The sequence below is a fragment of the Melospiza melodia genome, chromosome 4, assembly GCF_035770615.1.
Source record: "Melospiza melodia melodia isolate bMelMel2 chromosome 4, bMelMel2.pri, whole genome shotgun sequence".
In the NCBI taxonomy this organism is placed as follows: Eukaryota; Metazoa; Chordata; class Aves; order Passeriformes; family Passerellidae; genus Melospiza; species Melospiza melodia.
Genome location: NC_086197.1, coordinates 16,365,849 through 16,600,765, shown reverse-complemented (window position 1 = coordinate 16,600,765; position 234,917 = coordinate 16,365,849). Strand labels below are relative to the sequence as shown.

Genomic DNA, 234,917 nt, shown 5'->3' with positions numbered 1-234,917 from the left:
GGAAAGAAAACCTCATATTTTAGCTCAGTTCAGAAAACATCAGTCAATCCTTGCAAAAATAATAGTTCCCCTGAACTAGCAGAGCTGTAAATTGCAGTATTTTGTCAGGCTGCTGCTGCTGATGACTGACTTGTCGTGTTCTAACCAACTTTCAAAAACTGCTCTGCCATCATCACAACAAATGTTGTTGGGGTTTTGGCTTAAAGATGTGATTTCCTCAATGTGTCTTCAGCTGTGCAAATAGAGCAGCTCAGTGTTTGCAATTTAGTGCTGTATCACAGAGCAGGGAGGCTTCCTGTTGTGAAAATGTGTGTGGCATTAGGGGAATGACATCCTGACTGAAACCTTCCAGGCAGTGGGGGCAGGATGGGCTGCCATGCCTGCTCCTGTGGCAGGGAGCTGGGCAGAAGGAAGGCTGTTCTCAGGGCTCCTGATGTGCCAGCCACCCCTTCTCACACCTGCAAAGAGGATGTGAGTCGGGGTCTCTAGCTGGTCACTGTGACCCTGAGATGTGTTAGAAAGTCTCTTTTCCCAGGCCCACGCTTGAAGAAGGAGTCAGAGCACTTCATTTCTCTTTTTCAAGGTTGTTTATTGTATCTTATCTATAAAATTCTTTCTCCTGTCCTGCCAAGGTCCGTCCAGCAGGACAGTTCCAGGCACTCTGCCTGCCCCTGGGGAGTTATGTCTTTATACTAAAAACTACGTATATAATGTTTACAATTACTTTCCAATACCTATCACCTATGTTAGACAGGGACCTTCTACTCTAAACCAATCTAAAAGTGCCAACATCACAGCAGAAGATGGAGGCCAAGAAGAAGGAGGAGAAAGGCTGGACATGCCCAGATCCCTCCATCTTGCCTCCTGAACCCCCATACCAAAACCCCAAAATCTACTTTTCCACTGTGTGATAACTTTACTATCATTCTACTTAAACTGTCATGGCTTGCTGATCTTCATATAAAGTTGGTAATTTGCTCCACGGGTCATAATCAAACCCACAGGCATCTTGGGCTCTGTGCCAGGGTCTCTGAGCTCCCTGGCAGGGATATTGGCCATCCTGGACAGCCAGGGGAATGTTCTGGGTTCACACAGATGTGCTGCCCAGTGAGGTGACAGCCCCATCCTAGCCATGGTGCTGCCCGTGCCTTGGGAGATGGACAGAGCTGCAGGGTGAAACCAGGCTCTCAGTTTGTGGTGGTGACAGAACCCCCTGGCCTTCCAGAGGGGACTTTATGCCTTAAATTTCACTGGAGGAAGAGGGTTAGGAAAGCTTCTGGCAAAGCTGAAGGACAGCAATTAATACTCCTCTGAACATTTCTTATTTTCTGACCTAGAAATGGGCAGCTGGGTGCCAGGGATGGAACTACTGGCCTGCTAAGGAAAATGTAATCAGGTAAAATAATTTGGACTTCCAGTGCAGAGCTAGAATTGAAATGCACGTGGGGTATTTTGGATGATCTCCTTTTGGACCATCTGTTTGATGCAGAGGCATTTGGTAAGAGAAGAATCACACACAATTCAGGTTGAGGTGCAGCACTTTGTGCAGAGGAGTTTTCCCTCCCCACCTTTTTACAAGTGAGTCTGGCTCTTATATTCTAAATATACCCCTGAGGGAAAGGGAGCAGCAGAACCAAGAATTATTTACATCTTTTGAAGGAAGAGGCACTGCAGTACTGGGGAAGGAGGCATAGATGCTGGGGGAAAGGAGAGTTGCATAATTTAAGTGTGACAAGTAATTCCCATTAGTGTGGACTCTAATGAGCTCTTTTCTCCAGTCCCAGACTTGTTTGAAGCAAGGGTAATCATAAATTAATCTACACAGCATTGCTACTTGCCTTTTTTTTTCTAGAGTAGCTCTTCACTGCAGGAGAGCAGCTTTACCACACTGCAAATGTTGCTCCTGATTCCTCCCTTCAGAAATAACTTGTGCACTGATGGTTTTTGGCTTAAAGAGGGCACAGTAAGTGTTTATTGTACCAGCTGCAACTCTTGCATGCCGTGTGACTGTAGGGTCAACACAGAAATTCAAAATCAGGAGAAGGTTCTCCTGGCCACCAAATCCTGCACCAGCCCAAGCTGTAGCTCAAGCTTTCCTGGTTTTCTGGGTCCCTGGCTCTGGAGGTTGTATGTTAAGGTCATGGGAGAAGAAAGGTTTCTGCCTGGCAATAGTTACATTTGTTTGAATTCTGCACTTGGCTTTTTATGGCACAAGAAATGGCACTGTGAAATCCCAAACAGATTTCTCATCACAATTTATCAAGTAGCCATCCTGATGCTGCCAGAAATGTCCTTCTCTTTGCACTCACTGCACCAAGCTGGTTGTCCTATCAGAGAGGAAAGTTCTGCCTCACTGCAATGGAGATGTTCTCCTGATTAGTTTTTCTCTTTGTGGATTTTTTTTTCTCTTAAAAGTAAAAAAATCTTAAAAGTAGCTAAGCAAGAAACTACAAGCTATTGCTTTTATAAGCAGGGGTTTTTAAAATTTTAGCTAGGGCTGGGTTAAGATGAGTGGTGTGAAATTTTGATTACGTTTTTCCTCAGCCTATCTTGTGATTAATGTTGGGGCTCAGATTTCTTCCTTTTTACACTCCAAGTAGCCTGTCATGTTTGTATGTGAGAGGCCTCCAAGAAGAATCTGTAACATTGCCATAACTTAAAACCTTACAAAATCGAAAGCAGAGCAGAATATCCTTGAAGTAAGATTGCCTGTGCTGGCTGGAAGCTGTGTTTTAGCATCTACATTTCCTTGCAAGAGTCAGCTCTTTGCGTGTATGTTTTTTTTGGGGCGCAGAATGAATGCTCTCACACACCAACAAGGATCAGTTGCTATTTATTTCCTTCTCAAGACCCGTTCAAGGTTTGATCTATGCTGGCTGCACTCTCTGCTCTCCCTTAATTTAGTGGCACTGTTTATGTAATTGCTGCTTTTCTGATTAAAGTGCATGAGTACAAGCTGAAGGCTTGACACAGGCAGCCAAACTTTTTAATTGCCTTTAGCTCATTTCTAGCTGTGGCACATCTCTTTGAATGCAGCTGACTCACAGGAAAGTCTGGGAGAGAAACTATACCCTTTTTATTTATGCTTTTTCTCTTGCAAAATTGCTCTGTGAATTTTTATCACCTAATGGTTTCTCTGACACATTTTAAAGCTGTTCAGCTTCTCACCAAGAGACTATTTTATATGAGACTTGGGCCAGTAAACCATTTCTGTGATCTGGGAAGTGCTGTGCTTCCTTCACAGAGCAATCCATTTTGAAATTAGCTGGGCCTGCCTGCTCAAGAGGAACTCACAGTTGCTTGGCTGCTAGTCCTGAATGGACCTATTAAATGCCATATTTCTGTAAAAAAACCCAGCAAAAATCCATTGCTGACTAGCAGGTCCTGAAATTCATGCATGTCAAGGGTAGCATAAATAATTTCAGCTTGCAGTTTTGGAGACAATAGTGGTTTCTGGCTTAGTAAATGCTAACTTACATCCAGTCTATTGAAAAGGTGATTATATAAGGTAGAAATCAGCTGGGGCTTCGGCAGAGTTGGAGGAACAGGCTCCTCTTCCATTCAAAATGCCTTTTAAAATTCAAAGCACTTAGTGATGTGGATGTTATTTGTTAATTGACTTATCCTGTCCTAATTAACTTATCCTGTCCTAAGCTATGTCCAGCCATGTTTTGCCTCTCTCAGGTGGTTCCAAGGCACAGATAGATTGAAGCTCCAGCTCTTTTCACTTCCTTGTCCTAAGGCATCTTACAGAAATGCTCTCAGCCTGTATTACCCCCTTTGTGTTCAAGGGTGATGGGTCATTGGTCCTCTGACCAGCCAGGTGGAATTGTGCCAGATTTAAGGACTTTGAGTCTGGAAATCAGTGTGTTATACATAGGTGTCTGCTCACTACAGCAAAATATAATTGCATGCTCCTGGCCTGAATTCCTTTGTAAATGCCCCTCTCTTCTCCCAGCAGTTCCTCTCAGGAAATACAGCTCCTGTGAAAAGCCTGAGGAGCTCCTTAGTCCATCACTCCCTTCTCTAGCTCAGGTGGAATTCAATACAGTCTTTTCCTCCAAGGTAAAATCATGAGAGTTAGCAAAATATATGCTATGTCCTGCTCCTCCCTTGTAATCCCTGGGAGATCTGCTGGAAATATCATCGCACAGGTGGCCTGACTGGGAATGTCCACCTGGCCCACCAGCACTTAGAAACCTGGGGACTGGTTTGTCTATGGGAGCCGTTCTAGATGGTGAGGCAGAAGGAAGAATGCACTCATCCAGCTTGCAAGAGGGAAAGCAGAGATGATACTTCTAAAAAGATACAACAGTCTCAGTTATACCACATGTTTCTAGACTAGAAAACCATGATTTACTTGCTTGTGGGTTTTTCTTGTCCACCTTTGTTTTTATTAAGCTCCTCTTTCTTTGTTCCTGACCTGTGACAGCTGAAAGAGTTTTCCTGGGAGAGAGAAGATGAGTGTGGGCATGCATGTGGTGAGGAGCTGGGGAACAGCTGTTGTACAGCTTGTTGTGTGGAGGATGCTGGACAGTTCAGTTTCAATCTAGACCATCCTTGTCTTGTGGTCTTCACATGAAGCTGTGAGGCCAAGCAGGTCCTGGCACTTTTTTTTCCCCCATCAGCTCTTCCATCCCACTTGACCAAAGGCAAGTGAGAGCTGCAGGTTTCCCTAAAGCTGAGATTTGAAGTTGAATTTTTTATTTCCCAGAGTTACAAGCAATAGCAGAGACTCCTTAGGGGCCAAGGGCACGTTGTTGATATGTGTGGCAGGCTGCAGACCTCACTGTGTTTGTACCTCTGGGTACAGAGGGAAACCTTGGCAGATCTTGCTGCCCTTTGCCTGCTCTTGCTGCTCAGTTTCCAGCTGAAATCTGTGCCTGGCTTCCAGGTGCTGCTGGGTGTTGGGAGAATCTGTGAGGTGCAGGAAGGAAAATCAGTCATTGAATGGTTTGGAAACATTAAAACTCCACCTTATTCCACCCCTCTGCCATGGGCAGGGACTCATTTCATTAGACCAGGTTACTCAAAGCCCCATCCAGCCTGGCCTTGGACACTTCCAGGGATGGGGCATCCACAGCTTCCCTGGGCAGCCTGTGCCAGGGCCTCACCACCCTCTTGTAGCCACATTCACAGAGAAAAGCAAGGCACAATTCTTCCCAAGAATATTTCTGGGTTTTGCATTCTCTGAACATCAGAGAATGAAAACACAATTCTTATCATTTGCTGTGCCTGTGTTTGTGCAAAAGTAGAGTGCAGTATGGAGATTGTTTACCCAAAATGATGGTGTTTTGTTTCCTTGGCCTATCAGGGCCTAGCGTGTGTGTGTGTCGGAAGTGCCGCTGACAGTCACGAGATTCTGGGCTGTGGGGTGCAGTTGAGTGCTTGGCAGATTGAGTTTTAGATGTATAGCATAATGTAGTATAAAAAAGTAATTAATTGGCCTTCTGATAGCAATGGAGTCAGATGCATCATCCCATCACAGCATTGCTATACCCTCTCAATAAAGGTGCCCCCATGGCTGGTGGTGTGGTGTTCTGCATTCTGCAAACTCAGGCATCTGCTGTCCCTCCTTAGGGCAGCTTTGCCCTAAGCAGTGCCAGGTGAGGACGTGCTCGTTCATCTCAGTGCTGTTTAGACCTCAGACTGGGTTTGGGCAGTCACGGATGCTCGGCACATTGGATCACCCTAATGTTGAAGGTATGTGCTGTTAGGTGTGCCCTTCCCTAAGAAATGCTTCAGTTCAGGTCACCGATGCTGCTCTTGGGGCTTCCCGTGGCTGTTTGCTCGCTTTCCTCTGCTGCCACCGCGTGGGCACGTCTCGCTGTTCATTTAAGGCTTGGATTAATCCCAGAAAATCCCCTCCATCCTTGGTTGTGCTGCAGTTTTCAGCTGTGCACACCACGCTTCTTCATTTGCCATGGAATTCAGCAGGGTATGGAGTCTGACACGTTAAAAGGACAAAATAAGGAGAGGGAATCTCTATCATGTTTTTCTTTCCCATTTTTCTCCTGAATGACTTGCTGAAGGCGTACATTTTTCACCTCTAGAAAAGGTTATGTAGGAGTAACTACAGTTGCTTCTACATAACCTTACTTAAGTGTGCATGGCAAGTTACAGACCTCAGACAGAAGTTTCACAGGCATCTCAATCAAAAACCAGGCTCAAGGCTTAGCAAAACTTTTCCAAAGGGCTGTTCCTGAGGCTGTTATACATAGAGAGCTCTGTGTCACTGCGGGCTCATTGAGTGGCTTTTATGTGCCCTACATTCAGCTCTGGAAATTGCACTTGGGACTCAACACAATTTATGCTCTTCTGGAAATATTGTTTTGAGAGCAGAACTCGATTGAAACTACCAAAATGGAGTTCTGGAGTGGAAGAGGGGCTGCTGGAGATGTCTGGTGCAGCTTGTGCAGTTTCATTTCAGAGCAGCTTTGGAGCAGCAGTGTGACCTGGATCCTGCTCACCCTGGGGCTCCATCAGGCCAGAGCCAAGTGGATAACTGTGTTTGAAACTGGACACAGACAAGAATGATCTAATTTTAGATTGAACTATAACTTATTCTCCTGTATTTGTCCATCAATTACTTTCAATTTTTGTTTCATCAATAAATGAAACATTTATAAGCTGCTGCTATATAAAAAAGCAGCGTAGAGATGCAACTCTGTTAGAAGTGATGCAAATTTAGCTTTTGTGAGGTGAATTTGTATCAGTATTGCACATGAACAAACCCCTCATGAGGTCCTCACTTTGCCAATTGGTTGGGCTTCAGGACAGTACTCTTTCCCTCTGCCATCAAATATTGCAAGCAATGAAAATTTGGGGTGAGGGCTGATCTTCTCACCTGCCCCCTTTCAGTCCAGGGATAGCTGCTGGAAGTAAACACCAAAAAATTCTTTCTTTCCCTTTATATCAGAGAAAAACCTTGTGAATGGCTGGGGCACATTTGATCATTTTACAGTCTTGTTAGGGGGAAAAAGGTTTAAATGAAACACAGACTTTAATGCAACAGATGCAGCTCTAGGTGTGTGGAAAACTGTGCTGAGTGTGGTTTTCCAGAGCCATGGGTCAGCTGCCAGGGCAGATTACAGATAGATTCAGTCTGTGACCTTAGCTATGTAGCAGAATGTTCAGTGTGGTTACAATATCTAAACCAATAACTAAATATCATGTGGCTTTATCTGTTACATTGGCTCTGACAGAAGAAGTTTGGCCCCGGGGCAGTGAAGTCCTGGTGCCTGTATGACAGAGAATTGCTGTTCATCCACAGAGAATCAAGAATGATTTTCCATTTCCTCTCTCTTTTCTCCCTCTACTGGCCGACAGAATAAGAACATAAAGCATTCAGAGCTTTCTTTCGGTTTTCAGAGGCATCCTAATCTAAAATTCATCCAAACTTCCAGCTTTGACTCATCTTGAAGGTAGAATTAAATGAGCCAACATAGCTGCATTACCACTACTGTGGTAAAAACTGCTTTTTCTTGTGCTTCATTGGAATTTCCTATGTTTATGTTTCTCATCCTTTCAGCTGAGCATGACAAAGGGAAACCTCACAAATATTGGTGTTCAATGCTTTTGCACCCTGGAGTTTCAGCCTTTTGCTTCTAGATTGCCTACTACTTTATATTTTCTGAGAAGCAATCTCTGATTATAAAATGAAATGATATAGCAGCGAACACTTTTTCAAGTCTGCTTCTGCTGAAAGAAAGCCTGTCCAGCTGCATTAAGAGAAATATGAGCCTCTTAAAGCTGCTCACCCCTCAGACAGAAGGAAGCTATATTCTGTTCTGTCTTAGACAATTTAGAGCAGCCATTCAAAAACAGCCTGTAGCATCTTGAAAGAAAACATGCTCTCAACAAGGCTTCTTGAGAAAAAAAAGGACCCCCATAAAAAGCATGAGTAATAAAAGATATTCTCTTAAAACAGCTGGTGAAATAATGGGAGGTGTCCTGGAGTAGAGTTAAATTTTGCTATCTTTTTGACTACCTAAACCTCAATGCAACTTCAGCGGGGTTTGTCTCTCTCCTGGGCTGTGGGGGAATAATTTGGAACAGTCCTGCTTTACATTTAGTACACTGACACTGAGGAAAGCAGTCTTTAACCATCTCTTTCACCCTTGGGAGGGCATTTTGTCTTTTTTCCCAGCTTCTGGGAAGTTTTTTGTCTCTGGCAGACGAAAAGTTTCACAGCATTTCTTCTGAGAGGCTCAAAAGTATCCCATGTGTTGTGCTAAGATGGAATCCTCTGTCTTGCAGGTTCACTCCACTACTGAAAGCAGTTTTGGGGTTGTAACCTATAACACCTTTGGTAATGTTTTATATGGTGATTCTAATGTAGCACCTAGCAGTCTCTACCTGTCCTCCTCACCCAACTGCAGTTTTTCACAGGCCAATACCCCTGCCTCCATAGATCACAGGAAATCCTGTGTATGGAGTAGGAATATCCCATCCAGGCTACACAACTGTTTGGGACTGGCATAATTTTCACCATTGCAATACCTGTTGTTCTGAGGTACTTTTTAAATTTCTGCAGAGTGTGGAGGGATAGAGTGTAAGGGAATAGTGCAGAAGGCAATCTCATACCTGAGGAGTTGCAGCTGTGCTAATCACCAAAGATTAGGAACAGGCCTGCCCTTCACAGGCCACAGCTGTGTTCAGTAAGGATGAGGGCTATAAAAGAGTGGGATAGCTGGGTGAGGAGAGAGATGGACTTTGTTGGCTGTGCTGTGGGCTGAAGTTTGTTGTCAGTACTGAGAAGAAGGAGTCAGTGCTGTGAGGAGATGACCATGAGAAATCACTGAGAAGGTTTGGGAGCCTTTGAAATAGGATAACAACAGCAGAGGTTTGTGGGGGGGGGCAGTTCAACCATTCCTTTGCCAAGAGAAAAATTTAGATCTCTTGGTTATGATCTGAAATGTTTGCAGGGAAGTGCTGCCAGTAGATAGATAATTAATCATAAGACTGTAATGTGGATATTCATAATCAGTGATGAATATGTTTGTTGGCCTTTTTTCCTGGTCACGTATGAAATGTAACTGCAATGCAACAGCAAGGCAGAGGGCCCCCGAAACACTGGTTATTCTGCAGTGCCTGTTATGGCTTCAGAAAGTTGAATCCTTTGGAAACTTTTGTAGAAAAATGAATACAAAGGATTTTAAGACGCAGCAGTGCCTGTGAGATGACATGAGATGAAAAATGCCAAAGTTCTATACAAAGCTTTCAGGTTCATTTCTCTCCAAGCACATCATCCAGCAGATGATGAGCTCAGAAGTTATGGACTGCCACGTTTAACACTGGAGAAGGAATCCCTGGAGAGCTAAACAAAATCCATGACTGTTTCTTACCTATACAAGAGAATATGAAATACTGTGTTTTCCATTCATAGGGCTGCTGTGTTTTGCTTGTGCTGGCTTCCCAAGAGATCCAAGGGTATAATGAATAGTACTGGAAAAGCAGATTTGTCATTTTGTTGGAATACCCAGGTTTAAAGTCTGGAATACCAGATTTTTTTGGGAAGAGTGATGAAAACCTCACTGTTTCTGGAAAGCATTGCACCAGGGTGTGGCAGCCATGGGAAATACTCACTGTCACACGTGTGGGACTCAGGAAGTCATTCCAATCAGCTCAGCAATAACCTCTGCCTTCTTTTCTTTCTGTTTCTAGAGGTATGGCTCTCTGAGTCAAGCAAACCTGATCTGTGCTTCTTCAGGGTAAAAACTCTTTGCTTTCCCAGTCCCCATCCTGCTGTCCATCTGCTTGAGAAATGTGGGAAGAGAGGCTGTCATTGAAGACAGGTAAGAAAGCTGCTCAGGACCTCAGCCTTCTCCTGATCTATTGTTGCCAGTTTTCCAGCATTGTTTGTTTGGGGGACAGAGCTTGAGATCAGTGAACAATTGGCCATAGCCTTACTCAATGCATTGTTCCTTTGAAGTTAGAGGGCTTCATTTGTTTTCAGATGGTCCCTTTTCCTAAAAAGGCAGAATATATATTTTTCTCAAAAAAACCCCAAACCACCCAACTTCCCATGAGCAGTTTCCCAACTGCTGACACATCCATGGAGCAAGAAATACCATGTGTGGTAAGATAGCTCTGCATACTAGATTTTCTAGTGCTGTTAAATTGCTTTAGAGCATCCGCTTTGACTTTGTTATTAGTAGAAAAGGAGTGAATGAGGAGTTTGAGCACTTTTCTTAAAGACTTGTTTACAGTTCTTTTAATCCTAACTGCACCATAACTTGTGCAAAGAGGGGCCTGCCTAAGTGGTGGCAGCACAATCTTCCATCTCTGCATTTATCTGAAGAGTTTGGCTTGGGGATAGTGAGACAGAGTTGCTGCCACTGCCGTGATGTTCTGAGAACCCACCAAGCCAGCCCACTAAAACCCACAATTTCTCCCAGACCAAAGCTGCCAGCAGCTTAGACTCTGGCTGCCCTTGGAACCTGAAACTGGGTTAAGGGAAGATTCCTCCACACAGACACATTTTTGATGCACTTTATTAGGAATCCTGGTGGGCCATAGGATTTGAGCTGCCTTAGACCTGGAAATGAGTCCATGTTTAAGAAGCTTCAGTAATTACTGAAGTTCTGCTGAGATTCAGCTTATCAGGGGCAGCCTCCCATCCATCCTGGGAAACTGGGCACAGTTTTTTTCCCTGGAGAGATGCTCCAGCAGCACTTGGAAGTTAATGTTGGGGATTAATCCGTAGGAAATGTTAAATCCGTGATCACTGCCAGGCTCTTGGCAGCAGTGAATTCCTAGCTAAGGGGAGAGGAGCCACTAAAATTGTCCCTTCCAGTGCAGCAGCTGCTTTGTGCCAGTGCCTATAACCTGGGATTTATCCTGATTGTCTGACTCTGGAGGCATTGAAGTGCTGTAGTATGGAAAACAGAGCAGACAGTGGCTTGATCACTTGTGTTGTCTGGTGGTTTTGGGAAGGGCACAGCAACTGGCTGTGCAGGGAGAGGAGCCACTGCTCCCCAGTGAGGTGTGGGAAAGGCAGCCCAGAGGGCATGGCTTGGGAACTGCAAGCTGAGAATTGGCTAAAATCCTCCTTAAACTCCTGAAGTAATCCTGTTCCACCCCCATTCCGTGGTCAGGGACACCCTCCTGGGATGTCCATGGAACATGCTCTGTGCCAGGCTGCTGAAACAGGTGGGGATTTCTCCCTGAGCTCAGTGCCAGGCAAGAATGGGGTTTGCATGGGAAGAAGCCTGGGAGCTGCATTTCCAGAGCTGGAGGCTCCATGCCTGGAAATGTTTCCAGTGCTGCTCTTTGGTACTTTCCAGAACTGGGCATGATGATGTTTCTCCCCAGAGTGAGGTGGTTTTCCCTGCATTGTTGGGATTATATGCTGGGTGTTTAAGGGCTCTGTTGTCTCTTTCTCCTGAATGGAGGAGTGAGGAAATGGAGATACTTCTGGCTGTCACAGAAATGTGTCAATACCTCAGTTTCAGTGAGGAATGTGATACTCAGCTCATGGTGTGTGCCTTGAGATGGTCTTGCCTGTTGTTTATTCTTTAGAACCCACTGGAGTGCTGGCCTGGATTTGGGATGAGCCAATTAGCCTGGAGCTGTGAGATTTTTCCTGTCAGAAATCCATGATGGAGATGTTCTTCCTGGTTGTCCCAAAGGGAAGGTGGGACCAGGTAAGAATAGAAATGGAATTGTTTTGGCTGCTGTTGGATGTTGTTTTCTCTTTTCAAGATGTTCCTCTGATTGATGTTTTCACAGTAGACTTCTAGGCCTCATTTGAGGGTGATTCCAAGAATTTGGAAGTAGTTGGAAAAGAGTGAGGAAAAAAGGTGACCCTGATTCTTTTCTAGTAATTCCAAACTTCTCCCACAGCACCATTTTGGGGGAAAGCTGGTTAAATGATAAAGATACAGAAGAACAGGTGTTGTAAACCCTCCTGTCTCTCTGACAGGAGAAGCAGAGCTTCCAGTAATCTCAGTAGATCTCTCAGAGAAACTGTGGGATCATCAGGTTTTTCAGGAAAGGAAGACAAGGACTGAAATGAGGGAGTAGGTTTCCAAATAATAATGATTGGATGGGTGTAGGAATGATTCCTATATGTTTGATGCCCCCCTTAATATTGCTGGAATAATTTTAAAGTACTCCTTTAAAAAAATCATTTGAATTTGGGAATTCATATTTGAAAGGAAATGATGCAAAATAAATATGGGATCATCCTGGAATTGAGGAATGGTTTGGGTGGGAAGGGACCTTTAAGGATCACTTCATTTCGTTCCCTGCCATTCCATCCACTAGCCCAGGGTGCTCCAAGCCCCATCTGGCCTGGCCTTGGACATTTCCAGGGATAGAGCAGCCATGATTTCTCTGGGTTTATGGGCACAAGGGGAAAATTTTTAGTAGGAACTTAGATGTTTTCGTTGCTCTGTCCAGCCCCAGCAGGCCTTTGGGGGGCAGAGGGTGTGGGAATAGGAGCTTTGTTCACTGCTTCAGGGTAGTCTCTGATGGTCACAAACACCTTGAGTCTCCTTTGTTCTCTCTGCAGGCCTTTTCGTGAGCACACAAGTTAACAGACCAAACAAGCAGACCCTGGGTAAATCCAAAATTGGTTTCTGCCCAGAGTTAAATTTCCAACCCCCTGTTTCAGTGCCCAGCATAGGGGCAGCCAGAGGGTCCCACCAGTCTCTGTGCTGCCCAGGTTTGGGATGAGCAGGTTGGTGAGTGTCCCTGTGTTTGCTCCACAGGATGAAGAAGCCCACCCTGCTGAGGAGGAAGATGAGCATGTGTGGGAGGATGGAGACAGTGGTCACCAAAAGCTGGGGAAGGCAGAGGTTGCCTTCCAAGGGGAGGGACATGTCTATCCTGTTGGAATTTGGGCTGTGAGACCAAAGGGAAAAAAAAGGTTAGATCTGAATTTCTACTTGGGTTCTAATGTGCCATTGAAGAGATTTCTAAAAAGCTCATTATCTGTGATGGGACCTTGGAAAAACAGGAATTGAAGCTTTCTAAAGTGGCCTAAACCTGCCTGCAAGTATCCACATGCAGCTGCCAATTTGTGGTTTTGAGTAGACCTGCAGTAAGGCCACATGGAACTGGACCGGAACAGTGGCCTCTTTTCATGGGAAAGAAACACTTATACCCCCAGTGTCTTGGGGTCAGGTGAGAGGTGTCTTTGACGCTCCAAGGGCAGTGAGAGTCCTAGTTGCTGGCAGCTTTGGCTTCAGAGAAATCCTGCAAAATAGGCAAATTTAGGAGGTGGCAGCTCACTGTCAGCCAAAGTGACTGGATGTGAATGGTGGATATTTTCCATGGGAAAAAAAACTTCATTCCTTCAGTGTGTCAGGGTCAGCTCAGAGTTAGCATTTGGGGCTCCAAAGGCAGTTGGATTCCTAGTTGCTAGCAGCTTTTGTCTTGGAGAAATCCTGCAATGTTAGCGATTTTGGGAGGTGGCACCCTTCTGTTCCAAGATGCGACTGGACATGGAGAGTTGCCATTTTCCATAGGGGAAAAAACCTTCTTCCCCCAGTGACCTGGGGTCAAGTAGGAGGTGGCATTTCGGGTTCCAAGAGTAGTCAGACTGCCAGTTGGAGGCAGCTTTTGTCTTGGAGAACTTGTGCGATGCTGGCAATTTTAGGGAGCTGAACCCCACAACCAGCCAGCTGTGGCAGGAGACAAAAAATGGTCATTTTCCATAGGGAAAAAAATCTTGTTCCCCCAGTGGCCTGGGGTGAAGCCACAGGTGGTGTTTGGGTCTCCAAGGGCAGCCAGAGTCCTAGTTGCAGGCAATATTAGTTGGGGAGAAATCCCGAGATGTTTGCAAATTTTATGTCGGCACCCCTCTATCATCCAGGATGAGCGGCTGGAAATGAAGGCCATTTTCCATGGGAAAAAGAAGTCATTTCCCCAGGGTCTCTGTATCAGCTCAGAGGTGAAATTTAGGGCTGTAAGGGAATCCTTGGTCCTAGTTTCTGTCAGCTTTAGTTCTGAAGAAATCCAGTGAAGTTTGCAAATTTGTAGGTTGGCACCCCACTGTCATCCAGCGCAAGTGGCCACAAATGGAGCTAATTTTCCTTGGGAAAAAGAAGTTATTTCTCCAAAGTCTGGGTATCAGCTCAGAGGTGGCATTTGGGGCTGTAAGGGTGTGCAGGGTGCTGGTTGCTGGCAGCTTTGTTTTTGGAGAAACCAGGCATGGTTTCTGCCTCCTGCTGTTGGTTGGTGCAACAGCATGCGAATAATGGTCAGTTTCCACAGGAAATAGATCTCATTCCCACAGTGTCCTGTGGTCAGGTCACGGGTGGCATTTGGGGCTTCAAAGTCAGTCAGAGTTGTGGGAAATAGTAAAGGAAAAAAGGTTTTTAGAAACTTGGGAAATGTAGGTTTTAGAAACAGAAAGAGTAGAGAAACTTATAGATAGTTTTAGTTGTTTAATTTGAAGGTAGAAAAAGTTATAATAGTATAGTAAGAAAAGATATGAAACAATAGTTTGAGCTTTAGGCTTGGTCAAGATAGATTTTAAGATCGTAGAAAAATGTATTTAGCAAGATAGTAGAAGGTTTTAAGTTTAATAATGGTGTATTGTTAATAGAAAGATTAGTAAATATTGTGTGATGTAAGTCCATGTGTATTTTTAGTAATTGCTTAAAACAACTGTCCGTAAGCTTTAGTAAAATGTTATTGCTTAAAAAGTTTTAAAGATGCTCTGTAAATAAGTAATCTTTGGCTGTTGTTTGGCGTATGTGAGCTTTGTTATTTTTTTATTGTCTCAACTGTAAAATGAGGTTGATGTTGCAAATAAAGCTTAAGGAATGTACACTAGCAGTCTTATTTGGTTTGTGAGGGGAAAAACTATGTCAACACAAATGGTGCCCCTTCATAATTCTCAGTATCAAACCCTGTCACATCATGATACCAAAAAAAGTCAAACAAACAATAAAAGATAGCAAGATTTTCCAGGTGAGTTGTGAGTCCATCTATTCCTGTCTTCCACTCACAGACCTTTCAGTCATGGTCAGGAGCTGCTGTGAATGGAACGACCCCTCTTTTTTAAGGGATAAACAGATAATGAAGACCACTCCATGATTTTGAAAGATTTTTAGATATGAAAGACTTTGATTTAAAAAAAAAAATTACCAAATACTAATTCCAAGAGTTGATTTTGCAGATTTTTTTTTGTTGTATCAAGCAGAGCCTTCAGGAAGTGGTTTATTAAAATTTAGAGCAATCTTCAGCAAGACAAAGTTGACAGCCAGAACAACAGAATCAGGCCCTGGTATAGTTCTGTGCATTGAGGATGCTCTGTGCCTCTTTGCTGTGTACATGTGCAATGAGAAAAAGGCCTGGTTTTGCCTCTCACCTGCTGAGATCCTGCCTACCTGTCTTTGTCATAGGGTGGCACTGCACACTAAAAGATAGAGGACACTCCCAAAAAATACTCAGTTGTGTTTGCAGCAGGCCTTTGACATAACTTCCGATCATGTGGTGGATTTTCAGGCTGCCCAGAGTCTTTTGTTTGTTTTCTTTTTTTTTTAAATATTGCTGTTGTTGCTGTCTGGTTTGATTTTTTTTACAGAAAGCTTTAACTACCTGCAGAGAGTCGCTATACCATCCCAGAGTACCAGGAAATAGAAAAGAAAAAAAAAAAGCAGAACAAAATTGTGATGGAGACCAATCTAGCAACAGAAGTGTGATCAGTGCACACTACTGTAGAATCAGTGATTATACAGTAGCAGAGAATTAAAAATAATAAAGAGGTGCTGTCACCACAACCTGAAGTCCTAAAGATCCAATTTCACACTCAAGCTGTTCGCCCAGTGGAAAATGCTGAGGAGAGAAGAGTGAAATACTCTGCATCCGGTTACTTACCTGTCTGCTGTAAACTGCTTGAGAATCTCTCTCTTCAAATAACCCACTAGAAAAAATCTGACTCACCTTTCATTTTGTGGTCTTAAATATCACCCTAACAATGATCAGAAATCATCACTGCAGTGCGGTCTGAGATCCAAACTTTACTGCTTCCACACAGATGGTATTTGCACAAAAAGTTGAGGAAAGTACTACATCCTTTCAAGCTGCTATGGCAGAGACTGCATCTGCTTTGTGTATTTTTCCCCCTTTACCTCAATTCACTCAATGATTTTCCTCTTTTTTTTTTTTATTATGTATGTAGTGTCACTATTGCTAGAACTAGAAATAAAGAATCTTCATCTTACTTCCCAGGAAGGGTAGAAAACATCTGTTTATTGAAAAATAAGAAAAAAAAAGTCCTTGGGAACTTTATCATTTGTTTACACAAATAATAGCTCTTACACTGTTCAGTTGCATTTTTTATAATGGAAACGCTATGGAGAAGCAATGAACAACAAATGCAGCTCACATGAAGTGACAGATTCCAGGGGTGTTTTTTCTTTCCTATCCAATCCAACATCAAACATTCGCTCTCATTTTACTTGCTAAAAAGAGGGAAAGAAAAAATAATACATTAAATTAATAAAATGCCCATAAAACCCCAACAGGAATGGATATGGAAAATAACGTGTTTGGATATGTCCAAAAGGTCTCACTTCTGACAGGTGACCCCTGTGTCTGAAGGGATGGGTTTTGAATTCTGAGTTGGAAGCCCTCCTAAACTAGTTTGATCAAACACCTGCCATGTTCTAAAGAATATGGATTATTCTTAGCCTATTGTCACCATCATATTTTCTGAAAAAGCCGAGATTTCTTCCCCTGGGAAGCTGAGAAGCCTCAGAGCAAAAGGAAAACAATTATATCTGATTGCTTCTCCTGTGTTTTGCGGCTTTGGAATGTGGTTTGGAGATTGTTTGTCCAACAGGTGATTGTTTGATTGGTTTCATGTGAATTGATTTGACTTAAGGACCATTCAAGGTCCAGCTGAGTAAGGACCCTGGCGAGAGAGTCACGAGGTTCATTATTATCTTTCAGGATTTTTATCTTCATCCTTTCTCTATTCTTTAGAAGGAGAACAGAATAGAATAGAATAGAATAGAATAGAATAGAATAGAATAGAATAGAATAGAATAGAATAGAATAGAATAGAATAGAATAGAATAGAATAGAATAGAATAGAATAGAATAGAATAGAATGTTGAAATTGAGATGAAATCTATTGGAATAGAATAGAATAGAATAGAATAGAATAGAATAGAATAGAATAGAATAGAATAGAATAGAATAGAATAGAATAGAATAGAATAGAATGTTGAAATTGAGATGAAACCTATTGGAATAGAATAGAATAGAATAGAATAGAATAGAATAGAATAGAATAGAATAGAATAGAATAGAATAGAATAGAATAGAATAGAATAGAATAGAATAGAATAGAATAGAATAGAATAGAATAGAATAGAATGTTGAAATTGAGACGAAATCTATTGGAATAGAATAGAATAGAATAGAATAGAATAGAATAGAATAGAATAGAATAGAATAGAATAGAATAGAATAGAATAGAATAGAATAGAATAGAATAGGACTGTTGAAATTGAAACAAAATCTATTGGAATAGAATAGAATAGAATAGAATAGAATAGAATAGAATAGAATAGAATAGAATAGAATAGAATAGAATAGAATAGGACTGTTGAAATTGAAACAAAATCTATTGGAATAGAATAGAATAGAATAGAATAGAATAGAATAGAATAGAATAGAATAGAATAGAATAGAATAGAATAGAATAGAATAGAATAGAATAGAATAGAATAGAATAGAATAGAATAGAATGTTGAAATTGAATAGACACAGAGTGGTGTGGCCATGCTGCTGCATGCCGTGAAAATCTCCATGTTGGTGTAGATGAATTTATTGGAATCACAGGACTGCTCACCACCTCCTCTGATTAAACTGGTGTGCCTTACACATTTAAACTTTCCCCCTTAATCTTTGGGCTTAGTGTTTTGGCTATTTGCTTTATTGAGAACACTGACTACATGTGTTTAGCTGATGGATTGATGAAGGGGCCTTGAATTTGATTAAGAAATTACTTTGGTACTTTAGGTGCTCTGTGCATCTGTTGTCCTCTCTCCTTTCAGCACAGGCAGAGCAGAGCATGTGCCTGAGAAGCTGCACCTTCAAGTCTTGATTGGAGAGAGATGTAAAGAGGGGCTTGCACCAGCTAAAGCTCACATACTGACATGAGGTGGCTGGGGCAGGCATCCTGGCTTGTTCTTTCACAAGAAGCAAGCTTTGGGCAAATGGGATAGCAGTGGTTGAAGCTGCTTTTCCTTCAGCACATTCCTGTGAGTGGCTGTCAGGCTTGAGAAAACTCAGGAGAGCTGGGCTTGGATTCTGGCTGCATCATCACAAGGCCCTAACAGCTTTTGGAGCCACAGGAGCTCCTGGAGGGGTGGTACCCACCTGCAGGGCCCTGCCCTTGGTCTCGATGGGCAGTGTCACTGCAGAGATGGCACAGATGATGCACACAGAGGAGAAGAGACACAGGGCTCCCAAGAAAGAGGCACTCATGAGAACCTGCAGGTCAAAGACCATCAAACAGCTGCTCGTTGGTGTGTGGGATTGGCAGTAAATAGCAATTAAGAGTGGACAAAGGGTCACAAGTGCCTGAGAGACTCCACAATAGAAGAAACAGTATCTTGTGAACCTTAAGAGCTTTCAGAAAGTATCAAATACTAGTAAGCTGAACTCTGTGATCAGAGTTTCTCAAAGCTGCATCTGGCATGGACCACCCAAGCACTCTGTATATGGGGTTGGGAGGGAATTGATTACATCCTCCCTTTTTGTTTGGATGAATTTCAGGGACATCTCTGTATTTGATGGTAGTGTTCAGCACAATGTTTACAAACACTATCAAGCATGCTCTTACCTGTGATATAAAAGGAGCCACCATTGCTCCCACACGGCACAATGCCCCACTTGTCCCCATCCCCAGCGCTCGCATTGTGGTGGGATAAACCTAAAACAGGCCAGAAATAACTTGGATTAGTGCAACAGCAATCTGCAATATCTGTACTTTCCTTTAGCTTTTTAAACTTTTTATCAGAGAGACCCATTGTGTTATCAAGGGCAGCTAATGGGATAAGATATGAAAAGAAATAGAAGCTCCCTTGGGCCTCATTTGAGTCATTACAAATATCTCATTTTTTTGCCCCAAGTAAAGTTTTAGGTCAAGTCAAACCTGGCTGTGATTCCCCTTTGTTTAGCACCACTACCACTACTTAATTTCCTCGCCCTGTGATCAAAATCTCAGAGGTTAGATTGGATGGTAAAGGAAAAATTTTGTTTATACTGCTGGGCTCCCCTGCAACTTAAAAGCAGGAAGAAAAGATATTGTCTGCAGAGTTCAAGTCTGCCTATTCATTTTTATCAACAGCACCTTTGTTTAGAAGAAAGAAAAAGAACAGATCCCAGTAAGAAATAGGCTTAGAAAAATATGCCTTGTGTTGTTTATCTTTCACACTTCCCCAACACCTGTGCCAATGAAACACTTAAATGTGAATTTTACTGAACTTCTAGTCCTCTTAATATCCACAGATTTTAGCAAGTATACTCATATAAGCCTTTTTTAATACTTTACTGGGCCAAGCAAATTGAGTAAGTTATTAAAGAATAGCCCAGGCGCTTGGCTCAAAAGATTTTGATCATTGATTAAATTGTGAGTAGAACTGATTTATGCTTTGGCTGGTACAGCAATGGTCTTTACATCAACAGCAACTTATTCAAAACTGCTAAAATTGTGGTATTAAGGCCAGGTGCAAGTTTAAATATTACAGTGCACTATGAAAAGTGCAAGGGAGCTACTTCTGTTTGCTTTGGATCACTTTAATCAATTAACAAGGAAATCCATTTAACACCATACAATTTTTTTTAAAAAAAGAAAAAACCAAACCCAACAATTTGAACTTAACTCACAGAACTCATGGCTCCAAAGTTGTGTGAAGAAAAGATCTTTAAAGGATTAAAACCTTTTGCAGACAGCAATTTCCATTAAGTGAAAAGAATCATAGATATAACCCCATATACTACCTCATACAGCCCCTTAAGTGCTGGAAAATGTTCCTTTTAGTGGTAGTCTGTTTTCTCACTGTGGGGGTAAATAGGGGAAAGATTGTGGATTTTAGAAGACAGTGGTACCCAACATCCTCAAAAATAATGTTTTATAGGAGCTGGTCAACAGCTGGCTTAGTAGGGCACTCCTCTTCCCTCACTCACATCTACTCCTGTCATCTCCAAGCTGGTTTTCTGACTCCTTCTTTCATCTTGCATATGAAAACACTGCAGCCAAGATGCCAGAGATACACAGTTCTAGGAAGGTGACTCCTAACTAGTCCACAAGCTAGCAGGCAGCATTCCTGGGTATACACAAAGGGTATTTGAAACCTCCAAGCAGCTCAACATACCTCGAGGAGAACCCACCTCTGCTGTGTAAATGTAGATGGTGTTGAAGTTGGCTGAAACCAAGGCACGCAGCATGAAGAGAAAGCCAACCATGCCTGCCCTGGAGAGAAAGCCATGTGGAGCAGAGTTAATGTCACCAAGCAGCATCAGCAGAGATGCCAGAAAGAAAAAGTAGAAAAAATGGAATGAAAAATATAACTTATTTCCAGTGCATATTGTCCACACGTTTTTTTAATTTTCTGGACTGTGCCAGAAAGCAGCTTGTTGGATGCTTAGGGGAAGCCACGTGGGCTCAGTAGTACAAGTGAGCCCCTCTGCACACCACTGCACCACAGAATCTGCTGCCACAGCTTTCCCAGGAAAAGAAGAGCCTGTCAGAGGCTTTTCTTAGACCTACAAGAATTACTGGCCTGACAGGCTGGTGACCTGAGAATACCAGAGCTCCTGCCCTCAGCATTGCATACCCTCAAACAACATACATAGAGTACCTTGAGGTGCAGATATTAAGGAGAAGAAAGAACAGAGCTGTACATCCCATGGTGATACACAGGCTTAGACGTCTTCCAAGGAGATTGATGCTGAGAATGTTCACAGGATTCACTGGAAATAAAAAGGAAAACCATTAAACATTTGATGATCTAACTGCAATGATTGTCTGCCTTGACAGACACACCACAGTGTGACTCAAAGATACCTGGTGCCTACCAAACATCCTGTAAAATGCACAAACACTATAATTCTCCTCCTGCACCCAAAGTTTGTGATTTGCCCCCATGTCCCTTATGTTTCACCCTTCCCCTCAGATGGTGAAGCCTGTGCTTCTCTGAAATTGGCTGTGCTGAGCCAGGACACCAATGTCTGTCCTGAGCCATGCAAGGAAGGCATGGCTGGGTGGGCAGCACAGGCCTGGGTGGTTTTGCTCCCTCTGCTGTTCCAGATTGCAAGGAAAGATGTATTCTATTACCATCTGTATGGCAGCTGTCTTTTGTCAAGTGGGCAGTTTGCCTTATCTCTCTCTCTCTGAGTGATCACAATCACACCTCCCTCTGGGAGGGTACATCTGCTGATAACAGACTATTGAATGTCACTGCATGGCTGATAAGAACTATAACACCCCATTGGGAGATGCTCCACCCAGAGGGAGGAGCCAAGCATTGCTACCCAGATATAATCCAGAGGTTCTGAAACACCAGCATGGCTTCTCCACTGGATTTCCCAGAGGAACAGCTGCCTCTCCTTCCACTGGATCTTCAGAGGAAGACTACATCCTTTTCTACAGGATCCCTGCTCCAACAGAACAACACCTGACACTCCAGGAGGACTGCAGCCACAATTCCAATTGGACTGCTACCAACACCCTGACCCACAGCGTGTCAGGTTGCGTTCTGACTGTCAGTGTTGTTCTAGTGTACTGCATTGTTTATTTTATCCTTTTTATTTTCCCCCCTTCTCTATTAAAGAACTGTTATTTCCTGCTCCCATATATTTGCCTGAGAGCCCCTTAATTTGAAATTTATAGCAATTCAGAGGGGTGGGGAGGGTTTATACTTTCCATTTCAGGGGGAGGCTCCTGCCTTCCTAAGGAGACTCCTGTCTTTCCAAACCAAGACACTCTGCCCACAGCCCAGCCTGAGGTGTGCCCCACTGAGTGCCCTGCTGAGCCAGGAGCCACAGGCTCGTGGTCTGTATATCCCAGAAGCTGCCAGCAGTGCCCAGCTTATGTCAGCCCCTGTCACCAAGTGCAGGCACAGCTCAAACCTTTGCAGTGAGCGCTGTTAGAGGGGAATGGCAGTGGGAATGGGGGAAGCAGTTACGTGCGATCTCTCCGGCTGTGCTGATGATCATGCTCTGGTAGGCAGCAGGCCCAAAGAAGTGGCAGTGGCAGGGGCTGTGGCTCTCCTCAGAGCCATCACTGGAGTCCTGCAGGGCTAGGGCTGCAGAGCCACACACGGGGTCCCGCTCCAGCAACTCAGCACTGGCCAAGATAACACCGTAATAAGCGAAAGCTATGCCAAGCCTGTGGGGAGAAATGCTGCAGTGAGGTGCAGCCGTGATGGGGAAGGTGAGGATACTCAAATGCAAGGTTTGGGGTACCCTGGAATCTCTGCTGTCACTGTCATATTTTGTGAAAAAATCCCTTTGCCACGATTTTTCTCCTGAGAAGCTGAGAAGCCTCAGAAAAGAAATGTAAACAGTAATTATCTGATTGCTGGGAATGTGGTTTAGGAGGTTGCTTACCAACAGGTGCATTTTGGATTGGTTCTGTGTGAATTGTTTTAACTTAATGACCAATCACAGCCAATTGTGTCAGACTCTGAGTCTCACAAGTTTTCATTATTCATTCTTGTCTAGCCATCTGATGTCTCCTTTCTCTTTCTTTAGTATAATTTTAGTATATAATTTTCATATACTATACTATAATATACTGTACTATAATATCATATACTACAATATAATGTAATGTAATATGCTATGCTATAATATAATATAATATAATGTAATGTAATATGCTATGCTATAATATAATATAATATAATGTAATGTAATATGCTATGCTATAATATAATATAATGTAATGTAATATGCTATGCTATAATATAATATAATATAATGTAATGTAATATGCTATGCTATAATATAATATAATATAATGTAATGTAATATGCTATGCTATAATATAATATAATATAATGTAATGTAATATGCTATGCTATAATATAATATAATATAATGTAATGTAATATGCTATGCTATAATATAATATAATATAATGTAATGTAATATGCTATGCTATAATATAATATAATATAATGTAATGTAATATGCTATGCTATAATATAATATAATATAATGTAATGTAATATGCTATGCTATAATATAATATAATATAATGTAATGTAATATGCTATGCTATAATATAATATAATATAATGTAATGTAATATGCTATGCTATAATATAATATAATATAATGTAATGTAATATGCTATGCTATAATATAATATAATATAATGTAATGTAATATGCTATGCTATAATATAATATAATATAATGTAATGTAATATGCTATGCTATAATATAATATAATATAATGTAATGTAATATGCTATGCTATAATATAATATAATATAATGTAATGTAATATGCTATGCTATAATATAATATAATATAATGTAATGTAATATGCTATGCTATAATATAATATAATATAATGTAATGTAATATGCTATGCTATAATATAATATAATATAATGTAATGTAATATGCTATGCTATAATATAATATAATATAATGTAATGTAATATGCTATGCTATAATATAATATAATATAATGTAATGTAATATGCTATGCTATAATATAATATAATATAATGTAATGTAATATGCTATGCTATAATATAATATAATATAATGTAATGTAATATGCTATGCTATAATATAATATAATATAATGTAATGTAATATGCTATGCTATAATATAATATAATATAATGTAATGTAATATGCTATGCTATAATATAATATAATATAATGTAATGTAATATGCTATGCTATAATATAATATAATGTAATGTAATATGCTATGCTATAATATAATATAATGTAATGTAATATGCTATGCTATAATATAATATAATATAATATGCTATGCTATAATATAATATAATATAATATGCTATGCTATAATATAATATAATATAATATGCTATGCTATAATATGCTATAATATGCTATAATATGCTATAATATGCTATAATATGCTATAATATGCTATAATATGCTATAATATGCTATAATATGCTATAATATGCTATAATATGCTATAATATGCTATAATATAATATGCTATAATATAATATGCTATAATATAATATGCTATAATATAATATGCTATAATATAATATGCTATAATATAATATGCTATAATATAATATGCTATAATATAATATGCTATAATATAATATGCTATAATATAATATGCTATAATATAATATGCTATAATATAATATAATATAATATAATATAATATAATATAATATAATATAATATAATATAATATGCTATAATATAATATGCTATAATATAATATGCTATAATATAATATGCTATAATATAATATGCTATAATATAATATGCTATAATATAATATGCTATAATATAATATAATATAATATAATATAATATAATATAATATAATATAATATGCTATAATATAATATAATATAATATAATATAATATAATATAATATAATATAATATAATATAATATAATATAATATAATATAATATAATATAATATAATATAATATAATATAATATAATATAATATAATATAATAATCAGCCTTCTGAGAACTTGGAGTCAATTCTCATCTCTCACCTCGTCCTGGGGACCCTCACAACAACACTGCCGCAATTGGTGACCACCCTCTGCTGCTGCATGATGGAGCCCCTTACCTGAGCAGAGAGGTGGCTCTGGCATCCAGCAGGCCACTGGTCACCTGTGCCATGGCACTGCCCTCCTTCCTACATCCAGGCACTGCTCTTTCTCAGTAAACCTCACCCCAGCTCATAGCCCAGCTTTGTATTGGGTTTGCATGGCCAAGTTTTGGGAGTGGGTTGGGACTACAGGAGTGGCTTCTATGGGAAGCTTCTGGAAGCTTCCTCCATGCCCAACAGAGCTGATGCCAGCCAACTCCAGCTGCTGACCAAGGCTGAGCCCATCAGCAATACCAGTAGTGCCTCGGGGATAACATTTGTTAGAACTGGAAAAGAGCAACAGCAGCCAGAGAAAGAAGTGAGAACATGTCTGAGAAACATCTCTGGTGTGAGAAACACCCAAGTCAGTAAAGAATGAAAGGCAGGAGGTGCTCCAGGTGCCAGAACAGAGATTCCCATGCTTCCCATGGTGAGGCAGCTGTGCCCTGCAGCCCATGGAAGTCCACAGTGGAGCAGAGATCCACCTGCAGCCTTTGGAGGTTCTCATGCCAAAACAGGTGGATGCCTGAAGGAGGCTGTGACCCCATGGGAAGCCCATACTGGAGCAGGCTCCTGACAGGACCTGTGGGTCTGTGGAGAGAGCAGCCCATGCTGGAGCAGGTTTGCTGACAGGACTTGTGACCCCCTGGGGGACCCAGGTGAGGGCAGCCTTGCTTTGTCATTATCAAGTAATTCAGAATACACCTGATCATAAGCAGTCTGAAAAGTAATTTTCACTTTTTTATCCCCCCTGGCAGTTTCAGAAATGAGCAGCAGAATTTGGGCCACCTGGGAAGGCAGGAAATGCTGAGGGGGATGGAAATGCAGACCTGAGAATGAACCAGGAGCTCCTGGGACAACCAGGAGACAAAGAAAGATAAAAAAACCAAAAAGATATTTCATAACATTCATAGAAGTCAAGGGGAAAAGAAACATAAAAAATTTCAAGGCCTGACTTCACAACATTTTGGGTTGATGGGTTCTCAATTATTATTTATACATTTCCATTCCAGAGAGCAAAGCCAATGAAACATGTATTACCCTTGCATACAGCTCCTAGGAACACTGCATATGAAACCTGTCTCCTCAGCCTTAATTTCCCCCAGGGAGCAGCACTGGTAATGGTGGATGTGTTTCTGTCAGAGCCCTGTCTCAGCAGTCCTTTGGCCATCCCTGGGGAGAATAAGTTTTCCCCAAGCAGGGAAGGAGAGCTGCAGGCACACAGCTGGTCCCACTGCAGTCAGGTGTGGGCTCTGCCCCATGGCTCTCAGGAGCTGCTCTGTCCTGAGGAAGGACTCAGCACCATCCTGGAAGTCCAGCCCTTTTCTGCCTAAGTTAACAGCAACCAGTCAGGGTGTCTGAGGTGTGCTCTGAAACAGGACAAACCTATGGTGATCCATGTCCCTTCACCCTGCCACCATCAGAGGCAGAGTGGTGTCCTGTTAAAGCCAGAGTCAATGGGAGAATCCTGCTCCCTGCACACTGTCAACCAAGAGAATGAGCTGATAAGCAAGAGACAAAAAATGTTTACCATATGATCCATATCTGCAAAGTGGTTCTGATGTATTTGGGGTGGATGAGGTCCTTGAATCTTCCCCTTCTTTCCTGAAAATCACACAATAGAAATAGAAGTTTCTATAAAGGCATTTGTGAGAGCAGATGTCACTCCAGGCCCTCCTGTGCCCCTCCTGGCCCCAGGCTGCTTGTGGCACAGAGTCACAGATGGTGCAACACAGCACCCAGCAAACCTCCAGAGAGCAAAGCCCTGCTTCCCAAAACAAACCCACAGGAAGCTGCACTGCAAAGGATGGAGGAGGGGAGAAGAGAACATCCTGAGCTCTCCTGGCCCCCAGGGACCCCCAGATCTGAGCAGTCTGGTCCCATTGTGACCGTGATGGTGCCAGAGGGGCCCTGGTTTCTGTTGGGGGGCCAGCATTGCTGGGGCTTCTGTCAGCTCTCTCTGCTCTGCCTGTGAAGCAAGCTTTTGGACACACACATCTTTCTGGAGAGCCTGGAGTGCCAGTGAGCAGAGACTGGCAGGCACTGGGGGCCCTGCCTGACCTGCTGCCCTCCAGAGTCCCACCACCGAGGGGAGACAAGTTCACAGGGATGGTGTGGGTTGACCTTATTTTTATTTTCCTCATTATTGGTTAAGCCTGAGAGAGGGCAAAACTAACAACAGCCCTTCCCACATCCAATGTGGGTCCATTACATAAATTCAATTAAATTACAGGCAAGCTTTAATCCTAACTAATTCCAATACAATAGCAGCATCCTGCATGAATTGCTAAGGACAATACTCGGTGCCTGTGGGATTGAATATGCAGGAAAAAGATCCAAGAAAGGGATTTAAAAGAGCTGAATAATTTTGGGGGCCTGAACAATGGATTTGTCTTGTCTTCCTGTCTTGGGGGTCAAAGGACACCCACACATGTTTTTGGGCACTTCAGTCCAGCAGCAATCCACTCCTGAGCTGCTCAGCTGCTTACAGGTACAGGTAATGCTATCAGTGAAAAGGTCTCTCCTCCTTTGACCCTCTCCTGCTGGTCTGTGGTTCCACACTCAGGATCTGTGGTCCTGGGACACAGTGGACAAGCCAGGCCAGGGGCTTGGAGAAGCCTCTGGGAGCGCTGGGTTGAGCTCATGGCAGGGATCTGTGCAGCCTGCCCAGTCACAACACTGAGAGATACCCCAAGGGACAGTTCCCAGATCCCATGGCAGAGGGAACATCCCTGCAGGATGGGTGGGCAATAAGGAACAGCATGCTTTGCCAGTAGGAAAAGGAAGCAAATATTTTCTTAGCCCAAAATTTTTCACAGCAAAGAAAAAAAGAGCAAAAAATTCCATTCAGTTTTGAAGGCCAAGGTTACTGTTTCTCTGTCGCAGACATCTTTTCATGAAAAATCCTTTCCTTAGGATTTTTCCTCCTAAGAAGCTGAGAGGCCTCAGGAAGAAAATGTAGACAATGATTATCTGCTGCTGTGGAATGCAACAGGTGGATCTGTGATTGGTCTCATAGAGTTGTTTCTAATTAATGGCCAATCACAGTCAGTTAGCTTAGACTCTGTCTGAGACAGAAGCTTTTGTTATCATTCTTTGCTATTCTATTCTTAGCTTAGCTAGCCTTCTGATGAAACCTTTTCTTCTATTCTTTTAGTATAGTTTTAATGCAATATATATTATAAAATAATAAATCAAGCCCTCTGAAACATAGAGACAGATCCTAGTCTCTTCCCTCAACCTGAGACCCCTGTGAACACTGCCACATTTCTCCAAAAGAAAACTGACATCTTCATCATTACTTTCAGCAGTTGTTCGGAAAAGAATCAGGCAAGGAGGACGCAAGATCAGAGCAAGATGTGGTTGGCAGTCCCGCTCCCTCCCTGAAGCCCAGATGCTGGCAGCCCTCCTGGGATGGATGGGCTGGATCCCTGGACTCACCTGGGCAGGCTCCCTCAGGTGTCCCTCTGGCACGGCTGCCCCGTTGATCCTGGCTATCCTCTGCAGCGTGGCCAGCGCAGCCCCCGCGTTCCCCGTGGACACGTTGTACCGAGCCGACTCCGGGATGAACTGCAAGCAGAGCAGGGAGCCTTTCTGCACCTCTCCTGTCCTACTCACAGCTTCACAGCGTGCCCAGGAGCCTGCTCAGGTTGGCACAGGGCACCTCATGAGCTGGAGCAGTCTCCTGTCTGTCCTTCCCCATCGGTTTTGGGGTTGGGATTTTGGGTTTGGGATTTGAGGTTTTTTTGGGGGTTTGGGGATTTTGGGGTTTTTGGGTTTGGGGATTTTGAGGTTTGGTGGTTTGGGATTTGGGGGACTCTGGTTTTGGTATTTTGGGTTTGGGGTTTTTGGGGTCATGGTCAAGGTGGTCACAAGGTCCAGGTGGTCACTCTCAGGGTGGTCAGAGGGTCCAGGTGGCCATAGGGTCAAGGTCGTCACCCTCAAAGTGGACAAGGTGGTCACAAGGTTCAGGTGGTCACTCTCAAGGTGGTCAAGGTGGCCCCAAGGTCAGGTTGACACTCTCAGGGGGGTCAGAGGGTCCTGGTGGTCGCAGGGTTCAGGTGGTCACTCTCAAGGTGGACAAGGTGATCATGAAGAACAGGTGGTTACTCTCTAAGTAGTCACAGGTCAAGGTGGTCACTCTGGTCATGGTTAAGGTGGTCACTGGGGTACTCTGTGTGCCCCAGACCCCATTCCCCATGCTGGGGGACTCACCCTGCCCAACAATCCCATTTGGTGGTCTAGCTCCCAGGGGTCTGCCACCTGATCTGGGTCAAGTGCTTGTGAAAGGTGAAAGCCAAAGACACAGGTTTAACAAAAACAATCCTGAATTAATTGGTGTTCTAAAATGACATGAGGCACATATTAGTGCTGAAGCAAAAGTCTTGGAAGGCACAACAAGGCCATTTTAATAAAAAGGAAGAAGTGGCTGAAATGTAACTAGTCACTAGCATTTGGTGCTCTTTCCAAAATAAAATGCTTTTTAAATTAAATTGCTCTATTAAATTATGAACAATTACACCTATTTCACTCAAATGTAAATTAAAGGCCCCTTTCTTAAAGGTATGTATACTAACTCTGTCTTTTCTTTTCCCCTGGATTAAAAACTTCAGGTATCCAAATTTTCTGGCAAAAATAATCAGGGAAACTAAACATCCAGGTTATACATCTGTACACTCACTGCAACCTTACATTTGCCTGCCCAGGTAGCACCCCAGATGGAAATGTGCATTCACCCAGCTGCAGGAAGAGCTTTTACATCTCTATAGCCCCCAGCAGCTACAGCTCAGCACTGCAGTGCCCATGAGCACTGCAAGCAGGGATTTTCCACACCACCCTGCACAAACCAGATGGTTTTCAGGTCCAAGGCTGGTTTTCCTGGAGCAGAAGGAAACCTGGGGAAACTGTGAACACTTCACTGAGGCTACTTTCCTCAGCCCTAGAAAATGTTAAGACTGAAGAGAGTGTGCTGTGCCCAGCATTAGACTGAAGGTATTATTTGTTATTTTTTTCATACACTATCCAGCCTGTCTTCCTCTTGGTGCCTGGCCTGTCACTACAATCCCTGCTGGCAGCCTGGATACTGGAACCTGGGCTGCTGGAGGGCTACAGCAGACCAGTAAGGCCAGGCCATCACCAGCAAGGTGGCATCTCCCAGAAGCTGGTCTGCAGCCCCGCCAGGACTTCAGGACCTTACCAAGCTGCTGAGTGAGAGGACTGAAGAGGAGAAAGAGGACGCAAGAAGAACCCCAGGATAAAGGCAGTGGAGGGCAATGGTGCCTGGGCAGACATCAGAGCAGTGGCAGTACAGCAGGGAGTGGAGAGTGGAGATCTTCCTACCTTGAACACCAGGATGAGAAGGATGCCAGGGATGGAGGCAATTCTGATCAACCACCGCCAGCCGATGGTTGGGTTCACCACTGATGCCAGGCCAATGATCAACAAGGATCCTGCCAACCAAAACACCTTTCCAAGGGAAAGCAAGGCGTTAGAACATGAACACAGGGCAATGATTCGTTTATTTTCTTCCCTTCCGATCCAGTTCTGTGGGCAGATGGGGAAATGTGCTAGGGAATGCTGAGGTTCAACTGAGCCATCCTGTGGCTGTCTGAGAAGCTGGGCTTGGGTGGGAGGAAAAAGGGAAAGACAAACATTTGGGGAAGGACAGTGAAGGGAGTCTTAATCAGCTCCAGGTAAAAAACAATAATTTGCTGTGGATACAACTGTACTTAAAGCCACTGCTGGGTGGCTTTAAGTAATCTCCTGGGACTTGGAGACAGAAAAAACAGTGATGTGCTCACTTTTACCTGAGATAAGGGCAACATGTATCCCCGATATTTGGTGGGCAAAAATTCCGTTTTTATGATAAGTCTAGCAAAAGAGGGGGAAAAAAAGCAGAAATACAGTTGCAATGAGAATTTCCATACAAATCAAGTAACATTTCAGCTCAACTCATAGAAGGAATATCATCCCTTTTACCATCCCTCTTCCACCTTGAGCACCCAGACACAAGGAACCCCTGTCCAATATTCCTCCCACTCCAGCACCAAATTACATGCAAGGCATGAATGCTTTCCAGCCCATGGCTGTGGGATACAAGCAGGTAAACACTGCAGTCCATACATCAGGAAACCTATGGGAAGGTCCTGTGGGGTGACTGAGGTGTCAGCACAGGCATAGATATGTTCATTTTAGTAAAGGGTTTTTTTCCATGAAATATTCTGCTTTTTAAATGGTTGGCATGCCCTTGGGGCAGGGGGCTCGTGGCACAGTCATCTCTCAAGGTCCCCAGTGGAATTGTTTTTCCTTAGCTGGACAGGGAAAGAGGGGTGGGAAGAGGCCCTCAGTAGCTCCTTCTGTCTCAGCCAGTGAAGTGTTTTATAAAATGTTTCATTTCCTTCCATCCTCATGAGGCTCATGAGCAGCCTCCATGGCCAGGGAAGAGAGGCCCTCTTGTGAGGGAGGCTGTGTCAGCAGCTCAGCAGATGCATGACTCTGGTGCCTTCTCCCAACAGTACCTCTTTCCTCTATATCCTTTCCTTCAGCAAAGGGCTTTTGGGTCAATGTGACCAGTTTAGGGCTTTCCTTTGTGGGCAGCAACCAGGAACCATGGATGGTGCTGAAATGTTTCATTTGTTTCCATAAGAGAGTCAACAAAAAAATCCCAATTTTTCCTGGCCCCTAGAGAAGTGGTTGTTAATATTGTGAATTTTTCTTCCTCACATCCTCCTTCCTGCCCCAACAAGACAAAAACTTAATTTCAGTGGGAACGTTTCACATAATTCAAAAACAATTTTCTGCTTTAGCAGAATTGTTGTGACTTTTTTTAAGGAGGAAGCAGACGTTACTCATTTTACTCATAAAAATAATTAGACAGGTAACTCATCTGTTACCCGTCTAATTGTTTTTATATGTGCTTAATAACCCCTCTGTCACCAGTTTAATGTAAACCAGTTGCCCCCTCTACTCCCGGCCTCAGGAGTCCTTGGGAACTGCAAATTAGGCCAGTTGACCAGGATTTAGGGAAATTACAGAATGACTTTTTGTTTGAAGGTGATGTGGGAATTTGGTCCCTTTCCCCTTGCAGCCCCTCAGTTACCTGCTCTGGAAGGTGACTGGCACAGCCTTACCCTTGTGCGTGGCCCGACACGCCGCCTCCCACCATGGCCCGCAGGAACACAAACCAGGCGTAGGACGGGGCAAACGAGGTCAGCAGGGAGAAATAGGCTGCCCAGAGGAAGGAGAGCAGCAGGATCTGCAAAAGAGCAGGAATTAGGGTCATTAAGGCACAGGCTCAGCCAGGTGCATGGCTCCTGTAGAGCGCAGGAAAAGGATGCGCGGCCCCCAGCAGTCACTCACCTTCCAGCGGCCGTAGCGGTCAGCCAGGAGCCCGAGCACTATGCTGAACACCATGTAGCCAAAAAACACCATCTGAGGGGGATTGGAACACAGCTGTGGAGGGCACATTCCCAGCTACACGGGGCAGCTCTGCTCTTTGAGCTGTGGGTGAGCTGTGCTTTCTCAGGGCAGCAGGATGAACTGTGGCGCCCAGAACACAGAGGCTTTCAGGGGGTGGCTTCCTTTGTGTAGGCACTCACTGCTGCAACCCTCAAAGCTGGGGGTGGGTGGCAGGGTTTTCAAAATAAGAATGTGGAAGTGGAGATTTGCTTTGGCATTACTTGCTCTGAGCATGGACATCTGCTCTCATCAGCTTCATTTCTGATGTCTGCAGTTGTGGCGCTGTTCTTGTCCCTGCCAAAACCTAGGAATTTGGTTTGCTGGGAAATGCGCTTTCCAAAACCCATGGTGGTACCCAAGATTATGGCCACATGGTGGAAGACCAGTTTATGGGAACATGAGTCACTCACTGTTGTCACTAAAGCCACCTGCCAGTCTTGGAGCTGCCACTCGCATCGGATGAGAGGGGACACAACAGCTATCAGCATGATCTCCATGGCTTCAACCACCTTTGGGAACAAGTGTGTGTGTCAGCAAGAAGGGAAACCACAATAAACCCACAGGGAAAAGTCTTTCAGTCCTACAAGGCCTGCAGCCATGGCAGTTCCACCATGTCAGAACAGTCCTGTGAAGCCAAGGTTCCTCCACAGTGGTCTGAGCAGTGTTCCTGACCTGGGAGATCTGGGTGACAGGGAGGAGAGAAAGGAACACTGTGTATCTGGGAAGTTTGGAAAGAGTCATCTTTGGCAGAGAAGACTCTTATCCTGCTGGGTTGTTAGAAGATCTTCAACCATCTCTGGAAACCAAGCTGCTTGCTTGGATACCTTGCTGTGGATTCAGGCATCTATCATGAACTCTTGAAACTGTTTTTGGTTAAAAACATCATTGCTCCATTGGCTGTGTGCCCCAGTGCTGGCTTCAGTTAGGAATGAGCTGAATATTTACACACAGCTTCAGACTTTTTAACCTCAGCTGCAGCAATCTTCATGGATAGACCCTCATTACATCTTTAGCCCAGCCTGGCCTTCAGCTTTTGCCCAAGTTCCCAAAACAGATACACAATTAACCCAAGACCATGAAAGTTATGAAATTTTTCAGGTAGCCAGGGGTGAGAAGATGCCTGGCATTCTGAGCCAGATTGCACAGGATTTGGGTGCCATGGGGATGACATGAAAAATACAACTGCGAAGCTGAACCTAACCTTCAGGCCCTAACTGAAGATGTGTACTGACAGTGCTCCACAACAGGGACCAAACCATGATGCTCTGGGCCAACCCACTCAGCTTTGCCCTGAAATGGGTCTGATATCAATGGGACCAAAATCTACTTTCACTAAGGATGAAAATTGCAGAAATCCTGCTTGAGAAGGTATGTATGGGGAAAATGGGCTGGCAGCAGTATGTGCCTATGGTTGTTGTTGCACAGCAATGAGAAAAAAATGAGAAGAAAGCTTTTTTCAGGCCAGCACAGATGGCTGCAGATACCTACCCCAGTGCTGCCCATGATGAGGAAAAGCATGATATGGAACCTCCCAAACCCAATGGTTTCCACAGCTTCTTCCACTGTAAATGTCTTTTGTCCTAAACATGAAAAGATTATTAAGACACAAAACCTATCAGCAGTCAAATTGTACCTCCTCTTCATAAAAAATGTCTCATACTCCTGTGGGACTGCACCAGAAAAAGCCTGGAAACATCTACCAGCTTTATGTCCACTGACCAGCCCCTGGATGTCCTGGTGGCAGGGGTGAAACAGCAGCCAGTGAAAACGGAGGAAGGACAGCCTTGTACTATTTAAAATGCTTTTGAAACAGATTAACATTTCAAAAATTATTCCAAGTAAATGAATCCTCAAATTACCAATATAATAAAATGTTTACACAAAGCAGAGGCCTGAGAAAAGCCAAGCCATCCAGCTCTTCCCACTGCCATAGGCAGCAGCTACCAGCCTGGTAGGTGTGGTGGGAGGGGAATGTAAGGTGATGATGTTGGGGCTCCATGTACAGAGGTTTTAAGTGCCTGGAGTGGCACAACTGAGGACCCTCCCTCTACCCCAGCTAAACAAGGACCCAAATTTCCAGTCCTGTCAATAGAAACCCACCTTTTGGTGGCTCTTTTCTCTCTGTGTGGATTTCCTCCAAGCCAATAGCATTTTCTGCCTCTTTTGGTGCAGTAGCCATCTCAGCTCCTGCTGTCACTGCAGGCAGGACTAGGATTTACCTGTGAGATCTCACAACAGTCACCTGAGCAAGAAAACAGCAAGGCAGTTTCTCACAGTGGAGTGGAAACTTTCACATACAGTCAAATATGAGTTTCATGCAGCTACTGGAAGATGTCCTTCCCATTAGGGTTTTGGTGAAAAACACATAGAAACATCACAGGGTAAGTTAATTGAATGGAGAGACATCAGTCATCACATCATACTGGCTGCTTTTATGGAAAGTCTAGGGATTGCCTTAGGGAAGACTGGAGACCTGCTAAGACAAGAGAGCATGTGACAGCTTCTCCAGCCCAGAGGGCAGTGAAATGCAGTGCCATTCTAAAAGATGCTGCATCTCCAGGAGCCAAGACCTGATACTAGCAGTAGTGGTTGCCCCTGTTGGAGGCTCCCCAGTGGAGCTGGGTTTGAGTAGAGGTGCTGCACTCTGCAAGTGCTCAGTGTGGTGGGAGCCCCCACTGAGGCAGAGCCAGGGGACCCAGCCAGCTCCCTAACCCCAGGACCCTGAGGGTGGCAGGGGTAGCACTTAGCTCCTCACCCAAACAGCACATTGCCACAGACATGTTTTATGAAAAATCCTTTCCTTAGGATTTTTTGTCCTGAGAAGCTGAGAGGCCTCAAGAACAAAATGTAAACAATGATTATCTGCTGCTGTGGAATGCAACAGGTGCATCTGTGATTGGCCTCATGTGGTTGTTTCTAATTAATGGCCAATCACAGTCCAGCTGTCTGGACTGTTGGTCAGTCACAGGATTTTGTTATCATTCCTTTTCTATTCTTAGCTAGCCTTGTGATGAAATCCTTTCTTCTATTCTTTGAGTATAGTTTTAATATAATATATATCATAAAATAATAAATCAAGCCTTCTAAACATGGAGTCAACATTCTCATCTCTTCCCTCATCCTGGGACCCCTGCAAACACCATCACAGCACACAGCTTCCTGCTGCAAACCAACCCTCTGCTTCATCCCTTGGCACACTAATCCCCATCCTCTCGGGGCACCCATAAACACAGCCAAGTGTTCTGGATTGCAACTGGAAGCTGGATTCCCCTGCCAGTGTTTCTGGCTTTCAGCACTAGATCTTTTGGCCTCTTTTGGCCACTGTTGCTTTTCCTCATCAGAAAAACTCATGTTAATCCTAAGCACACATATTGGTAAAACCCACAACATTTCCTGCTGAGTGCGTGCTCAGGCACTGCATCTGCACTTTGCTGACCCCCTTTCCTTTGATGATCTCCCTTCAAGAGTGCTGGGCTTGGCCCAGGCTGTGCTCACAACCAACCAGCAGAGATCAGGGAGGCTGCAGAAGGGTGAGAGCTGGAGGGAATTAATGACTGAGAGCATTCAATGAGAGATACAAAATTCCCTTTGAGATAGAGGGCAGCAGGAACACACAAAGCATGGAATTACAGTACTCCAGCATGGAAACCCAGATCCTATACTGAGGTGCAGCTAGAAGGAGGTCATTAAGGACTAATGGCAGATTAGTCAGCTGGGTCACATGTACTGACCTTGCTGTCACAGGTCATTACAGCCCAGCACCAAAGAATATGCAAAGGATATTGGTTACATCTGTCTCTCAGCAGTGCCCCACAGTCACCAGCTGATTATGATGGCCAACAGCTAGGGACTACTTCCAAGTGGAACCAGCTCAACAAAAACCAAACAAGGTGCCTAGAAGAGCCCATGGGAAGAGGTAAAGATTTACTGTGTGTCTGAATTGCCAAAGGCTCTGCAATAACAAAATCTGGGCACCTGTTCTTCTCCTTTCCTGTGCCTTTGTGACTAGGGACCTGCAAACACATTCTGCCCCAAGCTGCCACATCACACTCTGTCAGGTTCAACAGACACTCTCCCCCAAAATGTCTGTGGCAGGCACAGCCCACAGTGGTGGAAGGACAAGCATCAAGGCCTGGGCCTTTGCCCACCCACCCTGATGCTGGCATGCCCTGCTACTGTTTACTGAGGGGTCTTGGAGCATTTCACTGGTGCCTGCTCTGGGCATTCCTTCTGGGAAGTGCCACAACTCCTCCACAAAAGGGGAGGGAACCCCAGTCCCTGGTGCTGCTGTGCAGAACTCACAGTGATGGTCATGTGCTCAAGCAGAAGGCTGCAGGACCTCCTCCAGCATCCCACAGCACCCAGACACCTCAGAGGCAGCAGGTATCACCTAACGTGAGAACCACACTAGTCTCTGCCACAAATAAAACCACAAAGAGCAGCTGGTAAGCAGGTGGGACACACTCTCCAGCATCTCAAATAAAACCAGAAATCCATGCAGGCACAGTAAACCTCCTAACATTCCCTACCAACCTGAGTTTTGCTCATCCAAACCTTCACAGCCCTGTTTGCCTTGATGGAGCAGCTAGTGTCTATCTTCAGGGAGTCACACATTTCCCTCTATTTGTAAATCCAACTAAACACCAATTACAAGAGCCAAAAGAACAGCAGTAACAAAGCTGTTGCTGGCAGGGAAAATAAAAATCCTCCAGCTGAAAGGAACAACAAAGAGTACAGTGAAACTGCTGCTGGGACCCATCAGAATGATGCTGTGACCCCTCTCACAAAAGGCCATACAACATGCAGTGCTGCCGGTGACACCACCTGGGAACTCTGTCAGTAAGGTCAGTAAGCCTTCTCTGCCTGAGAACTTTCCCTGCAGGTGACAGTGGGGCTATCTGATCACACAAATGACCAGATGCCCCCAATATTAAGCAAGATTTTACTAAATATTTTGTATTTAGCAAAGCTTTCTTACCTCTGTGGTGTCTCAGGCTCGGAGGAGAAGACCTTTTCTACTTTCTGGCTGTATCTCCTCTGCTATTTACTTTTTACAGTGCTGGCAGTGCTGTTTGTTTGGGATCCAGCTCCCAGGAGTCAGGTTTCCTCCTTGCTGGGCACAGGCAGGTCCCTCTCCACCCACCTCCAGCACCCAGGGGTAGGTGCTGCAGGCAGGGTGCTGACCTGTGCTTGTCTCACTGCATCTGCAGGTCCTTCACAGGCACTGCCTGCCACAGCTGTTGGCGCTTACTCATCCCTTCTTATGAGGATGACTCCAAGCAGGTGGAAAGAGAGTGCTGGGACACATCATTATTGAAACACCAGCAAGATCTTAGCTCATAGGTTTCAGAGGTTGGTCATGCAGCAGTCAGTGCCCAGGCATCTTTGCCATCCCCTGCCTGGGCACTGCAGCCACCAGCTCTTCTTAGGCCAGATAAAGCCAACCCAGGCACCAGCACCATGAGAAAAATTAGGTCTGCTTCATCCTTCTGAATTTCTTGATGGGGTGGCAAAATGCAGGGAGCATTCATGGCTTTAAATTGCCACAGGGATCCCAGCCTTGTTGTGCAGCAAATCTCAGTGCCATGATAGCTTGACTAGGAATGTATGTGCTGACCTTTACTACTCAGTGTTTCCAAAATCCTTCTGTTTCGAATACATACACTGAGCTGGCAGCAATGGTGCAATAGTTTTATCAAAGTAACTCCCAAGCTGAATCTCATCCTTCCAAACATCTAGAAGATATTTGGTACCAGCCAACATATGCTATCTCACAGTTTTATTTTATATCTTCTTCTTAATAATATTTAATATTCAGCTGTTATTGGCATCTGCTCAATGAGCTGCACCATCCAAGCTGCCAGATCCATACCATTATGTTTTCATTGCAAAATCTCCAACAGTGTGTGTGCAATGACAGGAGGGTGCAGATGCTTCAGCATTCCAGCTCCCCAGCAAAGAAGGGAAAAAAATGACCAAAATTCCAGTGAAGTTCAAAGCCACAAAGATGGGCTTTCAGGCCCAGGTGTTTGGGATTGCACAAAGGGAAACTATGTCTATTACATTTTTCCAACCACCTCATGGTATTCTACTTATTTGCCATGGAAAACCAAAGGCTGATCAGAGTGAAGAACAAATGGAAAGGCATGAAAGGTCCAGGAGAAATGAAAGAGTGGGACAGAGAAAAGAAAGGTCTCCATGCTGGTCAAGGACATGATGAAGAGCCATTGTATAGGTAAAGACTGAGGAAAGTGCTGTTTTCTGGAGAAGCCAGAGGCTGAATCCCAAGAAACTGTTGACTCCTGGAGTTTCTGCAACCTCAGTCCAAAAGCTAGTTCATTATCACCAGTCCAGAGGACCTAAGAGACTGGACAAGAACTTGAGACCCAGCTTTTTCCATCTTCCACATCACAAAGTTGTCCTGGTGGGAAGGCACACAGAGGCGAGAAGGCTCTCACAAGAAGGAATAAAAGACTCAGGAAAGAATGGCTGTGAGTGACTAAAAACAGTTTGCTTGACTTCCTTTCTTTGCCTTTTCTTTCTACATGGTCATTCACTGAGCTTTGTTTGATGTTTGTTCCTTACAAAATGACTAAACTCATGCCACCAGTTCTCAGAAACAAACTGCTCCCTAGCAATGGGATGAGCTTTGGGTTCAGAAGCATTCCCCACCATTCCCCACAGGCACAGATCCTCAGAGGGGAATGCTGAGGTCATGGCTTGGGTCAAGTAATCACAAGCCACAGCTCTTCCAGCACTGGGTACAGTCCAGTTAAAGACACTGGGCTGTTGTACCAAGAGGGTCTATTAGTCTACAACAATGGTTTCTGCTGGACCTGACCACACCTGATGGCCACATCCACAGAACCAGCTGAACAATGTGTTCCACTCAGCAGCTGTGCAGGCAACAGGCAGGCACTACTCCACTCCAACGTCCTCCTCATCTTCTGCAGGAAAACCTTTTAAAAGCAAAGCACTCTCTGGACCATTTCTAGGTTTTTAAAGAATTCTTAAGAAGAACCCACGTGAAACCCAGGGCTCTCTTCAAAGTGCATCAGTGCAACCCTGCCTCTCAGCAATCTGAATGCTTCTAGAATATTAGTGGGCTTGGTCCTCTTGTGGAGTGGGGAAGCATCATTCCCATATCACAAATGCTGTGCTGTGTTATTTGGTTGCACAGAGAGAGAGAGAGAACTGAATTAAGCCCAATGTTTGAGTTACTGTTCAGTACAGTAAACAACAGACCACCTTCTCACCTGAGGTATTCACAGGATAACTTGTTTTTCTTGCTTAAAATGTAAGCCTTAGACAAAGAGCAAAACACCAAGAAGCTCTGAAAGGAACGGATAATCTGTTGCTGGTAATCATCTTCTCAGTTACATTGCAATCACATGGAAGGCTGCAATTAAGATAAAATGTGTTTGCGTAGAAAATTCACCCACTCTTTCATAAAGCAAATTCTTTTCTCTGTGTTTGATAATGCATCAAACTACTTTGGCCATTCTTTCTGCAAGACAGCTTTTCTCCTTAGTAGGAATAGACAAAACAGGCTGGAAGGAAGAAACAAAGGTGATGTGCATATGCTGAGCACCTGTGACACCATATGCAGTCATGCCTGCGTAGGTTTTCCCTGGGCCATAGGTTACTTATGCCCAAAGAACTGGTGACCTGGGACCATGCATGGGTCATGGACACACTCCTGTGCCCACCTCTTCTCAGCTCCAGCTGCTGCTCCGAGCCCAAGCTGTTGAAAAGTTTGGTATGGCTTCTTGAGGCCCCAAGGGAAAAACTAGGACTACTGCTTGGCTTGAGGCTGTATTTTCTCTCCTGTCACTGTAGCTGGAGGTGATTCTCAAGCCTGACTACTGCAGAAACATAACCTGTGATGAGTATAACACTGTGTGTCCTGCTAGGAACACTCCCATGTGGGTTTTTTGGTGGAGCTGGACATCAAGGCAGTGAGTTTTGAAAATAAGGGCTTGTTCGGTCACAGACCTTAGAAGGGAGCACTGTCCACTTCAAATCCTTTGGTGTACTCTGTTTTCTTTACATATTTCAGGGTTAAAAAATCATAGCCTGTTATGATTAACATTATTCAGTTTGAAGGATTAGTAATTCATGAATATTTCAGAAGATCACAGCACATCAGTACTTCAAATTCACACCAACTGTTTTGATTCCACTTTTCTTTCTGTTCATTAGATATTAGCATTTCTGCACAATCTGCTTTAACAACCCATCTTGAAAAATACAGCACATCTTGCATCTTCAGTGACAAACAAGTCAATCGAGATAAATAAAATGGCTGCCAATGTGGAAACTTTTGTTTACACAGCTCAAAACTAACACTTTTGTTAAGTGATGATGTGTGTACATTTCTATAATCCAATGCTGTCAAGCCCTGGAGCAAATCAGATAAAAAGGGGGTTGTTCTAGTAAAGCATGTAGAAAATTGCAAGTCTGCAATACGATCTGTCTTTGAGATGGTTTGCATTGTGTGCTAAATGAAGGGCTGTAATCTTATAAGGGACTTAATTACATCATACGATCAACCACACACAAAACATATTTTCCTTGGAAAGAAATATACCACAACGACAGGGCAGCAAATGGAGCAGAACGCATGTGAGTCAATTGTTAATAACCAATTTAATACCAAAGCTGCATCTCCTTTTTTCAACCAAGCAGTAGGCAGCTGACCCCATCAAATGCTGAGGACCAGGAACTTGCAGACATCAATGGAGTCTTAGCCAAGGCTCCAGCCAGACCAGCTGATACAGGTTATCTCTTAGCTGATAAAGTAGTATATTGGAATGGAGCTAGGACATATTCATCTGCAGCTCTTCTTTCAAGGGCCATGCCCCATTCTCTTTCATCCCATCTATCCTACTCTGTGGGTAAGCCACCATAAGGAAACAGAGGCAGGTCTGAGGAGGGAAACAGTGATGCACTGGTTTTACTCTTCTGCAGTGCCATTGATGATGTGATTGAAGGAGAATGGAGAAAATTTGTACCCAGCTCCCACGTAGAACTTGTTCTGAAATTCCACCCTAGGGAGGAGCAGAGAGAGGCATCAGTATTGCCTGTAGGCAGGACCAAGAGGCTGAAATACTGCAACCATGGGAAAAGTGAGGACACAAGAAAATTGCTGACTCTAAGCTGCGAATGTAGGCCTTTATGGGAGCAGCAGTGAGACACAGGCAGCCCAGGGAGCAACATGGCACACATCAGCTCTGACTTTCTGTGGAGCCAGACTGGAAATGTCATCATGAGGCCAATGAGCAGAACCTTGCCTGGTAAACCTGCTTCTAGAAGCTCTGAGAGCTGGGATAACCACCTGCTAATTATACTGGAGGGAGACAGACACTTCCTCTTCCCTGCACAATGACAAGCACCTGCACCATGGTTTGTCAGTGTTTAAGATTTGTGCTAGGACATGGTGAAAAAGGCCACAGCTTGGGGCTCAGGTAGAACACTGAGTTACGGTGGTGGTGAAGGGTGTTTGGTCACCTTGGTCTTGCTCACGTCTGATGGTGGGTCCCCATCACTTTCCTTGCCTGCCCTGATGATCAGTTAAGGCCGACAGGGGCTAACTTGGAGCTGGTTTGCCACAAAGCTTAAGCAGCCTGAAGCTCAGCTTGGGCTGATGACACAAGCACAGACCCAGGTTTTCATCAGGTTTTGCACTCCCAGCTGAACTCTTGCCAGCTATCTTGTTAGATCCTTGGGTGGGATACACAGCCAGTGGTGTGGCTGTGCTGCCTTCGGGCCCTGTTGTGCAGGTCAAAGAGGCCTCAGTGGCTCTGCATGGTTACCAGGAAAGAACTGCAGGTTGCCATTTGCCTCACATGCTGACAACCACCACGGGTGCAGGAGGACAAGCAGGTTGCTCCAGGGAGCAGGTCAAAGCAGGGATCTCTGAGCTCCCTTTGGAAGAGTCTCCCTCACTTCACTTGCCAAAGAGAACCAACGGTCTAAAGCACGGGCACGGCATGTCTGACACTGTGCCCAGCTATTCCCACAGCCTTGTTCCCTCCCACAGCCTGATCTGGAAAAGCTCCAGAGGAGCCCTGCCCGTACCAGTGCAGACGCAGGGCGTGCAGGAAGGCCGAGAGCCCCTCCATGACCAGCAGGATGGCCACCGTCAGCACCGCGAATGCCGCGAAGATGATGAAGATGGCGATGAGGCCTGCCCAGCCGCTGCTGCTGAGCCCATTGTGCATCACCATGGTCCAAAGGACCTCTGACAGCTCTGCAGAAGGAGATAAAAGGAAAAGAGTGCTGAGCAGCAGCTACAGACAGACATAGCATGCAGTCTGCCAGCTCACCCCCTTTTCCCAGGTTGTAGAATATGTATGCCCTTAGCTAAGCTTTTAGTTGCTTTATTTTATTTGGGTATCTGTTCTACTTGTAAAGCTAATATGTATCAACTTCCACTCCACTCTTACTAAGTTCACTTCTGTGCCAAGAAGTACAGCTCAGCCCTGTCAATCCATGGCATGCCACATCATAGCCCCCCACCCCCTTTGTGTTTTCCTTTTTTTGTGTGCACAATTCTTTAGGGCAGGTGCAACCCCTAGCCAGAGGCATTACAGCAATATTAATAAAAAGCATTTTAGAAAAATTAGAAACATTGAAAAATCTAAGTTCCAGCCTGAGGCAATTTCTAGTATTTGAGCATCTGTTTTTATCACAAACCAAGACAAAAGACATTGAAATGCTGTACATTTCTCATGGAATGTGATGTTCCACTGAATGTTTCTGGGAAAAATCGCAGTGAAAATAACAAATTCCAGAAGCTCTTGAGCCAGACCTCTTCTTTCTTGTTTGCTGAACAGAATCAAAATTACCGTTTCAAGTAATTTTGGCATTCATCTGCATACCCTAAGGCTACAGCAAGTGCTTCTTGGGAAAAGCAGCTATGGCTCCCATACTGCCTTCACCTCCATGGACTGGACTAGACAAGTGGGCTGCACCTCCCACCATGCACACACCATGAGGAGTATTTCAGAAAGGTGACTAAAAGAGCAGTGCAGGAAGAGCAGTGCAGGAAACTGCCCCAGCCAGTGAATGCAGAGTCAGAGTTGTCAGGGATCACCTCTGAAAACTGAGATGCCCACCATGAAACACTTGGAGTGATCTAACCAGAAGCAAAACATCCTCACACATAAATGTCCACAAGGAGAAGCTTGGATTTCATGAAGAAATTTGCAGGAATAGTCAAACACCAGCAGAAGCCATGACCAGCATGGTGAGGACACTAAAGGAGGACAATCACTCACGTGCATGGGCCAAGCTCAGCGCCCAGAGTCGCAGGTAGGAGGCTGTGTTGGAGATGCAGCCAAGGCAGTATTCAATGGTGTGGATAGCCTGGTGGACAAATATGTCTCCAAAATTGAACTGAAACAACATATAAAACCAAAGAAGTTTTATTAGTTCTCATTTCAGGGCTTTCTGGTTAGCAGAGCAACACTCCACCAAAGGCTCTTCTTACTGCTTTCCTTGCTATGTCCTGAGCAACACAAAGGTATTTCCCAGGAAAAGAAACTGCTCTGAAAAGTGTCACTTCTGTATGATCTCCCCATACATTCTCACTGGGGAAATACAATTCCAGTGAAAACTAGATGTTTGGGGAACAGCTCACATGCCACTCTTACAATTTCAAATCCTTAAGTGTCAATCCAGTTGCTGCCAATCTCTGCAATTTCTTATAGAGACAGAAATTCTTATGTAAAATAGGGGCTTTCAGACTATCTGCCTTTGGGCATGCACATTTTGGGAGATATCACTGAATAACTGTATCACATAATAATGAATAAGCAAATCTGTGAAGATTCCCTGTGACTGGGAACAGCCAGTCCTATCCACACTCAATATTGTTGATACTCCCATCTGCTACAAATATTTTTGTCACTTTTTCCTGTGTTGCTTCCTACTGTAGAAGCTCTTGACAATATCTGCCAAAGGAAGGATTCTCTCCCTAGTCAACAATTCTGGCTGCCAACTTTAAATGCTTCTTTGCAATTTAGAGGAAGGAAAGTTCACTGACTCTTGGGAAAGAGTTGACCTTCTCTGGGTGCAATGTGGAAGTGAACAACCACCCCTGAGGAAGCAAAACCCAGAGGTTTGTAATAGCTTGAGTCTTGCAAGAATGTGTGCCACCACCAGCAAAACCAAAGGAAAAGTTTAGAGGAATTAATTCAAAGTTCAAATCCTATTCTGTTTGAAAATACAAACTGTTACACCAGTATGTGTTGATATCTTGTTAGAAAGAAGGCCTGGCAACTCTGCAAAAGTCTTCTGCTTGACTTTTGTCTTCTACTATTATGTTTGTCTGAATAATTTTCTGTCCAAAGTTTCTTACCTCTTCATCCTCACCCTCATGTCCTCCATGGCCACCACTGTGGTCTCCCTGGGAAGCTTTCTTGGAGTGATTGGTCTCTGGGACATCTACCTCATTTTCACCTCCTGAGTTTCCTGAGATGGCTTGAGAATGGAGCTTTCAGAAACAAAATGCAGTATGCTTGGTTGATACCAAAATGAAGAAGTCCATGGCACAGAACTCCCTCAATAACCTCATGATGGGTAACGAGTGAAGGATTGTATCATGAACATGAAGACAGTTTCAACAGCAGTCATCAAAGACAACAGAAATTGAACATTCCCACCAAATGGCTAATAATACCTAAATGTTTTCCATCCTAGAACATTTTCCAGTGATTCCAGCAAGCTATATTGTAGCTAGTTTCTAGTGTCACAATGCATTCTTTGATTCCACCATGAGAAGACTCATCACTTTTAGCAAATGAGAAAACTGAGGTACTTTTAAGGCTGATGATCCCAATTAGATGGGCGCAAATCAAAGGAATTAGTGTCAAGCAAAAGAGCAACAAAGCCTGAGAGGATCATGTGACTTGATGAAGGTCACACAGTTCTTGGATACAGGCAGAAATAAAATTCAAAGCTCTTGATTCGCTTTAAATTGGCAAAAACCTTGTGTCAAATTCTCTACAATTATTATTTACAGGACTTTTCTAGAGGCCTGAACAGCCTGATTTAATAGTCCTATTATACAGCATAACTAAATAGAGACCTCATGGCTTCTGTCAGATTCTGCCTTGTCACCCTTTATAGCCTCCAGCAGGTTTCATGGGAAAGGTCTCCTGACAACATATTGTTTCCTAGTGCAGCAGCAATGATTGTCACACCAGCTTTATCTTTGCTTTACCTGAATGTCAGCACAGAAAACAGACTCTGCTGCAAACATATAAATCTAGGGGAATGGAGGATGTGATCAGACAGCTAACATACGAAAATTAGGAATAGAAATATGGGGGCACAATAGGAGGTGGGGAAAACCTGTCAGATGTTTCTGGCATAAAAGCAGGAGATGGAGTCAGCCATGGCAAGCCTTCATCCAAATCCCAGAAGAATGACAAAATAAGAAATTACAGTGCAGAGGCAGGGCTGAAAAGGTCTCCCAGGGACCTGGCTTTCAATTATAGGTCAGAAGTGACTGGGTTGGAAAAGGTCAAGCAGCAAAACCAGCATCTCTTTCTTCAAATGGAAACATCTGTGCCCTATAAATGGTACTCCAGCCACTAATTCTAACTATAAAGAGAAGTAAATCTTGACTGACAAGTAAAGTCCTGTTAGTGCAGTAATGGAGAGAATTAATGATCAGCTGGGAAGCTGCAGCTGCCACAGCTGTGTGTAGGGAAGCTGTGGGCAAACCACAGAGCCCATGGGAAGGAGGGCTCTGTTAATGTGAAGGCAATCACTTAAGGAAGAAAGAACTACCAGAAAGCAGGCAACAGCTTTTAAATCAAACCTCTCATTCAAACACTGTTGCTCTCTCTGTGGCCAGGACTTTCACAGGTGCCCCATTTCTACAGAGAGCAAACTAATGGTTAGTGGAGATTGTGGACTGACAACTGAGGTATTTTCCCTGTCTTTCCTTTATGAGCACTTCAATCTTCTGAATCTTCTCTGGTTTTGGATAGAGCAGGTGAAAGACCTTGGTGTCAGCTTAACAAATAGGGTATGTCCTTGCCAGCAAAGCTCCTGCTTCCTCGGAAATGTTTCCTTCACTGGAGATATTCAAAAACTGTCTGGACACAAACCTGAGTAATGAGCCCTAGGTAATGCTGTTTCAGCGGGGAGTTTGGACCAGATGACCTCCAGTGATCCCTTCCAAATTTAGCCGTTCTCTGATTCTAGTTTAGATGGTTTAGACATGTCCATACACATGTCGTGGGCATATGTGGCAAAAAGCACAGTTGGAAATTCTCAGAGAAAACCTGAGCTCAGAGAAATGTAGAATTACATCATTGCAAAGAGTTTTTGGGGTCTGTCTCCCCAGCTTTGTCTTTGCAGTACTGAATCCCCCCAAGCTGACCCACATCCCTTACCATGCGCTGTGCTTTCTGGTGGTTGGCTCGGAGGATGAAAGGTTTAATGAGGAGCATCCAGGGAACAGCAATCAGAGCAAATATGACCAAGAAACTCTGCACTTCTTTCTAAAAGACAAAACAAGAGCAAAAACTTGCTTTACTTCATTTAGCCAACTAAGTTTATGGTTAGAAAGCTGCATCTATATAATGGTAATATTTTAAATACAACAAATACAACTCAACTCCCTGTTGTATTTGTTGTATGTGGCTGTGTATCCTCTGCTTGTGAGAATAAGAATAAATGTATAGTGCTTAAGGCTCCAGAAAGCACATTCATCTAGAGATGGTTGGAGACCTGGAGATAAAAGGTTTTCATGTTGAAAAGGGTTAATTTACCAAAATCTCATGCTACTGACTTGAACCTGGTTACTCAGTGTCCCAAGTGAATGTTCTAACTCTGAGTGAGTCAGTCAGGCTGCCTGGCTTTGATCAGTGTAGAAAGGCTGCAGTAAGAGCCAAGTCATTCAAGTCTTGCCCTGGATTTACTCCACATCTGCAATTCCACAAGGAATTTAATCCCCATAGCTTGGGTTTGGTAACAGATTGTCCCCACAATATGAGGTGTTCTTACACTGCAGTATGGCACCCCTGTTGCTGTCCTGACAAAACTGTTGGTACATTCAGAAAACAGCAACATCAAAACAAACAAAGAAAACCTTAAATGACACCTTCTGCATTTTTTTAAAGCTGGCTCAGATGTCTGATCACCTCATGATTGGGCTCATGCAATATTTTCATTCAGACTACCCCGGCAGATGGCACATTCTGTTCCTGGTGGGGCAGGGGGACAGGAATATAAGAAAAAAATTGACACCTTGGGAGAGCTTTGGGTTGTTACAAAAAACAGTCTTATCTAAAGGATGGGAAGACTGTGTTTTTCCAAACTCTCCTGAATCCTCAACATGGTTTCTTGGAGCTGATCAGGGCTCTCTATTAGTTCTGACTCACCAGCTGTCCCTAAAATTGAGCTCATGTTGGGGTGCCCAGTGTGCAACTGTATAGATGTGGCTGTACACATGTAGCTGGATGCAGCACTTGTTTGCAGATTATTCATTGATGCTGCTGATGTAAAATCAATCAAAGAAAAAAATTCCATGTCCTGAGAATATAAATAGAGATGACTTTAAAGCAAGTTTCCTCTTGAGGGATATTTTTTTGCTTGCCTTTTTTGTTTTAAGTGAACTCCCAAGAAGAGTTATTTCTGACAAAAAGCTGCCAGAAAATCCTCTAGCTACTTCTACTTTTCTAGGTGAAAATGTCAAGTATTAAAGCTTTCCAAAGATGAAACAGGAACTTATCTTATAGGAAGAAAGGAAGATGTCTCTAGCATTGTGACCAGACTGCAGGACAGCATGCCTGCAATGCACAGCTTTGTATCTCTAGTCACACTTTCATTTTTTCCCCCCAATAGTATCTCCCACTGCATCATTATTCTTGTCAGAATGACACTAGGAAAGAGATTTCCTCTGCATCACTGATTGATAGCTGCTTTCCTCTCCCTGTTGACAAGACCAACACAAATACCAGAAGAATAAACTTTACTTTTGTGACTGGCACTTGTGATTGAGCTTCTGAGCCTGTATCTTTGTGCCCACTCTCCACAACACCCACTGCAAATACAAAACTACAGTGGATTCAGGCTGCTTGATCCATACCTGATGCACATACAATGGAGCATTTGAAGTGTCACCATAGTTGAACAGAAACATGTTGATAAAGTGGATGAGGATGCTTGGTGCACTCTGGGATGAATAGACATCAAAATGACACCATTTGAAAATAATCATGAAGACCAGGTAGCCAAAAAGAGAGATAATAAAAATCATCTCTGGAATGAACTGAAGGACAATATTTATGTATTTCCTGAAGTAGCTGGAAAGAATCAGGAAAGAAAACTAGAGTTAATACACTAGATATTAATACAAGTTTGCACCCAAGTATGGAAGTACTTAATTTTTGGAAAATAACCTAACAAATTTACAACTATCACTAGCCAATAAAGAAGTCCATAATTACAAGCTTTATCAGTGAAAGCCATTGTTTAAATACAGAAGCTCTGTTATACTGATTATCTTCAGGTTTTTATACTTGACCCACCAGTATCTCAGCAACTCAAAAGATTATTACACCGAAGTAAAAGACAATTTTCAAAAAATGTCTTATTCACAAAGTTGAACGTTATATGCCAAGAAAGGTATATAATTATGTATAATAAATAATATATATATAGATAACATAATATATATACTATAAATATATACATTTATATATAATATAAAGATACACAATTATATATATTTATTATACGCTAAGAAAGGTATAGAACACTTTCTACCCTTGAAGGTCACTATATACACTGCAGCTTTGGAGAGTCTCTCAACACAATAGTATCAGCCCCTGCAGTCTAACACCATTTTTTATTTGCTGTTGCAAAATGTAGATGAGTACACCCACAAATCCTGACCAAGAGCTGCTAAGCTAGGCAAAGTGCACATGCTCTGCAAGATTTCAGTGTGTTTAGGTTTAGGCCAAAAGAGCTTGTCATTCAAGAGAAGAGTTGTCAATAGTGGGAGGTGCTACATCTTTTTAATTTAGTGTGTTTCAATATTTCTGCAGAATATTAGAAAGTAAGTTAAAAAGAGAGTTTATTGAAGAAAATACCTGCAATGTTATGGCTTTGGATTTAGCATGTTATGTCCTTTGGACTTAGCACTATATATCAAACATTGTGTGAGTCAGCCAGTGTATGGGACATTACTACCCACACCAGGGAGAGGTCAAAGTTCTTATCATCACTCCAAAATATGACTTTCTCTCAATAAAGGACACCAGTTTAGTGATGAGGACTTGTGTGCTGCTGCAGGAACAGGGTTGCTGAAATGAACTTACATGTGGTTGAAGAGACTGAGTACCACCCCAAAAACCATGTGCACAATCCCTATGACAACCGACATCTTCATTTTGTAGGAGTTCAGGAAAGTCAGCTTGTTTGTTGCAACATTCCAGATCTTTGGGTAAAGGGACAAGGAGAGAGAGAGAACAAGATTTTCAGGTGTTTGTTCAATAAAAGGTTTGTGGAAGTTGTTGCTTTGGCATCATCAATTTACTCCTACCAGTTCTAGTAAGAGAGTAGCAATGCACAGAAATCTAGATGTTTCTTTTATTAATTTTCACTCTGCCAAGGTATTAATCTAAAATGTATAAAGTATTAAACTTTTAACAAAGGAAATAACAAGGATTTAAAATTATCCTGTAACTTTGCTTCAGTCCTCCAGAAACCCCCCTGCAGAGGCTGGTAGCAGAACCTAAATATTTTCTGTGTCATTTCCTGTCCTTAGGCTGAGTCATCATCTTTAGCAAAAGTGGAAAGGCATGAGAAAATCCCTCCTGCAACCAAAATTAGTTCCAGCCTCACCAGAGAAGCACTGAGGACAGAGCATTTTCAAACTTTTTGTTTGTACAGAAAAAACTCTTTTCAACTCTTTGGCCATGGAGATCTGCTTATTGCCTGCCTCTCTGCACTGACTTTTTTGTTATGTTAGGACATACATCCCCTCTCAGTCCTGCCTTTTGTATGCTACAGAGCTTCAGGGTTGCTTCTCCTTTCTTCTCAAACTTTCTAGACCCCAAAGTCTTCTGTCCTCAGAGACAGTAAGTAGACAGCAGTTTTCAGACACTAAGTATAGTACCTGAAGAGAAAGGAGGGTTATTTGGAGGGTAAAACCTTAGCTTTTGCATGTTTGTTTGACACGCTTTGCCTTTTCTCTGGACACCAAAGAGACTGTCTAGCTTCTCCATATCAGGGTGAGTTTTTTTCCAAGATACACCTCAGTCATGCCATCAAGATTTGCAAAATGCAAAGAGCCATTCATCCTTCAGGGCAGATGACAGAGAGAATCTCAGAGATTATCTGGAAGCTGGTGCTTCCCATCCACCCCTTTCCTTCCAGCACTTGTTCAGCCATTCTTCCCTCCCAGCCAGGACTTTTACACTCTTGAACAGGGAGAAGCCAGGCTGGAAGAGGTCTAGGTCAACCTAAATTAGGGCAACATGCAGAAAACTCAGCTGCTTCTGGCATGATTTTCTGAACCAGACTGCCCACATCCCAGGCAGAGCTTTAGAGCTGAGTTTATAAAAAACTGACTACAAGGTCAATGTCTCTGAGAACCAGGGGAGGACAGAGTTCCTTTGGGTGACCAATTGAAAGGAGAGTGTAACCAGCAGGGATGGGGGTTATTTGACTAATATGAAGATTGAAACAGGAAAGCTTGATGTGAAAAAGTACATTTCAATACATGATAAAGACAGAACAACAAAAAAAGGGAAATAGGACACAGAGAAGAAAATGTGGCTAAGTTAAATAATACTGCCATTTATTTCACATTCCATGCAACAAATAGACTGCATGCAATTTGGAAGTTTGCCTTCAAACTGATGAGCAATCTCTGGAATGGCTTAAGTACTCAAGTAAGGAAACAGAGCTCAGGAGATCTGTAGTAGAAAAGAAACTGTAGCACAAGACCACTCTCCAGAAAAATCAAACTTCCTTCCTGTTTACTATTTTGCTGCTGCCTGTGCAGAGCTGTTAGCAATATATCAATTGCTAATTGCTAAAGGAAAGCATCAGAAGGATTGATGACTGGGGGGGTGAGTGGTGGTTAATGAAGTTGTATTGAATAGCGTGGTACCTGAGCATGATGTAAATAGTGTGGAATAAGGGGTGGAATGGGCTGATTTTGCCTGGGTTAGAGACATTTTTCTTCATGGTGGCTGATTTGGGGGTGTATTTTGGATTTGTAAACACAGGTTAGATAGTATGGAGATGTTTTTGTTATTGCTGAGCAGGGCTTACACAGAGCCAAGGCCTTTGCTGCTTTTCATGAGGCTGGTGAGGAACTGGGGGGAGCACAGGAGGGTGGGAGGAGACAGAGACAGCACAGGTGACCCAAAATGACCAAAGGAATATCCCAGACCATATGGCATCATGCTCAGTGGATAAACTGGAGGGAAGAGGGAGGAAGGAGGGATGTTTGGAGCGATGGTGTTTGTCCTCCCAAGTCACCCTCACATGTGATGGGGTCCTGCTCTCCTGGAGATGGCTCAGCTCCTGCCTGCCCATGGAGTAGATGATTTCATTCTTTACTTGTGTGCACAGCTTTTGCTTTCCCTGTCAAACTGTCTGTATCTCCACCCATGAGTTTTCCAGCTTTCACCCTTCCATTTCTCCCCCTGGTCCGACTGGTGGGGGAGTGAGTAAGGGACTGTGTGGGGCTTGGCTGCTGGCTGGGGTGAAACCACAACTATGCAAGGAACAAAGAGCAAGAAGTGAAAAGCACAGCTTCAGGAGAGAGTGCAGGGAGCTACTGATGTACCTGATATGCAGAAACAGGATTGAAATACAAATTATCTTAGAGCAATTTAATTTAATTACCGGATCTATTCCAAATGGATATGGATTTCCAGAGTAGACTCCTGGGGTTGCTGGATTCAACTGCAGCACTGTATTTTCTAGAAGCACATCCTTACTACAAGAAAAAAGGGAAATGACCCTTGCAGCTTACTCTCTCCATTAAAGCCCACAGTATATTTATGTGAGGTGTGCTGAGGACTACCACAGGATATCTGTAGCTGACTTCAGCCTTTCTGTGACCTGTTATCCTGCACTTGTGTGCATGCAAATGGGCCCCACACAATGGCAGCCTCCCTCACACTGATAATTCTCTATGCATCAGTCCTGGACACCTGCAGATTTTTATGCACATCAGTGCCTGAACAAACAGGCGTGTTCCCAGGGACTCTACATTTCCATTTCAATAGTGAGTTCATCTGTGTGTGTCAGACAAAACCTCTGATTCATTCATGGCTGCATCCACACAGGCAGTCTCTCTTTCCCTTCCCCACATAGGCAGTCTCTCTTTCCAAGCCTACATGCTCCATTTGGTGTGTTTTTACTTCCTTCCTACATTTAGCACTTACTTCCAAGTGTTATTTTTAAACATGGGGATGATGTGCCAGGAAGAACCAAAGAAGTTGAATGATTTGGAGAAGCAGTCATTGTAGATGAAGCCAGTGTACATGGAGAATATGCCCATGAGCAGGATCAGGTAGCGCCCGCTGAAAAAGGTGTTCCAGATCTGCAGGGGGAGAAGGCAGTGCCAGTGACCAAAGTACCTGCAGGCCCATCATTCTGTGGGCCTCAACCAACAGCAGACATGATTTTACTAGTCTGTGTATATACAATTATGCATAGGAAATTTTGGGTCCCTTGGGTGTATGAGTAGGTAGAATTGCCAAACCTCTGCCTCACAGGTATCTTTGAACCATCTCCACAGCCCTTGGGAGGCTGGATGCCCCCTTTATCCAGGGGGGCTGATGAGCCTACCCCTGGTACTCACCTCATTAGTGCTTTTCTGGGCCAAAAGGCTCTTCTCATTAATGACCATCCAGAGTGCAAAGCCCAGCATGACAGCGCCGTGGCCACAGTCCCCAAACATCACCGCAAACAAGAAGGGGAAGGTAATGATGGTGTAGGGAGCTGCAGGAGAGAAAGGCCAAGAAGCTCAGCTCTCTCTAAACAAAAAGGCCTCATCAAAGAAACAGTCTACCCCAGCAGGCCATTCCTTACAGGTGCTGCCCTAAAAGGTCTCCTCAGTTCCTTCCCTACACACCAGGCAGTCAGATCTAGTGCAGAACTGGCTTTAGCATCACAGAGAATGTTCAGTTGTATGACCTGTACCTTCCTTGCAGTTTTATCCTTTGCTTCTTACCTCACCATAATAAACACCATGAGTAGACAACTGAATTCTGTTTTGCAGCACAAAAATGTATTTGAAGGTTACTATCATGTTTCTCAACCTGCTCTGCCTCAACAATCTGAGTTAATCTCACCCTTTCACATAGGCCCCCATTTCTAGGTTTCCATTAATTCTCAGTGGTCTGAAATTCTCTACTATTGTTTCAAACTTTTTTCAGGTCCTTTTGGCCTTCTTTGCCTCAACACAGTGAGCTCAACTTACATTTTTCCTGAGAAGCTTAGTTCTTTTCCTCAGACCAGCTACCTCACCATTTGTTCTCCATCCTATATTTGTATAGTTCCTTATTTCCATCACAATCATTCATTGAAGACCAACAGCCAAATTCTTTGCCTGAGAAAATCCATGCCTAAACACCAAACAGTTCCAATATGGCACAGATTTCTCAATCAGCAGTGAGTACATTTTTTAGGATAGTGAGAAAGCTCAAAGGCTTTACTTTGGCTCATGCAAACCAGATGTATGTAGCTGAGTGTTTCTCACCTGGGTTCATCTCCCTGTAGTTGCCCACACCATATGCATCCACGATGTTCTGAAACCCAGCTGTGAACTTGTTGGTCCTGTTGAAGGTGGGTGGTGCCATCTTGGTGTGTATGGCAGTAAGGATGGGGGCAATCGTGGAGCCACTGCGTTCCTACAAACACAGTGACAAGGACAGACACAGAGTGGATAGTAGAATTGGCCCCACAACACCACTTCTGGCTCAAGGGCCTGTCACAAACCTGCTAACATTTAATGCTGACCTTAAGCTCTATCAAAAGATGAAAGGTCAAATGACAATGGGACAACCTCGACTCAGAAAAGGGACACATTACAGTACCAGACCTGTCTGAACATATGTTCAACATATAAACAATTCAGTGTGGGTGAGAGCTTCAAGCACCCAAACTGTTCCTCTCTTACCATTCCTTGATGGAGAGCTCTTTTTATCCGGTCAGCATCAGCCACTGGGAACCAGATCTCTGCAATGACACACTGCTGGGTGACATCAATGTTGCAGCAGTTCAGGATGTGGTAGATGGCCTTGATTTTCTTCACCTTGATCCCCCAGGCCCACAGGTTGGCTGCTGCCTCATGCAGCAGTCGTTGGCGGTGGGACTCGGTTTGTGTTATCACCTGCAAGCACAACACAGGGCAACACTCAAGACAGGGAAGCACAGGGGGCAGGAGCTACTCAGTTAATTGGAGAGGGTTGATGGAAAGGAACTATTTGCATGAATGTGTGGGGTATCCTGGAGAGCAGCATCTGCAGGTGTGGACACAGGATCACTCAACACTAGCTGCACAGTGCTGCTCACCAAGAACTCTCCCTGCATGGTCCTGAGTCACTGTAAGTGTAGAGGAGACCACTGGGGGTTACTTTGCAGTGGGATTGGCTCCTCTCCCTTACAGACTGGCCACATCTCACCACATGCTCTCGAGCTGGTATCTCCTGCAGGCAGCTCTGTGCCACAAACCTGGGGAATATCACACCCATGAGTAGAACTACAGTTCATGGTCTTGGGACCTGCGTGCATCATGTGGCCACTGCAGTGCTGCTGCATAAGTGAACGATGGAGATAATGATATATGGCATTGGGAGGACAACCTGTGTAATCTGCAACATGATTTCAGACAGGACAAATATCTGGGCAGGTCCCACTGGTAGGATTCAGTCCTCAGTGAAGCCACTGCCACTCACTGTGTTTAAATCCTCGATTCTTGTGTTGACTCCATCAAGCATTTCTCGGCGCTCAGTGGCAGACTCCGGACAAGGGTAGACTGTGGCACGAAATCTAGCCTCGGTAAGAGAGAATTGAAAAATACCTGTTATTTAATGTAAATTTTATATAAAACCTGACTGAGTTTTTTTTTCCTCTGTACTCTCAGCTCAAAGGCAGGGACACTGGACTTCTTCCGGACCCAGCAGTATATTCACATAGCACAAAGTTGCACCTGGTCTCGCAGAAAGGTGCAAATAGGTACCTTTATCCCTTGAAGAGAATAAGGATCCCCTTACCTGCTCTAGCTGAAAAACTACTCTCCTTGTCTGAGGTGATACAAGGACCTGATGTCATACAGAGGTCATGTAGACGCCTCCCTTCTGTCCACAAGCTGCCTGAATTGAGACTCAAGGAAAACCCACCCTGGCAAAGGCAGCCTCGCTAACACAGTAGCCAACAGATGTCCCTGTTGCACCAAGGTTGGAAAAGTACCATGCGCCTGTCTGCAGTACCCTCCTGCAGGCACTGGGAGAAGGCAGCTGAGCTACTGCTGCACTGCAAGCAGACGCCCTTTGTGCGGGCAGGCTGCATATAGTAAATAACCCTGCAAAAACAAACAAGCAAGCAAGCAAGCAAACAAAAGGACGGTATTTTCAGGATAAAATAGGAGAATGGCTGTATGCTTCTGGTCCACCTGTTTGCCTAGACACCTTGGGAACAATGGAATGGTTTTAAACACCTGAGAGCGTGTCTGTTACATCAGCTTAGATAACCAGTATGAAAGCTTTTATAAGCTTACCCCCAAGATTCTGTTTGGAAGACTCAGTGGTTTGGTTTAGTGTGGTATAAGAAGGACTAAAGTGGGATTCTAACATGAGTGAAAGTCTTAGCTCCACACAGGTACTGCTTCAGCTATAGCACAGAACTCGACCTTCTCTAGCACAGCTGCAGGTCACTCTGGTGCAAAGGTGCTTCCACCAGCACAGCACACTGCACACTGCAGTGCTGGACACCACATGATCCCAGCACAGACAATTAGAAATGAGTTGCATGTCTCTCTGAGAAGCATGCAGCTACCTGTCCTGCCTGCAAAGCAAGTCCCAGAGTACTCTTCATGCACAACAGTGGGCACAAGGAGCTCCCCCCAGGACCTTAGAGGCCACAGGGTGCACTGCTGCTGCTCTCTGCCTGTAAGCCTGGGCTGAGCTAAGGTGCTGCAGTAACTACAATAGCAGACATCCCTCCTTTTTGTTACTTCTTGGCTTGTTCAGTGATAACTAGTGCATGTGCCACCCCTGCCACTTTGATACTGCCCATCAGATCTGCAGGAAGAGATCCTTCCTCTTTGCAGAGCAGAGATCTCCTGCCCCTGACCTAAGGCAACACACTTCCACCATCCTGCCATGGATATGCTGAGTAAGGGTTGCTGAAGGGCTGGCTTTCTGCACATGAGATGAATTAAAAGATGTAACAGGGTCATAGGGTTCTATCCCTGTTAAAGAGACAAAAATGTACAGGCTCTGTGTACAGATAAGCATCATTCCCCAGCCTCTGTTTGAGCACAGGATATTTTACCACCTGCTCTACAAAATCAGTTCCAGCACACATACAAGTGAGTACAGTTGCAAATTGAACAGAACATGCTGCACTTTCCTAGAGATCAGCCCAGAGCTGTGTGTAATGACAGCACGTGCTCTTCAGCTAAACTTTCCTTTCCAGAATTGAATTTCTCCTCACTCAACACCTGGTATTCATTTCCAAAGGTTATTCACCCTACCTAATTATTTCCATCTTCTTATTCTTCACAGCTCTTAGTTCATCTTTAATAAGGATTTTTAATCAAACTTGAAAGCCTATTCCTCCATGCTGTACAGTTCCCCCATTCCCAATAACGTTATTGCAGCAGTGCTGCTTTGATCTTTTAACAGCCATTTTGCATACTGAGTATCAGCTTTGCCCTAATGGCACAGACATCTCTGAAAGCTCCAGGAGAATTCAGCAGGGAATCCTTACATTGATAAACTCAGCTTAGTATTCACATTAGTACTGAGGCAGCCGCAAGAAAAGGAGGAAAAGAAAAATTCTTACGTTTTCCTCCTTCCTGCTCCCTCTACACCTTTCACTAATAAATTTGTGCATGGACTTAATGCTCATGAAATTGGCAGACTAATGTTAGCAATTAGAATCAAGCAGGGACTACAAGCGTAACCTGAGGCACACAGCTCTGCAAACAAATCTTAGCCTGCCTTGCAGGAGGCTGGCTCAGACCAGTCCCATGATTTTTGCAGGATATTTACTTGTCATGAATGATGACTTAGAGCTAAGCAGAAATATCCTGCTGGGGCTGGAACAACACTGCCATGTGCTTTAGGTGTAGTCATGCCTGCATTAAAGGTGGACCAGACTAAGGTGTCTTGGCCTGGGTACCAGTGATGGCTGATGGACCACAGAGCACAAAAGGAGGGCCAGAGGATTAATACATTTAGAAATCTGCCACACAGGAAAACATCCGAATAGTTGGGTATATTAACAACCAAAAAATTTGAAATTAAGAAGGAACATAAAATATGACTTCATCAGCACTGCAAAGAGTGTTCTGTGGATTTGTCTTTGGTAGGTGTAGTTTCCTTCGGTTAGAAGGGCCTGAGAGAAATTAGTCTAAGTTCCTTCCTACAAACCTACCACCATACACATCTGCAACACTAGCTCCTAGAATCTTTGCATACACAACCTCCCTGTTGGATCCTGAGGTTGATCCCCTGAGGGATCTGCTCACATTTCCAGCACTGCCTGACCCTTAGCTGCAGAAGGCTGTGCCTATGGTTTGGGAGATTTTGGTGTCCATCAACAATGAATATGTTGACAGGCATTGTGTTGCTTGCTCTTTTACTCACATCCCAGGAAAAAAGTCTTTGGCTTTTGACTGCAGGGAATTTTAAATGCTGCAGGGGGAAAAAAATGACATCCAAAATGGAGAACTTGCAGCACTCTATGGGCAACCCCAGCCAGTTCTAAATGTATAACATGGTGGCTTGCAAGGCACAGGGGAAAATCCAATGGGAAGCATTCCCCACCAACAACTGCCCATGCAGAAGGGGAGAAGGGGTCTAAACAGCATTTAAAAAGCAGGCAAAGAAATGAGACATAAAAGGCACGTGGGCCTGATGAAGCAAGTCCAAAGAAGGGCCAGGAAGATGCTCAGAGGGATGAAGCACCTCTGCTATGTGGAAAGGCTGAGAAAATTGGGGTTGTTCAGCCTGGAGAAGGAAAGGCTCCAGGGAGACATTACCACACCTTCCAGTACCTAAAGAGGCTTACAAGAAAGCTGGAGAGGGACCTTTTACAAGGGCAGGTAGTGACAGGACATAAGGGGAATGGCTTTAAACTGAGAGTAGGCTGAGGCTGAATATTAGAAGAAGCTCTTTACTGTGAGGGTGGTGAGGCACTGGCACAGGGTGCCACAGAGAAGTTGGGGATGCCCCATCCTTGGCAGTGTTCAAGGCCAGGCTGGATGGGGCTTTGAGCAACCTGGGATAGTGGAAGGTGTCCCTGCCTATGGCAGGGCCATTGAAATGATCTTTAAAATTCATTCCAACTCAAATTGTTCTATGATTCTATTATAGGCAGGAAATTTTAATCCAGAAAGAGAATGAGGCTTGCTGAAAACTCAAAGGTCACCGGCAGCAGCAGTCTGATCCTGCACAATGGCTATGGTACAACTCCCTATATGTCTGAGCTACTGGATCAGAAATCAGTGATGAGAGCTGGGAGTCTTCCCTCATGTCCATGACTGCTTCACAGAGAGATGCCACCTCAGGAGGGCTGAATTTCCCTCTGGATGGTCCTTGCCCTGCACTGCTCATAGAAGGTACCTTGGAGGGCCCCATTTGCAATGCAGGAATTGCTAACAGACCCCAGGGTTCTGTCACTTCTTGGGACTGAAGTCAGTCATGCCAGCTGGATGAAAGATCTACCTACTTTTATTCTGATGAAAGGCAGGATGTAAGGAAAGGCCTGCCCTGAGTGCAGATGTCAGGGAAGAGGAATTGCTCAGCCTCTCCCTGCAGGCTCTTGGCTGGCCTTGCCTGGCTGAGGAGCTGTACCTGAAATGGGCTTGGTGACAGCAGACAGATCCTCTCATCAAATCTGATTTACACTGCAACAAAGCTCATTGGTCATCAGTGTTATGAAAGAGTAACAAAATATTCAACCTGAATTATCTTTTCAAGATGCTTAACAGGGTGGAAACAAGTCAGGTTGTATGAAGCTTTCATTTCTCTCCTGGGCTCTGTCTCTGATTACACAGATATTGCTCAAAGGCTTTGGGAAAGAGTTGAATAAACTACAGCATCATCTTTCTATGAAGAAATGCAGGAAGGCTTGAGAGGAAATTGAGGATTACCATGTTTCCAGTCCTCAAGTTAGGGACCCTGATTTTCAGGGGAAGAGTGCTGGGTATTTTTTAAAGAATCCCTTTTTAGATGCTCCAAGTAAAAAACCTAGCAGCTGAAGCTCCCAAGAGCTGAATGCCACCTTAGAAAATGTAGGATCTCTAGTTCCAAGTGCCAAGGTGATGGATGTCTTTCATGATTAAGAGCAGCAGAGCTGAGGAGGGGAAGGGAGGCTGGTTGCAGAGCTGACAGCTGGAGATCTGAAATCTAGCTCCAAATTCAGCCAGACCAGACTGCCAGTAACCACCTCTAGGGGAGACATTGTGGCTTGCCCACAGGCCTGCCTTACCCATCACAAATCTTCTTGATTTTTTGTTTAAGCTGTTCTCCTTGATAGAAGATAATGAACACATTCTTCTTCATCTCTTCTCTCTGCAACACACAATTCAAGCAGAATTTAACACACCCAAAGTCCAGTGCAGAAAAGTTGCCATCTTTTTTGTTGGCATCCTCTCCACTGGTTGCTTTTATCCCCTATCCCCAGTTTCCCATCAGCAGTGTTTTCCCCAGATGCTCTTTCAGGAAACAGGCCTGGGCAGCAGCTCTGGGATATGGGGGAAGGAGCAAAGGGGACAGAGTTCCACTGAGGAATGGGGTTCACCCCAAAGACACCAAGGGGAACTGACCCTCCATGGCTAATTCCAGGTGGGGACAGCCACAGTCCACCTCCATGGTGGTCCCTGTAATACAGCTGCCCTGTGAGGCCTCGTGCGCATCAGGAAAAGGAAACCACCTCAACAGTAGCAAAAGGGGAAAGCAATGTCAGAGAAACTTGTCCCATCCTCAAACTGTCCCACACTTGCCCTACGGGCTGCCCTCAGACACAGGGCAAAGGAAAGCACAACCAGGTTGGTACCTACTGTCACAGGGTCCTCCATGGGGGTGTCCATTTCTGTGTACCTCAGGTAAATGTTTCCCCTGCAGGCTCGCCACAGTAAACGCTCAAAAGGGATCATCCTTTCCCTCTTTATTACCCCTGCTGTGAATCTGAGCAGAGTTACAAGATAAATTAATTACAAACCCATTACAATGCCTTTTAGAACCTGCAGCACACGTGATTTCACAAGCCCTTGTTTTCTAGTCTATGCTAGCCAGGGCTCGGCTGCAGGCACTTCTAGGAAAACCTTCCCTGCTCAAGCCTGGCTTTTATCTCAAGCTACTGACTTTATTCTATGGTTCTTTCTTTAAAAAAAAAAAACGAAACAACTTTCCTAGATCAACAGGTGAAGGTGAAGAGAAAATTCTGGCTAGAAATGGAAGAATGGAGAGATGCCTCAAGTCACAAAAATGAGTGTGTCTGAATGGCAGAGGCAGGAGGTAGAAATTTTGAAGTGTTGGTTTATCTTTACTCCCCTGTTTTCCTTTTCTGAGAAAGCATCAGACTGCAGCCCAGTGCAATAGCATGGCTTTTTCTGTGGTTAGACATCCATCCATGAGGACCAGATGCCTGACTCCAGAAGCCATGGGTGAGGTACCTTAAGATAGCAATTTTCAGTCAATACTGACTAAGAGATCACTGGGAATTGGTGGCCTGGAAACAGAAGTCCATTTGTCCCACTGACCCATAACCTGACCATAGTTTTGATGACAGTTTCTGAGGACAGTCACTCTCTTATCTTCATGAAACAGGTGTGCAGAGGAGGCTGGTGGGCACCCTCTGCTAAGAGGCTGAAGGAAGCTGTGCCAGTGTCACAGCAATGCAGCACAGGTGGGAAGTCTGGCCAGGCTGGAGACCATCACCAATACCCACCCCAGCTTGGCAGCTGCAGCAGCAGGAGTGCTTCTCAGCTCCAGCAGTCCAGATGTGTCTTCACTAAAGAAATCATCAGGCAGATTGGTTTCCGCCTGGAAAACATCAGTTTTACAAAACACTCTTCAGCATTGCCAGTTTGAAAACTATTTTCACATTTTTCTCTTAAAAACTTTTCCCCAAAGGTAGCTTTCCATGGAGATTTCCATGGAGATAAGACCAAAGGAAAACTAATAAAAGTAAGCTATATCTTAGCAATGGAAAAGCATTAATGCTATTTTCAAAGAGATCTGTGAGCTAAGTTTTTGAGCCCCACTGACTCACAAAGCAATGCAGGCCCCAAAGTGACTGAGGTGTTTTTGCAAACCTCATCATGGCTTGTGGTAAAGACCTCTAAAAGCAACAAACACCAAATCAAAGTGCAAGTACTTTAAAGAACTTTCCACATCTCTGTTGGAAGAGCAAAGAGGCCTCTCACCTCGAAGAAATCCTGGGTTTTCTTCAGCAGATGTTTGAGCTCTGTCAGCTCAAGGAAGTTCTGCTTCAATGTTTGCTGGTTCTGGTTGGCTTCCAGCAGCTCAGCTTCAAGTTTCTCCAGCACTGTCTGTTTAGGGTCCGAGCACATCCAGAAAAACTCTGAAGCAGATCAGTGGCTCTTTCCCAAGCTGATACCAAATCTCAAACAACAGTTTTGGTTTGGTTTTTTTTTTTTTTTTTTTTTTTCAAGGAAGAATACAGAAATATTCAACAAATAGTTTGATAAAAACACTTTTTGTAGGAAGACATTCATCAATGCCAGTGCATCACTTTTCCATTGCAAACATTCCCTGATGGATGTATTGTCCTCTTCTGGCATTGGAGTTCTGATGCCCCTGACCCAAGCAGAGGTGTGTGTGTGGTGTAGGTGTCTCAGCCTGGCTGGGTATCCCTGTGGTTCCTCACAGACATCTCACACCCCAGACTGACTGGCTGTCATTGTACTGACTACAAAAGCAACCTACATTGGTTTAGGTTCATTATCATAGGTCAAAAATTAGGTGATTATATGGGGCTAGGAATACACCAGGAAACCAAATTGCTTGTGAAGCTGAAGCCCTTGAAAAGCTTGATTTTCCTATCTAGTTCACCTTCATATGCAGCATTTTAAAATTACCCTGTCAGTAATGACAAGCTTTATTCTAGCCCTGCTACCAGCTGGGCTGGAATAAACCATCCCTTGCACATCCAAAAGCTAGGCCCAAGTGTTTGTGTCAGGCCCCAGCATCACAACCACACTCCCAGCAGGACAGGCAGTCCTGGGATTCTTATGCAGTGAAGTGGGTTCCAACATCAGGTCTCTTGGTAAAACACCAAATGCTTCCTATTCTCTCACACCAAACCCTTTTTATTCTCTCCTATTGATGAAGAGGCATTCTGTGAAAGCAATACTTTTTCATTAATATGGGGAACCAGAGGGATGTTTCACAGGGCATGGTAAAAAGACTGGGCTCCTTTAGGAACAGGCAGCAGGACCAGCCTCAGCCTAAGTGCTGAGGCAGCAACATGGGGAGCCTCTCCTGGGTCAGGGAGAGTTGTGGCAGCCTCACTCTTCCTCACAGGGAGGGTTCTACTGAGCACATCACACTGACAACCCTTGCTGTGCACTACCCTTCCCTCTCCTGGCTCCACCCCAAATTCTGTACCTCCATATCAATCATCTCCCGAGGCAGGGGTGTCTCTGGGTACTTTTCTCCTTTGACTATCTCAACATTATCTTCCATCTCATTTTCCAGAAAACCTGCAAGGAAAGGGCATAGAACTCTCAACACAGAATCATCCCTAGTGCATCATCCTGGTCACCAGCTTGTTGCTCAGCCAGGACCAAGGCATCCTGTGGAGCTGTGACAAGATTAACTGATACATGAGTGTCATCATCCCAGTGCATATACACAGCCACCAAGGAATTAACACCCTCAGCCTCCTTTCTCAGCGGAGGTGCTGATTCCTCTGAAGTCACAGTGCCCATTCCCACATGGACAGCCCTCAGCCCTGGCACAAGAGGCCACCATGGCCCCCTTTATTTGGGGCAGTGAGTAAGGCACACAGAAAGCTCCGCTGCTAGGCCAACAATGCCAGGTGCTGCCACCATGGGTACAGTGGGCACTCATGGGGAGAGTGCAAATCTCCCAGGACACACATCCACAAGACAGTGGGAATCACAAGCTCTGCTGCTTGCTTTTTAAGGACTTATCCCAAGGCTGAAGCCCTTGGCCAGAAGAAGTGTGTGCCAACACCTGGTGCACTGGTGTAGGAGGTTATCTGGACCAGCCCCAGATTTATCTTGTGATTTTATAAAAGCTAATTAACAGGTTTAAGTTCAGTTAACCATTTTCAAAACAAGGGCAAAAATTTATTGCCCATATGGGGTGAAGTGGTAATTAGCTGATGCATGGAAAACATTTCCAGGGGCTCAGATGAAAACATCACCATTTTGCCACTAATTCTGCTCCCCAGTGTGAGAGCACTTAAAGAAACAAATCCCACACCACCAGTTGGCAGGAAGCCGATTGCATCTGACAAGCGTTTACTCACGCAGGATTCTCTCCAAGGATTCGCACCTTCTCACTTCATTCACAAACTTTCTCTGGAAGCTGTTGACATTCACATTCAGCTAAAAACAGGAGGGAAAACAAGCCTGGGGCTGAAGGCTGCACAGTGGTGTGCTCATTTTTGAACATTAGCAGAGAACAAGTGCCTTTGGTGCAGATGGCAAGCACCACTGGGTGTGAGAGGGTCCTGCTGGCAGGGAAATCCTGTTGGGTTACGTATGGACCTGGTGGCCTTGCCCACAACAAGAGTCACAGAGGGGCCTTCATGGAGACACTTCTGGGTCCTGATGATGCAAAGGGTGGCTCTAAGGTTGTGCAGAAGGCACAAGGGTGGGGACTCAGGGACGGGTGGGTCTTGGTATGATGTTTGGGTTTCAGATCAGCCTTGGGAAATCCCGCTCTCACCGTGGACTTTTTGGCCTCCCTACAGGTGCATCTTTCCCAAGTGCTTTGAGGGAGGGACAAGCACACCCTGGGGCACCTCTCCAACAGCTCAGCATGCTAGCCAGGCACTACTCACATCTCTGAACTGGACCAGCCCCAGCTCCCCCAGCTCAGCCACGCAGCAGTAGGCAGCCTCCACCTGCAGGAAGAGCTGCCTCAGGCTCATCTCCTCACTCCGGAAGATGGAGGCCATCCCGCCCGCTCTCCTCTGGCCTGGGAGGCCCTGGGACTCCTCGTGGCAGCAGCACTCTCTTCTTTGCCCAGGCAGGTGCAAGTAGGTGCCAAGCTCTGCAGGAACATCAGGGTCACTGAGTCAAAGTGCTGGCAGATAACCCAGTGCTGCCCATCACATCCCCCAAAAGGGTTTCTTCCCCTCCTAAGAGCCTCCCTGAACCCACCCGAGGCTTCATCCCACCAGAGCAGTGAGAGATGCCAAGGAATGTGTGTGCCACAGGGAAAGGGGACAGTCACCAGTCTCCTGTGACAAATAATGAGCAAATTCCCTACCCTGTCCCCTCCTGGACCTGAGCACTCCAGACCACTGTGCTCAGGCGCTGTAATTTGGTGTCGGATGCTGTGATTGGAAATAACCCAATTTCTCTTTGCTTTAAACACACAGACAAAAAAACCCCAAAGCAACAAACCCCAATGATTTCACCTTGCAATTAGACAAGTGAAAGAGGCCTGACTGGTTTTCTTTCACTATCATTGATAGTGTGAACATTGCAAACCCATCTGGAGCATGTCATATGGATGTGGGGAGAAGAGCAGACTATTTTCTTTAAATTACAACAACCATTAGGATTTCAGAAGAACTTTTTCCCCATAAAGGATTGTTTTCGAAATGAGATACATGAAATAGCATGCATTGCATAAAATTTCCCATCACCTCTATGCTTATTATTAGTTACTTTGAATAACCTCAACATAGAAATTGTCTTTAGTTGTTCTCACACAAAATTAACTGATCAGCATGCACAAACACAGTAATTATCTTTTTCCAGAGAAAAACATGCAAGTAGATACACTTCTTGCATGCATTTAATTTTGGAGCAAGTGTATGTTTTATAAATAGCAAAACAAAATCCCTTCATAACCTCACTTCTACTTGTTGACAAGGGCAGCAAGTCAATTGTCTTTAACCCCTTCTTTCTCTATGAACCTTATATTTCAGCATTTTTAAAAATAAATTGTGGATTCTATGAATTCTCTTTATAATATACAAAAAGATTAATCTTATATTTAAGAGAAGCATTTCAAGGTCTTAAAGACTTATTTAACAGGAGCATGATAGTCACAGGTCTGTATTTGCTCAAATGTTCTAGGAATTCTCCTACTCTCTGTACCCGTTCACTTGAAAATTTAGGATGCTGAAAATACAATAGATGATAACTAATGGCTTGTTAAAAGAAAACATCCTGTGCCAACTTGAGTATATACATTTTAAATTTGGTTGGACATTTTCCAGCAAACTGTATCTTTCACAGGAGAAAAGACAAAAGCTACAAGAGACTCGCTACTCACGCAAAGTAAATCTGTGGTAAGTAAATAAAAAAGTTTAAGAGACCATCAAAGTGTCCAACCCTAATTTCTTTAGACTGAAAAGTGTGAAGAAACTATGATCTAAAGCAGTTTGTATTTCTAAACATGCAGATAGCTTCCCTTTAAAAAAAAGTGCTAAATCCTTAGAAATAATAGAACAAAACTCAAATGAAACATTTAGAAATATCTTAAGCTGCTTCAAACCATCCAAAGCCAGGGTTCTACTCTTCCTTGGTAATCTGTCAGGGAAATCTCCAAAAGCTCACTTTCATGAATGAAAGAAACACCTACTCTGAGGAAGGCAGAGCTCTCAGCCTTTCAATTATTCCTACATATGCAGGAGGCTTGCCTGAAAGCACCTGCTGGCCAGCAATACTTCTGTCTAAATCACCTTCCTCCTTCCCTACTCTCACTTTTTGCTCGGGCAGAAGAACAGTTAAATGAGAAAACCTTCACATTTCCCCCCCTGCTGCTTTTTCCATTGAAATGCATGAAAGCGCTCCGGGTCTGGGCAGGGCAGAGGGTGCAGAAGGTGTCACCGGGGTTTAACTGTGAGCCACCATGGGTGTACCTATCTGCCAGCCACCACAGGTTTACCTGTCATCCATCACAGGTTTACCTGTGAGCCACCACAGGTTTACCTATCAGCTACCACAGGTTTACCTGTGAGCCACCACGGGTGTACCTGTGAGCCACCACGGGTGTACCTGTGAGCCACCACAGGTTTACCTGTGAGCCACTACAGGTTTACCTATCAGCTACCACAGGTTTACCTGTGAGCCACCACGGGTGTACCTGTCTGCCAGCCACCACAGGTTTACCTATCCGTCACCCATCACAGGTTTACCTATCAGCCACCACGAGTTTACCTGTGAGCCCCCACGCTCCTTTCCGTCCGCCCTCTCTGTCCCCGGGTCAGCTCCGAGCTGTCCCCGTCTCTCCCGGTGTCCGTGCGCAGGTGACAGTGACAGCAGGGCTCTGCAGTGACAGTGACAGCAGGGCTCTGCAGCGGCTCTGCCGGGAGGGGACGGCAACCCTGGCCAATGTCCCGTCCCACCCAGGGCACGGCAAACCTTTGCTTTTAAGGTCAGAACCGGTCTGGACCAGAGAAGGGAAACCCTTTGTGTCCCAGACAGCTCCCAGGGGGACGGGACCGAACGCTGTCGGCCTCGGTCACCACCTCCGTGCCAGGGCTGTGTCAGGCGTGTTGGGACTGACCACAGACGGGACAACCTGGCTGTCACCGCCCCGGGACTGACCACAGACGGGACAACCTGGCTGTCGCCGCCCCGGCACCGGGAGGGAGCCGCCGTGTGCGGAGCGCTGGCCCCGCATTTGCGAGCTCCGGTGGAGGCTCAGCGGGCAGGGAGGTGGGAAATGCTTGAGCGCTGTTTCTCGCTGGTTTTTCCTCGCTGAAGGCAGTCCGGGAAAGGCCAGGGGAACAACGGGAGATTAATGATTTTCCTGGCGCTGGGGGACGGGCAGAGCGATGGAGCAGGGAGAGGGCTGGGAGGGCAGGGGCTCTGTTAACCCTTGGAAATTGATTCCCAGCCCTTGGCATAACCAATGCTGGGGGGCAAAAGGGGCTTTATAGACTCTCTGCCACTTCAGCCACTAAAGCAAGGGCTCCAGAGAGAAATCTGGCCCCTCCTAAGACCAGGGACTTATCTCCCACTGATGGGGCAGGGTTTCACCCCGATGAAAAAAAGACAAGCTGGGAAAGTACTAAATCTAGCGCCCAGAAAAAAAAATTCCCTCCCAAAATAAGAACTAATAAAAAAAACCTCCCTCCCATGTCATAGACATCTTTTATGAAAAATCCTTTCCTTAGAATTTTTCCTCCTAAGAAGCTCAGAGAGGCCTCAGAAATAAAATGTAAACATTGATTATCTGCTGCTGTGGAATGCAACAGGTGGATCTGTGATTGGCTCATGTTGGTTGTTTCTAATTAATGGCCAATCACAGTCAGCTGGCTCAGAGAGTCCAAGCCAGAAGCTTTTGTTATTATTCTTTCTTTTTCTATTCTTAGCTAGCCTTCTGATGAAATACTTTCTTCTATTCTCTTAGTATCTCTTAGTATCTCTTTTATATCATAAAATAATAAATCAAGCCTTCTGAAACATAGAGACAGATCCTAGTCTCTTCCCTCATCCTGAGACCCCTGTGAACACAGTCACACTCCCAAAATAAGAACTAATCAAAATGCATTGCTATATAAAATAGTAAGGCACCCTTAAAGAAATGCTTTCTCAGACCTGTTCCTTTGGAGGCACCCAGTAACCCTGGCCCAACAAGCCAAAGTTAGCCTATAGGAACACTGCCAGAAACAAGTAACAGCAGAGGGTTTCCCAGTGCAGGGGCTTTCTACTCAAAAGCAACAAAGAGTTGTCCCACTTCACAAGGTCAGCTTGGTGAGAAGGGTTCTGCCACTTGCCCAAGTCCAAGCTTGCTGTGTATCAAGCTATGTGACCCAAAAAGGAGATATTAAAAATTACAAGGTACTTTTGACAGTGGGCCTAGAATGTTCATTTTGCTCAGCAAACCCCCCAGATGAACTGGCTGGGGGGCTCCCTGGGCTCCCACCCCCTTTGGCTGCTCTGTGCTTCTCCTGGACCAGCCACGGCCCATGGTGAGCTCTGCTTTCTCTATCAGTGCTACCAAAGCAGGGGACTAAAGACTGATGAAGGTCAGCACCTTCTGCTGGGAAATTGGAAATTTCCTTGATCAGGCAGATATGAAGTCACTGCCATTGACTGTGTGGATGCCCCACAGGGCTGTGGAGAAGCTGATGTGGCAAAGGGAGGACTTTGCCTTCCAGCCCATGGAGCAATACCAAACAACACGAGTCATCATTCAGCTCCAAACTGGTTCATATTGACACAACAAAACAAAACAGCTCTTCAGGCTGCTCCCCTCACCTCTGACCACAGCACATTCTTCCCCCTTTGCTCATCTGATGATTCCTGGCTTTGCTTCCTCTTTGCTCCTTTGCTCCTCTTCCCCAGCCCCCCAAAGCACACTCCATCCCCAAAGCAAGCTGCACCAAGCTGGCTGCCCCATCCTGCTGGCCAAGGAGTGAGCAGGGATAAAGCCTCTCCCCCACCCTCCCCGGGTGAGAAGCAGAGAGGAGAGAGAAGAAAGCATATCCTGTTTCATGCCTCTGGCATGTGGAAGGAAGAACATTATTTTATAATAATCCTATTAATGCAGATGAGATGATGATGGCTGGCCATGAGAAGCCCCATCAGTGGGCTCTTTGTTGGTGCAGGCAGCTCTGCCTGGCCAAGCTGAAGGCAGCCTTTCTCTGAGCCCTTCACTGCCTGGCTGCTCTGGAGCCCTCTCCCTGGGGTCCCCAGATGGACAGCATGAGGTCACAGCAGGGCCACAGGCTCAACATTTGTCTAATATCAACCCCAGCCTGGACTGGAGAACACAAAGGGCAGGGTTGTGCTGTTTTCCAAAATGCTAGGCTTGCTTTCCTCTGTGTGACAGCACATCCCCTCTCCCCTTCTTTAATTTTTAAAGAGTAAAAACTTTGTGAGTTTAAGCATTAGAGTAAAACCTTTGTGGTTTTGACATTTTTTTGTCTGAATTTAAAAACCGAACCCCCTGTTCACAGGTAGATGGCTTTTTTTTCACATCAATGAAAAGAGCAAACAAACTGGCACCCTCCCTGATGGACACATTATTGGCAGCAGGTTTAAAATTTTAAGCTTTTTTTTTTTTGCAGCAGCAGCAATCAGATTTAATTTGGAATGAAAAACATAAACCAGTTGCCTATGTAAACAGGATATGTATACACACACACAGAGTGAGTGTGTATATGTGTGATAAAGGTTATAACTTTCTGAGAGCCACACCTGGTGATGTGTCAAGGGCAATGCTTTGGTCACCAGAGAAGTTCTCTGTGGCACAAAATCTACCCAACAGCAGCTATTGCCTCCTCCATGACCATCAGGGAAAGCTACCCAGCCCTACACACTGTGGAAGAATCTCCAAAAGGAGAGCTGGAAAAGGACCTAATTTTAGAGTAAAGAGTCTTGTATTGAGAACTGCATGAAAATGGGAGCCCAAGGAAAGGAAGCAGCATCTCTGCAGGGCCTGCAGCTGTGCTTCATAAGCCAGGGCATCCTTGTGGAGGGAGACAGGAGTAGAAATCAGGGGAAGGCTCTGGAGTGTCTTATCGCTCTTCAGGCAGTCACAGCCTTGAAATATAAACCTGTTACAAAGAAGAATGAAACAAATCCAAATCTGTGTCAGGAAATGATTTTGCAGAGCTCCCATTGTGTCTGAACTTATCAAGCAAAGCCTTCATTTCCAGCCTGATCCAAAAATCACTGAAGCCAAGCGCAGCCTGTTCTCTGCTTCAGGAGACTTTGGAGCAGCCCTTTCTGAGCCACAAAGGGAACATATTTTGGAAAAGAAAAGAAACACATTATGTTAATTGTGCAAAAGCATTTTCAGCATCCTTTAGAAATGGGGACATTTCCCTACAAGCTGACAAAGAGTATTTAGTTAATAGTTAAGATTCAAAAGAGATTTCATTAAAAATTGAACCATTCATGCAATAGCAGATCAGTTTTGTCTTTTTGTTTCTCCTCAAGCATTTTGTGCTGCATGGAATACTTCTGAATTAATTTACTTTTGCAAAATTAATTGCCAGGTCAATTTTCAGTGGGAACAGAAGGTGAGAAATTCAAAAGGGAAAGGCAAATCAGGCAGACAGCACAGAACCTTTCCCACTTAAACAGTTAAAGTTTAGCTTTGATGCAACAGGTAGCTCAGAAAAATACACAAATTAAAGGCAACCTCCACAGAAGGACTGAGACACTGAAACAAGCCAGAGATGAAAATTATCCCAGGGGTGAATTTCAAGCAGCTCTGACCATTTTACAGCACCTTTCCTGCTGTGACTCCTGTCTGCTGAGGGTGGTGGCTGCTGGGTCACAGCCCCAGGACTCACCTTGTGCCACACAACAGGTATATGAAGGACAGGGGGACAGGCCTGGGGTGTCGGCTGGAGGACAGGGGGACAGGGCCTGGGGTGTCAGCTGAAGGACAGGGGGACAGGCCTTGGGTGTCAGCTGGAGGACAGGGGGACAGGCCTTGGGTGTCAGCTGGAGGACAGGAGGACAGGGGGACAGGCCTGGGGTGTCAGCTGAAGGACAGGAGGACAGGGCCTGGGGTGTCAGCTGAAGGACAGGAGGACAGGGCCTGGGGTGTCAGCTGAAGGACAGGAGGACAGGGTCTGTGGTGTCAGCTGAAGGACAGGGGGACAGGGCCTGGGGTGTCAGCTGAAGGACAGGGGGACAGGGGGACAGGGCCTGTGGTGTCAGCTGAAGGACAGGGGGACAGGGCGTTGGGTGTCAGCTGAAGGACAGGGGGACAGGGCCGTGCGTCCCAGCAGCAGCAGGAGGAGGCTGTCACAGACCAGCCAGCACAGCTCCAGCTCTGCCAGCACTGCTGGAGTGTTGACATGAAAACAGGCTGGGCACACACGCCCGTCCCAGCTGACCTGCCTTCCCCTGCAGCTCCCTGTGCCCTCTGCCTGGGGAACATCTGCCTGCCTTGTCCTGATGCATCCTGGAAATATTCACAGCCAAATGGGAGCAGAGCATTTTTGGTGGTGAGGACAAGCGGGTTCACGCCACAGAAACACTGGGCAGGGTTTTCCTTAAATGAAGGGAGACCAGATCAACCTCACAGCTTTGCACACCTGGTGTGTGCCATTAATGTGGGAAGCCTGTTATGTCCTTTCCTGTGGGTTTCAGCCATATGGAAAAGAGAGAAAGTTGTTAAATGCTCTCCATCCTACAAGGACTGCTGACCCATGTGCCTTGCCCTAAAATATCTGCAGACCCACAGCAGGCCCCAGACAGGTCCCTTCCAACAGGAGCACCCAAAGCCATGAGTGAGCACTGCAGAAGAGCACCAGCAGCCTGCTCCCTGCAGAGCTCACCTCTCCCAGTGCCTTCCTGCCTGATTGCATGCCTGGTGTTTCCTCTAACAAGGATATCATCATGTCAAAGATAGGAGCAAGCACAGCCAACAGCCTGGGGAAGAACAGCAAAGTGTGCTGCTCATCAGAGCAGGACAACAGCACATGCACTTTTCAGTGTGGCTTTTCCAGCCAGGATTGCAGAAAAATTCCTGCTCTCCAGCCTCATTTTTCTGTCATCCCTCCTGGTGTGCAGACAGAGCTGTGCTTGCAGGAAGGCTCAGCTCCTTCTTGGCACATCCCAAGGAGAAGGTGCAATAGCCACCGGAGAAGAAAGAACAGCTTTTCCAAAATCACTTTACAGAGGGCGGTGGATAAAAGGAAAGAACAAAAGCAGACCTAATGCTGCTGGTTTTTGGGATTCCACACAGCTATTCCAAAAAAGCATCACTGTGGAAGTCAAGCCAGTGAACATGCAAAAAAAAAAAAAAAAAAAAAAAAAGCCAAACGGGAAGACAAAGCCTCTGCTCCAGCCCTCCTCCTTTCTGGCTCTATTAAACCATCTTCACAGGACCAAAAAGAGACTCAAAAGACAGAAGCTGCCTGGGACCCTGTTGGGAAGGGCTGGCTCTGGAGGCCTCTCCTCCTTCCAGCTGCATCATATGCATCATATCCTGGGGAGAAACCTTCAGGCTTAACCTCCAGAGGCCACCTCCTGGTGTCCACCTCCCTCTGAAGCTGTTTTGGTCAGAGCCCTTCTGTTTGCTCACCTGGCTGTGGCAGGAAAGTTCAAGGTGTCCTGGCAGCAGGAAGCTCCCTTGCTCCACCCTCTGCCCAGCTCAGCGGCTCCCGGAGCTCACCGAGGGATTGCTGCAGCAGATCTGACAGTGACAGCAACAGCCACCTGCTCTGTGGGGACACTGGAGTGGCACCCTCAGCATGAAGCACTTGTCCTGTGAGCCCCGGGCAGCCCTCGCTGTGCTCTGCCTCACCGCTGCCCTCTGGGATTCCTGCTCTGCAGGTATTGTCCCTTCCCTTCCCTTCCCTTCCCTTCCCTTCCCTTCCCTTCCCTTCCCTTCCCTTCCCTTCCCACCGTGCCCTTTTCCCCTGCTCCTCTCAATGCTTTCATGTACTGGCAGTAATTTGTTCTTTAAAAATAAGGGGGCATTCCCTCCCTTCACCTAAAAAGTAGAAAGAGCTGGAATTAATTAATGCTGATGAGAATGACTGATCACACTGTAAAGGGATGTTATTTTGCCAGTTATTTACAGAGCCACTGTAAATGTGACTGAGTTGCAGGTGCCTCCTCTGAATGGCAAGGAGACAGAGGCCACAGTTACTTGGCCCTCTCCTGCTTGCTGAGGCAAAGGACCACCTGCAATACCACCCATTAGGATCACTGCAGTCTGATTTAACTTTCAATGCAAGCTTTTTGCAGAAAATGTGGCTTTGGTGCCACCTTAATTGTAGGAGTTGCCTAAAACCAAAATGTGAGACCTGCGAGCTGCTCCTTTCTCACCTGCTACTGCCTGCATTTGTATATCAGCATTTGTATACCAGATGAGAGCTGCCAGCTGTTTAAAGGTGGGCTGGTTTTGCCAGCCCGTTCTTTGGGCTGCAAGATCTAAAAACACAAACCACCACTCAGCATTCTGCAGTACTTCCTTCCACAGGTCATACGCAGGTTTTAATGATTCTTCTGTGAGGTACTTATTAACTGAGAAAACAAACCATGGGCTTGGCCAAGGTCATTCTGCAAATCCTACAGGGTCAGACAGAAGAATGGGGAATACTCAGACCCTTCCCTGAAGCAGGTTGCCCAGGGGCTCCCTCTGAGCACGGCAGAGGCCACAGGGAAAGCTCTGTTAATTGCTGATGATGGGTCAAGTCAAATCACAGAGCTAGGCAACAGCAGGTGACCCCAAGGGGAACATGTTCTGCAGGACAACCTCAGTTTACTTGCTGTTCCTTGGAAAACACCAAACTCAAAGCAAATCTTTGATCAAATGTGTCTCATTCTGTTTTGTTTTCCTCAGCTGAAACTAAACCTGAGCTCTTATTTTGCAGTCTTTGGTGAAATCAAGCTGGTGCTGATTTTATCTATTACATTCCAAATTACCAGCTCAGTGATGCCTTGACTGGAAACAGTTCTCTCATGGCTTCTGCCTGGTCTGTGGGCCAGCAGCACATTTGGGCTTCTCCATGCAGCAGGAATCCTCACTACTGGAGCCTCCCTAGGCCATTTTCATGTCTGTGCAGGAGATACCTACCTGGCTGAACTTGAACTGTGCTGCTGACAGGAAGAGGTGTTTCTCTGATCCCCTTCCTTCTGTAGCAGGGGGCAGATGCACAAGGACCAGTGCAGCTTGTGTTTTTACCCCTGCAGCTGTCCTGGTTTGCTCCTGCAGTGCTGCAGGGGCAAGGCAGTATTGGGAGGACTAAGGAGGGCTTGGCCTAAGACACCATGAGCAGATTTGGAGAGCTGGACACCAGCTACAGAGCTGTGTCAGAGTGTGTGTGTGTGTGCATGCTGATTCTGGGTAGGAAGCAGGATAAAGAGGCAGAACCCTCATCAAAGCTCCACGCCTCTCCCTCCTGACTTATTTCTGGATGTTGTATTTTCCACCCTGAGCTGGTTGCCATGCTGGTATGAACCAGAGTCCAGCTAGAGCAGTTTCAGATGCTCTGACCTGCAGCAAGGCCTCAGCTCCCCATTGGAGCCTCAATGGACCTGCTGAAGCTCCCCAAAGGTGGCTCAGCCCTTGGCTCTGCCACACTCCTGTGCACCCTGGGATTTTTCCAAGGGCAAAAGGAGGCAGAGGTAGAGCCTGGGGCCATGGATCTCTCCATGCCACTGAGTGGTGTCTCCCCTTTCTGTGCTTGCTCATTCTGCCCCTGCAGCCTTGCAAGGACAGTGGTTAACTTGAGCTCCCAGGGAATGGCTCAGCCAGGGTCCCACCAAGGTAGAGGTGCAGAGATTCACCTGCTCCTGAGGGATGCTGCTACAGCAAGTCTCTGGAGCTGGGGTTTAAAGTGGTGGGATGAGGAAGCATATGCTAATGCAGCAATGTTTACTTTCTTCAAGTTGTTTTCACCCTACAGACCTCTACAAGGCCAATGGCTTTCAGATTTTCCTGCTTGATGCCCAACATCGCTTTTCCAATCCAACTTACCTTTTGTCCTGTGCTTTCCTCCTGGCAGCAGCTGAAGACATCTCCAATGTTTCAACAACTGAGTACGAACCATTGTGTCTTAGTAAGTCTTCATAAATAATTCCTACCTGTAAAGTTGGGTGATGAGTCTACACAGTGACTGAGAGGCTGTTCTGGAAAAGGATTTATCTCTTCTCAAGTCTTCCATTGTGGGTCAGCCTCTAGGATGCATTTCTAAGACTCCTCCACTGTCATGGTGTGATATCTTAGGTACATTGACACAGACTCAGAGCTTTGAACAGACTAATTGATAGCCAATTTGTGTCCTAAAGCTCCCTGCAGGCATTATAGGGGTTCCCAAGAAGGCCCCTTTCCCTTGCCCTACCAGGCCACAGAGAGCAGGGACAGGCCTTCCCAGGCATTTTTCCCTGGGGAAGGCTGTGAGAAAGCTCAGAGAAAAAAATAAACCAATTCTTATCTCCACTTGCTGGCACCTGTTGCCAGGCAAATGTGGAATGTGTTATGGAGATTTGTTTACCAAAGGGTGGTGGTGTTTTAGTTGTTGGACCAATGAGGTCAAAGCTGTATCAGACAGGCTAGAAGGGGTTATGGGTTTCTTGAGAATATAGTATTAATAGAGTATAGAGGAATAAAGCAATGGTTCCGCTTTCTGCATCATGGGGTCAGTGCTAATTACACCCATGTCAGGGGGACCCAGCCCCAAACAACCTGAGGTACTCCAGAGTCATCCACCAGCTTAAGAGCCAGGCTTAGAGGAAAGATGCCAAGGCAGAGTGATGGGGCAGAAGCCATCTGCCCTTTCTAGTGAAGGAAACCTCTCATGTACACGGCCTCCCATGGGCTCACTTCACTTCTCCTCCCCCAGATGTGAACTTCTGCAGGCAGGCAGCCACATGCTGCCCCTCGGGCATGGATGACTACGGGTGGATCGCAGCAGCCGTCGGCTGGAGCCTCTGGTTCCTCACCCTCATCCTGCTCTGCATGGACAAGATCATGAAGCTCAGGCCTGATGAACCCAAATACTTGGTGGCCTGAAGCAGAGCAAGCCAGTGAGCAGCAGCACTGGGTGGACTGACAGAACATTTCAAACATTTGCTAAGAAACTAAAGGGAAAGAGAAAACACCTCCAGCCAAAAAAGGCCAGATCCAGGCAGGGCAGCTGCTGAGGCTTCACCCTGGAGCTGCCAGCCAAGGTGTGGAGCAGGCAAGTCCGTGTAATCCACCACGTCCCCGCCACAGTACAAGACCCCCACTTGTCTCTGAGCCCTCTCGTGCTTGCTGTGAGCACAGCAACAAGAGGAGAGGCTGAGGGACCAGTGACCAGCCTATAGCACATTGCCTCATCTATGGGTTTGACACAGAAACTGGGCAAATAAAGCTACTTTCTGGAGCATCAACATTACCAGAGCCATTACTAAGCTATAGCCAGGTCACATCAGTAAATGGAAGTAATAATTGACTTTACTGAGGCCTTTTCACTCACTAACTTGCGATATTTAAAAGTCTATTCACTGATACATGGGAAGACTCATGGAAACTTAGGGATTGTTTGGGCTGGTTTGAAAATAAAACTAATTTTTCCAGAGCCATTTAGATGCGAAATGTGTTGCAGGAATTGAATGTTGGTTGTATTTATTCAGCTTTCACCTGCCTGAAACTAAGCCAAGCTGAACTGTGGCAAGCAGGTTTAAACCAGCATATCCAATTCATGCACAAAAATGTTCCTATTATCCAAGATAATAAACACTTTCATTGATTGAAAGACTCTCACTGAGTGGTTTATATGGATTAAGCTTAGAAATTGTTAGGAACAGGATTCTCAGAAGATGTATTCATGCAGGAGAGTTTGCCTCACTGCAATCAAACTCTGATTTGGTGCAGTTGCACCAGTTTTATTTCTATCTCAATAAATCAGCATTAAACCTACCTATACCTACACAAAGTTAGCAAACCTGCTAGAAATCAACTGAAATTAAGCATAAAAAGTTACTTTTTATGCTTAACTTTATTAAAAAGTTACTCAAACACCATTTGAGATCTTTATCTGCTATAAATAATTATACTCTCCCATCAGCTCATCAGTATGTTAACTTCATGAGTGAGAAATAACAGAAATCAGTTTAAGACTCTTCCTTACTGATTCTGGCACAAGTAACACTTCAAATCAGGACAATTTGGTCACTTCAAAGTGATGGGCAGCTGTCCCTTATCAACTAGCCCCAATCAAGAGGAACAGGGACAAATTAGACACTGAGGAAAAGAAAATACATCCTTCCCTATCACTATGATCACTTCAGACAAAAATTCTTTCAGGGTGAAATGCTGAACAAAGATGCTCATGTCAGGAAAGTAAATTTTCAAAGGGAAGGGCTCAATTCTCAACATTCCAATATACAGCAATTAAAACAAAAGTAATTTTCACACAAGAAATCTCAGTGTTGGAGATACTCAACTTCTTGCTACAAAACCTCTCACTTATGTGCAAACTTAGAGAAACAAAGGGCTCTCAGTCAACCCCAAAATGTAATGAGTGAGTTGACAGTTAAACCATTGCACTCATGTACTACAAGTCTTCTACTTACATACATAATTTTTTCCTGTTATATTAGTTTTAATAACAGAAAACAATGTGAAAGCAATGTGAAAGATATTATGAAAAAAATCTCCACTTAACTGCCTTCATGTCTACCTTCTGCAGATCTCTTCTTACGGGCATTTTTCTCTGGGTTGGGAACACAGAAGTGCCTGCTGGATATGACACTGCTCTTCATCATTGAGGGGAAATATTTCCTAACAAACATGTTTCAGAGACATGTTTTGCATGTCTTTGAGTATTCAGCACGTGACGCAAGCTCTAGATGTCTTACAAGAGCAACAGCCACAAAGAGCTGCCCAACAACTGGGCAACTGTGGGGCTTCCTGAAATCTGCCTGTAGAAGCACAGCTTGTTCCTTCTTCACACTCTCCAAAATAGTGCAGATACCTTCAAGGGTTGTAGTGGACTTAAAACACAGTTTAAGTCTTGCATTTTCCTTTGAGGATTCCCAGCTCAACCAAAAGGGGGAGAAAAGGAAAAAAACCTCATATTTTGTTAAAATGTGCTGCCCTCAAGGATTTTGTGTGCCTGCGTTCAGAGGCGATACCCAAGTCTCCACAAAATCAGGTATAAAAAATCAGGAGTACATCTCACAGATAATTTCTGCTGTGAAATGTGTACTTTTTCCAGATCAGTGACTTGTAAACCTTTGATCTGATGTGACAGGGTTGTTACTGCCTGCATCACCTACTCTGACATCTGACATTGTCAGGTTTGATCTGCAGCTGCTTCTCTTCAAGTCATTTGATGGAGCCACTTAAAAAGACTCATTGCTGTAATGAATCTCATGAAGGCACTGCTGTTCCCAGGTGTGTCTGGGATCCCTAAACAAGGTGGCAGTGTTCCACAGGCTACAAGGCTATCAATGAAACATTTTACCTGTTTCTGCACAACACAGGGCAAACCCCCAAAGTCTTATTTTAAAGGAACTCTCTGAGGTACATACTATGCAGAACAACTCACTTTGCAAAAGGAGGAGAAAAGCCCTAATGGTGTTGTCAGTGTGTGTGCAGTTACAGAAAGCACTGAATTAAAAATTTGCAGCATTAAATTGAGACATTGATATAAAGACAGAAATTAGTAGGCAGAAATGGATTATACATACCTGATTTCTAAAATGTAAAGATGATCTGTAGTCTTCTGTTACATTTCCTGGAATAATTTTATCCAGGGAACACACAGAAGCACTGGTTGTGGGTTATAACCCTCATTTAAGAGCAACTGAGTCACAGTTGAAGGCTGTAGTCTGGTTTTGATGTACAAATTAAACATACAAAAGCACAAATTAAATATACATGACTATACAGTACAATGCCTTATAAAGTAGTCCATGAGCAGAGCTGAAGGCTGGTGTTCACATCTATTGTGAATTGTTTCGTGCTCTTAATATCACTCATAATTTAATACCTCTAACTGTGGATCCCAACCAGTGGAATGCTGTCCAACCCCTGCTGACTTCAAGGGAGCTACACAAACATCCAGCACATGCCTTGTTTTGTTCTTTGGGATTTTTTCACTGTAATTCAGGAATTCACTGTCATTTTTATTCCCACAGGAAACCCTGGAGGCAAAGTGTAACCACTGATTTATCAGCATGCATAAATCATTTTTGCATTAAACCTGGGTGCCCCATCAAACTGCTACACACAACCTCATGGCACCAGGCTGGTATAGGCAATTACACATCTCCAAACATGTACAAAGTAAGGGGATAGCTCCAGATGATGATGGAAATGTCAATGCTCCAGTCATTCATAGTTATTGCCTATCCAGGACCAAAAAGTTTCTCACTGGAATGAGATGGAGAAAAAAAAAAACTATTCCAGCTCTTATGATTTAGTATAAAGAAAACCAAGAAAATTGTTGAAACCTGAATGGCTGGGAAAAAAAAAAAAGTGACTAAAATTCACAAATTTGAACCACAGCAGCACTGCTGACCACATCAGCAGAGTTCTTCCTATTTTCTGCAGCAAGTTTCTGAATCTTAGGCATGAAGATAAGTTGTGCCTGGAAAGGGAAGGGAGATGCAGATGGCACCTGGGAAAGCTGCTGGTCTGCAAGTGTTTCAGACAGACAGAGCACTGGGGACATGTAACTAAACAGCACGTTCAATAACAAAGGAGAAAAGCAGCAGCACAGCATTGCAGGTAACGGCTTTAATTTGCCTGGAGATAATATCAATCACATCCAACTAGTGATTTTTAAACAATTCTGAATTTGAGCCTAAAGGACTGGTACTTGATGCATGACTCTTCATCCTTTCAGATACCACTGCTTTGGTAATGACTCACATTACTCACTGCCTTGATCCTTGGGGTTTTAGAGAATGAGCTACATATTAAACAATTGCACTTTACAATGATTACACTTTGCCAAATCACTAGAAGAATGAAAACTGGCAAGCATCCGCGCTCCCTACCCACATGAAACACACAGACAAGACAGAGGTTAAATTCATAAGAAAATGTGCTCTGTGCTGGGACTGTAGGAATTTTGATAAAGTCATTACTAAATCTAGGATTTCAAAAACTTATTGTCATTAGTTACTGCCAAGGAACGGAATATAGGCATTCCTGGGAAGCAACCAACCTCTCTTATCCTTGCACTCCAGATTCTGCTTATTTTGTGGCATCTGTTGTGGAATTCAAAGCTCACTGCAGGTTTCTGTCCCAGAATCAAACATGTTCAATGTGCTAATTTCTAACTCCTAGTTTGCAATAACCATCCAGAAATAAACCACAACATCAACAATGCAGTATTGCAAGTCTGAAAACTGCTTGAAAAAAAAAACAGCTGTAAGAGACTTGTGACTTTTCCTGTCCAATTTGACAATATGACCTTGACAGCGTCAAAAATTGGAGTACTTCAGGTTTTCCACAGCTTTATCTAAATGGGAGAAGGGAGACACCTGCAAAGCTCCACCTCTACTAGACTGTTGCCCCTTCATGGCATTTCAACACATTGTGTATATAAGTCAGATCAGTTCAAAAATATTCAAGTTCTAATGTAGCAACCCTCTGGGCTAAAATACATGAAGGAAGCTCCATGCTTTGGCTGGGCAATACTAACATCCTATACAGACATGAGAGCATTAGCTAAGAGAGGTCAGCTCCTCCTTGAGAAGATATATAATGCCCAAAAATATGGCCCACAACATGTCCCCACCTCAAAGGCACACATGTTCTTCATCCTGCCACTTCAAAGCTCTTGGCCAAAATAGAGAATTTTCAGGGACTGGAACCTGTTTATAACAAACTGCTAGTTAAGGCACACAACAGAAAATGCACATTTCTTCCTTGAGCTAAAAACTATGATAGCTGGAGAAGGGAGGAATGTAGTGAGGGCAAAAGATAAAAAAGTGAGTTCAGATGCCTACCATCATCCACATCACACAACTGGTGACTTCCCTTGGGCTTGAACATATACCCAGCTTCCTTATGTAATCCACCAAATGTGTTTTCAAGCCATGAATTAACAACAGCAGCGTGAGCTGTTGTGGTTCTTGGGGAGTTATGATTGTGTACACAGCTTCCTCCTAAGATAATGCCATAACCCTGCTGTTCATGGTGCAGTTCAGAGGCACTGGCTGGGCAGGAACTTGCACTTTTGGGTGATCACTCTGTTATTTACCTGTGTCCATAAATGTGCACCACACTGGGATAGCCAGCACCACAGCAGCCTCCTGGTGCAGGGTGACACACACAGACCTCGGCTGACACTGCTGCTCCCCAGCCACTGAAAGGAGCCTGACCCAAACCACTGCAAGTACAGCACATTGCCAAGGGTCACTAAAATTCCACTTCCTGCTCCAGAGTGGCCATTTTTAACATTTCCAGCCTATTTTGTTCCTCCTAAAAGCAAGGTTTTCTCCCCCAAGTCAAAAGCCCACAGCCACAAGCAGGACCACGTGTCCCATCCTGGTGGAGAATATTTTACAGTACTGAAGCACACCCCACCTTCCACACTGAGTGTATGAAAAATCTCTGTAACATTTCACTTAGCTCCAACAATTTTGGAGCTAAGAAGGAGGCTGGAGGTCAACACTCTGGCCATGAAAAGGAAACCAAGCATGCTAAATTATGTAGCTCTCATCTCGCCAAGTTCTTCTATGTGCCAAACTAAACAGAGACTAAACACAAATGTCAAGGAAAATTGTGAAGAAAGGGAAGAGCCCGAGGATTCCATGAACCAGATGGTTTAGTCATGGAAATGGATGCAACAGTTGGTAACAGCTTTCTGTGCCTGTACCGACTTTACATCTGATTGATGTTTACAGAAACCAGGAGATTCATTAGCAGATACTTAAATATAGGATACTTTAAGTTTCAGGGGAAAAAAGGTTCGTTTGGTTTCACCCTCTTGCCTTTTAATAGGGCAATTTAAAAAAAAACTGGCAAAAGAACTCAAGCACACAGGGATGCAGAAACTTGCAGATATTTTCCCCCCAGAATTTCCAAGTGGAAACACACATTCTGGCACATGCATTCCACAGAATCCTTTTATAGCACATGAAAAAAACAGCTTTTCCTGTAGCTGCAAAAAGAGTGGGGTCTTCCTTGTTAAGGCTGTTCTTGGACCTGGTGGCTGCTAACTGATGTTACTTTTCTTCCTATATGAAGATACAGATTAGGTCATACCAATTTTTTGGATGCTGGATCAAGACTCCAGCTAATCTGAGAACATAACTTCCAAACACAGCTTTCTGACTTCTTATATTTTACTATCCTGTTGAAAGTTTTAAAGAGAGTTTTCTTCATCAGAAGGCCTCTTTTATTTACAAATATATATTTGTCCTGTGTTCTTCATAAGATTAGGGACTGAAAAGAGAAATGATACACATCCAAATATAAAAAGATGGAATTTCTCAATAGCATCATCATCATTACTAGCAAAAAAAATGAAAGAGAAGTGGCTTAAGTACCTCTAAATTTAAAAGCTCACAGAGAACATATTGTTCTTAAATAGCTGGAACCAGACAAAATTAATTTACCTCCTAGAAGACCACATTTTCTTGAAACAAAGTCACAGTAATGTGCTAATATTTTTATAAGCATCGGTCTCTGAGCTCACTACAGAATTAAATTGGAGAAGGATGTGGGCTCTGAAAGAGATGGTTTTAATGGGAACACTTAAGCAACAGTCAGTCTTCAGTGCTGTCAAAATGACCAAATGAACACTGCCTGATACACTCTTCATTCTTCAAAGCCTGGCATTTTGCAGAAGTATTGGCAACATTCGTGTTTACAAAGTTGGCAGAAAACAAATGTTTATTTTTATCCTAGAGTTATCACACAAAAAACTTAAAAAATTCAAATCATAGTGACCTGTTGGTACTGCTGTTACAACCGTGCTGGTGTTCTGATTCCTTTCAAACCTCAACCGGTGCCCAGGAGGGCTTCACACATAGGCCAGGGAACTGGAAATTAATTTACACTGCTTCATTACTCTAAGTCCCTCAAAACAGTTTCATACAGCATTTTGATGATCACAGGTAAAGAGAAAAATATGAGAGCTTTCTAGAAAAGAGGGAAACATACCACCTTTTTTTCTACATCAACGAGCGACGGAGGTTTTGGTTTCGGCTGCGAGTAGGATGGGCACACTTCAGGAATAAGGTGTGGAGGTATAGAGGGGACTTCTTCCACCACATCCTCCCAGGTGTTTTCAGTTCAGACTTAGTCCTGCTGCCCTTACTGAACTGTGCACTGGAGCCAGGAGCAGATGTGGCAGCCAAGGACCACCACACCACACCGGTGTTATGGCACCTGTATTTCTCCACTGCCATTTCTACCCCAGTAAATGAGGGAAATGCAGCCCCTGCTTGGCTGCCCAGTGCTCTGTCTGGCAGATCTCAGATCCTCAGACCCCTGAGCACTGCCATCAGCACCTAATCCTCCTGCTATCCATTGCCCTAGGGCAGGGCTCCCAAGCCTCCTCACCAACACTAAGCCTGCCCTCCATCCCTGTGCCAGTTTAGTAACTTCAGCTCACTCTGACCTGAAAATGAAAACACTTTGACCAATCGTGACTTAAGCAAAATGTCCGTGTGTATTATGTCAGGTACAGTTATGCAATGGCCAATATTAGTAAATTCGTAGCTAATTTTAAATAAAAACTCTGAAAAAAACCAGCGACAAAACAGTTCCATGGCACGTACCATCCTTACCATGGGGATAATGCTTATTACCCTTTGTCCAAAGGGACAGTGGAAACAAGTATAAATATAGAAACTGTCTCAAAACTGCAAATCTAAGCCTATGTTAATGCTCTAAACTGTCACTGACTTCCACTAAAATTATTCAGATCCAAACATAAGCAATGATTTAGGACATCAATTTATAACATAATGCTGGTGACCCTGTACCAGTCAGGCTGGATTGGTTTCAGTCCACAAAGCAAACTACAGAGTGGCAATAGTTTATCGCTGGTCTTGCAAGAGCATTTAGTATGCAAATATAGTTTTTTAATGATATACATACACATTTCCCCAAATTCAACTGTGGCTGAGTATTCCCCTTCCAGTTTTCAGTAATTTTTAAACAAATTAAATACCAAGCCCTTTCTGTTTGAATGCTTTGCTTTCTTTTTCCAGCCTGAATGAGTCTACAAATATTTTCTTAATTATACAAGGCCAATGTTTCACTTTGCAAACATTGAAGATGAAGGAACACTTGAAGCTTCAGCACCAGAAGGAAAACAAGGAAGAGTGCAGAGGGTAGCTCCATTCAGAACCACAGAGCTGTAACAATTATTGTTCCAGTTTAATACAAGTAACTCATAAAGATTTTTTTTCTAAGCAGTCCCATTGTTCCTGACAACCAAAGTGATTCCTATGTGAGATTGGACCTTCAAGACCCTTAAGTTGATACAGTTTGCAATCCTGCAGAACAGCAACACAAACCAGTTCCCCATAAGCACTGGAGAGATAAGAATACTTGTAATCTCTTGCAAAATGTCATCTCAGTTCATTAAAAACTTCACCTACTTCCTTAGAAAAAGGAGTCCATCATTCTTGGACATAGTTCTTGTCATTTTTTTTTTGTTGTTTTTGCTGGAGTACTGAGTTCTTGACCTATGGTTTTATTTATGTGTTAGCCTGAATGAGGGTAAAGAGAGAAGAGGAGCACCGTAATATGAGCAGATTAATTAATATTACTTGTGATGACACTGATGATTTACCCTGTTTGTCCCCCATCTCTCCTTACTATTCTCATTTTGTTGCCTTTTTTGATTTTTTCCAGAGTGCTGTCAACAGAGCTGTGGAAGTTCCTTCCTTTGTGAGAACAACATTGCTGATTTCCTCTGAGTCTTTGCTTCCATAGGAAGCAGATACCTGGCAGATTTGCAAGGGAATGCTAAATCAGCTGTGGAAGTTCTGCACTGTTGTCTGTTTCTGAGACAGCCGCAGAAGTTCTTCTCGAATTGCTTTGATAAGAGAGGCTGACGAGTGACCTGGCTGGAGGTCCTCAGTGGAACTGGTGGTGTAGCAAAGGCCCTGGCCCTGAAGGCTGTTGTGTGGAAGCTGAGCAGGAGGAGCTGAGGGCTGCCTGGCTGAAGTCCTCTGCATCTGGAATACTGGTGAGGAGGAATATTCTTGGTGTCCATGCATATGCGTCTAGAAAAAGGGAGAAACCATTATTGTATTTTTTGAATAAATGTGATTATCCCAGAAAACACAAGAAAGCAAAAAGGCAAAGAACAGGGGAAAAACAACATAGAGATGCTTACATCTGCTGCAATGGCTCTTCTATTACATGAATGAGTGATGTCTCTTATGGAGCACAAAACGACAAGTTTACACAAAATTGTTGGACTGCCTCAAGTTCAGTGACCCCCCCTTTCAATCTACAGTATGCTTAGGAACTGAAATGGAACGAGGTGGGAAGAAACCCCATATGACTGTAAATCAGAATTGCCTTCTCTTACCATCCACTTGCATCAACTTCCTAAAAGACAGCAGGCAAATCACTTTTTCCCCTGGCTGTCATTTTTCCATACTATTTATAAGCAAAGATACTACTATTTCCACTTTCCCTTTTCCTGCCTGCTTTGCCTGTTCAAACTGTACACTTTTGTGGGCCCTCTGACTGACCAGTGCCCAGGAAAACACTGTCAACAGAAGAAGCAGCAGAAGAAAACTACTAGGATTTGAAAGATTAGGTTTTTCCATACTCAATATCTGAGAAACGCTATCCCAGCTTAGGGACAATCATTGTTTCAGGGCAGGGAGGGGTTAATTCTGCCTTTGTTCAGTAATGTGCATTTTCTAACAAAACAAGAGAGACAGGGAACAGAAGCCTGAGTTCATGGCTTGTCCTTCTGCAAGACAATCTGCTTATACTAAAACAAAGCATGGATTTACAGTACACAGGGCGACTGCAGCAACTCCCAGTACGGACACAAACAAGGCACATTTTGAAAATCCAGACTCCAGCTGACAACCCTGAAGCAAGTGTTTCCTCTTGCCTTGAACTGCTGAAGGCTGGGAGACAGCCTGAAGCAAACAGGGGACACAGAGGACTGGAGGGCACAGGTGGGAGCAAAGCAAGGTGATCCCCTTGCAGGGGGAGCAGCAGGCTCAGAGCACAGCCACCACAAGTCTGTGAGCACTACCTTGGTCTGGGAACAAGCCTTAAGGAGTAGCAGAGAGAGCAGCCTGATGGGGAAAGAAAGGACAGCAAGGTCAGCTAGAAGAGGATTTGGGAGCAAGGGGGAGGGGAAGGAGGACATTACAGAGCTTGGGAAGGATACAGGGAACCTGCAGTGACAGTGGCAGCGTGTGCAGTGAACACAAAAATGCATGGGAGCAAGTTCCTTAACATCTCTCATAATACAAATGAATAAAATTTAAGCCATTTTGTATAAAGAAGAATTAATAATAGATTCTGAGTCTCTTGTGCAACTCACGTACAGCATTCCTCCTTTATACTGTTAATTCTGGGAGACAGATCAAGGGGGATAGAGGCTTTAACAGAAGAATGATAGGTAAAGGTTTTCCAAGTAACATCCTGCCTTATTTCTTATAAAAGAGAGGTGATTTCAGTATCAGAAAGGAATGAATGGGTCTCCTGATTGTTCAGAATTATTCATTTGGCAGTGAAACCTGAAACTAATTCATACATGCAGTCTAGAGTTGGCAAACCTGACAAGTACTCTGTGGGTTTATGAGGAAGAGATGACATTAAAAAATATTAAAAGGAAACACTCCTTGACACATGAGTCTTAACAGCAACCTAAATTATGTTCAGGTTACTTTCACATTAAAATGCAGTATGTGATTCAGCTCCTATCTCACAGTGCACTAAATTACCACCATAAGAATGGTTTCTCTTAATGAAATTTATGGAGTCTGATGACCACAGTGGCTGTTTTTTACATTACGTTTTTCAAGGTTTTCTTAAATATCTCAGAAAAAGAAAAGGGTGTGTTTCTGTGATTTCACATATAGCATCACGATTAAACAGGCCTGTAAAACTTCAATACCACATTGGTTTAGAAACCTAACCTGTACTAACCTACAACAGCAAAATAATAGGAGCAAAACGTCTGAAATAATTTTTGCTGGTTTTTAAAGATTTCTTTACTAACAGAAACACACAAAGATATGTTATATGACATTATATATGCAAAAATATATAGTTCTATATAATAGCTATACATTTTATATTTTTCCCTAAAAACTTCTAGATAATTAACAGCAGTATGAAAAAATTGACAAAAATATTTTATTGAATCTTCCTTCTTAAGGAATGAAGATTTATGAGATGAAAGTGTAAATTTGTTAATCTCCATTTAATACCCGTTGAACTCTGGCCAATTTCAACTGAACTAAATGAATATATACCCAGACATACCTGTGTATATATGAATGTATGAACATATAGATAAAGTTCACAAAACCAGGTAGCTAATTAGACATCATCTGATTTTTTATAAGCTTATTTGTTATCATTGAACCTGCATCTGAGTGGCAGAAAAGTCAAGTTAGGCTGTGCTCTGCTGGATGTCTTAGCCAGCATGGATCTCACAGGGCCTGTCACAGGGACTTGAGGGACAACTAAGTTTGATGAGGTTTTTTAGACACACTAGAGTGGGCAGCTGAGTAGAAAAACAGAGTGAAAGGATAGGAGTATCTTTGGGGAAACACTGGAAACCTGCAGGAAGGCTTGGGAGAACAGTGGAAAGCTCCAGGGGATTCTGGAGGGGTAGGAGGTGATGCCAGGTGGTGGAGGGAGGTGCAGATATGTCAGACACTGAGACCAACTGTAAGAAGCCAGGCTTCATTTGTTTAGATGAGCACTTGCTCAGGATTGTATTTTGTGTCAGCTAAGGAATTGTTGTCCTTCTCCTGGGTGCCCTGGCCCTTCTGGATGGAGAATTAAGGGAATTGATGGTACCCTGCACACTGGCTTTGGGCTGGGAGGTACAAGTGAGAGGTCATGTTCCAGCAGAAAATCAGGTGTTGACTTCAGGAATAAAGGGGTGAGGATGCTGTGAGGAAAATGCTATTGCAGGAAGACAAATGCAGATCCCTGTCCAGTTTGTGTGCAAGAAGAATGCTCTAGATTTCAATCTTCCTAAATGCAGAGTTTAATTTTAGAAACTTGCTCAGAATGAGGGAACAGTAAGACAAGGTTTGCATAGGATCAGTTGAATAATGCACCACAAGGAACATGACCATCATTAAGTAAAGCCTCATTGCCAAAACGAGGAAAGACAAATTTAGAGCTCTGTGCTATTGAAACATCCAAATTCCAAAGGTAATTATTCAACTACAGAAAGCTACAAGATGACAACTTTTTGTTTGTTTGGTGGGGTGTTTTTGGTTTTTTTTTCTTTTTTTTTTTTTTAATGAGAAGAATCCTTTAAAAAATAAAATTGCAAATTGCTCACAGGGAAAAGAAAGTTCAGGCAATACGTGAGCTCTCCTACAACTGCATGACACCAAATTCAAATAAGTTTTAGTTCATTATCTCCTCCTTTTGCCTGTTTATTAATAGCAAACTGAAAAAAAACTCACATTGCAGTAACATATGAACTGCAGTAACCAGTGAGCAAAAAATGCTGTCAAAGCTGAGGAAATCTTTAAACTGAGACGAACCAAAAGAAAACCAGCCTGGATTTCAATGACCTGAACAGGAACATGCCCACAGATGTAGAAAAGCCATTTTCAGAAAAGAGAGACAAATGTAAAGAAAAGTCAATAAATGGTAACCCAGAGATGTCTCTGAAAATAGAACTTGAGACACTAAGATCTCTCATGCAAGTGCTCTCTTAGATGTAAACTGAAATTATGATCTTCCATTCAAATGCCACAGTTTCAAGCACAGAATGCACATTAAATTAGGGAAACAGATCTTTCAGCTTTGACAGCTGAAGTTTGTGAATAGTATTAAACAGCATACCCAGTTCTCAAAAACTTGATGCTCCTCCTCTTGAGTTTAGTTGGAGTGGAGGCAGCTCAATTTCACCAAAATCTAGAGATAAGCCCATCCTGTTGCATTTCCTTTCTGCAAAGCTATGTCATGATCATGCAATACCGCAAAGCAACATCAAGTAGTGTGAACACACACTGCCCTAAATATGCAAAAGGAGGAGATCCCACTTTCTTTCCTCAAGGAAGAAATCAAAAAAAGATAGTTTAAACTAAGAAGCAAAAGAAGAAGCATAAAGTCGTCACTCTCAAGAGTATTGCAATAAACCTGTTGCAGGTCAGTCTGCTCCAGGATGCAAATGCACCAAAGAGAGACTGGTAGCAACCAAGTGTCTCTCTCCTGGCAAGGCCATATGTTACCTTCAACCTCACACATCTGGTTGAATCAGAAATGTCAACCTCTGGAAGCACAGCTGCCAAGAACATGAAATCACCGTGGCTGCCTGGGCAACACAGGTAAAGGAGCATGTGCTCATTTACCACCTCCTGCTGACTTAGGCTAGGGAAGAAACTTGTTTAAAAACACCTCCAATGTTATGGGCAAGTATGAACCTTTTTCTGCTTCCCTGACTCCTGCTGTTAGCACTGATACAGAAGATAAAAGATCTTTATGCATACAAAATAGAATGGCAGCCTGGGACAATTTATTCAATGTTTTCTAATGACAATGATCTCAAAATACAGAGGCATATTTCAAAGAAGGAATGGAAAGCAGTATCCACCTCTGCTGGAGCTCAGAAGCAGAACTGGATGAACTGCAATTAATGGGTGAAGGCCTCAAGCGAGGAAAAAAAAAAGGTAGGGAAAAATGAGAGAAAGCATTTGGAGAAGCAAAGGTGAAAGAACAGCAAGCAGAAGTCAGAAGAGCTAACAAGGGTCTAAAGAGCAAAGCAAAGGATGTCAGAGAAGCAACTAAAAGTATTCCAGGGGAGGAGAAAAAAAGTTCCAAACAGTAATGCAAGAAAAAAATACCCAAACAAATCACTACTTTGGAAACTATGGAAATGTGTAAGAGTACTCACTGCATCTCGCCTAGCACATTCATCCTCTCCACGATACTGGGGCCACCCTGGCCCCCCCGGCTGGCCATGCCCTGCTCTGCCTGAGGGGAGCTCCACTGGTTGACCTCCGATCCTGCTAGCAATTCCCACCTGAGTGAGGTGCTGTATCTGAGAACCTTAAAAGCAAATATTGGTTTTTTTCATCTTCATACACAGTCAAGTTTGCAGGGCAGACATATGATAACATAAAACTTTGCTGGAAGCGGGAGACGAGAAGAAAATGGAGCTCTGTTTCTGTGCAGTTAATAAAAATCAGCAGAAAGAAGGCTGTCAGTGTGGAATGAAGACAGAAAAGTTATGTGCATTTTGTGCAGCTCATGTGAGTGTGATGCATTTCATGGCACTGCACTGAAAGAAGAGGTTGAGATACACACATCTCTGACATGGGTTACTCCTCATTTCAAAAACATGCCAGCCCTTTCCCAACAGTGCTTACTGAAAGCTCTGGCAATGCTTTCATGCCAATTACTCAGCAGCAAAGAGAGGACATTTGCTCCCGTGGCACACCTTATTTGCATCACACTGGCAAGACCCTAACTCTGCAGACTGCCTCCTGTTGTGTGGCTCTGAAGAATAAAACACACGACTAAGTAAGAGTGTGCTTCTCTCAGCTTTGCTCTGTGGTTAAATATTAAACCATGCTGTCCTTAACTAAGAGAAGGTCACAACACACTGCATCTCCTTCCAGCCTGAAAGCCAACCTCCTCCTTTCTCCTCTTCCTTCCCTTCCCTCCTTCCCACTGCTTTCAAACATATGCAAGGATAGCTGCCGCCACTAATTGCAAGAGATACGTAACAACATGCCAGCTTTCCTTCTTCATTAATTGTCTCCCACAGGGAAATGTCATTTACATTTTTATTCTTAAAATTACTATTAATACTTCATTATTCATTAGAAATGAAACACATTTAAGCCAGAGATACATAAAAGTGTGTGTATGCACAAAAGGGGAGGAAAAGACAAAAACAACAGTGTGATTAACGTGATGGACAGTTTGATCACTTCCCTATTTTCTCTCAAAACTCCCCAATATTTGAGAAGTTTGATATTTACACGTAATCATGCTGCGGGACAGAAACTAAATATCTTAAGTGCCTCCAAACTTTAAAGCGGAATACATATTAACATTTAGACAATAGCGTGAATTAGGGAATAAAATAGTCATTGTTTAGCTGTAACAGTTACAACATTCCTACTATTCTTATTCATTTAACATTTACAGGGAGATGAGAGCAACTATCAAAACTGGGCTTCTGATATAAGTATATGATCACATTTCCAGTCTTTTTCAAGGAAGAAAATATTTATCTGGGACAAAATTAACTGTAACATTTACATAGCAATACAAAATTTTATTCTTAGAAGTGTTTGCTGCTTAGCTACCATGTGATGTTACCATCATGACAGCATTGGTGACTGCTATCAAAATTATCTCAACCAGATCAGGGAAGGTGATTTCATGGGGGAAGCAGAAATAGATAATTCAATGTAAAACGAAGAGATACTGTTCTAATGCACACAATTTTACAAAGAGAAATAAGAAACATGGATATAGAGAAATGTTAAAAAATTTTGCTATTTAGCATGCTGATTTGGGATGCAAAAATTAGTTCAAAATGGAAAGTTAGCATACGTTGTAATCTCTGAAACAAGTAATTCTTAGCAAATGGGGTTTTGTGAAAATACACTTTGTGATAACCAGCGCTTGTAAGATACTAAAAAAGAGGCAATGCAAGGTCATACAAAAAGTGAAGTTAACCTCACTTTGTAATAATCTTTTTTTGGGCATTAAGGACAAGGACCACCTATCACATGTAGCAGCTGAAGGAGAACGACACCTTAGTGGCGACCTTGGCATAGGAACAGACAGAGGAAAGGCTCAGTTATTTTCCTGCATATTTAACTTGAGTGAAGTGTACCTGCAGTGCTTCCAACGGGCCGTGGCCGTGCCACTGATGGCATTTCCTCTGAGTACATCCCCCTAGAGGAGTACTGAACCTCAGGGGGTGGCTGCTCTCCGTGCATCAGCTCTGCAGGCTGAAGGAAACCTGGCCCAAAGTTCTGCCTGTGGAAGAGGAGGCAAGGTTAGAAGAAGTGAAATCCCTAATCAGAAACAATAACGTAGGTGTGCCTCGCACAGTGGTTCTTTAGGTGTTTTAATGTAATTGTAACCTTCAGTGTTGAGGAAAATATTTATATCTGAAGAACATGTTTTAACAAAATGTTACACAAGTGTTTTTCCCATGTTGCAGTCTCAACCTTCAATGTTGAGGAAAATATTTACATCTGAAGAACATGTTTTAACAAAATTTTACAGAAGTAAAATTTTTCACATGTTGCAGTCTCCTCAATGCAGAGAAAAAAGTTGACAGATCTTAAGATCTTGTTTTCTCCTTGAGGGGAAAAAAGCATCTTCAATGAAAAAAAATAGAAAATAACACTTCAACAGTGATGTAGCTGCTTACCTCAGCAACAAAGCTGACTCTACTCAAAGAGTTTCTAGGCATACACTTTTGGTCTAAACCAAAACGTAAACTGCATTACATGTGCATTTTGTGAACAAATATTCCTTCATGAAGTATCCTGATAATTTTTCAGGAAGTTTTCAAAACTGTGCTCTTTAAGATTTGTGAAACGACTCAAAGCATTAGCACATATGAAGAAATGTAATGTCTACTGAAATTAATGTTTCCTATCGATCAGGCTGGTGCTGGTAGTCACTGTTATGTATTTGCTATAAATAGCAAAATGAGACAAGCAGCCAGGCTCAGGCACATGGAACTACACAAAGTGAGGGCTAGGGATGAGTTTTCTATGCCTTTTACCACAATGGCATCTAAGCCCTCCTAGGCTACAGCCTGCAGTGTATGCTGTTCCTCAAGATCTCGATTATACCACCCTTTGTTTTACTGCAAAATCCTGTGACTGCATCTAGCTTACACTATTCTTGATTTGTGCTTTATTTGGAAAACTACCCACCTTCATATGACAGCCAGACAGCAAAGAAAGTTGACATAATAAATCACCTAATAAAGCACAAATAAGTAATTGTAAATAAAAGTCCCAGCTATTTGGCATGCAGAGTTACAAGATGGAGAAGGTTAAAGGGCTTCAACCTGTAACAATCCCACTGTGGAAGTCCTAGAATTTCCCCAGGTCCCTCATGTCCAATCCCCATCTGTCCACTCAGCAGATCCAGAGGAAACCATTTCCAACCACACAAACTAGTTCAAATAAATGCTTCAATGAGTAGGTAATGTTTAACAACACCACTTCTGTTATGTTAATCACTGTAATCAGTAAAGGATGTAATAATCTGGCCCTTTATGCCTGCAGTGTTGAGCTGGAATTTTGAAGCTGATGAATTACTACAATTTTTTGATGTTGTCTAAAGAAAATATTTTCTCAACATTACCACAAATGTATTCTTTTTGTGCCAATTTTTCAGAGGACGGGAAGTAAATTCTTTATTGCTGATGTGTTTGCACTTGAAAGGTTCACATTTAAAAAGGCTTCACCTTCTCAATCTTCTTTATAATAGATACCTACAGCTTCTCTATAAAGTCAAAGGATCAACATAAGAGCATAAAACCAGAATACAGCTCTGCATCTGTATCATACAGGCTTTGTAGTGCTCTTTCTTATTTCCAGACTGAAACTCAGCTTTCAATTTTTACACATCCAAAAAAACCCCAAAATTATCTCCGGTCATTTAAGTCAGGAGATACTGCTCCAAGAATCAATTTTACACCACTAATCCACTCTAGCTCAGTATTTTTATCTCTGTTGCATGATTCAATACCCATTTCCTGGCAAAAGCTGTTCATTGTGCCTTTATGACTGCCTAGCTGTTATGTGACCTAGGTCTTTCACATTTAATTTTTTTCCCCAGGTTGGTTCCACCCCATTAAAGATGCTGATGGTGTTATTACAGGGAAGAGAACAGTATGCTCACCCAACTAGTATTCCATGCATTGGATATTCAACCAAATGGACTATGACATTGATACATGCCACCTAATCACACTGACCTCAGGTTATTTTTCCTTCCTCTAGCCAGGGGCATTGCTTCTATCAAATTGTTTGTCATTATCTTCAGATGTTGAGAATAACTCCCACAGCACAACCATGACAACTTGTTTTCTACTGACCAAGCTTTAGGAAGCTTTCTATTTTAATGAAAACTTAGAGGAATTCTTTCTGTTCAGATCAATGACTTTGCAGATTGTTAACTTACTCTGCTGACACTGGCAAAGCCAGCATTTGGCCTTTTGTGATTTACATAAATTCAGGCTGCCCATGCCAAAGAATGATAAACATCTGATAAAAAACACATTGTAAAGACACCATCTTGCTCAGGTTTACATGGACTACAGCACTTTCATGATTAATTTATCACATCTTCCCTGAATATGTACATGCTGTGTGCCATTTCATGTATGCTCCACTCACACTGAAGCTGTCACCTCCAGCCAAGAACTATGCAAGATGCATAGAAACTCTTCCTTTTCTACTTGGTCTTCCCAAAATCAGGTTGCAGAACAATAAATAAAGGAAAGCTCTTCACAGTTATTTTAGCATCAAGTTTCCAAGGCAGTGAAGAGTTCAGGTGAAGTCTGATGAATGACATGGATAACTGTGGGATTTCATCTCACATGGTGAACTCTAAGAAGGCAATGAGAGAGCAGCACAAGGCCACCATTTGACCAGCCTGGCTGCAACAGCTTGGAGAGGGTGAGACAAGTCTCACCCCTGTGAGCACCATGACTCAAGAGTCCAACTTTACATCTGGTTAAAACACAAAAACCAAATGTGAAGTAAACAATCACCTGGACAAACGTTTTCTCCCCTTTACACAAATCTCTCATGGCAAGCGCAGGAGAAGATGGAGAATTTGTTCCTCCCCTGATTTTAAAATAATAGGGCTGCAAGGCAGACTTTCTCTGTGAGGGTCACTGTGCTCTGTCATTTATTCTCAACTTGGTTAAAAATAGAATGAATCTGTTAGTCATATGAAAGCTGTTGTGAATGAGTGTTGCCCTGAGGATACAGAAACAAGATGAAAGCAAGAGTATTGGGAGAATTACATGCATCTGAGTAACTGTTTCAGGCTCTCCAAAAGCTCATACTCAGTGGTTTACTGAATATTGGAAGGATTTTGCTATAGCTGAGGGGCTAGAGACACATTTCTTTTAAACAGAGGCTTGGATTCCATACAGCATGCATATGTCATTTGTGCTTCATAAATAAGTAACAAAGACTGGATCTGGACTCCTGTTACTTCTCATTTATGCACTACTTTGCATAATAATATACCAGTGCCAGTAAGAAATCCGAAGTAATTGCAAGGAAAATAATAAATGATAATTTGATCAGTAAAAAGCTACCTCGGTAGGAGACCTGGTGCTGCTGGCGGAGTCATTCCAAATTCCATGTATCTCTGTCAGGAGAATGAAAAAAAACACCAAATTAAAATCAAAATTCATACCTTGGGAACTCCACAGTCAGCCTTTTAAATGATGAATGGCAGAGATCACTAAGCCTGTATGTAGGACTTGATGGCAGCCATAAGAATTCAAGTTTTACAAACAAAGGAGCACAAGAAGATCTGGGAATCACTGCTACAGCAGCTACAGTCTTCTGTATGAGCAGTCTTAATTTAAAAACCTTTCAGAAATGCTTTTTTTCAGTTGCAGAAGATCAAGAGCTGCTCCAATATCTACTTAGCAAAAAGCCAACCTTGGCATTTGGAAATCTCTTTTGACCTCAAAAAGCATCAGACTGCAGCAGAGACACCACAGCGCTCAGATTCATCAGAACTTATCATGACCTACAGGATTATCCATGTGTTTCAGTGCTCCATCAAAACAAAAAAATCATACACAGAAACACTGCTTCCCTATCCCTCATTTCCTGAAAGCTTTTGGATATCCTGCGGAAAAATATGACCTATGCCAAATGCATTCTTTTTTTCATTGTCAAAATAGGAACTACCACACATTCCAAAAAGAAAAAAAAAGAAGAAAAAAAAAAAAAAAAGAAAAAAAAGAAAAAAAAAAAAGAAAAAAAAAGGAAAAAAAAGAAAAAAAAGAAAAAAAAGAAAAAAAAGAAAAAAAAGAAAAAAAGAAAACAAAGGAAAAAAAAAGAATAAGTTTAACTCAGACACAGCAAGACTGACTTGTGAAAGATCCTAACTGAGAAGAACTGAAATGATCAAATTATCCTGAAGGAAATGAGATGGGAAAAGGGAAAAGAAACCAAAGAGCTCAGAAAGCAAGTTCACCATCTTGTGACAGTCATTTCTGAATTCTCCTTGTTCCAGGAATGTTCTAGGTTGTGCTAAGCCCTGACAGCAAGGACACAACAGAATGGCCGTGGCTCAAGCGGCGCTAAACTCCCTGCCCAGAGATGCCTTTAGAACTGCATCCCAAATAAACATCTGGGATGTTACCTCCCAGCGTTGAAATGTGATGTCATGGTTTGCCTCAGGTCTCTCCCTGTAGTTTTTCCCCAGGTGCGTCAGCTACCTCTCCTTTCCCCTCCCTTGCTCCCTGCTGAGCACTGTCGGTCAATCCTGGCATTCCAGGAGGACATTGAGTGATTGGCAGAGCTCAAAAGATGTCTTTCACCCCTGGAGGACATTGGGCCATCCAGGTGTCCCCCTGTACCTGGTTGATAGCCCCCCATGCCCCTTCTGTCCCCCTCTTCCTGGGGTTAAAAGGAACAGCAACCACATGGTTGGTGAGTTCTGTTGGAGCCGTTACTGGATTCAGAGGCCTGTGGGCCAGGAATAAAGCTCTGGATTGAAACCCTCCAGCAGAACCGACTCCTTTCCTTCACCATTGTCTTAGAGCTTCTCCACCAGAGGTAAACCTGAGCTCCTGCATGTTGGGACTTGCCTCCATGCACCCAGCTGCAGCATCCAGCCAGCCAAAGGTGCCTCTGAGGCGAAACCACCACAGTTGCCGCCTTTGGTCGAGCAGTAAGGGCCAGTTTGTTATTACTGGCATTGTAACACCAATAATACTGGTATTATTCCAACAGTCCAGCCCGCCCCGAGGCAGTCCCTCCCTCCCTGCCCCTCACCGGCTGTGCTGCGGAGCCCCCGGGCGCAGGCACGGCGTTGGAGCCGGCCTGGCTGCTGGGAGCCACGAGGGCGAAGGCGTCGTCCAGCAGGGAGTGCATGGTCTGCCGCGCCTCCTCGATGGACGGCTGCGGGGGCACGTACTGCGGCACGGCGTGCGCCGGCAGCCCCGCCAGCTTCCCCACCTCCGCTGAGGACGACGTCTGCGGCTCCGCTGGCAGGTCTGGGTCCGACTGCAGCAAACAGAAGGAAGGTGAAGGGCAGCCACAGAGAAGGTCTAGCTGGCTTCCAAGCCCCTGTGGGCCTTCAGGCTGAGCAACACAGTCTTGACCAAAATCACGTCACGTGCCCTTACCCTCCCTGCTGCTGCATGCACATATGTAACACCAAACACTTCATTCAACACTCCAACACTTCATTCAGTGTAGTCTGAAGGACTCTGTGACTGTGTTCACAGGAGTCTTAAGATGAAAAAAGAGATGAAGATCTCACTCCATGTTTCAGAAGGCTTGATTTTTATTTTATAATATATATTATATTAAAACTATACTAAAAAAATAGAAAAAAAATTTCATCAGAAAGCTAGCTAAGAATAATAATAAAAAAAAGATAACAAAAGCTTGTGGCTCAGACTCTCTGTTCGAGCCAGCTCACTGTGATTGGCCATTAATTAGAAACTACTAACATGGGCCAATCAAAGATTCACCTGTTGCATTCTACAGCAGCAGATAACCATTGTTTACATTTTGTTCTTGAGGCCTCTCAGTTTCTCAAAAGGAAAAATCCTAAGGAAAGGATTTTTCATAAAAGATGTCTTTGACAGGACTCTGATCTCAGGTAAGGCAGCAGAGCTTTGGGCAGGAGTTACTCAGCTATAACAGAAATCTTGTGTTTTGCAACCACGTAATGAAGTCATGCAGAGATCATTTCTCCACCCAGAAGAAAACCAATCAGCTCTGTCTACATCTATCACTTTACAGCTTTTGCAGTTCCAAGAAATTAATTCAGTCTTTAGCTTATAACTGACCACATCAGCAGTAACATTAAACAATTATCACCTCCCCGAAAAATGCAGAAAGGAAGCTGTTAAGGAACTAAGTGGTAACCTGCATGGAGCTTGAACTTGGGTGCATCACCTGAATGGGATTCATGTAAGTGCTTCAATGCAGCAATACCTTAGGCATGCATCATAATTACTACCTGGGATCTTACCACATGGGCTTATTGTTCATCAGTGAGAGGAAATTAAACGAGCTTTAGAGCAGCAGACTTATTATCAGAGCTCATTCTTACCACTGCATGCAGACTGCAAAATCAGTCGTCAAGAGGCACAAGCCTCTACTTTATTAGGAACTTAGCATTCCGAGCAGTCTCACTGCAGATGCCAAAGGGGCTGAGCCTGCTGTGTGCCATGTCTTAATTAAACAGCTCCAGATGATAATTCATTCTACTGCAGCATGACATTAAAATCATCACACTCATGTCTGAAGGCAAAGGGAAACTGCAGAAATTGACATCAGAGTCACCTGACCACATATGCAGCTAACAGTGAAATTCTTAAAATTATTAAACCATCTTTAAAGATAAGAACTGTCCAGGGGCTTCCAATATTATCATTTGGCTTCATGGAATCTGCTTAGAAGTGGTTAAAGATGCCTAAGAACTGTTTGTGACATGGATATGATTGAACAGAAGTATTCTCCAGTGTCTTTTTTTAGATGTGAGACAAAATTAATTTTCAAGACATTGCACTAGAATTGTTTCATGTTACTGTAGTACAAAGATGTGTTTCTCTGTCATTAATAATTAATTGCTGCATTTGAAACATGAGAAAATTTCTCATAAAGAGACCTGAGTCTTCCACTCTGTAAGAGCAAAGGATGAAATTTGCTGTAATATATGAATATATAACATCCAGCAAATTGGACTAGAGCGAAACTATGTTCAAGATATTGTGGAACATGCCAAGCACACTTTCATGTGCATAACACAGTGGCATTAATGAAAACAAGGCTTTGGTTCTTGGCCTCTGTAATATCAAGGAATATTCAGCAGAATTTTACTGCTTAAAAATGACAGACTGAAATCCTTATTTCACTTTGATTTACATGCTAACTGCATGACTGAAACTAACCACATCATATGGACCACAAACAGAAGGCCAAAAACCTGCCAGTGTCACAGCTGTCATCATTATCAGAACAGTCCTCCCATTCAAGAGACATACATACAATATATGCAGAATTATTGACTCCTGGAGGCCTTTTGTATGTCCCATCACTGTCAGTTGTGATTAACCTGTCCTTTTCAGCATCAATTGGGCTCCCATTTATCTGATGGCGACGGCGCTGCTTGGGAGAACGTTTTGCACGAGAACTTAACAGGAAAAAAAACAAAAAGCAGAGAGAGAGAGAGAGAGAGAGAGAGAGAGGTAATCACAATTATTCTTGAAATTTTTCTTCTCAAGCTTGAACTCCTCTGCTCATTTCCTCCAAGTCACCCTTGCCTCAGCCCCGTTTCTCTTCCCTTTCCCAGTTTTCCATTCCTCAAGCTTCTCTTAGTAACACTCTCATTGACAGCTCTCTGAAGTATCCCATTCTTCCCCTAAATTCTGTCCAGAGTCACCTCCCTCTGACATTCACCTGTCCAGGTTGCCTGTGTTCCAGCTCCCCAGCCCAATGTGTGACACATCTGCAGCTGCAGAACAGATCACACTACCAACAAAGCTTTGTGTTTGGTAAAGAGGGTTTAACCCCACCATACAAACCAGCTGAGGAACCCACACCCTGGAAAAAAGCTACTTTCTACCAATGCAGAAGCATCCACTGGGCACCAGCGTTCCAGGAACAAAGTGCCTGTACTCATAAGCCTGAAACAGAACACAGGGAAAACTTTCTCTGCAAACACAAGGCCAGGAAGGCAGATCTATGAAGCTGACAGATGTGCCTTATAACCTTTTATGTATTCCCTCTGGGTAATCTCACTGATTTGTGAATTTGCCTTTAATGTTCAGAATCTTCATGCTTTTTAGGTTGTTCAAGGTTTTCCTTATTTTACATATTCCTCTCCCCCTGCCCCCCACTTTATAAAATATTATTACTTGCTGGTTATATTACTTGCATATATATTACTTGCAGGTTTCTTTTTTAGTGCTGATATTGGAATTCTGATCCCTCTACACCACACAAGAATTATTCAAACAAATGGCAAAGCAAATACTAAATTGTTTTAAGACTATTTTCATACATTTGGGCTTATTTATCAAGAATTCACTGCTGAGAACTTGTAAAAACATAATTTGAAATCAAAACATAGCGGCATATACTGAAAAAAATAAAAGTGTCCAGAACACCCCAATCCTTTTCACCTAGATAAATTCAACTAGTGATCAAAATGATTTCCAGCTCTGACAATTAAGATGTAGTTTTGATGTAGTTAAGATGTAGTTTTAGATGACAGCTTTGATGCAGTTTGGGCACCGACTCTAGAAGAAAATTGTTCATTCCATCTTTGAAACCCCTACCTCTTCCTGGGCTCTATGAAGACGGTAGGCACACTGCCTCCAGGGTCCAAGATCTTGTCAATCTGCATCTGTGCCTTGCGATATATCCTGTGCTGCTCCTTGGAGTCAAGCACCACCACGTCATCCACCACTGGGAACTCATAGTGACCCTTGCGCTTGGCACGGAGGCGGATCTTATTGCGGTGGTGCTCGATCTCGGATTTGTGCCTCAGGGCTGTTTGTATCTGCAGGAAGGACAAGGGAAAAAAACAAAAAAAAAAAAGAGAGGAATATTTTTGTAGTTATATACTTTTCAAACTGGATTTTGCTGCTCTTCTGTAAAGCTCTCCTCCCCACCTCTCTGCCTGCCCCTGCCTCCCTCCCCCAAATCTCTGAAGGACTAAAATAAGTCACACAATTTATGAGCACACTTTGCTTCCTGGATATTTTGCAGTCTCCCCATTGTCTCCCCAGGTAGATGTACTATTACACACAGCATGATTGCCAGCACAGCAGGTGCAATTAGAGGGAAGTGGCAGTTTGTTAATAAAAGGAGGAACACAAAAAACTCCTCCTGTCTGCCAGACATAACATTGCTCTGAAAAGATAAAGACTAACCAGTCTGCAGTTAGCTATGCTAGGCAAACAGATATTTGATCAACAGGGTTTAAATCTGCCAGCCTTTCCCTTTAATGACCTTCATCACATAAGAAGCAAGAACTTCAAGAGCCAACTGAGCTCACAACTCAGTGCCTCTGCTGTGCCATATGCTATGCAGGAACACAGCAGCAACACAAAGGCCCAGATACCCAGCTGAACATGGCACTATCAGCTCTGCATCATCCTGGAGGATGAGTTTTCATGCATCTCTCCTACCTTTTTTCAAATTTCATGGAGTACATCTCATTATCTGGATAAAGCTGTTCTAACACCGCACTTGTAAGTCCTGGCCCAAAACCCACTCAAATGATTCTGATTCTTATCACTGGTAAACACTTGAGCAACAACTGCCCTGCCTGTGCTGGACTAGTTCTGGAACACATCAGCAAATTAAGAACCAAATAAAAATTGATTTTTGTGTATTCTCTCATGAAAATCCAAAAAAATAAAAGCATACAGAGGACAGAAGTCAGACTTGTTCTTTATGCTTATAGTCAGAATCATATGTCTTCTGCCCATACAGACAGATTTCTGTTTTGTGGCTCCTCCTGCCTCTGTATCTTAGATAGATATATTTGCCTCTCTTCAGAAAGGTACTGAGAAACACAGATTCTTGACAAAGTTACACTTTTGAGTAATCAAAATTCAGTTACAGGTTTGAGTAATCTTCCACTCTGAATTATGAAAAAATGTCATCTCACACCAAACCAGGATGCAGGTAGGTGCTACTGTCAGGCAGTGTATGATGAGGTTTTATGGTGCATCACCTCTCCTCATGCCCCAGGCACGCTCATATTCTTCGAATAGTAACATGAGCCTCAGAAAAAGCAAGAAATTTTGTATCTTTACTGTCAGCTAAACACATTAGAAGTTGAAAGCAATTAACTGGGCTGCAAATTCACACCTCAGAATGCTTTGAGATAACTTTTTAAAACCAACATTCTGAGTCCTGAAAAGTAAAAGAATAGTGTAGAATGAAAACCAAGGTGGGCCATATGTTCCAATTCTCACACATTAATTAGCACACCTTTGTCTTTTAGTCATGTCTTTTAGTCACGTCCTGCTGACTAGCACAAGGACCCTAACACAAAGGTATCCTGACCATCAAATCCTCTCTGTGTTTGAATTTTGGTTTAGGCATCCCTTAAAAACAGGTCAGATAATTTCTCTGGATGGAAACAGGATTATTCCTGTAACTTGTCAAGGAATTTACAAGGAACTCCTGATAACAAGAAACTGGCTACTTTTCACTTGACTAGGCATAGAATCTTCCAAAACCATGGAAAGCCCTCTCAGAAATACCTCTTTATTGATTTTGTTGGTCTCTGCCACCCGATCGGAGAGCACGGAGTTCTGGACCGGAGGGGCTGCCATGGGCTGCATGGCAATCAGCTGGATCTTGCTTGGGACACGTCTGCTGGCATCTGAGGAACGGGACATCCTATCCACATGCTCAAAGATGGAGGCTGAGGAGTGCTGCTCATTTCCACTGCTGGTCTGAGGAGGCCCTAAATTATCAGAAGCAATACGGAGTGAAGCAGTGCTGCCAGGGTTAGCACAGTCAAGTGTTAAGCTCTACAGATGCTGTGCTACAAAACTGTGCCCTGTTTTCCATCTGTGTCTAATTTGCCCTACAGGCCTTCCAGCTGACTCACATTTAGTGTACAACAAGTTTACCCCGTGGTTTGCAAATTATAAACATTTTCCCATTATATTTCCAGAAGGTGAGCTGTCACTCTTTATTTCTGTAAATCAAGCTCTTGGCACTTGCAAACCCCCAAAATCTCAATCTACTTTCCTGCATAAAAAGCTGTTTAAGTACATTCTACTAATGATTCCTCTTATCAGTACTTAAGGAGATGCAAATTGCTCAAATGGGGGTTCAAAGAGCAATGAAAGATGTCTCAATGCAAAATGCATTTCTTAAGTGATAGGAGTGATACAGGAACCAACAAAAAGCCCCTTAGAAATCTGCACAAAACACAAAGAATTTTACAGACATTTTACTGATTAATGTTTTTAAAGCAGATTTTTTTCTCTGTGACAAGATAAATAGTCACATAATAATAAGCAAGCTGCATTAATACTGTCATGTTGTAATTTCTTGAAGAGGTTAAACCAACTCAAATACAATCAGCAAAAGACATTATAGAAACCAATATGCATGGAAGTGCACCCAGGTCCTGTCAACAGTTAATTACTTCAATATGAATGGGTCATCTCCCTGAAAAGACTTGAAACCTACAGGATCACCCCAGTGATTTGCAGTTAAGCGCAGATTTAGCAATTTTTTTTCTGAGTTAGACCTAATTCAGAAACTGTTATGCAGATGAAGTTTGCAAAAGCTACCAAAAACTTTGAAGATAACCTTTTGTCTTATCTATGTGATAAAGCCACATTCTCAAACTGCTCTTCACCATGAAATACAAGAAATGAGAGATCAAGACTCGTGACTCTCCTTATTAAGCAACACAACAGTGTTGAGGGACATAGTCCCACATCTTCCCACAGATGTCTAATAAGGAGATGTGGTTCTCAATATTCAAATCAGGAGGAAAATCTAATTTGCTCCTGATACAGAATCAATTGCTGATCAACATAATCCACCTACAACAGACAGGAAGGGAAATAAAACAGTCCCTGCTGTGATCCTGTTGCAACATGTGCTGGTAAGACAGGATAGGGTTTGGAAGAGGAGTGAATCCTATTTTCTGTGGAAGGTCACAGCAGATGACTTGCTCCTTTGTCTCTTCCAGCACAACAAGGGAGCAGGACAAGAAAGGAATAGTATGCTTTATTATATTCACAGCATACTAGTTTTGGGCTGGAAAGCAGTCTGGCCACAAGTTAAGCAAAATCTCTATTCATATTTCTCAGACTTGATCAAAGCATTGTCAAATATACACATTTACAAAAGGCATGCATAATTTATAAATGTGATTTCTCTGTACAAATGTTCTTAAAAAGAAGGTAAACAGCTCCATTCAAGACCTCTGTGTCCCAAATGTTCTGCAAGACACAGAGCCTAAATGAAACATATCCATCTCTCTTCTGCAGCTATTTGTATTATATTTACCATTTGCTGTCTTCACAGCCCCATTTTCATGCACCTTTTAGAAGTGTGCAAGCATTGCCTCTCACAGAGAGGAGCACAAGATGTATTCAGGAGTTAGTGTGAACCCCTCAGAGCAATCATGTAGTCAATAGAAATCTGAACTTCTGCATCCATCTTCCCCAAACATTAGTCATTTTGTCCTCACCTTTTCACTCTACCAGCCACTCACAGGCTCACTGACCTCCGACATAAAATTGTAAGGGTACTTTTGTATTACTTGGTTAGCAAGGTCCAATATTTTCAATTACACTGAGCGTTCACTCTGAACCTTTATAACTTCATCCATAACTTTCCCTTGTACACACATAAACAAATGCTTGGCTGGGGCCTCTTAGTTGAAAAAGGTTCTTAAGCTCATTTGGTAAAACCGAAGTTCCACTGAAAAATTTTGGTGAGGCTCTAGAGCAACACCATATGTTACTCCTTTTTACAGAAAAGATACACACAAAAACCCCTCATAAGCTGCATATGACCTTTAAATCCTCTCTGTGGGTCTGCACTCAATGTGTCTATAAATACAAACCAAGATGGAAGCACAGAAAAGGAGATCAAGTCACGAACAGCGCAGCGCTGTATACATACAACAAAAGGAGAAATGGTTTCTAACCCAACATAAGAAATAGATCCTGAAGAAGTTCTAACAGAGAGAATAAGCACAATTTCTCATTTCAAAGTTCTCATATTACACTATTATTCACATCTAGAAAATTTTCCTTATAGAGCTATTGGATGGCACAACATGAATGAAATGTTGATTTCAGAATAATTCAGCTGAGGCTAAAAAATAATGGAGAGGTACTTAATACCCCAGTACTGGGCAGATCATGTTTCAACAACCAGGTCACATGCCAGGATCAGTGTTCATCACTGCTCCCTCAGTTGAAACCATTTACTGAAATGTCAGGAAGCTGTGATTTCACATGAAAACCAAAACAGCTGGAGACAGAGAAAGGCTACTGCCCCCTGCACCCTTGAGACACAGCAACCAAGGTGCATAAGGCCTCATCCAAAATCAGATAAAGTCAATGGGATCCTTCAACTCATGCACTGGTATCTTAACCACGCCAGAGTAGGCAATTAAATTTCACACAGTTTGTTTGTATCCCAGTAGGTGACATCCCTAGGATGCAGCTGATGACTCATTCCACCAATGGAAAGCAGGAGAGCACAGAAGGACAGACAGAGGGTTGGCTACTCTAAGAAGGTCAGTGCTATCAGAGGACACAATCCTTATTTTATCACTAGATGTGTTATACATTATCAAAGACAGCAGCAGCTTTCTCCTGCCCTATGTTTGCCATGTCTCAATCCTGGCAGAGAAAACAAGAGTTCACAACAAAACATCTATGTTTCTTCGCAGGTTCAGTTCATATTTTTCTTGGGCTCCAGTTAATTAATCCTACATTAATTCTAATATTATCTCCAACTTGTTTCTACAAAGCTGATTTCAGGACCAACAGCTGCATTAGTTTTGCTTCTTTCACAGTGATGTTTTCCTCAATAATTTGAAAGAATTGGGAGGAAAAAATTAGAAAAATGTGCTGGATTACTATAATTTGCGTTACTGAGATTTTTTTATGCTTCAATAGCTCAAAAGCAATTTTATTTTCTTAGACTCAGAAGACAAACTCTTCCATCCTTAAGACATAATTGCAGTTACCCCAACACCCCTATTCATATTTGTACTCAACTACCAGCTCTGGTTACTTACCCACTCTGTTTGCTCCTGACAACATAAAGGAAAAAGAAGAGACAACACAGTAATTATGACAAGCAATTTAGCTAGAATGGCAACTGGATAAAAACCCACAGCAGTAAGATGACTGCATTTACTTTTGAATGAAATGCATGAACTTGGGTAAGACTGCCAAATCTCAGCTGCACAAAAAGGGAACTGAATCTCCCATTTAGCAGAGAGCTCTCTGCAGACACTGCCTCAAATTCTGAATGCTAAGAATAGTCCCTATGATTTGCAAACTAGGGGCACCAAATGCTGAAAAAATAGTGCATTTTACCCAGTGAGGGCATGATAGGTAGAAAGGACACATTTTAGACAGTCTCCTTGCTGCCTTTACCAGGTAATTCAGATGCAGCAACACATAACATTTCTACACCAAAAGGAAATGTTAAATGTTACATAAAGTTTTAAGCCAGATAGAAAAAGAAGAGATGAACCTGGAGGTCCCAGGTAAAAAGAAATGGGAGAACAGTAAAACAGAGCAACAGAATTCAAGTCAGATAGGCTGGAGGAACTTAAACCCTCCTGAGATATTTTCCCATATTTTCAAATATATAAATATATCTAATATATATCTATTAATCTAATATATATCTACATCTAAAATATATCTATTTTAGAGTACTTCCAAGAAAAATAGTGGCATTTTAACTGGAAACAAGATGGTTCTTTATTAAAAAATACCAGTGCTATTTACACAGCGGCACTGATTTTTGATCTCTCTAATGTACAATCATGCAGGCATTTTGATTATTTAATTACAACTCATTTGTAAAACTTTGATCTTTCTGGTGTCTTTTTTTTTTTCATGTCACTTTTTCAAAGTTACTGTTACAGACACACCACCATGGTGTGAAGTCCTGCTGTGACCTCTGCTGCCCATGTAACTGCAGTTCTGCTACCATGGGAGACTCAAATAAGCCTGGCTGGACAGAGTTTTGCTGGGGGTGTGTGTGGCACAAAAGGAGGCAAGATTCATTCCTGCTAAGCCATTTGTTTCAAAAGCTTGCTGGAATGAAAGGAATGTACAGCTCCCCAGTTTCAACAGAAGAAACGAAACCAAATATGAAGGGATTTTGTGTGGCTACGAGCAGCAAAATCAGCGGCCAAAGATGAGTTTAGAAAAGTTACAGCACCAAAGTAACTCTTCAGCCTGAGTAAAGCATGAGAGCACACAAGGAGGGGAAAATAAAAAAGGAAACAAACCCTTCTTCACTGCTCTGCGTGGCTTGCCCTCGTTTCCAGCAGTTGATGGCCTTGCAACTTCTTCTCCCGTCTCTCTCCCACTCGATTGTTCACTTGCTGTGGATTCAGCATCTGATGGCGAAATTCTGCCACAAACGCGACAAAACAAACAAACCAACATGTAACACAAGTCTGCAAGGGGGCATATTTGTCACACACAAAGAATCCTGTGCTAAAACACCTTGTGAAGTCTGCTAAAATTTTCCTCTTTTTGTAAGTAAATGTTTAATGCATTACCATAGCTAGATATTCATTGTCACAATGTTACTGTTGTGTGTGAAAAATGACTGCAACACAGTTCACATGTGACAATATTATTAAGTAATCTTTCCTTTAAAACACACTACAAGAAAAAGCTCTGCATTTGTAGCTAACAATTTACCTCTCAGAAAGAAAATAATTGTATTAGGAATATGAAACCCACATAAGTAACTAGTCTAACATTAGGAATATGAAATCCACATAGGTAACTAGTCTAACATTCAGCCTTACCAACTTGGTGTTCTCTTGCTAACAATACAAATCTATGTGAATATTTCCCTGACTAGTCAAATGTAAGGCCATTCAAAAATGCTTCTTTTATGTATTTATTCCATGCAGTCACAAGATTCTTAAGAACATTTGTTATCTAAAAAAAACAATCTCAATCTCAGTGCTCACAGCTTTTGTAGGCAATATAGAAAAGTACCATGATCTTCAGCTGTAAAATTATTCTGATAATATATAAGTAGAAAAAATAAAGGGCCCACAACCACTGCCTGACACCAAAACCTGTCCCTTCACATGGGATCAGCCTTTGTGATAGTCTCTAGTGACCACTTTCACTCATATTCTATTGTGGTAGGGAGTTAATCATGGGGAGTATGCACACATCTGTGCACCAACCTTATTAGTGCAGGATTTGCTTGGGCTAGATGGGTATATCTGAACTGGTTACTGAGGCTCTTGGCTAAACATCAACCTGCCTAGAGCACCCAGACTAAGATACCTATATGCAGCCTGACAAGTCCATTGAAGTTAAATCTACTCCTTGCAGCTCTGAATTCAACTTCCCTTTTTCTCCTCCCTACACAATGCCCTGATCTGCAGGAGTGTAATACTAATGTCACATCCCAATTAAAAAAAATAATAGCAGGGAAAAGACGATAAATGGTCCTCAATGAGCTTAGAGATCTGCATCACTGCATCTTTTCCTGTGGGGAGAGGGCGTGCAGAGCTATCACCTCCATCACCTTTGTCCTGGTTCAGCAGAGTATGAGGCTGGAGCTCTGTGTCCAGATCTCCTACTGACTTTCTGCTTCACCTCATTGTGCTCTGCATTTCCCATGATACTCCTTTCTCAGCATATCCAAATTACCACCAAGTAATAGGAACATAAACAGAGTTGAGTCAACATCAGCCATTTCTTGTAAATGCTGAGGAATATGCACTGGTATATTCTCAAGTAAAAATAACAGGTCCAACTCCCAGCTGGAGCCCAGGGATGCTGAGCTTTCTGAACTAAGCTGTTCTTGTTTGTTGTTTCCTACAGACACAGAACGTGTACTCATATCACCACTAGTTTTCCTGGCATGTAACACACAATCCAGAGCTGAACTGTGATGAACTGAGCTCTGTATTTCCTCACAAAACATCAAGCAGCTAAACCCAACACAACACAGTATGATACCATTTCACATTTCAACTTCTGCCTGGGGGAATACATGTTTCAAATCACAAGCTGACACGGGCACATTGGCATGGCAGGGAGATGATGGCAGCATCTCCATGGCTAAGCCTAAAGGAAGATTTGTTCTCAAGGGAATATGAGGGAGAAGAGGGAGATTCTCTTCTGAAAACATTTCAAGTGTCTGAACTACAGGTTCAGACTCTCACCTCTGTGCCTAGGGAGATCATGGAGCAGATTGTCTGGGAAATGATGCCAAGGCACATGAAGAATAAGAAGGGGCTTGGTGACAGCCAACATGGCTTCAGCAAGGGCACATCACACCTGAATTACTTAGTGGCCTTCTACCACAGCCTATCATTAGAATGTTAGCTTCTGAAATTTCTCCTGCTTAATCTTCTGAATTATTCTAGACAAAATACAGTAGCAACCTCAAATTTAAACTTATTTCTTTTGCTTCTCTGCATATGCCTTCCCTTCATCCACATATCATCTCTGTCCTAGGCTCCTTCTGAACTTTTAAAAAGAAACCCAGAAATGCTTGTCTTTCAGATTTATATTACTTTGTTTCAATTTAAGTAAGCTACAACAAAACTAGTATAGCTCATTTTCTTCCATTATATTCCAGTTTTGTCCACCTTCCACTGTACCACTGGCAGTCTTCTACTTACAAGGTCTGCAGGGATTTGGGTGAACAAGCTTAGCATCTGGAAGCAGGAAACAGAGCTGTTTGAAGCCCACATGGAGAAGATGAAGCAAGTATCTTAGGACAACTGGGGCTTTAGAGGAAGCACAGAGGGCTGAAGAGAGGAGCAAGCTGTGCTGCAGAGACCTGCAGCCCAGTCAGAATCACCATTAGTTTCTTTCTAAGCTGATCCAACCCTGCTCATGATTGTTTGCTTTTTTTTTTCCTCCCACTGTGCAGTACCACATAGATATAAGCACAGGGAATGCAGAGCTGGAGACAAAGAAGTGTGAGAGTGAGAGAGAAGAAGAAGAATTACTGGAAAGTGTAGTTCAGAGGGGATCTTCTCAGGGTTCCATTTTTTCCCCACATTATTTTTTTTTTTTGTGCACAGATCCATGTCTACTGCACAGCTTTGTTACATCATGTATCCTACAAACACAATTTTTTCCAGCAAGGGACAGTCATATCATGTGATTATTAGAAAACGTTAGGAAAATTCTGCTGATGGTTTCAGACCCTTCTCCATTTGCACAGCAAATGTGAATTACTATTCCTTTTTGTGAATAAGACTCATTTGCTACAAGATCCCCGCAGATAATCATAAATAACAATATCTCTGCATCTGCACTAAATTTTGGAAATCCTGACTCTTCATACATGTATTGATCACTATTAATGGGATGGGAACACATTACCTTTGTCACTTCGTCAGTGGTTTTCATTTGTTTTTAACCATCCACTGCCTTAGTGGCTAGAGATCACAAAGAGACTGCACTGGAATACATACACCTGGTGTTTCCAGTGACCAAGCAAGGACTTGACTCCAGTCAGCTCAGCAGTATCTTAAATATCCCTCTTAACTGGGTATATTCCCTTTAAAAGAAAAATGAACACTAAATTCTCACAACCTTGTACTAATGAGTGGCGAGGTGTAACTGTGGTGGCTCACTAGACAACGCGAGTTCCGGAGCTCTGGAACAGTTCTGAAATTGCCCTAAAAATACAGCAGCCCTTAATAAACTGTTGTCTGCTGCAATTTGTTTTTATCTCTGTGAACTGACCTCCCTCTGTGTCGAACAGTCTTTGAAGGCTTTGTGGAAGTCTTGGATTTGGGGCTGGGCACATCTCCGTTCTCGGATGGGGTTGTGTCCTTAATGGGTCCTGGTAAAGGAGCTGGCTCATGGATAATCAGGACATCATCTTTATTGTGCTGGCCCAGATGCTGCTTAGCAAAATCAAAGCCTTTCACACTGGGGGCCTGTAGCTGTGAGAAAAGAACAAAGACAAGAAACAGGAACAGTGAGTGACAATGAGTACAAAGGCTTTGGTTCAGATCTGCAAACAATGGCCACTGAGAGGATGGTCAGGCCACGGCAGTCTCAGGAAGGAACACGAGAGCACCAGGAAAAAGAAAAAGAAACTCTCCACAATTCTGTCACCTTACTGCAGTATATGATGCACAGTTTAAAATTCCAAATCAATAAATGTAGTTAAAAACTAGACTTCTGATGCTGCTACTGGTTTTTAATGCTATTTCTTTACATTTCATCATCATGTGAAGAGCTTTTTGTGTACTTATGAGTCCAAGGCTGTAGACACCTGTGTACAGACTGAAATGGCTACCACCATCAGGCCATATTTCCATTTCTTCCAGCCAAAATGGATGCAGGATTTTAAATAATTTGAATACTGTTACTGTTGATCTTTCTCATTTTGAGCTCCCCAAATCTGGGAGTGCTTGTACAAACACCTAGTTCATCTGATGAAAGATAAACACTCTGCAGATCTGACTTATACAGGAGCCTGGTGATGACTTGTCAGCTGGTATTGACACCTCCAGAAAAAAAAGTGAAAATCTCTTAAGAATTTCATACTGAACAGACAGAGAAATATACAAAAGGCTTTGGTACTTAGAGAAATTATCCTAAAGACCTTATTCAATGGGAATCTTGCTTGAGAAAGATGCAGAAATCAGCATTTTACTTTCATAACTATATTTATAAAAAAAAGTTAATCTCATCAATTACTTGATTCAGACTTAATCAAGGTTCCAAGTTTCAAACTCTCTGCTTATTTTTGAGGGCTTTGGAGTAACTGGAAGATCTGAAGAACTAATTAAGGAAGTTTTTCCTCAAACCCCACTCAATTTTACGTCGTTTGGAAGTTGAAAGCAGAAAGAAACGTTGACAACTCCAGCTTCTGAAGCACATGAACACTAAACCTGCTGCACACCACAGGCACAAAATCCTCTGTGCTCCCAGAGCTGATTTCCTGCAAAGTGAAGCAAGTGCTGGAGTGTCTTGATGGGTGCGTCAGGTTCCAGATGTTTAAATGAACCCCTTTTCATAAAGCTTGGCATGCCAGCACAGCTAACTGCAAACACACTCCTCTGATACCATGCCAAAGATAAGCTTGCCTAAGGAATATTCTGAAACAATCTCTTCAAAATATTTTCTCAGTAAGCAAACATTTTCCAAATGGTGCTTGCACTCGAGCAAGCTGCCTGTTTAAGCCAGTAGATGGCAATAAAAGCTCTTCTGTAAAATCCACCAGTTTATCTGCTGAGGTTTTGGAGTTAATTTCTCACAAAATGAGTAAGCTCGTTCTTGGAACAAATCTGGATGTCTTCTGCTATGTCCATTTGTCCTGGGCTTCACAACAGTCCCTTCAATTCAGCATTATGGGTGATTTAGTTACTGAATTTATGCAAATAACTGCAACCACTGATCCAAAAAGGTACCAGGGAGCTACACTAGATGAAGGTGTAACTGTGTCTCCCATTTTTTTGAGTCTTTGTCATCTTGTGAAGCCTTCCTGAGATTTTCTCCCCTCCAGATGTTAAACATTTCTCCTCAGGACTTTGCTTACTTAATAAAACCTCTCCCCCAAAACCCTCAAAAAATCCCCCTCCCCCAAACACTTCTGAAGACAAACTTTTCACTTCTGCTGTCAGAATTATCAGGCCAGCCTGCACCACTTTGGTTACTGAAACTTCTTAGCTACCCCACCTCACTTATGGCCTGTTTGAAGGTATGCCCATTCTCCTAGAAGATATTTCTGTGTATGACACTCTTCCTTTGAACATTTAGAGGCTTCCCTTCTTTTAACCCTTTCACACTCCCTTCTCCTGCGTGCCCAGCCCTGCTGCTGCTTCCCAATGATCACATCCTCTGTTTCACTACATTCCCCTCCAGCGCCCTTAGCCCCAAGGATGATGACATTCTTCATCATGTGCTAGGCACAATTCTTCCACAAATCAATCTGGTGGTTCTCCACCCTTTTCTTATCAACCTGCAAAGTTACCACTGGTTTTTGAATAGTGTGATAGGTGGGGTGAGGAAGGACAACTGAAGAGACAAACATTCCAGGAATACTGGAGTTACCAGGATGGTTTTACTAAGATTGCTGCATGTCTGAAGCATGAACTTTCAACCTATCTTGGAGTCATTCTAGCAGATTGAGTTTGGGAGTAAAAATCATACAAAAATATAGAATTTTCATTTTTTTTAACTTTGAATAGTCTTATTTGTAGTTGCAGTCCAACATGACCTTTTATCTAAGCACAGTCACAGGAACAGATATATTTATGTGTCCAGGCACATCTGCCACAACATATGTATGCATGAATGTTTATCTGAAGACAGACCACACAGCAGCAGAATTAAAAGGCTGTCAGTACTGCAGGGACCAGCACTCTCACTGTAAGATTATCTGAAACAACCACAACTGGATCCTCTCACATACAGGCATTGCAATAAAGCCTTGAGTTAGAACATCATGAATTCAGTTCTTCCACAGAAACCCTCTTGGTTTCTCCCACCCAGCTGGATCCTTGGCATAGACTGGGGCAGAATGTAAGAATGCTATTTGCAAAAGCAGGATCCCCATCTCATTTCACACAGAAGCTGGCAGACACCCACTGAAAGGAGAAGGGGATGCAAGATGAGTCTTCTATGCATGTTTACAGTTAGGGTGGCTCAGACTTCAGGGTTTCATGGACACTTGCTGGCAAGAGAGGACTGACCAATCTCAGCTATCACCACCCCAGGCACCACAGAACCTATATTTTCCTTAAGTTGGAGCCAGGTAAACTCCTCAGCTGGTCCTACTCTTCCCTTGACAGGCAGGACCATTGTCTCTGCCCCACTCTCTTACCTCTCTCTCTTCCTGCCAGCTCACAACATCCAAGAACCTGAGGCTCATCAGGCTTTACACTTTTAACACCGGGAATCATGACAAGCTCTGTGTAACACAACAGAGGAAAAACCCTCTCACTTTATGGTACAGCTCTACAGACCTCATAAGCACAGAACTGGTGTAATCCTCTGACAATTTAACTGGTAAATCTATAACAGGGCTTTGTCGACCCCATGCAAACATCTTCCTAAACTTCTAAAACTTAAGCCAGAAACTGGCAGCTCCTCACAGAATCAGCAAAAGCATTTCCCTCACACCAAACAACCCTTGTTCTCTTTCCCTCAACAACCTACATCCCCTAAGGCCCAGAATGTGCTCTAGAGCTTCTCCACAACAATCTTTAAAATTTAGACTGAGCATTTCATTTTCTCTTGACCTTATTCTTTGGAAAACAAACTCTCCTTCTCATCTTAAAAAATAGTTTCAGTATCAAACTGATACTTGAATGGAAATGGGCTGAATGTTTCAGGTCTTACAGAGTTCTGTTCAGCCAAACATTTCTAGGTATCTCCTGCTAAAAGACTTCAGATGGCACTAGCAGCTCCAGCCACTACAAAGATTGTATGCGTGTATATATGTGTTTCTGCACATGAATGAAAAAGCATGATAGAAAAATGTGACAATACCTACATATACAAGATAAGTGACTGAATACAGAAAGATGGTCCTCAAAAAATGATAAATTCGCTCATTAAAAATATTATTTGCAAAACAGAAATAATAATAGGATTATTACTGTAAAAATAACATTGACATAAGCCTGCTCTGTTTTCTTAAAAATACAATGTATGATTGCCATACCTCTCCTTGTAGACCACAACAACATTATGACTTAACTGAGAAATGACAGCAGCCAAAATCCACACTTTCAGTGAGAAGTGTCTGAAGGACACTGAACCACAACTCTTTATTTTTTTTAAAAAAAGACAGTCAGATCACTGACTTAGTGAAATGAATGGTGTTACCCCTGACTGAAGGTGTTTCCAACGTTTTCTTAAAAATTTCAGCGTGCCACTAGCTGAGTTCCTTCCTTTCTTTAGATCAAGTTAGGTAACAGGTTGCATCACCTCTGCCCATCTTGGGACTGGTAGTCAGGACACCGTGTGTGGATCAGTCATCTATTACTCATATATTAATCACCAGCAAGAAAAGAACGTGGTATATTTTCTAGAGCACTTTTTAAGTTGTGCTGATATTGTTACTTGTTCAGGTACTGAAAATGAGCATCTCTTCACCAGCCTCAGGTGCCCTTACCCAGGACTGCACAAAACCAGTCTTGGCAAAGATTTCTTGATTTAAATGTAAGTTGTTAGAGGTTTTAATTTGTCTTTAATATAATTGTAAAAAGGAAAGAGATAAACTACTCTGAAGCTCACCACCTAAATGAACGTGTCTAAATTACTGCACTCATAAGGAATTACATCATTACACAAATGCAGAACCTGCCAAAATCTTAAAGATGATTTTATATTGCTTAGTCAAGAGAGTTTTTAATTCTACTGTCACATACTGAATGAAATAATAATTAAAAAAACCAAACCAGTATTTGAAGCTCAATTCACAGAAAAATCAAATAATTTCTGCAGAAGCCAACAAAATCTGTGCACCTCAGTCAATTCTTATTGCATAAAAGCAGGTAATAGTTTCAGTGTGGTTCAAGCCACTGAAATACAAAATGGTTGCCAATATATTGTTTTTTTTTGGATGCAGAGACACACCAGGAATGTCAAAAACCTGCCTTCAAGAAAGCAAATGCTGCTAACAGTTCCGTGAGTAATTTCAGCAGAAAGCAGAAGAAATATACTTAACTCAGTATTCTCCCTGTAATTCCTACAAGCAGCATTTGACTTTGGACATAATATGAAGAATAATGTATCAAGACCATTTTCTACTGAAGTTATACCATGGTCTTGCCTTGCTCCTTGCAGAGCTAGCTGAATTGAGCAGAGTCTGTTAACATACATTTCTAAGGAAACAGGAGCTAAGCATGAGCTTTAGTGTCAGTAGATAACCTGTGAACAGGACAAGAATCCCTGTAAAGAAGCCCTGCTGACTTATGACCGTATTGTCATGCTAGCATGCAGAATGTTACTGGATAAAGAAACTTTTCAGGAAAAAAAAGTCTACAAGCTTAAACACAGCAAGTCAATGAGACACACTGCTCTTAAAATGAATGTGGGTTGAAGATGTAAGTCAGTGTGATTTAGGACAGCTTAAAGCTACTGCACATTGCCAGCTGACTTCACAACCTGACATTCACACCACCAAACTCTTGTCCATATCCCCAGGGCACCATAACATGGGTTAGTGTGAATTCTCTGCATCATGCTCATGATGCATCAAGAAGGATAAGAATTTGTAGTTGCTTGTGTACTTGGTAGAGTCTCCTTTATTTTAACTCTTTTTTCATTATGTGTCTACTATTTCATCCAAAAAGTCATCTACATCTTTTTCCCACAAGGATCATTCATCAATATGGTTTGCAGTCACTGTTCCACAAGATATTCAAAACACCTACCAGTCTACCAATAAATAAGAATTTAGAAATACCGAGGCACGTTCACCTTTCTTATTTTCTTATTCAGCTCATTTTTTTAATTATCATTCCTACATATCTTTCCACATAAATACAAACTCTGTATTTTTGCTTGCATTGCTCTCCTTTGATATAAACCCTTTGGGATGATGGCCAGGGACCCAAAGTATGCATACAATCTATACATGTGATTCAATTAGAATAATGCATATCTGATTTAAGACACCAAACCCCCTTCATTCACGAGAAAAGCATATTAGAAGATCTCCTAGAAGGAGAGTTCTGACTCCATAGCCACCTTCAAAATACTGAAAAAAGACCCACTTGTAACCCTTGAGGTCTTTTTGTCCTTTGTGTCTTTTGTGCCATTATGTCTCTCTTCTGACATGGGATATTATGCAGTGTACCATAAGCCAAACTTCTTTAAAACAAAACCCCAACACTAAGCATCACTGAGTAATATGCAGAGGGGTTCCTTCACTTTTGCTGGTTTAGAAAACATGTTTAGGGACCAAAACAAAAAGTAGTCTCTAATTTAAACACCTTTACTTGATAATAAGTGTTTGTATGTAAACAGAAGTGCACATGCAATGACAGTTCCCTGAATTTATTACACCTTACTTGGGATGCCACCACTCTTCCACTGCAGTGGGGTGACAGCCTGTGCCCTCTGAGGCAAGCCTCAAACCAGAAGCAGCATTTTGAGACCTGTGGGCCAAAAAAGAGGCTGCAGGTCCAAAATGCCACCCATTTTCTTCTCTTGGACCAAGTACCTCTATACAAATTACATCTCCCATTTTTCATCACAACAGCATTTCAGTCAACTATTGCCATTTCTGGGAAAAGGTAAAGCAGTTGAGCAAACCTGTCCTTGGGGAAAAGAAATATGCTCAGAGCTGCTTGGATTTCTCCCATCAAGTTGGGAAAAAGTAGCACACGTTATAGCCAGCAGTGGCACAGGAAATCAGAACAAGCTGGTGTACAGCCTCTGGTCCTCCTTCCCTCTGCTGGAAAGCCAGAACTGTGTTACTGCTTACCACCAAACAAACAGTAAGGAAAGCAGGAATCCCACAGAAAATACCTCCTCAGGAATTTTGCTTCTGGAGTAGGATTAAAAACAAATAAAGAAAACCCCAAATTTACAAAACTTTATAAAGCCTGAGATTCTCAAGACACCTGTCCCGAAATATTTTCTTAAGATGGATTCTTCTCGTGGATTTCCATCATCCCTCCTCTTCTCCTCTGTGCATTTCTTCCTGCCACACTAATATTACCATGACAGCTCAGTAAATTTCACAAAATACAAGAGGGATCATGTTGTTGAAAGCCCATAACTCTGAGTACATATATGCCCACAGGCTGCTGAGATAACTGCTGTAACAGGCAGAATTTTGTTCCTGAATCACACAGTTTTAGCTTTCCTTCCCAAACAGAAATGCCTCTGGGTGGATACTATCTTAATCATACTTTGTGAGGTTCCTTTGCACACTGGTTGGAGAGAAGTGTCAGGAGTAAGTTAGAAGAAGATTGGTAACTTTATACAATAGACAGGTATTTTTCATCCCTAGGTTATGTTAACAATTACTCCTCTAAGTCCACATATGTAACTCCAACACCAGCTGCAACCTCTAAGAGAAGACAGCACAACACATAAAAAAATTACAAATTAAGGGAACTCTTTTCTAAACTTGTGAAGCAAACAAATACATTCTAACATGACTCTCACCATCTGCACAGAGACAACACAGTCCAAAAACACATCCTCTTACAAATAATGAGGGAAGTGCTACCACTTTTAACTGAAGACTTCCAAGATAGATCATAGGTCAGCAATTTTCATGCTGGTATTTTGTTGGGTTCAATGATTCACATATTTATATATCTAAGAGGGGTTCAATGTGCACAGAAAGTACATTCCCATGTATTGCAGAAATATTCTGCTTCCTGAAACTGTAAGTTTCAAACACAAGTGCGTAGCACACGGAAACCTTAGGCAACAATGATTTGATGTTGGTGTATTTCCATGCTCCCAAAACAGCTAAATTCCACAGCAGATTTTCTATCATGTGTTTTTAGGAGATAAAAATTTATTTCCCCAGCACTAATCTCATCTCAGAGGTTTATTATGCTTAGGATGGCATAACATTTACCTGTATCTTGAAAACAGATTCTTTTTGTTTTCTAATTCCTTTTGAAAATTAACCACTACATGAACATGACTCCATAAATCCACTGATCACCTACATTTTGAATGGCATTTTCAATTCAATACTCTCCTCCTCTCAAAACGAATGGAATAGAATTAGAAAATGTTCATGTTATCAAAGGTTCGAATGCCAGTTCAAAAGAAGGGATTAGAAAACTGGGGTGCCTCTGATGGGAAAAAGAGATGACAGAGACAGCAATATGACAGAGGTCTGTAAGTCAGGATTGGCAAAGGTGAAGTGTCTAGGAATCAGCTGTTCCCTGTCCCCTCCAGTACCAGGACTAAGGGCCATCACAGAAAAACATAGAAGTAGCAGGATAAAAGCATGGTGAAACAAGATGAAGTGGTTCCACATGTAACATGCAGTGGAAACCCCTGCCACCAGCTGAGGTGAGCTCAGAAGGACGAAACAATTTCATGGGAAAGAATTATGTTTAGGGTTGCTAAATATCATCACTTCTAGCCAGAAATAACTGGAGGCTGAAGAGTTACTCAAGGCAAAGCAATCCATATACTTGCCCTGTCCTTCTCCTCCCGCTCTAGGCTTTTCCTTGTGGCATCTGGGCTAGCTGGCCTTTTGGAATGATCTCAAGACAGATACTCAAATGTTTGTAAGAAAGCAGATGGAGACATTTTACTTTTTATACCTATTTGTATAAGCAGCATATCTAAGTGTGGCATTTTATTTCTACCACTTGTGAATAGCTAATCCTCATTACAGAAAAATAGTTACTACAAAAGAGTTCTTTCAGAGGAATTGCCATCAGAGAAATGTATTGTTGAGAAGTAATTAAGATGTTGAATACTCTATCCCTCGTTAGAATCCAGCTATTGACTCTGGAGGAGATCCTGTATGCCATCCCCAGGAAGACAACAGTTTGGATAGTTAGTCAAGGTAGCTATTAGAAATGAATGGTATTTGTTATGCAAACATGAATCTCATGCATAAACTCATGTCAGTTTTCAAGTAGTTTTTATAAGATTGGTGTCAGCTGCCTTTCCTAACATGAGTCTCTTTTGACTGAATTTTTCTGCAGAGCTGTTGCCTCGACACTAGACAGATGAACAAAAGGATTACAGGATGTCAAAACATCACAAGAATTCTTTGCATCAGGAGCAGAAGCCTAGTATTTAGCCTCCAGCAGAGCTGGCCTCTGATCTTGGCAACATCCAAGAGATAGTCTACAGACTATACAATAATAAGCAAAATTCTCAATTCAGAGGTGTAAAGTTACACCTGACACATGACATTTGGATATCAGATACTCCTGCTTAGAGGGGGGAAATGAAAATCCACACAAGTGCCTCTCAGACATCTAGCAGCAGGCATGACTCATTACCTGTGGCCGTGAGCAGATGAGAGCAGACATGCAAGGGCTGGTGACAGTCCCCAAGGTGATGCTGACACTCCAGCTGAGCTGTGCTGGCACTGTCCAGCACTGGCATTACCTGTGCTGCAGCTCCAGGAGGAGGTGCAGAACTTTGAACACTCCACCTGTGCCAGGTGTAAACACACACAGGAGGGACACTGAACCAGAAGGACACAGTCAGTCTCTAGGAAGCACAGAGGCATGCAGAAGGCTCCAGAGAGGAGTGACATCTGACTGGAGAAGCAGACATCATTCCCCATGGGCTTTATGATGTGCCCTTGACTACATAAGGAACTGAGCAAGCCACTCAAAGCTATCACTGCAAAAGCAATGACTTCAGCACACCCAGCTTTTACAGGGGAACACCAAAACATTCTAAATAAACTGCCAATTTGCTTGTCCAGTTCTTGCCATTAGGGCAGGGAGCCTTTCCCTGAATAATTGTCTATAGCTGAAATTATCTCTGAGATGTCCTAGGAAGGGATCTGATATTTTTCTTCAAATGCTTATAACACAGAAAGGAAAGTGAAACCCCTAGAGAAGCAAGCTCCATTTTAATTTCTGGATGTCCAGAGAGAAAGAAATAATACTGCTGACTCTGCTCCTATAGTGGATAACATGTAAAATGGTTGTTTGGCTCTCTGGGGAAAAGAAGTGGTTTTGCACAAAAACATCAGAGGCCCAGTACAGGTACAGAGCAAAATGAGGGTTCGGGCATTAAAGAAGTTCATTGAGTTTTTCATGAAGAAAAATTCAGCTGTCCACAAAAGGCACAGCTTCTTTGCAGGGAAAAAAAGGTTGGGACAATGTTATGGTGGATGTAGGCAATGGCAAGAGAGAAAATCTTGTTATTTAGAAATACCACTTGTGCATCTTTTTATTTCATAAGGCAAGGACATCTTAATCCAGTGCAACAGCCCAGGTCACATCAAGGTGAATTTCCAGAAGGATGCTATGGCTTACAGAACAAGTCATGAATATTTGATGTGCCCTTTAAATATCTTAGTATCATCTCTTCAAAAGAATTATCCTTGCACAGACCAATGAATCTTGCATAGATTCACTGCTCTCCCCTGTTTCCTTAACTCTCAGTTTAAGAAGCATAAAAACAACTTTGATCTAGGCATCTTTTCCCATTTAATCTCCACAACGGAAACCTAACATTTTACAGGTGTCATTAATCCTGTTCTGACGCAAATTGATGGATTAGCAAATCACAATCTCTTCAAGATCCTTTATTTTTCCTTACTTAATGATGCAACCTGGCTTTGCTAGCATCAGTTCCCACAAAAGATTTCTTTCCCATGTATTTACGTTTATATTCACTGAGGCAGCAGATAAATAACAAAATCCCTTAATGACAGGCTCCCTCTCAATACTCTTTGCAGGAGTATTTCACCCACCTCACCAAGGTGCACCCAAACCCCACACACCCAAAAGTCATGTAGGGTCCAACTGCCAGCAGATAACAGCACTGGGCTCCTACATCAGAACATGGACTGTGAGGTTATAAAGTTTATGACTTTTAATGGTGGCCATAGGAACACAGAAATCACACCTACTCTGTATAAGTAAACCTTTACATATGAAAGACTAAAAATAAAACTTATATTGCTTCAGTGAATACCAAAATGCTTCAGGAAAATCCAGGAGTTTCAAAGCGGAATGAAACAATTAAATGAGAACAGAGAAGAAAGGAAGCATATGACTGACACATGGGGCTACAGAATCCAGTAAAATTTGCAGGGTCTAAGAATCTCCCTGAAGAGGATAATGCAATTTGTAAGAGAGATTCCAACTAAGAATAAAAAGCTCCTGCACAACCTGTGGCTTACTTATGCAATCTGCATTTACAGTACATTTACAGAGTTCTCTCTCTCCATGTTCCAGGAAACCATCCTTTTAGTCTTGTCTCTGCAGCACGAGGCACACAGACTTTTCCCCCTCTTTGAAGTCACAGGTAACATAATTTGCTCTCAGCTGCTACTGTAAATTCTAATAGATCATTATGCTGCCCACTGAACTGTTATGTTAAAATGGCTAATTGAAGATACTGAAGAAAGATTGTTGACACCCCTGGAGATCCACCAGCAGCAGGATATCTGGTATCAGCCAAACAAGAAACAGGTGTCTCAGTTTCATATCTTCCAATCAACACACATTTTCAACACATTACAGACTTACCACAAGGTTGAAAAGTATTGTCTCCTATTTCCAGCCATATCTATGCTAATGAAAATCTCTATATTTACATGCATTTTTTGTTAAATATTAATGGAAGTGACAAGAGCTAGCACACTATAAATGCATCTTTAAGTTTTCTACACATGAAATATAGATTCCAAGAGAAAAACTCAGATCTTTAATCTAAATATCTTTCTATTTACAGATGTAGTGCAGGCTTTCACCTTCCTTCAGTACCAAGGTCAAGCTCTGAAAATAGAGAATGGAAATGTGGCTGTGGTGAGGACGAGGAAGCCTAGTCCATTTTTATGGAGTTTACAGACATAAATACCAGACCACTAATGATGACACTCCTTTGATTACTACTTTGCATTTACGCTAATAAAAAGCATAAAATACATAGAAAATTTTATAGGGCATAGAAAATTTTAAAGGATCAGATCAAATGTCCCTAATAATTTGTATGCTGTTTTGACTGTCTGAGGGTCTTTGGTGGTGGTTAAATACATCCTATTCTGACCCAGAATTTCAACCCACTGTGTGAAGACATGAGATCCCAAAGACAGCCTGACAGTAAGGAAGCCAGAATACTGCTTTTATTCCAGGGAAAGGAGGAAATGGTCTGCAAAGTAGGTTCTTCCAGCTGCCTGATGTGCAAAGTGATAAAAATTTAAGACACTTTTTATTGCTTTACCTCCAGTGGCACAAGGACTGAGCTGGATGTCCTTACTGGTTCTTTCTAGTTTGCTTACAGCAACTTCCCCAAAGAAGGCAAAGTGACAAGTTCCCTAGGCAATCCAAAATGAGCCCTGCATATAAACAAGTTTGAGGCTTCTGACTCATGAATGATTAAGATGAAGAATACTGTGGAAGCAGTGGGAAAAGCAACTGAGCCATTTTCTTAAAAGGAAGTAATTAGATGAAAGATGTTTCTGGCCTTACAGCCAATACAACCCAACTGCTTCCTTACAAAAAAAGCTTGTGCCAGCAGAGAGGAACAGAAAAAGTGATCAAACAGAGTACTGAGGGTAACAGCCCTCTCTTGTATGACCCTTCTCAAATTAGTCAAAACTACTGCGGGGAACTTCCTCAGTCAAAAAGCTGTGTTACATATTACCCCAGCAGAGGTGAAACGAGGTACCAGGGGGTGGTGTTCATCAAAGGGTACCACTTGTTGCCAGCCTGGATTCCAACACACAATTCTCAGTCACAAGACAAGTGGAAGTTGCTATTGATTTGTTCTGACTGCTTTGGAAGTGCGAGTGCTTTCTGCTCCTCTCATCTTTCACATCATTAATTATCTTGAAAAGAGAGCATGGTGTACAGACAAGGCTTGTTATGGAGAAAACTGTGTGACTGAACACGAGGTCACAGAGCAGAACGTGACTGCAGTACCACAGGATTAGCACAGGCAGATTACTCTGCCTTTTTTAATACTTCTGAAGGTATAGTCTGTGACAAGAATTTCTGACACACATAGGTTCTCTTTGGTTGTAAAAATAAAGTAACCTTTCAGGCATTTTATCTTTCTTTTTACTGAATACATCCTTTGTGAAAAACCTGGATCACAAATTTTTTGATTTACACTCTTGGGCAAGAAAAAGACAAGAGTACTGAATTTGTCACTATCCTAACCAAATGGCCAACAAACTCACTTAAGCAGGCACACACAGATCCACTAATTTATGTTCCAGTACTGCAACAGGTTCTCAAAATTGCAATAAAAACAGCCCTGGCAGAACACATAGCAGCCAGGACAGGTTCTAGCAAATTCTAGTTCCAGTATGAGGTATGATGGGTGGTGCACTTTAGCTGTCAGATTTGGTTAGCAGAAACTCTCCAAAGAAAAATTCAGCCTTCTGGGGAAAACAAGGTCAGTGATTCAAGACTCAGTACATTTCTTCTTATTCAGTCCCAGCCACAGCCTTGAAATGAAGTGATAAAGACGAGTTCCTTTCAGCCTCAGTGCCCACATTTCAGAAGGATGGATCTATCTAATGCAGTATCAAATACCCAGGAGAATAAATAAAACACTATGGGATTCTTAACTTCAACTATCATTAGACTGCTTCCCTCCTTCTTTTTTTTTTTTCCCTCTAAACTGGAATGCTCTGAAACTGTGTTTACACATGCTAGTTAAGGATGCCAGGTGCTCCCCAGAGTCTCACATTCCTTTGTTTTTAGAATACTCCAGCTCCTCTCAGCACAGCTTCCCCATTTACCTTCTGTCGCTGCTGAATGTTGCTCACTGTGTCTGGCTGAAACTCCAGCTTGTCTGTCCTGCAGAGTTTCCAGTATAAAATAATAACAATCAGGAGCACCACAGCAACTGGGACTGCCACCCCAACGATAATCCAGAGGTTGCTGTTCTGAGTCTCTGACGTGGGCTCCTTCAGCCTCTCCACAGCTGAAAAGTTAAAAGGAACACGGCAATATTACATGGTTATATTTCCAACTGAGGACACTTCAAGGTTATGTATTTTTATGTTCCTGTAAATGCTAGTTAAGGAGTTTATCAGAAACCAGCTGCACATCACAGGAAATGCCATACCACTGTAAGTTAAGGGCTCAGGAAGCATGGGGCAGGAGATCAATTGTCCTGGCCCACCTTCTGAAGAGCTGTACTTAAAATACTAATGGAAATGGCTCTTCTGCCACATCATCCTGTAACCCAAAACTAAGCTGACATAGTGAAATGGGTCTAAAAAAATTATTCTACCACTAGCAAAGGTAAATAGACTTTCCAACATTGCTGCCTGTTTGCTGCCTTAGACAGTATTACCAGCTGCCTCTTCTCTTTAACATTCTGTTATCAAAACCAATTTGAACCTCCTCCACAAGGTGTATAGTTCTGCATTGCTGATTACTTTTTTCTCCTGTCTGTTTTATTGTCAGTGTGTGAGATCCTTTAGCCCCAAGCAGAAAACAAAATTGCTGGGAAGTGTAATCAAACAAGTTATTCTTGCAAAAGATAAACTGAAATAAATGACAAAAATTTTATTTGTTAATTTTGCACAGTGGTTAATCATGGGACTAAAAAAATCATAGTAATAATAAATTTCTAATCAAATTGATGTACTTTCTAAAAATTATGTTTTCAAGTTAAAAAGAGTAGTTCTATTTTTTTTCCTAGATATCATTTTATTAGTAATCATTCCAATGATGAGCCAAGAACTTAAAGGAACATAGAATTTTTATATTTTATACATCTAACAGCTCATTTCTCACATTATGTTTTCTGTTATAAAAATAGTATTTCTTTGGTGTCGTTTCTTCCAATAGAAGCACTTAAAGATTTTTATGACTCTGTGACTCTTAGAAGAACTTTTGAATGACAGGTCAAAGATAACAAGTTTCAACATGCACTATAAGCTATGAACATTTTATGAGTTTGTTCAACATTTATCATTTTTGTAAAGAGAATTTATTCTTGCAACGTTTTTCACTTCCATCTAACCAGCATTACAGTCCATTAATAGATATTGATGAGATGTATATGAGCTACTGACCTATCTGTACACAAGTGTTTTAAAGAGGGACAAAATTTAGAAACACATATAGATGGTACAATTATTACTATTTTCTTTCTTTTCTTTCTGCAGAGAATTTTAAATCTCTTACACATGCTTGTTCTGTTGGCAAAATACACTGTGGTACCATGTAACTCATGCCTCCATATTGCACAGAAATGAGAAAAGGTAATTAAACCTTCATACCAATGAGGTATTTTGCAGATCATACTTGTCTCTTCCTCAGATACAATTAGGAAAGAAACTTAAAGGTAACACAGAATTTTGAGTAGGGTATTCTGTCTCGCTACTAACTGAAAATGGGTTTAATTATTTATATACCAAGCCTCTTGAATAAAGTAATTAAATGAGTTTACATGACCTATCCTATTTATTCTGATATATACCTAGTAAAAAATCACATTACTTTTATATTATATTCACTAAAAGATCATATTACTTATATACTGCTGATGGACAAACAAATAAAACCAAGGTCAATCATATTCCATGGAAGAAATAAATGCCCCAACTACCCTTAGTGTACATCTTTCACAGAAAAAAATAATTCAGACAAAAAAGCAGTGACTGGTGTTAGAATACACTGCTAAAGGAAACACTCAACTAGAATACACTAACTAAAGGAAACACCCATTTCATACCCATGCACTCCCATCTCCCAACTGTGGGTTTTGTGCAAGTTCCTGGACAAGACAAACTGTAAAGAAACACTGGCCTAGCAGGATGACATGGAAATGGCACGAAGGTCTTTAGGCAGCACTGTGCTTTTCCAGCACAAGCACAGAGTGAATGCAGTGAGGCTGGAGTTAAAGACCCGGCTGCAACCATCAGCTCAGAGAGGTGAAACAGCACTGCACAGCTCACTGCAAGGCTGCTAAAATTCACTTCCTCAGCAGTGTCAAAGCTGCAGCGCCCCAAAAACAAAGCACTGAAACAGTGGGCACCATGCAGTGCCATAACCTCCCAGGTGGGACAGGGCTTGGCAGGGGTGTGGATACACAGGGCTGTGCCGTGGTGTGGGGATGGCACAGGGCTTGGCAGTGGTGTGGGGATGGCACAGGGCTTGGCAGAGGTGTGGATACACAGGGCTGTGCAGTGGTGTGGGGATGGCACAGGGCTTGGCAGTGGTGTGGGGATGGCACAGGGCTTGGCAGAGGTGTGGATACACAGGGCTGTGCAGTGGTGTGGGAATGGCACAGGGCTCGACAGTGGCATGGATGGGACAGCTTGGCAGAGGTGTGGATGGCACAGGGCTTACGCTGTGCAACGCTGCCCTCGATGCGGTACCCAAGGATGATGGCAGCCCGCTGGATGTCCACTCTGTTCATCAGGTCTGAGCACTTCAGAGCACTCAGCCTCTCCCCATCTTGGTCCTCCACAAAGTAGATCAGCTCCACGGGGTTATCAACACCAACTAAGCGTGACACGTTCACAATCTGGAAAGAAATTGCGAAGCTGTTACATTTTAAGTTGTATTTATTTGGAGCTCCCTTACATTTTGTCTTAAGAGTTCATATTCTCTCTCCTCTGTTGTAACTCAAAGAAAAATTTCCAGAGAAGTTATATTTCAATTTCAAGATCCCTTATAAAATACATTTTTATGGCTAACCTTTCCTTTTTTTCCCCCTCTACTTGTATCATAAAAATGTACACATCTGGTAAGTAAGAGAACTGCTGTCACTCTAAAGATGCCAACGCTGTGCCACCCTGGAAGCCTCTACTGCCTTTAGCAATGGTTGGTTAGAAGAAGTGTGACTGCATTTTCCCCTTCTCTAAATGCCTACTCTAACTTTGATTTGTTATTCATAACACACACACCTTTTTGCTCCAGTTTTTCTAAATGTTAAGCAGCTACACAGGTGAATATTCTGTTAGCATCAAATAAAACTGTTTGCTCTGTTTCAACTTAAGCACTTGCACAATCACCTTCATCCTGCACACAGCTCCCCTTGGCATCTACCCTTCTTCAGGAAGGAGTGTATTGAAAGCTGTGGGAAGGAATTCTTCCTACCTACATCTAAAGACATTAATAACCAAAAGAATGCATGCTATGAGGAAGCCCTGTAGATACTCTCAAACCATCAAACATCTACATTGCATATGAAACTTTGAATTCCTGTAAAATTACATCTTTTTATGTAACAACTGTCCTCTGTTTAGCCATTTACCATGTAATGGTGAGCTCAAACTAGAATTAGGACAATAAACAGTAGGAGGTATTCTGTCATGACTTTTTTAAAAGAGATTGAAGGGCTCTGGAAGGAATTGACATAAATAAAGCAATGTATTTTGCTTCCTTCAGAATTATCCTTCGCTATAAAGAACATATTTAATAAATTATAATCTCAGAAAATGCCCACAGGCCTTAAGTAAAGCAAACACACACATGTTTGCATGTGAGGCTTACAAAAGCAAATCTTTATATTGTTTTCTTTCCTAGCTTCCAACTAGAAAAATAATGTTGAAAGAAAGAAGTACAACAGGAATGATGTAATGATGTTCTGGTTTTGGGGAACATCAACTCAACACGTCCTAAAAAACCAATTCCCAGGAATGGCAACAGCAAGATATATACATATACATATATATACATATATATATATATATATACATATATATATATATACACATATACATATATATATATATATATATATATGTATATATTTTTTAAAAAGAGGGGAGAAAAATGAAACAAGAGAAAGCACAATTGTCATAAAAATCTTCTAGGACAAATCAAGTGAAAGCAAAAAGTAATGTTCAGTGTCAGCCATATTTGATGCAAGAAACAGCACATCTACAAATAGAGCAGAAAAATGTGCAGATCTCTGAAATGCAGCAAGAACTGCTAACAGGACCCATTAAATGATGCTGCTGCTCACCTGAACACCATTCCCTCTTCTACCAGCTAAGGGAAAACAAATACCTGACTGAAGGTGATAAAACAGCATCAATAAATGAGGCTACAACACACATATCTGGCAGCTGTAAAGCTAAATCTGGCTTCATGGACCTCAAATATACAACTATACAAATATACAATTGGTTAACAAATGCCCACAGCTTTATGTTATATTACATCTGCTTCAGGGGGGTTGCCACAGCTTGGTCTCAGTGCACAGAGCAGCAGAGTACACAGACTGGTATCTGCTCCCAGCACAGATGAAACCTTCCCAAGCAGCACCTAACTCACATGGAGGGTGAGGGAGCTGAAAGGCCATGTGGGACTGAAAATCAATGGGTTCTTTGATTTAATTTTATGAAGCTCCTCTGTGCATAGCCAGAGAATCACAGAAAATGAGAAAATTCTTTAACTGAGCTGTCATATATTTTACAGTCTGTGAAGAATCCAAGGAGTGTAACTATGTGTATTGCACACATCATGGTAACCAAGCTGCCTGTGTGGGTTAACAAAGGAACTTCTCCACAGCTGCCTTTAGAAAAGGCAGAGGGTAAGAAGGACAAGATTTCATGCAAGTTGCAATGGAAACTGGACAAATTTTAACACAGAATTAAACAACAGCACTTGGCTCCCTATGCTGAGGAACAGGGATGAGTGAGAACAGGGAGAGTGGAGACAGGAAGAAGTAGCTGGAGGTATTTCAGCACAGTACAGAGAACAGGGGAACAAGCACAAAAAAGTTCAGTGGAGGTGCAGGATAGGGCTGATAAACTAAGGTCACTATTTTAAGGTAAATTTTATCTGAAATAATTTCTTCTGAATATACAATATTTCATGACTGCTCACACCATACAGAGAGAGAAGCTTCATAGAGAGAAGCTGCAGACAAAATTTCAAAACCATGGGGAGATGGTTATGGATTTCTAGTCTGGGAAAGCCGGTGACTAGCAGGGTAGTCTGGAAGCAGATACAAGACAATTAGATTTGTACATAAACCCAGTACCTGTGACAATAGCAGTACCTCAGTCTTCATCTAAATTTTACTTATTGATTTTTGCAACTAGCCTCTTAGTTTGCTGAAACACAGGAAATGGCACACTGGGCCTGAACTCTTTTAAATCTGCTAATGATTTTGAGGCACACAGTCACGGTGCCTGTTACAGAGTTTCTGGATTCTAAGTTTTGTGACACACGGTTCCAAATTACACTCTTTGTGCAGCTTCAGACTGCTTTAGTCTCTGTCCTTGAGAATGATAAGAATGCAAGCAGAGACAAACAGTATTTGCCAGGCATCCAGCAAAGCAGCTCATATGTAAGGAAGCACTTAAGCACTTCACATTTATACTTTGGCAGTGAGAGATGACATAGGGAGAGAAGAGATAGAAGAATTTTAAATGCAGGAGGCAGAAAGTCGGAAAAAAAATAAGAAAAGACTAATTCAACTCCTGTGTACATAAATGATACCATCTTTGTTGATACTAGATGTGCATTTAACCTCCACAGAGGAAAGGCTTAACTGTGTTCAGGTGTCAGTAAATTTAATTTAAAAAGTGTTTTCAAGTGAATATCATAGGTCAGTGAACAGAGTTGCCTTGGTAACAAAATCTAGTTGGTAATTTCAGGCATGGAAATACAAGTGTGGGGAAGCTTCCAAGGCATTCTCAGAGTCCTGAGCAGTCAGAGGGATGTCCTGGTCAGGAATCCAGGAAGGAGCAAGGAAGCCCTGGTGAGCTGTTTCAGGGTCTGGAAGGCTGAGCACCACTGTGAAACAAGCAGATATGCACATACAACCTCCAGTGCTCGTGCAGGAGGATTATTTCCCTTTCTTTCCTTCCTTCATCATACTGGGAAAAAAATAAACAAAAAAGATCCTCTTTCTGTCTTATTAAGAGTAGGGTTTTAGTGTCTGGGCACTTAATTCAAGTTGTAATGTGGTCAGCACACAGAGGTACAAGCAGGCTGTGAGCAACCTGACAAGAGGGGTCAGTTGCTGCCTGGGCCGGCTGCTGGAGGGGCCAAAAGCCTCAGAGGAAAAGGTGAAGCAGCAGCAGTGTCCAAAGGCTTCACTTATCAACCTAAAAAGTCACAGTAAGACTTTATTTATAAACCTAAAAACTCACAGCAAGACAGGCTTTCCTCAGCCAGGAGAGACACACAAGCTGTCAGCAGAAAAACACGAGAATGAGTTTTTGCCTTAATGAAAAGCTCAATTCAGTCACTGCATTTTCTCATAAGCTGCTACTCCTCACACACACTGCAAATAAAATGCTGCCTAGCATGTTCTTTAAATCAGAACATTCCTCTTTGTTAAATTTACTAGGATCAGCTTTTCACTTTCTATTAGGTTCAAAGGACCAAGCATGTTGAAATAAAAGAAAATTAATTGTTTTTTATTACCTGCTGCTGTGTTTTTAAACTACAATTAAGCCCTCTAATTCCTAAAAAATGTAATAAGAATTATTACAGTAAACTATAATATAATAAAATATATATTGTAGATATTAAAATAGAAATATGGCACAGGTCTCTGCAGATGCAATGCAAGCCACAGTAAGCACGTGCCTTCAAATTTGCAGCAACAGAAGATGCACATTGAAAATATGTAAGACCTACTCTGTGAAACATTAATACAATGTCACACAAAAATCAGTGGAACTATCAGAAGTACAACAACCAGGTGTGAGGCTTCAGAGGGGTTTTTGTACATAATGGTTACAGACTTTTTTCTTTTTTTATCATGGAGTGCCACCTGTTAACAGCACAGACAGTGAAACAGGAGGGGAAAGCCTGCTATTTGGGTACCCTCCAAAGCTCTTCTTCAGAGTGCCCAGGCTTAAAGCATCATTTTTCACATTCTTAGGCACTAACACATGCCTTCAGAAATGAAATCTAAACCTCAAAAGGTATCACTTCTATTTCCTGAGCACGTGAAAGGAAACTAATATGCCTGCAGTAACATTCACAAATAATTGCTTCACCTCTTGACCTGCAGTCTTGATTTTCCACAGAGCTTAGAAATGTCACATTTCAATACACTATAAATACATTTTACCTCAGGAAAAACTCCAGTCTGGAGGGTCACAAGGCAAGTGAAATGTGAGTCCAGTCTTTAATGGATATATAAACATGTTCTGTTAAAACTGTGCAACACTTTTGGTGCTGGCAGTTTTTTTTTTTTTTTATTTTCACTTCTTTGTGCTCCACTATCATAGCAGTCACTGAATTGTGTGCAAGAAATATGTATGGGAAAATGTGAATGTAGAGCACAAGAAATATTAGCTCTCCCAGAAGATACAAACACAGCTTATAAACTTGGCTAAGAGCTAAGAGGAACAGAATCAACAGCAGTAAAAGGTTTATGGCAGATATCTATGGACAAGATCCTCAGCTAACAGGGGAACATCCTGGAAAGGAACTATCCTTCAGTCTGGAGCTCACCATCACTGCAGCTGCACACCACAGCCTTTCAGGCTGTCTTGCCTGCCTGAACATGCTGCCAAGGCAGTACCAAGGAGCTGTGGCACCTGCAGGTACCTGCTGTTGTGAGCACACCCAGCACACACACTTCACTGCAAGGTTTCTCTTCAGCCTCCCTCTGTCCTAATCTCCTTTGTTCAGCTCTAACCCTACCTGGAAGGGTGGGCTGGGGACACCTGGAGAAGCCCTGTGATGGTAAGATGTGCTGACTGTAATGAACAGAACCCTCCTCTGCCCAAAGCCAGCAGTAGGCAGGCTCTTTGCACTAATTAAGTGGCATAAATGAGCAGCATTGCTGTCTGCAACACGAGCTGCAGACCTCATCTTATGTCCCAGTACATAACACAAAGTCAAAAGAAAAAAATGCTGTATTTTCACTTTCCAAAATACCACTCCTTATCTAAAAAGGATGTGCCCATAATTTTGTGCATGAGAAAAAATAAACTACCTGAGCTTTATTGTGCAAAGTCATAAAATTGTAATCTAAACATACACGTTTTATAGGCTGTGGTATCTTCACTAGCAGCATAAGGAATATTTGTTTAATTTATATGCAAAAGGAGGACAAAGGCATAATGAACAAAGTGCAATAAGAAGTGCTGGGAATAGGAGATTTGAAGCAGACACCTATTAGCAGCAATTCAAAGCTGTACAGAAGAAAAATAAAATAAAATCTCTATTACTGAAACAGATGTTTCTGAGACAGGAAAGCAGAAGTAAAAATATCCCAACATCTGGAAATTTAAGTGGTAGCAAAAACCATAGGATTAAATTAAATAAAGACAATAGGTCTGAAATGCAAAAAGGGCATCTGGGAGGTAAACCAACTGTCAATGAATTAGCTGGAAATGGTAATTTTTAAGAAGATGAGCCATTAAAAAAGTACTTTGGCTTTCAGACTGTTGAACTGACTAGAAAGAACACATCAGAATTTAAAACTTTAAATTAAATAGCAAAGTCTTCTTGGACTTAATGTGAATAAATCCACCTGTGACTCTAAAACTCTAAAGCAGCACTGGAATTCAGATAACAGAAGTTGCTATGTGTGCAAAATTTGGTATGAATAATCATTTTTACCTGAAATCCAATCCTGTGACCACGAGTACTGTGACAAGTAAGAAGTTAAGGGGTAGAATGTACTACTCTACTGCTGCACCAAGCCACACAACTCTATTTTGTATTTCAACACCACTGCCAAAACATCAGAGAGCTGTGAAGTAGCTGTCCCAGGAGATAAATGTTTTTCAGATGATCATCCTGTCTCCTTTTGCTAGGCACATCATGAAAGCCAAACAAGATAGAACATTTTTAAAATAAGACATTGGTAAAACAATTTTCACTGTTGTTTCTATGAAGCCATCAAAAGTTTTTAGCAATCAGTTATTTGCATTTGTTATGTTTAGCTTAAAAGTGCTTGAAAGAAGACCCATATTTTAGGTGCAAAACACAAGTATCACCAACTAGCTAAAGGTGACGCACGCTTTTGAGTTACATTTCTCAACTCAAAAACCTGAAAGCTTTGTTAACACTCATGTTAAATGATCCAATAATTTATTATGCTTTATTTTTCACCCTCTTAGTACCTGCACAATGTTGGTGCCTGCAAAGCTGGCCCGTCTCCAGATCCTGCCTCTGAGCAAAGCCTCGTTGAAGAGGTGAGCGAGTTTGCGCTCCATCTCAGCCCGGAACACTTCCTCCTGAACCCGCTGGTCAACCACACCCAGGAGAACTGCACAGCACAGAAAACAGCCCAAGAAAGCACATTCATTAGTAAAACTTCTCAGCTTCTTCTCCACAACTTCAATTGCAAGCTCTGAGTCGCCCTGGGACAGCTCAGGAATAATCCGAGCGCCTGTATTTAAATGGGAATTCTGACCTGTTCAGGTGGAGGTTACTTGCTGGAAAAGGGAGACATTTAGTAGGAAAAAGTCAAAATAAATAATTTGGGGGAAAAAAAAATTCAGGCAGAGGATTTCTTTGGAACGTTAACCAACCCAGGATAATTAGGAAACTATTTCAATTCTAAAAATGCATAAAATCATGAGCGTCCAATGAATTTTTAAGAACTGCTAAAAGAGAAAACTTAGTCTAAATCATCTGCTTCAACTAATTGCAGTCAAAAGTGTTGTGTTCAGATGTGATACCAAGTTGGAGATGGGGAGGGCAAGGTTCTTGGAGAAAAAGTAGAGCAGCAGCACATGAATGAAGCAGTGTATTCAAGTGCAACTTGGCCAGATAAGATGAACAAGTATGCCAATCACAGCACAAAAAAATGGTTTGCTCACTTGGCAACCAGGTACCCTGGGTCACTGGGGCAGCTAATGCTGAGAGGAATTCCTGAAGGAAGAGGGAAAAAAAGCATGGACTTTTACTAGCAAGATGGCATCCAGTTAGAGAAATGTGGAGTTAATTTTTTTCCCCCAGAATAAGTAATTTGGGGGGGAAAAAACTTCAGCCAGAGGATTTTTTTTGGAACTTTAACCAGGCTAGACAGACCCAGGATAATAAGGAAACTATTTCAGTTCTAAAAATGCATAAAATCATGAACATCCAATGAATTTTTAAAAACTACTAAAAGAGAAAACTTAGTCTAAATAGTCTCCTTCAATTAATTGCAGTCAAAAGTGTTGTGTTGGAGATGTACCAACACTTGTGTAGCCAGTTGGAGCTGGGGAGGGCAAGGGTTCAGAGTCCTGGAGAAAAAGTAGAACACCAGCACAGGAATGAAGCTGTGTATTCAAGTGCAACTTGCCCAGATAAGATTAACAAGTATGCCAATCACAGCATAAAAAAATGGTTTGCAGCTCTGCTCACTTGGCAACCAGGTACCCTGGGTCACTGGGGCAGCCAACGCTGAGAGGAATCCCTGAAGGAAGATGAAAAAAAGGGTGGACTTTTACTAGCAAGATGGCATCCAGTTGGAGAAATGTGGAGTGAACGGAGCAGTAATCATTCAAATGATCCAACTGAACAACCCTCCAGGACAGCAAACCAGCTCACTGCTGACTGCATCAAATAAATTCAGTTTTAATTCTCCTCCACTAAAAATACACGTATTTTTAAAAATCCGCTTTTTCTGTGTTTCCACATTTATTAAGTCTAGAGGTTAATAAAAAGCCACCAGTTGGATAAAATCAATTAAATATAATTTTAATTTTTTTTAATTTTTAAACCAAATCTATTAAAGCCACATTTTCAATTTGAAGCTTTCACTGCAGATATCAGAAAAAGGAAACATTTTCATGATTTGTCACTGAGATCAACAGTATCTGTCTTCTAAATTCAATCACAGACTAAGTAACTCAGAATTAAATAGCAAAACAGACAGTGACCTAAGGCTATTATATACACCAAGCAGAAAACTGTTCTTGCCTGTGTATTGGATTTCAGTATCAATAAATTATGTTTAATAGCATGAATTGTATTCTACAACAGAGGGAGAGTATATCCCAGCTTTTTATGACTAGTGGGATACATGCACATATATCTGGGTAATTTGATATTAAAAAATCTTTACATGCATGGATTCTATCATTTTCCCATGTCATGATTCATTACCCTTAAAATACAAAACACTGACTGAAAGCAATGACTCAGCCAAAGTCTACCAGCTCTTCCCAGAATCCTGCAAGAACTGAGACTACAAAAAATTCCTCTGCAGAAAAAAAAAAAAAAAGAAAAAAAAAGTTGCTGCAATTGGCTTTCAAAATCTTACAGGCGGAAGTTTATCAAAACCCAAGGGAATGTGACTTCAGAGCTGGAAGAACCCATTTTTTACTGCAGGAGCTAAGGGAATGTTCAGCAGCAATGGACAAACCTAAGGCTGAGCAAGAGAGGGAGCAGGTGGAGCCAAAAAAGCCAACACAAATCTCTGAGGAAGGATGCCCACTGGTTATGAGGCACACACAGGAGATTCTCCCACATCACTGAGCATTATCTGAAATTCTAAATCTTTCTTCTCTGAAACAAACCACGTGGGCATCTGAAATTGAGGTGCAATTTGCTCTCCTGCTTAAAGAGTGAAGTGGTGACTGGTGGGAGGAGACAGGGAAACCTGGAAAAAAGAGCAGGTCTATACAACAGGTGAACTAGAGGTATAAAAGTTGTAGGAATACAAGAGAGTATCCAGTGGGGCACCTGCACCCTGAGAACACGTTTGGAAGGCAAAGCCTCCTCACCAGTCAGGCTTAAAAACACCAGGTAAGACCTACAGCAGGAAGGCAACCTCAACAGCCTCTGAGCACCTAAACGTGACAGCTCAAGCACATCTGTAAATTACAGAATAAAACACTCAGAAGACTTTGGTGGGAGAGATCTTCTGTGAACGAATCAGAAGAGATCAATGAAATGTGATGAAACTCTTTCAGGTACTCAGAATTCATCTATTTTCGCTCTGTTTTATTCTGGGCATGTTTTGGTAGAAAGTGTCACACAAATACAATTTTAATTTTCACTTAAAATAGGCACCTAAAAATCAATGTGGCATATTGACAACATGCAGAGTAGATCCTTTATGCCTGACAGTCTGAGCTGTTTCACTAAGAATGAACTGCCTTATAGACAAAAAGTGCTTTGTGTGCATTATCAAGGAATTTCAGTAGTTAATTCTAGACCAGGGATTTATATTTCCCAAATATTCCAGGTCACTGGGCCTTTGGTTTTAGAATTTATTCAGCTCAGACATGTTATTACCTCATAAAAATGCAGCACCCCTAAGCTATTGATATTTATGCAGGCTAGTTATCCCACTACCAAAACTAATTGCACTTTTACTTACTCACAGAGACCATACATACCTGTTCTCACCCAGGAAGATTTCATCAACTGGGACACATTAAGCTTAGGATAATGAAAGGCTGAAGAAAAAACAGAATGGAAGAAAAACATCCTTAAGAACAGTTTTCTAAACAACATACACAAAACCAGAAGCCACTACATAATTTATACTGTCAGCAAGCATCTTATTTACACAGATGCATTTCTGCTCCCGAGGCAATGCAGACACAATGGCAAGGGAAGTGCTCCCAACGTACACTGCTGAGTTTGTCTCTAACAAAAAGAAGCTAAGTGAAACAGTCAGATTTATTACGTGAAAGACTCCAAGCTGCTGCACCGGGGTCATTGCTCCCAGGAATTTAAAAGCTCACTGCCTGAGCTGTGACTCTCACTGAGCTAGCTGCAGGATCAGACTCACTCAAAGGGCAGTGAGGCAACTCCTGAGTGTCTCAGGATGAAAATAAGACCTTCTCTGAGGCAGAAACTACAACGAAGCAATAAATGTAAAGCAGAGAACTAAACATGTATGATTTGTGCTCCAGACTTGTGCAGTTCTATTTACAAAACCCACAAATAACCACATGTAGAAACACTGCTCTAGACAAACCTCATGGCTTTTCTCCTCGGCTTGGTGGCTCCAAGTTTTCCTAATTTCTCAATTTTTCAAAAAAAAAAAAAAAAGCTCTGCTTTAGAGGGAAATCCTTGCCTCAGTAAGGAAAACTATTTCTACTGACTTCAGTATAGATAAGATTTTTCCCAAGGTTTCCACTGGAGAGCAGTAAAGACATGTTGGGAAAGAAGTGAAGATGGGGGCTGGGCCAACAGTTTCCTCAAGGGAAGTCTTAAGCTTCACTATGGCAATAAGGAAAAGGAATGGTCTTAACTTTCTCAAAATATTTAATCCAGATGCAGCTTGCTAAGCATTATACAAAGGTTAATTTTTAAACCATTTCATGAACAGAAAAAACGCAGCACACAACAATTAAATGACCTGGCCCATGCTGGATCAATTTAGAATAAAGATGTCCACAGTTGTGGACTAGTTTGCCACTACTCCACATTTCAGAGAAGTAGAAAATTGAAGTTTTTCTAATTTAATGATGCAAGAATTTGTAGACAAGCCATTCTCCGTTAGTGTACCGAAAATCTGATTCTTTTGCCCATTAAAAAGCTTAGGATTTTTTTTTGTTAAGGTAAAAGTAAAAGAATCATTAGTTACATTTTACCTTTTATTTTCACAGATTTATAACTAACTCGTATTGGAAGAAAAAAATTAAAGAAAATTTGGTTATTCTACCTTTATTTCAGCAATAGCACCACTAGCTTCAAGATGACCACCTGGCTGGTACTCTGTGACTTACTATTCAGAAGGGTGTTGGAACATGGTCCTTCTTTTCTGAACAGGAAACACTGGCCCTCTATGCAAGTGATCACAATGCATTAAATTTCCAAAACACTCAGACAAGCAAAAAGCACCTCAGAGTCCATTTAAACACACCCATTTATTTCTGGCATCCTGCTACTCGATTCTTCTGATTGTAGCTTTTAGATTGAAATTCTATTTACTCTAGTCATGCAATTGTTTACTTCAATTTAGAGATGGAAGCTGAACAAAAAAAGCATAAACTGAACTGAAAACTGATTCTGTTGTTTTCCAATGCATGGAAAGAGCACGATAAGGAAATCAAAAACCTTCCAGTGACCATAACGCTTTGAACTCCTAGCAATTTTGAGTTTTTTCTTCTTTTACCCAAAATCGTGTTTCACTTCAATACTTACTGTGCTCTTCACACTTTTTCTAATTAGTACTTGAAAATTATTTAATTCATGCAAATTGCTGGGTGACTATTCATTTAAACTTTCCATGGAATTAATGCAACTTAAAAATAAACCAACTTGAGCAGAAAATCTTGACATTGAAAAGGAAGATGTGCTGCTGTGATCATTGCCAGCTAAGACTAGGTTCTCAAACCTGGCAAAGAATGCTGAAAACTGTCAGAAGTCAGCCAATCCAGGTTCCAATTCTTATATCACAGGTCACTGTAGTGTCTCACTGACACACAGACCTTGGGCTCATCTGGAGTCTCAGCACTGCAGTAAGATCAAATTTACAAGAGTTCTGATGTCCTCTGGAACTAACAATTACAAACAGCACTGACTGATTGTTATTCTGAGGGGGAAGCTGGATAGACAAAATGCAATTATTAACTAGATTGCAGCTGGTCTGCTAATGACTCTGGCTGCATTAATGAAGTAGATGCTGGCATCATTAGAAGATGCTAACAGGGAGCCTTGGAGCACCATACCGTGTAACAGCATCAATTTGGGGCTGAATGAAAAGGGAAAGGGTCACCTGCTCACCAGAGACCTACTAAGAGCAGTCTAAGGCACACCACTCAGGCAGTGTGGCCATTGCCAGATGTTGTTAGGATCTCTCTCTCTTACAGATGTATGGGACCATGAAGGACAGATCTGGTGTCATGCTGATCGTTCTTATTTCTGATCAACGGAGAACTGCAGCAGAAAGCGTGGAGGGAATGCAGTATTTGAAATGAGAAGGCATTAAATGAAAAATAAGATTCCATGCAGATACTGGGGTGTGGGCAATAGCAACACACTGTGTCTGTTTAAAACCTGATCCAAAATCCACCCAGAAAAATTGCCAAATATTTTGCAGTCCTTGGACCATATCATACAATTTTATATTTATCCTATTGGCCTTGAAACATCTCCAAGACAGTCAAAATAGATGACATGCATCAAAGTGCTACTTACAACTAAAAATTATCAAGTCCCAAGGCAATTCTCTCTACTCTCTTAGGACTTGAAGTCCTAAGAAAAACAAAGAGCTTTATTCAGGGTAAGTTCATGAAGGCAAATATTGCCATCTACTCCACAGCTAGCCTTTACCTGTCCACCAAGAAATCTGCTAGCCATAAAGAGATACTAAATATATAGTTTCCTGTTATTTTTAATGAACTAGCATCCAAACCCTGTGATTGGACTTGGTTTTCTTTCTGCTGACTTGTAGGTCATGACCATCTAAGCAATTTTCAATCTGAAACATGAGCTGTGAGGTGGACAATGAAAAATAAGCATAAGAAAGGTGTAAACTGGACATTTGAATAGAAACACATTGCTCAAGTCACCTAGAAGTCTTGTGAGGAAAGAAAGAAGTCTGGAAGTTTTCAGGTTTTGCCATTTTCACAGCCCTATTCCTGCAAAGAACAGTCCACATCTGCAAAACAACTTTCACTCCTAATTCTGACTCTATGTGAGTGGGGAAAAAACTGACAAAGAATTCCTGGTGCTAACAATGGGAAGGGACAAACCACACAGCTAAAACTATAAACAGGACATATTATTTATGTGAATAAAAACCACGAGAGGACAGTGTGTGAAAGGCAATGCAAAATGAACAAGTGGCAAGGAGCAAATACTCTCTTTGGAACAAGGCTCATATTTGGGATATTGATGTCATGGTCTCACTTAATAATGTAGAGATGCACAAGTAGCTTTTCTTGGGTATAACCAACTTCAACCCCCAAGGTTGGGGGTTGGGCCCTGGCACTCAGCTCAACCACAAATAATTTCTTCAGATGCAGCTACAAAACTTACAAGATCATGCATAGAGTCCTCAATGGAAAAAGAAAAGTCACACCAAGAGTATGAATTGTTAGCATGCCTGATAAACTAAGGCACAAATGGCACAGAACAGTATGGCATGGAACATTTTATATTCACATATGAACACTAACATATATAGATGGTTTACATGTAAATATCCAACATTCGTAGAAAAAAAATCACACTGAAAGCAAAGGTTTGCATATTAATCAGCACAGACCAAAGCAGCTATATCAATCTAAGGTGTTGTAACACCTTCCCTGCTACAGCTGCTCTGTAGAGTTCAGGGCCTAGAAAACAAAAACATTTAGGCATCTCCCTGCTTAAAGCAGCTTTGAGGATCTGGCTGTTGGTCACCCTCAACAGTCTCTTGAATAAGATGCTTCAGGAAGGATCTGCCCAATGCCGCCGAGCCTTGGGACGGGATTTTTTGCCTCTGAATCTGAAGATCTAAAAGCCTTAGGTTTAAAATCCAGTCACAGCAGCAGTGTAAAAAACTGTAGGAACAGCTAAAAATAACTGGCTGTGGTTGACTCACTGATAAAAGAGTCTAAACTACATTCATCATTTCTGTGCTTGTTGACAGAAGGACCCACAGCTCTAGTAATCTGAGAAACTGTGTTCCCACTTTGCCAACTTACCAAATAGCACCAGAGCTGGTATTCCAAAATTAAAGCACTACTGAGACCAAACTACACCATTTCAAACCCAAATGCGCTGTCCTACAATGGGCTCAATCTATACTAAATGTGAGCTCCTCTAACAGCAAGAAAGTCAAATTGCTGACAAGATATTCCTTAATTTAGGACACCTTATCCACCAAATCCTCATGTTTTCTACATTGCAATCTTTGGGAAGATCTCATAGTTCCTAAAAATCTTGAGCTGTCCAGTCATCCTACTTCACTTTGCTTTGTAATTGGCATGTGAGTGACCACAGGGCTCCACTGGCATGTGCATCATTCCCCACTGACTAGGCACTGTACACATGCAGGTCACAAACACAGGGACAACTCCTCACACAAATACTAAAGTAATTTCAAATTTCCTAAGTACCATCAGGAAAGGAAAACAGAATCACAGAATTGTTTGGTTTGGAAGGGACCTTAGAGGTCATCTAGTTCCAAGCCCAAGGAGAACCATGTACATTCATCTTGAACAGGAATGTCTTCCCACTATGACCAGCCTCTCTTTCAAGCTACACCAGCCTTGGTAGAAATTCTGTTATCACTTAATTGCACTGTAGCTCCATTGCACAATCCAGAAGATGGATTCTCAGCAAGGGGTAACCTGCAAATGCACTACAAATATAATTTCAGAATATGTGGACAAGACTAAAAGCTGTAAGAGCCAATGTAGGCTCTTACATCACAGGGAAAAAGCATCCCTCAACACCAAAAATATTACCAGAGACTAAAAGCTACCTAAATTCAAGCTCAAATGCATACAAGAGAGGACACAGAGTAAAGAGAGGTATTTTTCAAGCAATCAAGGCAAGAGCAACAGTTCATTTGCATACAGTGAGCAATAAAGACCATAGCCCACAATGTGAGATGTTCTGGGGCTTCCAAGATAAAAAAAAATGCTGGTCGTCTATGGACAGGGATTCTCAAGACTTGGTCCTGGCTCCACTAACAACAACCTCATACATCTTTTAATTGATTATGGGAGTAGAGGGATCAAAAATGCTGAAAACATGAAATCAAAAGCTTAAAAAAATTAGTAAGTTTAGAGTGCATCCATTAAATGGGGAAGTATCCTGTGCAATCATCTTACCTAGATTGAAAGCTGCTAAGGAGAGCAACTTTTCTGTTGACTCTCTTTGCAGTATTTTTACTGACATAGACAGCTGCATAAAGAACACCAGCTACAATTAGACCTGATTTTCCACAAAATGTTTAACTATATTGTAAAACTCACTGTAACAGATGTTATGCATCTCTACAGCTCACAGAAATAACTCAAAAAAATCAAAAAGCATGGTGAGATAGGAGAAATGGGGAACTAATGGGCTGAGTCAGTGACACCCACCAGCAGGAAAGGCAAGTACTATTCTCCCATGATCTTGCTTATGTTCCTGAGTCATCTGAAAAATCTAAAATCTAACATAAGTTGTCAAGGCCAAGTGTCAAGCAAGCTCTGTTATGCAGGCAGTTCCCACTCATCTGTGTTTAGAATGATGGTGGTCTGGAACAAAAGACTTGCCATGCAAATGTACATAAAAAGTGAGAAAGGTAATACCTTAAAACTTAATAGATTGCATAGACAAATTAATTCAGACTATTTGGGCAAATATCAACTTATGGAGCCAGTGTCCCAGGAGTTTCTAGAAGTCAGAGACATGGTTATGAGCAGCTGAAAGCATTGAACCTTCCTGAGAATAAGAAAAGGTCACTCTAGACATAAGCATAGAGACACACCTTGCACTGCACTTCACAGCAATACTGATCTAAGTGATTTTCTTATTTTTAGATCTGGACTAAGACCAATGAACTGACGAAGCCAGGTTAAGCACAACTGACCCAGCACAAAAGGAAAGTATGATGACAAAAGCAGCAAGATGCTGTAACACCAAACTGTGAGCAGAAAGAGGCACAGATTGCCCTGCAGAACTCATGATTCAAGTTAGGCACTTGAAGCTGCATTATGGAAGAAATTATTTTAAAATTGTACAGAGGGAAAATACTGGACAGAAGTATTCTGCAGTACTGGATAACAGCAAATACTCACGTTCAGCAATCTGCTGCACAGGGAAGCCCAGATAGAAGCTGAATTCCACCACGGACAAGTTTCTGAGCTGCTCACTGACTTCAGACCCATTGAGAAAACCGTACCTGTCTCTGATGGCAAAGACAATGCTCACAGGGCCCTGTCGAAATGCCACCCCAGGCCTGCTCAGAGTTATGTTCAGTATCTGAAAAGACAGCATTGAAGCAAGGTCAGCAAAATCAAATCACTGCCATTCCATCCCTTCCTTGACAGACTTTTCTTTTTCCTCTTATATGAAGAGGGGGGCAATTCACATCAAGACAGAGGAACATCTGTTCCAGATTGGTTTAGCCAGCTGAGTCTCAGAAGAGGCAAAGTTACATGTGAATTGCTCTTCCAAGAGTCATCCTTTAAGGTCAATCATAACCTAGAATGATCTGACAGCTACAGCCCAGAAAAAAATGAGAAAAAAACACCTAGCAAGACAGACAGCAAAATAAATCTAGTATTAAATAAGTCTTAGATGAATGCCAAACTGCGTGGAACAGAAGAGAGGGATTGATTAAGTTCTGAAAATGGATGTTCTCTTGGTAAAAATCTCCTGCATCACACACACCCAAACCCACCACTTGTTAGAAGCCTTTTTGTGACACCAATATACACAGCAACTGTATTCATGTCAATAAACCTCTTCTGAAAAATAAGAAGTGTTTAAAGTAAGTTGGCTAAGCTGATAGCCCAAGAAATTGTTTGTCTTCAGTCTATGCAGTGACACTGTGTTTGAAGTTCTGAGCACTCTTCTGTATGTACTACATAGTACTTCGGGTACTCTAAAATTTGTCATTTTTCTTCCTGAATTTATTTTAGTGTACAACAGATGGGTATTTATGGTGTCAGTTAAACAACAATCAAATTTTTACTGAGTTTGGTATTACAACCAAGTTAGATTAAATTTAAGAATTCAAACAGAAGAGGGAGTTGACCTCATTAAATTGAATTACTGACTTTCCAGGGAACTTTAAGCTCTGCTCTGTGATTCAGGGCTCTGCACATGTGCAATACCTTTCATGTGTGAAGTTCCAGTCACAGCTGTCACAGACATCATATACTGTAAATATTTCTAGACCTCAGAAGCAACTAGCATGTTTGCTCACATGATGGCAGGGTCATGTAACTCCTGTATTCCCTAACAGGGTCTCCAGCACGGCAATGAGACCTGAAAGCTTTCTTCCAGCAAAAACTTTTTAACCACACCTTAGTCTTTTACAGGAAACTATGATGGGAGTGACTCTGGTAAGGGCTGGAACAATTTTATTTGAGAAATTATAAACCCTCTCATAATTCAAGAATGCTTTTGGATATAAACCATCACCTTGGATCATTTTTAAAAAGCTTGTAACATGTTGTGCCTTGTTATTTTTTAGGAGGAAAAACCCAACTGACTTCATGACAAAGCCTCGTAGGTCTACATGACCTAGACTGCAAGTGACAGCCAGAGAACACCTAAATCATTCTTCAGGACAAGCAAAGGTGAGGGGGGAAAAGGGACAGACACAAACCATGCTCATCCTCTCACCTGCACAGTGAAGTTGTAGGACTCCTGGTGCTTGTTCACCTCCAGGAATGCCATTGTCAGCCCTCTCTCAATGCGCTGGCTAAAGGTGCAGAATCCAATATCCACGTTTCGAGGTACAAACTGAAGCACTGAAAGCAAAGGGCAATTATTCCTACAGCAAAGTACTTCCATGAGAGAGAACAAAACAACAGAATTCACAAGGCTATCATTTTCCTCTTTCATGAAGCTCAGGACACATTCAGTGAAACACCAGATGAAAATACATTAAAAACACATTTTGTGTTGCTGTAGTAAATTGTCTACTCACTAAGACTGGTTGCAGCAGTAATTAGATCTCTGAAAAATACTAGTGACAAAATACTGACTGTTTCCTCTTGTATACTAAAAGACCTTCACTATATACATGTGGCTAACTTCACCTCACCTGACCACTGAACTGGCCACATTGAAATTCTGAGCACCCAGCCAATCCATGAAAATCTTCAGAAAATAAAGCAACAAATATCTCTTTCTTGTAGCCTGAAATATAGTATTTAGCTTGCCTAAAAGACTACATATTGGATCAATTAATGCACATTAATATTGGTCTAATAGTTTCAAAACACTTAGTGAGCTATCTGTTAAATTTAGATACAGACATCTTTAAGTTCAGAAGAGAGAACGAAAGAGCACAACCTAGAAAGAGTGAGTGTAGAGGAAGGTGATCAGGCACACAGACCTTAAAAACTTGCACATATAGCCTTACCCAAAGAAATGCTACAGTTAGCTTACAGATCCTAATAGCAACATTATACAAAGTTCAAACCCAAAAAATACACCTCCTGTCTATCTATATAACCATGTTAAGCAGTGGAAAAAGACATCACACCTGCATAGTTGAAGTGATGTCTTGCCGTACGATTATTAACACAGCACAACAACACACAAAGTGTATCTGAACAAAAGTACCTTGTTGACATTTATTAATTCTGCTTGTATGCTCAGTCCCTGTCACTACCTCATTACACAGCCAATCAACCAGGCAAGCAGTTTTATCTTGCAAACAGGGCCCAAAGAAGATTTTAAATGACAACATTGACTCTGAAAATCTATTACATGGATAACATTTTGCTTATGATTATTAGCAGTCAAACTCTGCATGAACTGCTGCAATACAGCAGCCATGGAAAGCTGTGTACTACATAAGCAATCCTCCTGCTCATGTTATACACAAGCAACCAATCCTCCTGCTCACCAATTCTCCCACATCATGACAACACAAAAAGGCAGCTCTTAACATAAATTTAATCTGAAATTGACACAAGCATTACAAAGTAGCTGCACTGTGATTTTATGAATAAATGTTTCATGGATTTGCTTTCTTTCTTCTCTTCTCAGAAGAGAAAGAGCGCAGCTATTTTGCAATGTACCAAAAAAAAGTCCTGAAAAAACCACGAAGTGATGGGTTTAACTAGTTACAATTTACCACCTCTCTGCCACAGACCTGTAAATTATGTCATTAACAAAAAGAATTAAGAATCACAGTAGAACAGAGGGTTTTGACTCGACCTTGCACTGCAAGTGAAGAAGTGTGAATCAACAGGAAGCCACCTTTTCCCCTCTGTGTCAGGAGGAACTCACCTGTCTGAACCTGGAATCTGTTGTCTGGCACAGTGAAAGAAGGGTGCAGTGAGAGGATGATGGGGGCCTCCCCACGAAGAAGACTGCTGTTCACAAGCACATTTATGACAGCTATTGCCGTGTAAACAAAGGGACCAGATGTCACCAAGAAAGCAAATCTGGGGGAAATTTTATAAACCTACAAAAAAAGAAAAAAATCTGAAATTAAGAAAATCCAAATATGTCAATGTTAAATCTGGCAACATTTTAGACCTACACAGTCTCATGGAGTTAAAAGCCACCTCATTGAGAGGCAGGAAAATGCAGTCTTTATTTTTCAAAGAGCAGCAGAAGCTCAAACACAAGTGCTGAGCCTTGCAGCCTCTGCTCCAGTGCATCAGAGGCAACTCCCCTGTGCCAGAGGTGCACCTGCTGGAATCTCTGCAGTACACCACACCAATCTCAGCACTTCTTGATTTATCACACTCCCACATATTAGCACTCTCCCTTGCCTACATTCCCCTGGTGTACATAACATTCCCATACAGAATTCCTGTTTACTTTCTGAACTGCTTGCATAGCTGCTGCATTTCAGTCATGCCACACAGTGAATGCATCCTATACCATTCATATGTGGCACACAAGGAGTAAAATACACATAACCAATGCTCTTTAGATATAATTTTCACACTCAAGAAACTTTCTTCCAGGGAACACTTTTATCTGCTTGTTTCAACACAGTTACCACATTACAATTCTCCTCTTCTAACTCATGTCCTGACTTTGAGTCTTTTTAAAAACCCTGAGGAGCCTCAGACATCATGTAAAAGAAATGAGATTGCAAGTTAAATATAAACCTTGGACCATGCCGACACTCTTATCCATCATTTCTCAGCCACCTAAGTAGAACAAACAGAAGGGTTTATTTATTTAAACATATTGCAGTGTCTTCCCTCGTTCAGATAAACTCTCTCAACACTAAGAACACCTGTTTCCCCACCATTACTTTTTTCCTTCCTTGGTTTACTCCCCCAGTTTGCTTTATTTGCCTGTGCCAGTCACACTTCAGAAGTATTTTGGGATATCCAACACGATGGCCTCATGGATAAATAATGTAAACCAGGGACCCAGAGTTTCTGATAAATCCACTGAAGGGATGCTAGCACCTTGCAGGTGCCGTGCTGGTGAAGGGATGTGTTGGATACCATCAGCTTCAGAAACAGCCTTATAGAAAACCACAGTGCCGCTTAAATTGCGACCCACATACTCCTTTTTGGTATTTCTGCTGTAGTGTAAAGTGATGGCAACTGCTGTTCAGATGAGACAGCAAGCAGCTCCTTCCTGTCTTCTAAAATGCCTGCATTTCAGAGAGCTCATCTCCACCAGAAGAAACTACCTCAGCAGCAGAAGGAAATGAGAAAAATAATCTATGCTGCTCATTATGCCTTTCTTCTTTCTTTGCCCACAAATATATGCAACATACAGCTTTTATTTTAAATGGATTTAGATCCATAAAACTCAAATTTGTTTGATATGAATAATGTGCACAGCTCCTTTCAGTTCCTCTTATCTGAAATTTTATTCTTTTATCTCACGATGAAATAATCTCTGCAGCTTCAGTTTGTCAAACAGAAACAGCAGCTAAAAATGGGTAACACATGCCAAAAGAAAGTTGCCCATTACTTGCAAATGAGACTGCTTAAAAGGCAAGGAAAAGAGGAATTAGAATTTCAAATCTCAGTGACAATTTGCTGGTGATTTCTGGAGCAGTATATGCTGAGGAAGAGAGGTTTGCTGCAGCCAGCACATACTTATGCACTGGAGTTGGGTATTTCAGACTCAAAAGCAAACCAACTCAGCTGCCCCCATCTCTGCCTGGCTGTGCTGCCCCACAGACAACCAGGAAAGCAGCCATGGAATTCACTTTTCCAGCTCAACAGCTAACACTGGTTCCCTTCTGTGCTGCCCTGCATCAGAAGAGCAACAGCAACTCCAGAATGGACATCCAAAATAAAAATCCACTTTTAGCAGTAATTTTGAGGTAGGCAGATTAGAACCACTACAAGTCAAAACAATAGCTATTTCTGCTTGAGATATGGCAGGATTGTCTAGAATTAGCTCTCTTCAGCCTCATCCATGACAGAAATAACAGACCCATGACAGCCTGATGCTGTCTACAAGCTAATTCAGAGAGAAGCCTACTAAGTTATCAAGGCTAGATGAGCACATCTCATGACTCTGGAATCATGATTCATGAATGAGAATAGTGCTCTTGGCACAGCTCTAATGGTTCACAGACCCAGCCACCCATCCAGCTCTCTCTTGAAGTTTCACCTCTACTGCTAGGACAGCTGGAGGCTAACAAATTAGGTGGCTGAACCATCGCATTTTAGAGTGTTGCTATTAAAGTACACAAGCTTGGATTTCTTATATTAATATGTACAAGTATTTTAACTTTAACACCTTGGGCCAGACAGCCAGAAAAGCACACACAGAACTCCATGTGCAGTTTGGAGGTCATTGCAAAAGCAGAAACCTTCAGCAGAAGCAAAGAACTCTCACAACACCTAAAGTTAAGCTATCCTTGCTCCCAAATGCAATGCCTGACCCAACTCTGCTGTTCCCAGGATACCACCTAGCTCATTCCAAGCTACCCTCACAAGAGAACACATCCAGCACAGAAAGCTTTTAAGACTCAGTTTACTAAGGCTAGTGGAGTATTTAGAAAAAACATGACTTTATCTTTTCTTTGTCCCTTGTGATGTTTTATTGTCTGCTAAAATACTTTGATCAGATGCACCTTTGCCACAACCCAATCCTTGCCTACACTCCACTGTATTACATGCTGTGTAAACATCTGGCAGAAAGCATCAACAACTATTTTCTCACCACCACCTTATTAAGAATCCTATAAAGAGCCTGCAGAGGGTGTTTAACTTCCTGAAGATGGACTACAAAGGCTCACACGTCTTAAAAACAAATAAAGCTTCTGCTTCTACACACATTAGGATCCTGAGGCAGCAGTTATCACTGGTTTTGCACACCTCTGTGGTACCAGCCACAACTTCAGCAGTGGTGAAGCAGAGATGAAGCCAGTGCAGACCCACAAGGTGGCATCTTTGGAAGAAGCATTTACCTGGCAATGACCTGAACTCCACGCTTTGGAGGCAGAGTTTACTGATTTGGGAATATGGGAACTGGTAGGTTAAGGAGACAACACCAAACCCACATTAAATACAACAACCAAGTGGCTAAGGTAAAAATGCCAGAAGCAGGATAAAATTTCCAAGCACAAATGAGGCTGGCAAAAACCCTTTTCCTGCTGGCATGACCTTAATGGCACCAGGGGTCCTGGCAGTGAGTCTCTGCCAACACTATTTTATTTTACACTCCAGTGCAAGTCAAGTCAAGAGGACATTGTACAACAGATCCTACCCAAGAGTCATAAGCTTTACATTAGAGTGTTGACTAAAATTACTCAGACAATGGGGTCTTATTCTTTTGCAGATGCAATATGTTGAGACCAAGAAGGAAAAACTCTAAAATTTTTGGCTTTTCTTACTTTACGGTAAGGATTTTTCTAGGGAAAAGTGTGACAGAAGTTTTTTTCATTTGGCAGGATCCTCCCTCCTCTTTTTTCCACTTCAGCAACTCACAGTGTTTGAAACAATAAAGTAGCAGAGACCAAAGTTTCAACTGAAAAAGCTGAGGGCAAAAAATGCTTTAATCTTCCTTTCACTGCTAAACTTGCTTCTTATTTAAAGTGAGCAGCAGTTATAGTCATCACAGCCATGGATTTTATTTTTAAAGCATACGTTACTACAAAGTTAAATTTAACTGGACTGTCTCCTGATTTACTGTACATTACATCACAGTGAGGGAACATCTGTGAGCTGTAGTAAGAGACACAGTAAAAAAGCAGCTTAGAGAAGTGCACTGCTTTACCATAACTTGCAAACACACACATGGTTTCTAGGTACTTTCAACTAACAAAAGTCAGGTCTGTTTGATTGATTAAATTTAGCAAGATGGAGAAATTCTGTTTAAAATACTGCATTACATCACCACTCAACATACTGCTGTTATAGACAGCTCTTTTTTGAACCAACAGTTTTGTTAGTATTCCACAGTTAGAGGTGAAAACATATTTGCTAGTGATTATTTTTAGTGCAGAACCCATATGATAGCAGCATTCTAGAATAAGCAAAACTGATTCAGCAAAGAATCTTTCCTTTAGATAAAAAACTTTCCAAAGGATGAAGCTAGACTAGCTGCATTATTTATAAAAACAGTTCCTTCTGAGAAGCCTTGGGACTTCTTAGAAGCATTCTCCATATTGAGAGCTTTATAAGGCAATAGCAGGCATCAAAGGCAGGAAATTAAAGGGAAAAATATAAAGTGAGATATTGAATGCTTGTTCCAATTAATCTTCAAATATTACTTAAAATGGATTTTGTCCTACTGCTGTTAATAGTAAGAATATAAGCACTTCCATATTAATGAGCTGTGTAAGGTCACTGAAATTAAATGTTTCTATCATTATGAACATCTGACTTCTTCTTGACTATTCCAGTTTGCACAAACTGAAGGTATAATTTACAAACCAGATGAAAAACCTCTTATATATATTAAAAAAATATAAGTAGCTCACTAGCAGGTGTTGCTGAAAGGACAAACTACCTATAATTTACAAAGGCAGCTCACTGTAGCTGTAGTTTGGCAGGAATTTATAACACTCCTATCCTGAGTGAGTAGTAGAGATGTACATGCTCAAACATCAGACAGGAGTTGTTTAATTACTGAGTGCAGTGATCATGGGAGACACCAAAATTAAAGGCACCAAGCAATTCTGTGCAAGTTATGTTCAACGAGAAGAAATACGAGTTATGTTCAATGTACTGCTACTTGAGTTAACTACAGAACAAAAATGAGATCACTGACTCACAAATGATCATCTGGTACTGGGCTGTGACAACTAGATGAATACAGACATGCAAAACTGCAAGTGCAGCTGAAAGTCATCTACACCAATAATTCTACTGCAGTATTTCCTCACCACTGAAGTATCTGATTACACAACAAAGGTACCCCCAAACTACCCCTAAGTCTTTTCCTCTCAGAGGGTTTGACACAGAGGTGGGGAACAGAGCCTTTAACCCCTATTTCAACAATTGGAAGTTAGAAAACAATATTGAAATCTTGTTCAAAGATGATTCCTTGAATATCAAAGAAAACTTTCAGAAACCTCCAAGAGTACAGCTAGTCCCGTGAGGGGAATAAGGACAGGAGTTACACCTACCTGAAGGCTTAGAAATAACATCTTACTATTGCACACCTGATTTTTCCCCTTACCTTTTCCATCTGCCAAATGGCATTTGGGATTCCACCACCTCCCATACAAGTTGATGGTCTCACTTATAACATAAAATAGCACAAGGCTGTGCAGAAGGTTTCATTTTGTTTAAAGGGCCAAATATGTAATCAGCTAGCAGAACAAACAGACCTGCTTAACGGGTATTTTGAAGGGTAAAAGTTCTTCAGTTTCAATTCACCAGGCAAAGGAGGTGAGCAGTGGATTCTGGACATGACCTGCTCACCTCTAGCAAAACCAAGAAAGGTCTGTCCTAGAAAATTATGGCATTCTAAAAGCAAAAAAGTTGACATGTCCACATTAAAAAAAAAAAACAACAAACAACACATGACTAACACTTAACTAAAAATAAAGCTCTCTCTGATACAGTATCTATGGACTGTTTGAATTACTGTTTTAACTTTTGAACTAAACCCCTACTCTATTATATTGACCAAACAGTACTTGTACACACTTCATACCACTTACCTCCAGCTCTACTGATCTCCTGAACTGAACTCTGAGCACTTCTCTGATGGATTCAGTGACATTTCGTAGAACAGCTCTTCGGGCCAGCACTAGAAATTAATGTCAGTCAGAAAATATCTTTTAGCTTCATCTCTTAGGTTTTTATTCAAAGCTGCATTTTCAATGGTGCAGTGCATGAAGAAGCAGGTAGTGAGATCAGTTGCACCAAACAGGTAAGATGAACAACAAGGACAGGGGTGAAGGTGTGACTGTATCCTAAAAAGTGACTGTAAAGTTTAAGAAACTGTGAGTTTAGTTTCTCTTGTTTTGTTTTTCCACAGCTAATGTCTTTACCATTCTGATAAAAGAAACTTTTAAAGAGCCACTGAGGCATTCAAATGGGAAAGTAGCAGCATATTTGGTCTGACTTGTGAGTTCGCTGTCACAACACAGTTAAAAGTTTTGTAGGCAACACATGGAATGCAGATAAGGTCAGACAAAAGTCACAGAAAATATGCATCTACTTTTCTCTTAAATAAAAAGTAAGCAAACATGACACTAATTAATGAAAGGGATATCCACAGAGTAAGAAAGAGCTTTAAAATCCCCACATCCCAATAGATGTCATGTCTATTACAGTCACACTGGACACTGTGACTGTGGGTTAAGCAAATAACTGCAAAGTGTTGTGTTGTCATTCTGCATTTACTTTCCATCAATAACTTGCCTACAAAAGTACTCAAATTACATTTTAAAAAAGTCTTCCTCACCCCTAGCACAGCTAGATCACCTACATATCTGGAGGATGAGATTATGCTCATTCTGCTTTAATTCTTGCAACTAAGTCTTGAGAGTAAAAAGTATTGCTCAGCACGAAAATGCAGCACCTCTGCAGCTGCCCTGGATTAGTTTGCTGGCACTGTTTTGTTAACAAGCTAGGAAGAGGCAGGAAAACACCAGAAAAGCAAACACAGATGCTAAGACAATTAATTTTGAAACACACTAATGTCACTTTTTCTGGTTACAAACACACCATATCCAATTGAAAGTAAGTATGGGAGGAGGTAAGATACAAACATAAACTAGTAAGGTGAAATTATAAACATGGTTGCAAAACCCAAACTTTTTTAAAACCAACTCTCCTCTTACATATGACAACATTACCTCACATGCAGGTGTTTTTTAATAAACAGCAGCAACAACTGAAAGGAGAAACTTACTCAGTCAGAACATTAAACAGTTTGGCAGAACAGTACCATGACAGTAACATTCATTTACAACTAATGAAGTGATAAAGCAGCCTCTAACTCAGCACACTCGTATCAGCAATTTTTGAGGACAATTTCATTCTCTGTGCAGTGCAATGTATTTGTAACTCTCACAATGGACTTTGTTCACGTGAACTCTATTATTTTTAACAGTAAAAGATAAATCAATGCTTTTACAGCTCTTTGTCTAAATTTACACCATAAGGTCCACTTAAGTTAATCCAAAATCTGCAATTTAGCTAGGGGTTCATGTTGCAGTGGCTTCTGCAAACCAAAATGAAAATGCTGGGGATATCTTACCCGCAGTGACCAAGTAAGCGTCGGGAACGGTGATGTCGCAGACGTACGGCTGCCTGGTGGTTGTCACAGCAGAGGTCACAGCCACCACTTCAGGTGGAGCGGTGCTCCTCAGAGGGGTGGGGGAGAATGTCCCTGGGCTGCCTGTAGCACTGGAGGAGATTGTCCCTGGGCTGCCTGTAGCACTGGTGGCAGCAGTAGAAGGAGCTGATGGATCAGCACCAGCAGTTACACTGCTTCCTGATGGAACTTCATGTCCAGGGGGAGGGCTGGCAGTCAGAGGGAATTGTGTGGGAGCAAACGACGAGGTCACAGGCAGAGATGCTGTAGGAAAGGGTGTTATGCTGATGGTGTCAGCATCTGATGCAAGGATGTCAGGGTCTGTGGGAGGAATGGTTGTGGGGACACTGCCCCTGCTGCCAGATGTTAAAAGCAGCGTGGGGTTAACTGTAGCACCAATATCCTCATCAGAACCCAGAGCAGTTGAAAGTAGAGATGAAGATATGTTTAAGACAGGAGTTGCTGGGAAGGTAGTAAACGAAGACATCAGATTTGTTTCACTGAGCAAGACGCTGCTGGTAACAGACTGGGTGTCGGGAGTGGGCAGCACCAGGGTAGGAGCCACAGAGGGAGAGGTGGAGAGGGAAGGCTCCAACTGAGAGGTAGCTCCTGTGGCAGCTGAGGTAAACACAACTTCAGAGCCCACTGGCAGTACCGAGGATGCTTCCAGAAACATAGATGACTCTGAGTGAAACTCTGATGATGGCATTATTTCAGGAACCTGTGCATCTGGAAAGGATGATGTATTGGAATGAAAGTATGGTGTTTGGCTAAGATGTAACTGAGAAACCTCGGCATCAGTGGCAGAGCTGACAGTGGTAGCTAAGTCCCAGCTGGTAACATCCTCAGGAAGTACTGATGTCCCAGTCAACACGGTCTGAGGTAACAGTGTTAATAAATCACTTTGCATGACAGAGTAAGAATTTATCATGGTCAGCGATAAAGACAAGTAGCTAGATTCAATAAGAAACGGCGTTGATAAAAGATTGGATGGAAAATCTGAAATATTTAAAGACAGTTCATCCCTTGTAGATGTCTTGCCAAGCAAAACCATGGATTCTGATGGCATTAATTCTGGCAGCTCCAGCAAGGTTGTCTGACTGATTGCAAACGACGTGACTGGCTTACTGGGGGTGATGGCAGAGTCCAACAGAGCAGTGGTGGCACCAGGAAATTCCACATGAGCACTTGGAGTCAATGAAATTGTTTCCAGAACAGGGAGGGTCTGGGAAACAGAGATGTTCGGTGATGTTTCCCCAGGGAGCTGATGGAAGGAGGGAGATATTGTTATAGGTGTTCTAGTGTCTGTAGTGCTTAATAAAAACATGCTTGAGTCAGGGATTTCTGCAAGTCTTGAAGAAAGTGAAACAACTGGTCTTGATGGAAAAGAAGTATCAAAAATCTCAGGTGTAGGTTCCTCTAAGTCAAACCCATCAGTAATTATAGTTGTAAATGCAGTTATGCCTTGTACTTCAGAGGCTCTGATGGACAAAGTTTCAGCATCATCGCCTGAGCCCACATCATGTTCTGGGGCAAAGCCTGCTTCTGGCAGAAGGGAAACAGAGTCACAATACAGACAGTAACTGTAGGATCTTGTGAAAGGCACTGGACTCTTGAGCTCACTGGCAAGCTCTGATTGACTCGGTATTTCTGAACCAGCAGGCAAATTTGGTGCTGTAGTGGAGAATTCACGTGTAAACAGGCTGGCATTAAGAACTGTTTTAGAGTTCACGGAAATGGCAGCTGAATCAAGAGGGAAAGACACAAGTGGAAGACTAATAGGATAAAAAGCAGGCTCAGCACTGGCTGCTGAAGCTGGTGTGTGCCAGGAAATGCTTGGAGTGGGGTAAGTCCTTTGACTGAGAGATTCTGCTGCCCTGCTACTCACATGGGTGTAAACATCACCATACAGGTCTGCACCTTGCACTGTGGCATCTGGGGCTCCAGGGCTGGTTTCACCCAGCAGCTTGAGATGGAGAGGAGATCCCACTGAAGCATCCCCAAAAGGCAGAGCTGTTAAACTTGCATTGATGTTTTCCTGTGCCACAACTCCCCCGTCAGAAGGAATGGAAGTGAAAGGAACAGCTGTATTTGGAGGGTACAACAGCACATCTCTGCTTGCTGTTAGTATTTCAGGATCTGGTACAAAAGGCTTTAGCTCCATGAGAGTGTAGCTGCGTTCAGGGACAGCACTCAACGGAGTCTTCTGCTGTGCTGTTTCTGAGATATCATACAGTGAAGAAAGGACAGATAATGAAGGTGTTAGCAACACAGTTTCTAACATTTCTCTTGATGGCTCTACTGTATTAACTGAGTGATGATCTGTTAAAACTGCAAAAGACTTCACGGGAGGAGTCCAGTGTGCCTTTGTAAAGGAGCTAATAAATTCATCATCACTTAGGAATGCCTCATTGCTCCTTACAGAGACATCTACCATCGGTGTACTTCTCCCTTCTGAAATCATGGCTGTTTCTTCTTGGCTAAGTAAAGTCCCATCAAAGGAAGTGGTAACTGATGATAAAACTGTTTGAAGCAAATTACTTTCCTGGGACTCCAAAGTACTCCTTACTAAGGCCGTTTGTGTCCTGCTGCCTGATATGCTTTCATGCACCGTTGAGAAAAAGGAAAAATTCTGCTGTTCCACAGATCTCTCATCTAAATCAAGAGGGAGAGAAAAACAAAAGCCAAAACACAACAGATCAGCACAAGCAGTAAGACTGCCAAGAGCAAATGTCACATAGAATATTTCTGGAGACAGCTGCCCAGAATTCAAGGGCAAAGTAAAAACGCTCCACGAGCAAGTCAGCACTAATAGTAAGATTTTTTGTGAAACTCCATTCCTTGGAAATGAACAGGACAACACAAGCTTCTCTCAAAGCACTGACATGCCTCTACAGCAGCACTCCAGTAAGACCTGTGGAAGAGCACAAAGTGCCTCCCTCTTACCTGGGCAAGGCTACACTCCATGGCAATTCATGGTCTCACAAAGCAAACACACCAGAAAGGGTAACGAGGAACAACGCAGAGGAAAAATCTACATAATTTTAGGTGTTTTGCTCTCCTTAATATCCCTTAATTTCCTCTGATTTTATTATTTCTTAATATTAAGGTCACTAGAAGACCTACTCTGTTCATGGACCAGATCCTCCCTCTCATACCAGAAATGAATGACATGAGACATAAAGAAGAGTTCCCTTTTTCATAAGGTCTGGTATCAACAGGAAGAATTTGCTATCATGTTGTGACATGTTTGTAACATGTTATTTTTACATTGTCCACCATTCATCTGAAGTCTGGCCTGTTAGCAGTCACTGACAAATTGCTTCATTACACAATTGCTATGTTTATTCACAGCCCTCTATAGGATTGCTCTCTTTATAGGCCACCTGTAAATAAGCTTTCACTCCTCTAGTTTGCAGAGCTGAAGTAGTAATGGCCAGGTTCAAACACAAAGGAGAAAAAGTTGAGAATTCACCACATATTTCAACAAAGAAAATACTCTCCTCTCTCAAAAAGCATTCTTGGGTTACAGAGAAGATCTGTACATACGCTTTTCCAAGAACAGATGAGTTTGGCAGAGAAAAGGCTGATTACTTTCCTGAAATGTTGAGATTGGATTAATAGCATTCAGGGTTGAATTATTAAAGGAAATCAGAGAAAATTGCAGAGAAAGTTTTCAAGGGTACACACAAAGCGTACATCTTTAAGTTAACTATTATGCATGATCACCCTATTTTCATATGGGAGTGTCAGGCAGTGCTGCTGGAACCCACTGGCAACACCCCTAAACAAGGCTGGAAGGGCAGGAATCACATCCAGTTAAACCACCAGGGACCAGTTTAAAGTAAAAACAAGCATACACATTACAAAACACTGGACAAGTGATACAGTACACAGCTCAACTGCAAATACATCTGTAACCCTTTAGAGGATGCCTTGAACTCAATAACTCACAGAAAGTCCTGCATGGATAGCTCACCTATCTGTTTCCCAGTGTTTAACACCATTTTCCAGAGGTGATAAACTGCTGTTCCTATTCCCTTCTCCCTGGTCTGTCTGCTGAACTCCTTGACACAACTTTTCATGTGCTGACACACTGATTTGATAAATTTTGAAGGTGCTGATCTGAAAAGCACAACTAGGAGAGTTAATGCTTACCACTGATCACACCTAACTAAGTGAATGTTGTGATTATATCCTTTATTTTACAAACTCCATGCACAACGTTTTGTAGCATAACAGATACTATTCTCTCAAGCAGTCCCAATCCATTTTTTTCCTCCTCAAACTCATGGTAGGCATTACCATCTTTATGATGCTTAGTTGGAATATGATGATAAGATATTCTGCCTTACAACGCTCTCAGGTGAAGAACAAGACAAGAAAAACATTCTTGTAAAAGCTTTGTAAGACAAGTAAACAAGTCCATCCTCAACCTCTTCAGCAGAGGTCAGATGCTTGAACATGACAGAGCAGTGCAGCCACCACGGAATAACAGCTTTCACAAGGAGTTAACATGAGTACCAGACAAAGCAGCTTCCAAGAAGCACAGAACCAAAATGTACCCTGACACAGCTCGGCTAGCTGAATAAAAGTTGCTCAAATTTTTTTTCATTGCTAGAAGCCTCCCCGGCCTCATTCTTTTCTTTGACTTACGCTTCCAACCTTTACTTTTCTCTTTGTGACATTCTGAGTAAGCAAGGAGTTACTAAAGGAAAACTTACAAGTCTATGGACCAAACATTGCCAAAATGAATCACTTCTCTCCCTATATGCATGTGCATTTCCTTTTAGGCAGCCCTGTAAAATCCTGCCCAGCTTGGTACTTTGGACACCTAACCCTTGCTTACAGTGAATTCCACATTGCAGACAAACATGGTAACAGAGAAGGTTGCTCCTTGTTCACCACAGCTTCATGCTGTAAATCTCTGCAGCAATACACAAGGCAGCTGTGACAGCTTCATAATGAGCATGGTGAATACAGCTGACAGTTAATATGACTAGACAGAGCTGAATACTCACACTAATTAGTAACTGCACTTTTGATCAGGTATCTCCACAAACCTCTGACTCAAAGCTAGAGGTGATTCAACAAAAACAACTCTACTGCCTATCTATGCCTGTGCTGCACACCATCTTCCTTCACCCAGAGAGAGCCACTGTATTTTTGTTCAGCTTGACTGGGGAGCTGGCACATGGCAAGATCCTGCTGGAAGTAAGTAAATGTCACAGAAAAGATGTCCTGAAGAGTTGAGTGCATAACCCTAAGATGTCCAACAGACATGCGGAACAGGCAAGGCTTTAAATTCTTTCTGACTTTAGAATACGGTATTTAAAATTTTGGATGGTCTAATGATATTTTTTCCTTGAAAGACAAAGGAATAGTAAATAATTATTTCATCACACACTTGAGCTTTGCCTCTTAATGTAAAGAATCTTGCCATTGATGCCAAGAAGGAAAGAACACAAGTTTTGAAATAAATGTTTCATTTTTTGGAAGGAAAACACACAGTGTCTTGAAAAAGTTATAAGGTCTAAGACAAAGCAAGAACACTGTTACCTACGGTAAGTGGAAATGAGAAAAATTCACCTACGCATGCAGGATTTTGAAAAACCCACCAGCAAGTTTACAAGTTGATGTTCCAGCCTATTTACTTTGCTCAGTGTTTCAGAAGCAGGGAGCATTAGTGATCCGCCATTAATAATACAAATTAGTGTTTTCTGTCAACTCCACAGAACAGCGCACCACTCGAACAGCGCCTGTCAGGACTGAGCGTGCCTCTCAGGGAGAGCAGATGGGACGCGTGGCAGATGTGTTTGGGAGCAGCCAGACAGCCCACAAAGAGGCAGGAAAAGCAAAGGAGAAAGGGAAGGAGCGGAAGGCACACCATGGCATGACAATCAGCGCAGAGTGGGCGCTCTGGCTGTGCCGTGGGACAAAGGAGGCAGACAGATTGCACGCGTTCTGCTGCATCTCAATGCCGCGGCTGCACAAAGCTATTGATGAGCATCAACGCTGACTTGTTTGTTTGCGCAGCTGTCACTGTCGGGTGACTGTTCCCCATTCCCGTTCAGACGGGCTCACATCAGATAAGCCAAACTCCAGCAGGCTGATAACATTATGAAAAAGAATAGATAGCTTAGGGAACAAAGCTGCGATCCCAAGCTACAGCAAAGGCGAGGAAAGGCGAGCACCAGCGGCAGGGGCCACAGCAATCACAGATGGCACCGCTACAATGCCACAGCTCAGACAATGACATTGGGACATGGGAGGAGCAATAACACAGGAAATCTGCTGGTGGCCTTGCTCTCTGCTGCTCCTGCTGCCCCCCAAAACTAGCTGGTGTCACAAGTAATGAAACCAATCGCTGAAATGAGCAACCCCTGGAACCGCCAAATCCGAAATTACAGCAGCACAGCCTTGCCTCGCTAAGGCTGCTGCAACGTGTGAATTTGGGAGGGACAGAAGCTTCTCACGACTACAGCAAAGGACTGCTGCAGTCCACAGAGTTCTTTGGTGACAAAAATATACCATGTCTGCACGCCAAAAAACTACACAAGTTCATAAACCAGAAACTAGACTACTCATTTTTCCAGATAGCAATTAGAGGGATGCAGACTGCATCCTTCCTGTAGCTGCAGTGCTAAAAAGTAATATCTGTTCTATAACCTGTAATAAATAAAAGAAAGGACGTTTTAAATATATATTTGTAATAATATACATGTATACTGATATGCTTTTCTATATTCTTCATTTAAACAAATATACTTCCATACATTTTTTAAATGCAGGATCCAGATGTAATCTCACCTCTGTCACTGATGCCTCATGTGACTTCAAAAAAGTTGCATCACTTTTCTGCACTCTGCTAATAAGATATGGCAAATGTACACTACCACAATTCTCAGTATTTACTAAAATGTCAGTAATTTTCTATATTATCAAGCTATTAAATCATAGAGAGGTACAGGCATGACAACAAACACAGGAAATCTTTACTTGTAATAAAAATTAAACCTTAACAATAAAATCAGTAATTTTTGTTCTATTCTTTTTGAGAAACTAAGTTATGAATAATAAAGTTTGCAAACAACAGAAAAGGCCAGCAGACTAGCAGCAAAACAGTTCAAAACATGTATCACTTTAAAAAAAGTCTTCCGTGTACTCACACAATGACAAACAGAATTAAATTTTAGTAGTTATGTTTCTAAGGCAAGGAGAAAAACTGCTCTTTTATTGCTGCCCATTGTTTTAAACAGATGCATTTTAGGTAGAAAAGCAATCAATGCTACATGCATTCCAAATATTACGGTAAAATTCCTGACTAAATACGTAACAGGAGCTCCCAAATCATTAAAATTAAAGCTATGAGCTCACTAGGAATATTCACCACTTGAAACATTTACCTGATTATGGGATGGAGCAGCATATCTCATTTAAGAGAAGCTTTTGATAACATAAATCTTAACATTTTCTTCAAGAAATAGGAAGTAGGAAATTGAATGCAGCATAAGACTCAAGACCACCCAAGGGTAGAAAGAATGATAGAAGCAAATGTATCTGAAAAAAAAATCTTAACTCTTCCTCCTACAGCTTAACACTTAATAACTTCCTAATTTATTTAACAGGATTTAGTACAGCTTCCACCAAAAGAGCTTGTGTGCATTAGGTCATTGCAAAAAATTTATATAGCTCCCTTGTGTAAGCCTCGAACTAAATTTCTTAGGTGTCTGGCTTGTAGGAAAATACCAGCCACAGAAGCATGTGCAGACGAAAAGCTGTCTGCTTTCTTCTCTGGGAGGCATTAAGCACGGATTGAACAGTGACAATAATTGCCCCTGGCACACAAAAGCCAGGGAGACGAGGGGATGGGGGCCTGAACTGTCCCTCCTTTCCCAAGCTCCAGCTCACAGCTGCTCTGTGGGGCTCCCTGCAGATTTTGGAAGGTTCTGGTCCCTGGAGCATATGCTGCACCCCTGCCCAGTGCACCCTCAGGGCAGCAGGGGACACAAACTATACGAAGTCTCAACACTTCTTTCTCAAAGATGTTGATTTTCTTACTGTAAAAGAATCCCTCACCATTTACCAGATGCTCATACGAATTTTAACTAATGAAGCTGCTTGTACCACCTGAAAGGCTAAAAGACAGAGAAAGTAATGAAATTGAAAAATTATGCTGTCTCAGCCCTCTTTCTCACTGCAGCTGATGAAAAAATTTCATGACACAAAAATCTGTATTATGAGGAAAATAAGTGTTACTAGGAAGCAGCAGGCAAAGTGAGTGCCCAGGCACACACATGCTCACTTTTACATATTTCAGGTTTGAATACATAGCCAAAAAAGATCAGGAACACCTTAAAGTCATTCTTCACCCACATGCACAGCTGTGGTTCAGCTGCTGCCCAGGTGCAAGTAGACGAGAACCTCCCCCTGCTGCACAGCAAATAAGCACAAGCTTCCATCTCTGTATGAGGAGAACACGTGCACCACAGCACAAAGGGAATAAGACAAACCTGCTGGCCAGCAGAGTTATGAAGGCTTTGTAAAGAAAGAGGTTTAGAAGGCAGCCTAACTGCATTTCATACTCCAGGCAAAACATACACTACGAAATCCTTATGAATTCTTGCATTTGGCAGCCAATACCAATGAACCTGTAACAGCACACACTGTCACTTTTTTCCTTCTCCAACATTAAAATCACCCTCAAAATTTTCTGTAGGACATTTGCTAGTAACCATCATGTTCAAGACCTGTAGGCAGTCTGAGATTCCAACTTCCACTGTATGGCCAATGCAAGAGCTCAGGAGGAAACTTGTGATCTATGCTCTGATCCAGGAATCTTCCTAACACAGCCACTGCTGAAGCACAACAGGACCCTGTAGTAGTTTACAGTAAATGGTAGACTAAAAGAAAAAGAACCCACAGTTGCTCTTTATTTCATACCACTGTGATACATTCTGTTTTGCATGAATGAGATCAAAAACTGTGCAACCCAAGGAGAGCTTTCTGTAACAGAAGGTAACAAGCAGACTATGAGATCAGGCATTAAGGGCAGGAGAACATACAGAGGGGGTCAGAGCGAGCCACCTCACCATCCACTCCATAAACACAAGTACAAAGTGAGATCCACCTCCCAAACATTATTACAACCTTTGGAAAACCATGACTCAGCTAAGAAGTGGGCTGGGAACAAAGCCCGTGCACAGAAGAGTTTGCTGTGCCTACACAACACCTGCAAACTCCAAGGATACAGAAATCCTCTCCTGTGGAACTGCATGAGGCTCTTACAGCACCAAGATGCCTTGAGCTGACAGTCCCTCTCCAGAACACCTCTGAAGCAAATCAGCTGTGACAATTCACTCCCTTTCCAACATCTCAGAGGGGAGAAAAGTAGATGCTTATGACACAGAAGCCTTCCATGGCCACTGTGCCTTCCTGCAGACCATCACCCACAGCTGAGGACAGCAGTGCCTCCGTGCAGAGCTCGCTGCTCCAACAGGACTGGCTGTCGGGCCCTGCACACACACAGGCACAAAAACCACACATCAAATCCCAGTTCAAAGTGTAGCTTTTGCTGGGAGCATTCACGCTTTTTTTGGCACTCCGCTGTACATGACATCATCGTGTGGGAAGCCATATGCTAGAGATAAAAGTACACACAAACTTGAATTGACTTTACAAATGTTAATTCTAAGAAAAACTCTCATCAGATTTGCTCATTGGGATAACCAGGTCACATTTTTAAAATGGAAAAGCTTTCCTTCCCCCCCCTTTTTAATTGCTTTCTGCACAGCAACTTGCTTTTTAGTCTCTAAGCAGCCGGTGTCAGTTTTCATCCAACTGAATGACTACGGAAAAGCTTTATATTTATACTCAACACTGCAGTGTCCACCAAAATGCATATCCTGGAAGCTTTTGAAAAGACTAATTAAATTTCTATTAGCCTCTTTTTTAGTGCGGATAACAGATCACTGAGTGGAATTTTGCACACAAGCAAAAAAATATATCCTTAAAACAAAACAATTTTACTTCTTACACTGCATTATCACTGTAAAATCTCTACAAGCAATGAAACGAGAGAGAGCCTGAAGACAGGAGTAACTGTCTAATTAAAGCAGATCATACCCTGTATCCTAGAAACCCAGTTATCCACAGGGACTCTCTTCATTGACACATATCCTTAACTGTGCTGTGCTACCAACAGAGGAAAAATACCCTTGATTGAACTTTAAGTTGCTCAGGTCAGCGAGCTTGCTGCTCCAAAATCCTGCTACATCAAGGAATAAATGGAAGTCCCAACCTGCAGCACCTGAAAGCAGCTCCTGTGAGAGGCTAATTCACAAGGCTTCCGCTGCAGACACAAAAGCACGATGAAAAATCTGAAGATGAGATTTTCAGCTGGCGGGGTACCATCACTCTGTATTGAACTCGGAACAACAACTTCATTGCTCCGGGGCCAGATCGCAACAATATGCCTGTACATGCTTAATTTTTCAAACAGTTGTATATGAATAAGCAAATAATACCAAAAATCTCCTGCTCAGTCGGATATGAAGGCATTTAGCGGTACTCGCAGCATGTATCACTTGGCAAATCAAGGCACATGAAAGAGAATCTGTCAACGCATTTTCACAGGAAAAGGAGATCTCAAAGAAAAGCTGGGAAAGAGAGCAGAACAGTCCCAGCTACTCCAGCCTTTGAGGCTGAAAATAAGCGTTTCAGCAAAAGAGTGCTGAAAACATGCAAAGAAAAGGGACATTCAAAGAGATGGAACAGAAATTCTAGAAGTACTCATGTACATTTAAGTAGAGGTTACCTAAGCTTTTTCTTTACAATGTGCAATTGTTATTGACCTTGATCTCACTTGGAAAAAGAGAAATTAAAAAAACCATCCTACCTTATAATAAATACAGCAACTGCATAACACTAAAGATGAGTCATTATTCATACCCATAGAACTTCCAGAAGACAATTTCCTGGCAAAATTACTAGAAAGAAGGCAACAGAAGTATTACTTCAAACAATAAGACCCATTCAAGAACTTAACCAAAACAAACAAACGAAAATGACCTTCTCTATAGACTGCCAAGCTTAGCTATCCATGTATAACATAGACAAATTCAGTGCAGATATCTTTATTAGAGATTCTGGAACTGCACTGGCTTTAAGAATAATTATGTTATCAAGAATATTTTCCTGTGCAAGTATCTCAAGATTTAGCAACTCATTCTTGTCTTTTTGTTCTTTTCTCCTTAGCAACATACTCCAAAGATGACAAGTAAAGAAACTGCAGTAGCTCGCTTCTGCAGAGAAATGAAACTTGCCCAAAGCCTTTTCTTCCACGTCCTTAATGCAACCCAACAGCCCTCATCAGCACTCTCAGAGCACTCTGCTGGAAACACATTATCCCGAGCTACTGCTGCCCAAGCTTCCACACCTGGGAACAACTTCATGACCAACACAAATGAGTTCAGCTCTGCCAGGTCCAGCCAGGTTAGACCCTCTTTTCCCACCACAGAAGTTGGTGAAGCTGTGACATCACCAGTTATCAGACATACCTACTAAAATACACGGGATTATAAGGTGCGAGTCTTCTACTTCTCAGTACTCCTATTTGCTTTAGAGTCATGTGGTACCCAAGCCTAGCATAAAGGAGCTATGAATACTGAAGTCATGGCAGTAAGACTATCCTGTAATAAGAACTACAGTTTCTCCATGGCCCTAAGAAACTTCATAGCCTCAGTTAACAACAGGAAAAAAGGAGTAAACATTATGTTACTAAGAGTAGCCGAAATAAATCATAAAAGGAGCTGCTGGAGGAAACAATGAATATATAGATAATCCAAGAAGAGAATCTAAGCATAGATTACATTTTTCTTATGTACAGAAGAACCAGGAAAGTAACAAAACAACTGTCAAAAGAAGTAGATGGGAGTGGAAAGCATTTCACAGTCCTACTTTATGGGGCAGTCTGTTCACACAGCATGTTTTACAGGAACAGTATCTCTTCAGAAACATCACAAAGTAAAACTTTCTAATTCATATACTGGAATTGGAAAAACAACAATAAAAAGGGCAGGCAAGCAATCTCTTCTTACCAAAACTTAGCACACACCAGCCAATTTAGAAACAATCTTGGGAAACAGATCCATTCATGTGCCTTTCTCAGGCAAGGCTACCAGCAGAGCAACTGAACACATTTCAGAACAACTGAGCATTAAAAAACTAAGAAGCCACAGCACAGCTCAGAGATGTTTGTATTATAACTGACATTTGTTAGAGGCATTCAAGAAAACATATTTACCTTAAAGCAGCAAGGAGGAAAAAAGTGGGCAAGGCATCATTCACAGCTGGATAACACCAGCCAGACTGACACATTCAGAAATAATCACTGCACACTTGTCACCTTGGCTGACAACGACTACTCAAGATCCTGCAGTACAGCACCATGTTAGCTTGGCTGGGAATTGCTGCCAAGGCAAATGATGACACTGAAGAAATGATCCTTCAAAGTCCTTAACAGGACCTTTCCTGGCCCTTTAGCTCCTTGGGTCACCTCATCCCTCCACTTCTCTACTGTGCAAGACTGCACAAGGTTCCAAACTCCCTCCATTAATGCTCAGTAAAGCTACAGACATGAGACAGGGAGGGTTGGAAACTGCAGCACACGCTGATCAAGCACAGGTCCACAGGCACCACTCCATGTACCACACACGGCACTGGTAAAAACAGTCTCTGCTGAAAAAACTGGGCCAGGTTTAGAAGGTACTCAGGTGAATCTCACATCTGGTTAAAACCAGTCTCATTCCCCTGCACTCTGGAGAAAGCAACTGGGAAACAGGGCTGAGAAGCATCCTGGCTGCTGTGTCTCCAAGACAAAGACAAGTAAAAAGAATAATATCCAGAACACTAAGCATGGGTGTCACGAGAAGTACACAGGCTTCTCTTCAGTTCAGACCTTGGTATTTGTTTTGACACAATCTCATCTGCATTTTAGGACAACACAGAAGTTTAAACTAGTGAAGTGTGATGAGTTCTTTCATTACATGGCACCCCTCAGGACAGTACACAAAGAGTTTAGAAGCTGAAATATATACACTTTAGATTCCCAAGAAACTTGGAAAAACTGTAGGGTTTTTTCTGCTTATGATGTGGTCAACTTATCTAATTCAATCTATCTAGTTAAAAAGATATTGTCACATTGAATCTGGTGAAGCACCAGGTTCCTTTCATAGGAACACCTCAGGACAACACTAACTATGTTTAGAAGCTGAAACAGCCACCCACTGGATTCTAAACTGAATTTAGAAGTTGGGGGTTGATGTCACAAATAGCTACAACCTTTCTACTTAAAAATATCACTGCATTGAAACTAAGGCTGCCACTGTTGTCCGCAAGGTACCACAAATTTAAAGCATTTCCCTTCCCTTTCTAGAATTTTCCCAGAGGAAGGAAATAAATTCAGTTACATCTGTAATGAGACAGAGCTGTGGGAAAGCAAAAGTCCAGTTTTATGGGGAATAATGACCTGAGTTTCAAGAATAAGAACACAAAGTAGAGACAAGATTGATGCACATTTTATTATTTGAAAATAGATATGATTTTCCAAGATAAAGAACAAACCCCTTTCTGATCACAGAGCTATTTTGCTTTACTGCATGCTTAGTACAATTTAAAATCATTGCAGGCTTCTTCTGCTGATTTTTCAAAAAAACTGGCTTATCAACACAATGTCTCCAAACAAAAATGAAATGAAAATGACTGCACATATTATTAACTACTTCCACTTTTATCCAAGATAATGATAAAATACACAGTATTGTTAAAATACATTGGATAAAGAAATAACACTAATCTGATAAATTCCAGGGTGTATCAGTCTTAAGAAACTTACTGCTCAAAAGAGTCCTATTTGAACCTGAAATGGGTTCAAAAGAAAGGGGAAAATACACTAATGTTCTCTAGTAAGTTATCAGTTGTTTGTGATGGAGTACTTACAATATACATAAATGCTTCTTTGTATATCCCTTAGAAAGTTGGAAAATCCACACCTGCCCAAATGGACAGAGGCTGCTAAAGGAAAGCACATGAAATATAACCAATATAACCATTCTCTTAAGAGCCAACCCCAGCTCTTGTACATTGGGATCCTTCCCTTTTCTTAGGTGGAAGTGCTAAATTCAAGATCCTCACTGATGGCTGATGCATTTTTTCTAATAACCTGATCCCAAGAAATAACATTACACATCATAACTATATGCCCACACCTTAGAAACCACCAAAAGTGCTGAGACACCCCAAATTAAATTTCTTGAAGCAACTACTTCAAATAGAAATAAATAAATAAAATTATCTCATGAGGAAACACTTTCCTATGGAGAAGAGCAGCCACAACCAATAAAGTCTTCTGTATGAAGTTCATTTCAATTATTTAAGTGGCTGCACCTTGCATATGGCTTTTTTTCTCCTTATCAAAGCTTGGCTTTTCCCAAGTCACAATGTTTAGGTGTCCATTTTCAAAAAAGGCTGATGTTTATGGATCACAGCACACACACTCTGTACTACTTTGGCCTGTATTGTCAAACCAGCATAAAATTTTTATTTATGCTAAAGGAAAGCAGGTCAGTCTTACACAAGTTATGAGCTACAATTTACTCTATTTCATTCCCTGTGCTTTCAATTCCCCCCACAACAAACAGTCACTTGAGAGTGGACATTCAGCCTAATTATCTCTGTGATATTCCCACTATCCCACGAATACTCTCTTGCTATAAACTGATTTAATACAGAGACTGGCACAAATATAGTTACCATAGACTTAGGATATAATTTCTCCACTCCTTGGACAGAAAAAAAGAATACTTTAGTGAGGGTTTTTTCCCCAAAGAATAGTTAGAATAAATTGTTCTAAAAACACAGGGAAGTTTCTATATTCTTTTAAAGTGGAACAGATGGGGCTCAAAATTGGTCAAAAGAAAAGTCTTTGGAGTACAGGAGCTTGGTTATCCTTTGCTTTTAACCTGACACAGGTATTCACACATCTGTCTATGCTGTTATCCTAACCTAGGGAGGTTTGCACACAGAACTTCAACAACAGAGAGAAGTCAGTTCATTAACTAATACTGGACTGCCCAGGAAAGGATGTGGTACAGAAAACATCTGCTAATTAAAACGAAAAGAGAAAAAGCACTGCAAGTATCATAGCTTGAGTTTGCTTTCAAATGCCTGACATTTAAACATTTCCATTTGCAATGACCTGAGCCTTATTCAATCATTGGAGTAAGTATTTTCTGCCCAGATTTTCTCCTGCAGGGCCAGCATTACATGGCAGCCACCACAGTGGGACAAGTCAGCTTAGCAGTCCTAAGCAGAGCCCCCTGAGTGCTTTAGGTGCTTTCAGTGTCTCTCATCCAGCTGACTGCACAAGATTCTTCAGGAAAGGATACAAACCCAAGTGGGTAGTCTCACGCGATGATACTAGAAAAGGAATTAAATGAGCTTTTTGTGTGACTTTGTCTAGATTTAGATGCTGAACTTAAGGAAAAATATGGTCTAATTATAAATAATCCAAAGAAAAATACAAGAATGGAGGGACAGAGGTGTTCCAATGAGGAAAAAACTGAGATAAAGTTGGGATTAATCATCCTAAAAGAGAAATTATTAGAGTCAAAAGAGAAGGTGCAGAATAAAACATGCCAATTGTTTTCAAGCTTATTGTAAAATTATAGAAAGGAGGAATAATCTCTTTTCCACATCTATACTGGATAGCTCAGCAATTCACTAATAGCCATGAGGATGTTTTCCAAAGGCCAGTCTGTATTGGAAAGGATTGCTCCAGATGATCCAGAAGCCTCCATCACTACAGGTCTTTAAGAACAGTTAAAAGAAACACATCAGGAATTGTAATTTCAGCTGATTCTTGCTTTAAGACTTCTTTCAGACCTATTTCCTCAATAGGCTGTGCTTATGAACATCCAAACTTTCCTGCTGCTTGAGAAAGGAACCTCTCCAGGATATGCGAAATCAAAAATATTACATATAGTGATATACGTAGATATATGGATGTAGATACAAAAATATAATGTATTCACCATAAACATGAAGTTGCCAAGGAAAAGGTAAACTAACACACTTAAAGGTACACTGAGTGGGGATTTTAATTAGTGATTATAGGGAATTCCCTAATCCTAACTGGCCATTAGTTGCCCATGGGTAGTAAGCAAAGTGCATAGAACTAGAAGAGCACCAGAACAATATGTTCTGTATTCAGCTGGATAAAAGCATATACAAACAACTTCACACCACTGAGAACTTGGCAGTGAAAGGGAGCAGTGTTTGAAAGCAGTATGTGAAGGACTTAGTCACCAGTTGTGCATCCTTTGTGGTGAATGTGTTATTTACAGCATCTCTGAACAACCACAGAAACTCATTATAGAAGCACAACTTGTCTAGCTGTGCTGTCAGGGACCTTTCTCAAGTGAGGCAAGCCTCCAAATTCTCTTTTTTTCCTTCCAGCATTGCCCATTCTCTTTCAAAGGCCACACTGTTCAGTCCTTGATTACAACAGGAATAACAAGTCAAATGTTATGAAAGACTCAAATAAACCAAGCAGCATTTCCACCTGTAAGCAAATCATAGCTGATGTTCAGCTCCCAAAAATTGGTTTCCACATCTTCTTACAACCATGAGAAAGGAGAAAGAACTTATAAAAGTTTATTAGTTATTACCATAAACATTGTAAAAGCATTCAGTACAAATCTCCATACAACTGTAAAGTCAAAAAAGTCATCCCCATCACCAACATGCCACCCTTTACTTCATGAGGCCATTTCATCCTCTCCTTCCCTCCCCTGCTGCTTCCCACAATACCTACAGAAAGGATGAAACCAAATGAAAAAATCTATTTTGAGCTGCTTTGGACTCCTACAGCTAGCTAAGAATTTTCTTTAGCAGCCTAGGCTGTGGTTATCCTCAGCTGCACTCCCAAGACCTGCTTGGGCCTCCAAAACAACACACATTTTAACAACCAGTGCAGTCCTGGTAATGGAGATTAAGAGCACAGTAGGACAGTTCCTGCTGCTGTGGAATGCCTCAAATTCCTATCACTGCTGACAAAAATGGTGTGAGATAAATTTCCAAGCACATACTGCACTGCAAGTTTTCCCCCTCCCACCTAAACTTATCCTTTATGATGCTTCCACCTGCAAAACTCAGAAGAGAAATGGACACAGACAGTTAAACTTGTGTGCTGTAGGGTCAAGGCTCTGGCACCTGCAGCACTTGTGGTTATTTCAGCCTCACCTGGGAAGGCAACAGAGGCTGCTCTTCCTGTGCAAGTAAAACTGGAAGAAAATCTGTGCATGCACTTCTTGCCCTAAGAGATGGAGCTATTCTAACATTGCCATCCTAGGATCAAATAAGAGTGGTTTGCCTTCTCTAGTATAACACACTGGCCCCCAACAGGCAGGATAGTTAAAAAGGGAACCCTTGGAGATGCTCCAAGATAAAGCAGGTGAAAGAGATTTTGCTCTTACTTGCTGGTTTGTGGCACCAAGTACAGGGCCCCAGCAGAGACCCAAACTTCAGGCCTTGGCAATACTTGTTCCACGAAAACCAGCTTAATAAAAGGTACACTAAGTGTTGGTAGGAGCTTTGTCTCAGCCATAATATCATAAATAAAATTTATTCTGAACTGCTGAAACTAGACCCAAAAGATTTTTTCCTAATTTAGCTTCTTATTCTCCCTCCTTGCAAAGTTAATCACCTGGCATCATTTCAGCTTGAGATGATCCTAGATTTTATTCGTTCACACACATACACATGTTCATTCTTTATTAATTAGGATTTGGAAAAAGCTAAAAGCATATGGCCACGTAAGCTTTCTACAGATTCAACAGTAACATCTGAGGTTATTTCCAGCAATATTTTCCATTCTGGCCCATCAGATCATCAAATCTTTAACCCACAAGTGGTTTTGCTTATTATTTCCTCAAAATGAATGGCATTAAAAGACTGGAACACTCAGTACCAAACTCAGCTGGGAGGTGTAAGCAGTAAAGCTTCCATCCAAGAAAACTTTATTCAAAAATAAATAGCCAGGGTCTAGTATACATCTCAGTCAAACCACAACCTGCTTAATAAAGAAACAAAAAACATACAGAAAACCAGCCATATTATGACAAGTATTTATAAAGCCAGAGTACCATCATCCTCACAGGCAGCTATGTCACTTAAGCACCCATTCAGCTCCTAAAAAGCTTCCTTGAGACCCTCAAGATCCAGGCACCCCCATAATTACATTCACAATCTTCTTATGTGCTCAGAAGTCCCTGCTAATGCTAGTTGTCAAAAAAAACCCCAAAAATCACTTTCCCATATCTTGCAGCACAAACTCAAAAAACAGTAACCACACTTTGTGGTCAAGGACCAGCTATCCTTTTAGGAGACAGGAGAAAAATAGTGACACTCAATGAACTACCTGCAGTTGCCAGTTCTAGTTTTAGCAGTTTCCATGCCCAGAGACGTGGGATGTGGTTTCCTGTTTGCCCGGTCTCTGAAATGTCACATTATACAAATCACCACGAGGATGAAGGCAAATGGAAGGCATCTCATGCCATGAAAATATGAACAGTTAAAGGTCTTGGAAAAAGCAGGTGAAGAGAACATTAAACATAAACATACATATATTAGCTCTAGTATATACATATTAATATGTGTATGTTCAAGGTAATTTCTAAAGGTCCTCCCTCCTACGCAGCTGAGCTTAAAGCTGTGATCTTTCACCATTTCATAGCCTAAAACTCAGCTTTTATTTCAGTAACAAATTCTTCTGTCTTCACACAAGAGATCAAAGTACAGGGAATCACATAACACTCATATCCAAACTCTGCTATGATTTTATCAAGATTTAAATCCTCATCTCCATCTCTCTCCTCCCTCCGCTGCCCAATTTTCACTCAGTAACTTAAGTCAAAATGAAGATCTTAATATTCTTGTGAAAATTTGTAAGATCCTGACCTGTCATATTCACATTCTCTGAACAGAGACAGACATAATTCTCTCTCCCAGGATTTTTACTGGGGAAGGCAGTGAGAAGCTCAGAGAAGAAGAGAAAACAATTCTTATCTCTATTTGCTCCTCCTGTTTGGCACATGTGGAATGAGCTATGGAGATTGTTTACTCAAAGTGATTTGTTAATTGGACACCTGTGAGGGTTGTCTGGATTGACTGGCCAACTGGGTAAAAGCTGTGTTGTGACTGTGGCCAGACAGTCACTGGTTTTTCCGTAGTATCTCTTTAGTATAGCATCTCTTTGATATAGCATAGTATTAGTGTAATATAGTATAGCTTAATAAACAATTGTTCAGCCTCCTGAATCATGGAGTGAGAGCAGAATATTCCCTATGCTGGGGGTGCCTGCAGCAATACTGATCTACCTCTAAAAATTCCAAGGGCCTTTGGCATAGTAAGTGAAATGATGCCCTTAAGGAAGTAAGTGAAATGATGCCCTTAAGAAAACCAGCCAGCAGTAACAACCAAAGACATGTAAGCAAAGCATGCTGCTCCTCCTGTCAGAAGGCAGCACTGGAAATGGGCAATTTGAGGAATATGATTGCCAGCCCAGTCTCTGGGAGACCATGCAGGAGCCTCCTCTGCAGATCTGTTTCTAACAGCTGCCAACGATGCACAGACCATAATCTAAAAACTGCTATACAAAGCCTGCTTTCCTAAGTGAGCATGGAGTAACTTATTCTACTTCTGCCTTCTCCAGTAACTTCTGAATCCAAAAGCCAATTCAAAATATACTCAGCAGAAGTCTAGAAACTCAGAAATAGCCACTTTCATATTTCATGAACATGAGCATCTGAGATGATGAAAGTATAAATTAATCATTCATCTGCCCTTCTCTCCACTGAGAGAGGCTCAGGCAGAAATCAGGCTTTTAAGATGTCTTTTGGGAGCAGGTGGCTAGCAAACTTGCATATCTACAGTTCCACACAGCACCACATGTACAGTTTGCTTCCCAGTTCAAATATCTCTTTGACACTGATCTTCTGTGACTGCCCTGGTTGGAGAGAGATAAAGAGAGGAGAGGGAAACAGAACATTAGTGTCAAGGTACTAGGATTCATAAATTCTGCCCATCATGGAATGTATTTATTTGAGATCACAATGCCCTTCCCTCCACCCACCTAGTTCGGTCCTGTGCAGAAACCTCAAATCCACCTAGTCACAACAGCTTCTCAACTGGCTGCACAAAACACTGTACCTAATCACTTCAGAAAATGAAGTTACTTCTGCGCATGGTAAAGGACCCAAACTCTTCCAGACTCGAAGCTCAAGCTGGCAAACAATCATAGAATTGGTTAGGTTGGAAAAGACTTTTAAGATTAAGTCAAAACATGAACCTAACAGTGTCAAGTCTACCACTAAACCATGTCCTTATGAACCACACCTACATGTATTTCAAATACCTCCAGGGATGGTGACTCAATGGCATCCCTGGGCAGCTCGTTCCAGAGCTTGACAACCTTTTCAATTGAGTAATTCTTCCTAATTACCTAATCTGAACCTCCCCTGGCACAACTTGAAGCCACCATTTCCTCCTGTCCTGTCACTTGTGAGAAGAGACAAGGTGATGAAGTGCCTCCTTTTCTCCACACTAAATACTCCCTCGGTTCCCTCAGCTGTTCCTCACAAAACTTCTGCTCCAGCCTCTACTCCAGCTTCACTGTCCTTCTCTGGAGGGGCTCAATGTCTTTTTAGTTCAGAGATGTATTCCCGAAGTCAGTCCATTCAAGACAGGTGTAAGAAGTAAAAGCTGCACAGGTTCAACCTGCGGTGTTTGGATCACCACAGGATGCCAAAGACAGCAAAATGCCCAACCCAAACAATGGGTTCCCACCCAATGAGAAAAGAGGCAATCTTGTTTTCCCCAATTATTCACTTGTTAGCTAAGTGAAAATATTAAAACAATTGCTTAACAACAATGATGATGATGACATAAGGAAAATTCTGACATTACATTATTCCAATTCTGACTCCTGTTCCCATTACAGAAAAAACCCACATGAAATGATGGCAGGCCTACAGCAGATTCCATATTACTTAAAACCAAAATTTTCATTGAAAACTATTGTATTTGATAGTTCCCTCTTCCACTACAACTAATTCCTGTATCTCTGAGAAACCTGCCCTTTTCCAAATCCTGCTTCCAGCTCTAAATACTGCAAAAAACTTGACAGTAAGCATGGTTTCTTTCTTAATAGAGGAACAGTAATACACAGCTCCAGCATGGCCTACACTTCAGTTTGCAGCTTGAAGTCCTCTGGAGATGGATTTCCTTTCTCATTCTTACTGAACATTTTGTTCACTTCACAAAAGAAGTAATTTAATTAATATAAAAATGCAAAATGAGCATCCTACATGACATGTATAAAAGAAAATAAATTGGAGAGGAGTATGGTTATAAACTAAAAACAAATTCAGACTGAACTACAAGTGCAACTTGGAGTGAGGGCTGGAGTTACAAGGTAGATGCTCTCTTCAGATTTACAGAGATCATGAGTCAGATGTAAGTATTAGCTGGGAATTGAATACATCTGCATTAGTCAGAGCACTAAATTCTGCCTCACTCAGGATAGAAGGGAAGGATAGAGAATATGCATCTTCATTACTCTCCAAAGCCTTCTGGCCCTAATTTATGTGCACAATTAAATTCTGTGTATATTAATGCATTTAAGTTATTTAATAATTTGACTTGGAAAATCTGTAATTAGGCTTAGCAGTCCTCTTCGGAGAATTGTTATTTCTGGATACTTAAAGCAGCACATTTTGAATCTAGTCAGTCCTCTCAGCATCTAAGAATTAGAAATTTTACTTATATTTCCAAACCATAAGCTAAATTCCGCACAATCTGTTACTGGATCTTGATAAATCATAGAATTATTTAGTTTGGAAAAGACCTCCAAAATCATTGACTCCTACAATTACCCAACCTTGCCAAGTCCATCACTAAACCACGGCCCTAAGTGCCACATTCACATGGATTTTTTACACTTCCAGAAAGGGCAATTCCACCACTTGTCACAGACACATTTCATGAAAAATCCTTTCCTTAGGAATTTTTCTCCTGACAAGCTGAGAGGCCTCAGGAACAAAATGTAAACAATGATTATCTGCTGCTGTGGAATGCAACAGGTGCATCTGTGATTGGTCTCATGTTGGTTGTTTCTAATTAATGGCCAATCACAGTCAGCTGGCTCAGACTCTCTGTCCAAGACAGAAACTTTTGTTATCATTCTTTTTCTATTCTTAGCTAGCCTTCGATTAAATCCTTTCTTCTATTCTTTTAGTATAGTTTTAATATAATATGTATCATAAAATAATAAATCAAGCCTTCTGAAACATGGTGTCAGATCCTCATCTCTTCCCTCTTCCTCAGACCCCTGTGAACACCGTCACAACCATTGGGCCCTGGTTCCAATGGCTGACTGCTCTTTCAGTAAAGACATTTTTTCTAATATTCAATTTAGGTCTCCTCCAGCACAATTTGAAACTATTTCCTCTTGTCCCACCGCTTGTTACCTGGGGGAAGGGACTGATCCCCACCCTTTCAAGAGGTGGTAGAGAGTGTGGGGAGTGATGGGGTCTCCCTTGAGCCTTGTTTTCCCCACATTAAACATTCCCAGCTCTCTCCCTCAGCTGCTCCTTACCAGACTGGCGTCCCAGACCCTTCCCCAGCTCCGTGCCCTTCTCTGGACACCCCTCAAAGCCTTTCCTGTAGGCAGGGGCCGAAAATGGAGCCCAGCACTCTGAGTGTGACCTCACCAGGAGCAGAGGGACCATCCCTGCCCTGGTGCTGCTGGCCACACTATCACTGACACAAGGAGGATGTCACTGGCCTTCTTGGCCACCTGGGCCCACTGCTGGCTCATGCTCAGCTGCTGTCAAACAGCACTCCCCTGCAAGTCCTTTTCCATTGGGCAGCTTTATCCAGGCACTCTGTCCCAGCCTGTAGCACTGCAGGGGTTGTTGTGACCCCAGGGCAGGACCTGTCACTGGGCCTTGCTGAGCTTAGCCCTGCTGGGATCACCCCATTGAGCAGATCAACATTCCCACAAAACCTGGTGTTCCCTCCAAACTGAGGGTGCACTCGACCCTCTTGTCCAGATCACCAACAAAGACATTAAACAGGACTGGGCCCTGAACACATCAAGAGGCCAGATCTGGCCTAAAGGCATGGCGTTCAGCTTTCCTGCTCCTGTTACATTCCAGCTTAACAATCAGAACTTCAATACGCACAGGTTTGACTCTGGAACTGACAGACAGCTATAGGGGAGCAGAAGTCTAAAATCTATGGGCATTTTTCCCAAATCAAGTCTCATACATACAAAAGATTTATCTGTACGCTACATAAAACCAAAACTGCCACCATCATTTTATCCATGTCATGTCAGAAGCCAGGCTGTCAAAACACCAAGCAGCAAAACTGAATCAGCCCTTGAAGAGAATGTGCTAAGACAGCAAAGAAAGCATACCAAGCCTCTGCTAAGTGTCTGTTAAAAAAGTAATTAATTAATATCAAACAATATCCTACCAGGAAAAGATATAGTAGACTATTTTATTTCTAATTACTCAGAAAATTATATTGGAGCACTACTGTGACTAAGTAGGGCAATGATCATTTCTCTCAAAAATATAGGATTTGGGAGACCCAAGTTGCATGCCAGCTTTGATTAGCACAGCATTCAAGAATCCCACTGTGGTATTCCTTCCTTTCCAACAGAAATTTAACTCCCATAAGAAATCAGAAAGGCTAATGAATTAACCAGCTGCACAGCACTAATTTCCTCATTCTCAGTGCACAGTTCTGATCTCTACAAGGACATTTCAGTGGGAGGAAGAGGAGGAGGAGGCTGAACAAGAAAGTCAGAATTTGTCTGCTGCACCTTGGCCTAAGTGAAAATGAAATTAGGTGAAATTCCAATTATATGTTGAACACTAAAGTGACAAGAACCAGATTAAAAAAATCCTAGATCCTCTAACATTCTATGGTTTGAACTATTGAAACAAAACAAAATTATTTTGAATTAGTAACAGTCTAGGATTTAAGTTTTTCTTTTAAACACATGAAAAAAGCATCAACTCTTGAAATTTAAGCAGTGATAGAAATTTTCATAGCATAGGTTATTACCTTCAGTTAATACCAGTACTATGCCTACATTTAAAGGAGAATAGAAAGAAGACAACAGCGCTTAAAATACTCCACATTCACCTGCAGCAGCTTAAAATCATATGTGTAAGCAAAAATGAAGACATTAATTCTTCCCCGAGAGATAATAAGGAGTAAGACCCAGTACAAGATAGAAGGAAAAACATGTCCCTTTAACATCATGGAGCAGCAAGATAAGATGAAATCCCAGGAGAGAACAAGACTGGAGAGATGCTCTGTCACTTAATTATGTAACTGAATAGCTAGCTAAACATAAGGATAATTTCTGGCTTGATATTTGCCCAACAAACAACAACAGCAAGTAAAGACAAATTGGATGTAATCTCCTCCTCATTTCCTTACACACAGCAGTCTAGAAGCCATAAAGGATGAGATGGAGAGGGAACATGACAAAATGTTTATTGAGGTGCCAAGAACGGAAGTACTGAAGCACTGCAAACACAATAAATGTAAAGCCTGAAACTGCACAGGACTTCAGATGACAGAAACCAGGAGGACACCAGGCTCAGTCTGGCTAAGCTCAGCTATGAAGGTGAAACAAACACAATTGGTGCTTTACTGATTAAAAGCATCTCCATCTCAAGCCTGCTCCTTTTGCACTTGATTTCAGACACTGAGGAATGAAATAATGAGAGCCTTTGATTTATTTGAGTGTACCTGTAGCTGTTAACTCCAGATCTACTTTTTTTTTTCCATTTTCTGGTGCTCAGTTTTTAAAAATCTAAAAAGCAGTACTATAATTAGTACAATTCAACAGCAAATTCCACTTGTGCTGGGTGATCTGCAGTGCTCCTCAAAGTCAGTATAACTACTGAAAATTCTAAAATTCTGTAAAATAGATTTAATGTCCTGTCTCTGAAAGCGGCAACAACATGCAGGATACAATTATTTCAGCAAAATGCTTTGAAAGTTATTAAGCACGTCCAAAAATAAGGCTAGCTTATACAAGTGAGCAGCCTACAAACAGCACAGGCCTGGCAAAAGCAAAATGGTTTTGCTGCATGAGTTGGATGAACTGGCTCAGTGGAGAGTCCCAAGTACTTCAGAACCACTGAAAAAGTGAAGCTGGCCAACACTCAGAACACTGGAAGGAGAAAGTCAAGTGAGCTGTCCTGTTTCAGCAACAGTAAACCAATTCAGCCAGCTCAGTATCCTAGCAGCAACAGAAAGCTAACTCCAAAAAGAGAGGAAAAACCTAAAAAGAGAAAACTAAATGAGACCAGGTTCAGATCATGTAGTTGAGCAGACAAAATCTGTTTAGCTTATGCTCTACCTCTAGAGAAATGTAAGAAAGAATGTCTGATATTAATAGTAGCAAAACTGAGCTGTTGGTGCTGAATGATTTATAAGTAAATGAAGTATTAAATTTGTCCTGCCTTTTGCTTTTCTATATGCTAACAACACAAATCTAGACATCTCCATCACCGGGTAGGGTTAATTTCAGAGGAGATCATTCTCCATATTTTATTTAAAAACAAATCATTGACATCAGATTGAGATGTATTAGGACCACTGCCACAATAAAGCATTATCTGGCCTTTACCACGAGGAAAACCATGAAGGAAGCTTAGTGAGACTCAAAACACCAGGACTTAAATTGCACAGGAGAACATGCAGTTTTGTTTTTTAATATGCAGAAGTCCACTGTGAGGATTTTACCTATTTTGGTAGACTGATTCTTTTTCACCCCCATCAAGCTCTATGCTTGACACACTTTCCCCGTGCCATAACTAAATTCTGCCGACCAATATAACCTTCAAGTGCTACATGGTTCAGCACTGACCTGGTTATCAACAAAGCTCTATCACAGCATCTTCCTGCAGTTCTCACATCAGGCATGAAAACTCCCAATCATTTCCAATTTGCTGGTTTCTAAGTAAAAATTCAAGCCACAGTCTTCAGGGAATTGCTCTTGGCTAGCCCAGCAGTCCAGCTGAGAGGGCACCTCACATACAAGCCTGCTTTCAGGAACACAGGTTTGAAGTTCATTAGCAAAACACAAACCACTTAAATTCAGTAGATTTATCAGTACCTTGAAATCAAAACCTTGGAACAAAAGCATATTAATAAAATCTCTTCATTTTTTGATTTGCAGGTCTCAGTACCCCAAGGTTCCCTGAACTCAACACACCTGGCAGCCAGAAAAAACCAAACCCTTTACACCCCTGCATTTCCTCCTTGTACCTCCATCCTCTCTTCAGAGCACTCTCCTTCAACTCATCTCTTAACTGGGATACTTCCTTTGATTCCCTACTTAACTTCAAAAATGACATCCTGGTTTGGGCGATGCTAGCTTATTAAAGCTTTTCCCAACAACTGATAACAGAGCAAATGTTATTTTAGCCTCTCTAGAGCAAAGTTCCTACAATTACTCATCTTCACCACCATTTTCTTTTCTAGCCCTGTTAGTCTCTAGCACTGCATCATGAAAACAAGAAAAACCTACATGATAAAAAAAAAGTACTAGTTTGGGGATTTTTTGTCCACTTTGTTGCAATCATCCTGGAAGGGCTTAGAAATCTTTCTCAAGTCAGAAGTGCCATACAGGCTTCTCTAACTCCAGATTAACTTCTGTACATCCTCCATTTAATGCTCTGTAAATTGTGAACATTTTATTTTGGGCTCTCATATTCCCCTAACTCATTAAGACAGCAATGTAAATATTAAACAGCTATTCTTTTTTGTTTGTATTTATTTATATTTACTTAAATTTTATTTATGTTTAAAGCTGTAACATGTTTTAAAAAGAATGTTAAACCCTTGGGAGCTTAAAGGATCACTTGATCTAATTCTTTTTCCCCTCCTGTAAAATGTAATCATGACACAGTACTGCAATGTAACAGCTGTGTTGATGATACAACAAGATGTAATCCCCAAGGCTGCACAAAAAACTACTATGTATTTTTCCTTAATAGCCTCCCACCTCACACTACAATTTAGACAAAAAAGGGAGAGAGAAAATTGTTTTCTGAAGTCTTAAATCTTGATATTTACTTGCCATCACCCTTTTCTTCTTTACTTTTCCACATGAGCAAGAATAGATGTTTAAATCCAAGACAGTCACCACTTAGATGTACTCACCTACATTTATCTAGATATTCAACAATGCAGCACTTCATGTTTTGCAACAGCTTGTCAGCTTTATCACATAAAAGAGTATGATTTTTCTCTATTTTTTAAATGTATTAAAGACTTCAATTATGCTACCCTTAAGCTGATAAAGAGATTCCAGGAGAGTCTTACAACAAACCAAAATAAAAAACCACCACCCTTGGTTACCACAGCAAAGAATATCCTGAGCATTACATAAATATCAAATATGTACATAATTCTAATGAATATATCAAATGCAGCTTTCACTTAAGTACCTGTTTCAAATTAAAGGTTCCTTACAGTCATTCAGCTGGAAAGACAGCAATTTGAACAGAATGCACACACAGCTTGTTACCACTCTGTGAAACCCACAGCAGTTCCTACTCAAAAAGATCCAATTATTACTGTCCAAATTCATCCACGAAGAAGTGCCACTGTGCCTCCAGAAGACACACTAATCACTGCCTAGAGTGCAAAAGCATTTCCCTTAGAGCTAATCAAGGTAAAACCTGATTGCTCTCCTCCACCTACATGATTATTTCATGACTCCACAGCAATACTTTGATATTCGTATAGTCCAAAGGGCTTTCTTTTTAACAGACAGGTTTAATTCACAGATCCCAGCATCACCGTGGTTTTCTTCAGTATATTCAGGAAAGTTCAGCAATCTGGCATTCTCAAGCCCTTTCTATTCTTCTATTCTCCAGAAGAAACCAAAGTCTTAAAAATGGGATTAAGGAGATGATGAGCATTTTGTTTCTTGATTTTTAGGTAGTTATGTATGCTGAAGAAAGAATAAAATGCTTGGAGAACTAGACAATGAGAACCACGTGTTATTTTAGAAAATGCTTTAAGTAAAGAAAAAACCAACAAAGCAAAATTCATTCTATACTTGAACTCTACATGCAAATTTTTGTTCAAGGCAAAAGTCTTTTGGCACATGAAATTTACTTGCATCTCCATCCACAATGGTTTGCATAACCAGATGTTCTTATACACTGCAGTTTAGAGCTGCCCCATATGGAACTGCAACAGTAAATATGCATAACTATGGAAACCGAAGCAAAGGTCAGAAATAAAGTCAGCACTTCAGTAACCTGATACCACAATTTTAAGTTACTGAAAATGCATCTTTCCCAAATGAACCTCGTTACAAAATATGCCAAATGCACGTTGCATTCAAATGCCTCTCTATTCTTAAAACCTAAAGATTACTTACATTTTACTTGGAAAAATATAATTTGGTTAAAGACTGAGCTTCTTCCTACAAGCTTCCAAGTGCTCTCTGCCAGAAGAAAGTACATTAAATACTGACTGACCACAACAGGTTGTAAGTGGTACACCTCAAAACCATATTCCCAGATCTTACTGAGCTACATCTTTGAATAATCCAGTGTATATATTGTCCATACAGCAGAGTTTGGTAAGTAACACTTGCTTTTTCATTTCAAACCATCCCTCTCTTTTGGTTACAGAACAAGAAGTGGACAGTAGTGCTAACAGTTCAGTAACACTACAAACATAAGTGATCTTACATTTTAAGTTACATGAAATGTTAAATAGAATATTTGCACGTGTCACCATAATCTTATAGTGAGGAACAAAAGTAAAACACCTGCAAAAGCACGGACAGCTAGCGGGTTTATTTGCTAAATATACCAAACCTGTCATTTATCCTATGCTAACAAAGAATCTAATTTGTGCCTCCAGAAATATGTACAAATTCCCTTTCTTGCTACAGGCAGGAGATAACATGAGGAGAAATATTTGACTACAAAAATACTTTGCCTTTAGCATGGCTCATGATTTCAAAAGTAGGACTGCCAGATACTGTCCAGCTGAAATTTTGAAGGATTGTTTATATTTAGCAAAACTGTAGTTTGTCTCAGCTCTGGTGCACATTACAGAATTAGCAAATAGCTAATTGAGTAAGGCTTTTAATTCTGAAACCTATAAGGCAATTAAGCCTCTTTACATAAAAACTGAGTATTTTACAAGAAGTCCTGCCCAATACAAATGACAAACTTTAAACACTGGAGTTGTTCTTGCAACAAAAAAGTTGGGGCACAATGGAGAAGTTTAAATATTTAATTTAGATTGAGCTGCAAGTCATTAATTTTTTATTGATGCAAATCTGCAATTCATCTAGAGCTAAACAGTTGCAACCCATTCTGGCTGAAAGCAGGATGAATTTTTCCAACAGAGAATAGGATGTAACTCCCCTCTTTCCAACATCATCATCTGCTTTTCCATGGAGATCTCAGGCCATGTCAGACAGACAGAACAGCATCTGGGCCTGGATGAAGGTGCATCTGCTGATCATCATTTTGCTCACTATTCAAAAAATGTGTCTTGATTATGCATCTGGAATATGCAATTGCAGCATTAATCTACACAACACTGCTAAGAGCGCTCTGTGCTTGGAGAATGCTGCACATACTTTGTGCTTAGTCCTTGTCGATAGTGGCAGGATATTATTCATCCAAGTCACTGAGGAAGCACTGATATTGATACTGAAAAATGAAATGTATCTGCATTTCTTTATGCACAGCAAGAGAGAGGTTTTAGCTACTAGCACATCTACAACTAGAAGCAGTCTATTGAAAGCAGTAAAGGTTCACTAATTCAAAATGGGAAAATTCTAAGTTCTTCCAAGTCCAGCCATTATTAAAGGCAAATTATTCTTATTTTCCTTTTTAGTGGTTTTTAAATATTCTGATGAAACTTCATGTTTAAAATTTAAGTCAGGCTTGCTGCAAAGTACTAACAAGTCATGACATTACATATACTTCATAAAATTTACTTCTTTTCTGGAAAGCAATGGGAGACCTGATAGGTGGTCATACTTTTTCAAACTAAGCCTTGTTCCCAGTTCAAAAGCTCAGTACTTTTGTCAGGATCAAGATTTTCAAGATTAGGTCAGAATGGTCATCCAGTTAGCAGCAAAAAACCTGATCTGATGACACACAGTACACTGTTATGCAGATTTTTTTTTTCATCTCAAGTCCTTCTATAGAGCAAACTGCTATTAGATTGCAGTGGTGTACATGTGAGTATATCAAAGGTGCAGAAGAAACAGCAATTGCAGCTCTGGTAAGTGAATTCCAACTAAACAGAAAGGAAGAAGTGAAACTACCAAAGCAAGATGCCTATGATAACTTCTAGAACTTAATCTTTTAAATATTTAAGTTGACTGACTTACAAAAAAACTTAGAAATATTTCAATGGCAGGAACTTCTCAAATAGATACTAAATGTTTAAATTCACAAAAATTTACTGCATGCACACACTAAATATATATTTATACATCTGTACACATTCAGAGACAGAAATATCTTGCCAAATAAAAATTGAGCCATCAGTATTAGTAAAACAAACTGAATCTTCTGAGTAACTTAGTCATAATGACCTTTACACTTTGGGGATTCCATCTTACAAATGTCTTGATTGGGGGCAAGTCATTAGGTACTTGCCAGTAGCATTTCAGGTTTATTGCTAAGCTAGAAGCTACAACAGGACATGTGAAGCATGCTGCTGAGACAGAGGTGACCTGATTTATTTTCTAATGTATATGGGCCTACCACCCACTGGAAACAGGAAAAAAATAGGGCAGCTTTTTAAAGTTCAACTGGACAAGACTGGACTTTCTGCCTTGAAATCAGAACTCTGAAAGCTAAAATTATTATGTGCATGAAAGATGGGTTTTTAAAAATTCTTTATATCATCATTTAAAAAACAGATTACATCACAAGTGAAAAGCGATCTGAAATATTTACCATGACTTAAAAAAACCCCTTAATCCCTGACGGGTAGCAAGATTTCCCTAGTTAGTAAAAAGCAGCAAAGCTTCAAAAAATTTAAGATTCAGTAACACTAAAAATATCACATGAAGTTAGCCATGCTAATGAGAATAATGAATAAAATATGATGCAGCAATATTTTAACTAAAATAATAGCCAGTTTCTCACTAAGAGACCCTCATCACTTCTGAGGTGTGATTTGGTGGTCAGCAGTCCTGGCTAACCAGCGAGGCCCTGGGTGACTGGAGGTTAGCAAATGTGATATCTGTTCACAAGAAGGGCCAGATTTATTTCAACTCAAACTCATCTAAGATTAAGCTGCACATTGTGGTATAAAACCAGATTTGCTTGCTTTAAATTGTAAAAAAAAAAAAAATGGGCCACAAGCATTGAGAAGCTACATATGCAGTAATCCTCTTTCCTTCAAGACTTTAAGATTGCTATTTTCTGTTTGGTGTTTTTTCTGCATATGTAAAATGTATTCCCAAGCTATTTGCTCCCAATGCAAATGAACTGACAAAGACATCCTCAATGCTGCTGAGCTGCTACAAAAGCCATCCTGCCTCCTCTGCAGCCCCAGTTCTCACCACAGACATGACAGACTTTTCAGAACTCAGTGCTTATTGTTTCTTCCTTCCTCACTGCTGTGAGGGTCTGAATTTAAAAGGAAACAATGCTTGATGGAATCATCTCTTTACTGAGGCTGTCTCTGTTCAGATGGATGAGGAGAAGGTGCTAAGGAGTAGTCAGCATGCAGCCACTGAAGGTAAATCATGCTTCACCAAGCTGATTTACCCTCTATGACCAACCACCTAGACAGATGAGGGGAGAGTGGATATTGTCCACCTTGACTTCAGCAAGGCTTTCAGCACTGTCTCTCACAAGATGGTTCTAGGCAAGGTCAGGCAGTGTGGCCTGCAGACAGCAAGGCAGATGGAGAGCTGGCTGAATGGCACATCCCAGAGGGTCTGATCATGGCACAGAGTCTAGCTGGAGGCCTGTCACTGCTGGAAAGCAGCTCTCCAGAGAGGGGTCTGGGGGTCATGGTGGACAACAAGCTGTCCCTGGGCCAGCAGTTCGTCCTTGGGGCCAAGAAGGACAATGATATCCCAGGGGACATCAGGAAAAGCACTGCCAGCAGCTGGAGAGAGGGGATCCTGCCCCTCTACTCAGCCCTGGTGAGGCACATCTGGAGTGCAGTGTCCAGATCTGGGACCCTCAGGACAAGACAGACATGGAGCTCCTGGAGCAGATCCAGCAGAGGGTGACAAAGATGATGAAGGGACTGGAGCATCTCTCTTATGAGGAAAGACAGAGTTGGGCCCATTCTGCCTTGAGAGGAGATGACAGACAGGATATCATCAATGTCTCTCAGTATCTGAAGGGAGGACATCAAGACAAGGCTCTGCTCCATGGTGCTGAGCAACACAACAAGAGCCAACGTGAAGAAACCGATGCACAGAAGTACGACCTGAACATGAGGAAGAACTTCTTTACTGTGTGAGTGACCAGAAACTGGAACAGATTGCCCAGAGAGAATGTGGACTCTCCATCACTGGAGATATCCAAGAACCATGTGGACACAATCCTGTGCCATGTGCTGTAGGATGACCCTGCTTGAGCAGATGATCCACTGTCAGGCAACCTGACCCATTCTGTGACACCATAACAACCTCAGAGAACGAAGCAAACAATACTTGAGGGGTCCAGTTCTGGACTTGTAAAGTTACTGTTCTTTGTACCTGCACTTATAAAAATACCACATGAAAAACACCCACACAAAAATACACTGATGAATCAGGACACTGTGTAAGTGCTAATACCATGGCAGACAGATTGCATCACTTGTCAGTAAGCAGCTGCTTTTCTGTCACTAGATCAGCTCTACTTTGCCCATGCACAGACTATCTAAGCTCCTGTGCTAGGAGACAGAGTTAGGAGGAAAGAGGGAATGCAGCCTGCACAAACCTTGCTCTGGATACCACAGGCCCAGCAGGACATGTGAGCTCAGCAGCAGGACTATGAGAAGTGCTGGTTTTGGAACCAGCAGCAGAGCAGCTCTGCAAAGATAACAATCCCTTTCAAACATCCAAGACTGCTTTGCATGGAGCCATCGCGGACATTGCCAAAATGTCAAACAATTTTTAAACATATCTATTGTCAAATTCCTCTCACAGAAGGGAAAATATAAAGGTAAAAACCATAATAGGGACACAGTGGTCAAAGTGACAAGCAAGAAATGCTCTCTCTCTCTCCAAGGTTTTACATGCCTTGGACAGTCAGGAGAGACATCCCATGCTATTTTTTTGGCAACCCTCTCTGTCGCCCAATTTCCCGACAAAATGTGAATCTTGGCAAAAGTGAATCTCCAGAAGGAACTCAAAATGACTTACAGATGACCTCTAAAGAAATTTCCTTAAATGAAACATACAGCCATCTCCACGAAGAACTCAATAATTAACACCTGTAGCTGCAAACTAGGAAATTACAGGGAACAAAAAATTAAATGAGATCTTTCACTGCTAATACAAAGATCTAGAAAGTGGTTTGTAAGATAATTAAAACTGTGAGCCCCACCCTGCAGCAAGAAATAAATAATGGAGAGGTTCTCCCTACTGCATTTCAAAAACCAAGAAAGCATTATGTAAATCATCAATCTAAGCTCTAATTGTTTATACACAAAACCTCAAGTATTAAAATCTGTATTCTCTTCCTTCTTTGCAGATTAAAGAGAACTTCTCTCAATCCAATTACTAATGGAATAACAATCACATTAATAAAAAGCCTTTTTAATAACCACTCTACAGAACCCATTTTCTGCCTAATTAAATGGGTAAAGTGTTTGTGGGGGCAGTTTTTCTTCCCCTGCTAATACATAAAGTATCGTCTTTCAGTGCCATCATTGTTTATTCAATATTTTCAGCCAAGCAGATACTTTGGGAAGATGTGACTATTGATTAGAGCAATAGATATAAATCAGGGGTTACATCCTTTGTAAAAGGCACCTCTGTAAAGCCATTTTTGGGAATCAAAAGGCCTAGAAGAAGTACTGACTGAGGTATGCTTCTATGAAAACTTAACCACAATTTCTTTTCCCAAGATCATGACTTCATTTGAGTCTCTCTCATGTTTCCCAGATGTAAAACAAGCTAAAAGAAAAGAAGACAACAGGCTCTTCTCCAGGGATACTGAATGTTTCCCTTACCTAAGCCAAGATGCTCACCAGTGTCAAATACTACACAAAGGCCTCAACTCTGCCTTGCTGGGAACACTGGTTTAGCTCACATTTAGTGGAACAGCATCAGAGCTGCTTCACATGTCTTACTTCAAAAGTGCTATCGGTCTACATCAATTATTGTTCCCTCTCAGGTCTTCCAAAATATCACTCTTGGCCAACCAAGGCTCAAAATTACTGCCCATGCATCTTCAACACTTCACTGCTCAGAAGAATTTTCTGTGCAAGCAGGGCAATCTAGTCACATCAAGTGAAATATAACCTATTTAGAGCAGCATTACCTCAAGAGCAAAGTCAGATAGAGTCACACAGCCTTCACCTCAAGATATTTAAAACATTACAATTAACTTTATTGTGCAAAGAAACAACTTTTACTCTAATGCTGAATCTCTCACAAGATTCAAAGCTTAAGTGAAGGATCTTCAGCTAGAATAAACTCTGGAATAAGCAATCTCCACCAACTAGAAAGGTACAAAGCAAGGCCTGAAAAACCTAAGAGTCCTAGCACTGAAGTCTTCCAGACACTCTGAAGAGCTAAGAAGCATTAGTTGTGCTAAGATGTCTAAGTCTCCAGCATGAATAAGGATGTCTCACCATTTCCCATAATGTTTGGGTGTTTCATGAACATACAGTTATGAGCATACAGACTTTTCAAAAAGACAACGTTACTTGGGAAAACTTCCCATTTTATAAAACACCATTTTCATAAAATTAATTTAGTACCTGAAAGTCCATTTTTGCCACTAGCTCCATGACCAACAGAATGAGCCAGCATTGTTTAAAATACAATAAGCAGACGAGAAAGGGAGCTAAACCAACCCCACCCTCCCCCTCCAGATTCCCCGGAGATAAAGCTGCGCCAAAATCCTATCAGATGTACTTTGATCATTCTTAATTCTTCAGTGTTTCAGGCAGTATGAACTTGGGCACATCTGCATTTCTTTATTGTCAGAATAATGACAGGATAATGGTGCTGGCACTAGGCCAGTCGCTTTTTTGAAACATTGTTGGCACAGTCCATATTTGCAGTACAGAGAGTAAATGGTCTTGCCTGACAGTTATAGAACAAGTCAAGGAAATATCGTAAAACAAACTTATCCCTAAGTTTCCTGCATTTGTAAATAACTCCTTATTAGTTACAATCTTTGTTATTAAGTAGTCCACATAACTGTTTTAAGACTTTTCTGGAAAGGGAGGCCTCTTATATACACAGCGAGCAGTCCTGCGAAAAGAGAAAATGGCTCTCAACTTCTAACACTTAAAAACCAAAGCTATACCTGCAAAAACACTTGAACAAACTCCCAAAACACCTTTGAACTGACTTAATACCAATGTATTTTTGAGCTGTATGAGAAAAAAGTTGAAAAAAATTCAGTAACATACAAAACATGTTCTTGCTGACAGCCCATAAACACATTAAATAAACTACAAAGTAGAAGTCATTCTCTCTTCCCTCACCATTTGAAGGAAGCACTTGTGCACTTCAAATTTGTTCAGTTTTCCCTCTGAAATAAGTGTATACTGAAAAGGAAATGGCAAATCAGTTAAGTTCAAATCAATACTTACTTGAAATGCCACAAGGCTCTGATATAGGAAAGCGACTGTGCCAAGGCTATTTGTGAAATTAAGAAAGTGACAGCCAGGCAAAGCCCATGCTTTTAGCACCACATGGCCTTCAGACTTCCCGTATATGAAAGTATTTCTTATTCATATAAAGGCTTTTAGCAAGTTATGGAGATACACAACCTAAATAGGCTTGAGAGACATTCACCTCCGGGAGCTCGTATCTCTAGCAGGTTTCTGCTACATCCAATACTCTAGTGCTCAAATAAGGCTGTCATGGAAAAGTCTACAAGTCTTACCTCATTACTGCTCAGGCAAAATATAAAATTCAACATCAAGTCGTTTGTGTTTTAAAATTAGATATTCAGAATAAATATTTTAGCATCTTGTGGGTTCAGATGATGTTACAAATGTTACTGTGCTTAAGATAGGAAGTTTGTCAACACATCTGATCTAATGTAAGTGTACTTAATGAAATGGTATTTATCTGGCTTATGTTTACATATACAGGCATACCAAAACTACATGTTTGTTATAAATTACCTCAACAGACTTCAGCTGAAGTAGTTTCAGAAGCTATATGAGCTCTCCATGTCTTGAAACAAGGATAAAGATTTCCTGAAATAAACACACTTGCCAAGTTGTAACAAAAATCCCCTATGAACTCTCCACAGCCACCATACTGAGAGCAGACATAAGAACTGGCTGGAACAAAAACTCAATAAGACTCATGGAGAGAAAAAAAAAAAAAACCCACCAATGAACAATAACAACTAGCACAGAAGATCAAGTGCCATTCAGTCAGAAATGTCAATACCATTGAACATGCTTCAGTCTGTATCTCTCTGTCTGTGAAAGTGCAAAAAGCACACACATTGTGTGGAAGTTTCTCCAGTTTAGGCAGCACGAGTAGCCCCTAGGAATTACTCCTGAAACAAATGTATTCACTATTCCTTACACCTTGCTAGTTTGAACAGAGTGAAAAAACAAGCTGCACCTAGCTTCATCACTGTGTCACCAACAACACAAAAGTACATGTTAGGGAAATATCCGGTCTCAGAGCACATAATTGATCCTTAATATAAAATGGAAAGGACTGGAGAAGGCCAGCTTCTACTACACAGACATTTTCTCTAGCTGTGACTTTTGACTGCCCTTGAGACTGGAACCTGCTTGGCCTGGTTCTGCTGAAACACATCTCAACCATCCTGCACATGCACGTCTGTGGGGAAGAACAGAGAGGCACCTGATACAGGCACTGCAGTCACACCTCAGAGGAACAAAGAGTGGATAAAGGCTTTCCCCAGACTCACCCTTCAACCTGATAACAAACCATTTATGTGCTGCACAGCTCAGGCACTTGGCTCTTCTAACTAAGCTTAGGAGCTCTGTTAGGTTCGAAAATGTTCTGTTTAGTTTTGAATGCAGTTGATTCTGAAGGAGACTAGCCTGTTTATTGAGCATCTAGAACTGGGCTTAATTCAAGATCTCTAGAGAATTACTGGTGAACTGGCAGTACCAGGGATAGATACAGTCCTCCTGTGAGCTGCCACCATCATTTTCAAACGCAGTAGTGTTTACTTTCAAAAGCCCTCAGGAATTTTATCAAGATGAAGAGCCTGAAGATTCAGAACTAGTTGAAGCCATACTTGTGGCAGTCCTGCAAGGTATTTCCAGCTCATTCCACCCTCCCATGTAACATCTATGCATGCCAATACCAGAAGCTTCCCACAGCAATGACTTTTGGTGGTGCACATCTTCAGATCACTGCTTAGGACAGGAAACAGGGCCAAAATGCCCATAAGACAGCGACAGAACGACATTAACATGTCCCATCCTACCTGAAGCATACTGGTGGTCTCAGCTCAGTTCCTCGAGCTCTGCTGACCGCTAGCCACAATCTTCTTTTTTGTCTTTTCAATTAGCACTTACAGTTGAAAACAAATAACAAATCTACAGAGAATAAGGAGTAGCTGACAGTACCACTCTCTCCCACCCACCACATGAGGCAAAGTCCCCATCAGCAACGTCTTGCATGGGGGCATTTCTATCCCCACTACACTGCAGCTAACTAGAAATCACACCCTTTATTAATAAGAATGCCTATTGTAAAGAATTTACAGAAAAGCCTATGTTAAATGCATGTAATTGTACATTTAAAAGTACACTAGTTGCTTTAAAATTTATTTCATCATTCTATGAGGCAAGCACAAACTTCCATTTAAATAATGCACTTCCAAGAAAGATCACAAACACTAAAGTGCTGTTCTTCACTCAGAAAACTTTTATTGTATAGAGCTTTTGATGTATTTTCCCACTCAAACAGTACTTCAGAGTGGGGCTTTCAGGATGAAGAGGGAGAAAGCCTATGAAAGCATGTATTCATGTAACTGTGACAAACATGAACTCAACACTGACAAAGTGATATTGAATTGTTGGGAGGTACAGAAATCTGCAGGTCTTCAACCCCTCAGCATTTGATTGGTGAGAATGTTATGTTCAGACAAAGTCACGTTATGTACAGACGAAGTCATGGCACATCCAGGAAATGGACAGCTGAAAGAGACCTCTGAAGAGGAAACTAGAAGTTAAAGTTACCCAACTAAGTGCACATGAAAACCTGAATAGTAAGAATGCCTTTATTAACAGAAGCCATGACAAATGCCTGGTATTTATCTAAATAAATTCATTACTGGACAATTTTTTTGGAAGAGGGTAGGATGTTCATTTTTAGTGAGGAGAAAGATGGCTGAAGAAGACGTAGTTTATGAATATTTTTTAAACAGTCTTCAAGCATTTACAAAATTAATTGCTTAGCCCCCATGCTGATGGGAACTTCACCTCATGTGATGGGTGGCAGAGAGTGGTAGTGTCAGGGCCCCTTATTCTCCATAGATTTGTTATTTAGGTTTTCAAGTGCAAATGCCAGTTGAAAAGACAGAAAAAGACTGGCTAGCAGTCAGCAGAACTCTAGGAACTGAGCTGAGACCACCAGTATGCTTCAGGTAGGGTGGGACATTTACAAATTAATTGCTCATTCAAGCCTTAGTCATGCAGCAGTAGGATTTTTCCTCCCCACCATCTGACTTACCATAAGCCATGAATTTGTGATAGAGTTATGAAAATAAAATGGGTCTCTTTTTTATTAATTGAGATATTTTAGTTTTTGAAAAACCAACTTGGACCAATTTACAGAAGCAATGGTATAGTTAATATAAACACACTTGTCAAAAGGAACAAAACTGTGATTTTCGTGTAGTTGAAGTTCCTGGCAGAGTTTGAACTGACAAATTTAGAGAGCCACAAGAATGTAAAAGGCACTACTGGGAATTGTAGCTGAACAGAGAGCACTAAGAATCCCTTGCCTACCTCTGAAATATTTATGTTATATCAAGCAATATCTCAATTAACCTCTCCAGCAATAGTCAGACAAGCAGAAGTTGCAGTTCCACAGCACCGCCTGCTATAGAAACCCCAAAAACAATCTACCTTACCTTTTCCAATGTGTTAGGATATGTGCATTAGTCCCCCTGTAACATGTTAACAGGAACACCAGCCTCTCTGGCAGATGAGTTTCATAAGGCTTCATATGTAACAATGTGTTTCATAAGGCTTCATATATAATGTGGGTCATTTTAATAGTCACAATTTACAAAATGGATTCTCAGTCCCAAGTAGCTTCTATAGAAATCAGGTATCTGTACAGCAAGGTTTGACTTTAGGTTCACAACCATTTTATTTTCCCATGTTTTATTCCCATGTTGTCAATCAGAAGACATTTTAACAAATAATTTTTAGAGCCAGGTTACACCCTGAAGCAGAACACATACTCCACAGGCATATACAGAGCCAAAATTGTTCAATACTCTCATCAGGAATGATGAAACACATTGCTTCAGGCACAGAGGAATGACTTACCAGGTAGCTTAAGACATCCTTCCTATAACATGGTGTTTACTGTGCTCTAATAATGCTAAATATAGTTTGCATTTATTCAAATTACACATAGTAAGTGACTCGAACTCACTGCAGCTCAGGTTTCAAAATATTTCTGGAGTGCCAGAGAAATGTCTTGGGAGGAAAAGCAGGCAAAGAAGGGGGACACACAGATGACAACATACCCCCTACCTGGCTTTTACACATTAGATCAGGTCACAAAGCACTGCAGTCCTTTTCTCCTTCTTGAACTTTCATGACAAGACAAAGGAAGGAAAAAACCTGCAACATGACAGTTCTCTTTTCTTTACATCATAAAATCAAGCAAGTAAGTATTAGTGCAGACAGCTCACTTCTCAGAGAGCTGAAGTCAAAATAATGCTGCTCAGCCTGAACAAATACTTAAATGCTCCCTTGCCCAGTTCTAACCAAACCAGCAACTTTAGTTTATAATGCACATCTCACTGGAAAAAAAATTACATAAAAAAAAATTAAGGACTGCCATCCATCTCAACATTTTAGGAAGTTCTCAACTAAAATACTCCTTTGCCTTAGGAGATAACACTGTTGCAGAGCTGTCAGCACAACCACTTTCACCACTTCCTCTCAGGGACTACCACACCTGGTTTTACTTTGCCTGCTTTGGTGCTCCCAGATCTAGAGCTGGCAACCTCAACCATACTGGAATCACACATTAATTAGAAGACTCCTCTTTTAAAAGGGAACATCATTTCACATGGCATAACCTTAGAATAGGCTAAATATTTCAAGCTTTTAAGAAATGGAAGTGGATAAAAAAGGAGATGAGTACTCTTCCTAGGGAAACTATCATCTTCAAGCTTTCTTTTGCTTTGAGGCAACAAACACGAACAGAATGACAAACCTCTCCTTGTTTAATGGTTCAATTTAGCTGACAGCAAAATGTACCTCCGTAATCACAGAATAGCTGAGGCTGGAAGAGACCTCTGAAGGTCATCTCATCCAGCCTTCCTCCCCTCCAGCAGGCTGCCCAGGACCATGTTCAGGCTTTTGACTGTCTCTGAGGATGGAGACTCCACAACCATCTCGGGCAATCTGTGACAGCACTCGATCACCACAGAGGTACAGAAAGCATTTCCTGATGTTCAGGGAAACCTCCTGTGCTTCAGTTTGTACCCACTGCCTTTGGTCCTGCACCTGGGCATCAATGAATAGTGTCTGGCTCCATTTCCTTTGCACCCTCACTCCAGGCACTAACATACACTGATTTTCAGCCCCCACAACCTCCTGTCTCCAGGCTGAACAGCCTGCAGCCCTCTCAGACTGGGGAGATGCTCAAATCCCTTAGCAGCTCTTTGGTGAACTCTTTCCAGGGTGCCTGTATCTGGTTTTTACTGGGAAGCCCAGAACTGGACCCACTATTCCAGGTGTGGGCTCCCCTGAACAGAGGGATCACTCCTTTGGCAACACCCCAAATGGAGCTGGGGAGACAGAGCCTTCTTTGCCTTTGATCCCAAAGGCCAGCACCATCCTCTCTTTTCTGCATAGTTAAAAAAATGTAACTATTGAAAAATATAAATAGTTCACAGTGAACAAACATCTGTGGTTTCAATTTTTTTGAAATACTAGGTTTCCTTGAAAAGAGGAAAATTCTACCAGGACATTGCTATAGCATGCATCTTTCACATGCCTGTACAAAATACAATGTACAAAATACATTGTATTTTGTACAAAATACAATGCTAGTGTTCAAAGCTACACAAGAAAGGGGGAAGATGAATTTTTTCAATTAAAGGAATTTGTGCCATATACAGCAAAGTAATACTCAAATGAAAATTATTTATAACAGATGACCTCAAAATTACCTTTGAACAGTCACCCTGTTTTTCGTTTTGAAAAAACAAGAATAAATAGCACAGTGTTTACTCCTCAAGTAATCTTTTCCTATTGAAAAAAAAGAGAACAGAAAACACCTTTGACAAATCCTTTCTCAGACTCAAATTTTCCATTAATTTCAAAATGTGAACGTTTAGCAAGTCCTTGGACATGAAAGAACAAACGAGAGCTTTAACTTTCTAGCTAAGGTTTTAAACAAACAGAAGTGGTAAAAGATGTCTCACATCCTGTGTGTTCCACCCGTACACGTACTCTGCTTCACTGTAGGTTACTGTGATGCTTTTATCCCCACATCTTTTACTGCTTGCTTGTTCATTTTAATTTTATAAATGGACTGTTGTGCTGCAACTAATTCCCTCAAGGCCAGCCACAAGCTAAGGACATTTTCTTTGTTCCACCCCATCTCTCTATTTCAATGGACCACTCTCACTTATGAGCAGTACTACGTGAGGGGAAGCCTCCACAACTTTGGGGTTTAAAATTGTCAATTCTTGGCTTCTGTTTAGCCAAGCTACACGTGGCACTTAGTCATTTTATTTAAAAAACAAATCCCTGAAATTATTTCCCTGGAATTGAGTAAATGCAAAATCCTTTCACAGGAGTAAAAAAAAGTAACAAAAGCCTGGTTCAAAAGCAACCTGGTGCTCTGACAGCTGACGCTGTAAACAAGCCTGCCATTAAAAGGGACTGTAACAGCCGCCAAGTCGTGAACAATGGAAAAACATTTATTAAATACTACCTACAATTGGATGCACTTTTCTTTACCACAGTGTCGTGCTTCTCCATTCCCATCAGAAGGAGAAATTGGACAAGGACAGGACAATAGAGTGTCAAGAGTCTTGTCTGATATGCCTTATCATCCAGCATGTAAAAGAGGCACAAGAAAACTGCCTTTGTGTTGGTAATTTACCCCAAAGTGATACATTTAATACTCTACAGAATTACCTGTTATGTACCATGTCGCTCAGTCAAATCTTCCAAAGCAACATAATGTCTTGTTCCAAAGTACTAAATAATTTGCTTTTTGCGTACATCTCCTGTCACATTCGGTAAATCTACTTAAGGTTTCTCTCTGTGCAACAGGAAATTGCCTTAACTCACGCATTCCATTAAAGCAGACAGCCAGTGCTTGGCGCTCAATCGCGCCTTTGTGAAAAGTCTGCGGAACGCTAAAATGAAAACTCCACTGCATCAACATGCACTCTACAGGCTAAAGGAAGTCAGATTTAGGCAGATTCGTGATAAAGGGATAGCATATCAAGACTGCTTTGTAAAGAAAAATGCAGTTTAAAGATTGCTATTAGCAATTTTATATATATATATGTATGCATTATATATATATATATATATATATATGTATGTAGGCAGGTGTCGACGCATTTAGGGTCTAGAAGATCCCCGTTGTGCCACGTCCATTACTGCTTATTTTTACTTCTCAGTAAAATGAGGACCCCAGAAAGCAATTCTCAAATAGCAGATGGGAGCAAAACTTCAAAAATGCTTCCCCCATACACAAACATAATTGTTTATGTATACTAAATCCTTGCTTTTAATATAACTATACCTTGATTTCACTATAGAATCAAAATCCCTATTCTCTTCCAAGAGCACAAGCAAGACAAGCAGGATCTTGGTTTATATTGTCCTACCATACCCCATCTGCCCTTTAGCTCAAACTCACAAGTCTGGATAGACAGATGAAACAGCTCTTAGTAACTTTCTGGTCTTAGCTTTTTACACTTTAGAGTCTTGTGGTTTTGGACACAACTCTTACATCATATTTTTATGTATTTCACAAAATACCAATAAAAAGTTTTATTACTCTCATTCATGGGGCAAGATTTCCTTTTCAATCAGATTTGATAACCACAGATCCCTTGGCCCAGCATTTCAGTGCATTATACAAATCAGTTTTTGCTGAGAACAGAGCTTGTTTAGTACTTAAAATTTACATAACTCAAGTAACATCACCAGCCAAGACCAGAACAGGTCTGTAGGCAGGTGGTACCACATCCTCAGCACAGCCTGCCAGCTCTGCAGCACGTGTGCCTTCTGAAGTTTCACTATCAGCAGCATAATGTATTGAACACAGCAACATGAACAACCATCCTCCAAAATTCAGAATATTCTGTTTCGTTAATAAGTCTGTTGAACTTAGGAAATTTAAGACATAAGGACTCATTAAGGGTCTTAAGTGGGACCATAGGGAACACATGAGGAAGCCAACAGCAGTTCTTAGGTTCCAGCTTGAATGTAAAGACAATTCTTCAACACTGGATGTAAATGACATGGCTCACTAAGTAGTTTACCAGCAAATGTCAATTGAAAAAGAGAAATCATATACTTCATATAAGCCTATGTATGCTTCCTAATTTCAAAAGCTTATAATACATCTGAAAGCAAAATCACTTTATGCCCTCCTTGTACACACAACCATTGACACCTCTTTTATGTTGCTTTTAGCCAGACATAGTCCCCTTCCTCTTTCATTCCAAGAGCTGGAAAGTACATTTCCAGACACTACAGTATTTCACAGAAGCAGTGTTTTGCAATTGCTTATGCTACCCCATCATTCTGATACACTGATTTATACAAGAAATCTTAGCCGGTGTCTTCTGTTCTTCCAAATACACATGTATATTAACATCAAAATATTTTGATGGAAACATTACCTGTTTTCCCTCATGATTCAGTTACAAGCTCTCATTAAGTATCATGTGATCTGCATAACAATGTGCAGACAGATCACACCAGCTGTATAGAATATATAAACAACAGCCAAATTCAAGCCAAATTAGTTTGTCCTTGCCAACACCCCCAATGCCCCAACTGCTTCAGGTTCACTGACTCAGGATAACTCATGAAGCCAGAAGGCCTGGAAACATTCAGTACTAAAGACACAAGATCAATCTGTTGACTCACGCCCCATCAGAAAACAGCTGCATTATAACAGGGTATAATCTAACCAACATTTTGCGTGATGCAAAGTACCAACTGTTGTAGCTGAGCCTTTGATACAGGCAAGGCAGCCATCAGGAACACCAGCAGGCAACAGTTTGCAATCCCCACATCACCCTCAGCTCTAACCTCTGCTAAACAAAACAAAACAGACACTTGGATCTTTCAGGATTGACGTATTACAAATCTGTGACACACTCAAGTCTGTTTGCCCTAGTAATCGACAAAGAAACTCTCAGTAAGACTCTTTCCAATTGCTATCTTTTGTTTTACCTCCCTAGAGCATGCAGAAATTGGTGTTCTTGACTGTGCAAGGACACAACATGGCATGTTTCAGTCTCTAGCAGCTGCCACCACACACTAAGCCAACAGAGATTCATGAAACTCTGCACACAAGTAAGCAACAGTTGGGCAACCAGCCCAGCCAACAGACTTTTAAGTCTTCAGCAGCTGAGGCAGTCTTATACTGGGGCAATTCAATTCTTCCAAAACTTGGTGGTTTATAATTCAACTTCTGGGAGGGCCAGCTGAAGTTCCACATGGCCTTCAGATTAAGAAACCACAGCAGCACACCCCAAATGCTCCCTGCAACACCAAAGGGTAGTGAGAGGAGAAATCTCTGATCTGGGACCTTGGTCAAGTCAGGACAGCTGTCACTTGTGATCAAAAGAAAAAGTCCATTTAGAAAGCACAAACACAGAAGCACAAACATTGAAACTACTGCTGCTCTGCGTGTTCTCAGCATCAGTGCAAGGTCTGTACCTTGAACAGCTGGGTAACCTGGAATGTATGCAGAGTTCTTCAATTACATTCCATAAGCTAGCAAGCAACCTAATTAAAGAGATTTCCATCAACACATTTTTGTTCCCAATTTTGCAGTCACTATTTATGCAAATAATCTTATCAGCTGCTCTAATAGAAGTCACTGTGAGACAGAAGCAAGTGTTATGCTACTTAAACACAGCTCTCACTTACATATTTCCCATATTAAGGATACAGAACAATATAGACAGGGAACCCATGCTACTAAACACAGCTGGGAAATTGTAATGTCTCCTTGCTCAGGGGTTAAAAAGGAAAACAGCACACTGTAATTATTATACAGTATACACTATATATTACATAGTAAAAATTAAGAACCCTGTCATCAACAGTGTGATTTGGAAAGCAAGTGGAACAACGCCTTTCAGAAGCTTAATGAGAAAAGCTACTCTAAGTCAATGCCTTAGGTAACACTGAAGTTTCATTTTACTCTCCAATTAAACAGCAACAATCATAGCCCTAACAAGTTTCATAATATTTATACAGAGCAGTGAGCTCATTCCCAGCTGAGATAACGAAAAGGTTCATCGACATCAATGAGAAATTAACCTTAATATTTAAATTCCAGTATAGTAGGATTCATTATACACCCAGGGATACTCAAAGATATTCTCTCATGATACCTTTCTGATCTATGTACTTTCATCAAGAAACACAGGAACATGTAGATGGTGCAAGGCACCCTGCTGGGGCTGCTGTCCTACAGAACATCAATCAACCTGAACCAAATGGCATGTTCTCAGTATCCTAACTGGAAATTTCTCTAGTATCCTAGATGCAGACAGTTAAAAATACTGCTTTCAAAAAGGACTTTCCCATTAGCATGCACATGTTTGACAAGCTTTTACAAACATTATGTAATACTTCTGCAGTAAGTGAGGGAACACAGGATGCACAAGGGACACCAACTTCTTAAGATTTCCAAAATGGAGGGAAGTAAATAAATACAGCTAACAAGCGTACAGCCACATTACAGCTTGTGATATTGGCCCAAGTCTTATTTCTCCTACAAACCAGTTGCTGTCTGCTAGCCTTGAGAACTACAGGATTTGGTTTTACCTCAATAGAGGAGGGTCAATACAATCATGTTGTTTCCAAAAAATACACAACACTTGTAGAAATAACCTGTAGAAATAACTCAGACCAGTTGTTCTACTGCACACTATGCACGTTGACTTTACTACTAACAACAAATGCGTCTATCATGAGAACACTGGCCAGCACTGCATCAATTCTATTTTCTTTTTTACTTCCAAAATCACAGACTGCAAGAGCTGAAGATAGATATGTCACACTTCCAGTATCGACTGCTCTCACAAACCACACATGCAATCTTTCATTCCACTGAAGAAACCACTGGACAATTTAAAATTTCAGGTATGTGGTTTAAATAGGAACTGTGCTGCAACATCCCTCTTATTTCAGGCAGTTGGGGTACACATGAAAAATATCTTCAGGCACTGACTCCTTGCACCAGAATTTTAAGGCTTCATTTGGCTGCTATGTGGAAACTGGAAAAAATAATGACAAACTGTACTACTCAATTAATCTTTCTTCTAGTAAATGGATTATATTCTTTGACACAGTCACAGCTCTGAAAGAGCAAGGTCTTGAAGACAGAACAACAGAACACCTCTGATAGTTTGAGGACATTTTGTCTGGATCAGTTTGCATTCTCTCGTGTGTTATGTAAGTTTACAGAAACTGAAATTTGAGTTTTATACAGACAGGTCCTGCAAAACTGTGAATGAATGCCAAGATACTAAAAACCTACCAAGATTGCAACCAAAAAGACATTCTAAATGCAAACCATTTTCAGGAAATAACTGTCAGCAAGTATTTGCAAGTCAAGGTTTTTTAATGAACTTCATGTGTCAGGTGTTTTCTTATCCCCCAATCTTCTCCATCACACAAGTATGAGTCAGAATAGAAAAAAACTTTGACATGATCACACATTTTCTTGCATTGTCTGGCATCTCAAAAAAAGTAAAATTCTTCTCAATTAGCAAACATGGCAAGAAAAACAGAAATTGAGAATTTTGTGTATCAAGTACTTCCAAGGAAAACAGCAAATTCCTAGTTTCTGCTCTCTCTACAGTATCAACCCACAAACTCTGTGGTCAGAATTATTTTAAAAGCCCTAACCAAAATAAAAGCCTGCCTTAGCCAGCTGCATGGCTTATCAGCCTGCTGTCATCTGCAAGGATTGTAAACATCAGTTGGGATGTTGCGTATGGCTTGTAAGGAAATTACATGACCCTGAACACAACTTCCTCTGAGGATTTCAAGAGTAGAGATGGCTACCATTTATACTGCTCTCCCAATCTTTGTTAATAAGCAAGAACAGATAAAAGTGATAGCTAAATTTATTATACGAGACCTTGTCCATAAGTGGCCTTGACAATGAAAATATTCATTCTTTTCAGCAACCTTTCTGGTGCCTTCACAACTGAGATTATTAGAGTGGCTTACACAACTTTTAAAAATGGTTTGCATGATGTTGTCACCTTTAGCATATCTCTAGCTGCCTGGGCATGACAATCCAGTGCCTACTTACCTTCACACCTGCAGCAAGCCTTCCAGGTTTGGTTGCTAACTGCAGCTACATCTGAATAAGCACAGGCCACTCCAAGGGCAATGGGAAACCACAAATAGCCAAAAATAATTCATCTAATAATAATGCAAAAATGTTATGCACAGAATTCTGGAACAGACAACAAATCATGGCTTCACTTCCTCCAGATAACCCCTCCTAAAAATTCCTCCACAGCAACAGTTGGTAAGATTTGGATGCTGTGTATGCACATATGCTGCATATCCAAGATAAACGGGTTTCCTATATCAAGAGCCCATCAAAAGTTGCAGAAAACTATAACCCCCCTATTTTTAAGCGAATTATTTCACAAGACAACATCCACCACTTAGGATGATCTGATGAATTACATCAACTCAGCTGCTTGAGGACAGACTGGAAAATTATTAAACACTTACACATTGTTTGATTTTAAGCTAAGAGTCAAAATTTTGTTGAAAATGTATGGGTTATAATGCACAGCTTTATTTTGTGGGATCTTAAATTTATGGGCCATGTTGCCTACTACCATACAATCCTTAAGTTCACTGATAAACATTTCTATCAGAGAAACATGAGAAAATCAATGACAGGATATGTTGAGTTCAAATACACACGGTATCCTGAGGTCCAGCTGCTCGCTTTTAAGTAATTTCAACTAAATTCTCAGCCTCCTTAGAACTGGTATAATAAACATACTGATTATTCACTTCTGCTGTTTCACGACTGTACATACACATAGAAAAAGAAACCAGAACATTTTCATTCACACAGAGATCCTTTTCATTCACACAGATCTTTGCTAGTGGTACAAATAATTCTGAATTCTTTACCAACTGAATGCAAATACATATAGCATAAACCAAAAACTAACACATTCGTGAATGGTTGCTAATCCCCAAGAAAGCCAAAAGAATAAGTAAAATTACTTTTCTTTCCATTGATAGCAGCCAAAAACTTCAAAGGTAAATCTCACAAGATGCACTGCTTATAGATCCAAGTTCTGGGTGTCCAACAATGACACACAGCCTCTTACTGGAGTTGGGTTTTATTGACAGCAGACAGAGAAGCCCCCAAGCTTATCCTGAGAGCACCTCCAAAGAGACTTACTTTTTGAATAAACCCAGCTAAAGATTACTCTTGTTCAGATTGATAGTTTCAAGAGAATAGAGTTCCCTATAATCCATCAACATTTGTATTTTGGATCTGCTACCTAATTGTGTTGCACAGATGAACTAAAGACAAGGATCAAAGAGTTAATAGCTGTAATCTCAGAGGTTCACAAATAATTTTAGCAGAAATAAATTGTCTCTCACTTGTCAGTGACAGTACAGTGAAGAGCAGTCTGTACAAAACCTTAATGCACCTGAAACAATTTAAACTGGATTTTCAGAGTCTTTAGTAAGGCTCTTGGTCAAAACTCTTAAATTTAACCACTATGGAGTAAGCTCAAGGTGCCAGCAGAAACCACTTAAAAACTTTAGAATGCAAAAATATTTCCAGCAGAGGTGCAGCTACAATGCTAAATGTCCTCAAAATATAATCAGGTGCAAAGAGATAAAGTTGACACCACGTGCCATCAGTGTTTCAGGAAAGTCCCAACTGGAAACTGACACTGACACACAGTGGAAGGCTCTTCCAATGCTATGGGTCTACATCAGGTTAGGTAAAATTCAATATTGGTGAAGGTGAAATATAGAAAGGAAGAAAACCCTACCTTACAGATTCAACAATAAGCTCAAATTAGCTACTACTAACTTGGGAAAAGAGATTGTAAAATATGATCCACCATGATTTCAAAATGCCCATTCAAGTGTTCATTAGAAGTCAAAGATACAAAGCAGAATACTAAAGACTCCTAGGAAAGGAGCAGAGAATGAGAACAGAAACGTGTTATTATGCCACACTATATGCAAACATTGTGATCTCATCTCAAGTGCTGCATGGTTATAATTATCACCCCAAGAATAGAGAAACAGAGGTGTCTCAGAAAATTAAAGTGTAGGTACAGGCTGACTCCACTGTAAGATTTTTCAGACTGGAGAAGAGACAACAGAAGTGAAATTATGAGAATGAGGCTTCTAAAACCACAAGCAGGACAGATGTGATGAATTTAAAATAAAAATGATGATGTTTCAAAGTAAATAGTTTAAAAATTCAATAAAGGTATCAACTAGAGTAAGTTTAAGAGCAAGAAATTAAATTCCCTCCAAACATAATGAATGCCATAGGATGTTAAGACTCCAAGGAGCATATATAGGTTTTAAAAAAACCTAGGCAAACACTTGGAAAATACTGTATTCATACTGCATTCAATTGCAGAAAACCAGAATAAACATCAGAGAAATGAATACTACAAGCTTGCTCTGTTAATTATGAGTAACAAGAATTAATTTGATGACTGCTACAAAACAGCAGAGACAGGAGTAATGCAGGAACAGATTTCAGGATCTGCCATGTGGATAAAGCACACTAAACACACAGCCCCAGACATGAAAGTAGATGGGCATGCTATCAAAACATATGGTGCTTTTTAAACTGTTCGTTAAAACACTTTTAACACTCTCTGAATTAAAGTTTTATTGGTAAAATGTTAACACCTCCTAGAACTCTTTTCAGAAATTAATCTGAACCTTTACAGTAGCAGAAATATCAACCAGATAAAGTAGAATCACTGCCCTCATTTAAGAAATTTGCAGCTGGTTGATGGAAGTAAACTTTCTCCTCATGTAACTATGCAAGGTTTGAGAACTTTAGCTCAAGAATTTGATCTAAACACTTGCTTGATAACTAGCCCCACAGCTTCCATGGAAGCGCCATCATTCATTCCAACACTATGAATGGTTTACATAATATATATTCCATGAATTTACATTACTTTGGAATATGCTGTTCTGTATGCAACACAAGTTCCTCACTTTAACAGGAATTCAAGTTTCACTAAGTCATGAACACAGCATACCTTTACAGGTTTGTCAGGTTTTAACCGACAATTAAGTTTTGTCATTTCAAGAGAAACATAAGGGACACACACTTGTCTTGGATTCTTCCACACTAGCAGTTTTTCTCATCAAATGCTCCTATAAATGGCAAGATCTTTTGTCAGACAATTCTTGCACATTATTGTATTTGGGTGTGGGAGTGGAGCTTTTGAATAATTTTACTAAAATGTACCCCTACCTATAGAAATGGAGGCTTTTAATTTAGTTTCAAGGGAACACAGATTCCTAGACAAACTGGTTTTGAAGATCCTATTTTTATTCTCTTTTCTTTCTTTTTTTTTGCTCTTTTTGTTCTACTTGCACCTTTATCTGCCATGCCTTTTCAAGTCAGTCCTCTGCCCTCACCTCTCAGAATACAGCCCTGTTCAACCACACCATCTTTCCCCTCCCATTTTTTACATTCTTGCATTCAGTGTTCACATTTTCTGTGAATAAAATAAAGGACATCAGCAATAAAAACCACTTATCGAGACACATTCATTTATCCAATAAAAGGCCATTAAAGTTCTCCCATTTTCACCCAGCTGGTCTTTTCCCCAGTCACTGCTTTTCTTGGTCAACCAGTGCACTAAGTTTGACATCTGGTGTAAAACTGGATATGTGAACCCCAAAAGTCATTACAGGAAGATTTCTCACCCATTATTTTCCAGTCTCCTGAGGAAGACCACAAAACACCCACAAAAGCAAACTCAGAAAGGAAAAACCTATCACCACCAACTTTTCCTAGCTACTCAAATTCTACAAGTTAAACAGAGTCATAGCTCTGCTGCATATGGCCTGTAGAGCAGAAAATTCAAAAAGGATTCCCGAACATAGTAGAAATTCAGCAGTGAACAACTGAGCTGAACAAACACAAACAAGTTCAGCTAGCAAACAGTAAATGAGCTTGGCCTGAAGGGTCCAGGTCAGATGGTGCCATCTTCAGCAGAGCAACTACAAGGTGAATATGAGCTCTCCTCAGAACAGCACAGCAAGACCCTATGCTACCATTTAACATCACAGAGACCTTAAAGGTCATAGCTGAAAACCACACAAAACTACTGAGCTGCTGCTGTCCCATTCCAATCACAGAGTAAAATGACAAATACTCCTGTTAAACGCCTACCAGAGCAATGAAGCAAGAGAGAGTCATTAAAATGATTGAGATTGTTCACCACAGATATCAGCTTCCATAGTGCTGCACTGAATTATTTATTAATAAGTTTCCACTGCTACAGAAGTGTCAGCTCAACTCACTCCAGCTTCACCACTCTGTGCACACTAACAATTGCCAGTGTACAAAATATGCTTGAGGGGGTCCTTCCACAAGTAATAATGGCCAGTAACATGTAAACTTTGGTTTTTTTAAAGAAATATGACAAATATTCCAGGCAAATTAAATCTTTGCTATAGAAGATAGCAAAGAGGAAGGGAAGAACGTGGTGTTGTCTGGTCAGTTTTATTTCTAGAGCTACCTCTTACTTGTGGTGGCACACATGTCTGGGGAGTTTCTTGTTTGGTGGAAAAGTTGACTCTGAGACTTTTTTCCTTTCCTTCTTGACTCTCTATGGAAATTCAGGATATCATCCAAACACAACCATCTGCTTCTACACCCACAGAGCCCTCCCTAGCACGGGTACACAACAGTCTGTGTAACACCTCTACTCCTCCGGCACCTCCCAGAAGGAAGGGAGAGGCACAGGCAGCCTGGGTGGTAGGGACCCAGCTCATTCCAGCTCCCCACTGCTGGCACCACCAGCATCCATGCTGTGCCTTGTCACTCTCCAGAACACTGCATGCTCCTGAATGACACTGCAAACTGTTACATAAGCCAAAGTTTTATTTATCAAACTGCATGTTATGCTTCAATGTCACGTTCTGTAAGTTTAGTGCAATTCACGACCATCTTGATATTTTTTGGTATGCAAGTGAATGTTTCCAAACCACTAAAAATCTGCATCAATCTCCTCTAAATCCCAGCCAAGGGAAACAAACACAAGCAATGTCTCATGCTCTTGCTTGGAGCACATTTTGCCATTTATTCCAATAGAAGGTGACTGGAGTCAAGGGAAAGGAGAATTAATTCCATGCTACATGATTAGACTCCACAATGTCACTCTTTTACAGCACATAGCCAGAAACCTGTAAGGACAGAAAGTGACAATGTGATCTTCCATCACCATCTCTGGCCTAATTTGTTCATAAATCTTGCCTAAATTAACTCTTGCTTTTTAAAGTTTCCAACGCAATAAGTTGCTCTAGAGATAATTACTCCTCATTGTTACAAATCTTGTAACTTCCACTCTAATGTTCGTAAGCTTCAATTTCCCCTCACTGAAAACCTCTCCTATCTGCTCCAAGAGCCCTTCCACTACAGAATTAATATTTTCCACAACACAGAAATAAAGTCACATCTCTGATGTTTCTAGAGCACGGTAACTAGGCTGCTATTATTGACATTTCCACCTGGAACCATCCTTTGCAAAGCATCACAGGGATATTCTCTGAACCATTCCCACTTAGTCAATCAACATCCTTCCTGAGCAGCTGACATTTGTAGCTACCACACAGGTGGGAAAACTTCCCAGCTTCCACTCATACATTTAAACTGTTTTCCCAACCATAACACTGCACAGGGATCTCCTCTTCAACAGCCCACCAAACTCTTCCTCCCCCTGATACATTCCCCTCCAGCCCCACATGACTGGTTTAAGAAATGTTTGCCATCTTATCAATACAGAACTTCACTGTTTATCTCTAGAGAAATCAGTTCTGTCTCCCCGAGCTATTCATATAAAAACCTACCCACAAAAACAACCAAAATGGAATTTCCTACATATATTTTATTCAAAATATTAATGAACAAAGCTTGGTATAACATGCTGGTGACTGTTCCATTGCATCTTTAAACAAATGGCTTTAATAAGCTTTTTAATCTAAAGCTAATACCTCATCACAACAGATGTATCTTTGTGGAGTACACTTTTAAGGACTCAGCTCCCACAGGACAAGTTATTCCCAACTCCCAATAACATCTCTGCAATCCAGAAAGTCACCTCACGTCTCTTTCACACCTCCAGACAAACCAACATCTCTGACAAGCTTAATGAACCCTAAATCAGCAGCATCCCTCTCACGTTTGCAAGCAGTGTGCTACATTTATCATGCACTGGCCTGGTACCTTGGGTGATAGTTTCTAATAGTTCATGACAGAACTGCAGCAGTGCTGTGCAAATGACAATGCACAGAACACCTGTAAAATGCTACCCAAGGATTCATCTCACAGAAACCAGTGGAGTTGCAATAGTGGGTCTTTCCATAGTCATAAAACAAGAGGCTATACTCAAAATATTAAATTGTTCATTCATGAAGCTGGGCTAAAACCACTTCAATACAAATGCAGGTGCTGTTGTAACCTAAAACTGAATGCTCCTGTTCCCACAGCTGAAGAATAAAAGGGGAAACATACTCAGTAATGTTTCTCACTATCAATAATCCAGTTGTGGTAAATGAAAATGTCTGTGGTATCTTTCATTAAACATAGCTAGCAATTGCTCCTCACAGCAAATATGAAATTGGATAATGCCAACAATGACAACAGAGAGCTGCACAGGATTCCTTCCCTCTCCTCACCATCGTTTTATTCTATTAACTTCTGTTACTGGGGAATGAAATCACTTAAATAGGGTTTTAAACAAGTCAGGAATAAAAAAAAGAGCCTTCCTTCCTCTGTCATTAGGAATCTAAAATAGTCCAAACCACATGAGTAAATACATTTACCGTGTTTTATTCTACTGTAATGCCAAGATTCAAGTGTAGGCCATGAATTTTCTAGAAAGTTAAGCCAGTGAACAAAATGTTTCATATCCTCCCCTCATATCCAGTACATTTCCAGGTTTAACAAGCTAGTGGATTTTAGAAACACTGCCTTCTCTCCTTCATCAAGAAGCATTTCACTACATGCACCAGATATATTCATGAAGGGTAAGATCCAGTTCACTAAAGACACTAGATCTTGGCACGGAAGACAGTTTGCCAGGGCTTTAAGCCAGAGATTATTTCATTTTAAGCATTTCTGAGGTAAATAGCATTTCTTGGAGTGTTAATCTCATCATAAACTGAAGTACATGTACAGTGAAAGAAACTTTTGTATTTAACCAAGCCAAAATTACACTCTCAAGACATTAAGCCTATACAAAGTAGCCCCAGGTTATCAAATGCCAGCAGTATGTCAGCATCTGTGCTGTGGGTGCCAAAAAGTGATGCTGCTGACAGAAGAACCAAGTTTGTCTGAAAAGTCAGCACCTGTCTTTTTGACTCAAGCTTGGTCTAGGAAGAAGAAAATCCTGTATATTAAAAGACAAGCTACTGGTACCATTTTTTCACCAAACATCTGGGACATCTCACAGCATCCTTACTTTTCATGCCTGCTCTGTAGAACTCAAGGGACCGATGAGAAGCAGCTCACTACATCAAGCTTGTGCCACAGTTTCCTTACAGAGCCTAGTAAATCTGCACCTAAATTCTGACCTTTTCCTCAATTTTGTGTCATACACCACTATTTCTACAACAGGGAACAGGCCAGGGATTAACAAAAATTTTAAAAATGCTATGAACATCTGAATATTCACTACAGTACCATTTCTCAGCAAAACCACTTTTTGGTGTTTCCTTCAGTGCGAAAAAGGTCCCAGTAAAGTTCATCTAACCTGCAAAAATTTAATAAAACTTGGCATTTCCAGCACTCACAGTTTTCTTTAAAATGTCAGCATGTTCAGATTTGTATGGTGCTCTTGAGTCTTCTGGGTTGTTTTTTTTTTTTTTCTTTCCTCCTTTCTCTGCACAGGATGAGGAAACTGAGAACTTGTCAGCTCCCAAACTGGTTTACATAAGCCAGCCCTAATCAGAGCCTGAATCTGCTAGAGTCAGCGTCATGAGAGGCCTCCATAATTCCCTGAGTATCTCAAAGACTACACCACCACATATTATGGACAGAGAAGCACCTATTACTGACCTCAAATAGTTATTGAACAGAACCCATGAAAATTCTCAGTGTAAATGAAATTAAATTTGACTGAGATTCTATGATGAAATATATGCCTCTGGAAATTTTTCCTGCATTAGTTCTTGGTAGCAGCACAAAATTTTAGCATTGAAGCTAACTATGAAAAACAGCAAAAGGTCTAAATCCTTTACATTGTTATGGAGGGACATATCAGGAACTCTGTTTTTCAAAGAAAGCCTATTATGGCAAAAAAAGTCCTCCTCCATTTTAGGCACCACTGAGAACTGCAATCATGATTATTTTAAATTCAGTGCCAGAGATGCTTTAGAATTTTTAACATTTTACATCCATGTGATGATATTTAAATCATTATAACAAAATCACAAAGGCAACACTTCCAGTTTCACACAAGTCTCTCAAGTGACCTACAATATGCACTGCCTCAAATATCTCACTTCTATTAGTTTTTCTCTGGTGAGGCTTCCTCTGCCCTAGACACTCATCCATCATTAAGCCAACACGCAAATTAAACAAAATACTGAGTTTTGTATCATTTGGCTTTAAAAAGACCACAAAGACAAAAATAAAAACCATTTACACTGCAGTAAGCAACATGATGGCTTATATTTTTCTCCACAGTATTTCAGTATTCTTTTCTGCTCCCAACCCTCCACACTATCACAACCTTCAGGAAGACTCATGCATTTTGTGTTGTAAAATACATGAGTTTCCATCAAAAGGGGCTGAGAACTGACGTGCCACCATGCTGCCTGTCAGTGTTCTTGCTGCCCCACACCATTAATTCAACTCTTCTGCTCACAGGAAAGTTGCCACCAGCAGCCACTGCCAGCAAGATCCTGCTGAAAAAAACTGCAAAAGTCTGCTGGAATTGATGAGTGTGCTCATTACAAAATATTTTGTCTCCACTATTGACAGTGTTTTCAAATCCTGTCTCTCACATGGTAACATTGAGTCAGGCAGAAAAACAAACATTTCCACTACCTATTTAAAGCTGAAGCTCACTAATTGGAAGCTTGCTCTCTTGGACGATGCAGAAAACATCTTAAGCAGTGGTAGGCAGAGAGCATGATGTATGACAGAACACCTGATTGCAGTCAGATGATAGACCTTTACCATTTCATATTGGGTCACCCAAACATTTTCTTACTTTTCACATGGTCCTGGAAAGCCTAGCTTGCTGATTTAGGAGCACTGAGATCTCTGAGATGTGTTGGATCCACCTCAGAACACCCAGGCATGCGTTTGCTGCCCTACTGACAAGCCTGGCTCGTTAGACCAGAACAAATTTCTAGCAATGGCCTGATTTGTACACACAGTAATACAGGTGCAACTGCAAGGTGGTTTCCTTTTGGACAGCTGAGTGTACAGAAATAGAAGAGAGCCAGAAATGCAAGAGCAGCAGTGGTTTAGCCAGTAGCCCAGCTAGCCCTGCACAAGGCAGGAGCAGCAAGCAGATGGAGGCAAGCTGAGCACTTTGGCAAAGCTCTGGGCCCATGAGGCTGCACAGGGAGAGCACATGCAGAAACAGTGTGAAGAAAGGAACTGTCACACGGGGACTGAACAGTAAATAACTCTCAGGCTAGGGCAAGCGTTGAAGCCAGGACTGAAACAGAAGGCATCAACTGTAAAAAAGGATGTACAAAAATGCATGAACAACAACACTGCCTCTCTGTACCCGTCAGCTAGAAAAGGGAAAATTCTTCATCTAGACAATTTATGGAGCTTAAACTTTCTATACAAATTATAATATGACTGAGGACCAAGAAGACATTTTAATTCAATCATTGATATGATTGTTTCCTTAAAGAAATTTTTACTGTTTACTTTGAGTTGAACAAAGATCCACTTTCAGCTGATTAAACTTCCAGAATGACCAACAATTCATACAAATTACTAGTAAGTTATGCAGTTCAAACAAGAAAGGAGTTGCTGTTGAAATGAAGGTTTCTCAATAGGAGGGGCTATTTAAGATCAAGCAAGTTCAAACTGAGTTGCTCCTTAACAAATTCATTTTGGAGTAAAAGAGAGCTGTGGTGCCATTCTGTCAGTGGCAGCTGTGTTTTGAAAGGTTCTTGCCGCTCCCTTCTGTCCCCTGATACTCATTGCTGCACTCAGAGGTGCCAATACAATTGTTTGCATGACTGTGCTCTATTAAGGGTTTTAAAAACGATCCCATTTCAAGCGGAAAAGGCAAAACCAAAACAGTAAAAACATCACAGTAAATTACTTTAAAACAAATACAGCCTATACAAAAACCATACAAAAAAAATAGGCAAGTTAAGACAGAAGTAACAGAAACATCTTAAATTGAATCATTCATGTCTGGCAAGAGACTACACTCCTCCTTCTTCCTCCTCCCCTTTTTTCCAAGTATTCCCTTCCCCAAGAAGAAAAAACCCCACCCATGCCTAACAAATTCTGCTGTTAAGAGCCTGGAAGAAGAATACAGAACGCAAAAACCAACACAAGATGGAATCAGGTCATTTTTCCTGGTCTTCAGCAAGAGGTAAGATGGAACTCCCTGCAACTTTCACTCTAAGACACAGGAGGTAGCAAACAGGATAGAATATATGGGGGAAATAAGAGAAGCATTGAGGAAAGCAGAGAGGGGAATGTTTGCTCAAAAAAAATCCCATAAAAGGATTTTCTTCCCCCCCACCAAGAAAAAGTAATTGACATTTACTATATTGGTTAGAAGAAACTATATTACCATGTTTGTGAAGCAAAATCTCCTGGCCTTGTGCCTCTATTTGAACAGGCACATTTTATGACAATTCAACATTCCAGACAAACATAAAACATTGATATGAAACAAGGCTGAGCTCAAAAGACTAGCTTTGACTATTATTGCTGTGTCTTCTGATTAAATATACATAACACCTGCTGTAATGTGTAAAAACAGAGGAAAATCTAGAGGGTTTACTTGTTTAAAATAGAAATTGATTGCTTCATGAACAGCCCACTTACCAAAGCAGGATTTTTATTTAGAAATGTGCCATTTTCCATAAACACCAACAGAGAATAGTATGAGGAAGCCTGCGAGAATTTTTGGATGGCAAAAAGACTATTGATATTGCTATGAGAGACTACATCACCACAAGTCATGCTACTCTTAACTCAATTACACGGCCATTGAACAATTTCTGCATGAACATAAGTGTTTAATTAAAAATAAAGTACATTTAGCATGTCGTTTTTAACTGCTCAGTATAAAAATATCTGACACATTAAGGAAAACCCCCACCTGTTCCCCCAAGAGACTATGAACAGGAGTCTGAGACATGCACAACATTTATTGTTAATAACATATTCCATTGGCTTTGATATTCTTTCATTAAAGCAAATCAGAAAAAAGCAAAACAAATAAATGTTCTTTTAAAATATTTAGGTTTCAAACAAAACTTCAATATTTTCCACCTAGCTTGAGACAACAGAGCTCCAAATTAAAGGCTCTATATTCTTTAGACTGGAAGAGAAAGGAAATTCCTGCCTCAACAGTTTTGAAGCAGTAAGGAATCCAATCCCAGAAGTTACAAAGGATGCAATAATGCCATTTCTCTTACACTGCAGAAACAAATCAGGAAGCATCAACAAGCTTATAATGTTTCCAAGCAAGATAAATCATACTGAAATTAGCACAATAAATACACTGCAGGTTTTAGAGACAGGCCAAATGGGAGCTTTAGTCACTGGGGTTCCCCATCTCATGAACTCCACATGCTCCCTGCTCTTTCCTGCTGACAGCCTGTGCTCCTGCTCCTTCCCACTGCAGAAACCTAAGGAAGGCACTGTAGAATTACCAGAGTAAAGCTGCTCTCGGGTTACTGTATGAGGTGGCTCCCAAGGTGAGCACAACAGAAACAGAATTTGAGACAGTGCTTCCAATTAAACTTTGGGAGAGTTCATATGGCCAAACCAGCACAGATAGGCTTCAACCTTTATGCACTGTTCAGTCATGAAAAACAAACTACCTGATTTAACACTGTCCCTTATCTCCCAAGGGAGGGGGAAAACCCCCAAAACAAACCAAAACACACACATTAATGCATTATGAGCATAACCCAGCACTACATGCCTCAGCCTGGATGAACGTTTCACAAACACCTGCTGGTTTGGGTGGTTGCTTTCCCTGTCTACAACAAACTATACTTAGCATGCACCTGTGCTTTTCACCTGTCCTCCTACAAATAATTCCATCCACAAGAGCTGATCTTAAACACTCTGAAGAATCCAAATAGCTGCTGTTGTATTTAATCCATTACTTTCATCCTACTGGTAATATCTTCATTTTTTCCAGCTCTCTCAAAACTAAAAGCATCGAATCTCAAAATACATTTTCATAAACCCCAAGTCCACTAATGCATTAGAAATGTAATTTCTGATTAGGAGAAATAGAAGTAGGAGCTGTAAGTATTCACTCAATTCAGCATACTTGGCTTCATAAAGCATATTAATGCTTGCACCTGCATTTGGAAGATGTAAAATATTTATTTCTGCTTTTGAAAATATTTAGAAAGCTACTTAACTTTCACATTTACATATCATATTTACAGCAAACGAATCATATTTACAGATTACAAATTTTAGATGTGGCCTCCAAGGCTGATACTATTTAGGAATGAAGAAAGTACAGGGGAATATTTCTGAAGTATCTCATATAAGTCACATAGATGTTTTTACTGAATATATGATCCAACATAAGGTTGCATTCTATTCTCCAGTGACTGAGTTTTATTTCCAAATATAAAATAAACGACCATTCTAAATTGTTAATGCAGTTTCACATATCAGTAGCATGTTTCAATGATGGCTTTGGCTCATTAAAAAAATACATCAAAACCATCATTTGAGCTTTATTTTAGAAAAAATCTGAAATAACGTCTTTAAGGTTTCTAGACCTATCTTCACCTGATTCCTCTGCTTAAACTTTATACATTGTAAATACTAAAGAATCACAAGAATAGGTCAGTACAGAAATTTTATTCAGTTTTGTTTCTAAGTTTCTAACACTCCCAGGACGTTAAGAAGATTATACCTTCAAGTGACACCGCCTGCTTGGAATCCAGTCAATTCAAAAAGAAAGAAACTGGATTTACTTTCATTTCACATTCCTCAGCTTTCCTAATCCTTCTGACAAATTTTACAGTTTTAAGAACATGGTTGTGGTAGAAGCAACAAAGTAACTGCTCAAAGAGGTAAACAAAGTAAAGATACTAATACAATTTATTTTCTTGAAACTTCCTTGCTGGTATTAATATTGGAGAAAATATTTCTTGAGGAAACTTTGATTACCATGTTGATAAGCATTTATGTAATTTTTAAAACCAAGTTACTATAAAAAGCACATACACACTGGGAAGACAAAGGAAAATTATCTTTTTTTTGTTCTTTCAGAATGGAACAAATTACATCTTCTAAAAATTGAATGTCAATGGCTGGAAGCCCAAATCTGTTTCATCCTTCACCACAAGCACAGGAAGTAAGGTCACTGACAGATTTTAATTGAAAACATCTTCCAACCAGACTTCTGCTCTAGATCAGGATTTTGTTCTGTGACGTGCAATTTCTATCCTAATATATCACACAAGCTAGTCCCAGCTCAGCAGCAGCTTCAGTTTTAAGTACAGCCACCACAGGAGAAGTTCCCAACCAGAATCCAGTGTAGCTGAGAAACAACAGCCTGTCTCCCATTCAAACAGTAACCTGATACCAGCCCAGAGGGGTCTGCTCCATAAATGCTTGGAGCTTTGTCTGCAAGTAATGCTCAGCTGTGTCCTTGTGGCTTTGTGGTTGAGCAGAGCTCGCTGCAATCTGCATACATGAGGAGGAATTTATTTACAAGAGAATTACGAGCCACAGGAAAAGGTGAGACAGGCTCAACATCTAATCAAGTTCACACCCAGCTAGAGGAATAAATGCTCCCTGCACCACCCTGCAGCATTAAACAGTTGCCTTTAAATAAGGAAAGAAGTTTACTTAGAGACTCTCCACATACCAGCTCAATACACTACTGGCTGGGGAGCAAAAAAGAGACAGCCTTCTTTTCATGTTAGAATTCATAACAGTTTAATTTTCTTATTCCGTATCAAAAGATTCAGAAAGAAATTCAGTCCAAGAGGGTGTGAATTCATTAAAAAGAGGCTGAAAACAAAATCTGTAAGTTGTATCAATACTACTTAAGAAAAAAAATCTTTACCTGTACTATGTGACTGTTCTATGTGACCATTTATTTTCAGAGTACATTTAGAGTTCTTAAATTTATCTTACCAGGCATCTGAGAGTTTTCTGTTAAAATTGAGACCAGCTACCCATTTAGACAATGCCCTTCTCCACAGCTCTAAGGCAAGCTCTAAAGTGAGGATGCTCAAATCAATATTCAGGGCAGCCACAAAAACCCCTCCAAATCTGCAACATTGAGCAGCCCTCCTCTTAGCACAACACTTCCCAACTCAGCCTTCCATTACTGATACCCAAATCTATATTCCAAATTTCACCCACTCCTAGCACAGCTCCAGTCCAGTGCTATCTCTGCTGTTCCTTACCTCAGTATCCTCCTGACCAAAGTTTGTATCCTCCCTTGTTCTCACCCTGCCACAGTAACCAATTTCAGAGAGAGGGCACAAAGACAGCTCCACACTGCCTTAACTGCCCAGAAAAGCTTTGTCAGAACTGAGAACTTCACACACCTGAGCCCAGCCCAACAAGCTCACAGCTCTGGCCAGGACATCCTTTAGCACTTGCTGCTCCACTCAGGATGCCAGGTGGGAGAACTGATGTCTCTCAGCTTCTGAAGAACTAAAGATTTGTCTTCTCCCTTTGACACAGACCCACAGATGGCAGCACACAGAACATGGCAGCTGAAGCTTTGGTCTGGTGTCATTTCTTTGCCCAGTCTCCCAATTGCCTTGCATGACTTAGGGCCTCTTGCTTGCACCATCACTTCCTTTGCTAAGGACAAGGGCAAATCCTACTTTCTGTGCCAGGATGAAGAAGTTCCCAGCTTGACCAACTACACATTTCATAGAAATAGCAATGAAGTGTTTTCTTCAATACTGCCTCTCTCTATCCCACCTCTGAAATATAAAAATGCTAGTAATAATTCAGTTGATGAATAAAGACATGCAGATTCACATCCATACCACTTATTTGTGGCTGTTTTCTCAGTGATAACCTCTCAGTGATGCAGCATTCTAAAATGCTTCACAAACTGACCTTGCACAGAGGGCAACTTAGAAAGTTAGTGTGTTTATCCTGCCTGTTAGTACCATGGATAAAAACACTGTAACAACGATTACAAAATGTTCTCTGAAAGCTTAAAAAATGTTAATCCTAAAAATCAACCAACATAAAAACCACAGATTGTTTCTTCACCTGATCAGTACACCAAAGTTCTCAGTAATAAATAATATTAGTCCCAAAGCTGCAGTCTGCACATAAATGACATTTATTTGTTATTTATTATTTGTAGTAACTCACGAAACCAGAACTGCAAAGTACTTCAAATCACTGTTACAACCCTCTTCTGTCAGATCATTCTACAAGCTCATCTGTCAACTCCAGTGACACATTATATTATTGCCCCAAACCATGCAATTCACAGTTTCATTATCCCCACTGTTAAAAAGATCAGCAGTTAGAAAACCTGTCTTGTCCACTTGAATTCAAGTATCCTTTTCTTCCTCAACATAAACAACTATTTATTCCATTTCCCTTTATGTTTAGTATTTTATGTTTGAATAAAGTCCTGTCCACCTGGCATTTTTTCTAGATTAGACATTCCCAGTAGTTCTGCAAACTGAACTGTCTCTAGTAGCCTGTCTCCTCCTTGAAGGACAAGGCCCTTTACTGGACACTGCATTCCAGCTGGAGCTCTTCTGCTACTGAGGAGAACAAATGAGTTATCACACAGGATATGCCCAGTTCAAAACCAATGTGCTCACGAGGCCCAGTACCACTGGCATCCTGTTGAATCCCACTCTGTCCATGATCCCTGATACACACCAGGCCCTTAATACAACACTATATTGTCCAGTCCCCATCCTAGAGCTATGCAGGTTTTCAAGTCCTTCAGTATGACACTATTATGCATGTTCCTTACTGAAAATCATGGATTTCAGGCCCTTGATTTACTGTGTTTCCACCATTCCTCCCTCCTCTTGCCCTTACTTGCAGGTGAATTTTAGCCTCTTATCTATTTCAAACCACAAGACCTAACATGCTGTCTTGACCAGATGGCTGAAGCCAAGTCAAGTTCTATACAGGATATTAATTCACAGAAGAGAAGCCTCTCTAAATCAGAGGGGAGAATGGAAAAGGACTAAATGGATTAGAAAACAGTTTGCACATGAAGAGCAAAGAGGTAGGGGATGTAAGCTGAAACTGCTAAAACCGAAAGTGAGCAAACATCAGTAACCATGATTTCTTTTAAAGAATATTTGATTAAAAAAAAAACCCCAACATCAAAAATCCTACTGCACTTTGATACATAGTACATCTTCCCATCTCTAAGGTGAGCTAACTCACTAAAAAAGTCTTAGTGTAGTAAATACATCATTTACACCACCACCTGTTACTTTCTATTTGCTTACAACTATTTTATTTCTTATACTTGTTCTCTGTTGAGTCAAGTTCTGCAGGTTTATCTTTTGCTGGATCTTTACTGTTCTCAAGACAAAAGTCTGGCTTTCTGACCAGCTTTTTTTGCTCACTGTTATTGCATCTGGACATTCCTTAGGATCTTGAAAATCAAATGAGGAACTGCATCTGAGAAATCACGTTTTACAAATGGGGAAACTGAGAAACAAGGTCAAATTCTGAGAGCCTAATTTGAAACATTAATTAGTATTTAGAATTTCAGACACAACATCTATTTAAGAACAACTTCCCCTGACTTCTTTGGCAGCTGGAAGCACTCAGCATTTCTGCAACACAGATCCCAGAGGTCTGACATCCAGTAAATGAGGAACACACACAGCTAGTGACCACCTGTGAGAAGCTTGGTTTAAGCAACTTGAGCATCACTGAAACTCTGCAACAGCAACACAACTCAATTGTCTAGAACAGCATTTAATTTCATTAACAGCAAAACCTTTATTTGAACTTCCCTGTCCCTCCTTTCATGTCACACCTCAAACATCTGTTACAGAAGGAGAGGAGTCCTACAGACTTCTTCATTTGCTAGCCAGGTCCCATTTTTCCCCAGAACAGGATCAGTCCTTGAGCACAATGATGATCCTGTGTGTAGGTGTGCATATGCAGGTGCCTCTATAGCTATAAATATTATCTATATGGATACATGCCTTGTGACCATAGCTGTACAACAGCTTGCAGCTACAGAAATTTAAAACCTCTGTATGGATTAACAGGTTATTTTAATGTCAGTATTTCCAACTTGCTGATTTTTGTCTCTGCAGTCTTCATATGCTGCTACAATTTTTGTGGAGGAATTTTTCCAGTTCTTAAAACAAACTTAGAAAAACACTTCTGTCACAAGGCTGATTCATGCACATTCATGAAATGTTCTAAGGAGCAGCAGCAGATTACCATGCTTCTGGCTAAGAGGAGAAAAGGACCAACACTCTGAAGCCCTAAATTCTGTGCCAAATTCTGAAGGAAGTGTCCCAGAGCAGCAGGCACACATTTTCCCATTTTTAATTTGCAAGCTTGATGCTTTTGGTCACATCTCCTCCAGTCTTGGCCCAGCCCCTTGTCTTCCCCACTTCTGATTCATCCTTTCAACACTAATTTTTTTTAATGCTTATTTTCCTTTTTTAAACTGAGTCCATCTGTGTTTCCCAGTGTGCTTATCCTACCATCAAACTGCATTGCTTGCTTCACCTAGGATTAATTTCTGCATTGCAGTTTCTCTCATCTACAGACCTATTTTACACTCCTGACCTACTGTTCTGTGTCCCACTCTTTGTGCCCTGCCAATTCCAGTTTCTTTAATCCGACAAACCTTCTTGCAATTTGTGTCTCTTCCCCTCCTACAACTTCCAGGTTTCTAGACATATCTCATCAACAAGCTGAAGAGTGACTGAAAGATCCTCAGACCCTACTCCAAATTAAACCTAACTCCCATGTTGGCTCCTTCTAAAGACTTATTTCTGTTTGCCCCCTTGGAGCTGATGCAATCAAAGACCACCAGGACGCAGATGCCAAAGACACCCTAAAGAAAGCAAAGCATTACATAACAGACATGGCCTTAAAAACAAGGCAGGAAGGTGCTCAGTTCTCAGTCCAGTCCCACTTCTGGAGCAGCTTAGACAGACATCCACAGCAAAGTCCAATCTTTCACCTAACATTTTGGACTATGGGAAGAGTGCTGAGTACATCTGCCCAGGCAACACATATATTCCAGGTCAGTACTGACAGGTAGGTGATGTCCCACAAGAATAGCCCATATTCAAACTTCAGCTGATAAAAAAAAAAAAGTCATCTTTTCTAATGTAGCCATGTCTACCTAAATTCAGTCATTGCAAGCTTTCAGAAAAGTCAAGTCCCTTTCAAAGCAAGACTGGAGAAAACATCCCCTCAGAGCAGACACAATCCAGCAAAGTTTAACTGCACTGCTCCAAAGCATAAGGGTATTAAAGTTGTTCAGAAAAGAAGCTGGCAGAACTCAAAGCAGAAGCCATTGTTTTCCTCTTGCCTCAACATCAGAAGTTGCTGAACTCTTCCAACTGACATTTTGCAAAGAAGAAAAAGCTTCAGCCCCTAGCTAAATGCACACTTTACAAAAGTTCAATTGAAATATTTAAGTTTTTTCTCAACTCCACTGCAAAGCAGAAATATTTCTTAGACACATCTCACAGCTTAAGTAAGATCTAGAACAATTAGGCCCATTTCCCATATTTATTTGGGTATTTTACATGCCATTAATTACACTGACAAATGAGTGATGTGAGTACTGATAGTCAATTTTATCTTTTCTTTCCCCCTTATCTCATGTGTTACCAAAAAAAAAGACACCACTAATGAATTGCTCTTATAAAAGGTTTTTCCTTAGTCTTCCAAACCAGCTGTCTCCAGTAACATCAACAGCTGAAAACACAGTACATATAGGGAGTATCAATCAAATTTGTTATTGAGTTCATGTGTGTTTGGCAATCACTGCAAAAAAGCACAGAAAAATATGACTTTTCAGGAGCTAGAAAGGCATCTTATCAGGTAACTCCAGAGTGAAAAACTGTCCGTACTTACAAGGACTCCATGAGAATGGGATTCTTCTACATGAGCCAAAATAGAAATTGACTACACAATTAAGTTCATTTAACGCTACTGTTTTACTAAACTAAGACAAAATTTAAAGGACAACCATTTCCTTGCAGCTTTTTTTCCTCATACCCAGGTGCCCAGGACACACTGTATTTAATAACTCTTATGCAATTAGCATTCATCATGCTGTATGCCACAACAGGCCAGGCTGGAGACACACTGGTACTTAAGGACAGCATCCACAATAACTCTTACACAACCAGTGTTATTCATTCTGTCTGCCACAATGGGCAGAGCTGGAGACTCTCTGCTAGTTTAGGACACCAGCCACAATAAGATTTACTTTCAAATGAAGGAAAGCCATGTCTCCCACAGCTGAAGTGAGACTGTGTTATTAAGAAGTCTATTCTGCTTCACTTCTCTCCCAAGCAACTCCCACACATGCACACACATTCTGAACTGACAAGCAAGAATTGGGATGTCAGAACCTGCCATTTACCACAATCACCAGCTTCCCAAAACAAAGATTTGTGCTGCAGCAGGAGTCACTGCTCTTCAATGTGCCCAGTTCCTGAAATCCATCACCCAAGATAGGTCAAAGCCTGCTTTGCTGAAGTCATGCTGTATTTCAAGTCCCAGCCCTGCCTGAGAAGTCAAAGACTTTGCTTCACAAAAAGCATTCACAAAACAGACATCACTGAACAAAAAGCTGCACTGTCCACTAGCTTGTTTAGCATTCTCACTTCTTGAAAGAACATGCAAACAAAAAACACATTTCCTCTGGCAGGACTACAAGTGTAGCTTGTAGACACGAGGCTGACATAAATAAAGCTAGCACAGCACAGAAAGCAGTCATAAAGAGAATCCTCCAACCATATGGGTCTTCTGTGAAAATGAACTGGAAGCAAGCTTGACAAGCTCAACTGGCCACAAGAGATGTGATGCCAACTCAAGTGTTTGCAACAGACTAATGCAATTAAGTTGAATAAACAATATCCTGCAACTCTCCCATAAGGCAGCTACATCTGATTCCCTGCTTGACCTCCACAACTTGCCCTTGGTCCCTGAGTCTCTGAGGAGACTCACTGCAATCTTTTCAGAGTCCACAACACAGAGTTCTCCTCCCTCCCATGAAAACAGCACAGCGAGACAAGATAAATCCTCCTGATTGTCAGTGCGGGAGTTGTGCAGATTGTGCAATGGAACAAAAGCAAAAACACAGCCTGTGCTGAGCAGCAAGAAATTCAAGCAGCCTGGCCAAGGCCCTGCTTCACTGAGGTGCTCAAAGGCAAACCCACCTTCAGCACACTGGTGTCCAACCACACACTAAAGGTTCAGCATCTGCTTAACTGGAGAGGCTCAAGCCCTGATTCAGCAACATGTGACTTCTGTGGGAGCTGGATCAAGCATTCCTAAACCCAAGTTGTTTAACTACTAAATTTTCTTAAGTATTGTCTTTGCTATTTCAACTGCAGTAAGTGGCCATTCCACTCTTACTGTATGTTCCTTCTGTGTAACTCAGAGCTGTAGGAGTTTGCTCTTGCTGTCCCTAGACTGGTCAAGACCATGTGGCACTGAAAAGCAAATGAATTGCACCCTAGAGAGATTTACAAGTGCTGTAAATCTGTTGATCAGTTAAGTGAAAGCTGCCCAAACCTAGGGCATTTGATCAGTATACAGCTCTTCTGTTTCACAACATCCATTATGTCATCAAAACACTGAAGACAAGATTCTGATAAAGATGGTGTTTTCTAAACCTCATGGACCCCAGAAAGAGAAATCAGATTTCTGCCATGCTTTCAATTAAAGCATTTCACCTTAACAAAAAGGAACAAAATATCCTTGCTCTCTTCAACTTACAGACTTTAAATCTCTGCAACCAATGGACCATTTCTGAGATGCCAATAAAAAAAGCATCCTCTGAAGAGCAAGTTTACTCTTACCATCCTCAAGTTCATTGCACATGATTCACATAACCAGTGGAAATTGAAAACATAGAGGACTCTCAAATCAAAACAGCTTAAAGGCTCCTGCCCTAGACTGAGCAGGAAAGGAGAGCTTTGGGCAAGATCTGTTGTCTCTAAGTCCGCTCCTCCAGCAGCTCAAACACTGGCTGAGTTACATAATTTTTCTACTGCTGTTTTCAAGTTATACAAGAATGCACAAGAATCACACAAATGTTTACAGAAATTCACAGCCACTTTTAATTAAAAGCTACTATGTACCAGAGAAACAAACAAGAGCCTTCAATGACTTACTATGAAAATACAGAAGAAACCCAGCCATTCTCAGGGGCAAAAAACCACAAGTAAATTTCCAACTTACAAACCTAGTGCTTTGCCTTCTATTTGTATGCAAAATCTGTTTTATTTAAGAAAAATCACTGAAGTTTACAATGAAATATCAATTTTCACGTAGCCTGGAACATCTCTCGTAGGCTATGACGGGAGCTGGTGGAGAGCGTAACTTCTCTGAAAAGCTAACTAGTCACCTCCAAAACATGAACTACTTTCTGAAGTGGAATAAAGGATTATTATAAAGAGATAAGCATGTTTTATAACACCAAGGGTTCTTAAGCACCCAGCAATAATCACCACAATTCCTGTGTTTGAACAAAAGAGTCAACACTAATTGGTCTGCTTCATGACACCGGTTACTGCAGGCTCTTATCACTTATTGCCACTTATCAACAACTTTCTGATGTTGAGTAAAATGTATTACTTTATACCTGTTATCTACCAAAATGAAAACCTAATCACAGCAAAACTGTACCTTTCCATGAAGTAATAGTTATTACTATTTTTTTAAGTATTAAAGATGAACCAAGAAGCGCTATGGGACCAGAACCAAATGAGACATCTTTGTGATTAAACTGTCTGCTTAAATACAGACTAATTTTGATACCTGGAGCCACAAGAGAAAAGACGAGAGAAAAAAAAGGGGTCACTGATTCATGATTTTTCCGAAACACCTACTGAACACACCACCCTCTGGAGCCCGAACCGTTCTCTCCACGCACAAGTCAGTGCTTGGAAAGTCGTCTTGGGCGTTTCGCGAGGCTCCCAATGCCTCCTTACTCGAAAGCTGGAGGAGAGCCAGGCTGCCCTGCATGTACCCCGCAGGTGCCACCGCAGCCCGACACGGGGCACCTCCGGCCGCTGAGGCCACACGGCGCGGTGACCGCTGCCCGGCACAGGACACCCTCCGAGCTCCAAACGCCGGCTGTCCCCTTTGTCCCCGCACCGCTTCTCTCCTTCTCCTCCGCGGGTCGGGTGCCAGCCCCGAGCCTAGGGCTGCCGCGGCCCCGCACCGGAGCGTTCGCGGTCTGCCTGCGAACAATGCGCGCCTTTTCTGGCGGAGCTCCCCGGCCGCGCCGCGCCGGCCCCCGCCCGCCGGCACCGCCGCATTGTTACTGGCGCTGCCGCCCCCCGCACCGCCCCGCTGCCGGCACGGCCCCGGGCCCCGCACACCTGCCTCCGGGCCCTCTTTGTTCCCTTACCTGCGGCGGGAGAGCCCCGCAGCGCCGGCACGGCGAGCAGCAGCGGCAGCAGGGCGGGCAGCGCCGGCCGCCACCGCGCCGCGGCCACCGCGAAGCGTGTCATCCCCTCCATGGCACGGCACGGCACGGCCCGGCGTCAAGTCATCGCGGCGGTCCCCGCGTCCCCCCCGCGGGGGGCTGGAAGGGCTGGGCGGGCTCGGCGGCTCCTCCCGGGCGCATCCACCGCCGGCGGGGCTGGGACGCCCGCGGACGGGAGGCCGCCGCAGCACCCACCCTTCCCCACGCCCACCCCGTGGGGAGCTCTCACGGGGGCAGCGCCGCGGCGCCTCCCAAGAGCGGCGGGGGAGGGCGAGCGGTGCGGCTCGGCGCCCGGAGGGCAGGCGGAGGGGCAGCCCCCGCACTGCGGGACAGCGGGGCTCCTCGGCGGGACGCCTACGGCCCTTCACGTGTGAGAAGGCGGCGGCAGCCCGGACCCGGCACCCGCTCGCTCCCCGCCCGCCGGCGACGCGCAGCCCCCGGCGGAACCCGGCGCGCGGCGGCGCGCACAGCCGGCCCGCCCGCCACCTGCGCGCTCCCGGCCGCGTCCGCGTCTGCGCGGGGGCGCGCCCGGCCCGCCCCCTCCGCCGGGGCGGTGGGAGCGGGGCGGAGCCGTGAGGGGCGGGACGGCCGCGGCTCCGCCCGGCGCCTCCCGCCCGCCGCGACCCGGGACGGCGCTGGGTATGGCCGAGGGCTGCCGCTGTCGGCTCCCGGAGCGGGGTGCCCCTGCAGCCGCTGCTGCCTGGCTGCGCTCTCCCGCGGCACAGCGAGGTCGGGAAGCTGGCAGTCCCGTCCCTCAGCCCTCAGGGCAGGCTGAGTGGTGGCTGGGCTCTTCCCCAGGCGGTGCACGGAGGTTTGAGAGCTGGAACGGTACCGGGCACGGCAGTGAGGGTAGAGCTGTGTGGCAGGACATCCACGCAGCATTAGAGTTGGTCTAGACCAACTCTAGGACAAGGATCCTTCACTGCAGGGTTTGTCCTGCACTCTGCTCTCCTCAGGAGCAGGGGTGAGTGCAGCAGTAAAAGAATCACAAAATACACTGAGCTGTGGGGGGAGCCCTGCACAGGACAGCCCCAAGAGTCACACCATGTGCTTGGGAACCTTGTTCAGCTCTGTCAGGCTTGGTGCTGCGATCACTTCCCTAGGAAGCCTGTTCCACTGAATAACCACCTTCTGGGGGAAAAACCTTTTTCTAATATCCTGGCCAAATCTCCCTGACAGAGCTTCAGGCCACTCCCTCGGGTTCTGTCACTGGTCACCAGAGAGAAATCAATGCCTGCCACTCTGCTTCCCCCCCAGGCAGGTGCAGAGTGCTATGAGGTCTCCTCCAGTCTGAGCAGACCAAGCAACCTCAGCTGCTCCTTCTATGGTTTCCTCTCAAGGCCCTTCTCCATATTCATGGCCCTCCTTTGGATGATTTCTAATAGTTTTAGATTCTTTTTTATATTGTGGAGCCCAAAACCGCACACGGGACTCAAGGTGAGGTTGCAGCAGCACAGAGCAGAGCAGATCTCCCTTGACTGGCCAGAGATGCTGTCGTGGATCCATCCCAGGACATGGATGGCCCTTTTGGCTGCCAGGGCACACAGTCACTAGGGAGCACCAACCAGGGACAGCTGGGATAAGATCCCACTGCAGATTAGAGCTGGGCTCACATATGTTTCAGCTGCACTCACAATTAACCAGGGTATCAGTTCATTGGGAACACATCCATTGCAACAGAAACAACTCACTCCCAGAGGTGGATGGAGGGAGAGAAGGATTCATTTTGCTGACATGCAGAAGGAAAACAATGAGCTATACCTGTACATCACACAATGAACATCACACTCACCAAAGAAAAATAAAGCACTTTGAATCCTTGGCAATGGAAATAAGCAAAGCTGAAATCACATCAGCTGAATATGTGGCTCAATATAGACATCACAAATAAAGAGAGGGTGGGAAATCTCAAAAAAACCCCCTGGTTTTACATAAGACATTTTCAGGGTCAAAAAGTCCACAGATGCCATTTTATCAAAGGCAATCAACTATGATGAGTATTTCAGGCCTTCTAGCACAATACTTTTCTCTACTATCCTGGCCTATAATTTCATTCTAAAAGTCACTCTCGGTCAGCAAGGTATATTTTTTTTTTCAATTTGTACCGTGGAGAGGCATTTTACAGAATATTTCATGGGTGTTTACAACATATATCTTCAATCTAAATTAAACATTCAAGGTATAAAATCTCATGCAAAGATGTTAAACGTTGCAAAAAAAAAAAGGCCGCAGTAGGAAAAATCCCCCTCTGCCCCATAGTTTTTGAAATATCTAACAGAAAACTGGATGCAGAAAAACTTGCATCACATCACCTTTTTTCCCTTTTATCTGAGCAAATAAAAAAATCAGGGCCTGAGGATTACTTCTGCTGCATTAAATTGCTGATAGACAGAAGAATGGCTTTGATATTCCTTTTAATTTACTAAAACCAGAACCCATTAGGACATAATTTTTTTCTTTGCGACTTGCCAGTCCCTGAAAACAGCTCAGCTCAAAAGAGCACTCTAGCCTTTTGTTGTAATTACATACCCACCATTTGTGGATACAAGCCATGTCAGGTACTTGATTGCTGCCATCTCTTTCAGTTACTCCTGTCCTCCCTAACCTCTCCTGCAAATGTGCAGTGCAGACTAAACAATATTCACCAAAAGCTTAAAAAACCCCACATCTTTCCAATGTGACTTCATTGTAAGCAGCTGTGTGCATGCATGTTTGGCATTGGAGCATGCAGTCACATACTCTTTCTGTTTGCAAAATGTGGTTTCCTTTTTCTTTTAATAAGCTAGCCCTCAGTAAGTGGACAGGAATCCATCTCTCCTTCCGATTCTGTGGGTGTTTTTGCAGTTAAGACCCTTGAAATGCTTAATTACAAAACATATTTCAGACCCTGCCTATCATCTTCACCTAAAGATACCACATTTCACTGTTGTCCTGACAGTGCCTCTAGTAACAGAGCACTTAATGCTGCCTTTAGTACATTTCAGATTGCCTGTAGATAATTTGTTTCACCAAGATCCAGAGGTAACTTTCCAGACTAAAGTGTGAGACTTCTCTCGCATTTCTAAGATGTCATCCATAATGAAATACTCTGCAACCACTAACTCTTTCACTGTCTCGCCTAACACGATTTCCTGCTCCAGTTCCCAGAGTTCAGTTCACGAAAATAATCTCCTTGTCTTGTATTTGGGTTCTTGTTCCCCAGTTTCTGTGTCTTTTGAGACCAAACTGGTATTTATGTTACTTGCCCGCTTCCTGGGGCAATTTAAGAACTGTCACATTCCATTACATATTCTCTATTCCCTTGAAATTTCACATGTCCCAGCAGACACCTCCAAATTAAAGTCCTGTTGTTAAACAATAACCAGCACTGAAAGAGGAGCTGTGAGGCAGTTACCTGTTATGCTAGAGTCCATCCTCTGGTTTGGGCTGCAGTTTCCCAGAAGGTGTGAAAGAATTTCCCTAATCTCAGATGATCCTCTGTCCTGTCTAGCCTCTTCTTTCACCAGAGCCATACTTTGCCATACTGGGGCAACGCATTTACAGTTGTAAGTCCTACTCCTCTTAGTAATTACATTAACTTTAGGATTTTTGTACTGTTGTTTAGTTTCTTTAATTTTTTGCAGTCCTGGAAAGCCACATCACTTGTGTCAACCTGATTGACATTTACTTGACCCATTTGTCTTGATGAACCAGGGCAGGATTTATGCACATGAACTTGGCATCTTTGTGGTAGCTGACTCCCACTGATTTAAGACCAACTGCCTTCTCTCCCTCTCTCTCATCTCCTTTTCACCTATTGCAGATGCACAGATAAAAGATGTTACAGAATAACCAGCAAGAACTTCACACAGATGTCCCTTGTTCAGATGATATGCTGGGATTTGTGGTGGAGGCTGTGTTTTTCCTTTCCCTTTGGAACAGCAAAAAAAAACCAAATCCAAAACATCATACATGCTTCTAACAAGTATCTTAAGAATGACAATTAATTATATCAGTATAAAAAAACCAAAACAAACAAAATCCCCAAAGACCTATAGGACACTTCAGATTCCACTAAAACAGAAATCTGAAATAATGTCACTTTTTGCTAGGACATTAAAACAGACCAGAAATAGTGGAATTTTGCAAACTCAAAAAGCGAAAGCAGCTATAATTTTAACTAAGTTTTACACTGCAGCTTGCAAATGCATTTATCATAAGAAGTAACTGACTTGGAAGGTGAGAAATTCTTTCCTGTGGTATCCTGCTGTGATCCATGGTGATATGGAGCAAGATATGAGACATCCTGCTCAAGGGAAGAGTAGAAGCAATCTTTTCTAACAGTGTGACTTGCAAGGGTTATTTACTTACTGCTGAATGACTTCCCATTGCACATTCACCAGGAAGCTTTTGACATTACTGAGCTTTCCCCTACAGCTGCGGCTACTCTGATTTATCACTGGGTCAAGGCTGAGGATGCAAAAAAAAAAATCAAAGGCTGTGCAAAGTATGATTAGATTAATGATGACAGGCTTCACCTGGAAACCGAGAGTTTGTTTTGTGAAGGGTGTAAGGAGGGAAAAATCCCCACAACATTTTAGATAGGAACCTTAGAAGTGAATACACACTTCAGAAGCTGCATCCTCAGCTGTGGAAATGTGCACCCACACTGCAGTGATAGAAACAAGAGCGTCCTCAGAAGGCTCTTCTTGGAACTGCTCACATCTTGTTGCTGGAAAGAAAGGTGTGAAATTAGACCCTCTTGCCGACCGGGAAGCACTTTCCAGTCACCTTGCTTTTTGTGGCAACTGTAATATCCAAATCCAGAAACACAATTCTCAAAATTTCTCATCAGAACTCTGGTTCAGAGACACTGAAGTGAATCAGAAATCATCAGTATTATTTCCCATGGATCCAGACAACTGCCCAGTAATTTAACTTCCAGTTATTTCTAGAGTTTGAGACGCAGTGACCAGAGCTACTGCTGATATATTTTCCTTCTGTGAACAATATTTGTGTGGAAAAAAAAAAAAACAGGATTTTTTTCTCCTGCTCTTTTGCTTCTGCTTAAATTTGTGCAGAAATAGATTTTTATGAATATTTTTAATTCATTGAACTACCCATTGAAAAAATATTTGAGGACAGTGTTCTAGCCTGGCTTTGTGAAGACCTTCAGACAGTTTGTTGAACTATTCCAATGCTCTCAGACATCTAGTTTTCTTACCAACACTTGTGTCTAAGAAGCAGAGAATGCTTTTTTTTAAATGAATGGTTTTCTTTCACTCTCTGCGAAGCTGTGCGCTATGGAAAGTCACACGGTATGTGACATAAAAAAGACTCAAATCATTTAGAGAACAATACAGCTCAGTCTTACTGTGCTCTTATGTTCTGTTTCTGAATTCTCACAGATTGCTTGATGCAAACCTGTGCTCTGGGTTACTTCTGCCCTGCTCCTTTTAACTAGCTCAGGAAGTACAGTAGCAACAACTGCTGCCACAAGAAGAGAAAAAAGCCAACTTCAAAACAGATTGGTTTCATTCTAGAAAAGTCCAATGAAAGTACTAGAAAGTATTTTTTCTAGGTTAAAAAATGAAAGAAAAAAAATTTATACTTCTAAGAGTATCAATGTTTGTATTTCAGGAGCTTAACAAGACTCTCCCGTACAGTCTCATGTTGTAACAGTGTAAGAAGCGATATTGGGAACTGGCACCAGAAACACTCATACAAATACCAGGAGCAAATACCAGATTCTCCCTGTATTAAAAGTAAAAAGGCAAGAGATGCATGTGTGCTCTGCTTTAAATCCTGAGCTGCTAAGAGAAGAAATACATGGAGAAAGCTGGAGAAATACATGAGTATACAGAGGTAACTCTGAGAAATAGCCTTGCATTTTAAAAAAGTAGGTGTCTAATAAATGCCTTTCTTTTACATTTCTTCTATGAATTTCATTGAGACATTAGAGAGACTGCCCAAGTGCATCTCTGTTTTCTGACAAACTCATCATCCTCTTGCAAATACTTAATCAAGTTCCTGGACCTCTGGCATTGGGTTTACAACACATCTCTGATATACAGCTTCATACTACTCCTCCTAAGATTGATTACTCTGATTGCCTTCCTTGACTCCCTCACTTTCACTACCTGCCAAAGCCTTTTATCTCAAATTCATTTCTCTTCCAGAGAAAATATGTTACAATAACGGGCTTAGTGTTCCTCCAATAGGTGTCTGAAGTGTTGGTCACTTTTCCTTCATACCTTCAGTCAATCTCACCATTAACTATCCTATTTTGTTCATAATTATCATTTTGTAACACATAGACACACCATATACATAAGTTATTGCACCACAGATATATTTTGCTCTATCAAACTATCCTTCATTCTTATTCACTGAGCAACTGCAAATAATTCCATCTCTCCTTTTAAAATAACACTGTAATAACAATAATGCTATAGCACTGATCATAACAGAAATTAGATTACTTTACTTGTTATGAAATGACACACAAATAAAAAAGAGGAAGCCAGATCTTTTCTGTTTTAGTTGTGTAACTTAAGAAAAGTAATTTTCAAGTACAGTGGATTTATTATAAAATATCCTTGGTAATCCCATTTTGAACAGAGTGCTCACTGAAAAGGTCACTTACACATATATCCATTAAGCTCCTCCCACAAAACAGAATAAATTGAACTTTCCTGTCACTTTATGCAATGTCAATAAATACATCCAAAAAATACCCAGACTTTGCAAAATCTTCCCCCACATCTGTTTCTAGTTATCACGTTATAATTCAGGATACATCTCCCATCCCATTCCAGAAACCATTTGAACTTCATATAAATGATAAGGCTTTCTCCTGTCTGGCCCAGATATAGTTTATAGCAGAGATTATTCAAATGCCATCTTAATTTATATAATGAACAGGGCAGATCAGTAAGTTTCACTAGAGTCAGGGATCAGTGTCTTTTGGAAAGTAAGAATAACTAAATCAGGCAATTGGTGGATGCTTTGCCTGATTTTAGCAGGAATAGCTGGAAGGAACATTTTCAAAATCTTGTCCATGACATTCCCCTCTAGTGAGCTTTTGCACCTGCTGACAGTTGCTGCTAGCTTGATCTTCCTAAGAGAAATGCTTTAGCAGCCCTATTCCCTTCTCTCAAATCTACTTTGATTTCCTACTGTTGATGGTTTCTGGTCCCTCTAGAAGTTCCAACCCCAGGCTCCCTCCCATTCAATAGCTGTCACACAATACCTATACTTCTGTTCTCTACTCTTTTTTCTTTGTTCACATTCATCTTCCTACAGTTTCCCTACCTTTATATCACCCTAAAGACCTTTTCTCCCCATGTTGCTTTCCCACCTTTCAGTGAAATGTCACCATCCAAATCTTTGTTAAGCACGAAACTTACTTTCTATTACTATACTTGAGACCCAAATTCTGTGATTCCTAAACCATGTTTCACATTATTTGCTCTGGCAGCATTGTCCCCCACCTGAACAGCCTTGGTTAGCATTGAACACTGCAGTCAGAGTGATGTGCAACTCCTTATTACCCTCATTACTTTTATTCTGTTCCAAAAGTAGAGCTTACAAACCCTGCAACCATGTAGAGCTTACAAACCCTGCCTGCAAACCATGACCCCTTTGTATCAAATTCAACAGACACAGAGCAAAGGGAACCAGAAAAGATGGTCCTTGTCTCTCTCTCTCTCTATTAAACAGCCAGAGTACAAATCCCAGTTTTGGAGCTGGCTCGTTCAGCTTTGCCTCAGGGATATTTGCACCATGGTGTGTCACAGTGCAGCTGTGCCCTAAGTAAACTTTAAAAGACCATTGTACAGACTTGTGACAGGCAGGCATAATAGAGAGGCATAAAACACTTGAAAAGCCTTAATCGTCAAGAAAAAGAAGAGTTTGGTAAAGACAATGTTTGAAAGAGAAATAATTTAATCCAAAAAAGCCAGACCTGAGTCAGAACCGCCGGGTAAAATTTCTGGCAGTGGGATAAACCAGCATGGAAATCACCCTCCAAGAACAGCAATAATCCCCTCTTCCTTTGGAATTTCAAGGCTCATGTAGACTGTGCACAGAGCAGAATCCAGGGGAAAATATTTGATACCATGAAAGGCTTACTCTGCTGCTAAATTCAGAGACAGAGAAATGAGCTGAAAGCTCTGGTGTTACTAAGGTACCTCTTATTCAAGCTCAACTGTCTTTTACGTTTAATATTCATTACAGGATGCTGATCTGGTGTTTTCTTCTGTGCTCTGATACAGATTTTAAGCTGAAAAACCTTGGGAACAAGATTGAATTACTGACAAAGATGCATTAATCGGCTATTTGATATTATCACATTCTATGTTCATCACAGAAGTAATTAAGATTATTTTCCTTCCATCAAAAATGGGAGAGAAGACACAGGCAAATGTGAAATTGCCTCTGAAGCACACAGAGACATCAGTGGCATGGGCATTTGCCTCAGCAGTGCAGTGAGACATGTGGCTGGCACATGCTCCTGAGCAGCCAAGTCTTCCTTAAAGATAAATGCATGACTAATTGCAGCCTTCCTTCTCAGGTGCCATGGCAGCAGGCATCACCACGACTGAGGTTAAAGCATTAGAATAATTAGCCTGAGTCAGTGGTGGGCCAGTATTTTCTGCTGTGATCACTTTACTGGAGTGGAGCTGCCTTGTCAAAGCTGCCTCCAAAACTCTGTAAATGCTCCCTCTAAACACTGAGTCCCAAGGGAAAAGGCAGCACAAAAAGGAAAGACCAAGAAGTTAAGACAAAGGAGGACAAAATAATCCTGTGCCACAGAAGTTAAAAAGGCACGAGCTGCAGCTGCTGCCAAAGTTTTGTTAGGAGAGCTACTGGAGCAAGCAGCTGCAATTTGAGACGAAACTCTTTCCTCCTCCAGTTCTTTTCAGCAATATTTTATGCAATGTTAAATTAAGGTCAGATAAAGGACATATTAGTAGTGTTCTTGCCAGTGAAAACCACAAGTTCACTACTACATTATGTTTATTTACTTACTGTTTGATAAAAAGAGTTTCCCTTTGAAGGTCCATTTGAGGAACCTGTGAAACAGAACAATATTTGGACACAGCTCTGAAGAGTTAATGGAAATTCTCTGTGCTCTGTCTGAAGTCAGTTGGGGTTCTCTTTCAGCATATTAGCTGAATATATACCCAGGGAATATTTTACTTTGTTTTATGTTTATTGCCATTTACAAAACTTACAGTAATAGCCCAATTTAATACAATTATCTGAATGCAAAATATTGTTCAGTTGAATTCCCATAACCTAATCCTACGAGTTCCCTTGGCTGTCTCACTTTCAATTATGAACCAAGGTTTGTGCACATCAGATGAAACGCTGCTATTCTAAAAATGTAACCTTTCTTTAGAAGTTATTTTCAGTGGTCTTCTGCCATACAGGCTGTTTTCATTGTCTGCAACCAAAAGCACTTGAAGGAAATCTGATTTTAACATCACAGCCTTGCAATACATATACTTTAGCTAGAGCAGTTTGTTGTGTTTGTGTGGTAATGATTGCACCATAATTGTACCTCTAAATGTCTCTTGAGCTGCAAAGTGGGGCAAAGTGTGGCTTTATGAATATACAGGGGAAGGGGAAGAAAAGAGGAAGGCCATACAGAGAGTTACATCTTTCTTTTCCTTACATATATAATAAAGCTAACACAGTTTTGAAAGGCAAGAAGTGGATGATGTTAACACTCCATCAGTGCCAACTTGGTGCTCAAGTCTGAGTATTAAGATATCCTGAAGATGACTAAGGGTTCATAGATGTTTTAGTACTTACTTTTGGTAAGTTTGGTTTGGTTTACTACTTACTTTTGCTTTTTTGGAGCCTTTACAGTCTGTATCTGTGAGATTTAGTCCACAACCTATTAAAAAAAAAAGTGAGCTTTTTATTTCTTTTTGAGTAAAATCCAAGATTTATTAAATCATATGACTCCAGGAACTAGGACT

The 234,917-nt window shown here is 41.8% G+C and overlaps 4 protein-coding genes and 1 long non-coding RNA gene across 10 annotated transcripts in view; 2 read left to right on the top strand and 3 right to left on the bottom strand.

Annotated features, from left to right (window-relative positions):
- The window catches only part of LOC134417970 (uncharacterized), a 20,961-nt gene extending 6,254 nt beyond the window's left edge, over positions 1-14,707 (top strand). Inside the window, exons 2-5 of the long non-coding RNA XR_010027654.1 lie at positions 9,667-9,797; positions 11,524-11,648; positions 12,518-12,565; positions 12,717-14,707. This is a non-coding gene — a long non-coding RNA (uncharacterized LOC134417970). The remainder of the gene's footprint in view (positions 1-9,666; positions 9,798-11,523; positions 11,649-12,517; positions 12,566-12,716) is intronic.
- Positions 14,708-16,409: 1,702 nt separating this feature from the next.
- SVOPL (SVOP like) lies at positions 16,410-32,254 on the bottom strand. Its single transcript, XM_063155796.1, has 12 exons — positions 32,183-32,254; positions 31,954-32,078; positions 30,631-30,694; positions 30,164-30,289; positions 28,265-28,393; positions 26,355-26,428; positions 22,161-22,363; positions 20,835-20,946; positions 20,365-20,446; positions 18,815-18,904; positions 18,349-18,462; positions 16,410-16,421 (listed from the first exon to the last, which is right to left on the bottom strand). The coding sequence occupies exons 1-12, from the start codon at positions 32,252-32,254 to the stop codon at positions 16,410-16,412; spliced, it is 1,203 nt and encodes a 400-aa protein (XP_063011866.1).
- An 8,657-nt stretch (positions 32,255-40,911) lies between these two features.
- Positions 40,912-67,114, bottom strand: ATP6V0A4 (ATPase H+ transporting V0 subunit a4). 2 transcript variants are annotated; one of them, XM_063154030.1, is made up of 22 exons: positions 67,098-67,114; positions 66,894-67,002; positions 64,559-64,770; positions 64,022-64,100; positions 63,133-63,227; positions 61,929-62,054; positions 61,451-61,545; positions 60,561-60,687; positions 59,990-60,072; positions 55,228-55,321; positions 54,450-54,662; positions 54,030-54,180; positions 53,130-53,269; positions 52,711-52,868; positions 52,166-52,259; positions 49,624-49,742; positions 48,390-48,606; positions 46,693-46,800; positions 44,646-44,780; positions 43,564-43,681; positions 42,362-42,533; positions 40,912-41,331 (listed from the first exon to the last, which is right to left on the bottom strand). In XM_063154030.1, exons 3-22 carry the CDS (start codon positions 64,673-64,675, stop codon positions 41,238-41,240), a joined length of 2,535 nt encoding a protein of 844 aa, XP_063010100.1. In that variant the 5' UTR covers positions 64,676-64,770; positions 66,894-67,002; positions 67,098-67,114; the 3' UTR covers positions 40,912-41,237. The 2 variants fall into 2 exon arrangements, with proteins under 2 accessions (XP_063010100.1, XP_063010097.1); XM_063154027.1 differs by lacking the exon at positions 67,098-67,114 and having other exon boundaries at positions 66,894-67,086.
- A 5,451-nt stretch (positions 67,115-72,565) lies between these two features.
- Positions 72,566-76,897, top strand: TMEM213 (transmembrane protein 213). Its single transcript, XM_063154026.1, has 3 exons — positions 72,566-72,983; positions 75,164-75,217; positions 76,001-76,897. Exons 1-3 carry the CDS (start codon positions 72,902-72,904, stop codon positions 76,168-76,170), a joined length of 306 nt encoding a protein of 101 aa, XP_063010096.1. The 5' UTR covers positions 72,566-72,901; the 3' UTR covers positions 76,171-76,897.
- Positions 76,898-82,980: 6,083 nt separating this feature from the next.
- Positions 82,981-225,065, bottom strand: KIAA1549 (KIAA1549 ortholog). Of its 5 annotated transcripts, XM_063154024.1 has the most exons (21): positions 224,869-225,065; positions 154,001-156,712; positions 152,454-152,542; positions 146,636-146,813; positions 145,016-145,143; positions 143,461-143,644; positions 137,124-137,183; positions 133,911-134,056; positions 127,207-127,384; positions 124,641-124,825; positions 110,987-111,189; positions 107,533-107,657; positions 102,776-102,981; positions 100,835-101,058; positions 99,543-99,687; positions 97,314-97,544; positions 95,615-95,667; positions 92,147-92,292; positions 90,188-90,342; positions 86,345-86,387; positions 85,267-85,346 (listed from the first exon to the last, which is right to left on the bottom strand). In XM_063154024.1, the coding sequence occupies exons 1-20, from the start codon at positions 224,978-224,980 to the stop codon at positions 86,364-86,366; spliced, it is 5,484 nt and encodes a 1,827-aa protein (XP_063010094.1). In that variant the 5' UTR covers positions 224,981-225,065; the 3' UTR covers positions 85,267-85,346; positions 86,345-86,363. The 5 variants fall into 5 exon arrangements, 3 of the variants coding, with proteins under 3 accessions (XP_063010093.1, XP_063010095.1, XP_063010094.1); XM_063154023.1 differs by lacking the exon at positions 86,345-86,387 and having other exon boundaries at positions 82,981-85,346; positions 224,869-225,062; XM_063154025.1 differs by lacking the exons at positions 86,345-86,387; positions 90,188-90,342 and having other exon boundaries at positions 82,981-85,346; positions 224,869-225,063.
- Positions 225,066-234,917: the final 9,852 nt, after the last annotated feature.

What these genes read in the sequence shown, in the direction of transcription:
- SVOPL (XM_063155796.1), bottom strand. Translation starts at nt 32,254, where the DNA reads ATGGTGTTTTTTGGCTACATGGTGTTCAGCATAGTGCTCGGGCTCCTG. An exon ending in CACAGCCGGAGAGATCGCAC is followed by an intron (nt 20,947 to 22,160) that starts GTAACTGCTTCC and finishes TTTTATTTCCAG; the next exon opens with TGAATCCTGTGAACATTCTC. An exon ending in TCTACATTTACACAGCAGAG is followed by an intron (nt 18,905 to 20,364) that starts GTGGGTTCTCCT and finishes GGCCTGTTTTAG; the next exon opens with GTTTATCCCACCACAATGCG.
- ATP6V0A4 (XM_063154030.1), bottom strand. Translation starts at nt 64,675, where the DNA reads ATGGCCTCCATCTTCCGGAGTGAGGAGATGAGCCTGAGGCAGCTCTTC. An exon ending in GAATCGAGGATTTAAACACA is followed by an intron (nt 54,663 to 55,227) that starts GTGAGTGGCAGT and finishes TTGTGCTTGCAG; the next exon opens with GTGATAACACAAACCGAGTC. An exon ending in CCCAGAAAAGCACTAATGAG is followed by an intron (nt 52,869 to 53,129) that starts GTGAGTACCAGG and finishes CTCCCCCTGCAG; the next exon opens with ATCTGGAACACCTTTTTCAG.
- TMEM213 (XM_063154026.1), top strand. Translation starts at nt 72,902, where the DNA reads ATGAAGCACTTGTCCTGTGAGCCCCGGGCAGCCCTCGCTGTGCTCTGC. An exon ending in CTGGGATTCCTGCTCTGCAG is followed by an intron (nt 72,984 to 75,163) that starts GTATTGTCCCTT and finishes TCCTCCTGGCAG; the next exon opens with CAGCTGAAGACATCTCCAAT. An exon ending in GTACGAACCATTGTGTCTTA is followed by an intron (nt 75,218 to 76,000) that starts GTAAGTCTTCAT and finishes CTCCTCCCCCAG; the next exon opens with ATGTGAACTTCTGCAGGCAG.
- KIAA1549 (XM_063154023.1), bottom strand. Translation starts at nt 224,980, where the DNA reads ATGGAGGGGATGACACGCTTCGCGGTGGCCGCGGCGCGGTGGCGGCCG. An exon ending in GCGGGGCTCTCCCGCCGCAG is followed by an intron (nt 156,713 to 224,868) that starts GTAAGGGAACAA and finishes CTCTTGATTTAG; the next exon opens with ATGAGAGATCTGTGGAACAG. An exon ending in ACGCAGAGCAGTGAAGAAGG is followed by an intron (nt 102,982 to 107,532) that starts GTTTGTTTCCTT and finishes CTGATAATTTAG; the next exon opens with GGCCTCCTCAGACCAGCAGT.